At 38.4% G+C, this 243,793-nt stretch overlaps 5 protein-coding genes and 1 pseudogene across 8 annotated transcripts; 2 read left to right on the forward strand and 4 right to left on the reverse strand.

The window, feature by feature from the left end:
* Positions 1 to 21,527: 21,527 nt before the first annotated feature.
* On the reverse strand, positions 21,528 to 108,650 carry prim2 (DNA primase subunit 2). 2 transcript variants are annotated; one of them, XM_067421255.1, is made up of 14 exons: positions 108,632 to 108,650; positions 105,903 to 106,054; positions 105,698 to 105,810; positions 105,167 to 105,261; positions 103,933 to 104,053; positions 102,605 to 102,700; positions 102,135 to 102,272; positions 62,925 to 62,992; positions 59,504 to 59,576; positions 58,488 to 58,673; positions 34,991 to 35,117; positions 32,525 to 32,607; positions 26,998 to 27,066; positions 21,528 to 21,915 (listed from the first exon to the last, which is right to left on the reverse strand). In XM_067421255.1, the coding sequence occupies exons 2-14, from the start codon at positions 106,045 to 106,047 to the stop codon at positions 21,703 to 21,705; spliced, it is 1,527 nt and encodes a 508-aa protein (XP_067277356.1). In that variant the 5' UTR covers positions 106,048 to 106,054; positions 108,632 to 108,650; the 3' UTR covers positions 21,528 to 21,702. The 2 variants fall into 2 exon arrangements, with proteins under 2 accessions (XP_067277356.1, XP_067277357.1); XM_067421256.1 differs by lacking the exon at positions 108,632 to 108,650 and adding an exon at positions 106,465 to 106,612.
* Positions 39,932 to 40,048, reverse strand: LOC137045755 (5S ribosomal RNA; annotated as a pseudogene).
* An 11,320-nt stretch (positions 108,651 to 119,970) lies between the features above and the next one.
* il22ra2 (interleukin 22 receptor, alpha 2) lies at positions 119,971 to 125,009 on the forward strand. The gene is made up of 6 exons (XM_067421634.1): positions 119,971 to 120,051; positions 120,189 to 120,321; positions 120,447 to 120,625; positions 121,769 to 121,938; positions 122,981 to 123,150; positions 123,534 to 125,009. The coding sequence occupies exons 1-5, from the start codon at positions 119,982 to 119,984 to the stop codon at positions 123,128 to 123,130; spliced, it is 702 nt and encodes a 233-aa protein (XP_067277735.1). The 5' UTR covers positions 119,971 to 119,981; the 3' UTR covers positions 123,131 to 123,150; positions 123,534 to 125,009.
* Positions 125,010 to 125,060: 51 nt separating this feature from the next.
* On the reverse strand, positions 125,061 to 150,321 carry map3k21 (mitogen-activated protein kinase kinase kinase 21). Of its 2 annotated transcripts, XM_067420904.1 has the most exons (11): positions 148,658 to 150,321; positions 138,917 to 139,097; positions 137,270 to 137,418; positions 135,960 to 136,135; positions 134,579 to 134,819; positions 134,246 to 134,368; positions 133,696 to 133,800; positions 131,452 to 131,602; positions 131,174 to 131,268; positions 128,851 to 129,543; positions 125,061 to 127,694 (listed from the first exon to the last, which is right to left on the reverse strand). In XM_067420904.1, exons 1-11 carry the CDS (start codon positions 149,418 to 149,420, stop codon positions 127,321 to 127,323), a joined length of 3,051 nt encoding a protein of 1,016 aa, XP_067277005.1. In that variant the 5' UTR covers positions 149,421 to 150,321; the 3' UTR covers positions 125,061 to 127,320. The 2 variants fall into 2 exon arrangements, with proteins under 2 accessions (XP_067277005.1, XP_067277006.1); XM_067420905.1 differs by lacking the exon at positions 133,696 to 133,800.
* Positions 150,322 to 154,757: 4,436 nt separating this feature from the next.
* On the forward strand, positions 154,758 to 187,926 carry pcnx2 (pecanex 2). Of its 2 annotated transcripts, none has more exons than XM_067420973.1 (34): positions 154,758 to 155,192; positions 155,650 to 155,849; positions 156,053 to 156,167; positions 156,360 to 156,396; positions 157,807 to 158,874; positions 158,948 to 159,092; positions 159,885 to 160,027; positions 160,121 to 160,199; positions 160,289 to 160,424; positions 160,603 to 160,745; positions 160,847 to 161,000; positions 161,087 to 161,119; positions 161,202 to 161,373; positions 161,475 to 161,585; positions 161,728 to 161,819; positions 161,909 to 162,018; positions 162,102 to 162,201; positions 162,787 to 162,879; positions 163,034 to 163,184; positions 163,265 to 163,406; positions 166,003 to 166,180; positions 166,429 to 166,537; positions 166,963 to 167,092; positions 167,472 to 167,530; positions 171,096 to 171,311; positions 171,396 to 171,649; positions 172,069 to 172,302; positions 172,476 to 172,579; positions 173,950 to 174,094; positions 174,195 to 174,425; positions 176,020 to 176,294; positions 176,400 to 176,560; positions 178,041 to 178,462; positions 186,868 to 187,926. In XM_067420973.1, the coding sequence occupies exons 1-34, from the start codon at positions 155,040 to 155,042 to the stop codon at positions 187,003 to 187,005; spliced, it is 6,033 nt and encodes a 2,010-aa protein (XP_067277074.1). In that variant the 5' UTR covers positions 154,758 to 155,039; the 3' UTR covers positions 187,006 to 187,926. The 2 variants fall into 2 exon arrangements, with proteins under 2 accessions (XP_067277074.1, XP_067277075.1); XM_067420974.1 differs by having other exon boundaries at positions 186,871 to 187,926.
* A 4,981-nt stretch (positions 187,927 to 192,907) lies between these two features.
* rgs17 (regulator of G protein signaling 17) lies at positions 192,908 to 223,109 on the reverse strand. Its single transcript, XM_067421702.1, has 6 exons — positions 222,903 to 223,109; positions 220,628 to 220,856; positions 210,111 to 210,241; positions 200,850 to 200,924; positions 200,385 to 200,616; positions 192,908 to 196,267 (listed from the first exon to the last, which is right to left on the reverse strand). The coding sequence occupies exons 2-6, from the start codon at positions 220,628 to 220,630 to the stop codon at positions 196,082 to 196,084; spliced, it is 627 nt and encodes a 208-aa protein (XP_067277803.1). The 5' UTR covers positions 220,631 to 220,856; positions 222,903 to 223,109; the 3' UTR covers positions 192,908 to 196,081.
* Positions 223,110 to 243,793: the final 20,684 nt, after the last annotated feature.

Genomic DNA, 243,793 nt, shown 5'->3' on the forward strand with positions numbered 1-243,793 from the left:
AACAGCCAATATGCAAGCAAGCTAATAAGCAACTAGTTAATAGCGAGAATTGGTGCCCTGCTCCTATGTGGTATTGAAATAACCGATCAGTGCTCTTCTTCATAAAAGAGGAACAGCCTTAAGTTGAAATTCTGCCCCTATGGGCTTTTTCAGGCTACAGGACAACTTTATAAATGATTCACTCCATTGAAAAAGCTATTGTCTTTTATTCAATTGGACTGTTTTTAATTGTTGGTGCACACTTTTGAGCATTGTGAATAGGGATGGGAAATGTTATATTATATAGGCCTATATAAAAATTGGCAGCCCCCTTTCAATTCAAGAGTTGGAATTTGAATCAAACTGACCACAAACCACTAGACTATTAATAGTAATTTTAACCACATTTTAATTTGATTTACAAGTTAAAGATTACGTCATATGGATTTCATCTAATTTTAAATTAATGCAACATTCAAATTTGAAATACAATTCTGCTAACAGTTTGCTTCAAATTTAGTCACTAAACCAAATTAAAAGCACTCACATTTCAGGCCATGTAACATTCGCGATACAGCTGGACATTGTTGTTTCAGTTTAAAGCTTAAAAACAATATTTTTTTAGGCCTGAATTGAAATGGGCTTAAAGTGATGACTTTGTTCCCAAAATGACATTGTTAGTAGCTGGGTCTGATTTCGCCTGGAATATCCTTGTAGTAATTTGCAAGTGATGAATAAGTACAACCATGGGTTTGTCTCTGTTATTGCAGATAACTTTCAGGCTTTTTTTTTTACATTAAACTTCACCCGAGGCCAACCTTTGATTTGATGCAGAGAACAGACAAGGCATTGTCACATTAATGCATGCAAAACTGAAAGTTGGATTGAAAATTTAAAGTGCACCTAAAATGCTTTTTCGAATATTAACTTTCATGCAGTGTGTAATATAGCTGTTTGAGAATGTAAAAGGTCTGCTAAGTTTTAAAGTTAAAACTACACAACGAATAAATGTATTGTTTCACAAAAGAAAGGATCGATTCTGAACCGCTGAAAAAAGTCGTGAGGAGTTTGGTTTGTGTTGTTGAGGTCGAGAAGACACTGTTTTCTTCTGTGCTACAAAAGCAAATCCACTTGTATGCATTTCCGAAGTATGAGGATTATACAGTAAAAAAAGATAATGGATACAGTAAAATGCCATTGTTACTGTTCATATATATATATATATATATATATATATATATATATATATATATATATATATATATATATATATATATAGCATGGTTTTGTTTCCAACACGTGGAGTAACTGCGTTCACAACAGACGCCACTCGCGTTCCTGACACGTAGATGGACGCTTGAACATTTTGAATTTTCTCACTTCATTCGCGCGTGACATTCCCTTCACAGCAGACATGAATTCCCGTCATGTGAGGGGCTTCTGCCAAGCGGCTCGTCTCCTTGCAAAATGGCTGACATTGATGTTTTTAAATATGGCGAGTAAGCTCAATTTGCTGGCTTTAACTTGTAGTCTCAATAGGGTGAATTCAGGGTGATTGGGATAGTCTTTCCAAGTCATCTTAATGGGAAAAAGTATCCCAATCTCCCTGAATTCACCATACCTCAAATCGATTAAAGAGTGCTTTTACAAGCTTACAAATGTCCGACCTCCTCCCTCACTTTATTCCAAGCAAGATCCTTTTTATTCCTGCTTCTATATAGTCAGAAGATGTATCGTACAGCTCCGGGTATATCCACATATTTTGTCCGTTGTCACTACTAGAGCAAGCACCTGATTGGTTAACACGGCGTGAGCTTGCCAAACGCTCAAATTGCACCATCTCATTCGCATGTATCGCACCAAAGAATGTCTATTCACATATTTGGATTGACTTAACATGTAAATGACTTGTGCTTAACACTTCAGGTTAGCCTGACAAGCCAGACCCACATCATGTTGGGGTCACCATTGACAGGGCTCAACCCAGGGGCGGAAAAACGGTTGTCTTTCAAACTCCCTCTGCACACAAATGGATAGCTTTACACCCAACCAGAGCAACGTGAAGCCGAGCTAGTTAATAGATTAAAATGTTGCCATATCCGATCAGCAAAACTCTGAACACATCTTCCATTCTTAAGAATGATTTCAATGCCGTTCTTTGTTCTTCCAGAGTCGCGGCCAAAGCCGATTCGAAAGACTACTGTTCACCAGCTTCTTTGTTTTCAAGTAGCATGTGGAACTGTCGCAACTCTGTCATTATGCTAAGCCCCACCCACCGACTCTATACACAATGTGATTGGCCTGACTAGAGTTGGTTTTTTCCAGCTAAGAAGTCTACTGAGAGTTACTAGACTACACTCGCGGGAATTTAGATTTGCTGCCACTAGGGCGTGTCTAGATTTCAAGGCTATCTGCAGGTATATATTATGAGAAAATTCTAATATTTTTTGACATATGATGCAAACGTATTGTAAGAGGCCTCCAGAACGAAATTAGGAGCCAATAAAATAGCTTAATAGGGGCACTTTAAAGCAAATAGGTTGTAAATTACTGTTTAAAGCAAGCTTATGTTTATTGGACTAGAACAGCAGGAAACATGCAAAAAGCTGTTTGTTTGTGCGGCACTGAATGAAAAATAGTTAAAACCAAGACTCCCATTGGAAAAGTATGTCTTGTGCAGGGCTGATTTTGAGATGACGCGTAAACTAAACCCCATGAGAAAGAAAGATGAGGGAAAGAAAGACAAACACAGAGAGAGAAAGGAAAAGCACATGCTCCTGATGAATGGGGAAACACAGAGCAACTCATTTGTTTTCTTGTTCCTGCAGCTACAGCAGGCCATCTTTGGGGATTCAGGCCTGTGGAAGAAACCCCCTACTCTCTCAACTTAACATCACAGTGCTACTGGCACACAACTCATTAGAGATATTTGAGGCATACACAACTGGCATAACGATGCTAGTCTGCAATGAATTACGAGTGTCTATCTCTGAGCCTGCAAGACAAATTTAGAAAGAAACGTGTGGGAGGATAGAGAGAGAGGAGACCACTGCCAGCCTGACGCATCGTGGGTGTCAGGGGTTATGGTGGATGCTTGGCTGTTTGTTTTCTTTCCCAAGAATACACGCTGTGCCCCATTGACCTCTGCTCACGCCACTCTGCACAAAATCCGCAGAACAAAGGCTTATGGATGAGGAAATCCAATTACATCCCCTGATTATTTTATTGCAGGAGTAATTTCAGCCATAACTCTCATTGGAAAACTTTGAAATGCACATCTGAGGATGAAATGAGAATGTTTTATGTTTCTGAAATCTGCACTATCATTAAGAAAAAAACTACCGTCAGAATACGAATCGTTCCGTTCAACTCATCCTTTGAATTTACGACTTCCTCCCTGTCATTTTGAAACTAATTATTTCATCATTAGCATATCTGAGCTTATAATTGGCCGTTAGCTCTCTATTAAATGTTGCACATGAACATTATGAGTGATGAAAAAAAACTGCTAAATATCCTTTGTCGCTCTCTGCCCAAAATAATATCAAATTTTTATGCTGCTCGTCGTCAGGTTCAGTAATGTGAACAACAATAAATTGTAATGATACTTAATGCAATTAACAATTCTAAACACAAGCTAGAGAATGTAAATGTGTCACTGTACATCATAACACTGCAGACTAATTCAGACCTAAATACCACATTTTACACAAGCTTTTGTGACACGATCTTTTCAAACAGCCTATCAGATAACCTGTTGCATTTCTAATTAACCTTATATTTGCACCAAAATTAAAGCAATAAGACATACGTTAACAAGACATTCTGTTTAGTATGCCAGCTAATATAGTGCACGCATGTAATGACACACTCTGTGAGTCTATTCAGATAAATACATTTTCATACTGACTGCAGTGGCTGCATGCAATAAAGGTAATTGTCAAGGTCTCCATAGTTAAAAATAAACTGAATCTAGAAAAATTAATAGACATATTGAAAGAACACAACGAACCCAGAAAAACAAACAAGTCTAAAAAAATATCACATTAGCCCAGAAGTCCGAGTCATGACCTTCTTCTGAACAGGACAATCACTTTCTGTCCAACAGCACCATTTCTTAAAGGACAACTCTGGCGAATTTTTACGCTTATCTTGATCGTTATATCTTTGTGAGTACAGTCTATAGAAAAAAAACTAACTGAATTGGTTCTTGCAACACGGAGTTATTACAGTTAATGCCCAGAGCCCCCACTCAGCTAAAACGGCAGTTATGGGGGCATAAACGTAAAGGGTGTCTTTGTGCCTCTTAACAGACATAAAATGCAATTAAAATGTCAGTCCAACAAGAACAGGGCCCTTACATGACAACGAGATGCATTTAGCCACTTAGCCATTGTTTAAATTCACCTAAATAGTGTTTTAGACGGCTAGCTGTATCTCACACTGAAGTCCTGTAGGAACGCCGTTGTAGCCAGAAAAAAAGGCAAATAGTCCAGTTGGGAAAAGTGTTGTGTTTGTAAAGCATGATTATTTTATTACTTCACATCTTTCCTCAAGCTGTGTGTGCCCAAATGGAAGGATAAATTAAGTTTCCATTACCTCCACAGTTGCACCGGTCTTTGATCACTGAATGGCATTTTTCTTCAACCGGCCCCGCTGTGTTGTGTCTGTGTAAGTTAATCCAAGTGTTCGCTGCAAATTTTCGCATTTTGTTGCCACAATTCGGAAAGGCACAAACGTCAACCATTTCTTCTTCACTTGTGAGCCCGATCAGATCATCACTCTAGTGGTGTCCAGTTCACGAACAAAACATTCTTTTTAACCGGTTCATTTTAGTGAACAGTTTTATTCGACCAGAATAAAAAACAAATCGGACTGAATCGTTCTAAACGGTTCGCGTCTCAAATCAGCGCTGATCCCACAAGTTACTTTAGTTGCTCACTTTCTGACATGAGTGACAGTCCCTCCGAATAGAAATAAACTAATGTCTTGAATTATATGTTGTAACTCCAACCGTTCACTGAATTGAGTCATGTTTTGCTGAGAGATCTGATGATCTCACGAGCAGCTGATACTGAGCATGCATGTGTAACTGAACGAGCAGCAGTCCTCAGATCAGCAGTACAGAATCGAAAACCGTTTCTTTTGGACACGGTCGATATGAGAACAGACGAGCCGATGAGCAGAGCTTCTTCATAGACATGATGCTCTTCCCAACTGGACTATTTGCCTTTTTTTTGCTACAACGGAGTTCCCACAGGACTTCAGCGCGAGATACAGCTAGCCGTCTTACACAGGTGAATTTAAACAATGGCTAAGTGGCTTATCTCATCTCATTGTCATGTAAAGGCCCTGTTCTTGTTGGACAGACATTCTAATTGCATTTTGTGTCTGTTAAGAGGTACAAAGACAGCCTTTACGTCTATGCCCCAATAGCTGCCGTATTAGCTGAGTGGGGGCTCTGTGCATTAACTGTAATAACTCTTTCCTATTAACTGTACTTACAAAGATATAATGAAACATAAAATTCACCGGAGTTGTCCTTTAAAGGTCTGAACAGGACAGGTTAGAGATTGCCTTTTCAAATGGGTATTTTCTAGTTATTACAACAATGAATATTCATTGATAGCCAAACATTTTTGACTTGTTTTCTTCAAACATTCTCTTCAAAAAGGCGCAAGCGCCAAAAAAAAGCCTGGTTAAAAGAGGTAATATTGAAGAAATGTCCCATTTAAAACTGATGAACTCATCGTCCCGGATGTCATGAAAAATTGAGTGTGTTACTTGGAGGTGCCGGGAGGGAGTTGGAAGGAACGAGGCAGTAGCTCAGAGCTCTCCCATTAGACATATAAGTGACTCATTTACAGCAGTACAGGTTACTGACACTCTCCTCTTGTCTCGACCACTCATTTGTATCCTCTGAGACATAAGGGGGGGCGGTGTGTGTGTGTGTGTGTGGGGGGGGGGGGGGAATCCAGGCCGTTAATAAGTTCCCAATGCCCCTGTCTCCCAAGTTCATTTGCATTTTTGGAACGAGAGAAAAAAGAAAAAAAACTGCGATACACAGAGAGGACTGAAGTATTACCAAGGCTTCAAACTCCCACTGGCTTTTCTTTGTCATGGAAAAAAAGAGAGCCACAATAATGGCCTACTTCCTACATGAGCGTATGCCGTTCATTCACTTCACAAATTAGAAACAAGAGCAACTGACAGTCAAAAAAAGCTCAGGTTGACAATTACCAGAATTGCTGTGGTATTGTTAAATCATTTCGTTTTATTTAGTATTTGTTTGCAGTTGTAGAAGGATTTGCTGAAGTTTGGATGACCATGAATGTACTGTAGCTTCGATTGTAATTTTTTCTGAAAGTCTTTCTACAAGATTTAAAATCAAGCACTGTGTTAAAAATGTAATATAAACTAATTAATAATATTATTAATTAATATATAAATTAAGTTTAAGATTAAAAGTCTGGGTCTGTCTTTTTCTATGGTAAAACTAAATCAATACATAAAAGGCATTTGAAAAGTAGCTAAATAACCAATGAGGGTTTGGTAAAACATTTCTAAGATTTCTAAGATTTAATGTGATCATACAACACACATAAAAAAATCTGAAATCTTTTAGCTTTAATAAGTCAACTCCTAATACATAGTAATGCACAAAGTTAAAGAAACGACCAAAAATTATTTTACATTATGTGTAAAAATGCAAAAAGGAGTGCATCTAAGGATGGCTGGTTTTGTACGAAACCTTCATTTGATGGAGGTCACATATCTTGTAGTCTGGCCTTCTACTCCTCCTTTATTCCATAATTCATTATAATTTCAGCAATATTTTTTCGAAGACAAGGAGTGCCATGGGAGATGGTGAACTTTGCTATTGGCACGTATCTCCGCCCTTCTAAACAAACACACTTTCACCCCCTTTCTTGGCATGCAGTGCAACCATCTATCAGTCCAGGCCTAGATTAAAAAAGAAACACACGACAAGGTTAAAAACTAATTTTCAGACACAGTTGGGCTCCAAATAAAGATGCATAATCTGTTCGCGCAGCGCTAAAGTTTGTCTGCTATTTGTCCGTTGAGCTGAAGTGCGCTTTAAAGGGAAAAGGTCATGACATTGTACAATTAATAAATTGGGGCGACTGTAAATTTGCACTTTTCTCCCTCATGAGAGTTTGAACTTCCCATCCGGTGGGATGGCGCCACATTAGCACGAGCTAGTGTGATTAATGAGTATGGATGGCTACGCCACTGTGGTTTTGAGAGACATGGTATTTGAGAGAGAAAGAAAACAGACCTCTCGCCAACATCTCGGTGCTCATTTTAAATGGAATGTTTAAATACGGGTAAACGCAATCACGAATTTGTTGACATACTTGGACAGGGACTTGGACAATAATTGCAAAGCATGTTTGAGAGCTATTTGGCATGCAAGAGAATCAAGTCCCAAAGCTCTAGCCTGACAAATTCAATTTATGAAGAGCATTTCAATGCACTATATTTAGAGGACCATCTCCCATGCAATATGTGGGTCTAATAAATGTCTTTGGGTCAGAGGCGTCAAGCAAACTTCAGGGACCATTCAATTTGTGTAAGACTAGTGAGTCAGTCAATGTCATTTTAAAACAACAGACATGAAAATAAAACCAATACATATGGTTGAAAGCAGAAATGTTCAGAAGCCGCAGTAAAGCCTTGTCCATATTATAGACTTGATGAAAAATGACCCCCTCTGGGCTGCTATTCAGCATAAGAAATCAAAAGGAAATCACTATAGCTTGTCTTAATGGAAGACTGAGACTTGAAAATAAATGGGTTTTGATTCACCTCGTTTGGATTTTGTTAAGCAGAACAATGCCTTCTGAAATCTACATGCTTGTAAACAGAATGTTATCACTTCTCCAGTTTTCTAATAGGAAGATCACATATTTTGTGCTTGAAGGAACCCATTAATCTCCATGCATGGATTTTGCAATCTAACTTTGTTCCTTTAAGACCTCAGATGGAATAAGTTGATACGATAAGTAAAGAACCAGTTGCTCCTCTTTGACATTGATTTACTATGTTTTCATCACACCATCTTAACATTAAATGTACAATCAGCTTTATATAGTAGGACAGCTGGAATCACCAACGAATGAGTAATGGCGGAAAAGATCCTAAAATGACACGGTTGCCATGCTTGCATTTCATTCAAATCTATTCAGTCTCTAAATGTGCATTCTTACTTCACAATTGATCAAGTTAGTGTTTTTCAGCTACTGTACACTGCTGCTTATTACAATACCTGCATCTCTTCCAAATAACTGTAATGGAAATACATGTGCATTCATGGATAATGACATCAAACACTGCTACATTAAAATTCATAACACGCTTTATACAGTAAATCAAAGTAAATGGATATTCTTTGGGCATGTATTTGTTTTGAGGCAGTGAGATGATTGAAAGAAAGAGGAGGCCATGGGCTGATCACTCTTCAGGAGGAAACAGATTAGACAGAAGCGTGTAATTTGCAGCTTAGTAAAACCATGTCATTTAAACTGCTCCATTGAAGTCACGTAGCTGTAAAGTTTTTCCGACTTTGAATGGATTCCTTTATTGCTGGACTTTAATATCACTTGTTTATTCTACTGCTCTCTGGAATACTGACTGACCAAGAGCGACATTTCGGCAAGTTTCTACTCTTTTTGTGCGTTTTCAAAAGGGTTAGTTGTAGGTGGAGCATCGTGCTTATTTATTCCTAAAATCATGTCTTCATATACAAAACTGCTAACATTTCAAGATGGAGTTGGTCAGATATTAACATAAATACCTATAGGGCTTGGGCGCCGCGTTGCATTCTGGGACGTTGCGGCCATGTTGATGGCCTCGCGAAAGTAAACATACAGCAAGTCGAATGAGGAGAAGCAGAGTTGGGAGAAAGAAAAAAAACATGTTAAAATCCCGAAAGGGATGTGGAATTTACCGGGATACGTTAAATAGGGAAGGCAGGGACCGCTATAGAGACAAAATCGGAACTATTAAAGTTTTGGATCCACATGAATTTCCAAAGAAAGAGTGGAGCACCAACGTCGACGAAAACTTTATTTTGTTGGTCCCCAACAGACATTCTACTGACTATAAGTAACTTTGCAACTACAATTCAACTTATTCTACTAACCCGAACCCCAACACATAACCATAACCTACCAGTCTACTAATACTCTAATTAGTGTTAGTTGACATGCTGTTGAAAACATACATAGTTAGTAGAATGTTTAAAGTGGACTATCGAAATAAAGTCTAACCGAAACGTATATATTATTATTATTATATAAGAAATTGCACTGCCTCCGTTTTTATTTGTTATTGCAATGTTATTGTTTACTATATGTATAATTTGCACTTCCTCCATTTTCTGTCTTTTGTTGTTATTTTATAGATACCTATTTATTTGCTTATATAGTATTGAAAGAATTTTATTTTTTTTAAAGTGTATTTATTATTGTTATATAAAGTGCACTCCGTTATATAAAGTGCAACAACTTGCACTCCGTTTTCCGTGTTCATTTTTTATTTGTAACCTTTTACCTTGAAGCATTCCACATTTCTGTGTTCTCAGGTTGCACTACTTGCAAATAAACACTAAAAAACATCTGATTGTGTGACAATTCTTGCTTTTTGCCCATCGTACTGTTATTACTTCTTGTCCGTGGTTGCGCCTCCAAGCATGAAAGCGGTGGAAAGTGAATCCATTTTCGACATTTCCCATGGTGATTATATGTTGCGCTATTACACCCAAAAATGCAGCAACGGTTTACCATAGTTGAAATAACGCCAAAATAATCAAATTAAGACACACGACTGAGAGGGAGTAGGTCTATTAACAGTGCTTAGTAGTCCGAGTAGCAGTAAAGGATGCCATCAACAAGGCCGCCACGCCAAGTAATGACGTCATGACGCCCAAGCCCTATTCGTCATTGTCAAAAAAAAAACAAAAAAAAAAAACGAAATTTAAACGAAAACGAATTTCAACTCAAATAAATATATTCTGTCAATGATTTGATTTCTTTGATAAGTACACATTTTGGGACCTACTTAACGTGCATGGTCTAAAAGAGCACAACGCAGGTGCATGAGCGTGTCTGAATTTTACTTTTGTTTAACTACTGGAAAAACGTTTGCCAGGCGTATTATCATGAGTTGATACATACCTCTCTCGTCTGAAGCCTTGTTTATACTCGGCGAGTCCGCATGAGTGCGTGCATTAATCTCTGACGCGCAGTGAGGGGAGATGTGAGGGAGTATGTTTCAGGCGTGACTTTTTACTGCGCATAGTCGAAGTACTCTCAGAAGTGCTAATCCGCCATACATTATAGTTCTTCTTTTTAATCCGTTTAGAAAAGCGTCACATTTTATTTTATGTCACCATACTAGGTCGTTCAACTATTCGTGTAACTGTATTTAAATAGGGAAAACGTGGAGGTGTTTGGTCGCTTCTAACTTGATCTCTGCTTGGTACCATAATGAACTGAGTTTAGTGGGCTCAACTAAATGCTATCAGATTATCACCCCGCGTCAGAGATTAAGTGCACACACTCAGATGAGAGAGGTATGTATCGACTCGTCTTAGTGAGGGGAATAACATAGTTTAATATGAAAAAGCGGTGAAGAATCCCTTAAATGCCTCCATTGGTTAAGACTTCAGATGAGGAAATGGGCTACAATACATTTAAGTTCGTTCCAAAGATATAGAATCATCATCCATGTGTTGTGCAGATCAGAGCATCACAGCTAACCCACCCACCCCCAACGCCAGCAACGAGAACTGCTGGCAGAGGCTCTAGTCAGACTGGCTTTCCACCAGCAGTGCAGGCTGTCACTGTCACAGGCATTGTCAAAGACATGATCAAATACTCTTCCACTCTGCTGCCTGAAACACACACACACACACACACACACCCACACACACACACACACACACACACACACACACACACACACACACACACACACACACACACACACACACACACACACACACACCTCTTCCCAGCTCCCACATACATTGAGACAAACTGTCAAAGAACCAAAGATTAGTAGATGCAACTCACAGCACACATTGTTATGCATGGATTCTGAGCAGAGAAAAGGTGAATACATTTATGGGGAACCACAGGAAGAGAAAGAACATCAGCAGGATGCGTACAATACATTCAAGACCGGAAAATGCACCGGAGGCCCGTGCTAATTAGTCAATGTCCAGACAGATTAGGTACAAGTTGGAGTGTAGAAGTGGCTGCAGGATATTTCACATCAGTTTAATAGATTTCCCCCCCTTCGCAAATCTAACACATATACAGCATATATGGATATATTTGGTCTCGGATCCGACAAGGAAGGATTTGTCTATAAATTTCATGCACTAGTAAAAGCAATTTAGCTGTGAAAATACACCAATGTAATGAGGACAAAAAATGGGCCTGAATCTGTCATCTGAAAATTTCTGTGTTTGTTTTTTTTTTCTTTCTTTTTTTTCTCTTCCATACCCAGAAACTGTAGATAAGGAAAACAGTGCAAAATACCTCCCAGCCCATTCCGGAAATGTTTACACACCCATATTTATTATTCATAGATCTGGGACGGTTTCTTTCATTCGAACGACAAAAACACAAAAGCCTACATGATAAACTGCTGTACCCTTTTCCGAATATCCTACACTAAAGCACAGCGACTCAAAACACTTCTGTACAAACGCCGGTCTCTATGCTTCATCTCTAACACCAAGGTAGAATGCCTGAGAATACCAAATTATTCCCTCTAGGCCACAAACAACTTCCAAAAAGTGCTTATCTATGACATTTCAAGCTTACTTTCTGCAAGATTAGAGTTGGAGAAATTACACTTCGAGTCGATAAGCTACCACAAAGAGTCCTACACATCAAGATAAGGGAGGCTGCTGCAGACAGAGCTCAGGAAGCCATAGAGGGCTTTGTCCATGAAAACAACAGAATGCTAAATAATATTTTAAATGATGGCGCCACAGCTAGAGGCTTCGTGATCGTGGTCATGAGGTCAGAGTAAACGGCTGCACACTGAAGGTTTAGTCATTAGTGTTACACCCTTCTTGAGCAGGAGAAAAGAAAAAGGTATTTCTTTTAAAAAAACAAAAGCTTTTTCAAATCATATAACACAACATGAGATTCCACTAAATCTACGTTAATATTTAAATATTTCCACACTTGACAAAACCCCAAGGCTTAAAGAGAGACGAGTTTTCCAACCTTTTTGTCTCATGTAACACCACAGTCCTGTCAGTATGGCTCAAGTTCCCTGTCATCAACAGAAATGTCTCAACTGATATCATGCTCAATATTATATTTTATTCATTTTGATTGATTTAAACAAAACAAGCACAGTGGTGACTCACCAAGTACACTTTTTCGATAAAACACCAGACCTAGTTCATCAAAACAAGTTTCGGATGCAGGGATAAACTTTTTCAAGAAATACTGAAGTTGCAAAACAAAATTCTCGGTAAGTACCACCACAAACTTTTGGAGATTAATGGGACAGTGCACCCAAATATCTGTCATCATTTACATATAATGTCCGTTTTCTACTGGAGAAAGAAAATCATACAGGTGTCAGGGACAACAGTTTAGGACCCAATACCAGATGTGAAGAATGAAGACCAAGGATCAGAAGAGCGATTCATTAAAGAAATATGTATTGAATATTTGGAATAGTTTCATCAATGGAAGCCAGCTTCAAATCTCACAAGGGGTTTGTATAGGCCGCACTCTCTGCATATGCATTTTCTCAACACAATTATACTCTTTTCAAGGTCTAGCCACATCATTACTGCAGGTTGAATGATTCTGATAGGCTAAGAGAAAACAGATAGTCATAGTAAATTTCCACACATCAGCTGATAGACAGAAGCATATTTCGATTGAACAACAGAGAATACTACACATACTGAGATATACAGCTTCTTCAAGGTTGGAGTTGGTTGAGCTGTAGCTCTGACCAGAAACTTTTCCAAAACATACTGATAACATTTATTTACTCTCAGTAAGAGGTATAGGCAATATTCATCTTATTCTCTAGTGATGGAGGTACATATATATAAATATAAATTCTAAAATCTAGTGTTAGAGTAAAAAGGAATGAAACGAAATACAGACTTTAGAGAAAAAGAATAATAAACAATCAAAGTAGAATAAATCATTTAAATCATCTCAAAGGGTTGATGAATTGAGAAATCAACGTTCCCTTGAGTTTTTGATATATAAAATGTCATGGTAATATAAGATTATCCTGTAAGTTTCAGAGCTGAAAACGCCCTTGTTAGTCAAAGAAAAGCTTTTATAGACACCAGACCCAGAAAACGAGTGTTTGCTTCGACTTACTGCAAAACGAAACACCGCCTCTACAGAATAATAAGCGCGTGAAGTTCAGTAGCCCCGCCCACCGACTCATGGGATCACGCAAGCAGCAGTGTATATGTGTATTTGTGCATTTGTGTGTGTGTGTGCGCGCGCATTGAAAGTTTGGTTGGAAGGTATGGAATGACGTAAGGGTGAGTAAATGATGGCTGAATTTTTATTTTGGGGTAAATTATCCATTTTATGCTATTGAGATAAAGGTTAAAAGAACCATTTGTCAAAGATTCAGTAGATTTGTAACTTGTGTTCCAAATGTGTAAAGCTAGGGTAAGTACTTCTGTTACCCCATGTAGCCAAATGCATCTGTCCCAGTCTCAGGCTGGCCATTCTCAGATATTAACCTCATGAAAGACTGACAAATGGAACTAATTACCATCCTGTGGCATGAGACCTCTTGGTGTCCACAGAGAAGGACTGCACGCTCTACACCCTTCAACTCATCAAGGTCATGTTTTATATAAACCACTGGGCAAGGTTCATTAAAGAACGTTCCCTATCAAATACAGCACATCCGTCACTAATGCACCCAAATGAGTGACAACTCACTTAAATACCGACCTAAAAATGCGAAAGCACAGGAGAAAGACTGTGCTTCTAAAATATTTGCATAAAAATTACATTTCATTCTATACACTACACTACATAGTAAATAGCATTTAAACCATTTATCTCAATTTTCCTAGATAAATGGACAGAAATTATCCCTACATGCAGGCAGGTAAAAAGCATCATCGCTTTAAGCATGGACAGGCATGTCATTGAATACATTAGGCTTTCTCTTCCTCCATCAAATGCACTATCCTCAACTGGCCTCACTTCCATAAAGCAATTGAAGCATATTATGTACAGAATATATGCTTGGCTACATTCACCATTCAGAATTAAAACTAACAATGTATTTTAAAATTGAATCAAGTTGAAATGAGATTAAAAACAGGAAGTAAAAATGGATTCATATATACTGCTGTAACTGTATTTTCTTTTCTATAAACATATGAAAATTATTAAATGTTATAATTTTCAAAAATGTGGGGTCAGTAAGATATATTTATTTTTAATTTAGCAAGGATACACCCAAAAATGAAAATTCTGTCATAATTTGCTTAACCTCAAGTTGTTCCAAACCTGTATGGAATTCTTTCTTCTGCTGAAGAAATTTTGAAGAACATGGGTAACCAAACAGGTGATGGGCCCCATTGTCTACCATGAGATGGAGAAAAAAATATATAGGCTATACATATATTATGGAAGTCAATGGGAAGCCATCAACTATCCGGTTACATGACATTCTTCAAAATATTTTTGTGATCAGCAGAAGAAAGAAACTCATACAGGTTTGGAACAACTAGAGGGTGAGTAAATTATGACAACTTTCATTTTAAAGTGAACTATCCCTTTAAATTGACAGTAAAGGCATTTATATTGTTAGATTTCTTTACTATAAATAAATGCTGCTCTTCTTTTCAAATGTCTATTCTTATCAAATGATCCTGAAAGAAGATGCTTCATGGATTCAACCAAAATATTAAAGGAATAGTTCACCCAAAAATGAAAATTTGATGTTTATCTGCTTACCCCCAGGGCATCCAAGATGTAGGTGTTTATATCTTTAGTAGAACACAAATGAAGATTTTTAAATCCAACCATTGCTGTATAATGCATGTCAATGGGGTGTTTTTTATGAGAATCACTATGAGAGTAAAAAACACAGACATACGAATCCATACTAAATCCTGTGGCTTGTGATGATACATTGATGTCTTAAAACACGAAACGATCGGTTTCTGCAAGAAACCGAACAGTATATATTTTTTTCCTCATAGCAGGCGAATCTCATCCAGTATTCACAACCCCTTTAATTCTGCCGGAGAAGGTTAAAATCCGGCGCGATTATAGTACATATAGATGCCTCATTCGATCAATCCGCACAGGCACTAATGAGGCATCTATCTATCTATCTATCTATCTATCTATCTATCTATCTATCTATCTATCTATCTATCTATCTATCTATCTATCTATCTATCTATCTATCTATCTATCTATCTATCTATCTATCTATCTATCTATCGGCACCTGTTTGAGGTCGTTAGCTGCATAAAGACACCTGTCCACCACATACAATCAGTAAGAATCCAACGACTAACATGGCCAAGACAAAAGAGCTGTCCAAAAACACTAGAGACAAAATTGTACACCTCCACAAGGCTGGAAAGGGCTACGGGGAAATTGCCAAGCAGCTTGGTGAAAAAGGTCCACTGTTGAAGCAATCATTATGGAAGAAGCTAAACATGACGGTCAGTCTCCCTCGGACTGGGGCTCCATGCAAGATCTAACCTCGTGGGGTCTCAACGATCCTAAGAAAGGTGAGAAATCAGCCCAGAAGTATGGGAGGAGCTGGGACTACCGTTTCCAAGGTTACTGTTGGTAATACACTAAGACATCATGGTTTGAAATCATGAATGGCACGGACTGTTCCTCTGCTTAAATCAGCACATGTCCAGGCCCATCTTAAGTTTGCCAATGACCATTTGGATGATCCAGAGGAGTCATGGGAGAAAGTCATGTGGTCAGATGAGACCAAAATAGAACTTTTTGGTCATAATTCCACTGAACATGTTTGGAGAAAGAAGAATGATGAGTACCATCCAAAGAACACCATCCCTCCTGTGAAGCATGGGGGTGGTAGCATCATGCTTTGGGGGTGTTTTTCTGCACATGGGACAGGGCGACTGCACTGTATTAAGGAGAGCATGACCGGGGCCATGTATTGCAAGATTTTGGGGAACAAACTCCTTCCCTCAGTTAGAGCATTGAAGATGGGTCGAGGCTGGGTCTTCCAACATGACAATGACCCGAAGCACACAGCCAGGATAACCAAGAAGTGGCTCTGTAAGAAGCATATCAAGGTTCTGTTGTGGCCTAGCCAGTCTCCAGCTCTAAACACAATATAGAATCTTTTGAGGGAGCTGAAAACTTTGTTTCTCTGTTTCTCAGCGACAGGCCAGAAACCTGACTGATCTAGAGAAGATCTGTGTGGAGGAGTGGGCCAAAATCCCTTCTGCAGTGTGTGCAAACCTGGTGAAAAACTACAGGAAACGTTTGACCTCTGTAATTGCTAACTGTACCCAATATTTACATTGATTCTCTCAGGTGTTCAAATACTTATTTGCAGCTGTATCATACAAATAGTTTAAAAAAAAATCATACATTGTGATTTCTGGATTTTTTTATTTAGATTATGTCTCTCACAGTGGACATGCACCTACGATGACAATTTCAGACACCTCCATGATTTCTAAGTGGGATAACTTGCAAAATAACGGTGTTCAAATACTTTTTTTCCTTACTGCATATATAAAGGAATATTAGGAACACCTGTTCAATTTCTCATTAATGCAATTATCTAATCAACCAATCTCATGGCAGTTGCTTAAATGCATTTAGGGGTGTGGTACTGGTCAAGACAATCTCCTGAACTTCAGAATGGAAGTTCAAACTGAATGTCAGAATGGAAAAGAAAGGTGATTTAAGCAATTTTAGTGTTGCATGGTTGTTGGTGCAAGATGGGCCAGTCTGAGTATTTCACAATCTGCTTAGTTGGATTCACTTGGATTTTCACCCACAATCATATCTAGGTTTTACAAAGAATGGTATGAAAAGGGAAAAACATCCAGTATGTGGCAGTCCTGTGGGAAAAAATGCCTTGTTGATGCTAGAGGTCAGAGGAGAATGGGCCGACTTATTAAAGCTGACAGAAGAGCAACTTTGACTGAAATAACCACTCGTTACAACGGACGTATGTAGCAAAGCATTTGTGAAGCCACAAGCCTACCTGAGCATTGTTTCCGACCATTTCCATCCCTTTATGACCACCATGTACCCATCCTCTGATGGCTACTTCCAGCAGGATAATGCACTGGTATTTTGACCTTCTCCAGCGGAAGTAATGGCGTTGGAGAATACTAGATGAGATCTGCCTGCTATGAGGTAAAAAAACAACATACTCTTCGGTTTCTCGTAGAAACCGATCGTTTCGTGTTTTAAGACAAATGTATTGTCACAAGCCACAGGGTTCACTCTCATAGTAAAAAACCCATCGACAACGGTTGGATTTAAATATCTTAATTTGTGTTCTTCTGAAGAAACAAACACACCTACATATTGGATGCCCTGGGGGTAAGTGGATATACATCATGCTTTCATTTTTGGGTGAACTATCTCTTTAAGAAGCAAAACTGAAAGAAACTTTAAAAAAAAAAAAAATCTTATTGACCCCAAACTTTTGAATGGTGGTGTAAAGAAATACAATAGGCCGAAATAAATTGATAACATTTCTGTCAATATTTATCTATCCTTAATACAATATGTTGGACAGTTTTGTAGCAAAATGTTCTAATACGCAGAGGAAAAAAGTATTCTACATAAAAGAAAATAAATAAGCAATAAATAGTCAGAATTAATGGCACATTTGTATTTATTTATTTTTTGCTGTGTGATGAACAGGAAACACATTTTAAATGTTTTAATTTAGGTCAAACTTGCTGTAATAAGGCTAATGACATCCACGGAAAGCAGCATCAGCGCACTGGTGTATGGAGAGTATTGCTTTGGCAAATGCAGTCAGGCTCTATCAAATATAAAACATGAAGGTCTCTTGCTGTCAATACCCCAGCTGTGCACTGCTTATATCCAGATGCATATTATTTTGCACTAATCCCTTGTCTGTCAAGCTCCATTTTTAAACTCCAAAGCTAATTTAATACCACTAGTGTGACGTGGTGAAAGATTGAAGCAAAGCTGGCAGTGCAGCTCCACTTTCACAACATGCTTCGTAGCCCAACACTATGGCCTGAGGTTAGATCAAATGAACCTCATATCCAGTCAGTCTGTCATCAAGCATGGAAATGAAATTTCATTCAACATCATTATTTTTGTTTTAAGACTGTGAATGCAGCAATACAAACGTTTTTAAAGCTTGAGTTTTTGTATTGCCTGCAATTCAAAATGAAAGGGAATGGAGATGTTGCACCATTAATCACTGCGCTTTGAGATGCACGGAACTATTCATTTGAAAGCAGATTGTTGTTCTACGTGGCATTGATTCAACGAGGTGCTGAAAGCATTCTTTGGAAATGTTGCCCCATATTGTTAGAATAGCATCTTGCAGTTGATGGAGATTTGTGGGATGCGCATCCAGGGCATGAAGCTCCACCACATCCCAAAGATGCTCTTGGGTTGAGATCTGGTGACTGTGGGGGCCATTTTAGTACAGTGAACTCATTGTCATGTTCAAGAAACCAATTTAAAATGATGTGAGCTTTGTGACATGGTGCATTATCCTGCTGGAAGTAGCCATCAGAGGATGGGTATATGGTGGTCATAAAGGGATGGACAAGATCAAACACGATGCTTAGGTAGGCTGTGGTATTAAACAATGTCCAATTGGCAATAGGGGCCTTTGTGGCTTCACAAATGCTTTGCTGCATACCTCGTAACGTGTGGTTATTTCAGTCAAAGCTCTTCTATCAGCTTGAATCAATGCTGAATACTCAGAAACAATGCTCAGGTAGGCTGTGGCATTTAAACATTGCCCAAATGGCACTAAGGGGCCTAAAGTGTGCCAAGAAAAAATACCCCACACCATTACACCACCAGCAGCCTGCACAGTGGTAACAAGGCATGGTGGATCCAAGTTCTCATTCTGTTTGCGCCAAATTCTGACTTTACCATCTGAAAGTCTCAACAAAAATTGATACTCATCAGACCAGGCAACATTTTTCCAGTCTTCAACTGTCCAATTTTGATGAGCTTGTGCAAATTTTTCCTCTTTTTCCTATTTGTAGTGGAGATAAGTGGTACCCGGTGGGGTCTTCTGCTGTTGTAGCCCATTCGCCTCAAGGTTGTGCATGTTGTGGCTTCACAAATGCTTTGCTGCATACGTCGGTTGTAATGAGTGGTTATTTCAGTCAAAGTTGCTCTTCTATCAGCTTGAATCCGTCGGCCCATTCTCCTCTGACCTCTAGCATCAACAAGGCATTTTCGCCCAAAGGACTGCCACATACTGGATCTTTTTCCCTTTTCACACCATTCTTTGTAAATCTTAGAAGTGGTTGTGCGTGAAAATCCCAATAACTGATGTGAAATACTCAGACCGACCCGTCTGGCACCTGCCATGCTCAAAATTGCTTAAATCACCTTTCTTTCCCATTCTGACATTCAGTTTAGAGTTCAGATTTAGTTTGATAAGGACCACGCCCCTAAATGCATTGAAGCAACTGCCATGTGATTGGTTGATTAGATAATTTCATTAATGAGAAATTGAACAGGTGTTCCTAATAATCCATTATACACACACACACACACACACACACACACACACACACACACACACACACACACACACACACACACAATGTATAAATAAATTAATCCTTAAAGCGTCACATGCTTTCTATATATAAATTATATATATATATATATATATATATATATATATATATATATATATATATATATATATATATATATATATATATAAAAAGGGTCACATACATATATACACACACACACGCACACATTAACAACCCATAATAAAGAATGTCTCACAAATTTGGAGAATAACAATTGGGCTGAAACCATATGCACACTCAAAGGTAAGAGCATTCATTAAATGTGTCCCTTAATGGTACTATTACTTGTCTTTGCCCTACCAAGGGGACGCATTTGCATTCACAATGCAGGTCTAACTCCACGGTGCCTCTAATTGCCTCTAAATTTAGCATGTTGGCTTGTCCAGGGTACACGGTAAGAAAGAGACGGCAAGAACTAAACCATTACGGAGGGAGCTTGAAGTAAGGCGATATGAGAAGGAGGGTTTTGATCATGCAAAGGGCATATTTCAGTGTTCAAGGACGTTTTCAGAAGAAAACAATGTGACATTGCATAGCAACAGCACCACCACAACAGACATCGCGAAACATCATTTGTGGCATGCAAAGAACAAATGCTGCTCCACTTAATGATGCTTCACATTCAAAATAAATGTTAATTTCAAGTGCAATTATGTTTAAGAGTCAGAAGTGAGGATGAAGGGTATACAGATCGCTTTAAATGCGAGCTCTGAATGGAAACCACCTCCTGTGCGGCCAAAATCAACATCCCTCATGTCCTTGAGGATTTTGCTGTAATAGAATATAACTCCGCTTTACTTCTTCCTTCAGCATGATGAGCAAGAAAGAGGAATCAAGGTTTTTCATTTCCAAAATAATCCAATTCACATTCATGTTTGTCATTTAAATGAGAAAAGTGCAGCTGGTTTAGTCTGAAAAGCCGAAAGTATTTGGCACCTAAATTTCCCCCACCTCATCTCATCTGTCTATTGTATTGTTTTTATTTTCTACACGGACGATCAAACGCAGCAGTACCTTGTGGCCAATTGAGCGGCTACATACTTTTGACACTAGGTTCATTTTATTCACTGTTGTTCAACCGGTACAGCATAGCGCTAACCCCCCTGAGGTCATGTGTTTGATTCTAAGGGAATGCATCCTGATAAAATGTACAGATTAAAGCATTTGCAAACAAAATAGAAAAGTAAGTTCTTTGATTACCTTATGGAGGAATACACAACTGTTCAAAAGTTTGGGATCTGTACATTTTTTTGAGTTCTCTATTATGCTCACCAAGGCTGCATTTATTTGGTCAAAAATATGGTAGTTGTGAAATATGACAATTTAAAATAATTTAATTTATTATTTGTGATGGCAAAGCTGAATTCTCAGCATTACTTCTTCATCGTAGTCTTCAATGTCACAAATCTTTTAGATATGGTGATTTTTTGCTGAAAAAATATTTCTTATTATTATCATCAATGTTGAAAACCGTTGTGCTGCTTAATATTTTTTTTTTTGTCTTAACCATCACTTTTAATTAACATAATACATCCTTGATAAATAAAAGTATTAATTTATTAACCACTAAAATCTCCCAAACTTTTGAACAATAATGTATGTCAAGACATCACTGTACCAGCGGGACAGAGACTAAACAGGTTGAGGTGAGTTATCAGAGCTGGTTATAACTCAAATAAAAAGTAAAGACAGAAAATGCTTTTATGAAAAAGCAAAAGTTATTTAATTAATTTTTATAAAAACGTGTAATTTATCACCAAAAAGAACAACCAAACCAAAGTTTTTGAACATTGGAAATAATTGGTATCAAATACAGTGAATGCCAGTAAGGGCCCTATATGGTCTATTCATCTCCAATTTTAAGTTTTACTAAATCATTCATCCTGGAAGAAGGAATCTAAATCTCCCATCTCTTCATGGACCTGTTTAGAGTTTGGCTGAGATGGACGGGATACGTTTGGTGGATTTTCATGGCTTTTTTGTGACATCTCAACTTCTTTCTTGATGTCCCGGCCTCCACTCAGAAGCTTCTGACTCTCACTGAAGTACTGGTTAGGGTGGTTAAGAGAAAACCCAGCATCCTCGACCTGTAACGAGCAACAGAGTTTAGTAAGCAAATGACTAGAGTTGTTTTTGTGTAATAATGTGTATTCGTTTTTTAACCAAGTTTAAAAAACTGCATTGAACCTGGAACATTTAAAGGGTACACAGGGAAATTTAGGCTGGTAGCTTCTATTTAATCGCTCTTTTCTTTCAGCCTTGTTTATGGCAAAGCCTCTCACTGATGGATCCCTGAAAACTGCATTGCATTCAGAACGCTGCACCATCCATTTGTTTCTAAGTGCAGAGGATATGGCTGTTTAATTATGCTTCAATCACAGCACGCCCCTGATACTCCTCATGAATCAAAGTTTCAAACTCATCTCTCTGAATCGAGTGCACAGGGGTCCCTGCGGTAGTTAGGCTGTGGACAGAAAGACCCATTACACGGATCCATCTCAGAGTTAACACATTACAGTGGACTACCCTCGTCCAGCGTCTCTGTGCCAAATGAAATATGCATAAACATGAAACAATCCCAGCCGAGGCCTAGAGACGGATCAATCCGGTGGATGTGCAACAAGCTCTCCTCCTTCCAAAATCCACCTCTCCCGGCTCCCCTCCTCTTTTTCATTATTCTCTCTATTGTTTGATTTATTGCGTTTGTGTAAATATTTCATCAGAGAAGCATTACATTTTGACCTTTAAAAAAATGCTGCCAGGGAGGGAGGAATGCGAGCATCTATTTGTTACGTGTTGCGGATGTGAAAGCGGAGGGCACATATGGCAGTGATTAAAGTCCAACAAGCGTGTTTTTGCGGCATCGCGTATCAGATGTAGAGAAGGCGAGGTGGTGCGGATCCACTGATGCCCCAACAAGAATGTTTTATTGTGCCTGTTAACGTCAGAGTTTTCTTCATTCACCTATCCTAAAATATGAGTCATGAATTTCAGAGATGTGATTTTCATTGGGGCTGGCGGGGGGGAGGGGGCAGTTTATCTTTCAAATCCTGTTATTGCAGGCTGTTCATTAGGAAAGCCATCTTATTCATTTTCCCGCATCATAAGCCATTCGCACTGTTTGGCTCGGGGCTATTAGTCATCAGCAATGACCCTAGTCCCGAGCGCCCCTGGGCCACGAGCTAAATGATGCCCTTGGACTGCAAAGGCGCTGCCGTTTCACCAGGAGCCATTAAAAGCCATTATATTCTATCAATGACACTTTGAGTGCATTACAGCATTAAAAGAGGGGTGGCCCAGACACAAACACCGTTATAAAGCTTTCTTATTGAAGGAATAAATCTAGACGTGCAAGAGATTAGAAATTTATACACACGCTCTTTGATTTACTCATCTCTGCATTGAGCTAAAGCATCAACAACAGCAAGAACATCAGCACATCTGAAGTGCTTACGGGTCTGTGTGTGTGAGACTTTTACTACACAGTGTTATTAATAAAAAATAAAATCATGAAATCTAACAATTTGGATAAAATTTAGATTAACTACGTTCAAAGTTTTTTGGTGGCATTTTATATTAGATTGCTTTAACTACTATGTACTTAGGTTAAAATATCAGTACAATGCACTTATTGTGTTCATATTGTATTGGAAAACACTTTTGCTGATATTGAGGTGGGATGCGGGTCAAGTTAGGGACAGGTGTGGTGGTATGGGTAAGTTTAAGGATAGGGTTATGTATAAGGGAAGTGTCAACAGTGTAATGTAACTACAGAAATGAATTACAGATGTAATTACATGCAGGGATTTTAAAAATGTAAGTACCATGTAAAAACAATAAGTGCATTGTATCTAATTATTAATTTAAATGTAAATACATAGTAGTTAAGGCCACCTAATATAAAGTGGGTTCAGTTTTTTTTTTTAATAAATATTTTATTTTATTTCTTATTAAGTGACAGTAAAAAAATGTATGTTACAAAAGATTTCTATTTAAAAAAACAATGCTGTTCTTTTAACATTTTACTCATAAAAAAACAGAGTTTAAAACAGCACAACTGTTTTTAACATTGATAAGAAGAAATGTTTATTAAGCATTAAATCATCACATAAGAATGATTTCTGAATGATCATGTGACACTGAAGGCTGTCTAGTCACTGATTACTAGATTTTTAGTAATGATGCTGAAAATTTAGCTTTGCCATCATAGGAGTAAATACAATTTTAAAATATATTCAAATGGATAACTGCTATTTAAAATCTTAATAGACCATTTGGGAGTTTGCAAACAGAGGTTTTGTGGGCGGCGTCTTCATCGTGGCAGAAAATTACAATTCTGCACAGAAGCCACGGAATAAAAAACAAACAAACAAAAAAACTAAATTTTGAGAAGAAAAGTTACAATTGCAATATATATATATATATATATATATATATATATATATATATATATATATATATATATATATATATATATATATATATATATATATATATATATATATATATATATAGCTTGTTATCCTGACTTTCCCCTCTCAGCAATTACGTGTTAAATACAGTAAAGTCTGAATTGAGAGATAATAATGTTTTAGGTATAAACGTTGATCGATGTAAATGTTAGAGGTTTAAATATTATCAAATGCTGAAACTGTAGGGCTAATACAATATGCCCATTTGATCTGCATATATGAATATTATCTAGATCTATTGATTGCATCAAAGTCATGCTTTAATAGTAGACTAATCACAGTTTTCATCAGTCCAGTCTGCTGCTTTCAACTGTAAATTCTATAGCTTCAAAGGGAAGCAAAATAATTTTTTTTTTTTTAAATAATAACCTTTAAAATTGCTTCTGGTAGATATTGAGAAAAGGCTTCATCGTGAATTTACTCGTTATTAAAGCTTCCCAGTTTAAAGTCCATCTAGTAATACATTGCTGACAAACATCTGAAAGGTTTACCAATCTCTCTCATATCCAAGACTTTCTCTTCCCCCTCTTCATATTAACCTGTCACCTAGCAGATAGCGTCTGTTTGCGTTGCATTGGTGTGTGCACATTTTCATTCTCAACCTGACAGCTGGGCTGCTTTTTTAGCCGACGGACAGGGCACAGGTGTCACACAGGTAATCTTGACTGACATAGCTCTGAAATATTTCTCTCTGCTTGGCAAAAAAAGTCAAATAAAATACAGAAAGGTTGCTGCCAGAGTCATATCCACCCCCTCCAGTTTAAATACACAGAGAAGAAATAAGAAGAAATCTATTAGATAACCATTTAAATAGAGCTGTAATTATTTGCTTTCTCAACCTGCTCTGACACAAATCCACCGCTATTATGCCCCTGTCAAAAGAAAGCATATTGAAACTGCAAAGCCAAAAGCCCAAACTGAAAGGGCAATCCAAATAGAAAAAAGCAAAGATTCAGCACATTTATCATTTGATTTTATATACGAGTTTGCTCTCTTATGTTGAAACTATTACTATAATATTAGCCTTAAACATGTTGGGAAAACAGTAATGACCTTGAATGGACAATGTTGATCTAGCCTTCACCAAAACACTTTAGATGATATAATTTATCATATATTTAAGTCTTAACTCTTTGATGCGTGATTTATTAAATCAGAAAAGCAATGTTTCTGTATGCTGCTTCTTTCTTATAAAAATATATAAACAAATTCCCAGTCCTTCCAGTAACTATTTGAGAGAATTATACTTCTGTCCATCTTGGTCGGGGCATGAAATTACTTGCCACCACTGGTGGTCCTGACCTCAAGAACTTAGGAGCACCAGCAACAGGCCAAACTGGTCTTAAATCAAAAAATTGTAGCTATTGGAATTTAGAGACACCACTTCACGCATTTTAATTATGATCCGAACAAAGACGCTAGAGAAATAGCATAAGCAGTTGTTTTTTTAATTATTATTATTATTATTATTTAAATTAGATTTAATTATAGGTAGAGTAAAAACAGAATGGTCTGACTTTAGATTTGTGAAATGATTCTACATAAGATACCTACACAAAACAAAACAGCAGACAGAATGAATGAAAATGCAAATTCAAGTAGTTTACGGAACAGCGATATAGCGTTTCTTTGGGTACCGCTGTACACAATTCAGCACTACGCTTATAAATACATATATATATATATATAATGTGTCAAAACTTTTCTGAAGACAATCAGCTTCCTTCATAAAACCCCCCGAGTCTCAAAAAAAATCTCAACTCCAAGCCTTCCAGAGTCGCGGCCAAAGCCGATTCGAAACACCGCTGTTCACCAGCTTCTTTGTTTTCAAGTAGCATGTGGAACCGTCGCAACTCTGCTGTCATTATGTTAAGCCCCGCCCACCGAGTCTATACACGATGTGATTGGCCTGACCAGAGTTTTTGGTTTTTCCAGTTTAGAAGTCTCATGGCCAATTCGATTTTTTTGCCGCTAGAATGCGTCTAGATTTCTAGGCTAAGACTTTGTAATATTTTCACCCAAATGACATTATAGGAAATCATTGCAATGCAGTTTGTGTGCAAGTCTAAAACAGAGACAGTCCAAAAAAAAACTAAAAACTAAAAACGATTTGCCAATTGTTTGTTTGTAGCAAAAAAGAGTCTGGTAAGGATTTATGAATGGTCAACGGTGCATCTCTAGAAAACGGGCTACATTTCGGGAGCATATGCGACCAAAATGGATGCAATTTCAAGCCTTGTTGGTGCATCACCAATTCCATCAGCAATGCTATGAAGTTAAAAAAAGGAACACTATGACATAAAGGTCCTGTCCCAAATGCCACCCTAAGCCCTCAAATGCCTCAAATTGTGGACTTCACTGACACAAGTAGCGGCCATCACAAATCTGCAAATTTACATCAAGCGCCCCATTTGGGACAGAGCAAAAAAGGAGTCATATAGAATTATGGCATGGAATCAATCATGTTGTTCATAAATAGTTAAAGAAAAAAAGAAGGTCTATCTATTGTAGTGGATTCAGAGTGATAATGAATCTTAAAATCGCTTTGCAAAAAATAACAAATTAAGATTTTATTAGAGGTCAGCAAATGGCAGATGTGACTACAATGGTCGGGCTCTGTAAAGACTTTTCAGGGCTATCCCAGAGCTGACAAAAGCAGGTCCAATTACAACAGACCAGAATGAAAAGCATCCTTACACTGTGTGTCAGCTCAAAGTACTTCTGGCAGGCCAGCTGATAGTGCATTCCCTTGACCAGCTCCAGAACCTGTGAAAAAACAGAGAAAGAGAGGAATTGGTGAGCGATTGGGAGCCCAAGAGCATTAAAAGACAAATAAAGACATAAAGTGGGAAAAGGCCTCAATGATAATCGAAAAAAAAAGTCTTAATTATTTATAATACATTTACATGTATGCTCCAAAAAGGTATTTGCTTACATTATTAAAGAAAAAATATTAATAATAATAATAATTTAAAAAAACACTTAGCTCCACAAAATAGTAAAAAGCATCAGATGTCAAAATATTCTTAAACATGTGCTACAACATGCATTTCATATCCAGAGAGTACATTTTATTTACACCTTTATTCTAATGTCTTTAGCAAGATCATGACAAAATGGAAAATGCCATGTTGAATGTGGTCAGAAACCGTCCGTGACCACCTCTGAATCCGATCACAGGTCTGGAGGCGCATTCACATCAGGCTTTTAATGTGGTCATGTGTCATCCGACTGTGTGACAAAGGGGGCCAAAATGTCAAATCAATATCTAAGCAGTCTTTGATGAGCAATAATGATGAATAAGACTGTTAACAATGCATTGTGTTATTTTCGCTGAGACAGCACATGTTTATGAGATTTCAGTCGAGAGACTGAGGCAAAAATGCCATCAAAGAGAGGTGGTTACAAGCTGCTTCTCATTCCTTTTCTTTTGGCTCAAACCACGGCCTCAGGTGATGCTTTTAACGCTGTGTATTCCCTGTAGTAAAGTATGGCATTCCACCTTGGCTAAAATAGGCAAGAGCAGAAATGCATAATACATGGATTTAAAGGTGAGAGTCAACACCATCCAACACCTAACTCGAAGCTCTGGAGACGAACGCTACTGGGAAGCGATGGTAAAATATACAGCATGACACCAGCTAGGGGTTCAATGTATACTGTGAAAAACATAAAATCACTGGTTTACATATTGCCTGCGGATAACATAACCAAGAACAGCGAATAACATGCATTGCACATTTAAAAAAAGCACCTTTTTTTTTCAATTTGTGAGTTTGTCTAAAAATATATATATTTTTTTTTCAAGTAGCTAAAGATACTTTTTGCCTATTTAGTTTACCTGCTATGACTGGCTGATAACAGAAAAAAAAATCTGTTTAAATTTAACTTGAAAAATTATTCATTTAAAAATTTCACTAAAATTTAAAAAAATAAAGTTTATGTTACAAATATTTAAACAATAGGGGATAAAACATGGTTTAGATCAAAATAAGATGAAATACTGTATTTTTTTAAAAGTATTTTGACACTTGAATGTATTGTATTGATTATTGTTACTCCAGGAAGTGGTGACCAGTGAGTGTTGAATTTTTTTTTTAAATTTGTGTTTGTCATTGAATCATTAATTTTAAAGATTTTTTGACAAACATAGATTCATCCACTAACGAAACAAATCGTGATGAATGAGATTGACTAATATTTTTTTATATCTTTTAAACAGACTACAGCAATTACCATTTTGTCAGAACCTTTAGTTTGCATATGTTGTTTAGTTTTCTCTCTTTAGAATCGTGGGAAAATAGCATTTTACACGATTTTTTTTATTTATGATTCTCAATTCATCAAACACTATAATATGAGAAAAATGCCACATGAAGGCATCCTTGAATATTTCTTAGCGATGATACAAATAAGTTGAGCCGTTTTATTGAATTGATTTACATAAATACCCTGAACATTTAGCCTCCTCCTTTTGAAAAGAAACATTTGAACACTTTATATTTGTGTTATGTCAAGGAAAGATAATGAAAGGCTTTTAAACGGACAAAAAAGCACATTAAAATTGCAATATTCATGATGTCACAATGTATTATTTCTAGTAAAATTACTGTTAACATTACATGACTCTTCAGGAAGTTGCCCATGTATAGTTTTACTACCTACGCAAATAGTCATCACACTACAAATGTAATTCCTTAAATGTAAAGCTTGGAAGTTGAAGCTCCATCAAACACACATTGACTTTGTTCTGACGGCTTTATCATACCTGTAATTTAATACCAAACAAACAGACAGCCACAACATAAGACTATAATCTCAGGGGACTTTTAAGTATTAAGAGGTGGCATGAAAAATATTGGGATTAAATTCATAACATGCATGCAACACATGAACCCTACATGTTCTCACGGTTTATTGCACTGTTGGAACTGTGAAGCAGAGGTGGGTAGTAACGAATTACATTTACTTCGTTACATTTACTTGAGTACATTTTTTGGGTAACTTGTACTTTTAGAGTATATTTAAAAATGGGTACTTTTACTTTTACTCAAGTACATTTCTTGTGAAAAAACTGTACTTTTACTTCGTTACATTCGGTGGCGTTCCTCCGCTACTGTCAATGGTGATAATTAATTATATATTTTAAAATAAGTTATGACTTGTTCGCAAGTCTCGCGAAACGTTGGAGAGGCTGCTTCGCGAGAGGTGGATACGCATCACCCGCATAAAATTAGCGCGCGTTTAGTCAGAAGATGATGGCCGAAGCAGAGGGAGATGTGTGTGAGCGGCAGATCACCCGTACGTGGCCTCAAGTTCAGCCTGTTTTCAGTCCAAGATGTCAAAAAGAACAGTTTCATAATTTAATGCATGCTGTGTGCACCAATATGAACTGTCATCTCAGCATAATTCCAGCTCCAACCTTAGAAAGCAGTGGTAAGTGTAACACCTATATTTGAACACTATTAATGGTAATTTGGTAACTATGGGCACTTTTCCTTTATTGTAATACTATTTCACACACTGTCCGAGTGTTTTCCTCATATGCGCTCTTGTGCAAGCATTGACAAATCGTTTGAATCCTCCGAACACACGTCCACAAACAAACGTTCACATCTGCACATTTACATATCTTTTTTTTCTCATAAAACGAGCAACCTCATTGGCAAAATGTACCTGTGGCAATGTTTTTGCAAACCACAAAATACATACCAATACACACTGCAGAAATTCCAACAGAAATGAACACTATAGGCAGAAAAACTGCATTTTTTTAGTCTATGGTTTGTAAACTAAAACATTTTGAATTTTGCGTCACAGCTCCATGTTCTGCTTTTCTAATTCACCAGACTTGCTCGATAGCTCAGCTGATACAGATTTGTATTTACAATGCGAAAAGCTTGAGAACGAACCCCATGAAGAACGAGTCATGATAAAAGAGCTCAAAGACGAGTTTTAAACACAAGCTAAAAATACATGGACACAATTTTATTTTTGTCACATTTGCTTTTGTTAACACTTTCGGGTAGGTTTAGTGTGGGTGTACGTTAAAAACACAACGTAACAAAACATGTCAGATTCACACAAATCTGTTCTGGAAAAAAATAAGCTTTTAGCGCCACCCAGTGGACATTTCACTTTGAAACTGTCGCAATATGTACGTATTGGTACATATTTTGTGGTTTACATAAACGTTGCCATAGGTACTGATGGATCAGGCTAAAAACGAAACAAATTGAATAGCCTAATGTGACATCTTGCATTTATACACATATCCGGACAGACAACAGTCTACATTTAAAAATGGGACTCTATTTTTAAGAATGCATATACTTATAAAAATATAAGAACAAAGTATGTTTTAAAAAGAGCTGTGGTTAGCCCAGCACACCATTAATTTACACTGTTTAACCATTAAACACACACACACACACACACACACACACACACACACACACACACACACACACACACACACACATATATATATATATATATATATATATATATATGTGTATATATATATATATGGAGGTGTGTGAAAGCTCTCTAAGTAGTCTGAAATTCAGGGTTTTTGGATCTTATCAATCAGATCGAAAGTAACTAGTAACTAAGTACTTGAGTAGTTTTTTCATCTAATACTTTTTTACTCTTACTCAAGTAACTATTACGATTGTTACTTTTACTTTTACTTGAGTAAATATTTCCGTAAGTACTTGTACTTTTACTTGAGTAAAGATTTTGGCTACTCTACCCACCTCTGCTGTGAAGCAAACATTCAATCCTTTAATCTGCACTTCCTGTGGTAGAAGCCACGCTGTGAAGGGTTCTAACTGTGAGTGGAAAAAGGTGAGCTGAGTTTTCTACAGTAGCTCTCCTCCAGACTGGAGTCTCGCCCTTTTGACTGTAATGTCACTTTGTCAATAGACAGGTTGACTGAGAAGGTTGACGTTCTGCATTTTAATCACCCTACTGCCTGGGCTTTCCACATTTTCTGAGGTTTTTAATTATCCAGCGCACTGGGCTGGCTCTGCAGTAAGAGGGCCACGTGCTGCGAGAGCTCCTGGGGTGAACATCAAGCTGTTGCTTCACACGCCCACAGGTCTAAGACTCCGAACACTGAGAGTGTATAAGGACACTGCTTGGGGTCTCCAAAGAAATTATGAATTTAATTGGATTGGAAATGTGCTACCCTTGGGCTGGCATGTCGGACTGCATTAGGCAGCCATCAGCCTTTTCCCTCAACCGCACGATGGGTGGTAGTGGATGAGCCATGCGAGAGAGTAAAACCCAGCACACCTTTCAGTGGGAACATGCTAAGAATATTTTTCATGAACTTCAAACTATATGCTTTATATACCTGTAGTTCAAAATAATTATTTTCAGAGGCACATCAACATTATGTTCAATAACTATTATTATAATAATTCAATACACTGTTCAAACACACCCCCCCCTCAATTTTTTTTAAATAATACAAATATAAAATATTTCGTTTGTGTTTATATGCTATATTAATTTTTGATAGCTACTTTCAGTCATATCCGCCAGAAATCTTAACAGTGCAACCAGAGAGTGCGCAACATTTGACTTCATGAATATATTCTTTTTAGGAGCCTTTTAACGTTGAACTTAATGGCCTTATTAAAACCAGCCCATTAATTACATTACGTCAAAAGATTATAATTCCATGAGAACATTACAGCAAGGCCTCCTTCTCATTTCACTGCCTGGCCCATTGCAGCTGCTTTAATGTGTAAGAGGAAAAAAGTCAGCTGAAATGACTTTTAAGAGTACTTTAAAGAACGCATCAAATCACTGGATACAGCAAAGGTCAAAGTAATCAACACAGAGAGCTGAAGCTGTCATTACACTGGAGAATCTAGAGCGTTATTTCTTTTTGTCATTAATATTCTAGAAGTACAGCAGATTCATTAATATTCCAAAAGTACTGCAGGATGGAGCTTTCAGGGATGCCTTGTTAAAAATGAATTGCATCATTTTTCTATGATTATTATACAATCGTATCATTTTAATTGTCATGCTAATGCCCTTTCTACACAATATATGGTCGATTTTGTTTGGTCTGTGGTTATGTAGAGGTGAATATATGCAAATGATGACACCTTGCTTAAAACAGACCCCCATTAACCCAGTGGACACCCCCCTGTGTCTTTGCACGTTTTGCTGAGCCTGCTAAAGTGTGTGTTTTAGTCGGACAAACCTGATTGATCCCAGTAGGGGAGATTTTATAGGACTGCAACTTCTGTTTCAGTAGCTCAGGGTCGCTGTGGCGGAATGGACACCCTGTGAGGAAGAAGGTGAAGAGATGGAGAAAATGGGTTTACAAGCATCACAAACGGTACAAACCAATATGTTCTACTGGGCAGTAGGAAAACGACCCACATATATTTTGTGCCCTTGAAGGCCACTGCATATAGGGGAATACACAGACATAAACAGAAAGTTTAACAGTATTTATTTGAAATATAAATATTTTGTAAAATTATAAATGTTTAATGTCTTCAGTCATTTTTGAACAAAGTATTGCATCCTTGTTGAATAAAAGTATTAAAATTTTAATAACAACTTTTGATGCAATGCATGAGTCATGAGTTTCACTTGTTAAATAACATTTCAAAGCATTTAAATTTTACATCAGATGGTACAACCAAATAGTTTGTGTACTGTAGTTGTACACCCTGACATGGAAAGTGAACAGTTTTTTACCAGTATTTGAGATAGATCTACAAACCCTTTTAATCTGCCACAAGGATCAGTTGGGGTCCTCTGGATGACGCATTATGTTTACTGTTATTACCTTGTCAATTCATAATAAAAGAGCCATGTTTGCAGCTGTGCCACCCAGACATTTGAGAATATAAAAGTTTTTCAATTATCTCAAAACCTTTAAAACTACTGACATTTATAAAAAATTGTTTATATGAAAGGTGTCAAACCTAAAATGATTCCATAGTATTTCGTTTTTAATTATTTGAATATTTTTTTATTACAATATTAATTTTAATTTGATTAAGACTTATTTTAAATAGCTTTTTTTTATAGGGCGTTCACACCAGACACGAATGAAGAGAATAAATCATGCTATTCGTGCAAAGTTGGGACGCGTGAACATTTTGAATCAATTTGCTTAATTCGTGTGTGACATTCACTACACAACAGACTCAAATTTGCGTCATAGAAGGGGCTTCTGTCAGGCAGCGGCAGTCGTCAGAAGAACTGGCTGAGTTAAGGCTGCTCTCACTGGGTTTAATGAGCCCTGAGTGCTGCTGATCGCCTGGATCTCAACTCTGAAAACAGCAGATTCATTTTTCAAATAGGCACCCTCTTAATAAATAAACCACAGATTTGAGCTTTAAACAACTACATTATCGCCTGAAAAACTCTTAAAACTAAATTTTGTGACAATAACGGTAGTATTTTTTAATTACTCTGGCCTCTGGGCTTCCCATCTGTCACTTCATGACGTGACAGAATGGGACAGTATCCGTCACTTCATGACGTGACAGCAGCAAGCAGGCTCCCGATTGGTTAACGCGGCGCGAATATCCACCAAAGTTCCGATTTTTCCAACTTGCGTGTTTCACGCATCAAGCGCTCAAAACGTGTCATTCATGTAAATCGCATCATTTGCACCGCCTCATTCGTGCGATTTGCGCCACAGAAGTTATGGTTAAGCTGTGCGCGACATGCAGTGTGAAACCAGCGTAAGTCTGTTCATTTGTTCGGACAGTTATACCACCTAACATTTTGGAGGTTTTAAGAAAAAATATAAAATAATATGTATTATTTAAATGTACTATAAATTTATGTAAACTAAAAAGGTTTTATAGAATAAAGTGATGTAAGTCAAATGTATCTAATTATTTTTTTTAAATGCACTTGAACAAAAATATGCACATCACGTCATTGAACCATATACATACAAAAATATATATTACATTGAAAATCTGGGTTACACTTTATTTTAAGGTGACATTGTTGCAGTGTTATTATATATTTAAGTACAGAGTAATATTAATTAACTACATGTGCATACTATAGGGTTAGGATTGGTTTAAGGCTAGTTTCATGTAATTATGCATAATTTACTGTTATTACTACAGTAACTACATGTAACGTGAAAATGAGACTGTAAAATAAAGTGTTACCAAAATCTGACAAAAAAAAATGTTTTTGTCATTTTTAAACATCATATGGAAGTGCACAAGTAGAAGACAATATCTGACGTTTAAAAATTCAAGCAGTCTTAACAGCTATAAACATATTTTTGATATAAACAAAACTTTTGATGCCACATTATGAAATGGAACATTTCACTTTTGAACAAAGAGCTAGTCAGGTATAGCTTTGTGACGGTGTAGTGACCCCGCACATATTAGACAGTAATGCCCAACCATTTGACATATTCAACTTTAAGCTCATTGGCCTTCATAGTGAGAAGAACAGTGATGCTCAATTTTGAAAGGATTTCACCCATTATGTGTGTTACGAAAAGCAGGTGATATCAATTAGGCAGCATGGACATGTTTTTTTTTTTTTTTTTACAACTAATTCAAGACCACCTGCGTACTAAGCAGCCTTTTAATTCTGTTCACTACAGAACTAAACACGGGCCTCGGGGGACCGATCGCATATAAAACCAACAGTCTGGCTCAGTATGACTCACCATGGTAGTCGCCTTGGCTGGGTGGGTTTGACAAAATCACCTTCATGCAACTGTAGGGGGTGTAGTCAGTGCGCTTGCCTTCCTTCCCAAACATGTGGCGGACGCTGTAGGCATATGCTTTATCAAACTGCAGAGCAAGACAAAGACGAGAAAGAAAGAGAGAGACTGTGAGTTTGAGGGAGAGGACAGTAAAGTGTGAGAAGAGGGGTAGGAACGGTGGGGAGGTTGTGGGTGAAACGAAGACATTGTCGTACATCAAGTGGGTTGTGGCAGGGCGTTTTCCGCTATGAAATATAGAGCTATTAGCAGGGACCTGCTGTAGCAGTGTCGCCAAACCGCAGACAGCTGTGACTGGATTATGGATAATGTGGCTGCTCTCGCTCTCTCTCCCCTCCCCCATCTCCATTTCACTCTCTACACACAAATCTCATGTCTCTGAGGCATCGCCATCAAACCAAATTAAAATATTAACGCATGCAAACGAAAGACATTCTGTTGAAGAGCTACTAACTCAAGCAGAAATAAAAATAAGTGTAAAATGTTCACATAACAACAACAAATTTTCAATTATATACAAATCGTGGACTCGCTGATTAGTATCAAGTATTATAAATTACTACACAATCCCTTGTTTGAGGTGTACCATGAAGCTTATATTATGGCATGCTAGTATTACATATGTAACTCTTCATCATTTATTTATTTGCCAAACAACGGTAAATGTTCTTCAAATGTTCCATTCACAGTGCACTGGGCAACCGCCTCCACAGCAGCTTTGGCGCCTATGCTCTGTTATGCATCATCATCGCTGTCCAGCGTTTTCATTGGTTCACTCACCCAAGAGGAAAAATGTGCTATCACTGCTAGATCTTGATCAATGAAAATGTTTTTAATACAAAACTAAATAGACTGAATCAAGTGAAAAATAATTTATAACAAATTTTTTTTGATGATCTGAGCGTTAATAATAATGATGATAATAATAAACCTCCAACAGCCTTTACGGGTGCATGTGAAGGCATCAACAGGTAAATGTAGGCTACTTTCAATAAATGGTCAAATATATTAGTAAACTTTTGGCTGTGCTGCTATGCGTCATGAGAGTAAAACACTGACAGCAGCTAACACTGTCTATCGCAATGTGCTTTTTATAAAATCATTCGACGTGCAGAGGCATTTTTGACTGAACGCATCACCCAGCATACCTTGGTGAAAAAGTCACAGCTTGCCACTGATATATACGTATATTTGGAAAAAAACAAACAGTTTTCTATTGTAATATTTTACAGCAAAGCAGTCTTCAATATCACATAATCCTCAGAAACTATTCTTTTTAGCTGATTTGGTGCCCAAGAAATATTTATCATTTTGAAAACAGTTGTGGTACTTAATATTTGGAAAAACAATGACACTGTTTTTCTCAGGATTGTTTGATGAATAGAAAGTTCAAAAGAACAATTTATTTATAATAGAAATCATTTACAACATTATAAATGTGTTTACTTTTACTTTTCATCAATTTAATAAAAATAAAAATATGGTCGTTTAAACGGTCCAGGTCATGTTTGTAAATGAGAAATGGTTCTCAAACAGTTTACCTGGATAAATAAAAGGTTAAATTAAAAAATATATATAAAATATGAGTAAAACAATGAGAAATTTTAATTATTGTATTTGTTCCTCTTTTGACAGCAGCACTGAAGCAGGGCTCAAGAGAAAAAAAGAAAAACTATTTTTAAAAAGTAGGCACCACATTTTTTTAGGAGCCACAAAAAATAAGCATGTTTAAATTTTGTCATGTGTTGTCACGTCAGCCGTCCTTTTACAGCATCAGCATGTTCATCCATCTTGTGGATGTCTTGGGAGCTAAGATTCACTTAAAGTTGGAATTGCTTTACCAACTTCATACAGTCACAGAATTGTTCTTTACACACCAGTGTCACAGACCATTATGTCAGCATTACTTGGCTAACGACTTTAGTTTGGCCTCCTCCTAATGCATCCTATAAACGTTGTATAGCTTGCACTTTACATGCAGTTATAAGGACAGAGTTGAATTTCATTTTTAGCTCCTTCCCCTCTTTTTTTTGCATGTAGACAACAGGTTAAGCAAAATATAAGGATTATGTGATACAGTGCATATACTTAGCAAAATGCTCCTTTTTATAGTTATTTTTTTAGCTGACTAAAGCATTGAATGGCTTTTCTTAGGTAAATTTGAAATGATTGTTCTCAAGCTGTTTTATACAAGCTCTTTTCAAGGTCGAAATGCTGATTAAGGGATCTGTCAGGCCATATTAAAGAGCCAAAACAACATTTATTGTTTATATTTTGTGATAAAATCAACAGAATTTGAAATCTGAACATTGTTAATTGCTTTTCAAAATTAACAAACATTTAAAATGACATTAAAGATAGCAGTTGAGTACAAATCTTACTGCGATTATGGATGGCTGTGCTACAAATAATGTGAAGTTCAGGCAGTAACAAAAAACAGCAAAGATGAAAAGATATTAAGAATAAGAATCCATAACAATATCAATTAAAAAACGAGATGTGCCAACGATTAGTTTGGGTCCACACAGCTGACATGTTTATGGGCTGTAGTTTATCCAGGTTATGTGCAGGAAATAGCCTTCCAGCACTTTTACAGTACTTGGATGTTCACATCTCCATCTATTTCGATCTCTCAAAGCCACCAGTGTTGTTGCTCTAATGGAGATGAGGGCTTTGAAAAAAGCCTGACATTTTTCGTTTTGACATGCTTTTGACACAGAGCTGATACTCTCTGCCCCCATGCAAATTCTGGCACTTTTTTTCCCACTGCAACTTTGCAGCGCTTCGTCTCATTTCATTATGTCAACACAGAACACGCAGTTAACAATACATGTAATCTTTAACAATAGCGTAAATTTATATTACATACTCAATACTTCACTCAATTGAGTATACTCATACTCAAAAATAATCAAGTGTGTAATTGGTGCCAAAGAGGCTTTGACAAAGTATTGAGTAAAGGCTGTGGATAGTTATGTCATTTGTTACATACTTTTGTAAAGATTTCAAACAAAACTTATTTTCAATTTTGAAGAAAATAATTAATTGCAAAAATTTTAGAATAAGGCTGTAACATGACAAAATGTGGAAAAAGTGATCCACTGTGAACACTTTCCAAATGCGCTTAAATGTACATCATCTCAAGTGGCAATTATCATACAAAGTAAAAGTGACGTGAAATCTCCTTTGAGCATTACCGGATCTTATTTGTGCTTTGCACAGCTCTTTCTGCACAAGAGCTGCTGTGTAAATTACCGGCCACCTTGAGAAGTATGCCGTATGCTTAGGAAACCATTACACTGTTTGCATTTGATGAGGGTCAGTGCATTCAATCTTAGGGCTGAACTCAATACAGCAATCATGTACACTCTGGTAACTATCCAAAAGGGTAACCTAGCCTCCTGAGCTGGTTATGTCTCAGCTTATTGAAGGAGAGAGAGTAAAGAGAGCAAGGGGGGTAAGAGAGACAAAGAGAGAGAGAGCAATTCATAATTATCCAGAACACTCAGATGCCATTACCATGGTAATAAAACCTGTGAACTTGACAAGGTGACTATCTACAAGGCTGCAATTAAACAGGCCATAAAATCAACTTACCCAATCACATATTAATGACATGATGGGTCTATAGATTTGAGGCAGCCCCTCCAGTTATGACATCATATCCGTAACCCACAACTCTTCTTGTGATCTATATTGTCCAAATGAAATTTATTTTTGTCTTGGTTGACTGAGATTCCATCCAGGTTTACATTTCAATCTCTCTACAGACTGAGCCATGCTTGATCTGCTTTGAATGCAAGCTCTAAATCTAATCTGCCTTTACATAGGGGAAATACTCCCTATTTGCACTTAAAGATAAATAGTTTTACTTTTTTTACTTAAAAAAAGCCAATGTGAATTGCAATTTGAAGGCTGCTTTACTTATATAATGTGATGTATTTTTGAGTGAAACAGTATATGTGATTTTTTTTTTTTGGGGGGGGGGGGGCTGATTTTATCTTTTGGGAATGGATTTGGGTTGTGTAAAGTAGCTGTTACACTCTCAGATGTTTTTTTTTAAATGTTACATTTATGGGTACAATAGATCAACACTGGGGCAGTACCCTTAAAGGGAAGACTTTGCACCTTATCTACCCTTTTAAAGGTACATATTAGTACCACTTTTTTAGAGTTTGTTGAAACAATGATCTATTCAACTATTTAATCCCTGAATAGCTCTTTGATTATTGGCTAACATAATCCAACTGCCCACACTGCACAAGTCAGGGGTGTTCAATCCCATTCTCATGCCCCCAAACTTAACTGAGGGCAATATATCCACAGAGAAATAATGCACAAAACAAGGAGCAGTAGTGTGTGTGATGATAATCAATGAAACAATGAATATCCATGATAACAATGAAAACATACTTTACTTCTCATGATTCAGGGGGTATCGATTATAGAGCTATTCTCAATGCCTCACAATTAGGGCTGCATGATATTGGAAAAAACTAGATGACTTAAATAGCTCTATTTGAAAAGAATGATTAATTCTTGATTTGGGGTGATTTTGTAAGGGAGTGATATAATAATAATAATAATAACAACTGATATAATAATAATAATAATTAATAATAATTTGTTACATTTATATAGCGCTTTTCTAGGCACTCAAAGCACTTTACATGGAAGGGAGAACCACCACCAATGTGCAGCACCCACCTGGATGATGCGACGGCAGCCATATTGCGCCAGAACGCTCACCACACACCAGCTGATTGGTGGAGAGGAGACCGAGTGATGAAGCCAATCAGGAGAGGGGGATTATTAGGAGGCCATGATGGACAGGGGCCAATGGGCAAAATTTTGAGCTCCCCCTGCTGGCCTCACTAACACCTCTACCAGCAGCTACCTGGTTTTCCCAGTTGGTCTCCCATCCAGGTACTGACCAGGCTCAGCCCTGCTTAGCTTCAGTGGGAAACCAGTCCTGGGCTACAGGGTGATATGGCTGCTGGCTACTATCCCAATATATGATATCCCATGCTCAGGGAGTACAGAGTAGTCACAGCATAGGGACCCTGTCAATCGAAATGCAGTTCATGGACCCCTCTCCTAACGGGCTCATGATCTGAATCAGGTGTGTTAATAATAATGATAATAGAGACATACAAAATATTGCTGAGTGGGGGGTGGGGGAATTGGGGTGTCAGGACCAGGATTGAGAACCACTTGTCTAAGTGATGTTAGCGGAAATGGTGTAATGAATGTGCATTAAAGTAAATGGGGTCAGTTTTGATTTCACGCTTTAAATGTTCACACTCCGGAACACAAAACAATCATCATATAGGGTCCCCCCGCCTCCCAGAACTCTGGTGCTGACTTCCACTTACAGTAAACAGTCAGGCAATAACCTGCAGACAGTCGCTGCTGCTGGCTGCACCATCAGCTCATTAGAATGCAACTAATTACTGTATTAATGTCAACTGCCTCTCCTGTAATATATGCAAATGCACATCTGAGCCATTTCATATCCGTTCCAAAGTAAACCTGGAGAAAAATCTGTACCAAAATAAACAGTGAGTTAATCAGTCATCATTTGCTGCAGATTATAAAACAGGCTCCTGGTGTGACCTGTTCCTCAATGGTTTCAGGCTTGTCTCATTCCAGATGTTTTCTGGAAATTGACCGCAACGCCCTGGCGCTTTATAATGCTGTTTACTGGATGCAACAGGAAGAGGAATTTGAAATGTGTTTGTCTTGCATTTTCTTGCTAATTATCATTTGATTCCTTTGTAAAATATGAATAAACTATATTATAAATACAAAAGGCTCAAGCTGATGTTTCATTGTACCCCTCACATTGATATGTATTCATTTAAATTAGTAACACTTTACAATAAGGTGTCATTAGATTACACAAATTGAGAATGAATAAGACGTCTAAAGCATTTATTAATCTAAATTAAATGTTAGCCTAATGTCCCGGGGCTATGGCATCTTCCAGCCGGGCAACCAAAATGTGTCACGGCCCTGCTATTTTAAATAGTGAATACAATTCCATTCTTCCTTTACATTGTTGACTCTCGACTCGTTATCTGAAGGAAAAAGAAGATTGCGGATGTTTTTGATGATGCTGATTTGTCCACAGTCGTGTGTGCATAACGTTGTGTGTTTGAGTGTGTTCATGATAAGCAGATCGCTGTTACATCCGCGGACAAAATAATAAAACATAACATTGTAATTAACTGAGGGTGGATGAGAGGTAAATAATTAATGTGTTAATTTTATTAAAGGAAGTGTATGTAAGATTGTGGCCAAAACTGGTACTGCAATTGGTGTATCCCACCTCCCCCTCCCCCTGACTCGAGGTTTCCAGATAGGCTGCAGGATCAGCAGGAACGTTTGTAGCTGCAGCTATGGTAACTAGAGCAGAGCTTAATGACACACTACTGACCTTGTGATTGGTCGACAAGTGGAGGACGGCGCTTTAGGCCAAAACACAACATGTCAACATCAACATTAGTTGAGGGCTGCAACAACAACTTTTAAATGACAATATCCTGGCCGGACTACTGTTGTCAGTGAAATACATTTCTTATATACAGTTCCTTTAAGAAACGGAACTCATTTCACTGTAAAACGAAATGAACACAAGTCACTTTCACCTTTACACAAGTCACTCTTTCACAAACCACGCCCCTCCGCACGTAATCTCATTTCAAATGCAAAGATGTCAGCCAAGCACAACAGTGGGTGTTTTCACTGAAGACTCACAGCAGACACGCCCCTTGAAACAGAGCATTCCTGACAGAGGGCTAAAATCAGAATAGAAAAAATGCCTTTTATTTCTAAATTATTACATTCTTTGATGAAAAAACCAATATAAGTACAATATAAGTACACCTTAGGAAACATTATAAAATAATTTTAAAAATCCATGCCATGGGACCTTTAAGCACTTTGCGACAAAAGGCTAGTAAAACTCTATTTAAGCTGCGACAGTCCACCCACTGTATTAAAGAGCTCAGGGAGAGTGTCGAGTAGGTGATTATATTTAAAAAGACAGTCTGGTAAAGCTGCTAAAAACAGCTCACTGAATTCATATTGTGTCCTGTGGGACTACAGATAACATCACAGGAAATATCTCTCTTCTTGTCACAAGCACACAGATGTATAGGCCGCAGACAGACGCAGGATCTTAGTATGACAATCGGCAAGGCTTTTTTTTTAACTGCAGTAAAAGTCCATGTTAATTTGACATCATTAATGCCAAAGAGTGGCAAGAATGATAAAAGATACTGACTTGCTAATATGAGATAATCTCTGAAAATGTGCATCACAGCGATGACAACAGTGAAAAATATACATAAACCTATTGAAGTCCAAAATCACTGCTCAGGGTGATACAATCAGAATTTCATATCCCTGACAAAAGGCAATACTTTATATTCTTAAGGAATCGAGTGTGGAAGGGAGTGAAAACCCCTACAATTTCTTAAGATTGCTCTATAAAAGGAACAGGAAGACAAAATGTGAGTTCAAAAGATGTATGTCTTGGCAGAGGCATTAGGCACAAACCCAGATGAAAAGAGGTTGGGACTTGCTCTGAATCTCAATGACAACCATGACTAAAATGCCATAGATTACTGTTGCTGTACTTAACATACACTTGACAAAGTGCAGAATCGAATTTTTTTGCTGTCCCATACAATTGTTGTTTGTCTTATTGTACATCTATTACAGCTGTCACAATTATAGTGAAATGTGAAAATGTATGTGAAAAGTGATTGCGGCATTTAAATTGGCTCACATTGCATTAGATTTCTTTTAACTTTTTTTTTGCAGCAGCACTGAACGTTATAACCATATCACATGAGTTTCTGTTAAACTTAATGCTCGGATGCGTTTAGATTTCATATCTAAAAAAACGCCAGTTTCGGTCCACATGCTAACTGAATGAATTTTGCATGAATTTTCTCATTATATTAAAAATCCCAGTTACAATATATTAATGGGATTAATTAATATATTGTAATATACAATATATTAATATATTACAAGATTATAATGGGAGTGCACAATTAGCGCTAGACTAAAGTTACAAATGCTTCAGCAACGGGAACTGTTATTGGCTAACTTTCTGTATATAATTTATTTTCATATTGAATAACAATTTTGTTTTTCATACTAAAACTAAAACGGGTGTCCAATCATGCTTCTGGAGGACCACTGTGGTTTGGGCACCACTGGACTAATATAATCCTATCTTGATTTTCTAATATGTAAAAAGCAATAAAATAAGCTTGTTTTGTATGTGTAGGCAAAATATTAAATGCCACTTCCCCAAACATAACTTTTTCTTTTAATGCATTCTATAAAATCAAAATGGACAACAAATTCTGCATCAATACCTGATCCTTTATTAATTCGTATTAAATATTTTAATCAATTCATTTTTCATTGTCAATCCTTTTACTGCATGTATTTTACATATTTATGCCCAAAATGCTTAATTAATATTCAAAGTAGTGGACTGTCACTCTCCTCTACGCTGTGTGCTATGGTTTAAGATTAATCCAATATTTTAAATTGTTAAATTTATTTAAGGCCTGCACCATGCATTCATTAATTCAACTATTTTAAAAGACTGGAATAAAAGCACCAGCACACACAAGCAATCCTTTTCATACTCAACAGGTATGAAATATGATCAGCAAGAGAAAAACACTTAAAGGGTTACTTCAGCGATTAGCATATGGCTTTGTATCAGTAGAAACCCTGGAGAATATTCAAATTATTGTGCTTTCCCCCCTCATATCTCCCTGAGACAAGAGATTTATGCATTTTATTTCTGGAAAAATTCCTCCTATGATGCAAAATGACGATTTTTGCATCATAGGAGGAATGTTTGCCCAGAGGCTAAAGACTACAGCCAGCAGAGGGAGCCATTTCCGCATGTTTTGAATCCGGCATTGGGGGATGGGAGATAACACTCAGCTGGCAGGGAGAGCTCAGCTTGCAGACAGGATCATTTAAACGGAGCTATGGTGAGCAATGTAAGTCTTTTAACTTCTCAAATTCATTTCTATGAAAGTTAAGCTTGCAAAGGCATGAACTGAAACGCGTGCCAGACTGAACTCGCGTTGTGAATGTATGCCGCGAATGTAATCGCGATTACCTCAGCTCTCATCACTCCTGCAGTTAGTGCTCAGTGCTGTGATACTCGCGCGGTGACTCACTCATTATATTGAACAGACACGTTCAGTTTTTAATTGTAGTGTCTCTAACTCAGTCACAGTAATGAAGTTGGTGGTGTTGGGAATGGCCTCACAGGGCAGCGAAGCATTCTGGGAATTGTAGTCTTTCATCCCCATGGGACAAAAATACATTTTCTGTCTTTTCTCAGTCTAGAAGACACCAAATTCAAAAATAATTTCACATTTCTACTGCATTGATGACCCAGTTTAAATACAGATTCATCTTCCCAGCGCTGAAGTACCCCTTTAAATGATAAGATGATCCCTGGACTTCTGCCGGTTAGTGGGGAAATATATTTATTTATAATTCAGAATGCACAGTTGGAAAGAAAATTCAGCGGTGGCCAAAATTATTAGAACACTTGGCATCTGGGAATCATCTTACCGGGCCTAGATGACCCGGAACATTCTTCTAACTATTGCCGGAACTACCTGCGACGGAAGGAATCTGCTGGAACATTGGAAATGATGGACTGGCCGCTTCAAAGTCCGGACCTCAACCCCACTGAGCACATTTGGGCCGAGTTGGAAAATAAACGATCTATTGCACTTTCAAAGGAAAGCCTTTGGCTTCAGTCGCAGAAGGCATAGGATAACATTAGTGTTGAAGTTCTCTGAGGAAATATACTGACACTATACCAGAGAGATGTGCTGCTGTAATTGCTGCAAAAGGTGCCAAATATTAAAGTTAAAAGTGGATAAATACAGTACGACTCACCACCTGCATGCTTCATGAACATTATGAAATGAAACCATGTTTTGGAGGCCAAAAAAGGTCAATATTTCCAGATCTGTCAGACCTGTTCTAATAATTTTTTGCATAACCAATGTATATTTATAGGAACATTTCAGCAGGCTTCATGTTAACGCAGATAACATAATTGATTTGCTTTAACCAATTGGCAGCCATAAAACGTGGTGATGATCTGCATACTCATGTAGGTGCGCTGAACGCTTTAACTGATATGCAGCAAATAGAACACGGAAATAGTTGTGCAAGTTCTCCATTAATCATTTCAATATCAAAAATAACCAGTCATATTGTAGCCCTAGCCATAAAAATTAGAAAATCGTACTGCTTGCACACTTTTTAATAGTGTCATGGTCTGAGATATCTCGCAGAGAAGGAACAGAGCAACATCCTAACTAATAATGATCCTCTACTATTTATATGCAGGCATAATGATGCCTCTTCACAGCTCCTGTCCTGCATGTTACTCACTGGCTTTTTTCTGCATCAATTAGCGCACTTAAGCTATTGTGGCACGTGCATACTTGGCTGAATAAATAACTTGAACATTTAGGGGCCTGAGTGATTGAGAGGGTCTGGTTTTCTCCATACAGCGTGCAGGAGGAGTTGCGGGTCCCCTGAGGGACTAGAACTCTAATTAAACAGGCAGCTGCTGGTGGGGGGCATGGGGGATGTTTCAGAGCCAGACCGGTAAACAATGCAGCCACTTTTGTCACCATCACAGTTCCTTGTAGAGCAGCTACCTTTTGACACTAGGAAGGGGAATCAAAAATTTTCCATAAATTATGCTCCTCAGTCTCCCTGAGGGAAACATTAAGAGACGGAGGTAAGAAAAAGAATGTGAGAACATAAAAAGGCAATGAGACAGGTTTGAGAAAGATTCTCATTATTCCCTGACAAAACACCTCGATGCAAACCACAATCTGTGACCAAATGATACTTCCGGCCACTGGATTTCTTTTGTTTTACGATTACAATAAACAGGTTTAATTTGAAAACAATACAATCAACTGTTTGCAGGATAGAAAAAAACCCACAAGTGTCAGAGCCAATCTGCGGCTTTGATTTTGTTCCCATGTCTTGCAAATCCACAAGCTGGACTTTCTGGTGCTAAGGCCACTGGTGGAGAATAATTATAAAAAGGCATCATGGTTCAATTAAAGAGAAATAGGGAAGTGTGAGATGCCCTGCTCCCAGCATCCATCCTTTAAGCCCCCTCAGCATGGGTGAATAAGCCAAACAGTGATTCATGCGCATTAAAGGTTACTGGCAAAATGCTCAAACATATTGTAATTACCTTTGTCTTTTTGTGGAATATATTGCATTCTAATGCTCTTTTAAAGAAGATTATTCACCCCATGCAAATGTTAAATCATTCAGTGCTGCGTAAAGACTAAAAATGACTAGACGTACTTTGGAGAGAATCGAGATGACCTGCTATGTAATTATTTTAAATGTTACGCATGCTTAAAGCAACTCATGGCTGCATTATTCACAGCAAAAGCTTTTTGTTATTGATTTAAGTCTATAATCAGAAGACAGAAGATCTCTGGAGAAAAACAAAAGCCCTTTTTAAATCTTAAAATGTTTCTTCACTTTTGTCCTTCTTTTTTGAAGATTGCTGAATAAAATACAAAGAAACCAACTTGAAACTTGCTAATTAGTGAGCGAATGAATATTTCAATTAGGTTACTTAAATAAATAAATATAACGAGGGACAGTTCTTTAATCATACTTAACAGGGAGCATCAAAAACACACAACACCCTTATAATAATAGTGTATCCTAACCAGGTTCAATGCAGTAAAGCTATGCTAAAGATAAAGCTAGATTAATGATTTTTGCATGCAAATCTGAGTTTCTGTTCTAACAAGCCATGGCAGGACATTTTGTGAAGTTTAGACTATTTCTGTGGCACACAGGGCCCTTGGGGGCTAAAGCAAACCCAAGGGCTCCCTTCATAGTAGCCTTGGTGCCACAATGTTTTCTACTGTAAAAATAATTATTATTTTAAGTCATATTTTTAACACAGAAATACAAATGTATTGTATCTCAAAATAAAATATTAAAATGTTCCAGGCTACAACATAGTAAAAGCATAAATGCATTAACACCAAATATTAAAATGAAGGTCAAAGCAAACAGGAGTTTATTTTAAATATTTTTATCATTAGAATGACTTCTTTCTTGCTCTAGAAGAGGAGAATCATCAGGGCTGGACTAGGGCTCAAATTCAGCCTGTCCATCACACACGTTACCCATTAATGTTTTTCTGGGGTAAGTCCTTTAAATTGGAATAACAAAATAAATCAACGAACAAAAAGGACAGAAACTAATACTACAAAATATTTTTAAATATACTGCAAATCTGTTTAACTATACTAATAAAAGATAAATACATTATATTATTGGATTAATACGTTTTTTAGAACAAAGAATATCTACATAGAAGGGGAAAAAAATCTGAGCTTTGTCCATAATTCATCCAGGCTCTTAAGCTCTTAAAGGCCCCAAAATGAAAATGACCCCATAATTTACTCACCATCAAGCCTAGGTGTATAGGTCTTTCTTCTTTCAGCCAAAGCGCATTCATTTAACCATAATCCAGACGGCTGCAGGGGGTTAATAAAGGCTTTCCGAAGCGAAGCGAAGCATTTTTGTAAGAAAAATATCTGCATTTAAAAAAAGAAAATCTATAATAAATGATAACTTTATAAACTTTAAATCGCTAGCTTCTGGTAACATCAGTCCATGCATTCACGAGAATGAGTTCCAATGTAAGACTATATTAGTAACTCGAGTAACTAGAGGCAAAGAGTAACTTGAGTAATGCCTCTCTGAGTTGAAAAGCTGTGCAGTTTACCTCTACACTTCAGTTTACATGGAGCTAGTCGATCTGGTTTCAGCTAGGTTCACCAAATAGCCTTTAAATGTTCACATATAATGTTGTCCTGCTTGTGTTAATTTCAAATTAGACCAGCAAACCAGTGCTGGTTATCACTTCAATAGAGAGGCGAAAGCTATGCGGGAGACGGTCCAGCTGCTCGCATGCTGCAACATTTAGCTTTTAGTCTTTGTTTACGAGGTGCTGAATCATGAATCAATTCACTGATTCATAACGGTACAAAACTTTGTTTTTAAATCGGCCCATCACTATAGAAGTCGTTATTTCGTTGTTGTTTTTTAGTGCACAAAAACTATTCTCATCGCTTCATAAAATGATTATACAATCACTGTAGTGAGCTGGGCTTTGTAACAACGTCTTTAGTGCCTTTTATGGGTCTTGAGACAGGAAATGACATTGGTGTCGATGAAGGCCTGTCTGAGCCATCGGATTTCAACAAAAATATCTTAATTTGTGTTCCGAAGATAAACGGAGGTAATTATTGACAATATTATGGTTTTGGGGTGAAAGAAACCTTTAATGCTGCCCTGCACATAGAAATACACACATTAAAAAACACCTAGAAAATCCCAGAAAATTCTTAGCAATGCTCTGGGGTAACCATTCACAACATTTTTCACATAATGGCAAATGTTCAGTGCAGAAAACATTTTAATTTGAATGAATAGCTGTTAATGCAATGTTTCTAATCAATTTTACAATCACACTGTGAAGAAAACTGCCCAACCAGCAAGATCCACAATAAAACCATGACTATTTTTCCAATGACAGTAAATAGCAGAGAAAGAATCCAGAATCCAGCTCTCTTTTCTCTGTACTCTTGCATTTGGCGTTAAGTGATAAACACCACAGCAAATACAACAAGCGAAACAACTGTTTAAAAAACATGGAAATACTGTTTGACTTCACTTCTCTGTGGCAAGCAGGTGTCAGAAACAAAGTTGTTTAGCGCTTTGTGTATCAGGGGTATTTCTGCATTTCTATAAGGTGACGCCTAAAATTGCATTAAATTGCATTCTGAACATCTGTGTTGGTGTGAACAGACTTTAAATATGACAAATATAGTTAAATACGCACATTATAAGCCTGTAAAGCCACAAACGTGTCCAGACTCTTCCTTCCGGCTGAACAGCAGAATATTTTGCTCAAGAATATCTGTGCTCAAGAAGTGTCCCTTGGCAGTGGAGAGTGGATCTGTGTGAGCAAGTCTAATGAGCGTCACCCTGCTGCACCTCACATTGTGCTCACTCAATCAAAATGAGTGTTAACAGCAACCATTTATCCAGAGAGGAGCATGGAAGGCCATAGCTGCCTGCCCTCAGGTGGTCCTTACCCTCTGCACGAATGAGACACCTAACAAAGTCCATGCCACTGATATGTAGCAGGTGCCATCAGGGTTCCTCGCTCCACGCAGCAATCAGACAGATCAGCCACAGGGTAAACAGTAATTTATTCATCCAAAAATCAATGACTCGTGACAATATTTAGCATGTAAACCATTCTGGTGCAGCATGCTGAATGTTGTCAGGTGAACACGCAGTTGCTTGTACTATAATTATCATCATCATTATGTATTATGGTTACTATTGCTTTACTCTCAACTGAAGAGCAAAGCAACATACCGCATATTATTAACCCTGGACCAAAGGAGATCGAAGGTTTTTTTTGTTGGCAAAATTATCTGGCAAAAAAAAGAAAAATGTATTTTAAATTAAACCACCATAGTGCTTTTTTACTCATCAGGGTGCATAAAAGATGAACTGGATATACAGTGCACAACTACCATTAAAGGGTTTCTTCAACATTTAGCATATGGCTTTGTATCAGTAGAAACCTTGGAATATATTTGAATTATCAATTTGTGTCATCTGAGGAATTTTTGGCCAGAGGCTAAAGACTACAGCCAGTAGAAGGAGCTATTTCCGCATGTTTTTCAACCTGCGCAAGGGGGGCGGGATCGCACTCACAGCACTCAGCTCGGGCAGCCGGGGATATTCATGTAAACGGAGCGGTATAGAGCTAAGCAAGTGTTTCAAATTTTCAAATGAATTCCTATGAAAGTTAAGCTTCCAAAGGCATGGACTGAAAATGCGCTAGACTGAACATGCGCTGTGAATGTATGCCGTGAGTGCAGACGTGTTTACCTCAGCTCTCATCACGAGAGCTAGCCTAGAAATGTAGACGCACCCTAGCGGCAGCAAATCTAATTTGCCGCGAGTGTCGTCTAGCAACTCTCAATACACGTCTGAGCTGTAAAAAACAAAGTCTGGTCAGGCCAATCACATCGTGTATAGAATCGGTGGGCGGGCCTTAACGTAATGACGGCAGAGTTGCGCTTGCGTGCTATTTTCTGAGACAAGAACAAAGAACGGCACTGAAGTCATTCTTAAAAAGGGAAGATGTGTTCAGAGTTTTGCCAACCGGATATGGCGAATGTTTAATCATCAGCTAGCTCGCTTCATGTTGCTCTGGTTGGTTGTAGCGCTATCCTGTTGCGTGCAGAGGGAGTTTGAAAGACAACCGTTTATCTCACCCCTCGGATTTAGCTCTGTCAATGGGGAGTTTCTAGACCAAACATCTTGATGTGGGTCTGGCTGGTCAGGCTACACGAGAGCTCTCATCACGATGAATGTAATCTGACTCCTGCTGCGTTTGTGCTGTGACACTCCCTCAGCGGCTAAATCACATTATATTGAACAGACACATTCAGTTTTTAATTGTAGTGTCTGTTCTCTGAATGAGATGATTTTATGAAAATGAACGCAGTGGGAAAGTGATCCAGTAATCAAGTAACGGTGGCTTTGGGAGTGGCCTCATAGGCCAGCAAAGCATTCTGGGAATTGTTGTCTTTCATCCCCATGAGACAAAAATACATTTTCTGTCTTTTCTCAGTCTAAAAAACACCAAATTTAAAAATAATTTCACATTTCTACTACATTAATGACCCAGTTTAAATACAGATTCATCTTCCCAGCGCTGAAGTACCCCTTTAACAAGAAGTCTATCTGAACATTAGGTGATAAAACGGCAGCATCCCTTCACGCATGCCAAAGCAGAAAGGAAAAGAAAGCTGTGAAAGGCAAAACATCATTGGACCAACTCCTTCATAAAGAAGCGCATAGCTTAGTCTTCGGGATGTTATCTGCAACCACCCACACCCCCTACCAAATCAAAACAAGTGGTCCAGTCTGAGATGTTGCCACGGTTGTTTATTTGCTAGTGAAAGTGAAATGCTAATGGGGGCTTTGTGCAGTCTGATATCCTTGACACCTTGCATACATCACACATAGAGCTGCGACCTGCATCCCACCGACTCTGCCATCCTCTGGTTCTTAAAGAAGGCTGCATTCGTTGTGAGTGGGTGGACTAAGTTCCACCTGAGAGGGCAGACTGAGGGGGGACGCAGCCACCCTGGAAATGGGGCACTTTTGCGAGTGGCGGTGCGTGACCACAGGAGAATATGTTTGTCTGGATGTGTTCTTTTAGTTCTCTTATTTTTTTCACCTTCTGACTTCTTCCAGAGAAATGGTTGGCGGCTAAGAGAAGGAATATTTGTAAATGGACACCCTCTGACTGCTTTTGAGTCTGTGAAAGTGGCTTAGCAGTAGTAAAAGTAAAAGCACCTCTTTGAACTCAAGCATGTTTGGTGCTGGGAGTGTAGCATGGCAAAATGTTCGGTGCTTAAGAGAGCTGCTTCATCTTTAAGCAGAGGCAGCACACTGTGAAAGGTTCTCTTACATGACAAGAACTGTTTCCAAAATAATTTTAACAATTTGCACCAAGTAATAAATCGAAAAATTCTATACTGACTTTTCTAAAAATAAATAAATAAAATAAAATAAAGCACTAAAAATTATTAAAAATGCCAAGTGAATTTAGGATAGCAAAATAATGTACACAAATTTACATTCTGGAATTTGCTACAGCTTTTTAAGTAAAATCAAAAAACAAAACAAAAATTAAACTAACAAATATAGTCCCAATATATTGCGTATTTTTTGAAACCGTAGAACTATTCATCAAAAACAGTATTTATGTGAAACATTATAATAAACTACATATATATTTTTATTTATTGATTTATTTATTTATTTTATTTCGTTTTTAAATGTAAAAAAAGAAAAGAAAAATTATTCCCATGATGGCAAACCTCAGTTTTCAGAATGATCCTTCAGAAATCATTCTAATATGCTGATTTGCAGCTCAAAGGGATAGTTCACCAAGAAATGAAAAACATCCCATGATTCACTCACCCTCAAGTCACCTCTAGGTGTATATGACATTCTTCTATCAGACAAATAAAACTGGAGTTATATTAAACATTTCTTGGCTCTTCCATAAAGTCCATAAAGTGCATCTATCCATCATATAACTGTTCCACACAGCTCTGCGGGTTAATAAAGGCCTTTTGAAGCAAAGTGGTGCATTTGTGTAAGAAAAATATCCATATTTAAAACTTGCAGAAGCGCAGAAGAAAATATATAGTGATAATTGTTTTGGGCCATATTGCCCTACTTGAGGGTGAGTAAATCTTGGGGTGATTTTCATTTTTGGGTGAATTATACCTTCAAGACACATTTATTATTATCAGTGTTGAAAATGGTTGTGCTGCTTAATATTTTTGTTGAAACAATTTATTTGTTAAATAAATAAATAAAAATCTACTTACTCCAATCTTTTGAACGGTAATGCAAATGTTAGATAATGTGGATTCAAACTTCCATTTCAAACTGCTGCTATGTAGGGACACAGGAATGCTGGATCCTATCAGAGCGATGTGGGCCACAGGCAGGGAAACATCCTGGACGGATGGCTAGCCCATCGCAGGGTTCAACTACTTTGGCATGCCCATCCAAATTTACTAATTTTCATGCTCACTATAGCTGTACTTGAATTTTGCTTTAGGGAACATGTTAAGAGCAAGGACAAAAACAAAGAACAAGGCACACTGGATATGAATATTAGATTTACCCGCTCGACTGAGCACAGAAATTTCAGATGGTCTTGTGTCACAGTACTTTTAATATAACAAAATTGGCCTGGATTCCGATTTTCTGGAGGCCGGCCATTGCTAACCATTCTTGTCCTCCGAGTCCTATTTTAAGCTACTGCTGTGGAGGCAAGTGTGGAAGCGAAGCAGTAAGAACTCGGATAGCGCTTGAATACACAGCTCCAGGGCATTATATCATAAGAAAATGTAATTGCTTTGCATGGGGGCACTGGTCTTTACATGTAGGGTGGCATGTGTCCACTACCTTCATCTACATACTGGAATGGGACCAAAAAAGGGTGTGTGGAGGTCAGTAAAATGAATTTTTAAAAATCTAATGAATTTAGACAGTATATATGCAATACTGTAGCAGTATGTGTAGCAGTCAGGTTCTGGAAGTAAAAATCCCATTAATATTCTCCATAGGGGAATTGATTTTTAACAATACCAAAGATAAACCTCCTGTGAGCTCTGAGGCTGTTAATCAGTGTCATATGCTTTTGTTGAAGCCATCAGTCTACTTCTCTATTCCTAATTTATTTTTACGTTTTTTTTTTTAATTGATTAACAGCAGAATTCCCTGTGTATGTAATATACATCTAAAAATCAGCATCCTAAATGAATAGGTATACATTTCTCCATTGCTTTTAATTTGATCAACTCTTGTCATTTTGATTTGATTGTATTCTTTTCTTTAAAGCTGTTAAGTACAAAGTCTGGTACTTTTCCATGTTTGATATTCTTTGCTATCATTTTTTTGTGCATGTCATTTTGTGATTCACCTTGTAGCTGGCGCTGGATCATGGCTTATAAAGCTTTAACCAGAGTTAATTTTGACAACAAATTTTGATTTATTTTAGTCAGTCTTTTGACTAAAATGCCATTTAGTTTTAGTCATATTTTAGTACCATAAATGTTTTTAGTTTTAGTCTAGTTTTATCATCATAAGATATTATAAGATTTTAGTCGACTAAATCTACAGTAGTTTAGTTAAAATGTAATGCATAAATTGAGCATTTAAGCATTACATAACATGTCCTGGCTCTTCCAGGCTTTAAAATGGCATTGATTTGTTGGTTAGATTTTGAAGTCCATAAAAGTGCATCTATCTGTCATAAAAGTGCTCCACATGAATTTGGGGGTTAATAAAGGCTTTCTGTAGTAAAGTGATGCATTTGTGTGAGTGAAATGGTGAAAGAGTTCACCATTTCACTCACACTTTACGGTTAAAGAGTAACCCTTGACATGTGTATTGACAAACGCAGAAGCGAAGAGGATAGAGCAAAACAAAACACAAGTACATTTTTTAAAGAGAACTGGCAGACAATTTCGATATAAGAAGAGGGACTTGAGTTTGTTGCCCAGCCCTATCCACGAGATGGTTCAAAGCTTCAATGTTCCTGTACACTGCGTCAGGAGCTACCCTTTCGCCTTAAGTCGAATCGCGTATCACTGACAAACCGTAAGATAGTTATTTTATACAATTTTAAATATTGATTTTTTTTTTACACAAACATGCCACTTCTCTTCAGAAGGCCTTTATTAACCTCCAGAGCCGTGCGGAACAGTACATTTTTATATTTATAACTCTGAAAGAATAATGTCATATACACCTAGGATGACTTGAGGGTCAGTAAATCATGGGCAATTTATCGTTTTTGGGTGAACTATCCCTTTAAGCTAAAGCTTCAAATAAGTTAACTTTTTCAAGTAATTACATTTTTTAATGGTTTTAGTTAACTATTATAACCCTGATACTATATTGAATAATGTGTCAAATACTGTTCTTAGTCTTTTCTCCTGACTACGAATTAAATGGGATTTAAATTAAATACAGTTTATTGTGTAACCAAAAATGTATATAATGCGTGATTTAATTATAAACCAGCTAGAAATACACCGTGAATTTTTAAAATGTCTGCTCCTTACTATTGCAGTTGCAGGCAGCACATTCAAGTTCCAATAAGAGATATAAAATATGCATTGTTACAACGAATCTAAAACATTTTACTATATAAACATTGTAAAGTAAACATTGTTATTATTCCTCAGCATTAGTTCATAGACAATTGCTTGGCATAAATGTGCCCTATTTATTTACTGATTGCGAACCGCTATGAAGCGCTGTTGCGTGGGCTTGAAGAATGCACAACAGCGCCACATTTTCCCTGGGTTAAATAAGCATATTAGGCCAGGCAAGGCAAGACCTCCCTAACATTTTTGTCTTGTTTTAATTCAGAGACAAAAATGACAGTAGATTTGTCTCATATTTTTTGTCATTCGGTTTTTATTTAGCCCCCTCACGCTTCAAAAATGATATTCTCTCTCTCTCTCTCTCTCTCTCTCTCTCTCTATTTATGTAGTCTCTATATGAGAATATAATCAACATTACAAAAATATAACAACTATTGTGAAATATGACATTAGCAAAACTAAGGATTTATACACTTTACAAAGTGAAACAGTGACAGAGAGATTACAGTGGGAGACAGCATCTCCATTGCCTTCCTCGAGTTTTAACAGACCCCATCTGTGGGTTTGGTGGGGGGTAACTGAGAATGAATGGGGTAATAGGGTAAATGAAAGAGATAATGCCTCTATTGGACTAGGATTGGGCTATTAGGGTTTTCACAAAAGTAATACCACCTCGTTTTCATGAGCGTTCCGCATCCACGAATCAGTCTAAATGAACAAATAATGGTGTTAATGGAAAGACTAATTAAAAAGTACTTAAATAAATTACCCGCTTAGATATCACCACTTTTTGTTGCATCACATTCAAACTTGAAATGACTTGAGGACTTTGTCTCCTTATTTCAGAACACCCCTGTACGCTACTGGCTTTAAGAAAGAATTGTTTAAAATCTCTGGGCAAAATATTTCCAAAACCAAGGCTGATGAAAAGCTGATGGGAACTGTTGCACTTAATTACATCTTGCCAATAGAGTTAATATTTGAAGAAACTTATTTAGTTATTCAGTCAAGTTTTCCTATGGTGATGGTTGGAACACTTTCACAATTTCACAAAAAAACCCCCACAATTTTCAATAATTTTCAAAAAGTCAACATGACTTGTTGAAAAATGTAAGAACTTCACAATAAATCATGAAAGTCCAGCTATAAGTGGTTATATTCTTTGTGGTTATTTGTGGACTTGGCTTTGTAGAGGTGCTTGGTAAGACATTTCCAATCTTGTCTGTCCCTCTTGATCTTCTTTTATTGCTTTTCGAGGCAAACTTCAACATCTTATTTCCTCCAAAATGCAAAAAGCTCCATTGTATTGAAAATGACCTACATTTTTCTCTTGCTTTGCTGTACAATGATGCCTGCCACAGAATAATGCCAACCATTCATCTGTGACCAAGTGAATGTGGAAATGGACAAATCCACTGTGGTGCTTAATAGTTTTAGATTACTTCATAACCTGATATTCACCTCAATTGCAGACGAATCAAAAACTATCATGTTGTCGCAAGTACTGTATTGTTCAACACACAGGCTGGGCTGTACTTCACCCACTGTGTATCTTACCATGAATAATGCATTCATCAGGCAAAAACTATTTCGGGGTATTTGCTCGCACTCATTGTAGTAGTAGTACAATTGAATAATATTGCCTTAATCCAAATATTTACAGAATTTAAACCAATGCTAATATGAAAAGTATAGATGTATGGTATAATCTGTATAACTGAACTATATTCATAACAAAATGCTGTCCTGTAACTGTCATGTTTCAAATTTCAGGAAATTTTCCTTGCAGTTCTGCCATTGACAAAAAAAAGTGTGTCTGTGCTTCGCCACTTTACATTTCTTGGACAGTCATACACTTGCACAAAAAGTAAATACATTGCGTATTCGATATCTGAGCTGCTGACACAAATACAGTCTAATAAATCCTATTATGCTTGTAGGAAAATGTTTAGGCACAAATTCTCAAATGGTAAGTACTTCATCAGCTCAATAACAGGAACAGTAATATATTCCTTATTCTTAGAGGAAAATAAATAAGAATAAAGATGCTAAATAAGAAAGAAGATAAACCATAACAAAATGTTCACAAATATATATTCAGAAGACAAATCCAGATATCTCCAGAGTTTTTAAAAACAAATTGAAGACCTTTTTTAAGGAAAGTTCCAGAACAGCAGAAGAAGCCAGAGAGCCAATTCAGTGTGTGTTAAGTAAAGCTGCACGATATTAGAAAAAAACAGACATTGAGATATAAACATTTTTAGTAGATGTATGAAGAGCTCTATTTGAAAAGAATGATTCATTCTACAATGATTGGGGTAATTTTATAGGGGACGGAGGCTGCATAGAAAATAAATTAAAAGTATTGATAAATACAGAAGAACAAAGATACAAAGGAAATAAACAGTGCTTTATGTTTTTCAGGTACGTCTAACAGTATTCAGGTACAACAATTGAATAATCAAATGTATATTATTAAATGTATACACTGCATCATATTTACTATATAAATTAAAAATAATTAATCTTTGTTAAAGCTACAAAAGTGATTCTCTCGTATTTGTTTTGATTGATTAACATAATTGACAGAGACAGCAGCAGGAATATTAGGCTACTGTCACAAAGACAGAATGCACCCATCCAATATAATGATCCACGAGGATACTCAATGAGAAGGGCATTTTGACAATTATGTCTGTTTGTGTCCATTCAAGCACAAATAGATGCAAATGAGAACGGAACTGTGTTTGAGCTCTGAGCGTCCCCACAGAAAACAGCATGCAAGCGTGCATCTTTTTTCACTGAAATGTTCTAAAATCGCTTAAATGTTTAAACTGAAAGGACCTAAAACACATGCAAATGATTAACTTTTACTCTATAATGGTTAAACTTTGCAAGTAATCCAAGAATTACATGCTTTTCTGGTCTTTATGATTTCAACTACAATCCCTAAACTTGACATTGCACATCCAGTGATGTGACTACTGCAGATGCACACATCGCAATATCAACGCTAATATTATATATTGTGCAGCCTTAGTAATAAGTCATTCTGACCCGGTACTGAGCTCTCATGAGACTGATGATTGCATCAAAAGCTTGCCCGACAAGACAGCCTTTCTCAGGTAAGGACATGAAATTCATTTGTTTCTCCTTGATTGAGCATCAGTTGGGAATAAGCATTCATTTGCAGAGCACAAGGAGGGGGGAAACATCGCTTTAAGATTGGGAATGTAATTTTCTTGTTTAATGTACCATGCGCAAAAAATAAGATCTGGCGTGTTCCTCTAGAATTGTAATTAAAGACACGATGGAAGGGTGGCAAATTATCTCCAGCATCAGAATAAGAGAGCTGAATAACTTGGCCTTCTAATATCTTCTCTCGTTCATTTGGGTGACCCTCTCAAGAGTTATTGAGGGATGAAGAAGAATAGAATGACATCAGCAGAATCAAAATTACAATGCCAAAGAATTGCTACAAACACAAATATATTCAACTAAAACAAATCGTCGGGGGATGAAAGCCTGTGGAAAACCAGGACGATGTGAAGATGTATGAGCTGAAGTTGAAGAGTTACCTTGTCTGCATCGACTTTCCCTTTCACAAACTCTGACCTCCAGAACTGCAGGGCCTGTTCCAAAGTGAGACCAATGCCCTTGAGGAAGAGGCCGTACTGCATGCGCCCACCGTGCCGGAGGTGGTGGTTTTCTCTCAGTGCCTTGTGGATATGCCTCATACACAGAGGAAAGGACTTGCCCGAGAGCTGGTGGAAGCGAAGAAAAGAAGAGTGGCTTTTGAAAACAGCTCGTTTTATAATTTAGCCAAATTTGAAGTCCATTCAGCTATCAATCACCTAAAATACAACAAACGGAGATCACAGGTCCACTGTAAACATGAAAAGGCCATGACACAATCACAGTCAATCAAGAGAAACTGTAAAATGTACAATTATGTGTCACAAGTGATAAGGACAAAAACTCACATTTACATAAGAAAGCTATAATCGCACCTGGTTAAGATGTGGTAAAATACTGACATGAGGATTCAAAAAAGAGGCACTGATTAAAAAAAGCCTTTGTTTTAATGCAAAGGCTTTAATTACAAGATATTTCAATGAATTTGTTAATGTTCAAATAAAAGCAAAAAAATGAAGGACAAAATTTGCATGTGCTGATGAGCCACTTAATTGGAACAGCAACTGGCCCTGAGATGACATTAACAATACAAAAACACACACACACACACACACACACACACACACACACACACACACACATACACACAGAGCATATATTTCCACAGACAGCTCTCTTCGTTAGAAACATCTGTGCACATGCACTCCAACCACCAAAGTAGGACATGCTCAATGTCCTAGTAACTTGAGAATTCTCAAAGAAAACTTTAACATGAGCAAAAGTCTCAAGTGCCAAATATAAAGCAAGCAGCGGTACAGGCTACAGAATAAATCTTATGTAGCCCAATTTTGCTAAATATTTATTTGCATACATATTCATTCACGTATGCATACACACACGCACACACAAAAATATTTATAGTAACACTGCAACTTCTGTCTATAACTTAAGTACTTACTGCATCAATCTGCTCCAGAGAAATTTTCCCAATGTTCTTCTGAATGCTATAGTCCTGACCCACATAGGCATGGCTACAAAAAAAGAATAAGGGAACAAATGATGAGAGCCTATCACAGTGGAAATCACAAGGTCAATGCAGAAAACTGACTAACAAGCACATTATTCAAATGGATTCTTGTTTTCTGGAGAAGGAACATAACTGTGGTGAAGGAACTCACTGCAAAGCAAAAGGCATACCTTCAAACAATACAGATTATGCAAGAGGCAGACCTGACGCCAGCTTAATGCTATAAAAATCAATGACAGACAGACAGACAGACAGACAGACAGACAGACAGACAGACAGACAGACAGACAGACAGACAGACAGACAGACAGACAGACATACATACATACATACATACATACATACATACATACATACATACATACATACATACATACATAGATGCAACTGTAGGAGGTTGTTAGCTGCATAAAGACATCTGTCCACCCCATACAATCAGTAGGAATCCGACTACTAACATGGCAAAGCCCAAAGACACTAGAGACAAAATTGTACACCTCCACAAGGTAGGGAAAGGGCTACGGGGAAATTGCCAAGCAGCTTGATGAAAAAAGGTCCACTGTTGGAACAATCATTAGTAAATGGAAGAAGTTAAACATGACTGTCAATCTCCCTCAGACTAGGGCTCCATGCAAGATCTAACCTCCTGGGGTCTCAATGATCCTAAGAAAGGTGAGAAATCAGCCCAGAACTACACCGGAGGAGCTGGTCAATGACCTGAAAAGAGCTGGGACCACTGTTTCCAAGGTTACTGTTGGTAATACACTAAGACATCATGGTTTGAAATCATGCATGGCAAGGAAGGTTCCTCTGCTTAAACCAGCACATGTCCAGGCCCATCTTAAGTTTGCCAATGACCATTTAGATGATCCAGAGGAGTCATGGCAGAAAGTCATGTGGTCCAAAGAGACCAAAATAGAACTTTTTGGTTATAATTCCACTAAACATGTTTGGAGAAAGAAGAATGATGAGTACCATCCAAAGAACACTATCCCTACTGTGAGCAGGTATATATATATATACACACACACATATATTTACATATACATACAGTGCTCCCTTGAACTTTGCAACCTTTTACCACATTTCAGGCTTCAAACAAAGATATAGAACTGTAAAACTGTTTTGTGAAGAATCAACAACAAGTGGGACACAATCATGAACTGGAATGAAATTTATTGGATATTTCAAACTTTTTTAACAAATCAAAAATCCAATGTTGACCTAAATGACTAATGATGATAAATATAATCACCTGTGTGTAATCAAGTCTCCGTATAAATGCACCTGCACTGTGATAGTCTCAGAGGTCAACAAGCAAAGAAGAAAAGAAGAAATATCAACAAGCAAAATAAGTCTGCAAAGTCTAGTATTTTCAAAATGACAGGGAAGTCTATACATTTTGCATAAATACAAGTATAAAAGTTTTATGTGTTGTCTAAAGAGTGAAGATATTTTATCTGGCATCTTATCAGAATTATTAATGTTTTTTTTTTGTCTAGACTATAAAATACCTGCTGATAGAACGCTGTTTTTATCTATGTGTTTACACAGAACTTCTATAGCGGAGATAATTGATTTCTATTGCTGAAATTATTGATTTGTTTTTTAAGCTGGCAAGTTCCGATTTTTACCTGCTCTGGTAAAATTAACAAAAAAGGATATTGTTTCCGTTGTTTTTGAACCATGTAACCTTGTAAACAGTGCTTTAAGATTTTCAGGTATGTCTTACAGGTAATATATGTTAATTATTTATTTGATGGCAAAGCTGAAATACAGAAAATTAATAAATCATATGCTACACAGTCTTCACTGCACAAATTATAAATTGATGAATCATTATTAAAGCTAAACGTTATTCATTCAAGTAGAGTGAGTGATTTTCTGTCTTTTTTTTTTTGATTGACAATGACACAGCAGAAGGTTTATTAGGCTGCTGTCACTTTAAGATCAGACACACATGACATGGATCTGACAAGCATCCTAGTTTCTGTTTCCTAGTTTCCAACTCAATTAAGACTGTGCTCACGAGGATACTTGAATGGTTTAATAGCACTTGAGTGAATTATAGCGTGAGCATATACTGTAGCAAAACAAAACAATGGATGCAGTGTTAATAATTTAATATTTATCATGTGTTAAAATTAATTGCACAATTAACTGATATCAGATAATGGAAAAATTTCAGTAAACCAATTATCGTTTGATCTCTATTTAAAATATACTCAAGAAAGTTAAAATTGCAATAATATTTCAGAGTATTACTGTTTTTACTGTATTTTGATGGCATGAAGACAGCTTTGGTAAGCAAGAGACTTAAAAAAATCTACTATTTATCTTAATACTGGGGATTTTTTAAAAATTATATTACTTTTATCCATTCATTCAGAGTGATAATCTTCAAAAATGTACATAGAAAAAAAGTACATAATTGTGCCACCCACCCAGACATTTCATAAAGTCACCGTGTGTTCAGCTGAATCCACAGAAATCCAGTAACAGACATGGTGAATTCATGATGGCAAATAATACAAAATATTTGACATTTACATGAGAAGCACATACAGAAATGGGACTGATGCAAAGAAACGCATCCACTGAGGCTGTGCGTAATGGTATGAATAATTAAGCATTTCCAGGCCCTGCTCTCTTATTCCTCTACATTCCCTTACTGTTCAGCTCCACACCAGCCCTTCACACCCTCTTATCTGGCCTGCCCAGTGCTGACAAAAAGTAAAAGAGTCTACTAGCCAATCCTCCGCAGCCACAACTGTCGCCTCTAAAGACACATCCAATTAAATGCTCTCATTCAGAGTCCATCAAAAGGCAAATGAATTGACTGCTGGGAATGCTGCCATTGTTTCCCTCCACTGCGAGCAAGTGGAGGGACACAGTTGTCCGTGCAGGCAGCGTGGCCAATGACTGAGAGTCCCAGCTTTTATCTACATTGGTATTCCCACTTGGCTGCAGCCAAAATGCAAGCCCAGGTTCACTCGTGGAAAACACTCGGTGCATCATAATGGGACTGTGCCAAGACCATTAATGAAATAGACAGAATGGAAGCGAGCGAGAGATAAAGAAAAGCAGTCGGAGTCACTTTGGGTGCCGGCTGGACTTGAGTGGACCGTTTGATCTGTCCTCAGTAGGCCAAGGAAATTGCAAAACAACAAATAAGGATTACTGTGGGAATGTTTTCAATGAAATCACTTTCAAAGAAACAAAAAATAAGCGCCATGTGGATATGTTTGAATGAAGTTACTGCTTTTCATGTAGCAGGAGTAATAATCAAAATGCCATAAAGAATATAGTTTTATACCAGAAGAGATGAACATTTTCTAACGACATCAATTACCTGAGGTGGCTCAAAAGAGGCTGGAGTCGTTCATCAGACTGTACCGCTGGCAAGGACCGTGCAGTCATCTACAAGAAAAAAAAATTCAATTAAAAATAAATTAAGGGTCAGCGGTTAAAGTAATTTTTACAGCAGTGCAGTAAAGTAAACTCAAAAAAGGTCAATAACTGGAGCATGATCTATGAATTTATAATAGTTATATTAAATTTATTATAGTTATAACATGGAATTATAATAGCATAATAAAAAATATTCCTAGTGTAATAAAAAGTACCCAATGACCAGAAAGCCTTTTAGATGCCCAAAAGATACATACAAATTATTACTTATAAAACTGGAAAGTGAAAAAAGTCTTCATAGATATTTGAAATTGTGTTAAATCAGTTTTTTTTCAGTAAATAATGTTTTTAAACAAACATGTCTACCACAAGATCATAAATCAACGTTGCTGCTAAAGTGGCAGGATATCTGTTAACTGAAGCAAGACGAAGACAATGATGAAGAGACGTAGAGGTCTGAGAATGATCAAGCGATCGAGATTGCAGCGAAACTGCAGCATAGGCAGCAAACTTTCCAGTCCAATGACCACTGACACACAACCTTTAAAACTAGATAAAACTGTCTACCATCTAACTCCACAACACTGTTTCATTAAAACAGATGTATCAAATAATAAATGACGACATCCATGGATTTAGAGGAATAAAACAATGATAAAAGCTCAGTGTAGAGAGAATAAAGTAAGTAAAAACCCTCAAAGAGCACCAAGACTTCCAGGGTTTTCAGAATGGTCATTTGGGTCAAACCATCTCAAGCAGGCCAATGGAGGTAGCTTGACCATTTTATTTTTTCCTTTTTTTCTGTGATTACCATATGAACAGGTAACGCAACAAATTTCAGTGAGTTTATTTACATTTTCATTCAGCATGTCTGCCATTTTTGTTCAGACCAATGTGAAAATTTGTTCACCAAATTTTTGTAGTACAGCATTTTGAACATAAGCATGGTAGCCTATGTCGTATTGTTTATGAATAATTTTTACTGATTCCATTTATTAAAAATATTTAAAGCAAGTGTATGTAAGATTGTGGCCAAAACTGGTACTGCAATCACTTTCAAATGACTGTAGAGCTGTGTATCCCCTCTCCCTCTCCCTCTCCCTCTCCCTCTCCCTCTCCCCCGACTCGAGGTTGCCAGATAGGCTGCAGGATCCAGCAGGAACGTTTGTAGCTGCAGCTGTGGTAACTAGAGCAGAGCTGGCAACCTGGATGCCAAAATACTACTGAATTTGTGATTGGTCGACAGGTGGAGGGTGGAGCTTCAGGCCAAAACACAACATGTCAACATCAACATCAGTTGAGGGCTGCAACAACAACTTTTAAATGACAATATCCTGCCCGGACTACTGTTGTCAGTGATATAAGTATTTGAAATGAACATGATTTCTTAATGTCTAGTGACATATCAGGGCCATTTCATGATTAATTGAAATACATGTATTACATACTGTCCCTTTAAAGGCTGGAATGTGAGGTTTATCATTTTTTATAAACCTTTTTTTTTTTCAAAACTTCATATGAACATGTAGTAGGCTACATGTTAGTAGATAAACATGTTATGTTGCAAGTCACCCAGCCAATCATTTTTGTTTGTTTAAAATTCAGCCATAGCTGTTTGTTATTATTTTAATGTTTATGCAAAAAAAATGCACAGTGCTGCTAATTTTATTTGTTGATTTGACATAAAACTTGGTGAAATTATGTTAGTGAATGCATCTGTACTTTTTAAATATTTGCAGCATATTTTAACAATACCGTAATAATATTAATAATGGTGATCATTTTAATATAATCAGAGTGTTAATATAATGTGATATAAAATGTTCATATTGAACAAAAATGTTCAATGTTCACGTTTCATCTCTAGTGGGGACACTGAAAATGTTGGCAGGGCCAGTAAAACAAATCCCTATCATTAACAGGTGACTTGATATTTTTGTCAAATTCTGGCTTTTGTAATTCATATTATGAAATTAATTTTTTTCTTTTTCTTTTCTGGGGAATTCTGACACTTCTGAAAATTTAATCGATTGAAAAAAACTCCATAAAAGAGACTCTGAGGAATCTATGGTCCTTTTGTATTATCAAGTGAAATCCAAACCACATGTAATTGGAGATAAAAGCTCAGTGCAAACTCTATGTCAGATGGGAAGCAGCTTTCAATTTCATGCTCATTTAATGAGACACTCCCAGTAATGTCTCCTCTCTGTCCTCCATGGCCATGAGAAACCAATACAGCAACGTACATCGGCCACGACAGCTCACTAATGGCAGAGAGAACGAGCCACAGTCATTACTCCACAACAGCCATGTTGGTGATCCAGATAATTGGCAGGAAATAGAAGTCAGAAGCAGGAAAGTGGCGTAGAGGGCCGACGTGCTGAGGGTCAGTGTGCAGCGCTGTAGAGAGCCAACAGAGAGATGAGAAACATGGTGGTGGTGGCCCTGAGCCAGATCCTTTTTGTCCATTCCTGAGCATGACAATCACTTTCAGTTGAGCCTGTCAGGTATATAAGACACTGATAGAACGCTAGATTGGAGCCTGATGTGATTTTCACAAGGTCGTACCCATTACTTCACTACTGCAATGCCAAGCAATGCCATGTGCAAAGAAAGGCAAGCATATAAAACTTTTACTTACTGCTAAAATACATTCAGTGCAACCCATACTGTACCCTAAAGATCATATAAACAATACAATCTTTTAAAATTCTGTTCCTGGACATATGGCACTGAGGAATCTATGCTGTATATACCATAAAATAAACCACATAAGCAATAATGACGCACACAAATACAGTGCCTTGCGAAAGTATTCGGCCCCCTTGAACTTTGCGACCTTTTGCCACATTTCAGGCTCAAACAAAGATATAAAACTGTAATTTTTTTGTGAAGAATCAACAACAAGTGGGACACAATCATAAACTGGAATGAAATTTATTGGATATTTCAAACTTTTTTAACAAATCAAAAGCTGAAAAATTGGGCGTGCAAAATTATTCGGCCCCTTTACTTTCAGTGCAGCAAACTCTCTCCAGAAGTTCAGTGAGGATCTCTGAATGATCCAATGTTGACCTAAATGACTAATGATGATAAATAGAATCACCTGTGTGTAATCAAGTCTCCGTATAAATACACCTGCACTGTGATAGTCTCAGAGGTCCGTTTAAAGCGCAGAGAGCATCATGAAGAACAAGGAACACACCAGGCAGGTCCGAGATACTGTTGTGGAGAAGTTTAAAGCTGGATTTGGATACAAAAAGATTTCCCAAGCTTTAAACATCCCAAGGAGCACTGTGCAAGCGATAATATTGAAATGGAAGGAGTATCAGACCACTGCAAATCTACCAAGACCTGGCCGTCCCTCTAAACTTTCAGCTCATACAAGGAGAAGACTGATCAGAGATGCAGCCAAGAGGCTCATGATCACTCTGGATGAACTGCAGAGATCTACAGCTGAGGTGGGAGACTCTGTCCATAGGACAACAATCAGTCTTATACTGCACAAATCTGGCCTTATGGAAGAGTGACAAGAAGAAAGACATTTCTTAAAGATATCCATAAAAAGTGTCGTTTAAAGTTTGCCACAAGCCACCTGGGGACTTGTTTTCAAACGATTCCACAGTGAAATGAAGTATCACACATTCCTAATATTATGATCCGAAGGAAGCTTATGCAGCGACTGTGTTTTCCACAATATCTTGCAATCTTCTTCCAAATTTTTATTGCTGCTGGCTAGTGAGCCGATCAGCTCCATGAGTCGGTGGGTGGGGCTACTGAATTAGACGTGCTGTAGAGGTGTTTCTCGTCACCAGGTTATATTCACAATGCAAGGTCTGAACAGATATGATAGGTCAGTTTACATTCACATGAAACAGTTTACATTAAAGCTACACTGTGTGATATTTTCCCCCATCTAACGGTGAAAAGGTATATGACCATCCAGTGAATATTCGTTTCTGTTCCCCTCAATTCTGATTTCGCTTTGACTCCTATGGTGGACGATTTAGTCCAAGATTAACATGGCAATCCCCCTCTTCACGTTCAACACGGTGCCATTGAGTGTTAAAACGCGAAAGGCGAAGCTTGAATTTATAAGTCCCTCTTTGGCTAATGTACTTTTTCAAGATGGAGGGGCAACATGGCGACCAGCATTCGAACCCCTCACCCGTATGTATTTTCAATGGCATATTATAAACTTACGAGAATACTTTATTACTTGAAAGAAGTAAATATACATTAATGAGCACATATTTTTTTGAAAGAACTAAGTGTTTTTAGCTAAGAATAAACTAAAAATGTTACACAGTGTAGGTTTAATAGCTCACTAAAGGCACCTCTGATCATTCGTTCAATAAGCTGCATTAGAGAAAGACGAGTGTTTAAAAGGTTGAAAGCCGTCTGTCAGCCAATAATATGTATGACCAATAGTAGGGCTGCTCGATTATGGCACGATTACTTTGATTAATACTGAGATCATGATTATTTACCACGATTACTCATCCACTTTATTAAACTTGTGCATTTAAACTTTTGTTTAAAATGGTCTTTTTGACAGTGGACATCTTTGAACTTAAAAGGATAGTTCACCCAAAAATGAATTTGCCCCATGATTTGCCCCAAAAATTCCCCAATGATTCACTCACCTTCAAACCTTTCTAGTGTATATGACTTTCTTCTTTCAGATGAATACAATCAGAGTTACACTAAAAAATATCCTAGCTCCTCCAAGCTTTTTAATGGCAGCCCAAAATTAAAATCTCAAAAAAAGCATATCCATCCATTATAAAAGTAATCCACACGGCACCAGTAACAAAGGCGTTCTTAATCAAATTAATGGGGTTTAGGAAAAATATCCACATTTAACAAAGTTATAAAGTAAAATATCTAGCTTCCGGTGGACTGCCTTCCGTATTCAACTTAAGGAGTTAAAAAAAGCGTAACTGGCGCGACGATGGCATTGGATGGCATTATTACTTTTATAAAGGATGGATACACTTTTTGGGTTTCAAATTTTGGGTTGCCCTTCACTTCCATTATAATACTATGATTAGCCAGGACATTTTTCAACATAACTCCGATTGTGTTCATCCGAAAAGAAGAATGTCAAGTAAATTATGGGATGATTTTCATTTTTGGTTGAACCATCCCTTCAAAGGTAATATAATCCAACAACATTTAAAACAAAAAAAGCCCTAGCCAATTGGTTATATATATATTTTACCTTTACTATTAGCTTGGTACTGAATTGTAGCAATACTTTTGATGTCCCTAGTAGCCTTATAAAGTAATTCTGATAATGTAGTAAACAAGAATGTGCTATTTGCTACGCAGAATGTGTAAAAGAATAAATATGAAACTTAGCTCTTTTTTGGTGTGTGTGTGTGTGTGGGGGGGGGGGGGGCAATAACATATGTAAAACAATTCCATATATACAATAACATGAATAATTAGGCCATAATGAACAGAGATGACTAACATGTGATTTATGAATATTCTTGGTACTAAAAGGAAACAGTCTAAGCATATGCTTACCATCTTCTGTCTGGATTAAACACATCATTTGTTATGGTGTTGCTATACTGGATAAAGATATTATTCTATGACAAAAAATAAATAAATGTGCAGACATTCCTCCACAGAGAGATAATTGCAACATTTCCATCTTCTTTGAAGGGAATTCTTAACCGTTACAAGGAAATCAGGACACTATCTCAAAGAATAAAATTCATGTCAGTCTCCTTAAAACGAGAAACTAATTTGTTCATATTCTCTGTTACTCGACTAGCAAGTCAGAAACACAATGTGTACAAATTAAACACTTTGTGGAGTATGGCGAGACTTCCTTTTTAACTGATTATCATGTTGGTTGCTTAAGACACATTACTAGGGAACAGATGTCGCAATAAAATATGCTTGCCGAGACAAATAAGGGACAACTGGAATGACAACTCCCCCATCAGGTCAAAGCAAGTAATGCAAGAAAATCCTTACAACAAACTCCAGCTGAGCAAATACAGTTCAGTCTGTCCATTCATACAGAAACAGAGCGTATCTGTAACCTTTCGTATCACTATACAACATCCTCTCACAGGCCGCTGAGACAGGAGAAGGAAAAAAAGGTAACTGTCAGTCTTTTTTTGCTCAGAATTTCACATTATAAAATGCAGTTTTGCAAATTTACTGACACCAGCTCGTTCATTCATCTAATACTAAAAATAGTTCCACAAAAATATTAAGCAATGTGTGTGTGAGGGCCTGAGTGGTGGCCACAAAAGAGTGGTAACACACACACACAACCTCACAAACACACACAATACAAACCACATTTATTCATTTAAGATTAATCTTTTGCAATCATTTATTTCAGTATAAAAATAACCACAAGACAGACAATAGTCATTAATCTTTTTATTAAGTTGGCATTTGTTTACATTTTACAACACATTGACATACATTGTTACTGATTTGTAGTGCACACAAATTAGTTACGTTGTATTTGTTATTTACATTTATTTCTATTTTGAGTTTAAGTTTACCCGTGGTGTGGTGACTTCCAAACGTGGTCCGCTCCAGCAGCATCCTGGTGCAACAGAAATTAGAGGTCTGGTTGAAACAGAATTTAAGCCATTTGGTTCTGCCCGGATCTACCATTTGCCGAGGTTGCCCGGGGGAGAAAGAAAATTTGATTTCTTTATGTATTGATTTATGTAGTTGTATATTTATGATATTTGATTGAATTTTGCTTTCCTTGATCTTGATTGAATATATTTCTTTCTTTGAGTTAAATTTTGATTCATTTGATGTTTAATGTTAAATGTAAAGTTTATTGGTTTTCCTCTTAATTTGTAATGGGCCCATCTTTTCCTTTATAAGCAGTTTCTTTGTTCAGTTGAGTGGTTGTTGTTTTAGTTTGTTTCTTTCTCATCTGTTTGGTTTGTCTTTTCCTTTTGTTTGTTGTTTTGTTATATGGACATTATGAGTTTGTAAAGTTATGCTTTTTGGGTTAAAATAAAGACCCGCTTTTTCATTCAAAAGCTGGTGTTCCTTGTGCTTTGGCTTGCTTGGTCCCTTACAGTGTGTTTTTTTGTTTTTTTACAGTGATAAATATTTATTGATCAGCAAATCAGCATATTAGAATAAAGGATCATGCTGTGACATAAAAATGAAAATGTAGCTTAGTCATGACAGGAATAAATTCTATTTTAATATGTTTTACAATTGTAAAACATTAAAATTGTAAAACTGTAAAATTGTTTTTACAGCATTTTGATCAAATAAATGTAGTTTTATTGGGCATAACAGACTTCTTTCAAAAACATTCAAAATAAAACCTAACCGCCAACAGCAGTGTATAACTTTATTTAATAAACAATTAATATTAGTACTAACTGATAAGATGAAATATCAGCAAAAACTGATCATATTGAAATCGGTAACTCAAATTGCATCAAGCATCTCGGCTTTTGAATCTCAAATAAGTATTATGTCAAATCAAAATTGGCATTACCACAAAATCAAATGACATTCACCAATTCATTTTTTATTTTTTTAATCTAAACAAGCCTCCTCTCTGAACATGTCGTACTGACACAAGAGCTGGCAAAGGAAAATGTGAAATCGTCCAGACAGGAAAAGCTAATGAGCGGACTGGTCCAGATGGTGATTCAACTGTGATGAGACATACAAGACATGCTTTTCAGAGACTTTATCTCCTGGATAGTCCTTGTGCACACTGCTAGAGGCTACGCAAAATGGCAAGACGACGATGCGGCTAATTGGCATCATTGAGGTCCTATGGAGGCTTCTTGGACTCTCTGAGGAGTGCCTAGGCACTGGTTTTTGCTTGTTAGCAAAAGCACCAACAGCTTAGTCTATCTCTATGCACAAGGAGTCTGGTGATCTTTAGTGGAGGGAAGGTACAGTCATTGCACAGAAGCCAATTTAACAAGATTATCAGCATGTACAGCGCATACTGATACTGTATACAGAGGTTTTGTAGATGTAAAGACCACTGATGAGATAGTCACAGGCTTAAACCTACTGAATAAGTGTACAAATGAAATGGGGGAGAGATTTGTGTATTGCATATATGAAATTGTATGTCATCCCAAATGCTCCCCTCTAAACCAAAGTTAGTATGACTACAAACTCTAATGCAAGTTATGTGTGTGAGACACAACTGTGGGCAAAAGTGATGTCTGGAAGGGATAGTTTATCATAACTATCATTTTCATCTCTTTAATATATTCTTTCATTCTTGTTCTGGAAGTAATTGCATTTTATCACTGATGTGTGATGCATTTCAAAATGTTGAAAATCAAAATTAAAACTGAGGACAGATATTCTTAATAAAAAAAGATTTTACTCTCCCACACAACATGCTTTAGAAAGTAATGGTACTTTTACTTTAGTATATATTTAAAAACATAAGTAATATTTTTCAGTATTCTTTCCACTCCTGATACTGTACATGAGTTGTTAAAGTTCAGTTAAGACATAACTGACTATGTTTGCTATGATACTCACTAAGACGGCATGTTTTGGACATTTTTGTGTTGATTTGCCTGTTCAAGCACAAGACATGAAAGAATTTCATTAAGTATTCGCACATTGTTTGAGACGTGGCTTTTCATGTCCAAACTGAAAATGACAAGCAATTTCGCATGCTTTCTGGGAAAAGAATCACTACAAAGACTAAAAGTGGACAGCAGTGTTTTAGCATTACATTAAAAGTAATGACACAAATGTGACAATGTAATTTTAACATCAACAACAAAAAAATGTTGTATAAGTCTTTGCCACTAACTCTTTGGTCAACTTAATATATATGTATATAATTATATCAACCTAAAATTTCACATCAAGAACATCCAGGTAACCTAAAAGACCTAAAACTAGCGGTTGTTGATTTTTGACGTCAAGCTAGTCATGTAGGTAACAGTCGCGTGCTAAGTCTCTGCTATATGCATCACCCTTAAACTTCCACTACGTTTTGAAGTAGCTTATTAAAATCATTCATATCTCAGTCTGTTGCTATATTTACAATATTTTTTATTTCTATATCGTGCAGCCCTAGTCTCAAGCATATTTTACACTGGTCCCTCTTTATTGCAGATCCCTACCCAATGCTTTTGTTAATGTTTTGTCTATGTCAAAATTTGCACCGACTGCCTTTTTAAACAAAGAAGGCAATGTGTGCCATTTCGATCTCACCTGCGCTCACACGCCTCAACACCCAGGTGCCCATATTAAAGCGTACAACACTCGCATTAAACAAAGTTTACAAACAGTGACTTTTTTTTTTAATTGACCATTGCTGTTGTGACGTATTGGGAAGCCAGAATGTTCCCAGACAGATTAATATGATGCAGTGGCTCTATCAGTGGCTTGTCTCCTTCACTGAGCAGCAACGAATCAATATACAAGGAACTGTGATGTCAGCAACAGATTTACATATTAATAGTTGATTTGGATCATGTGAAACGCATGTGGAGCATTATCCATTGACAGAAACATACATTAAAAGAAGTCTGTTTAATGCTTTTTTTATATTACAGATGCAGCGTCAGATCAACCATGGTGCAAGTGCGGATGCGGAGACACACACACACACACGCACACGCACGCAAGGCAACTATAAAGCCATTGATGATGCAACTTTAATGAGCGAATGCAGACAAAGTGGTTAATATTCATAAACCCTGCAGCTCATCAATCCTTAGTGTGGTTTATATTGTTATTAGTTATATCATTCATAGTATTATTATCTTATTAGTATTATTGTTAGTTTTTTTTACAGAAACACTGAATGACTAATAATGTTTTAAGCACCACCACCAGTCCTATATTAAGTTAAGATGACAAATATGCATTCATACTTTTATTTGATTACCAAGTTAATTCAAATTACTTAAATTCCATTATTAAATTATTACTTGCATTGTTTTGTTTTTTTTGTTGTTGTTTTTTTGTTATCCGAAGATAACAAAAATTATGTTGGGATAACAATGGTTGGGATTATTACTTTAGCCGTTGGCATTATTTTGGCCCTGTATGCATAATTTTCATCACAGTTGCACTATTTAAACATTACCTGAACTTTTACAGAATAAAAGTACAGCTCTGGAAAAAATTAAGAGACCACTGCAATTTTTTCTTAAATCAGCATATCTACAAGTATGGATGCCATTCCATTCCAATGTCTGTAGAATTCCAACACAGGGATTCTACTGAATGAGTTGCTGACAAGGTGATCACCTAAACCAAATCTTATTTAATAAGGAAAAGTTTTTTTTTTTTTTTTTTTTTTTTTAAACACTTCTGTGGTCATCACTATTCTCTTGCATTAGGACCAGCTGAATGGCAAAAACAGTGCTAGCAGTACCTCAAAAGTAATTGGAATCAAAAAATAACTATTGACCATGTCAAAAAAGTTGAAAAGGAAAGTTTTGAGTGAGGAAAAGAAGCCGTCGGGTTGCCTCCATCTATAAAATTTCAAAGATGGCGGTTCTTAAGAACATGGTCAAGCAGCAGACATTGGGGACAACAAAGCTACAGACCGGTAGAGGGCGAAAACGACTCTCCACTGACCGGAATGACCTCACTCAACAACCGTAGGATGACATCAAGTGACCTACAAAAAGAATGGCAAAAGGCAGCTGGGGTGAAGTGCACAGTGAGGACAGTTCGAAACGGGCTTCTAGGGCAGGGCTGAAGTCATGCAAAGCTAGAAAAAAGCCCTTCATCAATGAGAAGCAAAGAAGAGCCAGGCTGAGGTTTGCAAGAGACCATAAGGATTGGACTGTAGAGGACTGGAGTAAGGTCATCCTCTCTGATGAGTCCAATTTTCAGCTTTGTCCAACACCTGGTCATCTAATGGTTAGACAGAGGCCTGGAGAGGCCTACAACCCACAGTGAGTCCACAGTGTCTCACCCACTGTAAAATGGGGAAGAGGATTGGTGATGATCTGGGGGTGCTTCAGCAAGGCTGAAATTTGGTAGTCCTGGAAAAAAACTTGCTTCCTTCTGCCCTGACAATGTTCCCCAACTCTGAGGACTGGTTTTCCCAGTAGGACAATGCTCCATGCCACACAGCCAGGTCCATAAAGGTGCGGATGGAAGACCACAAGATCAAGACCCTGTCATGGCCAGCCCAATCTCAAGACCTGAACCCCATTGAAAACCTCTGGAATGTGATCAAGAGGAAGATGGATGGTTACAAGCCATCAAACAAATCCGAGCTGCGTGAATTTTTGCACCAGGAGTGGCATAACGTAAACCAACATCAATGTGAAAGACTGGTGGAGAGCATGCCAAGACCCATGAAAGCTATGATTCAAAATCAGGGTTATTTCACCAAATACTGAAATAATGATACACAGTACTAACATATATTATGTAAACACAAACTTTTATTTTGGATGTGATTAATCACGATTAATTTTCCCCCAGTACTAAAATATAAATATAAAAGACAAACATACATATATACACATAACTTGTTTTTGTACTCTTATTTCACTCTGCTTTGGGTTTAAAGGGGAGAAATTGGACGACTGCCATTTCATACAATTTTATAAGCAGCTTACAAAAATACATTACTGAGAGTAGAAACTCAGAGCAAACCTTATGAAAGAAATCACATGGTTCAGCACATGAGAGAAGGGCTTAATTTGAGTCCTAAATGTCTTTATGTGACACAGCTGAAAGAGTCAAAGACCTTCGAGAAGACAAACCTCTCAAAACCCATAAACCTGCAACAACAATAACATTTAGGCTATATGAACAGGCAGGCTACTCTATGCAACCTGCAAGCTGCTTAAATCTTGAACAACCATGCTTTGAGCTTAAATGTTTGGATTCGATGATAACATATTGAGCGGACCTTTCCGCATGTTCCTAAAGATGGATCCATGTAATGCCGTAAATCAGAAAGCCCACTGTTACTTTCATAAATCCTCAGATAGGACATATTGAGTGTTGGATTAGCATAGTCTGGAGCGAGGCTGCAAAAGTCCTTTCCCCTTTGTTGGTGGAGACATCAGCATCTTGATAAGCAATCAGCAATACCAAAACTGACAAGATTAACTGGAACCACTGCGCGGAATCTGCCCAACAAAGATACAGAGATGCAGGATGCATGTCTAACACGAGACAGATAGCATGCAGCTTATAAGAAGATTTAAAAACCAAACAAAATTAAATTAAGATGAAAAAAATGAAAGCATTCCCAAAATGGTGTCTTTTATTTGCCTAAATCTTTTCTAAATAATTAATTAAAAACACATTAATAACACATTTGTCTGTGATGTGACAAACTCAAAACACACATTTAATGACTTGACTTCACAGGGACTTTAAGACTAAGACTTTTTTAAAGTGGTCATGTACTGCTTGTTTTAAAGAGATAGTTCACTTCAAAATGAAAATTGTCATCCTTTGCTCACCCTCAAGTTGTTTCTAACCTGTATGAATTTCTTTCTTCAGCTGAACACAAGGGAAAATATTTTGAAAAATGTCAGTTAACTGGAACCATTGACTTCCATAGTATTTTTTTTTCATACTATGGAAGTCAATGGTTCCAGTTAACTGATTGGTTACTGACATTCTTCAAAATATCTTCCCTCGTGTTCAGCTGAAGAAAGAAATTCATACAGGTTTGAAACAACTTGAGGGTGAGTAAAGGATGACGATTTTCATTTTAAACTGAATCTTTTAAATTGTATAATGTTCACTGAGGTCAACTTACAATGCTATCAATAATAATTTAGAAGTAATAAACCATTTTCAACCCTGTCTTTGTTACCCTCTCTTTCAAGCACTTATTTTGATGGGCTTGCCACATGAAAGACTAACCTTAAGTCAACCTGAAGCCATAAGTAAACACTCACTGCTTTGCTTGAATAACAGTTTTGCATATTACAATTATTTTAAATGTCCCCGCCATAACATGGGGAAATCACACGTGCAATGTTGTACAGTTTAACCAGATGATGGAAAAGTATTCTAAAAATGCATTCTAAAAATTAAAAATAATTCTTAATTTGTCTTCATTCCCATAGCACCGAATTTTGGCTAGAGTCTAGAGAGTATGAGGTAGTTCCACATGTTTCCAACTCACCCATAGGGGGTGGGATCTCTCTCACAGAATGTAAAATGCCCACGACCGCGCTGGCATTCATAATGGAGTGGAGCAAAGTAAATGTTTTCAATGAATTCCTATGAAAGTTAATGGGGTACTCCAGTGCTGGGAAGATTAATCTGTATTTAAACTGGGTCATTAATGTAGTAAAAATGTGAGAAAAAAAAAATATTTGGTGCTTTCTAGACTGAGAAAAGACAGAAAATGTATTTATAAATATTTTTAAAATGTACATATAAATATATGTCTCATGGGGATGAAAGACAACAATTCCCAGAATGCTTCGCTGCCCTACAAGGCCACTCCCAAAGCCACCACTACTGAATCACTCGGACTGAATCACGTTCACTTTCCCCACGCGACCGCGTTCATTTTCATAAAATCAGTTCAGTTAGAGAACAGACAATACAATTAAAAATGGAATGTGTCTGTTCAATATGTGATTTAGCCGTTGAGGGAGTGTCACAGCGCAAACTGCAGGAGTCATGAGCTGAATGAGCTCTCGTCATGAGCTGAGGTAAATGTGACCACACTCGCGGGATAGATTCACAGCGCGTGTTCAGTCTGGCGCATTTAAGTTAATGCCTTTGGAAACTTAACTTTCATAGGCATTCATTTGAGAAGTTGAAACACTTACTTTGCTCCTCCGGCTGCACCGTTTCCATGAATGCCTGAGGCTGTGAGGGAGATGTGAGTGCCCATCCCCCATGTTCGAGTTGAAAACGTGGAAATAGCTCCCTCTGCTGGCTGTAGTCTTTAACCTCTGGCCAAAAATTCCTCCCATGATGCAAATTGATGATATTTGCGTCATGGGAGGAATTTTTCCAGACATAAAATGCATAAATCTCTTGTCTCAGGGGGATATGACGAGGGGGAGCACAATCATTCGAATATACTCCAGATTTTCTACTGAGACAAAGCCATATGCTAATCGCATAAAGAATTTTTTATAATTTGTATAAAAAAAACTTTAATAATCATTTTATTTCACAACCTGTCCAATGATGTCCTAAAAACAATGTTGATATTGAAGGCTATAAACAAATACAGTGAATTTAATGTAGGCTATGTAATGTATTGTGTAAATTGGGGGTTTACAATTTAAAAACAACATTTTAAAATTCACTTAAGTTTAATTTTAAATTAACTAAAAATAAAAATGAAAACCTATATTAACCTATATGTATATACATTACCCTGTTATAATGGTCACTTTCATAAAAATATACTTGTAGGTGTAAAATTCCACATATGGCACATTTATTGTCCAACAACAAATATTTTACAAACATGTATACTGTAGTCAGAATTATTATTATTAATGTTCCTATTCTACTGCGCTCCGTTTGGCGCGCATGCACGCGACGGCACTCATTCACGGAAGCCTGAAGTTTAGAGAAGATTTACTTTTAGAAGGCTCCTCCTTTCCTGACAACAAAATGGACATATTTGCAGGACTTTCTAACATTTACAGATGGAGAATATAACTGAAATGTAAGTTATGCACTGAGGAGAGCACCACATTTCAAACGCTTTAAACACAGCAAGTATTTATCTGTCAGTCAGCACAAGTTGCCTTCATCTCTCAGAGCATCTGACAGGGCAAGCTTCCTCAAGTTTACTATATCTAACTATATCCAGTTATTTTGAACTCCTATATATAAAACAGTTGTCATGTTGAGGACAAATTGCATCATGCACTTTCCCTGCATCCGCTCACTCTGCGTACTCCACTATTTTTCAGATGTACTCGTAACAATCTACTGTATATCGATATACATGGTATTGCCGCATTCCGTCTCTAAAAAAATATTGATATATTGTACAAACTCGATAGACCGCCCATCCCTAATGCCCATGCAGCCGTGCTCGTTTTAGTTTCGGTTTAGAATTAGCTCTAATTCGGGGGCATGTTGCTTGAACTGTGTGTTCATAGCCCATTATTTTTAAATGAAAAACACAACAACAAAACTGAACGTGTCTACTTTTCAGTTTGTCATTGTACTGTTTTTAATTGTAGTTTTTAACAAAAAAAATTATTACTATACAAATGAAAACTATAGTGGGCAAGTGATGTAACCAGTAGGCATGGCTTGGGAGTGGCCTCTTGTGGCAGCAAAGCAAGTGCATTCTGGGAGTTGTCCTTCATCCACATGAGCCAAAAAATACATTTTGAGGCTTTTTCAGTCTAGAAGGCACTCACTTCTAAAATAATTTCTTCTACATAAATGACCCAATTTAAATACACATTCATCTTTCCAGTGGTGAAGTATCCCTTTAAGACTTCTTAATGTCCCGCAGGAACCCTGTATAACCAAACATGCTTTTCTAACATCATTACATTAGATGCAGCAAAGTTGCAACAGAAAGCCAACAGCTTGCTACTGTGTGCTTGCTTCAGCTCTCAAAATATTAATACTTGAAATACAGCTTAATACGTGGTCTGGAGAGCTCACTCATACCTGTCGAGCTCTAACAGCATTTGGATGGGAATTTTGCTTCAAGGTCTGACAGGTGAGATGAGAATTTTGCCCTCTGCTTCTCCATTCTAATAATAAAAAAAAAGTAGAAGGAAATAAAACCACTACACCATAAGTAACTTACAACGCCTGCAAAGATGGACCATTAAAGGCAATTTTTTTAAAGAATTACTTTACAATAAGTTCATTAAATGGAGTTGGCTTAAATGAGCAAGGAAACTTTTAACCCAAAAGGCAAGCTCCAAAATTACAAGCTGTATATCTTAATAAGCTTTGCAGGCTCCTTGAGACCGAGGCAGATTTAATTCAGTGGTAACCTTGGTGACCACCATCACACTTGCTGTGTAAGCACAATAATCTCAGGCACTTTCTACAGAATACCTGTGCTGACTTCAAGAGCCTTTCACAAGCTGATTGATTGAAAACACCGGCTTCTCTTGTTAACGTTACAGCAAAATGTCATTCGATGCAAATGCACCGGAGCTCAGGGACAGTGGCAGAGTTGCAGAGTTGGCGTTAAAACTTGGCAGACCGCACAGCCGGCTGACTGCTGTGAATTGATGCATGGTGCAGGATCATTTACTTTCCTTTGGTCTGCATAGATCACTGACTGACTTTCCAAAAAGGATCCAGAGTATTTTAACACAAAAGATACTTTGTCGACACTTCAAGGTTTTCAAAACTTTCACATTTTATGAGGAGACCAGCACTGCCATCTGAACACTCAGATCATAGGTTATTTCTCTTCTAGGAAATTGTTAAAGACCAGGACTCCAGACTAACTTTTTTTTTTTTTTCAGACTAACTTTTTTGCCGTGGTTGCATTTAGGTGCACCAGCATAAAATAAAGGTGCACCCAAATGTTTCTCTGGCTTGTGTCACCTTTAACGCCACAGTTTAAGGTCACTTTTTATCACTCTCTATATACATTCATATATTAGGTAAATGACAACACCGTAATTTACACCGGGAAAATAGTAGTGATCGACCGATATATCGGATTCCTGATATTAAAGCATTTTCTAGGGATGCACAATATTGGATTTTGCCGATATCCGATATGTTGATATTTTTCAGCTCATTTTGGCCGATGCTGATACCGATATATGTTTATTTTTTTCCTTTTGTTTGGAACCAACACCATTTTTTTTCATTCTGGTTTCAGATTTCTGAGGTCTCCTTACTAAAAGGATTCTTGTTGAAGATAAATAAATGTTAATAAAGTTCTTTTTATGATAAGAGCATATTATAAGCCCTGAAAATAACAATAATAAAGTCAGTAATTTTTCACTTCAGATCCAGCTGTAACCTAACCTAATCCAGCTGGATTTAACGTTTGTGCACATGAAGTGGGGGTGGCATGAAATCCGTTGATGCTGTCTTTCAATTCTACAATTATTGTAGAGCTCCTTGAATTATTTTTCATCATCAATTTCCTAAAATTTTATTACAGACAGGACACTAGGACCTGGAGGAGCTTCTGCTGCTGTGGAGACTGCCACACACGTTAGCGAGTGGGGAGACGCGATTGGGCTTGTTTTGGGTTAGTATTGGCCAAGTTTTTGTGAAAACCTGGCAAATCTGCTGCTGACGGTCAGGCGCAGTCACAAATTCAAGGCAGCATTTAAAAACAGTCAATATAAAATCACTGTACATGCAATGTATTTGCTTGTTTTCACTTCAAGAATGACCGCAGTGCTGACATGCTGTTATCTCTATAGCAATCCTTGCACACTTGAGTTATTGCAGGCGCATATCAACACGCCATCATATCGGCAAGGCATATCGGCATAATTTTTTTATATTGGCTGATGCCGATTTTTATATTTTAAGCATTTATCGACCGATTTCAAAGCTGTGCCGATAATATCGTGAATCCCTAGCATTTTCCCATTATCGGGTATCTGTTTTGTAATATCGGATTTTCCGATAAATGTTCACCATTTTGAGAATTGCATACAAGCGTGCCATTAAAGGACTGCGTCTGACAGGAGATGAGTCAACAGCAGTTTTTCAAAGGTAAAATAACCTGCATCCCTTAATTAATAAACTTTTTTAACATAACAGTAATGCACAATTGAGATAACCTCAAATAAGATGTTATGAGATGATGATATGTATAGTTATGTAGTTTAAACATGGCGCTAAGTAGAGACGAACTCACTGACGGAGTCAGTCGGGTAATCCGTCATGTCACAATAAAGACGTAACTTCACATGAATGAAAGAAAACAGCCATGAATGAGAGCATGTTGGAAATAAAAGCGCTGACCTTATTTCTCTCTCTGTTTATTCTCAGTCGCATTCAGCCATTCTCTCACCGAGTTGTTGCTAACGTTACAGCATATAGGCTAGTAGTCACTGTATGTAAACAAGATCGACTCGTTTAAAACTCCTTAAATTATATTGTCTGCTATATAACATTTAACATTATATAACAATTCAATGTTTTATAATAAACATCTAATTAATTACAGCTCCGTGAAAATGAATTATTATGCCTATCTCCGCGAGACGCGCAAGTTAAACGCAGAGATGAAAACAGCACCATGTCATCGGCATGATTCAGAGACTGGCACAAACATTCATTTTGATGCCATACTAGATGAGATTGACTCTTTAAGAAAAATAAACAAACCCGCAAATACATCAGCTTTTACAATCTTTGCATATTCCAGTGAATATTCACTCTTTAGTCTATTAAACACATAAACCTTTTAAAACTGTAGTTTAAAATGAATGCTTATATTTATGCTCATAGTTATGGGCGGTTGATAGACTCGACTCTCATTTATGTTCTCCATTTGAAAACATTAGACTTTATAAAAGTATTTTACCTGTTGTTAATATGGCTGTATTTATAAATAAAAAGGAAAAACAGCCTTAATGTTAAAAAGACTTTGCACTGTATTTTAAAAAAATTAATTCGGACTATTTATTGATGTAAATGTCTTTTGTTCTGTATGTAAGTGAGTGAAACTGCAAAAATGACAGTGTTTAAAAAGCTCAGTTCAGTGCTGTTGTAAAAAAACAGAAATATCGTAATATAAAATATTACGGAAATATAAAATATTATGGAAATATAAAATATTACAGAAATATAAAAAACAGAAAAAAAAGTAAATATCGGTTCTATATATCGGTTATCGGCACATAAACATGCAAATAATCGGTAATAAAAAAAATCAATATCGTCGATCACTAGATAATAGGGCACCTATTATGCAAAATTCACTTTTACATGGGGTTTAAACATAAATGAGTGTTGTCAGTGTGTGTAAACAACCACCCTATAATGGTAAAAATCCACCCACTCATTTTTTTAAATCCCCATAGATCATAAGCAGCATCTAAGAACAAGCCATTTGCAGTCTTGGCAATGTGACGTTACACGATACAGGCCCTGCCCACGAGTCTGCCATGTTTATCTCCTCACTAGAGCATTAACAGTAGCTTTTCAAAACTGGATGTTGTTGCCTAGTTTTTTCTTCAAAACAGTATGAAACATTCCGATCACTCATTCCTACAATATAATGAGGGTGTGGATCAACTTGAATATTCACAGCTGAGGTTATAACTATAGAGAATGAATGTGAGGAGACTTAATGATTGAATGTATTGTTTGTAGCTTATTCACAAAAATCACGTTTGATTTAAAAGTGGTAATGTGACTATACATAGGTGTTGCACGATATACCGTTACTAGAAAAGTATTGCGATACCCTGCTATTACAAACGGTATGATATGGAATTTTATTCCAGCGCTAACATGAGCTGTATTTCTTAATTTGCGTGGATGTGTGACAGCAGGTGTCAGGACGTGTGTTCAAAGCTTTGCTCTCATACCGTTCACTAAACATTGGAAGTAGAAGAGTTAAATATATATGCGCAGCGCATGACAAAGAACAGCAACAGAATTATGCGCGTACAAGAAGAAAAAGCGTGGCGCGGGACATGCTCGCGCTGCCGGACTCTGACCGGAAGCGCGCGCACACACCTTTCAGACAACGTGATCGCAATTCCGTTCTTTTGCGGATTATTATTTGGGTTTGAATGGTCAAAAATATGTAAAAATGCACGGCCTGGCAAGTATTCAGGTAAACACAGTGGCTGTGTTTAGTGTTCACAGTCTTTAGTGAACGTATACAGTTGAAGTAATTAGATCCGTGCAGGTCCTAAGCCAGACCTAATATTCTGTGTGATTAATCAAACAACAATGAAAAATAGAAAACCACCACATGCTTGGCTAAATAACTAAAATATATTCATTAAGAATCAGTGTATAGTTAAATTATAGAGGGAAGACTAAGCAGTTTTATATTTGATTATTTCATTTCTTTCTTGACTTGCTACTTTTAAATAGACCTAATGTAGCTGAAAAATAAAGCACTGTTTTTGTCATATTGTTTGTAATTTGCATTTTTGCTTATTTTTAAAAACAAAGATACAATTAAAAATCGATATTATAATTATAAAATGATTAAATTATTTGTATCATGAAATAAGATTTTGGTCATCCCAACCTGTTCAGAAGTGAAAGGCTAGTGAATGATAACATGATTCATAATTTGAACATGCTGGCCAAGAGAATTTTTAGTAAAAAAATAAAACAATGAATAATAAGTTCTGTTGTCATATTATTCATATTATCTGTTTGTTAGTTTTTTACTGTGGTATCGATTTAGTATTTTATCGGTATCGAGGTATTTTAGTCTGGTATCGTATCAAAGTCATCATTTTGGTATAAAAAATTAGACACTAAGCTTTGTAAAGACATATTGTTCATGTCTGTGAGGACAAAAATAAGGAATGAGGAAAAATACAGCAAAACGCGGAGGGGTGTTCTTTGGGTCCAGAGGGTTAATAAAGCTACTAAAGTTATTCAGTCAAGAGCAGTGAGTGATTTTATATTAGATTCATATTAATGGCATATAGGGCAGTAGGTACTGTATATTATTCTGCTTTCACATTAGTAACTTCACACGTCTAATATACACACAAGATTTCTGTAATTTACTTGCTGCATACATCCAGACATAATCAACTGTTTTCATTTGAACTTTGTGCATTTCTGACATAACCTTATGAGTGTTTAATCGCAATAAAATAGGAAAAATAACTAGTCTAGTTTAATAGACTACTAACAACTAAAAAAACAGAATGAATCAGTAAAATGTCAAATTTGGTTTAATGGTACTTCTGGAATTTCCCATGGACCTCAGTTTGAAAATTCCTGTACTAGACAAAGCTACCATATGAAGACTACTATTCCTCAGCCAAAATTGTTGCGTACCCTGCACTGCACCAAAACCATGAACCCTTTCAGCTATCACATATTACATTCATGTTGAACCCAGATGGTCTCAATTCACTCACTCTTCTCGATTGGTCCCAGGAAAGATATGGGCTGTGTCTGCATTTTGTACACCCTGGCATGTAGTCTAGAGTTTGTACTGAGGTGAGTTAATGCGTTTATCTAACATCATCATAATCTTCTGTCCTTAAACATATTCAGTGTGATAGGAAAAGCAAACAGTGATCTAATTCCAACCTCCTTACACTGTGCAGTTCAGTGGCCTTGACTCAATGTGTGACCAGAGCAATGATGTACTTGAGGGATGAACAGACAGAGCAAACTTAAAGGTCATGTCTCACTGGAGGTCAATTTTACATTTCCCATGATGCCATGATCTGACATGTTCACTTATGGAAAAATAGACAGGCTAAAGTCCATGAAGTTAGAACAGCATGCATGCATATATATATATGCATATATATATATATATGCATATATATATATATATATATATATATATATATATATATATATATATATATATATATATATATATATATATATATATATATATATATATATATATATATATATATATATATATATATATATACACACATAGCATGCATACATTTTATATATATATATCGCTTGTATATATATATATATACAGCGCTTTTATATATATATACATACACATACACACAGGCGTAATTTCCAATATTATCACGCCGTGAGCGCCCTTCTAAATCCATCAACTTGAAGTCAACTTCAGCTTGACGTTTTGCTAACTCCATTAGCAGTTCCTCCGATGTTTGCAATCGGGTCTCTACCGAGTCGATCCGTTCCTCTGCCTCGTCCATTCTTTTAGCAATACTGTTCAAATCTTCTTTCGCTGCATGAAGTTGTTCTTTATTATCTTTTCTGAAATCGCGTAGTTCCTTCAGTATTTGGTCGCACTTGTCATTGTATTCTTTCTCTTTAGCGTCCTTTTGCACGTCATCCTCCATGTTGCTACTGGCTGCGACGATTCGTCCTCCACATGACGTTCAGTATTATTCAACGTACTTTTCTTTTGCTTTTTGGGCATCTTTTATGTCTAACACTACCCTGTTCTCATTGAATTCAGTTTTTCCCAATTTTGAGTTAGGTATATAGGGTTAATCAACTTAGTAGTCGGGAGCTCGTTTGCCTATGCTGCCCTTCGTACGCCCGCCAGACCGGAAGCCCGGCATAATTTCCTATGGGGACAGGGGGGACATGCCCCCCACTTTTCAAAATCCCGTTCGTGTCCCCCCCACTTTCAAATTTCAAATTTAACTAACTAATTTTTAAATTTAACTAACTAACGGCTAACGTTAACCTACACTTTTGCTAGGTAACTTCAGACCGTTAGCTAGCTACCCTAAACATTTAATGTTACCTAAAACATTCTGTGTCCACTTTAAACAGCAGCGTTTTCTGTCAGCAATGTATGACAAGCAGACTCTGGCTGCTGTTATAGGCTACTCAACTAGATGAAGAAAGAAAACAATAAATCTTAATAATAAATGTTTTTCTAAACTTGAGCTATTGTTGTTCACTTACAATATTTGTTCATTTAAAATGGAAGTTAATTTGTAAAAAAATTAGCCTGCAAGGTTTAGGTTATGGTTATGGTTATGTGGTGAGCCTGAGTATAGTTTTACACATCAGCCCAGTCTAGTCTGTAAAGTTATTTATACGCAGGTTCTTTTTACACATTAATCTGAAAAATCTCTGCTGTACAGAGGGGTTCACACAGCGTGACTGTACAGGAGGAAGAATCGCCGACAACTCTCTCTCTCCGGTGCGCAAACTACCCCTGCGTTCTAATTTGCATACTATCCATACTAAATAGTACTCTAAAATATAATTTGTATGTCCCAAATCGTAGTATATTAAAAAGAGTATTCAAAAGATACCCGGATGGTTTACTATTTCCGGAAAGTACAGATCGACGCACACTGTTAACGTCTGATATTGCCCACAACCGATTGAGAGTTGGACGAGGATTTGATTAGAACTACAAACGCGGATAAAAAGTGTTAAAAAAAAACTACTAAATGGCGGATGTGCGAGTCCAACGGTTAAGTAGAGAAGTTTAGATAAAGGGGTTTGAGTGACCGACTATCAGTTTTAACCTGACAAAATATATATTTATTCAGTTTTGTCCACATATTTCACTAGCAGCAGCATTGTGAACTTTTGTAATGACACGTTTGGCCATTAACTTTTAATTTAATAAGAGTAGAATATTTACGTTATACAATTTTTTTTTTTTGCTAGGGATGTGCCGATTCAATACTCAGATCAGGTATCGGCTCTCATACTGCCATTTTTGCCGGATTGGGTGTATGTCAGAGGAGACCGTTCCAAAAAATGATTTGTGTATATTTTGTATTCTGAAATATCAGAAAGATAGATGAAAAAGATATATACAATTCTTTAAAGCAATATTCTTGGCTGAATCCATCCCTGAGTGAAAAAAAAACTAAATTACACAACTATCCTTTCATCAACAAACTGCAAAATCCTTCCACTGAAGTGTAAATAATGTCAAGCATGAAGATCCAGCATCAAACCGAAAATAAAGATACTAATAAAACAGCTAAAAATACAATTACCCATCCATGCTTGAGCTATAATCTGATGCTGCAGACGTCTGAGACTTTGTGCAATAAGATAGTTTGAGAGCCCATCTAAATACTGTCACAGCATACTGAGAGATGAAGCCTTTAATATTTAAACATCAATGCTTCTCCCTCAAATAATTACAACTCTAAAATATTTATATTCAAGTGCCTTTCAGAAGCCCTGGCTTTTTGTGAGAGGAAAATTGGAAAATTGAAGCGACAACCGCATTTCACAAGTGGGCGGTGTTGAGAGGCACGTAGTGTGTGTGAAACATTCATCTTGAAAACATTTCACCTCCACAAAAAGAGAATGACCTAACTCTGTACTTATGCTGTCACTTCTTCATTCTTTACCCGTCACTAGGGGTGTGACGAGACACTTATCTCACGAGACGAGACATGCGATTGGGTTCACGAGACTGAGACGAGACAAGATTTTTTACATAGTATTTTTAAGAAATCCTCGATGATGAAATACATGACTGGAAAAATTGTTTGCAGGTAAATTTAAAATGTTTTAACTCATCAACTTAATATAATGAATGTAATTTCAGCGTCCATATTTATCAAACATCTTAGAATTACTCACAAGAACACTGCTAAGAACTGACTTAAGAGTAAAACAATTCTTGGCTCAAAGCTGTGCTTAAAAGTTAGTTATCAAGCATCCCAATCATGCTCAGATAAATTCACATTGAATGGTGACGTTCCTAAGAGGAGTTTACATCCAACACACATTTGACAATAAAGAGTGTTCAAGAGAATACATTATAATATACACATTTGAAATGAAAGATAAACATGTTTTCATCCATGTCTTAATTACAATTTTTAAACTGCTGTGCTGTTAACTGACCTGCCTAGCTTAGATTTCTTTTTTTATATAATCAGCCACCATGGATACCAAAAGAAAACCAAACTGGCAGGAGGAAGAAGCGATCGCTACTCCTTGCTGAATTAGTCAAACATATATAGCGTTTTTTATTTATTTATTGTAAAGCCCAACATTAACCAGCACTGAAAAAGATGATGCCTGCTCTGTCCAAACCAAGCGGCAACCTCCGGTGATCTCTCTTGAAGCCAATACGGAAGTAATGTAAACTGCAATTCCTCGACTGGCCACTAGGGACATGCTCCAGAAGGGAGCAAAAACGTATTGAATCCCATGTTAAAATTCCCAACTTTACAGCAGAAAAAAACATGTTCACAGCCTGGTACAAATTGAGGTTTTGGCCTATACGGCTAATTTTGACCTTCATGACAACTGTGAGGGGGTGATTTTTTTTATAACTCATTCATTTACATTATATAAAGCCTTAAAGTTCTAAATAATTAATGGCGTGGTTACTTTGAGTGTCAGGTGGATAGCCATTTATCCGCCGTCTATAGTCATTTCGTCTCCTAAGCTCCGCCCACATCCCGCCTATTTGCCCATTTTCTGTTGGGAGTGACACGCAATGACTCGCTCACAAGATGGCAATGCCCAGCTCGTCTCCTCTTTAAGCTTCAGAACGGCTTATCGGAAACCTATGGGTGAGACCTCTGGAGCGGTCTTAAATAACTGGAAGAGTAAGAGTGATTCTTAGCTTTAAGAAATTTGATAACTTGCTTTTATACTTAAGTTTGAAAGTAGAAGTAAATTCCATGAATTCTCAGCACTTAAGACTAAAATAGCACTGAGAAGCTTAATAAATGGCCCTGGTCTACTTTCTGAGTGTGAATTATTATATGCAGTAAAAGACAACAAGCACTGTAAAGGTTTTGCCAAAAACTCAACTGACTGGCTTCTTTCCTGTAGGATTGTCTCTTCAGACCCTAGAACTGCACATGAGCTTTTTTAACTTCCAAAATGTACTCCTTCCCACAAATTAATCATAGATATTGACCATAACCATAATCAAAGTACTCCCTATTTTCAGTGCAAATAGAGACCACATTTTTCTTCAAGCATGATACCGAGATGGTTACAAGGAGAGCACATATTTTGGGAGACATCCACTTGCCTCAGGGAGCCGCTTTCAAACAGCAGTAACGTATTGAAATCGCATTTGAATGCGCAATCCCGTTTACTTTCACTTTCGCAATCATGTGTACTCTGTGAATAGGTAGCATGGGTGCTGAACCAGTGGTGCTGGTCTATTTTAAAATAGAAGTCTGGCTAACCCTTCTGCTGCACCAGTCCACTAACATGTAGCACACAATGAGAATGCATTTACTAACATGTAACACGCGCTTGATGTCTTCTTGTTACACGATCAGTGCTGCGCACTACGTATGAGTCCGACTCAAACAGCTCATGTTGGATGAGCTGATGGAACTGAAGACCACCTGAATTAAATCGTTTTTATTTCTATTAAAAGTAAAACTAGAGTGGAGACTAGGGCTGCACGATTTGGGGAAAATATATAATTGCAATTATTTTGGTTAAAATTGCACTTGCAATTTAAAATGTGATTAAATCTCTCTTTATTTCCTTTTCTTTTTTACAAATGAAAAGTGTATATACACAACATTTTGTGTTTATATATTAATATGACTAATAATTATTATTATGATTTATTACTGCTAAAAAATATTTTTAAAAATAAGAAATATTACCATTACAATAACATTTTCATAATTACAAATTAAAAATAGAGTATGTCATAATAAATAAAACAATATAATAATATTAATACTAATTATTATTATTATTATTATTATTATTATATGGATGGAAACATGTATGGAGAGTTTTAGACGCTGACTGTCGTAACCAAACGTGACACGCAGTTTGAATGCTGAACGGAGATGATAGACAGCTGCAGTGAAGGGAAGACGAGTTTCCATCAATCTAAATTTAACGATGGAAAAATATTAATATAATATCCTTGTCCCGCACATTCAGCTATGCAATGGCTTTAGATTACTTTGTACCATCAAATCATAATATAAGAGTGATTGCTACAGGATCATGTGACGATATATTTTTCTGATTATTTAATTATCATGACAGGCCAAATCTGAGCAATTATCTGCCTGTCCGAGTGTTGCTTAATTTTCTAGACAGGAAAAACCCTGTATAACATTATAAACCAACAATAGCCTAACCTCCAGTGATCTGACCAGAACTTTGCAAGCAAAACAGAAAGGCACAGCGCCAAACTCTGGTCTCAGGGAGAACTGTGTTGCAGTGGCAGATACCAAGATGGTAAAAGATACGCAGCCAGAAGAAACACTAGCTGTTCACCAGCGTGCATTAGCTCATATTTACTGTTTGGTGGAGGAAATCCAGAATTACTGTTGGTGAAATTATAATCAGAATCATGACCCTCTTGTGCATCCACAGAGGGGGAAAAAAACTCCTGTACATTGAAGATACATATTATTTTTTAAGTTTATTAAGTTTTTAAATGTATTAAGTATTACTTTTCTTCTTATTTATTACCCAAAAGTTTCATTCATACTGAAGGCCAGAGGGCGCCCTCGAGCAGAAAACAATCACATTTGCCTCAGAGAAGTAATATAATGACGTTCGTTTTCAGGAAATCCCTTATGTGAAGCTAATGCTGTAATAGGATAAATAAACAGAAGATAGAAATGCTTTGATTAAACATGACAATTAACACGACTGCAGCAAAATATGGTGTATTTGAGTTCTGCATTAAGTTATTGAATTAAAATCACAGCCTTTAAGCTTTCATAATCGCACATTATCCAAATCGCGATTGCGGTTTGTTTTCAATTAATCGTGCAGCCCTAGAGGAGGCGTCATGTTAACGTAGCATTAGCATATTCTATCCTACCTTCACCCTCACACACCATCAAGACAATATTTTTTTTTCAGTTCATGACAATGTGCGAGACAGCTTTTCACCTCGAAGTGATCTAGTCACACACCTACAATCACATTAACATCATCTCAAGGCTTAAAATTAAAATAGAGAAATTATCCATTTAAAATGTATGCAATAAACTTAAATATTAATCCAGTCCAGTCTATATAAAAATAAATAAAAAAATACAATAATTCACAGTTAACATATGACAATTACCATCTAATGATGAGCCCCTTCATAATTCAAGGGGCATGTATATGTATTTAATGCCACAAACATAAAATAAGTATAAATAAACTCATCATGCTTTCTTAATTACTGATTCACAATGAATTTATAGCTACTGTGGCATGCAGGCAAAACAAGAAATTATATACATCACACAAACAAAATCCTGTTAATTGTCAACGTCTGCTCCTCATTACATCTGTGATATGACACTGATGTCTGTGCACTGCACCAGATATATTTATAAAGTAATTATTGCTTTTGTACTGCGGACCTGTTTGTACAAAACATGCCTGAAGGCTCCAATCTTCCATAAAGATGGGAAACTACAAAAAGCGCTCCCTGCTCTGCATTTAAGCGACAGGGGAGACACTGAAGACTTACAAGCGGAGCTTTGATAAATGCATGGAGTGCTCACATCATTACATCCAAGACAAGACTTGCTGACAAGAAACCCAAATCAATCTTGTTATCTGGATCCCACGAGGAGGTCATCTCTCTCCTCCAGCATTCATCAGGACATTTGGCACAGCTCAGAGTGGGAGAGATCTCAGCCTGGCATTACACAATCATAAATCAACAGCGGAGCATCACTGGACTGTGAACTTGTGTGCGGAACGTGAAAGAATTAAAATTATAGAACTGGATGCGTTTTCAATTCATTTCCTCCACAATGCCTCATGATGTTTGGTGGAATAAGCCAGTCTAAATTTATACAAGTGCAGCCTTTCCAGTTTGATGCCATTATACAACGCAACACCTCTTCCTAGTTTCCCCATCAGCGTTATTTGGCTGGCGCTCCAGATACGAGTTGTACTTTTTTTTCACCTGGAATACGAATAAATTGTCAACAACAGCGCTCCACGAAGTAGCAGAAAACATTTGAATGTTTTTTGTAAGATGTCTGTTGGCAAAATTTTCAGCAGCCATTCCTCCAGTCTTTTGTTTCATCCGATCTTTAGGAATTCATCGTAATATGCAGATTTGCTGCGCAAGAAATATTTCTGATTATCATTAATGTTTGTGCTGCTTAATATTTTGTGGGAAAATAAATTCTTTCATAAGGATTCTTCAATGAAAAGAAAGTTCAAAGGAACAGCGTTTATATGAAATGGAAATAATTTCTAACATTAAAAAAATCTTTAGGGTGACATTTGATCATTTAAAAACAAAAATTAAGTATTAACTTTTTTATTTTCTTGGTGTAGTATGCTCAAATTAACGGCAATTCAGTTGCAGCCTTTACTTGAATGATAGGTTTGTTGTTATTCTTAATGAAAAACACAACAACAAACCAGTACAGTGACAAACTCTCTTACATAGGCACTTTTAGGCTTGCCTCACTACTGTCACGTAATAAATTAAACCTGACTCCTGCTGCGACTCTCGTACGGCTCACGCTAACTTAAGCAGATGCGTTCAGTTTTTAATTGTAACGTCTGTTCTCTAATTGAACTAAATTAGTTTATTACTATAACATTTAAAATGGGGAGTGGTGACGCGATGGGCAAGTGATGAAATCAGTGTGCGTCTGAACACTGGTAACACTTATTATCGCGGCAAGCCTAATGCAAGAACACTCATTTACACACACACACACATTACATCGGCACTCCGTGTATTGTCTTTTGTGTATACATAGTTACATATTTGTGCAGTGTTACACAATTGAAGCTGATTCACACACACATTGAAGTATCCTTTCAAAATCATTAAAGTACATTTATCCATCCATTAACAGTCCTGTTATAATTTACTGCTTAATGCACTAGCAGACAGCTTTATCAAATGGCTGCATATAGTTCATTTAAGTTCATTTAAAAGCCAACTGATTCATTTCCATGAGGTAATTTCATTTAAATACTTGACTTAATTAAGATACAGTTAAATATTGGTATATTCAGATTGAAACAGATACTCATGACTCACTAGTGCGAATCGCTTCAAAAAAGAAAACACACACATACAAAAACACAGTTAAATCAGAGCCAATCCCCGATGCTTTATTGACTCTAGCTGTTATCAGAGTCCCTTCTGCATTGATCAGATAATGAAGCGAGGAATGCATCAGCCCTTCGTCTGGACACACAACAGCCATGCTTGCTCATTAATCACCCAAGAGGACAAGGGAAAAATAAACCTTCAACTGTTCGAGATGGCCTTTCTGTTACGGAAGGACCCAGCATGATTGAGAGTTCGACATTGCCATGTTCTTCAGCATGTGTCCATCCATCGGCACCTCCGTAGTCCTAGCCAGACACGCCAGCTACAGCCAAATGGCTAAAATTAGGCTCTAGATTGACAGCTTCAATTGAATCGTTGGTAGGCAGAGTGAAAGTGCCTGTGTTTTTCTACTCTACCTGGGTGACACTCAATTAGGTCAAGCTTTAGATTCTAAAAGTGCTTCATGACAAGGTAATATTTCACAGCCTGGTGATAACAGTTTAAATTATTAGTATTTTTTACAAATTTTAACAGAAGAATCTGGAGTCACTCTGTGTGGAAAAACAGCTGATAAGGGAGTATCTTTGGAGGACATATACAATTGTATTACTTGTAAAGAGCAAAAAAGTCAATTGAATGCATTCTTGCTGAATAAAAGTATATAAAAAATGTAATCATACTGCCTCCAACATTTCGAACGGTAGTGTATGTACAGCAGACGGAGCAACACACATGAGAGCCTGAGACTGAATTAGGGGGAAAAAAATGTTAATCCCATTCTCTCATCCCTAATGACAGAACTCAATTCATCTAGTCTTCAGTATATGTATAGCTTCTCTTGTTTTATAGACAAAAAAAAAGAGAGATCTTAAGGGGAAAGATGATTTAGAACGTATTTGATTCCCTTCCAAAGAATTTAAACAGAGTTAATTAAACATGCATTATTTCATGCCAAATTAATTAAAGTAATAACTCTCGGATGAACCCAAAATCTAACTTGTGTCAAAGTTTCTCTCTCACAAACACTTCTAACAATGAAAGATTTATGCATGCCCCAAATTGCCAGTGTCTATTTTTAAGATGTGAAACTTCCTTAGTGAAACTTCCCACTGTTTCAGTGAAAGACAGCCTATTATTTCAGTCAAAATTAGTTTTAGAATTCAAAATCTTGCAATTAAGGTAAACACACAAGATTAGACAGCACAGATAAGGCACTTATGATATTTTTAGATTCATAATTAAAATAGTTGTTTATTGAGAAAAAGAACACTGACATGATCAAGTCAGCAAAAACTAGAAACCGTATTGTACATTTGTTGAGTATGCATGTGGGATAAACGTCATACAAGCTTAAACATTTGGTTTCCTGTAAATAAAGAAGCATTGTTGTTGAGAATAAGGATAATTTAAATTAAATAACACCACCAAGATAATGTTAACTGGCTTACGAAGGTGAGGTTGTTGAAAGAGGGTAAGCTAGAAAAAAAAAGGAATCATAGGAACAGTGTGAAAGTCAGAAAGCTTTAAACCAAACCTCATTACCAATATGACAGAAAAAGAATTAGTGAGATGGGGAAGTCTTTAACATGCTTTATAAGGCTCCAGCTAATAATAATTTCCATCAATGGACAGTCTCATTATATTAGGAGGTCTTATTTTCAAAAAGTGTTGAAAATTTGCCAAGCGAGCCGCTTCATCCATGATGACTTTTGAACAACGAGAGGGAATTACATTGACTTTGATGGAAATAGCGCTTTAAATGTCGGACCATAAGCCGCAGCTCAGCTTTGATTAAGAACGGATTCCCATGCCAGACGTTCTGTTTGTTCGTCATGGACACAATTAACTCTACATGACTACCTTTGTATTTCACCACGTTTTACTGGCTGGTGAGCGCTCTTTTAAAAAATGAACATGACACATGGCTTTTAAATTGTAATTGGCAAGTTGCAGCTTGCCTGCCAGGGGAACCTTTGAAACTTTCAGACAAACTAAGTTTCAGCAGTTTTGTCAGTAAGTCAATGAAACATTAGGTACAAACACTAAAACTGCATTGTCTACCATCCAGACACAGACCAAACTCATTTACAGAGCTATTTATAGGCCTATTAGATTCTAGTAACTGGAAATGTAAGATACATCTACATAAATTCATGGTTTGTATTAGAGATGCAGCGATCGACCAGCCAGGGAGCGGAATGAGACAATTTTCTGCATGGACCGGTAACTGGTCTCACGTCTTTCTGATTTCGAACCAGTCCATTTTCTTGCCCGCGGCACAGGCAATAACATCAGCTGTGCATTTTGACACACACCAGCCTCCTCTTACTCACTCGCTCTGGTTAAATAGTACTTCCATTGTGCATAACTTTACTAATTTCCAGTTTCAAAAAGCTTGTGAGTCGCAAGTACCAAAATGGTCAAGCGGTCAAATAGATACAAAATTATGATCGTCAAAATGAACACATTAATAACACGTTAACGGAAATTCATTTTAACGGCAGTACATTTATTAACGCGTGATTAAAGCAACGTGCATTTTCTGTTTGATCCGATCCAATTTGAGAAATTGAGGTAAGCCATAGACGTAAAGGGTGCAGCAGCAAGCGTTAATAGGGAAAGAAAAGGGTTAGCATAAATATTACTATTCTAAACCAAAAGTGCAGTTATTGTAGCCTGACAAGCCAGACCCACATCAAGATGTTTGGTCTGGAAACTCACCATAGACAGGACTCAATCCGAGGGGCGGGATAAACGGTTGTCTTTCAAACTCCCTCTGCATGGTGTGCACGCAATTGGGTAGCACTACAATCAACCAGAGCAATGAAGGTGAAGCAGAGCTAGTTGAAAGATTAAACGTTCGCCGTATCCGGTCGGCAAAACTCCGAACACATCTTCCCTTCTTAAGAATGACTTCAGTGCCGTTCTTTGTTCTTTTCTCAGAGAAAAGCTTAACTCCAAGTCTTCCAGAGTCGTGGTCAAAGCTGATTCGAAAGATCGTCGTTCGCCAGCTTTTGTGTTTACTAGAAGCACACAAGCGCAACTCGGCCGTCATTATGTTAAGCCAGCCCACTGACTCTATACACGATGTGATTGGCCCGACCAGAGTTTGGCGTTAACAGCTCAGAAGTTAATTAAGAGTTGCTAGACGACACTCGCGGGAAATTAGATTTGCTGCCGCTAGGGGGCGTCTAGATTTCGAGGCTACAGTTATTGCCTACAAGCTACCATATTTTCTTTTTAACTTTTATTAGACTTCAGATCGAAAGAAAAGTGCGTTTTCACATGGACCACATTCTCTGCAGTCTGAGCACGATGTGCAAATACACAGCAAACTCACTCTTGCTCATGTCCGAGATAAAGCATTAACACCATCACCACTTACAATACATGTGTTGTATTGAACGAAATACATTACAATCGGCTAAAACTAATACGCAGGTTACTTTTCTGAACAAGAGTGCTCCCAAGTCCGTGTTTCTCACACTGTTTGTGTGAATCGCGGCACAGTTAGGCACACACAAGCACACAAAATACTGGCATTTCAATAGGGAACATGCATCTCAAAGGGCCGAAACTATATTCCTACTCGTGGTATATGGACCTCCTCCAGGTATGGTGTGGTACTGGTGTACTCCCAGGACCGCATGACAGCCCTCACATGACCAGTTTTTTAGACAAACTGTGCCCTGTTCTGAACTAAACTGCCAGTGTAAAAACTCCCTTTATTTATATAATTAAAATGAGAGAAATCACAGCTTATTCTGAATTTTCAAGCTTAGGCTTAAGAGACATGAACAAGTTCTTTAATAAACATCCCTGACCTTTGATACATGCCTAGTCTTTGTGCTGCTTTATTGATTATTATTGAATAGTATGGTTTTACTAATAATAAACATACATTTGCATAAAGCATGCATATTTGTCCATACCCATGTTGATTACAGAATTAAGAAAATTAATTTAAGGTACATTTACAACTGATAAAAATGTTTGATTAATCGAGAGTTAACTCGTGGCAATCATGAGATTAAATATTTGAATCGATTGACAGCCCTAGTTAAAATGCATGTCATGGCTATTATTCAGTTAAACGCAGTCAGTTCTGCAACCTTATTAGTTGAGAAAGATAAGTTGTCTAACAGCTAATATTGGATCCGTGCATAAACTAATAGCCTAATAAATCTGCTGCAGTCTATCATATTAATAATAGAATAAACGAAAAAGAAAATCGCTTTCTGTTCCTTTGTTACAAATTGTAAGTAGGGCTGCAAGATAAATCACTATTTACATGAAATTGCAATTTAGCTTATTGCGCAATTTATCAGTGCAGGACGGCTCTGTGGTCAGTAGTAAATGCTGCTGCATCTGAAAGCACTGAGTTTGAGTCACATATAACGTGAATTTGAAAAAGCAACAAAATCAAACATCTTTCCAATCATTAGGAGCAAATCATTTCAATCTGCTCATTCAGTGCACCGATAGTATGACGTTCATTGTTATTTCAATGACGTGCGCTATCGTACTTCTGCGACACATATCTGGAGTACCCTGCGCGAGTGCGCCTTTTGGCTTGGAGATGAAGCAGCATTCACCACTGATCACTGAGAAGCTGCGCATGCAATAAATCGCAAACTTTGCCAAATCGTGTGTGGTTTTATTGCAATTTATGCAGCCCTGATTGAAAGCATTAACCTGTATTTAATTTTTACAATGAAGACTATCCAGTGTTATTTTACATTTGATTACTTTAATTTCTGTAGTATTTCTTACTTGAATATACCGTTAGACCCACCTGAAAAACTTTAGCCTTGTTTTTCATATCTCTTTACATTCTATTGCATTTATTTGAAATTTGTTTATATGTTCTTATTTTATCAGCATCTTTTTGCTTTTTATTAAAATAAAAATTTGCATTGAAGAAAAGTGGATTTTTATTGTATATCAATTCAGGGATTGACATTAAGCATGTTCATGTGCTTGTCCTTCGGACAAGTAAATCGTTCATTCACAAACATTTGCTTGTCCGGAAAAAAGTTCGATATTTTTTTCATTTTGCGTGTGTGTGTTGTAACTATAATTTATTCTGAAGTAATATTCTCACCAGTGTTCAATCAGCTTTGACATATTTAAATATGCATATTTGTGCATTTTTGTTTTGTTTTTGTTTTTGGATCATTTCAAATTTGTGATATTTTTACCTTTTATAAAGGGCATTTCCCCCCTAATCTTATTAAATATAGGCTATGCTTCAGGTTTCATTTTATATTGTTAAATTTGATCAATACATTAAATTAAATTAAATTAAGACACTATGAGGGCTGTTAACAATCAAATTAACCCTTAAATGCACCTCGGGTCGTTAGCGACGCGAGACGTCATTCACTACTCTGCTCCTCATTCATTTTTTAAAGTTAGACATCAACCTTCTTAGTATTCCTCAATCAATCCATTTTAAACAATATAACAAGAAAAAAAATTATAGAATTATAATTGAATGCCTGTTTTTTCACTAGTTTTTTGTCAAGATTGTATAGGGTCGATAACGACCCGAGGTGTGTAGGATTGTACGTATATATATTTTTTTTTCCCACAATAATAAATGAATCTATAATGACGAAATACGGCGCAATTCAACTTTATTCCACATGGTGGCAATGTCTGATACCCAATGATGAAGTGACGTTTCACTCATAGTTACCTCGGACAGAAAATGAAACAATAATAATTATAATCTGCAAAACTTGAAATGGCTTAGTGACTCTAGTGACTAAAAACAGACGCGCGCAAGAAAACTCGTCCATGGTTTTATATCATCAATGAATGATGCATTCGGTGACTGAGCTGCATTACACGTAGGACTGAAATGGTGGCTACAAAGAAATCGCTAGCTCTCGTTTTGGTCATAGTTTGTCTTGAAAAACAGAGATGTTTGACGGTCGTCATAGGAGAATTCACACTGCAGGATTGTGCGCAAAATCTTCTGACACTGCCAGAATTTTGGAGGTGGCAAAATTTTATCGCAGTGGTCATTAATCAGCTGCCGGTGAACATGTCAAACTAATGATCAAAGACGTCAGATTTTAGCCTAGGATCAGAGGAATCTGTAATGATTTGCTAAATTTGTTTCAGACGGCCAAATCATGGGCAAAAATCGCAGTGTGCACCCGGCTTTACTCATAGTTACAAGACTATCATAAGAAATGTTTTACATTTTGACAAAACATCATCTAATGCATGTTAGCCTGATAAATAACGTTATCCTGCCAATTTGTGCAAACCAACATAAAACAATTTTAAAAAATTAAAAGAATAGGGAAAATTTAGAAATGGATGTATAATATGAATGAATGTAACGTATATGGGCAGGAAGCAATTGTCAATACTGGCCATGTAACCAACATTTCTGGTTTAGAGCCAAAGTTAGAACAACCTGGTCAAAAAACTGGTTACTAAAAAAACAAGTGGAAATGAATACACTCTTACTTTTGGACATATTCACCTGTAACAATTGCTGGTCAATGACAGCTCTACTAAAATGGTGCTTAAGAGCTACACTAGGTGATGCCTGGTAAAGGATTTTCAACCAGGCAATTGATTTCAGACAGTCTCTCTGGAAATTATTTCGAGTATCATAAAAGACTCATTCCAGGACTGATTTATGGAGTCGGCGAGAATATGAAGATTGACACATTTCATTTTCTTCCAGCGTGGCCATCCCGAACGCCATCAAAAAGAAAATGTGCAGGCAGCATATGTTTTCATTAGCCAGGATGGATTAATGCGCAAGCTTATAGAGCTTCAATATACTGGCAGGAGGAAGATTGTTTACTAGCCGTGTCTGTTCACCGCTTCGGTCGGACATGAGCTTACGAATAATAATTCAAATGACTTTTCTCAGAGAACGTTGTGCCGAAATAAAACCCATCCTACCAGCTGTCCAACTGCCTGGAAGACTCACTCTGATGGCCAGCCTTGACGAGATGGCATGTAGATGACAAAAAAAATAAAACATATCTGCCAAGCTGAAAAAGAATTTACCATGCTGAGAAGAGCCTCTTAATTTTGCATCATCCATCTATGACAATCATAAAATCCAACATTCAGGTGTGACACAAAACTCAGAAACAGTACAGCAATGTTCCTATAAAACATTTTCAACTAACACAGAGTGTTCAATCCCAGAAGTGCAAGAAAAATTTATGCAAACTACATGCCAGCACTAAATGCACAAAGCCTGTCTCTTCTCCACTTACCAGTGATCAACCAAACACAACCGCTCCCTGGTTTCAATTAAAATGCCCAATTAAACCCAAGCTGGGCAGACTAATGTTGTTAAGTAATCCAAGTTCACAAAGCTGCCCGATTTATTATTGTTCCCAATATCCTGTGCACATTTTAATTTCTCCAGTTATAGCAGCAATTAAACCTGCTGCAGCATTGTTTACCATCGCAGAAACTCTCATTTAAATCTCAGATATTAATGGAGTGAAGATGACAAACAGACAACTATTACCTTAACAGCCACCACATCGCTCTGCACAACAGATGAAATATTTAAACTGCACTTCATATTTAGAGTGTTATTTTACACATAACCTCAATGAGATGATGAGTGAACTCATGCTTATCAAAACCTTGATGGAAAAACAGAGCACTCTAGATCTTTAAACTGCTTTACCTCCACAGACAACAAACAGAAATAGAAATATTTGGGTTCAGGGAGATTTTTTACCGCTCTCATGATCAACAAGGCTACATTTATATGATAAAAAAATACAGTTAAAGTAGTAATATCGTGAAATATTACTACAACTTAAAATAACGTTTTGTTTTTTTTAATACATATTTGAAACACAATTGATTCCTTCGATTTACTCCTCCAGACTTAAGCGTCACATGTTCCTTCAGAAATCACTCTAATTCAGTTTTCAGTCCCGAAGACACGAAGGCAAAACATCCATAGAACTAGAGCACATCTCAAAGGAAGAAAACCATAATCAAGTTGTTGGCACTTATGATCCATATACAGTCAGTGCCTGCTGCAGTATTTAAAAGGACATTCAAAAATGCTTGATGTGAAAAACACAAAGTTAAACTGAATTTGGTCTTTTACTTTCTTAAGTTACTACATTAGTAATTAGAACACACCTGGTAAAAAATTACTGACGGGAAATGGAGGAAAGCCTTGTTTTGCCCTCCAGGTGGGCGTTCCTAACAGAGCATGATTGTCATATGAAAACAGGTGCTGAAGAATCTTATCATCATCATAAATGTTGAAAACAGTTGTGCTGCTTCAGATGTTTTGTGGAAACCAAGATACATTTTCTTCGGTATTTTTGGATGAATAAAACTAAATTCAAAAGAACAATTTATTTGAAGCAGAAATATTCTGTTACATTACAAATGCCTTCACTGTCACATTTGATTAATTTAATGCATCCTTGCTGAATAAAATATCTTACTGACTCCATACATAAAATACATACAAATGTAGCATTTTGAGGTCCAGCCAGCGCCTAACTATTTTCCCATTCAAAAGATTAGGCCTGTGTGACCCTGAATATTTTGTAATGTTTGCACTGCTGAACTAAAGACAACGAGGGAGCAGCAAAGCTCACGCTCCACGTCAAGCATGAAGTCGTCAATGTGGCGTCTGCTGGGAATCTCCTGACACACATTACATTTACATACGTTATAAATATGATGCAAGGGGGGAAAACTCAATAGTAGAAATATAAACACAAGGGTTGTTTTTCCAAAGGATAATAGCATATCACAGGAAAGCACATTTCGCTGCCATTTGGCAGGGTTGGGGAAATAAATAAAATTGAGTCGCCTCCATGGTAGGTACAGCAATCTTGGCAGGAGCTAACAGAAAAGCTGCTTTTGATTTCCTGCCCAACAACCCTCCCTGTGACCTCCTCCGTCTCCTAGCCGCCTTTTAATCTCCGTCTGAGGGTGGAAATGACCCATGACTTCTCAGTGTGTGCTATCAAGCACTTTACGCTAAGCCTCTCCAAACTATCATCTCTGACGCCCACTCTTCTACACCTAAAAAAAAAAGCAATCTTATGACTGCTATAACCTCTCCATCGCGTTACCTTTCTAGTCATCCAAGACCACCTTAACGCAGCTCCCCCATCAACTCGAGCTGTGAGCTACAAGCTTTGTTTCTGGAGTTTACAATAACTCCCCATGAACCCTTCAACAACCCGAAACCTTTACATTTTAGTGAAGGAATAGAGACTAATCGTAGAGTTGTTTATATCATTGAATTGAGCAAATCCAAATCATTCCCAATCTGGTATACAGTAACATCCCTACCAATAACGCCATCTTTTTAAGCATCATAGCATAGTTCACAACATCCACCTCGGTCAGCATCCACCTCGGTCTGGTGGATGTTCACAACATCCACCTCGGTCAGCTTAGACAAACTGCCACGTACAAATTGATCTCTAGTGATCAATGATTGTTGTCTGAAAGGTCTACATTTTGTAACTACAATATCTCAGTTTGTCATTGCACCATTTAAGAAGCATCAATAACATTGTACTCAAAAAAGATACTTGATAAGTTACTTACGGCAAGTGCTTTGGACAGTCTTGTGCGGAAGTCATTTAGGACAATCGTGACAATTTCATGGTGGGGAATGTAGGCATTGCCAGCCAGCAGGTAGACTTTCCTTGTACGCACTAAATCTAGGGCATCCTGAAATGGAACCTTGAAACAGAAAAGTAATAATTTAAATACTTTATTAATAACAGATATTTTAAATCTACTGCACATACATTATATTGAAGTGTTACAGCTTATGCTTACTTCAAAAGATTTGCAGGTCAATGAACAATGGTAGTACAATTCCATTTTAGTTTAGACACTTATTACCCATAGAACATGCATTATAAACATTAACTAGGTGTAAATTAATTTAATGATGAATCTGAATCTTTCAGCGTGTCGTTTTGTACTTTTAAAAAGTGTCCATGACAGCATGAAGCAGCTCTTCATAACTCTGTATCCCTTTTATAATTAAAAAGTCATAATGATCTTACTTTGTAGAAATCATATTCTTCCACTGTGATTCCACTTAATCCATAACTGGAGTTGATGAGCTTGTCTTTCAAGCTTTTCTTTTCCTCCGCACTTACCTGTTAAGTGAAAGGGTAAAAATAGCACAGCTGACATTTAGTTTCAAGTAACTACAAGAGATAAAGCAAGAACAACATTCGGCAAAGAAAAAAAGCATTTCACTTCCACTATTTAGCGAGCAACTTGAAAGACAAACAGCTAATTAAATTATCATGTCAAAAGGTTATGAAAAAATATTTAACTTGCCATTTACTCAGTGACATAATGGCATTAGCATTTATTTACAGTTAGAAAACATGCATTTAGGAACCATTCTGACATCACACTAGGATTCCTAAGAGAGTGGAACTGAAAGATGAGCAGTGTATTTAGTGTAGAACAACTGCCCCCTACAGGAGTGTATGTGACAACACATTTAACATTCACTGGGCCCTGTACGTCTTAAAACATCAATAAACATGGTGGCATCTCTCAAATTACAAAGTGCATGGACGGAACAATTCCCATGTTTCAGTTACAAAACAGATCTGTCAGCAATGTTGGGAAGCCGGAGTATCACAAGCCTTCTAAATCTGATTAGGGCAGAAAACAACACCTACAGATGAGAAATAACTATTATATATTGTGTCTGTAAAAATAAACACTTCTAAAATGCATCAACTCTGAAAATGGATAAAGTTAGTTCCACTGACAGCCTACACAACTACCAATCTGTCAGATCATAAAACTAGTCCATATGAATTGAGCAGTTTAGTCCAAATGTTCTAAAGAGACATGAACAGATACAAATTAGGCTTTTATTCACATATAAACAATTATCAACAAAATGACCAATGAGTTTCATTCTCGTGTTACATCCTTAAAAACCAATGAGATTGGTTCTTGCATGTTTTTGTTCTTGCATGTCAAGCAAGTACACTTGGGCTTTGGTTTATGTTCACTGATGAATGATACATGTGAATATAAGCCTGCGCATCATCTAAAGCAATCAAGTCTCTTCAGAAATGTTGGAATTTCTAAACTGCTTGATTCATATGGATTAGTTTTACAATGTCTTTATAAACTTTTTGAAACGACAAAATTTGAAACGATATTATTTAAATATCTTAATTTTTCAAAGATGAAAGAAAGTCTTAAGGGTTTGGAACGCCATGATGGTGACTGATATAATTGATGACTATTTTGGGGGTGAAGCATTTTCTGTAAAAATACAGATTTTTTTCTGATAACATCAAAGGCAAGGGAATTGCTGAGGTTTCAACAGTGAAATTAATATGTAAAATAGCCTCACCGTCTCATACTTCAAATTATTTTTATGCAAAAAGTCAGTCTTGTACTTTGAAGGAAGGCAACTGAACCGGTAACGGAAAAGATCCATTTCTTGTTGGATAAACCATCGCCTGAGGTCCTCCCTAAAATGAAAGAATTACATTTATACAAACACTGACACTGTTCATTTCAAAATTTGCCTATAAATGTCCTTAAATATATACGTTTGAAATGAATAGGGCTTGGGAGCAAAATCCAGCGTTCTCCTTCAACTAAAGGTAAGCCCATATTACATAACTTTTGGATAGATTTTGCTGTTGCAGATTTAACCCCTGAATCACAGACAAATGGAGTATGCGATCTCTGCAGATAACATTCTACATTTTTCACCAGTTTTCTAACTGGTGGTTGTTTCTATATCATGCAATGAATATGATTCCTATTATGTGACACCATCCCTAAATGCAACTGTCATTGTGACATGAGGAAATCAGGTAACTGCCTTATGGCTTTATTCATTGGAAATAACCATTACCGTCTTGCAGAGACCTATACTCGGCCAAATTGGTGCTTTTTGTAGTTGGTTACGCTCATTGCAGTGATAAGGTGAAACTAATCCAGCCAATCACGGTGCAGAAGGTATAAACAGAATATTGCGTGAATATATGAGAGATAAATAATAAAAGAATTCCCTTTAAAATACCCAAATACTCGTTTGCACCTTATCTGTAGTGCACTTCATCGGAGTTGTGTTGTGCAGTAGGTGCACTGCTATAACACAAAGATTACAAATGACAAGGAACCTTGTTGTGTAGTGCGAGCACCACGTCGTAACGCTAGTGTGAGGTGTGAGCTTGCCTTAAAATAGTTCACCCAAAAATGAAAACTCTTCATCATTTAACTCACCAAGTTGTTCCGAACCTGTATGCATTTCTGTCTTCTGCTGAACACAAAGGAAGATATTTGGAAGAATGTTTGTAACCAGGCACTATGGAAGTCAAAGGCTGCCAAGATCTGCTTGATTGAAAGACATTCTTCCAAATATCTCCCTTTGAGTTCAGCAGAAGAAAGAAACACATACAGGTTTGGAACAACTTAAAGGTGAGTAAATGACAATTTTTATTTTTGGGAGAAATATACCTTTAAGATTATTAATGCTACATAAATGCATATTCATAGCTTTTATTTTAGCACACTAACAAACACAGATTATTGTCACAAACAAAAAAAGGGCATTTCACTTTAAGAATACTTACGTCTGGCAATAAGCCAAGCGTAAAATGAAATGGGAGATATGGTCTTTTCTTCGTTTCTCGTATTCAGATGTGCCTCCCTGAACCTTTCGGTCATCCTGGGTTATTGGGAAAGATTGTTGAGGGAGAAAAAAAAGATATAAAATACATGGAGTACTAAAAAGTTTGGGATAAAAACAATTAAAAGACAAAGTAATCATAAAATTAGTTATTTTGATGACCAAAGCATCATAAAATGAAAATACATGTCGGCTTTTCTTACGTTATGTAGGTATAAAATTGTATTGGGTATGGGATAGTTTAATTATAAATTTGTTTAAAAAAAATGAGTTAATCCCTCTTATGAAGAAAGTATTTTTAAGGATATGTATTAATTTTGCAGGCATGCACAAATGCTGAATGTCCAGTGTAGTACTGCAAATATGTATGCAATGAAAATTAGACATATGCAGCACCACAAAATCTCAGCATCACTGTATCTCCATAACTAAGTAAGTAAATAAACACATGCATATATGAAGAATGTGTCCTCACCAATTCTGTCCTGTGTGGGAAGCTCAGACTCGAAAATTCAGTTTCCAATTTCTTGAGGTATTGCTCTGAATTTTTCACATAGCTCACCCCAAGATTTTCCACGGTCTTGAGCACTTGGAAAAGCACATTGATAATATACAAATATATTAGTAAAACGTTAAAATAAGCCTCATTAAAAAACATCTGTCCCATGCAGATGACTCACATTTCAACCTCTCCACTGCGAAGGTTTCAAACTCAGTGAGAGAGATGTTGTCCAGTGGAGGCTGTCCATAGAACTGAAGACAGTGATCATACAGATCATTCTGAGAGCTGCCGATCAGCTTCTTTCTTCTGCCTGGAAACTGCATTGCAATTCTAGACAACAATATAACGTCTTCAATAAACGTTATGTGATCAACGTAAAATTATAACTTAGATATCTAACGTTAGCCATTATAATTAGAGAAGAGAACGACGATAAATACAAACAGTAACAGACACACATCACATTACATTACAGTACAGTACAGGTGCTCTCATGACATAAACTGCTTATAAACTGTAAAAATAATTGACTAGAGTAATACATTATAACTTGATTCACGCTTGGTTAACCAGCTAATGGTTCATAGATTAACATTACATGCAATATCATTTGTTGTCTGTCAACAGCCAAAGTCCTCATGCGTATATAACGTTACATACGTGCCTGTCAATAATACGACGTGTTTACGAAAAACATATATTTAGTACACATAATAATTGACAAAGAGTAACAAACTCACATCTCAAACCAATCGCTGCTCGTCTCTTCCTGGAGCCTGATTCCCGCCAACAACCTGACGTTCCAAACAAAGCGCGGGTATATGACGTCACTCTCAACATTCGCTTATCATGCTCTGCGAAACGCTATTTCCGGGGGGTGTTTTATCCTGTGCTTTCGGTGATGGAAAGGGTGCGGCTCAATCCGCTCCCTAGTTCACTAGTCAGGGCACTGATTAGGACATAAGTCAATGGGCTTGACTCCCTGATCAGTGCCCGGGCAACTGAACTAGGGAGCTAATTGAGACGCACCCAAAATCTGGATTATTTCTGTGAATCGGTTCTTTCGAACAGTTCGTTTCAAAGAACCGACTCAAACTACCTTTTTTTAATATATATATTTGTTTTAAAGAATTACAACTACAGCCAGGGTTTAACATTTGAAAAACAAAAATAAATAAATAACAAAAGCAAATGCTTCCATATTTTTTTTCCGACATAACACATAACCCTGTATTTAGTTGAATTTAGCACTTTGAGATTTTGTTTAATATAAAGTGCATTATAAATAAAATGTATTATTATTATTATTATTATTATTATTATTATTATTTTTATTATTATTATTATTATTATTATTATTATTATTATTATTATTTATTATTATTTATTTTTATTATTAACTTTTGATTTTAAAATGTAAAACAACGTCTTATTTCCTCCAAATTTGCATTTATGAATATTCAATTTAGCTAAAACCAGATTTCATCAGTTCAACGATTATCGCGACGTGAAGCCAATAAAGACATATTTTTGCACCTTTTCTAGCGTTTTATGTTTTCCATTAGTCATAGAACTGAGATATATTAAAGTTATTATATTAAACCAACATAAAAAATCTTGGCTTAAAACCTTTTTGTGTTGTTACAATAAAGGCGTGAACACAAAAGACGTTATTCGTAAAATTCCTGTCAGTACCTTTGCCTACTTTAGGCACCAACAGTCAAATGCTCGGTTCCAAATACTGTCCACTCACTTCATATTCTCGCTTTTTGGTAACAAAGTGAAATGATTCATTGAAAAGATTTGAATCAAAAGAATGGTTTTTTTTTTTTTTGCCCGTTAAAGACATAGTTAAAGACACCCAAAAATGAAAATATTATTATTATTATTATTATTATTATTATTATTATTATTACTATTATTACTATTTATTTATCATTCTATGTAATTCTAATTAGACCCCATTGACATACAAGCAACGGTTGGAGTTAAAAATCTTAATTTGTGTTTTACTGAAAAAACAAAGACACCTACATCTTGAATACTGTAATTTAGCTGTTATTGTGTTGTTATGAACAACAACTTCACTTTGACCAAAATAAAGTGTTACCTGTTTTAAGCACACACTTATTTATTAGGCCAAGTTAGCATAGCTTAGTTCCAAAATATTTTTTTTATTTTACTAGCTACAAGCCTTCCCAGATAACCTCACCCAGTTGTGGCTCACATCTCCCATATTCGTCTGCCCCCCACATACTGCATAGAATGACAGCAATGACTTAACCTGAGTGTGGCTGGCAACATATCCGGGCCTCATCTGGGCCAAGGCACATACACTATGGCTCAGTTCTGGCAACAGGAATGGTCACGTCATCTCACATGGGCCACATCTGCCACACACTCAAACTAAAACCGTGTTTGCCTTTGCCTTTGCTGCTGCTAGAACTGAGCCATTTGTGCCATATTTGTTTTTGAGGCTTGGATACGTATGCTATCTGGGTTGCCACTAATGAATAGTGAGCCTACAATTGTCATATCCATTTGACATTTTCATGTTTTTTTGTTTGTTTGTTTGTTTGTATCTCTTTTTATCTTCATGGCTATGTAACATATATTTTTGCTCAACATTTTATGATGCATAATAGTGTATCTATCATTGTAATAAAGTAAGAAAGTTTGGCCATGTTCCATAAATACAGCAACATTGTAATTGCTGCACGTTTGAATAGCTCGTAATTCTACACGAAAATACACTATTAGCAGATTGTTTACTCTGATCAAAGAGATACTTACTGTACTTCCTTATCCCACCCACACATGTCATTCTGTATCATGTGACTTAGCCAAACCAGCTGACTGTATCAATCTTATCGAGTGTTCTTTTGAGAGAACTCATTGTGCTTTCACCTCTCAGGCAGAAGGGCTCGATGCTTTCTTCCAGCAGGCCCTGCTCTAAACCACATTAACTGGTCCCTCTGCAGGTTTATGTCCAGAAATGATTTGTTTATAAGTCCTTTTAATGTTATTGAATATCCAAAAACAAATGGAACGGTATGTTCATAAACGATAGCCTACTTAAAATACCAGCATGTGCCCAATTAGTTTGATAGCATGCAGTTGCTCAGTGGGATGTTGCTTGTTTGACTTAGACTGCCCTCCATTGGCTATAGGGTAGTAGTGTTTTCTGTTAATGGTCTCCTCATGAAAAATAAATGTAGCATTAATGAAGATAGCAAAAATAAAAGAGATTGCTGGCATTGTTGGAATATGTTATCGGCAACGATGATTACATAGATACCCAGCAGGATGTTCAGAGCTTTCATGGACCTGGTGAGAAACCGTTCAAACGTTTTTTTTTTTAAGTTTTTTTTTTAAACGTTTTTAAATGTTCTTTTTCATCTTTTTTTTATATTTATTTATGTTTTTTAGCTTGTGAAAGTTAAATATATTGTGAAATAGTATTACAATTTTAAATAACATTTTTTCTATTTGAATATAATATAATTTCTGCAACAGCTAAGCTGAATTTTCAGCGTCATTACTTCAGTCACATGATTCTTCAGAAATCATTCTAATAAGTTTTGCTGCGGCATCTATTATTAATAATGTTTAAAAAAAAATTTTTTCTTTGATAGACATAAAGTTTAAAAGAACAGCATTTATTTAAAACAAATCTTTAGTAACATTTATAAATGTGATACATTTTATGCAATCTTCCTGAATGAATCTTGGGTTGTATTTTACTGATGGTAGTGTTTAATATAAAAGTGAAGCAGATGTTTTCCCAAAGGAGCCTAAACAGAAAGGTTGTAAATACGTACTTTATTTATGCTTACGTATTATTTTAGAGACTGAAGTATTTTACTCAAGTTCTATTGAAACCGAATACTGTTCTTTTAAGCAATTGCATTTCCATTTTTCAATGATTTTTTTTTTGCTGGTCATCGTGACTAAAATCTTTCCTCTTTTAAGCTAACAATCTGATCAAATTACACTGCGAGCTGCACTTCAATTCGGTTGTAAACTTTGTGCATGGACTCACTCATCCAGTCATCACAACACAATCTGACCTAAAGCTATGTTTTTATTACAGACTTTGTTGAAGATGAACACTTGACTCAATGTGAACATGATCTTCACTTAGGCCTACTCAAACCTTGACTAAAAACATCTGCTTCTGAAAATCAAATATAGTTGAACAGAATTAATTTTAATATCTGCTGTGTCCTCGAGCCTGTCACAGTAAGGACTTTTGGTATATATTCATTGTTAAATGTATAATTTGTCTGTTTTTTTTTTTTTACACCTCTGGTTAGTGAGAAACGCCATGGAACAAGGAAGTTCATGCACACAAAAAATCTCTAAATGCCAAGCACACCTATAAAGCCTTTTTATAATCTGCACAGTCATTATTCATGGGACAAAAAACACATGCCTTTTAAAGAAGGGATGATATGCAACGATACAAACAGTGTGTATGCAGATATAGCGCACTATAAATGACATTCAATTATTTGAAATACACTTGGTTGATAAATCCATGCAGATGATAAGATGGGGTCTGAACTTTTTTGGATGATGGGTTAGGGAATTAACAGAACACATGACATTAAAGTGAGACAAAATATTTCATGGTAAAACTTTATTTTACTGTGCCATTGTTACATACATACCAAATCCTAGTATATACATGTCATTAATTAATATTATTGAGTACTTAATATTTCATTACACTGTAATGACACCTTAAAGTGTGACCGATTTCATATACTGCAATATTTTCAAAAAATGAAATGACTTACATGCAGTGTACAACAATTTTTTATGTATTTATTTGCCAGTAAAAGAGCTTTCTTTTGAGATGTCCTTCACTAAAGGTGAGGGGACATAGCCTTTGTTCTTCATGGGAAATGATGTCAGGGAAGCCTAACTGCTCACTGTGAGTACATAGAGCTCACAAAAGAGGGGGATAAATCAGATGAGGAGAACAACAGCGTGGGACGGGGTCGTCTGAACAGCTGTAGGAATGATAATGAAACCATGGCAACTGGGTCAAAGGTAGTTTGATAGAGCAACAAAAAGAGTCTTGACCCTTCCCATCTGGAAGTTTTTCGATTCGCAGTGAATGAGCACATGGTGGGCTTACAGGAGCCGAAAGACACCTGAGATTTGAAGGCAAATGTTACCCCAAGTATAGTACCATACAGCAAGGTGTATATTATTTGATCATATTTGGTCAGTTACTAGCTTAATATAAAAATTATATGAACTTTTAACATTTCAGTGTTTAATTTGATTGAATGTGCACTTGTAGTGTATTTCACATCTTCACATTTACTGTATAAGTTCTATTGAACTTACTTATTTAACTACAGACTTTGTTGAAGATGAACACTTGACTCAATGTGAACATGATCAATAATATATATATTATTTTTTATACTGCACTTGCAGATAATATATTATTACAATTAAATGCCAAATAGGCCATACCTGGCATTAGGTTGGAATAGAAATATATCATTTGTAAGGAAAAGAGTTAGAATGATAAAAAAATATTCTCATTTTTGCATGATTTTGCAATAATTTACATACTATATCTGCACATACTTTATTTTGATTCAATGCAGGAGATAAATCTGCATGTTTTCTATGGCACTTCAAAAAGGTTTAAGGCACAGGTAGATCTTCCAGTTGATGAAACTTTCACTGTTGTTAGTTGCACTCAAATTTTCCTTGATCACATTACTTTAAAAAAAAAAACTTAGGAACTAAATTTAAATTTAGTGAGTTGTTTCTACTAAAAATGAGTGTAATGCAATGAAATGAAAGTGTAACTTTCATGACAATGTTTCCTAATACACTTCCCCTCGGTTTCACAGACAAGACTTAAATCTAGTCCTGGACTAAATTGCATGTTTGAGTTGTTTTAACTTAAAGCAACTTGCACGGTCATATCTTAAAATATGTCAGTGCCATTGTTTTGTCTCAAGATGCACACTTGTAATGTTTTTGTTTTTTCTTTCTAAGGCACATTCATAAAAGCTACTTAGATTAAATAGGTCTAATCCTGGCTTAACCTAAGTAAAACCGGGCCTGTAATATGTTTTTAAGGGGTGTGCTTTGTGATTGTCAAGTGACAAGTTTCATTTATAAGTACAGCCTATATATTGTTGGTCATTTTAGGTTCCACATTATTTTGTAAATTATATATTTTCTGTAAAATAAAAATGTCTTTAGTGCATTTGCATTACAGCAACCTTAAACTTTTTTGAACATTTTCTGAAGTGATTTAACTTTTGCATTAATCTGTGTCTTTAAAAAGAGACCAACCTGAATTCTGTTTTTCATGAATTACAACCAAGTTCATTTCTATGCTCAAAAAAGGGGGAGACATGTAACGTATCATTTTTAAATCAGTTTTAATAATCTTTTGTGTGTGTTTTTTTTTCTCAGAGGAGGACAACGCAAATCAACAAATCAACAAAAGTGCAGAAGAGTGGTCACATGGCCCACAGGGGTCCATTGTGTTCCCTCTTTCAGCAGATGACATGTGCCCGACACACGGCTGCATATTTTCTGAAATGAAAAGGGCACTAATTTTCATCCAAATAATCACCTTCAATAGTATGTAAAGACATATTTTTAAAAACTTTATATGATATCATCAAATGACATTATAAAAATAATGTACTGTAATGGAATTGCATTAGGCCTTACCTGCATTACGTTGGAATAGAAATATATCCTTTGTAAGGAAAAGAGTTAGAATGATCAAAAAATATTAGCATTTTTGTATGATTTTGCAATAATTTACATACTATATCTGCACACTTTATTTTGATTCAATGCAGGAGGTAAATCTGCATGTTTTCTATGGTACTTCAAAATGGTTTAAGGCACAGGTAGATCTTCCAGTTGATGAAACTTTCACTGCACTCAAATTTTCCTTGATCACATTACTTTAAAAAAAAAACTTAGGAACTAAATTTAAATTTAGTGAGTTGTTTCTACTAAAAATTAGTATTGACAGCTTTACTTAATAAGTGTTTGTTTGGTCATTGAACAAACTGGGCAGTGGCAGTTCCCAGCATTCTTTGCAAGGGACGGCATTAGGAGAGTAAATTTAGGGATTAAAGTTTTATTTTATGTGTTTTTCTGGAAAGGGAAATATGTTGTTAGTTTATGTTAGTGTTTAATGTTCAGTTATGTTGGACATTTAAAGGAGTTTCTGTAATTTTGTGGTTACCATCATGCAGAAGAGTGGTGCCTGTGTTTAGGCTGTGAGGAATTATAAACACATATTTATTGGATGGAATTCCTGTCCTCAATAAATTGAGTTTGTCCAATGAGTTATTTTTGCATTTTGTTTCTATAAAAAAAATGCTTGTTGTTATTTAATTGTTTTCCACACTTGTAGAGCAAATAGGTAATTGAATAAGGTAAATTAACCTATTATAATCAAAATTTATAAATTTAACATAACATTATGTAATTTAACATAATTATTATGTAATAGTGACACACTCAAATGGTTTATATTTACTCAAAGAAATTGTCATCTTTACTTGAATTTCATTTGTTCATATAGGCTAGCTAAATTGTTATTTGTAAAAAAAAAAATACTCATATAGTTGTGTGGAACCACTTGACGCTGCTTTTTGAAGTCAATTCAACAAGTAATTTTTATGTTTAAGATATGATAACTTGATATGATGGTTTGGTAATACTTGTGTTCCATGGCAGTACAATGTTTCCTGAGAGCAACAGCAGGATATGAAATGTAACTTTTTTTATGAAATACGTTAAAACTATAAATTGTGTCTGGTTAAAGAAACTGATGTTTTATATATATATTTTCTCTATAACAAATTTTCTCTATAACAAAATAACAAATTCTACATGAAAATGTCAAATGTTTTAATTTGTCCGTTGTGGTACAATGTTACCTTGATGCAATTTTTAAATAAATAAATAAATGCATTTAAAAATATTAAACATATTTATTTATCTTATTTATATATTTATTTATCTCCTCGTTGATATAATATTGCATACCATAGAGTTTTAAAGTTAATTTATTTTAAAGGGGGGGTGAAATGCTGTTTCATGCATACTGATCTTTTTACACTGTTAAAGACTTGGAATCCCATACTAAACATAGACAAAGTTTCAAAAGTTAAGGTGGACGTTTGATGGGAGTATTTCTTTGTCAAAAATACTACTTCCGGTTAGTCATAAGTTTCGGCAAGTTTTTTGAGATCATGCGTTCCCATTGACGTTAGTGGGGGCGGAATTTCCTTGTATGGGCCTTACGGACAATTCTACCGGAAGCGCGTGAGAGAGAGCGAGGGAGAGAGCGAAAGCAACAGCCTACGCCCATCAAAGCGCTGGCTTGTAGGATGCTAAACAGGTGATATAACCAGTAGCTACTGACTTACCCACTGATAGGCCGGCGGTCGATCTGTATTAGCACTTTCCTCACGCGACGGGCGAATCACTTTCCTCACAGAGCGACTCACTTTCCTCAGGCGGCAGGCGAATCGCTTTCCTCACTGAGCGAATCACTTTCCTCACGCGGCGGGCGAATCACTTTCCTCACCGAGCGACTCACTTTCCTCACGCGGCGGGCGAATCACTTTCCTCACTGAGGGAATTACTTTCCTCACAGAGCGAATCCCTTTCCTCACAGAGCGACTCACTTTCCTCACGCGGCGGGCGAATCACTTTCCTCACGCGGCGGGCGAATCACTTTCCTCACGCGGCGGGCGAATCACTTTCCTCACTGAGCGAATCACTTTCCTCACAGAGCGAATCACTTTGCTCACAGAGCGAATCACTTTGCTCACAGAGCGAATCACTTTGCTCACAGAGCGACTCACTTTCCTCACTGCAGCGCGCTGCTGCACACGTCATTATTTAGCTCCACTCACACGACACGCCCCCACCCGCTCGGCTTTTTTCGGAAAGACTCGGAACAGCGCATCTTTCTTATATAATTATAAAAAAAATAAAGACTTTTCGGAGATATGCAGGATGCAATGCTACTCTATAGGTACTCAAGATTGACATGACACTGACTGAAACTGAGTGTTTCACCCCCCCTTTAAATGTAGGCCTACTAAATTGTAACTTTATCATTACAGATTTGCACTTAAAGGGTTAGTTCACCCAAAAATGATATTTATGTCATTAATGACTCACACTAATGTCGTTTCACACCCGTAAGACTGCCGTTCATCTTCAGAACACAGTTTAAGATATTTTATATTTAGTCTGAGAGCGTGTGCAAGTGTATGCACACTATACTGTCCATGTCCATAAAGGGAATAAAAACATCATCAAAGTAGTCCATATGTGACATCAGTTAGTTAGGTAGAATCTCTTGAAGCATCGAAAATACATTTTCATCCTTAAATAGCAAAAACTGCGACTTTATTCAGCATTGTCTTCTCTTCCCTGTTTGTCTTCTATCCTCAAATAAAGATTCAAACGGTTATGAATCAGTGAATCAATCAATGATTCAGATCGCCAGTGTCACTTGATTTCAGCAGTTTGACACGCGATCCGAATCATGAATCAATCCGCTGATTCACAACCATTTGAATCTTTATTTGAGGATTGAACACAAACGCGGAAGAGAAGACAATGCTGAGTAAAATCATAGTTTTTTGTTATTTTTGGACCAAAATGTATGTCCAAATGTATGTCTCTTGATGCTTCAAGAGATTCTGACTAACTAACTGATGTCACATATGGATCACTTTGATGATGTATTTATTCCCTTTCTGGACATGGACAGTATAGTGTGCATACACTTTCACGTTCTCACACTAAATATAAAATATCTTAAACTGTGCTCTGAAAATGAACAGCGGTCTTACGGGTGTGGAACGACATGAGGGTGAGTCATTAATGAAATCAATTTCATTGTTGGGTGAACTAGTTCCCTTTAATATAAAATGAAACTAGAACATTTTCATTTAACTGAAATGAACATACATGCAATTACATAACAATTTATATAATTTTCTACTATCAGATTACAGTGGAAAATAGCAACAGGTAAAATTTGGTATTTAGCTGGTACGTGACACTGTCCATCATATCAGACATGTAAATGCCCTTTTAACAATAAAAGTGAAGTGAGAAAGTGAAAAAACAAAGGCTAGGGAACAAAGTGAAAGGTCAGAGTCCTAGCTAGGTCGTACAAACAGACGGATACATTTCAAACCATACATGAAAGAGGAAATGTGGTTACACCGTTTCCAAAATTCATGTAGGTTTAAACTGATCTTGTCTTGGTGGCATAGTTGATTAAAATTTATAGTTCATGTATTTCCCTTTCCTGTTAAGAGCTGAAAGCTGGTGTGTATATTTTAAAGAACAGATCTGCACCTCAAGCATGAGATCAAACCAATTTTTTTGTTTCCAGTTAACTCATGTTTTCTGTGGTCAGTGGTTGGGTAAGGTATTCCCTGAAAGACTTCAGTGTGATGTCCACAGCCTACAGAGGAACTATTTAAAATGAGATGTAAAAAAAAAGGCATTTCTTCAAGGGTTTTATGAATCTATTGTTGTGCTTTTGGATCCTTATTAAACTTATTTGAACAATGGCCAACTCTTATCATGAAAGCATATAACATCTAATATTGAATATAATTTACAAAAGATATTCATTTATTTTACATATCGAGTAAAGTAATATAACGGTCAGTGTTGGGAGTAACGCAATACTAAAATATAATGCATTACAGTAAGCTAACATAGCCTATTACTTTTTGCTGTAACACAGCAGTGTAATAGAAATCTAGACGCACCCTAGCGGCAGCAAAACGAATCTGCCGCGAGTTTCGTCTAGCAACTTAAAGGGGTACTTCAGCGCTGGGAAGATGAATCTGTATTTAAACTGGGTCATCAATGCAGTAGAAATGTGAAATTATTTTTGAATTTGGTGTCTTCTAGACTGAGAAAAGAAAGAAAATGTATTTTTGTCCCATGGGGATGAAAGACTACAATTCCCAGAATGCTTCGCTGCCCTGTGAGGCCATTCCCAACGCTACCAACTTCATTACAGTCACTGAGTTAGAGAAGACACTACAATTAAAAACTGAAAGTGTCTGTTCAATATAATGAGTGAGTCACCGCGCGAGTATCACAGCACTGAGCACTAACTGCACGAGTGATGAGAGCTGAGGTAATCGCGACTACATTCGCATACATTCACAACGCGAGTTCAGTCTGGCGCGTTTCAGTTCATGCCTTTGCAAGTTTACCTTTCATAGAAATAAATTTGAGAAGTTAAAAGACTTACATTGCTCACCATAGCTCCGTTTAAATGATCCTGTCTGCAAGCTGAGCTCTCCCTGCAAGCTGAGTGTAATCTCCCATCCCCCAATGCCGGATTCAAAACATGCGGAAATAGCTCCCTCTGCTGGCTGTAGTCTTTAGCCTCTGGGCAAACATTCCTCCTATGATGCAAAAATCGTCATTTTGCATCATAGGAGGAATTTTTCCAGAAATAAAATGCATAAATCTCTCGTCTCAGGGAGATATGAGGGGGGAAAGCACAATAATTTGAATATTTTCCAGGGTTTCTACTGATACAAAGCCATATGCTAATCGCTGAAGTAACCCTTTAATACATGTCTGAGCTGTAAACGGCAAACTCTGGTCGGGCCAATCACATCGTGTATAGAGTCGGTGGGCGGGGCTTAACATAATGACGGCCGAGTTGCGCTTGTGTGCTTCTAGTAAACACAAAAGCTGGCGAACAGCGGTCTTTCGAATCAGCTTTGACCACGACTCTGGAAGACTTGGAGTTAAGCTTTTCTCTGAGAAAAGAACAAAGAACGGCACTGAAGTCATTCTTAAGAAGAGAAGATGTGTTCAGAGTTTTGCCGACCGGATATGGTGAAAGTTTAATCTTTTTTAAAAGTTTAAACCAAGCGGCAACCTCCCGCGATCTCTCTTGAAGCCAATACGGAAGTAATGCAAACTGTAATTCCTTAACTGGCCTTTAGAGGCAGGCTCCAGAAGGGAGCAGAATCTCATTGAGCCCCATGTTAAAATTCTCAACTTTAAAGCAGAAAAAAACATGTTTACAGCCTGGTACAAATTGTGGTTTTGGCTTATAAGGCTAATTTTGATCTTCATGACAACTCTGAGGGGGGTGAATTTTTTTATAACTCATTCGTTTCCGTTATATTAAGCCTTAAGGTTCTGCATAATTAAGGGCGTGGTTACAAGTGGATAGCCATTTATCCGCCGTCTATAGTTATTGCGTCACCTCGGCTCCGCGCACATCCCGCCTTTTTGCCCATTTTCTGTTATCCGGGAGTGACACGCGTTGACTCGCTCACAAGATGGCAACGCCCAGCTCGCCCATACTTTAAGCTTCAGAACGGCTTATCAGAATCCTATGGGTGACGTCACAGACACTACGTCCATATTTTTTTACAGTCTATGGTTTAAACTATAGCTCTGCTTCACGTTGCTCTGGTTGGTTGTAGAGCTATCCAATCGCGTGCAGAGGGAGTTTCAAAGACAACCGTTAACCCTGTCAATGGTGACTTTCCAGACCAAACATCTTGATGTGGGTCTGGCTTGTCAGGCTAGTAGTGTGGCATTACTAATACATTTTTTAGATATATTTTACTCTGTACATTTTCAGTAACGCTTGCGTTTTATGCCAAAATTTTATTGAAAAAAAAAAAAAAAAGACGAGGCATTACGCATGAAAAATGCAAGTAAGTATTACCTTTTTGTGGTGCAGTCAGTAGCCGCGTGTGGTGTCCATGTTTGTAAATAAAGACTAGCTTCTGATATATTTGTATAGCGATTTACTTCATTAATCTCCCACTTGCTGGTGTACCTTTGTATTGTGTGACATAGTCCAGTAAAGGCGTAACGTTAATGTTATTTGGGGGGCGTTTTACAGGAGTGCTGCGAGGCATGATTTCGGCCTATGTATGTACTCGGACTGGCCAGTGGAAAAGCAGCTAAAGAAGGCTTAGAGGAACTGTAAGAAATGTATTTCAATTAATCATAAAATGGCCCTGATGTGTCGCTAGACATTAAGAAATCATGCTCATTTCAAATACTTATATCACTGACAACAGTAGTCCGGGCAGGATATTGTCATTTAAAAGCTGTTGTTGCAGCCCTCAACTGATGTTGATGTTGACATGTTGTGTTTTGGCCTGAAGCTCCGCCCTCCACCTGTCGACCAATCATGAAATCAGTAGTGTTTTGGCATCTGGGTTGCCAGCTCTGCTCTAATTACCACACTGCAGCTACAAACGTCCCTGCTGGATCCTGCAGCCTATCTGGCAACCTCGAGTCGAGGGAGAGGGAGAGGGAGAGGGGATACACCGCTCTACAGTCATTTGAAAGTGATTGCAGTACCAGTTTTGGCCACAATCTTACAAACACTTGCTTTAAAAAGCAAGTCTCTGTCGTTTAAAAAAAATATAACACAACCGAGAGCGTGTCGAGTATAAACACCTTCCCAAACGGACGAGGCAAACGAAAGTATAATCAAGGCTTAATGGCAGAAGAAGACTATATTGTAGGCGAGATAGACGTATGGTCTAATAAGATAAGGACAAGAAGAACATATGCAAATGCAGTCAAATGCAATCTTTGTCTAAACCCGAAATAACTATTTAAAACAAAACAAAAAACAAATAAAACATCTCTTGCACTTTTTGCACTTGCAATTACTTTTTTGCTTTGTAAATCTCTTGAATTCAAAAAGAATAAAATGATTCTATCATACTTTTAAAAGACTGGGATCATTTGTGATTCTGTCTGTCATCCTTTCTTGCATTGTCTTGAGCCTTCACTTTGGATAGCCCACAGTCATTACATCATCGCCATTTACTGGATGTAAAATGCTCTGTAGTAGCCTACATTTCGTCATTTTAGAATGTTAAGTTTTACTTCTGAAGTTATTTAGGTAAAAGTAACTCAAAAGTATTACAAGAGTAGGGTAATGTAACATTACAAGTCTGAGACAGTAATATTGTAATCTAAATAATTACTTTTAATTAACAGTAAGTAATTATACAATTTGGAAGTAACTTGCAAAACACTGATAACAACATACACTTGTAGGATGACACACATTATGACGTCCTGGGTACAGAGTTACCGCTGCATCATGAAAAAATCCTGTGACGTTTGCCAGAAACAGGAACCGGTAAGGTTTAAAGGTATCAGAGATGCACCACCAAAATGCCTTTCATCTGTTAACATGTTTGCCCTGACTGGATCTCAACGGGTGGACCTTGTTTTTGCGACGGCCCTTCTCTGCTGGGCAGACTGTAAGTTCAATAGCTTGTCTCTTGCATTGAAATTCGATGACAACACTGTTCTTTACTGTGCTTTTTCCTAATGCATGGACAGTCTGCATGTAAACAATGAACCATCCATGTGAAGTTTCTCTTGTACTGTTTTTAAGGTAGCCCTTCTCAGCAGGATGATTTGGCTCCCCTCGAAGTAAAATTCCATTCTTTGGACTTCAGAAACGTCTTACACTGGAAACATCCACACAAAGCTGCCAAACACCTGACATATTTTGTTCAGCATAAAATGTAAGCATGCACGGCAAACTCTGTAATATCAGCGCCTCTCGAATTAAGAGAAATGGCACGATGATGAATCCTCACATCTTTGTAGCAACGAAACTTTTCATATTAATGACCTTTCTTGATTTTAGATACGGAGACAAAGAGTGGAGTGATTCTGACCACTGTCAAGGCATCCCCAAGCTCGAGTGTGACCTGAGCCAGGCGACATCAGATCCCAGAGAATGGTACTACGCCAGGGTCCGTTCCAACTCCTCTGAGGGCTTCTCGTCATGGGTCCTTAGCCAAAGGTTTTACCCTCAGTGGGAAAGTGAGTATGCTACATTGGTTTCATTTTAGATAAGCTTAAACATTGTCTCTGAATCTTCCATACTTCTAATATGGTTGATTTTGGTATGGGGAGAGTAGGGTAAGATAAAGTTATTTTTTTATTTTATTTTTTTACTTATGTAGTCTTCAAGATAAGAGAAATAAGGCAGAACTACAATGAAAGAAATTTCATGATGTTTGCTATCATTATAATGATCAGAATACATTCTAAAAATATGGCTTCTTATTAAACAAAGTGCTCCTGTGGCTCAATTTACCCCATGTTAGGAGTAAGTTAATCCAAGTCATTAGGTAAGTTGCACCATCTGGGTCTGAAGGGACCCTCTAATTGAATCAGAATCAAACCCATGTGAAAATGTAAAGATAATTGACCTCTTTTAAAAACAATAATCAAATTTTCTTTTCACAAAGTCATATATATTTTCTTTAAGTGACCTTAAACAATATAAAACCAATATCTTTAATTGTTTCTGAAACAATATGTTGAACACTAAAGTTGTATCCTTCCCAAAAGCATTAAGGGTCTGGCAGAAATGATACACTGTAAAAAGTTATTGTTGGTTTTTGTTGGTTTAACTTAAAAAAGTAAGTAACCTGGTTGCCTTAAAATTTTGAGTTTATTGAAATCAAACATTTGAGTTGAAACAATGAAGGACATTTGTTTAATAAATGGAAACTCAAATTATTATTGAAACTGAACCACATAAAAAATTTGATAAATCATGAAAATTCACTGCATCATCAGAACTAAAACACACACAATTACCCAATATGCTTACAAAATCTTTTAATAATATTTTAATAAAGGTTGACGAATCGCAAAAAATGTTCATTGTATTAACTCAAAAATGTAATTTCAATGAACTCAAAATTTTAAGGCAACCAGGTAACTTTTTTTCTAAATAATTTTTTACAGTGTAGGTGGTTTTAAAAGATATGGTCACACGACACTAAAAGTGTACAGTTGCCAAGATAAAGGGGATGGGTCAACTTACCCCACTCTCCCCTAGAAGGGCCAATCAAACAGAAAGAAAGATCACACAATTAACTTTGTGATGGCAGTGACATAGCATTTTTTTTTTACAGTGGAAGTTTTCACCTATTAACTTCCTCTAATTTACAGCCAGTTTCAGCCCACCCCAGATAAAGCTGACTGTGACAGGACAGACCATTACAGTTCAGATCAGACCTCCGAGGACACCACTGCGAGGACAGAAGGGCTCAAGAATAAGAGTGACAAAACTCCAGAAACTGACATTCAGAATATACTTAATGCACGATGGTGTAGAAGAGGTAAGGGATTATAATTTGAAACTATATCACACAGTCAAGAGTGGTGTTGTTCAGATACACAACTTTAGTTCAATTAGCGAAATGCTATTATTGAATAACATTTAAAACAGTATTGCTAGTTACTTTGTCTTTTTTTTTTTTTCTAAAAATGAAACAAAAGAGTTAACAGTCGCTCTTGTCCAAGCAACACAGTCAATGAACAAATCGGTTGCGTAAAAGATTCAATAAATCACTCTTAAAGACTAAATTCTGGCATAAAGGTGTAATCTGCTAGCCTGACGTGGTCATACTCAATTCTAGTCAGAACTAGACCGAACTGCCCGACCTAAAAATGTTGTGGGCGGGGCTAAATTCAGCTGGCATCCAGGCTAGTAATCTGCAGAAATACTGTATTATCCTCATAGCTAATACACAAAATCACACGTTGTCTGGAACACCTAAACACTATCAAGCAGTGATACAACCAGTCAGTGAAAAGCTTTTGACTCTGAGCCAATCAGATTAGAGGACCGGAACTACTTGTTGAATATTATTAGTTCAAATACAATTGTCATCATTCTGCCACAATTATCTTTATTTGCTCACCCTCATTTAGGTCCCAAATTATACAAGTTTTTTTTGTTTTTTTGTTCTGTGGAACATAAAAGATATTTTAAGAAAAGTCCATAATATGGAAGTCAAAATGGAAAGCTCACCAAACTTTTTGGTTCTTCAAAATATCTTTTGTGTTAAACAAAACAAACAACTATTTATCATTCTGAGAGAGCAAATGATGGGTATAAGGTAAAATACCCCTTATACCTATCACACCTAGCTTTCTTTCTCTCTTTTTTCACAAATTGCTACATACATTTGTTTAAAAATTAAACATAAAGTAACATGTGCAGAGCAAATTGCACGTTGTCTATAGCCTATTTTAGAAAATAATAATAATAATTGGCTAACAGCCCAGTTATTATAATCCCTGTAACTATTATAAAAGACTCCAAACTCTTCACATTCAGTTTGCTTAACCTTCACAAAAAACATCTTTTCCAAATAGGAAATTCATGAAATGGACAGTTGCTCTAAGGACCTTGTGATTGAGGGGCTACATCCCAAAACCACCTACTGCCTTCAGGCTCTGTCCGTTACTCCTCGCTCAGGCCGCAAAAGCTTACGGAGTTCCAGCACCTGCGTCAACACTCATTGAGGGTTTAGTGTCTCCCACAGGTAAGCCTTACGTAACATGTGATATGGCTTTTTTAGTTAGGGGAACACCTGAGATAAGTGATGGTGTCCATGACAAGTTTCCGCCTTTGTGCTTTCTCCAAGTTGCCTTCGGGGCATTGATGGTTGGTAGACAAAAAGACGACAAAGGGAGCACAGACATGCTACTTGTCATTCGAGACAGAGATTGCACCCTTGAGACACCCTCAGATCAAGTTCCAACCCCCTTAGGATAAATTAGAGCAATTATCTACTTTCCTAAGTTTCAATTCTGAGAATTTTGAGTGTTCTCTCCTGCCACATACAAAATGCACTAGTATTTTTTTTAGAATATTTCGTATTAGTTCCAGTTTCTATTATAACATTTCTGTTTTTTCTGCCTGCAGGGTGAGGCTGCTTCTGGACCTTTGGTTAACATGAAAATTACACACATGCACACTACATAGTGGAATGTCTGCAAATTTTCACCAAGGTCTTGTTTACTATAAGACAGACTTTAAGCCTGGACTAGGTTTTGGTTACATTAAAGCTGAAGTGTATCTACAATCAAAAAAAAAAAAAAAAAAAAGACTGCTTACATACGGGTTTCCCGAACACTCATCTTTATTGAGCAGTCCCGTCCCCAATTCACACCGTGGTTTGAGCCAACAGCAGTGTGAAAAGTGTTTTCTTTCTCTCTCTCTCTCTCTCTCTCTCTCTCTCTCACTCTCTCTCTCTCTCTCTCTCTCAGGAAAATCAACAAATGGCTTACTTGAAGTTATTTATTATTACATCAGGGTATTAAGATTTAAAAGAGTATTTTAAAGGGTTAGTTCACCCAGAAATGAAAATTCTGTCATTAATTACTCAACGTCATGTCCTTCCAAACCCGTAAGACTTTCTTTCCTCTTCTGAACACAAATGAAGATCTTTTTAATGAAATCTGAGAGCTTTCTTTCCCTCCATTGACAGCCTCTGTAAATACCACTTTCAAGCCCTAAAGGTAAAGTCATCATTAAAGTAATCCATGTGAATCCAGTGGTTTAACCTAAATTTGAGAATATGGATTACATTTTTTGTTTAATGCCAATTCATTGAATGCAGATCGATGTGAGATATTTGACCTATATTTGAATTGAATTAACATTTAAACACTACTGTCGTCATAACATTGCTTTAGAATTGATATATAATAATTGTACATTAACTATATAACACATTTAGTCATATTAATATAACTCTTTTAATTATATAATACACATCTGAATACCTCTAAAGAAAAATAACCCTGGAAGATAACCTGCTCCGGAGCAGTTTACATTCAGAAAGTGAGTTGCTATAGTTACATACCCTGAAAGCTACCTCCGAAAGTTGAGATTATTCGCTAACTTACTTTTAAACATACCTGGGTATGTCACATAACCTGCTTTCTGGAATACCCCCCTGCTCATACATCAATATGTGGATGCTCTCATAAACGCTTGTTGGAAATATTCGGTAAATAAAGGTTTGTTTGTTTTTTGCACAAACAAAGCAGCCACGTTTCTTCATAAAACTGAGGTTAAACCAATGAAGCCAAATGGATTATTTTTATTTATTTTTTGCTACCTTTGTGAGGCAGTTGCATAGGCTGTCAATTGAGGGGCAGAAGGCTCTCGGATTTCATTAAAAAAGATCTTCATTTGTGTTCCGAGGTTTGAAACAACATGAAGGCGAGTAGTTAATAATTGAGTGAGCTAAAAACACACACTTCAGCTTTAAGACTGTTGAAAATACATACATGAACTAATAGTCATGTTTAGGGCTGAGAAACAAAAATACCAGACAGAAGTATTTGAACATTATGATACACAATGTTGGAAAACAAATACATGTTTACAGCACATGACTGAGAATATAAAAGAGTGATTATGAAAAAAAAAACAATGCGTAAATGTTGTATAAAGGTTTTTTTATTGGTCACTTATGTAAAGTAAAATAGTAGAATTTGATATAAATGAGATGATTCTGGGCTCAGCCCTTTTTTGAGCCCTCCTGGAGCAAATAACCAGTCCACATCGGAACTGCACAGCTGAACAGCTTTTAACATTAAATGGTCACATGGGTAAAACATTAGATAAAAACAGAGCTCAATACAACATACACTGTGCACTAAAAAGCAACCAGTAAAACTACTTGCAGTGCATGCATGTAACAATCTTTCAAAACCATTTCACAAGCCAAGACTTCAACTTTGGTGAAAACATGAATATTTCTGTCGCTTAATTCCAAACGGTCTTTTACACATCTGTGTCCTTCAAGTTTGGGAATCGGTTAAAATGAAACTGCTTTAAAATTTTGATCTCCACAGTTCTCCGAGAACAGGAGAAATGATTGTGCTTAGACAACAACACCAAATGAATTCCGCAAAAACAGGCACCATATTATTGTTACTTCATCTTAGAAGTAATGTTCATTGCAAGACATAAAAAAGAGGCACCACAATGTCTCGAGTCCTTTGTTCTTATGAATTCTAATGTGCAGTTGTATATCTAAACTAGTAGTACTCATTACATCTTAATATAATAACAGCATAAAATGTAATGAACAATCATCATTACACAACTCAAAAATTCCAGTGCTACACAACATATTTTTTTCTTCCTCTAAAACATCTCGTCATTTTGAAAACCTGTGATCATTTATGAACAAACAGCACATTTACTCCGAATGATATAATTACCATAAATACAGTAAATAATCCTAGTTCTCACTACAAGGAAAAGCTTTTCAATACTGTATGCAAGTTGTTGCTCAAACATCTTTCCCCACAAACTAAGAGTTTAGTGCTCTTCCATTTGACAGGCTATAACCACAAAATAACTTTTTAATTTGTTCAATAGTGCATGTGCCAAGTTACAGTCTCCACATCTTAAAGATACAAAACAGTATTTTTAAATGTCACACAGAGAGCACTGAAAAGCAAGATACTGAACTACTTAAGTCCACAATAGACAATGAACAAGTTAATAATTCAGTCTTCTACACAGGGTAATGATTGAGAAAACAGTTTGAATATAAAGACTAGCAGCTAAGAGAGCAAGTGGGTTTTGCGGCAGTGGTTTAAATCGCTAGTATACCGTAAAATGCTTAAGTATATTTGAATTATAACTCATTCTGTGAACCTACTGCAGCATAAACTCAAAATCAAGCTACTCAGATGGTAACAGTTTTAAATAGCATCCTTGTGCTTCAAAGGATTTATTAGTGGATTTATAATACAACTCCATTTTCAGGGTTTGTAGGGATAGGGAATGATCTGTAAAATAGTAGTAATATTGCTAGACACCATCAACATAGTTCATTCATTACTTGGCAGTATAATGTGATGTTTATATAAATATATATACTGTTTTGCTTCCCATTTGGGTTTGATACTTCCATAATTAGTTATGCAACCTATAAGGAATAGACATGTATTCACTCCTAAAAGACATAATTAGATCAAATGCATTTGAATTAAAGCTAAAAAAGGAGAGGGTCCATGAGTTTGGCATCCATTATAGCTTTAAGGAATGTTGGAAAAAAACAAGCAGAAAAAAATTGTGCACTGCATGATTCAGGAATCAGTTTCAAAAGGTCATTAAAATAAAACCTTTCAAATATAATGCATTAGTATAGGATAAATGATGAGCTATGTAGGGAAATTCTAAGTTGACCCATGAAAGCGCTGTTTGAGCTAGCAACATAAGGTCTGTTAGTTTGGTCAATCACATCAGCAATAGAACTTCATCTGTACAACTATTAATAATTATACTATACAAACACTGTGGGCCCTGTTTATGCCTTTCAGATGACATTACATGATACAGAATCAAAAGAGAGAAAAAACATCTTCAAACCAGTAGTTTCTAACAGAATCTGAGATTTTGTTCATGTGTACTGATCAAATCACTGTGTAAAAAACAGCAATTCTACTGTAAGTTCAGTGGAATATTGATCATTCACTTCATATATGTCACTTCATATTAAATTACATATCAAAGTAAACAGCATATAAATAAAGATACCACAGAATGTCTCCAGCAGCAATGGCTCAAATATTGATCAAAGGCCATGATGTTAATCTTGGAAAAGAACAAAACAACTAAATAAATGTCATGTGGAACAGTCAGATAAGACAAAAGTAAGATTTTGTTCTAGATGCAGCTTATTTCAGGATAAAAACTCTTTCTCCAGTTCAAACACAGATAGCCGACCTGGTGTGCTCTGTATTCGACAGAGGGGGACCGTGCAGTCTCGTTTTTGACCCTCTGTGTCCATGTCCAGTAAAGAGCAGCCCATTTTGACCTCTGAGGGGAGGACCACGTCCAGGTTTTGGGCACTCTTCTCCCCAGAGTAGTGCCCGAGTGAATAGCTCTTATTGCGACTCTTTAGAAGACTCCAGGAGTGAGATTTGCTTCTTAGAGAAAGTGGTCTGGGTCTAGATACTGGTTCCTTCTCTTGAGCAGGCTCTCTCTCAGCCTTCTTTTTTGCAGTAGTGGTTGAGGAATCAGTTGGACTGGCCTGGCAGTTACTGCTGCCGTTAACTAAAGCAAAGAGAGTAACATCATTAATAAACAATATTCCGTTTAGTTTTATATATTAATTTCCATCTATTTTTATATTAAGATAAAATACAATTTATATAAAACCATTTTAAATTGTCCAATTGAAATAACTCACAATATAAATGTACAGCATGCAAAAGTAATATTTTAGATAATAGTTAACAGTGTTATTAAATTAGCAGTGTTTCTATTAGGCCTAGATGACAGCAAATGTAAAAAATATCAGTTAATTTAAAGTGTATTGGTCAATATCCAGTGTGTAGTTACATACTATTTTTCATCCATTTTTATATTAAGATAAAACACTTATAAAATATATAAATTGATATAAAACCATTTTAAAAGCCACAGGTGAATTTATACATTCATTATAATGTATAGCATGGAATTTTTTTTTTTTTTTTAAATAACATTTAAGGGGTTATTAAAGGTGCCCCATTGCGCTTTATTTCAGCTTTCTTTAGAGTGTAATGTTGCAGTTTGAGCATGAAAAAGGTCTGCAAAGTTACAAAGTACTAAGTCCACTCCAAAGGGAGTTATGTATATCAGTAAGCACTGTTTCTGAACTCCCTGTGTCTGTATCAGCTAGAGATGTGACAGTGAGGACATTTTCCCACAGGTTAATCGACGTGTGACCACACTGGTAATACCAGTATCACTGGCATGGACTTAATTCTCTAATTCTAAACTGAAAGTATAATGCAAACGGCCGCTCGGGCATCACGGTGCGGAGTAAAGCGAGTGCTTTCAATGAATGAAAGGCGCCAGTGAATAACTGAATAACAGTGTGGCTGTGAATGAATGACTGCTGCCTTGCGCATTTTACTTTCGGTTTAGAACTAGCAGCAATTTGGGGGTTGTTTGCTTGAACGGTGGGTTGGATCCATGCAATTATTAGGTGAATGAGATCCACTGTTATTAAAGTGAATTATCTAAAATGTCCATTTTACATACTGTAAATGTTGAGAGGCCTAAATTCACCTGTAGCATTTAAAACAATCAATTTTATATCGATTTAATTTAATTATTTAGACAAAAAAAAAGTATAGCTATTTTTAAAATCATCCCTCTATTGGTTATCAGAAATAATTCTTATATTGTGATCAGCCCTTAAGAATATCAGCACATAACTCACGGGTCTGACACACAGCAGGACTGGACTTCTTTCTCCTATGCCGAGAACTGGATCCAGAAGTGAGATCTTGTACAGGGGTTGAGGGCAGAACATCACTAGTGCCTGTATTCTGATGTGTCTGGGAATTGTTAGTTGGAGTCTCGTTCATTAGGTTGTACACAGACCCCTCAAAATCGGACTGCAGGAGGCACTTGGTGGAGTTGCACTCAGAAATCGATGACATGGCGAGCAGGTTTACAGGCCCTGCGGTAACCTCGTCCTTGCGTGAACGGCCACCAGGGGGGCTGGTGCTGCGGCGGAAGCGAGTGGCACGCTGAAACAGGCCCTCACGTTTTTTCTTCTCCTCACGTGGCTCCGGTTCCTCATTGATAGAACCCTTACAGACCTCTCGCAGGTCAAAGCCGAATGCGACAGATGCCAGGATGGAGGCACAGCCATAGAGAACAGAGTCTGTGCGCCGGCATGTGGTGCTGCGCTTTAGGCTGTTAGTGGGTGTGTGCTGAGGTGTGGTGCTAGTGGAACTTGTGGATGTAGTTGGGTCCTCCTGGCTCTCACCTCCACCAGCAGGCCCCTGGCTCTCCCCCTGTTCATCTTTCCACAGAGGTAGATCGATATACACCTGGTTGGGGAACTTGAGTTGCTTTGGTTTGTTGTCAGATCCATCCGCAGAGCACACTTCATCTTTATTGGTTCCTGAGAAAAAAGAAAAAAAAAACACGAGACAGGTGTAACTACAGATGTTAGGTAAGACACTTTATTGTCATTTCATGACCTGTTGAGTAGTTTCAATATTCCTAAAGCCAATCTATTCCATTCTTTTCAATTACGTGTCTATGCCAAAGCACACTTTGCTCTCTTTCCTCACCAGAAAACTTTGATTGAAGATATAGTCACTTACAAAATCACCGCCACATAGCTTTAATACTTAAAAGCAACTCGGTCTAGAACTTGCCGGGGAACTGGGGAATAATGCTCAAGCATTCGATGTGTATTTGTGATCCTTTGAATCTTGACCAATTTAAAGTAGAATTCATTAAAATATTATTATTATTATATATTATCAGGGCCCACAAATATTATTTATAAAATAATATAAATATTATGTTATATATAACTATAATAAATAATAGTTCGATGTAGTAATGTTACTGAAACTCTATAAACCTTTTCTTATCTCACACAGTGCTCGCAGGCTTTCATTCGATCACAGACAAGCCACGACACACACACTCTCCAGGTGCTCACTATGTCCCGCCTCTTTCATTTTAGTACACTATTCATATAAGGATAAACCATCTAAAATGCTTTTAATAATCCTGCTACTAAAACTAAATGTGATCTGATTTTAATAATGTTTGTGTTTTCACTTTGAGGAGTGCCGTTCCAGCATGAATGAGCTTCAGATGACCGGTACAATCAATCATCGTTCTAATCGCAAGAAACCATGTCAAAATGAGTGAATTAGTTCATCCCCAAAAAATGGAATTCTGCATTTACTCTCGTCGTTTCACACATCACGCAAGCATCTGAACATCCACGTTTACTAAAGTATGTGCATTGATGTAAATCAGTTCATTATAAAGCCATTGCTTCTCTTCAGAAGATTTGGATTTATAATTTTTAATATGATGCATTTTTTTATCTTTTAAGTTGTAAAAGTACAGACTTTAAATGGATGGGCAAAAATCTCGGGTTCCATAAAAAATATCTTTATTACACATTATTGTGTTATTTCATGATCTGTTAAGTAGGGATGTCACAAGTACTAGCACTTTCGGAGCAAGTCAGTACTGAAATGTAAAAAATGTGACTATGCCAGCATTTCTGTAGTACCGAGTATATTCAGTACCCGCAGCTGTGTTCAATCGCTTCCGTGTTTATCTAAGCGCAGGGCTCCAGACTGTAGCCGAATATATACTAGTGTCCGCAAATATTAAACTGCAAAATCATATTTAAATAGTCACATATTTATATCACGATCTATTCTATGCACAATCTGATCTACATTATCTCAATATAACAATGTATCATTACTGCCCAATACATAATGTATTTTTGATCAAATAAATGCAGCCTTGGTGAGCATAAAAGACATCTTTCAAACACATTAACAATCTTATTGACCAAAACCTTTACAATTTAGATTACTTTTTTCAAATAAAGCATCAATAAAAGACGTTAAACGAAGACTGCAGTGAACAAGCAACTTGACAACAAAAAATATTAAACTTTAGAATATGAACTGGGCAGAAGTTGCAACAAAGAGCGATGAAATTGAGTACCTATAAAAAATCAAAATGGAAGAGGAGCCTTTTTTACATACCCTGCTCCGCAAACAATGCAGCCAATGGAACAGATTTCTGGGACTTCATAAGGCTAGTGGACCAGGGACTGCTTCCATCTGAGAGAGGTCGAACTCTGAAGACAAAATGACAGTGGCACCAATAATTAAGAACTCATGAGAACACACTAAAACATTCATACTAAAGCAACTACATGCATTTGTTAAAAAAATTAAAATGCAACAAATGGTGCTTAAAGATTATATTTTTTGTCTTGGTTTTAAGAAAAGGAACACACACAACAATAAACTGCTCCAACCTTTCAGCACAATTTCCTCTTTCCTTCGTCTGCACAGAGCTTGGTCCCCATGTGCGGCCCTTCTTCTTGAACCCTTTCTTAACATCTTCAAACTCCTCAGGTTTGTAATTGGTGCTTCGACCCCATGTCCTGTTGCTCTCATCCAGGGTCACTAGAGATGAAGATGCATAGAATTTATAACATAATTGCTAAATACTAATGGAAATGTTCCATTAGTCCCAATATTTTTCACACCACAGATTGAGATTCAATCTATTAGTCGTTCACAGCAGATCAGAAACAGCGTTTTTAAGCAATTAAGGCAACCTCCACCACCCAGCAACACAATCATCACTGGTGAACAAGTGTTAGATCATTATAATCACTCTAGAAAACATGGAGCTTCAGGAAGAACATTGTGAGAACATTAAGTTTAAAGGCACAATATATAAGATTTTTAGATCAAAATATTAAAAAACCACTAGAACAATGTTATACATTTTGTTGACTTGTGTACTTACATTATCCTAAAAGTTTCTAGCAATGTTTAAATCCAGAGAAATCAGCAATTTTAGGAACGTGTCCGTGCATCACTTGTCAATAACGTCATATAAATCATGGAAACATCAAAGATGCTTTAAAGGGGGGGTGAAATGCTGTTTCATGCATACTGAGCTTTTTACACTGTTAAAGACTTGGAATCCCATACTAAACATAGACAAAGTTTCAAAAACTAATGTTGGACGTTTGATGGAATATTTCTGTGTCAAAAATACTCCTTCCGGTTTCTCAGAGTTTTTTTCAAGTATGGGTCAGCTTGACGTCGATAGAGCGGAAGGTCCTTGTATGGGCCGTACGGGCTCTTCTCCCGGAAAGGTGAGCGCGCGCGGCCGCGCGCGACTAGATGCACGCCACCCATAAACAATGCTCTCAGGTGCAGCAGATCCAGTAGTCCGTGCAACACGTCTGTCGCGCCGCGCTCCACTTTATTCCTATGGGTGACACAAAGCGACTTTGACGCTTCAGCACAGCATTCGAACCGATTTGAACGCAGAAATGACGGGAAGCGTCACAACATACGCTTCGGTCCAAAAGTGGATCTCCACGGTCACTGCTGTCAGGACTTCACCAAATCAACAGTTACCAAAGAAGTGTGTTTTTGATGGAGCGGTCCCAACGATAACGGTTCACGGTCCTGCTCTGGAAACAGACGGTGAGTAAAACTGCTTCAAATATCTATGTTGTTGGCTATCGTCGCGGGAGTAAACATCAGTAAACAACACGATCGTGTATAGTTAATTTATCAATGGAGCATGCGATCTATGGTGTGTGTTTAAATACATTTGTTTAGCTGACCAATATAGGTGTCAGTTTGTTTATTGGAAACCACCCAAACATAAACCTAGCGTTCTCACAAAGCGTGCTTCTTCATTCAAATGCGCTAACGGTTACTCCATTGTTGTTCTCTGTATAACGTTACACTAGTCTGACGTGCAAAACCGTTTTGCTTGCTACTGCTAAGGTTTAGTCGCATACAAAAGTCCATAAACCGAACATGTCATTCTTTAGCTCCGCCCACTCGATACGCCTCCAGGCCCTCGTTTTCCAGAAAGACTCGGTACAGCCCATCCATCCATTTGATCCATTTGAATGATCATACCATTCCTCAGAGACAACACTACTTTTGTCAAGGGCTAGCATAGCATAAACAGAGAGAACTTTCGCCATCAAATGAAAACAGCAGTAGTGGCCGACTTCAGCGTAAGCATAATAAAAGTCTTTCATTAGCAAACCCTCCCACAGGTCTCCATCTGCCCTGCTTCATACCAGTGTGACATTAATAAAATGAATACATTCGCTCATCCATGAACATGACTTCTGCCCTAGCTCTTTCCATCGGCTGTGGAGCTGGATACAACAACTCCCATGCTCCCACACTCATTCACAGCGTCATCCAGGTACGCATGTTATGGATAAGTGACATCTAGTGGCTAAAACTTACATATTGTGCCTTTAAATCGTTTTAGATTTTGCTCCCAAACGCTACCAAAATGTCAAGGTCTACCAAAATGTCATTGATCCCCAAAGGCAGTCGAAGCAAAATCATTACAAACAATTAAAACTTCATAAGCATCAACAACCAGTTGAATCCTAAAGGCATCAAAGCAAACAGAGATGCTATGAAGTAAGAGCCAAAGTGATCAGCAATCACACCAACACACAGTTAGATTGGGCGGCTTTGTCTCAAAGGACCAGTGTCCTTGCCTTTCTTCCTAAACCCGCTAGAAGGTTTACACTCGCTTGTTATATCCACATCCTGGTGATACACAAACATACTGCCACTTCGGCTAGTTTCACCTGGGTGGCTCACTGATGGGAAAAACATAGGATAAAAATGTGTGACAGATACAGGATTCAGAAACCACTGGCATTGACCTAGATGCCACTTTTTTGTCACTGATGAGGAACCCACAAATGGATTTATTAGTATGACTGTCCTTGAAACATAATGTTTTCTGTTTTGAAACTGGCAAACATTTAAACAGAAATGATATGGGGCAATCCTGATATTAGCTTATTACAATGGAAGTCTGTTTGAATTTCATTTACTTTGTAGTTATTTTAAGATACACGTCTTGTAAATGGAAGATAAATGGTGGAACTTATATAATATTTCAACTTTTAAACCTACTTACAAACAAAAACTATGTCTGATGGGTTTATTTTTTAACCCAAAATCTAAAAAATATCAGAAAGCTGTACTATAACAATGTTTCAGATTCTGTATGGGATGTGTAAGAGAGTGGGCACTTACACTGAATGGCTCGGAGGCGAGGGATCAGTGTTGGGCTGCTGGGAGGGCTAGAGTTGGTGCTGTTGAGGCTTCTTCTCTTGTCCATAGTTGGAGATGCCTGAACTGTAATTTTATGCTGAAAATCTATTAAACACAAATAATATAATCCATAAGTAATATTTACTAAAACACTTACACTATTTCTACATTTTACAATAACAATTTTCACATCAACCTTCTTCACAACTCTGTAAACAGTCATAGTAAACAATTTATTGAGATTAATTAATGTGATATTCATGCTACGCCACAAATTCATAAATAAACTAATAAGCTGACTAGTATGTTTCTAACCTGAGGGTAAGCTGATGCGGTTGCCATCTTTGAGCTTGAGGCGGCTGCGTTTGAACTTGCCCTTCCGTTTCTTAACATTGGGCTTGTCCTTGTTGAGTTGGAATATAAGGATGTTGAGCTCACGCTCGAGCACGTTAATTTCCCGCTCAGCCAGCTGCTGTTCCCTCCTCTTCAACAGCTCTTCGTGAGACTTCTGTTGAAGGGCTGCCCGTGTCAGTTCCTCCTCACGAGAACGGAGCTCCTGTTGGTGTCGAGAACATTTGTGATCAAGTGCATTTTGTAAGGAATCTAAAACTGTAAGAGTTTTCTAAACTACAAGATGTTGAGTGAATGATGATAGAATTACATTTTGAGATAAACTATTCCTTCAAACTATGGCCAAACAATGACCAAATAAATAAATATTTTGATACTGTATCACAGCCCAAGGAAGCAAAATCGGATGGTATCGGATAGTAGAAACACCTGTATGTCTACGAGCAAAAAGAGACATCAATAGTATGAATTGCAGTTTCACTTCCTTTGGCCTTGGAGAACAGAGCTCAGATTCCTCTCTGACGTGAACTGCTCTTTTTCGACGAGTTCACACGGAAAATAAAAACTACAAATTCTTTTTTTCTCTTTCTCTACTTTTCACTTCTACTGTGGCTTACACTTCAAACGTAATACTATGAATATGGTAATTGAAATCCTGCCTTATAAGAAACATCTTTGTAATAGTTAGTTTACTCATTCTCTATATCTTTTGAACAGAATAATCCACATATAAAAAAACTGTTAAGCATTAATCAAAACGGCTTTCCACCCACATGGAGTAAAGCCGTTTGGCCTAATCTCTCATGAATAACTTCTGTAAGAAGCTTTGGGGCACTCTGCCAAAAAACACACTTGGGCAGATGATTTAGACAATTAATTAATGAAAAAACGCTTTGTTTATAAGCAAGTTAGTGTTAACTTGTTGCATCACGTAACAAGGAAGATGTTTATGTGACAGGACGGTGTCTAAAGGAGTGGAAAAATTCACTGAACAATAATGACTTGAAAGAATGTATGTGTAACACAATGTCAGGATTTCTACATTAAGTTTTAGCTGACTTGCAGGAAAAGGCATTCTTGATCAGCCAATGGCAAACCCTTTTCAACATAACAAGCTGCTAAGATCGGAAGCAGCTTATCATATTAACTTCACTGAACACTTAAAGCAATTTCATTGCTAATAGCTGGCTTTAAGAGGATCAGTTCAACCAAATAACCATTTGATAACAAAACAATATTGGTCCACTGTCTCATTACAAAACAAATCTATAGTCAAAACTATAAATTCAATGTAACAAACTCAGAAATGAAATGGACAAGTCAAATGAAATCCTTATCAACTGACCTTTTCTTTAGTGCGTAGCTCATCAAACATTTCTTGGATCTCTACTCTCCAGTCCTCCTGCATTGAATGGAAGGAGTCCTGTGGCATGGTGGCCATCACAGCCTCCTCTATGGCAGTCAGCTGCTCCAAAATGGAAGCAAAAGTCGGACGGATGTGGGGATCCTGTTCCCAGCATTCTATGAATAATTATTGTAGGTTATCAGAATGACCATACAGGGACATTGATTTATTGCTGATTGCAGTGGGACTGGTTCACAACCCCATTTATATACAATTCAATTCAATGAGTTTGCATTTTTTGAGAGAGACCATTGTGAGACATGATGTTGACATGTCCAGCGAAGCAACAAAGTTGAGAAATGTTTAACTTTATGCAAATGAAAATGACTTTCAGAAGTGAGGTCTGTGTCAGTAGAGATCATACACTTTGAATACAGTAAAGACAGGGCAGATAATTAACTGTTCTTTAATGATGTATATAAAATAAATTATTCATGGGAATTCATACGTTGATTATTTTTGTTTATTTATCCACCTTATTTTAACATGACGGACGTATTCATTTGTAACCTGAATGTGCAAGGTTTCCATTGTCATTCGCTTCCAGGTATTTTACCAGTACAAAAACAGTCCATTATGCTGATTTGCACTTTGTTATTCTTCCATAGCTGCTAATGAATCAGAAGTCTTGCACATTTAAAAAAAATAAAAAATAAGGTGGAAATTATGTAATGATTAGTTATCTATTAACATTTCCACTGCACAAGAAACAGGGACAAGAAAACAGATTATTTGTTAAATTTGAATGACATTTCGGAATTGTCCAGCGGTATGAGCGAGATTAAATTGTATTTTGATAGATTGTTCATCTGGTTATCAATTTAATGCACTAGCACTACTGTAGTTCATATAACAATTAAACTACAGAGCATTCCTTAAGTGACAAGAAACTAGTCATATTGGAATGATATCTTAGATTTCCATTAATATACATAATCTAGTTGCATCTTCTCCTTATTGTACTGACTACTCAATAAAAATAATTATTCACAAAATAAAGATACATCACCTACGATAACCTTTTTAAAAAAATATGTCCAGATGTGCAGTCTACTAATAGAGACAGCATTAGGAATGCCCATGACCAACTTGAAGTACAGAGACAAGTCACAAGCAGCGATAAAGTCGCTTGGGGTAAGAATGAGGCATCAGTGCCTAAATGCCAAATAATCTCATGGAGTGTTAATAACATATAGTGAACCATGGAATAAACAAATATGTAATAATCAGTACACTACTAGCAGACCTACCCTCCATGAGCTTGGCAAAAGGCTCGGGACAGGTAGATGGAATTGGAAGGGTTAATTTGTTGACAGCAACTCCATAGGCAACTGCCAAACCATCAATGCCACGGTAAGGAACCTCCCCAGTCAGCAATTCCCAAAGGAGGACTCCATAACTGGACAGAGAACAGAACATAGGGAGGTGTCAGTGTGTAAGGGTAGGTAATAATCACACCAATTGGCTGAAAGAATTGTGCTTCTGTACAATATTGACCTGGCAGACAATTTTGGTGCACTTTTTCCCTAATCAAAGGTTATACACTGATTGCACTTTTAAATTATGAAAGTGTATGTATATAAAGCATCTCAGAGACAAATTCTTAATTGATCCCAATGCAAACATTTTATGATCGCTAAAATAACTTATTGAGTTCCTTTCCCTTCTTAACCGCATGATAATGGAAAGGCAAAGAAAAGACAATAATTTAGCAATGTTAGGAAAGTAGAAGTGAAACCAATCATGTGTTGGCATGCAGTAAGCAATGTCTGAACAAAGCAGCATGATACATTTTGAAAAACGATGAGTCTTCACATTTAGCTTTCATAAACCAAGTAAAAGGTCAGTTGGAACCCCTCCAAATGCTGTACTGATTGAAACTGACCTAGAGTTTCTGTGAACAAAATCAAACACCAGGCATTAAAATTTAAGCTCCGTTCAAAAACCTATGCCCTGTTTACAATAGGTATGAAAATACATTTTGGTCGAACAGATCCCAAGAGGATAATGCCAAATACAGGTGTAAACGAGGTCTAAAGCACTTTAGACCATTTCCAGAGGGAGTCGAAAACGCATTCGACCATATTGCTTTTGTAGTGTGGTATAGTGTAGACCACGCTTGTGGTTGAATGTGTTCAAGCAGCCACAAGAGACCGCCCACCGACCAAACGTGTAAACATTTTTGGAAGTGCACGAGTCAGATGGGATATAAAGGGGGGTCTAATGATATTTCATGATTTATTTACACTGTTAAAGAGTTGGATTCTCATGCTAAACATGGTCAAAACATAAAAAAATTTGTTGGGCGAATGACGGAGAATCTCTTATCCAAATACACTTTCAGGATTCAAACAAGTTTCACAAAGTTTCGTCTCTGTGCGTGTTCATATGCAAATTGTGCAAGCTTACTTTGTCCATTAGATAAAAAGATCTGAAAAAACCCACCCATAGACCCCCCCCCCCTCGAAGAAATCTGAACAGAATGGTTGCAAGTGAATAAAAGATCAAAACAACAATATTTGATCAACTAAAACAGATCCTAATACCAGGTGTAAACAGGGCCCTAGAGAGCTGCCTTGCAGTCTATTGCCTACATATAGAGCAGCATCCAAACTGAAACAATTCCAAAGTTTGAAGTTACCGAGCTATAGGCAATATTCTAATGCCTCTACATATTCATGGCACACATATATTCAGTCTGTAATTATATTAAATTATGCTGTATCCATGAACAATACATATTACACTGAGTAAGAATTTGGCCAAAAGGATGCGTCACAGAAGTATAATTATGCATTTTGGAAAAGCTTAAAATGATGCCTATCCTCAAGTAACTAATTCACTTTAAAAACAGGCTTTGAACCAAACATTGCAATTAACTTAAAATAACAGCTTACCTCCAGACATCACTCCCTTTGGAAAACAGAGAAGACTTGATGACCTCAGGAGCCATCCAGGAATAAGTGCCAGCAGCACTCATTTTTGTCGTTTTGTGCCACTCACGAGCAAGGCCAAAGTCAGTTATCTTCAGGATTTTTCGACCAATGTCATCATTCTCAATTTTTTCAAGTAATAAAACTAAAAAAAGAACAAAGACAGGAGAAACGTTTTAGTTATTTGTACTATATTATTTAAGAATTAATAGTAAACAGTGTTTAAAAGATTAATTAACAGACAAATTAAGAAGCGAATGGGCCATTCAGATCAGCTATTTTAAAATATGATGGGAATTTTTTCAACACGTGAGCCTTAGCCTTTGAGCATTTGTCAATAAATAACAATACAGAAATGCTAAGAAGGTGATCATATTTCCTCGCTTTTATCATGAAGTGGAATCTTCAAGGACACAGGGCTACATGAAGAACTCAGAGCGATATACAAGTCGCTCTAGTTTACAATACAGTCTCGTACCAAATGACAAAAAACATGAGAATGTAGGCCAGCTGTCTTTGAAGTCAGGAACATCCTGAGGTCAGCAGCAGTATTATTTCTCACTGGGTCTGTCCTTGACAATTTTTTCAACTTGAGACCTTTATCAACATCAGTATGTAATAAACAGGGAGGCCCTTGGTTGATAACTACATGTCTGATTAATCTGGCCTTGAATCCCTTGCCGTCATGATGACCTGAGGGGGGTAACTAAGTAGTGATATTTGTGGACATTTCATTAAACACTTTTAACTTTCCCACGCTTCATCCAGCATGCATTGGAGTACTGGCCTTGACTGTTTATGCACACGTTACAATTGAAGACATTTAATATAACTGTAACATTTTCATTCAATCAGCGCAAGTACTGAAAACCATCATTATTTATTAATGCAACAAGCCAGAAAATAGTGAAACTATCAGTTTGCCAAAATGAGGATTGATCCTTTACAATCTTCTTAATTTTTTTTAAAGCATACTGGAAACTAGGAATAAAAATAAAAACGTTTTTGTTAGCAAGGTCTCAGGAAAAATTGACAAAACTTTCATTTTAGGACAAACATGAAGACTGAGAATCCATTTCGAACAGGTTGCACCTGTTTAATGCTTTCGGGTTAATATCAGCTGTTGGTTTCTAGCACTTTAAAGGGTTAGTTCACCCAAAAATGAAATTGTTGACTCTTGAGTCATTAATGACTCAGACTCACCCTAATGTCGTTCCACACCCGTAAGACCTCCGTTCATCTTCAGAACACAGTTTAAGATATTTTATATTTAGTCTGAGAGCGTATCCAAGTGTATGCACACTATACTGTCCATGTCCAGAAAGGGAATAAAAACATCATCAAAGTAGTCCATATGTGACATCAGTTAGTTCATTAGAATCTCTTGAATTATCGAAAATACATTTTAGTCCATAAATAACAAAAACTATGACTTTATTGTTTGTTTTCAATCCTCAAATAAAGATTCAAACGGTTATGAATCAGCGTACAGTTTTACGATTCACTGATTCATAACCGTTTGAATCTTTATTTGAGGTTTGAAAACAAACAGGGAAGAGAAGACAATGCTGAATAAAGTCGTAGTTTTTGTTATTTTTGGACCAAAATGTATTTTCGATGCTTTAAGAGACTCTAATTAACCAACTGATGTAATATGGACTACTTTGATGATGTTTTTATTCCCTTTCTGGACATGGACAGTATAGTGTATAACAACACAACACCAAACAACAGTTTAAATGTAATGAAATAATAGACAATTTTACATTCCCACACTATGTATGCTCAATCAGTTTGGATTAGGCATGTGCCAATATCAATTTTTCATGTTGCGATTAATTGCTGAAGTTATCACGATATACAATATTATCACGATATTGAAATAAGTTGCAAAAACGTGTTGCCATAGGATAACAGCTTTAAGAACTATTTTTGTAATAACAAACATTTTTGTAATAACAAAAATAACTGAATGTTTAAATACAATAATGCGCCAAAAATATATACAGCTCTGGGGGAAAAAATTAAGAGAGAAATCAATGAGAATTCAATGTTAAGTGGTCTCTTGATTTTTTTTTCAGAGCTGTAAAAAAAAAAATTTCAAACAGATTAAAGTGCAAAAGAATTATAAAGAACAACAGGTAACAAATTAATATAAGGTATCATTACTTAATGCATTAATTAAGATTGAACAATAGCTCCATTTGGTACAGAAAGTAATAATTTTTTTGTTAATGTTAGTTAAGAAATACTGATCATTGTTAGTTTTATCTTAAGTACATTAAAAAAGTTATTTTGATTTTGATGTTATTAAACAGTAACTAAGATTTAACATTACTTAGAATTATTAATTCTTTATAAGTATTTTTCATTGTTAGTTTGGTAATAATGAATTAACATGTTAACTAATGAAGTCGTATGTCTCAAAGTTTTACTGAACAATAACAAATAATCAGAACAGTTCTAATCATTAGGGCTTGTAGTCCAGATTAAAACATAAAAATGTTTAAGTATGAAAATAAATAGCCTATTAAGTCTTTAAGTATATTTGGTGCTGTGATGAACAACATTGAGATTACAAAAAAAGAAACGAATGGCTGTTTTAAAAACTACAGGCGATTCGAAAATCGGCACATGTCTAGTTTGGATATTGGATACATTTTAGCAAAACAAAAGGCCAAGTTGGATATGAGGGTTTTCTTATTAGTAAAGAAAAATCAGCTTTTTCTGTTATATGAAATATAAAATAAATTAATAAAAATTAAAACTTCTAAACTAATAGTACTTTTCTTACGCTCTTGCTTTCATTCAATCCCACTTTTGTAATGCATCTTTTCTTGTCTCAGATTTATATGGTGTCCATTTTATGGAGCAGAAAATCACCTTTAGATCACGAGACAATAACCGCTGCCTGTAGTACGTTTGCCGCGGTCCTCAGTCTCTCCAACAAGGCCATTAGGCCTCATTCACCAAGCATGCAAATGCACAAAATTGTGTGAAATCTGCATATGAATGATTTCACAAACAAATCATGATTCAACAAAAACGTTCATACTAAAATGTATTTATACATTTATGAACAACTAAAACCTCACGTAAAAGGCACTGTGCCGTGTCATGTTAAGAAGTTATATTTAATCTATATTTTGAAATTAATATAATTACATTTTATATAAATTAATATATATATGAATATATTTTATATAAAATTATATAATTACTTTAATAAATAATACTTTGGTTTCATCTTAAATACATTTCATCATATAGAGTGAAAGAGTAAGAAAATCTGTGTTATGCTGATATACAGGTATGTATGGGATTGTATAAAAGTAGTTTGAACTGGTTTTGAGAATGACACACTTGGCATTGCTCGAGGATCTGGCGAGAGCAACATATGTTGATGAGAGAGACGAAAGCCTGTAAAGGAAAAGTTGTGTGGAAAGTCCTTATATGGAGATGGTTTAAGCATGTTTTATGCAAAACACTAACCTCGCACACACAGCTGCCCAATTAGAATACTTTAAAATTTACTAATACTAGGTCGAGTTTAAACACAAATTCATGTGTGCCCGCACGTTGTGAAAAATGAAAATAATAAATAAGAGAGAGAGAGAGAGAGAGAGAGAGAGAGAGAGAGAGAGAGAGAGAGAGAGAGAGAGAGAGAGAGAGAGAGAGAGAGAGAGAGAGAGAGATTTTAAAAGAGCACATGCTTGAGATTCCTTAACATTACACTTCATGCGCCTGAAATTGCAAAACAAGAGTTTTGAAGCGTGGCACAGTGCCGAGTTTCACAGGGACTGCTGGCAATAGTTCTGCAATATTCTTTACCCCCAATCAGGGGAAGCTCCCTGTCTTGGAGAGAAAACAGCAGCCATTGAGGAGATTAAAAATAATGAAAATAAGCCTTTCAGGCCCAGGAGTCGGTGCATTCTCGGGTTGGCAGTCACCTAGCAACCAGTGCTTGACCATTCCATTGTGCAAACTTATGTTAAGCTTTTGCCCCCTCGTTAGCGACATTCCTTTGAGTGAGGTATTAAAAGATTAGGGCACAAAAACATCATTTTTACTCACTATTTGCTATATCTTAAAGATAATCATTGATCTGATAAGCAAGTCTGAGAACAAAGTGAATCTTATTTCACTTCTTATTTTTGAGAGTCTAGTATTTGACTTTGCTGTTTGTGCCTCCCTAAAAATGTACCCTCCACCTTTAACCTGCTAAACAATGTACTGCCACAAACTGAATGGGTAAGGAGTCCCCCTCAAAAACACAGCAGAAAGGGTCTGACTCATGATGGGTGGGTGTTCTGAGAGCACTGAACAAACACACGTTATTTTTTCAATTAAGGTCAGCAAGCTTCCAATGTTGTTTGTCACAATCCTGTGGAGAGATGAACAAACTGAGTTGCGTTAACAGTAGCACTGCCATGCTGAACGGGGGCAGGGTGCCACATTGCATCTATTGTTGATAGTGGAATGCCGTCTATTTTATTGCTCTGGAAATGCTCTGCTAATTTAACAAATGGTAGGATATGCTAGAAAGAATGACAGCAATAGTAATGAAAATGAGTTTGCAGACAGAAATTATCTACACTACTGTTCGGGGTCGGGTGAGTACGATTTTTTTAAAAGAAATTAATAAAATATAAAGCGACAGTATAAAGACACTAAGAATGTTGCAAAAAAAAGAAAAAAAAAGAATAAATGCTGTTCTTATGTTCATTCCATCCCAACAAAGAATCCTGAAAAAAAATTATGGTTCCCACAAAAATATCAAACCGCACAACTGTTTTCAACCATTGATTAAAATGTTTCTTGAGCAGCAAATTAGAATGATTTCTGAAGGGTCATGTGACACAGAAGATTGGAGTATGACCCTGAAGCTTTGCCATCACAGGAATAACTTACATTTTAATATATATTACACTAGAAAACAGTTATTTTTATAGAATAATCTCATAATAATGTTTTTTTACTGTACTTTTGATATATAATAATGAATAATACTTTGCATAATTTGATAATAAATGCAAACATAGTGAGATGAGAGACTTCTATCAAAAGCATGAAAAACCCCAAACTTTTGAATGGTTCCCAACCTTACAAAGGCGTTTCTAATCGCACTATGTGAAATACAGACTGAGCGGCAGCTCAAAACACCAAACCATTTTATAAACACAGATTATGCAAACTACACATTTCAGTTGGATTAAGAAAACCAGTGTCCCTAAAAAGTTGATGCATGACAGTTCTGATGAAGGTAAAAAACGATTGCAGTGGCACACACGCACGCGAACACACACGACCGCGCACACACTTCCTTTATAATTGCTTGCACAAACCATGTACGTGCGCTCTTGGCTCACTGAATAAAGTTTTTGGGATGACGATTGTAAGGTGAAGATGATTACAGTGGCATGCAGGAGTCATACATTATAGGCACGTGCAAGTAGTACGTTATTATTTATGTGCACACACACCGTGAATGCGCTCCTGACTCACTGATCGCTATAACATCGTATCTGCACGAATGCAGTTAAATATATTCAAGTAGTTGCCAAATTAATGTACTGTGAGTGTTTTATAAAGGATGCTCTCGCCGAAAAAGTGTGTTTTGGGGAAGTTTGTGAGTGGTGTTTGTACACATGGGCATTGCTTGTTCTGACAGAGGAACTGTTGACGTTGGATGACTTCAGATGGCTAAGTTTCCACACATTCAGAATTATTTAATTTTTCATTTGTATTTTCGTGTGTTTAATAATTATGAATGGATCCTCCTTATAGCAGTTATATGACATCTCCCTGTGGTCTTGTTTGGTATGGCAGGTTGACTTGTGCTTACTTGTACTGTATAACTGAGCAGAGTAAGTGCATCTATGTTGTAACGAATGTCTGCATTGTATGTTTGCAAAAAAGAACACTGAAGGTTAAAGGGGGGGGGGGTGAAACACTCAGTTTCAGTCAATCTCATGTCAATCTTGAGTACCTATAGAGTAGTATTGCATCCTTCATATCTCCGAAAAGTCTTTAGTTTTATTATATTTATAAAAGAAATATGGGCTGTACCGAGTCTTTCCGGAAAAAAACGAGCGCCTGGGGGCGTTTCGTGTGGGCGGAGCTAAAGAATGACGAGTGCGCACAAAGCGGTGACATCCTCAAGCGTGGAGAAACCCATGGCTATCGATCAGATTCAGCTAATACGTGATCCAGAATCAGATCTGGAGGCTGAAATAAATTGAACAGGGGAAGCAACAACAGCAGGACGTCCGTCTCTGTTGTATACTTTATTTAGTGTCCTGTCAACATTTGTGTGTGTTTACTCACAGTTTATGAGGACATGATTCGGTTTATGGACTATTGTATGCGACTAAACCTTAGCAGTAGCAAGCAAAACGGTTTTGCACGTCAGACTAGTGTAATGTTATACAGAGAACAACAATGGAGTAACCGTTAGCGCATTTGAATGAAGAAGCACGCTTTGTGAGAACGCTAGGTTTATGTTTGGGTGGTTTTACAATAAACAAACTGACACCTATATTGGTCAGCTAAACAAATGTATTTAAACACACACCATAGATCGCATGCTCCATTGATAAATTAACTATACATGATCGTGTCGTTTACTGATGTTTACTCCCGCGACGATAGCCAACAACATAGATATTTGAAGCAGTTTTACTCACCGCCTGCTTCCAAAGCAGGACCGAACCTTTATCGCTGGGACCGCTCTGTCAAAAACACACTTCTTTGGTATGATTTGGTGAAGTCCTGTGACAGCAGTGACCGTGGAGATCCACTTTGCGACGCGACTGAAGCGATGTTGTGAAGCTTCCCGTCATTTCTGCGTTCAAATCAGTTCAAATGCAGCACTGCCTTCCCGGAATGCTGTGCTGAAGCGTTGAAGTTGCTTGGTCTCACTCATAGGAATAAAGTGGAGTGCGGCGCGGACTATAACGACATAAGTGTTCACGGACGAGTGGATCTGCAGCTGAGAGAGTGTTTATGGGCGTGCATTTCCTCTCTCGCTCTAGTGACGCGTGCGTGCACCCTTCCGGGAGAAGAGCCCGTACGGCCCATACAAGGACCTTCCACTCTTATAAACGTCAAGTAGACCTATACTCGAAAAAAACTATCCGAAACTTGTGAGAAACCCGAAGGAGTATTTTTGACACAGAAATACTCCATCAAACGTCCAACATTAGTTTTTGAAACTTTGCCTATGTTTAGGATGGGAATCCAAGTCTTTAAGAGTGTAAAAAGCTAAGTATGCATGAAACAGCATTTCACCCCCCCTTTAATACATCTTAAATTTATTTTATTTTATTTTTTTAAATTGGGGGGGGGGGGGGGTGTTCTTGGTGGTGTCGGTGGGCCTTGCAGTATTGATTCGGAGGGGCCTTCGAGTAAAAAAGGTTGGGAACCACTGGCATAGCGTATATAAAAACTGCTTGTTTAGAAATTCATGGAATTAAGCCACTGAATGGATTTACATGATCATGTTACCAACTGATCAAATCTCTACAGAACTAAGACTGTATTTGAACTATTCTGTTAAAAACTTCTGAAAACAATATCTGAAATGCCTCTTTTAGGTATTGGTTACAATGTATGGCATACCTGAGGCAGACAAGTGTAAGGGTCTTTCCCAACTCTATCTATGACTGAGAAACATGATAGGACAATCTCATTGTCATATGCAGTGTCGCCTACAGCTATTATAATTTTTTAAAGAAACCCCCATTTACATGAAAGATACAAAAATCATTATACACCATTTCAAATGGTCTAATGTCCTAAATGTGTCCTTGGCAGCACTAAAACAATACAACAAAATAATACTCACCACTGGTGTATGTGAAATAGACTTTATAACAGAAATGATTTATTCATCAAAAACATGTACAGACTTGATGCTTGTTAATGCAGACATAATTTCAGACCAGACAAGCTCTGAACCTTGTTAGCAGATAGCTGGCTTCTCAAGGAGGACACCAGCTGTTCAAACTCTAACTTCTTAACTTCACAACCTGCCTAAGGTCACACTCATTCAGAAGCCGTCATTCCTACAGCTCTTTTGAGAGGCTTAAAGATGGCCAGCGGTTTTTTTTACTTGTTGGCTGTGCAACTCTAGACTCAAGACTCTGCTGAAGCACATGATTCAAATGCAGGTGCTGTTTTCAAATATCCTGCTCTTTAGTCAGGGACAATTGGGGTGTAGATAAAAAAATAAATGCAACCTTAAAAACCTCTTGACTGTAGGGGCCAACATTTACTAATGTAATGTCAAGCAGTTACATACGTACACATTATGTTTTACCCACGTTTTCTACTCAGTGTGCATTAAAGGAAAAATTCACATTTATTCATTTAGCAGATGCCTTTATCCAGTAACTTATGAGCAATACAACAAAGGATTCATCTTTTAACCCTATACAGCCTACTGTATTATATTTGATACACAAAGGCCTCTATTTTTTTAATTATCAACAATCAAAATGTTGCTGTTATCCAAGGCTTCTGTCATCTGATTGATAGTTTAAACATTTTTAGCGTAAATAGTAAAAATGTCCACTTTCAGGTCCTGGTACACATCTTTTTGAAGTGAACTAAGATTTTTAGAGTAAACAAGAATAACTTTAATATTGTTAGTAGTGTCAAGATGAATACATACATAAATATTTTTTAAATCATGTTAAAATGCAAGTATCAAATATAATACATCTGGTTTTAAGGAACATTAATTTATACATTTCTCAGTCATCATTTTATTGCGTTGATCTGTTACATCCTAAAAGCGTATTTGATCATAAAACTAAACATTTAAATATCATCTTACCAAGACATTTTATTGGGGGATACAGATTGACAACAAAAATGTATCTGCATTTTAAATATTCTGCTATGCTATTAGAATGATCTCACTGATTTACATTACAAACCATCATTCATCTTATATAACATACATAATAGCCATAAATAACCTTCAGTAAACTGTTTCAATAATAAATAAATAAAAATCATATGTCAGGCTTTACCTGATAAAGGACGCAAGAAATGCTAGCTAAGTTTCAAACACTGTTTAAAATGGTACAGGCAAGAACAGGAGGCGGTTTAAGAAATATGGAAAGCATATATATATATATTTTTTTATAAATTAAATATTTAAACGTTTGGCATCCAAAGTTGTACTCTGAGATAAGCAAATGCTAAAGTTGCCAGAACGACTTGGAAGGACCCAGTGTCTTTAACATCAACTACAAAGGGTCTATTCAATCTTAGAGCATCCATCAATTTTATAGCTTTTCTTCTAGGGTTAGATTTCACTAGCTAGTTGCTTCCTTTGAGAATCACATTGCTTTTAGCTAGAAGATAAAGCTCATGGTTCCTTTGACTGCATATAGGCTACATTAAATAGAGTTAGACTGGCAGGACATTCCTAGATGACCTATAGGTCTTTTAAGAGCACGTGGTGTTCTGTTCCCCTCCTTTCAGGTCCAAACACAGGCTTATATGGGAAAGGTTGATGTGCTAATGATAAAGCTTTGTAAAGGAGGGTGGGGATTAATGATTAACATGCTAATTGCGAAAGGAAATACCAATGTGACCAAGTGTGTTTCTTTCTACAGTAGAGCAAATACCAGCAATTCTTAGTCAAGATAAGGAGGTATTAATGAGTGCATGTGTGTGTGGTAATTCTCTTACTGTTGCTGGACTTCAGGTCTCGATGAATAATGGGAACCACGGCCTCCTCGTGGAGATACTGCATGCCTCTGGCGATCTGGACAGCCCAGTTCACGAGGATATGAGGGGGGATCCTCCTGCCCGTCAAGGCGCGGTTCAGAGTCCCTCCTCGGGCATATTCCATGACAAGACATAGGTTGGGCTCCTCCAAACACACACCCTCCAATTTAATAATGTTGGGATGTTGAAGCATCGAGAAAAGTTTGGCTTCTTGCTTAACACTGTCTGAAGTAGCTTTAATGTCCTCGTCGGGGTCCTGCCGAGCTGCCTTCACCGCGACCTCCTGGTCCTTCCAGGTCCCCCGGTAGACTTTGCCAAACCCTCCGACGCCGATGATTTCTTGTAGAACGAGTTCAGAAAAAGGTATCCGAACAGGGACGGGTGGGTCAGTCTCGCGAGCCCCTACCGCCCTGTAAATAGCTGGTTGGTAAGTAACATAATTAGATGGGAAGATACCCACGCGATGGTTAATTTTACCAGTCCACCAGCCTTCATCTCCCGAGATGGCAGCGTCCTTAGACAGGACCTCCACCACGTCTCCTCGCCGCAGGCTGAGTTCGTCCTCCCCGCTGGCCTCGTAGTCAAACACCGCCGTCCACAGCGAGCGGGGACACACGGGGGCAGAGTGAGCCCAAGCCCTCGAGTTGGAGGAATCCGTCCAGACATGGTCTTGGAGGCTCAGGCGCCCCTCACCGTTTGGGAAAACGGCCTGGGGAACATCCATGTCTCGGTGCCTGCAGGAGCACCATAAGGTGTCGTGATGTCAAATCAAAGTAAACTAGTCCAGTAGTCGTATTCCCCAAGGACGCACACACACACGCACTAAAAGTTCCCAACAACCCCAGCCAGGTCACTTTATACCATTAACGGAGAGTGGGTCAGGTCAAGTCCGGCTTAGTAGAGGTTAAGAGACCCATTGCTTTGTTTCCACGTAAGCCAGCTAACCAATCTGGGAATGCGAAGTGTCTCTGAAGCTCGGACATGAGCGTTAGCCTGAATACTGGCTTCACGAACTTTGTTTACTTTAGAGAGTAAAAACTACATAATCAGCCTGTCGATTAATTCGCAACCAAAGGCATAAACTATTTTATATTTTGTAAATATACAAGTAAAACAATATACCTAACCAGGAAAGTCGAGAGTTTTCAAGCCGTGAGGCTACAGGTGCAAAGTACCTGCTCATCCTAGGCGCATGAATCAAGCTAAACATACACACGATAATTTCACTGCCAAAGATAAGTTACTTATTAACTTACGTGTCTACAAGAACAAAACCCCAACACAGCCATTATGTAGCTGGTTAAAACACCTTACACGAGCGGGCTAAAGAGCTGTGCTAACGCGCTAGCTCTCTCTCCGAAGTTCACAAACTAGTAACCGCGGCTCCCAAAATTTCTTCCGTCGCCAAGTACAAGTCGCGCGCGCGCACAGAAGTAAACATTTCCCCTCAGTCAGGCTTCTGAGCACTTCAGTCATCCGCGAGCTTTCCCAAAATTGACAGCTTGTTCCCTTTCGCGTGGATATAAAGACTTTTTCTGGGCTATGAAAACTTTGTGCGGTCAGTTTATGTGTGCACCGCCATCACTTCTCCGCTCCTCCGACTCGACTGACCCTAGAGGATAGAATGAAAAGGTGGAAATGGATTGGTTACATGAGTTCACGTGACACTATGCGTGAGCGCAAAACAAGTGGGAACTGCGAGCTTTTCTCTTTTTTTCTCTCGTTATTTTGCGATGTAAGATTTATAATCTGTTTGCCTAAATCAGTCTGCTCTACCCTACAGTTTACATGACGCTTATAAGAAAGATTATGTCTGATTGGCCGAGTTAAACAAACAGTATACAGCCCTAATATGAAACACTTATCAGATGACATCAACTGAGGAAGATACTAAACAAACATAAATAAAATTCCCATATATAGCCTAGCTTAAAGCACACAGAAAATCTTTAAATATTATTATGTCATGAGATATAAAGAGTACGCCTATAACTTTTATGTTTTTAATTCAGTGACTATGAAGAAAGGGAAAAGAACAAAGTAGGCTATATATATTTTTACATTAGCCTTAACATGCAGTCTACTGGTCAAGAGTTTAGAAACATTACTATTTTTAATGTTTTTGAAAAGAAGTCTCTTAAGCTCATCAAGCTTGCATTTATTTGATCAAAAATAGGCTACAGCAAAAAAATAAAATTAAAAAATATTGTGAAATATTAGGCTATTACAATTTAAAACCTATAAAATATTTATTTCTGTAATGCAAAGCTGAATTTGCATCAGCCATTACTCTTCAGTCTTCAGTCACATGCTCATCATTCTAATATGCTGATATTATCAGAAATCTTTTAACAAAACAAATCTGTATACTTTTTAAAACTACTTTAACATCCATAAAGTAGGCTATAATATAGCAATGTATACTGAACCCAAATGTTTGAACAGTATAGTGAATATTGTTACAAAATATTTATATTTTAAATAAATGTTGTGCTTTTTTTCCCTTCTTTTACATTTTTTTATTCATCAAAGAATTCAGGAAAAAGTTTCACAGGTTATAAAAAAATAAACAGCAAAAGTGGTTCTAACATTGCTAATAAATCAGCATATTAGAATTATATCTAAAGGATCACGTGACGCTGAAGACTGGAGTAATGGCTGATGACAATTCAGCGTTGCATCACAGATATACATGATAGAAATTATATTAAAATAGAAAACCATTATTTTAAATTGTAATACTATTTCACAATATTAATGTTTTTGCAGTATTTTTGATCAAAAAATGCAATATATAAACTTTAAGTCTGGCCTATAATCATATTGTGTATAGCTTCATATTACTTTGTTTTATAAAGGTCCTTCTCAAAAAAATAGCATATTGTGATACATTTCATTATTTTCCATAATGTAATGATAAAAAATAAACTTTCATATATTTTAGATTCATTGCACACCAACTGAAATATTTCAGCTCTTTTATTGTTTTAATACTGATGATTTTGGAATACAGCTCATGAAAACCCAAAATCTCAAAAAATTAGCATATTTCATCCGACCAATAAAAGAAAAGTGTTTTTAATACAAAAAAAGTCAACCTTCAAATAATTATGTTCAGTTATGCACTCAATACTTGGTCGGGAATCCTTTTGCAGAAATGACTGCTTCAATGCGGCGTGGCATGGAGGCAATCAGCCTGTGGCACTGCTGAGGTGTTATGGAGGCCCAGGACAACACATCCTCACACCCAACTCGTCACATATGGACGCTTGACCCGGACCTCTTGTCGTCACTTTTCAACGAACTGGGCGTACCTTTATCGTCAATTTTCGACGCGCTGGGTGCTCCATAGGCCTTTATCACAGCGGAATAGAATACCGGAAGTGCTCGTCGAAGCAGTGCATCGGATCTTCCGGTTTTGCTTGCAGAAGAATGGCGTCGGGATATCAGATGATCTCGTCTTTATTGACATTGCCCAAATTTGGCCAAGAAGACGTTGTTCGTTTAGTAAAGGAAAAAACATTTCAATGAGAAACCTTTGGCGTCATACACGCACTGGGAATGGGAATATTATCGTCATGGTGAAATTTATTTTTTGATTTATTTATTGAAATTATTTATTGGTTTATAATTTTGCCAGTATGACATGTTGGCGTGTGCTTCTCAATTAAATCAGCAAGCATAATTTCATATACATTTATTTTATTTACGCTATTTAGACACATTTTAACATGTAACCCAACCCCACCCCATCCCTAAACCTACCCATTTGTGTGAACAGGATATAAAACACAGGATATAACATACGACGAGTTGCATCCACGAGTTATTCAAAAAAGTTAAATAATCCAAGTTTTCCGAGGCCAAACGATTGATTTGCATGAAGAAAATCCCCAAAAGCGATCAGCATCTCTATCTGCCGAAGATCATGAACACATCAAATTTCAAATATTGCCGCCCGTACTTCAGATTTCATAGTGAAATTGCATTGGCTCTCATATGTCTTGTGACCAATTGCGTCATTACGTCAGCATTGATTGTAAAATGTCATTGGCTCTCCTGTGACTTGTGACCGATTTAATTATTTGAATGAGATACGAATGAGTTCGTTCACGGGGCACGGGATCATCATTTCAGTGATTAAAACATCAAGATCAACTCTGTTCTTCACATGAAGATATCGTATGACTTCAGAAGACTTGGAATGCAACATGAGCTAATACTTTTATACTGTTTTGGTCAGATTTTGCAATAAATACTTGTGACTGTACATTTATTTGCCTGGTATGTGTTTTATATTGTTAAGATGTGGGTAGGTTTAGGGTAGGAGTTGGGTTAGTTGCTCCAAAATATAAAAGTAGCCTTTAAATATTAATAAAATCATGTCTGCTTTTACAAACGCAAAGAATTAAATGCGTCTGTGTATGACGCCAAAGGTTTCTTATTGAAATGAATGGAGCACTCAGCGCGCCGAAAAATTACGATAAAGGTATGCCCAGTTCGTTGAAAAGTGACGACAAGGGGTCCGGGTCAAGCGTCCATATGTGACGAGTTGGGTGTCTCAGGATGCTTCGATAGCGGCCTTAAGCTCATCCAGAGTGTTAGGTCTTGCGTCTCTCAACTTTCTCTTCACAATATCCCACAGATTCTCTATGGGGTTCAGGTCAGGAGAGCTGGCAGGCCAATTGAGCACAGTAATACCATGGTCAGTAAACCATTTACCAGTGGTTTTGGCACTGTGAGCAGGTGCCAGGTCGTGCTGAAAAACGAAACCTTCATCTCCATAAAGCTTTTCAGCAGATGGAAGCATGAAGTGCTCCAAAATCTCCTGATAGCTAGCTGCATTGACCGTGCCCTTAATAAAACACAGTGGACCAACACCAGCAGCTGACATGGCACACCAGACAACCAGTACTTGAAACTGGACTTCAGGCATTTTGGCATTTCCTTTTCCCCAGTCTTCCCCCAGACTCTGGCAACTTGATTTCTGAATGACATGCACAATTTGAGCAACAGTCCAGTGCTGCTTCTCTGTAACCCAGGTCAGGCGCTTCTGCCGCTGTTTCTGGTTCAAAAGTGGCTTGACCTGGGGAATGCGGCACCTGTAGCCCATTTCCTGCACACGCCTGTGTACGGTGGCTCTGGATGTTTCTACTCCAGACTCAGTCCACTGCTTCAGCAGGTCCCCTTCACCAAGGTCTGGAATTGGTCCTTCTCCACAATCTTCCAGGGTCCCGTCACCTCTTCTCGTTGTGCAGCGTTTTTTGCCACACTTTTTCCTTCCCACAGACTTCCCACTGAGGTGCCTTAATACAACTCTGGGAACAGCCTATTCGTTCAGAAATTTCTTTCTGTGTCTTACCCTCTCGCTTGAGGGTGTCAATGATGGACTTCTGGACAGTAGTCAGGTCGGCAGTCTTACCCATGATTGCGGTTTTGAGTAATGAACCAAGCTGGGAGTTTTTAACAGCCTTAGGAATCTTTTGCAGGTGTTTAGAGTTAATTAGTTGATTCAGATGATTAGGTTAATAGCTAGTTTAGAGAACCTTTTCATGATATGCTATTTTTTTGAGACAGGAATTTGGGGTTTTCATGAGCTGTATGCCAAAATCATCAGTATTAAAACAATAAAAAAAAGTTAGAGTGCAATGAATCTAAAATATATGAAAGTTTAATTTTTATCATTACATTATGGAAAATAATGAACTTTATCACAATATGCACATTTTTTGAGAAGGACCTGTATATATATATATATATATATATATATATATATATATATATATATATATATATATATATATATATATATATATATGCCTATATTTATATATATATATATATATAGCTGTTGCTAATTGTGTTTTAAAAATTACATTTTTAATTTTATGTATAATCAATATTATAAATTTAGCTTGGCCTATTTCAATTTTTTTTTTTCAAAATGATCAGCTATGTTAAGTTGAAGATGCTGTCCCACATCTCAGTACAGTTGATCTTCCATGGCTCCTTTGCCTCACGGGGTGGGGGCGCATGACTCAGTGAGCAGCAAGCAGAGCATCGCTATGAATCAGTCCATTCCTCCCTTCTATCCGCTCATGTGAAGCAGGCGCAAGAGGATGCTGCTGGGAGCCTTTCACCGCACAAAACCAATGCTTTTATGCTGGGAAATAGGGAGCCAAGGCGTGGACGATGAAAAAGAAAAGTAAACGGCTTTAAGGGAGGATGTAGAGGCAGCTTGTGTAAATATGTAATCGCACGTCGGGGCAGCGAGTCGAGGACGGCAGCGGTGTGAATTCGCAGCTTGCAGCATGATATATTTGTAGCGACCATTATTGCAAATATGGGCTCTCAAGTCGTGCAAACGCTACGCCAAGGAGTCTGGGCTTCACTGACGGGTGGATGGTATCATGATCCAGACCAGAATAAATTCAACAATTCATGTCACCTGTATTTATGGATGTTTTTGCTTATGCTTCCATTATCTCTTCATTTGGTGAGTGAAACAATGTCGCAGGCCGCCGATAATATTGCGCTCTGCTAAAGCACTGAATAGCTGCAGAAACCTTTCACGAAATATGACTTGCATGGAAATTCGCGTTAAATGTTTTGAATATTGTATGAATTTTGGTGTTTATGCTCCTCGTAGCTGCTGGCAATGTCGCATTTTTCTTCTGCATAGCTTCCTGTACAGGTGATTAACGCATGGCAGCTTGTGTCAAAGCATTGTTGTGCATTTACAGTAGACAAAAAATAGAAATGGGCCTAGATATCGTGGTTTTGTTTCTGGTTAGGAAATTACAAAAATAAATATAGTTATTACTGTTATTTATTTAAAATAATAATAATACAAATTCAAAAATCGAAAATTATATTTTCGAGTTTATTTATCTATCTGTCTCAATTGGCTCCATAGATGTCATGGCTCTAATGTTTTCTTTTTTTTCCTTCAGGCTCTTCCACCCACCACTACTACCCTCAGTATCTACTGCACCTCAGTTACAGTTTTCTTCATTGTCATTAAGATGGTAAATTATCGCCTCCATCTGATGTTCGATCAGGGCGAGATTGTAGCCCAGAATAGTGTGCCTGACATCAGCAAAGGTGTAGACAAGAAAAGCAACGCATCTGATTCCTGTCTTCCATCTCTAAGGTAAGATCCAAAATCAGCTGTGCCATTTATTGATTTCATTATCGTTTTTGCAATATTATTTTCACAAATTATGTAAAAGGCAACATTTTGCCACCTGAAACAAAACATGTTTCTTGCCCTCAAAGTTCATAAACTCTACTGACAAAAGTGTTTTTAATATTTGTCTTGTAACCAGGCTAAAGTTTGAATTTTTTATTCCACAGGAAGAGCAGCACAGTTCCTGACAGTGTTGCCACATCAGTATTGACCAAAAACAGACTAAGTCCAGTAATACAGGTCACAGTGAAACAGACTGAAACAGACCCTGGACTGATTGGAGTGAGTAATATGTGCTATAATTATTTATACTTAAAATCATTTTTTTTTTTCAAGAAAATAGTTATTAGTATAACAGCAACACAATGCAAATCTTGCACAAATAAAAAATACAAACATCACAGTGGATAATGTTATGTATAAAGTTTTTATGTGTTTGAAATAATATCATTGTTTGTATCCAAAACTGTGAAGGAGTGTCCAAAATCTGAGGAGCTGAAAAACATAGATGGTATGTACCAGATTTTAATTATAGCACTGGCCTGGTTTCACTGCGGTGGAAGAGATCCTCACAATTCTGGAAACATGCTGTGCAGATACATCACTGTAAGTTTCAGTCACAGAGCCTAGCATATGAACTGAGGAATAACTTCACTACTCTCTAACTAGGCTCAGTTACACGTCACACTGAGTGTGACATCCTGCCGGGACTTCTCAAAAAGAGCTGTCAGACGACTTTGCTTGAACACAGCTTTACACTTGCGTTGCGAGGGTCTCTGACTGCATCTAAAACATTTCAGAATGTTTTATTGAATTTAATGAAATGTTTTTCCATGTAATATATTATATTTAAAGGGGTGGTTGCATGCATGCGATTTCACTTGACTTTCACTTTAACTTTAGCTAGTGTGTAATGTTGCTTCTTGAGCATAAACAGTATTTGCAAAGTTACAGCGCTGAAAGTTCAATGCAAACAGAGATATTGTCTTTTAAAGCTACACTGTGTGATATTTCCCCCCATTTAGCAGTGAAAAGGTATATGACCATCCAGTGAATAATAGTTTACATTCTCTTTACATTCGCCACGGTGCCATTGAGTGTTAAAACGCGAAAGGCGAAGCTTGAATTTACGGGTATGTCCCTCTTTGGCTAATGTACTTTTAAGATGGAGAGGCAACATGGCGACCAGCATTCGAACCCCTCACCCGTATTTATTTTCAATGGCATATTATAAACTTACAAGAATACTTTATTACTTGAAAGAAGTAAATAAACATTAATGAGCACATATATTTTTGAAAGAACTAAGTGTTTTTAGTGTTTAGCTTTAATGTTATGGTAGTTTATTGCCTGCAAAAACAGCCAGTTTGGATTACAACAAGCTTCTTCCCGGGTTGGTGACATCATAGACACTTGCTATTAACATAAACACCGCCCCATATGTGACTTCTGCCCGTAATGGTAAGGGGCGTGGCGTTTCCGGACAACCTGTGCTTGGCACTTCAGCCAATAAAAATACATCAAACTATATTTGGCCATCTAACCAATCGAAGACCATTGCGTTTTTCGGAGGGATGGGCTTCATAGAAGCAGGAAGCAAACAAGCCGTTCAAAGGACAGTGGAGACAGTGTTGTGGAATAAAGGTAAAATATAAGAAAAATATGACGTTTAAAAAAAAAAAGAAGTATTAAGATATGTTATACTGCGCCCCATAAACACAACCAAGCCTAGAAAAGAACACGGAACCACCCCTTTAAAAAAGGAATATAATCGAATAAAATACATAAACATTGTAGAGTAGGATTGATTAATTTTGGTTAAAGCAGTTTGTGACATCAACCAAGCTAATTCATTTTAAATCTATCATATGTCCATCTGAGATTTTAAACATGCTGTTTGTATACTGACTGACATTTACAGGTCAGAGTGATGCTGTCTGTAATGAACGATCTAGGCCAGATGCAGAGGACAGGCTCACCCCCGAGGATGTGTTCAGTCCCAACACTGACCAGTCTGCCCCACTCCTGCAGGGAGAGCAGATTCCTTCAGCCCACAGAGACACAGCTGATCATAATCTACCACCTTCCCCTGTGAACGAGGCAGACAGTTTAGAGGAGAAAGACAAACCCCCCACTGACCCTAACAACAATAATACCTCTCTAGACATTACACAAGAGGCAGACGATGGAGAAAGACCTGAGGAGAATTATTGCTCGGATGAAATCGCTGTGGTGCTGGTTGACAACTCAAATCCCTTGTCCCACCTGGACGAGAGTGATACGGTAAAGATCATTATTACAATGAGCTGTGATCCACAGACAGCGGCCGAGCTGGAGGAGTCTGTCAAACTGAGCATCTTAGAGTCAGCTCAGTCCCACCAGGGAGAATCCGACTGTCCTGTCAAAATTCCTGTCATCACCTTTGATTCACCTCACGAAGTAGAGGAACCCTCTGTTGATGAAGAGAAAGAAGATACGCGGATTCCAGGAGACAACTCGGTTCAGGAGAAGTCAGAGCATCAAGACAGTCTTCTTGCCAAAGAGCCAATCAGTTCTGACTCTGCTCAAGAATGCAAAGAAATTGAGAGCAATGAGCATGAGATACCCAACCTGAGCCCCCAACTGACCAATAACAGCTCTTCAGGCATTGATGTGAACTCCCATCCTTATGAAAACGACCCTCCTGAGCTTAAACTGGACGCTGATGGATTCTTGCAAATTCCATCAGCATATATGAGATGTACTCAGAGTGGAAGAACACATGCTAGGGGACTCAGTATCGACAGTGGACGAGATGCTGTCCTCATTAGCCATAGAGCTAAAGATAAGCTCAGTACAATGACCTCCTCTAAATCTGACCTAGAAGCCAAGGAGGGACAGATACCTAATGAGTCCAACTTTGTTGAGTTTGTGTCTTTGCTGGAGTCTATCAACAACACCAGATTTGGGGGTGATAATGAGTCTGAGGAGGAAAAGGAAGAGATAAATGGTGAGAGTTACTTATTAATGCATGAGACCGGATTTAATGTCTTTACTCAGATTAATGGTCTAACTCCTTTCAGAGCAAAGCATGATGGCGGAGAAGAACTCTGATGTGACAGAATCCACAGGACAACAACAGGAGTGTCCAAATCCCCCAAACAGTCTAGCTACAGATACAATGAAAACTATTCAAGGGACCCTCATTCCTATTGTCTCTCCAGAAAGGTGGGTATATGCCATATATATATATATATATATATATATATATATATATATATATATATATATATATATATATATATATATATATATATATATATATATATATATATATATATATATATATATATATAAATATGATACATGTGTGATATATATATATCACACACACACAATAACGTTCAAAAGTTTTGGCTTGGTCAGTATACTTTTTTTAAAGACAATTATATTTTTACTCAGCAAGGATGCCTTATGGAGACCTTAAAGGGACATGGTGATCTGGAAAAAAAAATTGATGAAAAATTATATGCTTTTGTGTTCTCTTGCAAAACTTTTTGTTGTGGACATAATATGAGTTAGGAAGAAAAACTAAAATATAAAGCAGCACAACTGGTTTTTAACAATTATGATATTAAGAAATGTTTCTTGAGCAACAAATAAGTATATTAGAATGATATCTGAAGGATCGTGTGACACTGAAGACTGGAGTAATGGTTGATGACAATTCAGCTTTGCCAGGAATAAAACAGGAATAAATAAAACAGGAATAAATTACATTTTAAATATATTAAATATATTGAAATCAAATAAATGCAACCTTGAAGAGAGCTTTCAAAAACATAAAATCTTACAGACATCAGACTTTTGAATGGTAGTTTGTGTGTACCCTCATTGAAATCGAGTTTTTATAAACTTACTGTACTATAAAAAACACCCAACTGAATTCCAGGGATGTCAGATTAAAACCCCACTCCATGTGAAAAAAATGACATTTGGGTGCATTTTATGTCTTAATAGTCCGCAGACAGATAAGGAGAGGGACCCTGATTATGATTCTCTGCCCTCACAAACATCCCAATCCGAGAGCTCTATGCTTCAGGTCATCTGCAGACCAGAGGCTACATCCAAAGAGGAGGCTTACACTTTTCACACTGTTCACAGTGAGTACAGAGGGCAGACTGAAATTACAGAAAAAATGTTGTGTACTATGTACAATGTCATATAGATGCTTTTAACATGCACAATATATACAGGAGAGAGACCTCGGAAACTGTACAATGAAAGAGCTCTAAACTTACCCCTTGGTGCCGAGCTCATCACCGGCAACATATGGTACGGTATCCTATCTCTTTTACAATCACAATAGTAAGTGAAACAAAAAAAACACCTGTTATAGATTTATTTTACCATCTTTTCATCAGTGATCTCCTCTCCACATCCTCTAACTCTGAGTGCCAGGACGGGTTGGTGGGAGGACCCTCTGAATGCCCATTCCAGCGACGCATCCTTCCTACTCGCCGACTCCGGCCCAGGAGAACCCATCCAGAAATCTTCCAGGTGTTGAATCTCTCTTTCCACATGTTAAGCTTCCTCTCACACAAACAACAGTATAAACAAAACACATAGAAACCATGGATGATTGGTGGTTTTGGTTAAAATACAGAATTTTAACCAAAAATTTAATTCAGCCATCATTTTCTTACCATTTGAGTGCTTGAGTATTTCTCATACACAGGAGGAAGACTCTTTAGATGAATCATCTGAGACATCAACCCAAGAGAAACCCTCAAGAAAGCTGTACTACAAACTAAAGGTTTTTCCTGGGAAATGGGTGAACATATTGTATGATCGGCTAACGTTGTTGGCATTGTTTGACAGGTGAGTGTGCCAGTGAAGGTGTCGGGAGTCGGGACCTTTTTTAAACATTGCTGTGCTATTCAAATACCATAAGCACAGAAAGATGCTAATTGTTTTTGCAGGAACAAGGATATGACTGAGAACATGGTGGCTGTATTCTTAGCTTTCTTGGTGGCTTTTCTGGGGTTTGTGCTTCTGAATGAGGGCTGCTTCAAAGACATTTGGGTCTTTCAGTTCTGCCTGGTCATTGCTAGCTGTCAGTATTCCTTACTGAAGGTACCGCATTCCTCATTTTATAGCCTGTCTTTGCTGAAAAGGAATCTACTGCTAGGCTGCCTGCTAAAGCCTCTTATGTTTTATAGAGTGTTCAGCCAGATGCAGCTTCACCTACTCATGTGAGTGTACTAGAGAAGCATTCGAGAAGATTTCATATCCTTATTGTGTTTAACAGGATGAAAAAAGCTGTCTTTTTTACAGGGCCATAATCAAATTGTCATCTACAGTCGTGCTGCATATTTCTGTATGTTCTGTGGCCTTATTTGGATTTTGGAGATAGTGTTGAGAAGACCAGACCTCCCTGTGTCCACCATCTATGGCATCACAATAGTAACTTCAGACGCCCTTCAGTATATGCAAGACATTTTAGTTGGTATGTTGTACATCGTTGAAACATATGTTTAAAACATTATAGATGTTAATTGTTGCACTGTCATTTTAAATTTGATGTGTATGTTGATCTGATCTTTTCAGGGTTTACATACTGCTTTCCGGTAACGTTTCTTCTGGGACTTTTTCCACAAATCAACACCTTTGTTATATACTTTTTAGAACAAATCGACATGCATTTTTTTGGAGGTACAGGTCCGTATCAATTATAAATATTTTTTGTATTATGTACATGAAGATTACATATATGTACATATTATATGTAGATTAAATGTAGACAATTAGAAATGATTACAAGTGAATTTGGAGGAAACTAGTGTTTCTTTTTTCTGTTTAGCTGCAACTGGACTCCCATCTGCAGTGTACTGTATAGTACGAAGTCTAATAGCGCTGTCTTTACTCTACGGATTCTGTCTTGGCGCTTTGAAGGTACGATGTGTTGGGAATGGGAAAAGTATTTTTGAATGCAATACAAGATATATCATAAATTTGTGATGGCAATGGCATCTTCTGTGTAGGAGCCTTGGGATGAACAGCATATTCCAGCACTTTTCTCTGGTTTCTGTGCCCTGCTAGTGGTCCTGTCCTATCATCTTAGTCGACAAAGCAGTGATCCAACAGTGTTATTGTAAGAACATTGTGCAGTTTCCACAGATCAGTTGGTTGAGAACATTTTGAACTAAAAAAACATTTGTTTGTTTTTGATCTTAGCTCATTGATAAAGTCCAAGCTGATGCCGTCTCTTGGACATGGTGAAGAGGAGGAGGAGGAGAGCATAGACCCTCTTCCTGAGAAACTCAAAGGCTCAGTGGTGGGTGCTTTTGATTTATTTAGATAATTTAAAAAAAATGCTCTCATTTCACTTCATTTCACAATCATTTCATCAACAAGAGTAATCAGGTGTACACTACCGTTCAAAAGTTTGCGGGCCGATACGATTTTTCAAAATGCTTTTTAAAGTTCTTATTCATTTAATTTAAAATACAGTAAATTGTGAAATATAGTTACAATTTAAATAACTTTTTCTATATAATTTTTTTTTAATGCAATTTTTTAGAAGCCATTACTGTCACATAGATCCTTCAGAAATCATACTAATGCTGATTTGCTGCTCAAGAATCCTTTCTTAATATCGTCAATGTTGAAAACAGTTCTACTTAATATTTTTTTGTAAAAAAACATGATACATTTTTGTTCTGGATTTTTTGATAAAGAATAAAGTTCAAAAGAACAATGTTTATTTTAAACTGTTGTAACATTGCAAATGTCTTAACTGTCATTTTTTATCAGTTTAATGCATCCTTGCTTGTAGTATTTGCATCTATGTATGGATCCATGTATTAATGTATTAATCTAGATGTATTACTTAAAATACATATATTATTTTATGTTGCAGAAAGAGATTTTACTGTCAGATTTGGTTATCTGTATTCTCGCTTCGGTTTTGACCTTTGCAATTACTGCCAGCACGGTTTTCCTGTCTCTAAGGGTGAGTTTCTCTTACTTTTAAACTTTTTATACACGTCATCTTAAAAATCATAAACAAATCTAAACTATAATAGAGAGACAAGAGTCAACGATTACATGCTCAATGCCGTTTGCGGTCTACAGGTCAATTAACGCTTTGTTTTTGTCACATACAGCCATTTGTGTCCATAGTGCTGTATGCATTAGCAGCCACTGTGGGCTTTGTCACGCACTATATCATCCCTCAGTTACGGAAACACCATCCCTGGCTGTGGATCTCTCATCCTGTGCTGAAGAGTAAGGAATACTCACAGTTTGAACCCAGAGGTCAGTAACTTCACACCTCTAATGTATCTACCGTCATTGACATTCATATGAATATTAATGTTAGTATACTATCTTTTCAGAGGATGCTCACTTGATGTGGTTTGAGCGTCTCTATGTGGGGCTGTTGAGTTTTGAGAAGTATATTGTCTACCCAGCCATTGTCCTCAGTGCACTTACCAACGATGGCTTCGCCCTCAGCCATCGTAAGAAACTAGGAATACAGTAAGCACCCTTACTTAATTCTTATTGACAATTTAAAACAGATATGATTTTTATTTATTTTATTTTTTACTTGCAATCCCATAATTTATTTTTAAACTAAATGTTTTGCTTTTATAAACAGTATATCTCCTCTGTTCAACCAAGACTATAATTTTTTTTTACATCAGAAAAACAATAAAAACTGTAAAAGTGTGAAGAATTATTACAATTTAAACAAAATTCCTGTGATGCAAAGCAGCCATTACGCCAGTCTTAATTGTCACATGATCCTTCAAAAATCATTCTAATATTCAGATTTGGTGCTCAATGTTGAAGACAGTTGTTCTGCTTAAAGTGTAACTTAGCTGATTTTCAACCCACATTGTATTGTTAAAGTTTCGGTAGTATATGTAAATTAACAATGTTTACTCATTCTCCGTGTTCCCTGGAGAGAGAAATTAATGTGTTTTTTTTTGTCAGCAAAAGTCTGCTGTTTTGCCACTTTGATAGCTCTGGGTTTTGTGAAAACTACAGATTATACTTCCTAATTTTTGTATCTCGTATTGTCGGATCAACAGGTTAATAACAGAACAGTTATTGTTTGGGTAGGTTTATCACTGAAAATTGTAATCGCACTTTGTCTACTCTTTAAAGGGGGGGTGAAACACTCAGTTTCCGTCAATCTCATGTCAATCTTGAGAATCTATAGAGTAGTATTGCATCCTTCATATCTACGAAAAGTCTTTAGTTTTATTATATTTATAAAAGAAATATGGGCTGTACTGAGTTTTTCCGGAAAAAACCGAGCGCCTGGAGGCGTATCGTGTGGGCGGAGCTAAAGAATGACGAGCGCGCAAAGCAGTGATGTCCTCAAGCGTGGAGGAGCCCATGGCTATCTCAGCTAATAGATATATGATCCAGAATCATTCGGAGGCTGAAATAAATTGAACAGGAGAAACAGCAACAGCAGGACGTCCGTCTCTGTGGTATGTACTGTATTTAGTGGTCTGTCAACATTTGTGTGTCTTTACTCGCAGTTTATGAGGACATGATTCGGTTTATGGACTATTGTATGCGACTAAACCTTAGCAGTAGCAAGCAAAACGGTTTTGCACGCCAGACTAGTGTAACGTTATACAGAGAACAGCAATGGAGTAACCGTTAGCGCATTTGAATGACAAAGCACGCGATCGTGTCGTTTACTGATGTTTAATCACGTGACGATAGCCAACAGCACAGACATTTGAAGCAGTTTTACTCACCGGCTGCTTCCAAAGCAGGACCGAACCTTTATCGCTGGGACCGCTCCGTCAAAAACACACTTCTTTGGTATGATTTGGTAAAGTCCTGACAGCAGTGACCGTGGAGATCCACTTTGCGACGTGACTGAAGCGATGTTGTGAAGCTTCCCGTCATTTCTGCGTTCAAATCGGTTCAAATGCAGTGCTGCCTTCACGGAATGCTGTGCTGAAGCGTTGAAGTCGCTTGATGTCACCCGTAGGAATAAAGTGGAGCGCGGCGCGGAGTGTTTATGGGCGTGCATTTCCTCTCTTGCTCTAGTCACATGCACGCGCGCGTACCCTACCGGGAGAAGAGCCCATACAGCCCATACAAAGACCTTCTGCTCTATTAATGTCAAGCCGAGCCATACTCGAAAAAAACTCTCCGAAACTTGTGAGAAGCCGGAAGGAGTATTTTTGACACAGAAATACTCCATCAAACGTCCAACATTAGTTTTTGAAACTTTGTCTATGTTTAGGATGGGAATCCAAGTCTTTAACAGTGTAAAAAGCTCAGGATGCATGAAACAGCATTTGGGAGTGGGAGTGGCCTTGGATGGCGACATGCTTTATAGGTGTTTTTTTTACCTATTTGTTTTACCTATTTTTTACCTATTAAGTTTTTTTAACCTATTTGGCAAAAGGGAAGACAGCAGCATTTGTTCTGTTTTCCCTAAACTGATAGCACTGTTTGTCAGCAGTGAGTAATAGTTTTTGTGTAATAGTTTTTGATAAATAATAAGTTCAAGTGAACAGCATAACATTATAAATATTTTATACTGTCGCTTTTGATTAATTTAATGTATCCTTGCAGCATAAAATATGCGATTTCTTTCAAAGAAAATGTGACTATTGTATGTGTGTGTGTGTGTGTGTGTGTGTGTGTCCATGTCCATGATAATACTAAGACACTTTTCTTGAGCAGCAAATGAAGGCCACCGTACATGTGGCACTGAAGACAGGAGTAATGGCTGATGAAAATTCATTTAAATAAATGTAGTATAATAGAAAATTAGTTATAGAAATATTTTTTTTTGTATTATTGATCAAGTAAATGCAACCTTGGTGAGCAGAAGAGACATCTTTCAAAAAAAAAAAACACATTAAATATAGTTTGATTGTGTATTAAACACAATAATTGTATATATTCACACACACGCACATACTCACAGATGTATAGAAGCAGTGTTGGTAGAGTACCTTTTTCTGATCATTGTGGTGGTGTTAGCAGAAGTTAGCATCAGACCTGTGTCAGAGCCACCTGATTAGTGTTTGCTGTGCTTGGCTGTATGCTGCCTCTGCACCTGAGTGGCTCAGGTGTCTGTGTCTCGCTCCAGCTGTGATGTCTTGTTGATGACAGTTGCTGGGATGAAGCTCCTTCGTGCCTCCTTCTGCAATCCCAGCTACCAGTTCCTCACGCTCATCTTCACCATCATCTTCTTTGAGTTTGACTGCAGCAGTGCCTCTGAAACATTCCTGCTCAACTTCTTCCTCATGTCTATCATCTTCAACAAGGTCAGTGCTATATGGGTTAGATGGACATCAGTGCATTGAAACGCTCTTCATTTGCAAAGTAAAAAACATTCCCTACCCTTTGCGTTAATTTAGTATTCATTTTCCATCTTAGATAAAAATGACATGTCATTTGTGTCAGACTATTTCTGAAATAGCTCTCAGCAGTACATTTAGTCACTACCGGTAGTCCCAAAATAATTGCCTTTGTTGTCTTGCTGTCTTACAACATCTCTTTCTTTTCTCTACAGCTTTGGGATCTTCTCCACAAGCTGCACTTCATCCTGGTGTATATCGCCCCCTGGCAGATAGCATGGGGTAGTGCATTTCATGCATTTGCACAACCCTTTGCTGTACCTCATATCCTTTAAATCTGTCCAGCTTGGTATTGGTTTGTTCAGACCTAGTATTATGTTAACCTCTAATTTTAATATTCTTAAGCCATGGACCCCCCCAAATATAATGATCCCCTTACGAAGGACCCACTTCCTAAAATACTGTAAAAGCAACTATACATTTATATATTCATATGTATAAAAACCCATTTATGCTATGAAAACACTGCAAATATTTTTGTCAACAAAATTTAATAATTTATGATTAATCTCAGGATTTCCAAAGCAGAATGAAATGTTAATAATGTGAAATTTATTCTGAAATTATAAGTGTTATTCTGTGTCAGGTAGTTTGAAAAGGCTTTAAAGGATAATTGTAATACAATTAAAGCATCATGCATCCAAATGCAGCGCAAATGGTTTTTTTTTTCCCTTGACGGAGCAGCTCAGATTCTGCCATGCTGCTTGTGCAGACGTTAATCACGACGGTCTTCTACACGCCACTCAGCCCTTTTCTCGGGAGCGCTATTTTTATCACCTCTTATCCACGGCCTGTAAAATTCTGGGAGAGGAACTACAAGTAAGTTGCCTGTTATTCCACACAGATTAAATATGCATGTAGCTTCAGAGTGATGTAATGCACTGGCAGTGCAGGTTTCTGTCTTCAAGGGCACTTGAAAGAACAAGTTCATATTTCATTGATTTGAAAACAGCTGTTGATGCAATGTACTTCCTTCATGGTTGATGGGCTTTATCTGGAGTCCAACAGCCTGTAGTAGCAGAGAAAAAGCTCCACAATGCTTAATTATTGATGTGGTTTCCAACCACAAATGCGATGGAACAGAATGTTTCTGTTGTTGATATTAAACTTGAATGGCGGCGCAGGCATCAGATTAAATTGGGTTTTTGTCATGACTGTGAATATTTATATTCATGAACATTTCATTCGACATTTTCAGCACCAAACGAATTGACAATTCCAACAGCCGGCTGGTGTCTCAGGTCGACAAAGAGACTGGTAAATATTGTCTTTATCTATTCATGTCATATCAAACTTAAAACACAGTCAATTGCTGTGTTAAAATGTATCAAAAATGTTTTCTTTTCTGTTCAAGAAATAATTCATCCCAAAAACACAAACCACCATGTTGTTCCAGACTTGAATTCATTATTTTTAAGCAAATTACTTGTGGTGTCAAGCTCCAAACCAACACCAAAAGTGCAGTAAAATTGTTATACAAGACTTGTACACTAAGTCTTCTAAACAATTTATTGCAGTGGTTCTCATATTTTTGACTCCAAGGCCCCCCTTTGTCTAAAACAGGATTCAAAGGTCGTCCAATCTAAAAATATGTTGTAAATTTCATTATCTTTTAGTATGTTAATTAAGAATACGACTTACAGCACTATGATTGAGAACCACTGATTTATTATATTTTATACTTGTATATTTTACAAGTTTAATATACATTTACCGGCCACTTTATTAGGTATGGCTCCCAATGGCTTGTGAAGCAGCGTTTTGTGCATGAAAGCACCTCATGAAACTGATTTCGGACGGACTTCTAAGGCAGTGTAACAGTTCAATGATCTACAGCAAAATACAGAGAGCTTTGGTGAGAACTAAACACATATTTAAAGGGTTAGTTCACCCAAAAATGAAAATTATGTCATTAATGACTATAAGATATAAAGTCAGCAGCGTCACTGCGGAGTCGCGAATGCAGATTGAAAACAGATCCGGAAGAGAAGAAAATCCTGAATAAAGTCATAGTTTGTTATTTTTTGACCAAAATGTATTTTCAATGCTTCAAAAAATTCGAACTAACCCTCTGATGTCACATATGGTCTACTTTGATGATGTTTTTATTACCTTTATGGTCCGTCTTGACATGGACAGTTTACTGTACGTACATTTTCAATGGAGGGAAAGAAAGCTCTCGGAGTAAATATAAAATATATCAAACTGTTTTACGGGTGTGGAACGACATACAGTCTTGTTCAAAATAATAGCAGTACAATGTGACTAACCAGAATAATCAAGGTTTTTCGTATATTTTTTTTATTGCTACGTGGCAAACAAGTTACCAGTAGGTTCAGTAGATTCTCAGAAAACAAACAAGACCCAGCATTCATGATATGCACGCTCTTAAGGCTGTGCAATGGGGCAATTAGTTGAATTAGTTGAAAGGGGTGTGTTCAAAAAAATAGCAGTGTGGCATTCAATCACTGAGGTCATCAATTTTGTGAAGAAACAGGTGTGAATCAGGTGGCCCCTATTTAAGGATGAAGCCAACACTTGTTGAACATGCATTTGAAAGCTGAGGAAAATGGGTCGTTCAAGACATTGTTCAGAAGAACAGCGTACTTTGATTAAAAAGTTGATTAGAGAGGGGAAAACCTATAAAGAGGTGCAAAAAATGATAGGCTGTTCAGCTAAAATGATCTCCAATGCCTTAAAATGGAGAGCAAAACCAGAGAGACGTGGAAGAAAACGGAAGACAACCATCAAAATGGATAGAAGAATAACCAGAATGGCAAAGGCTCAGCCAATGATCACCTCCAGGATGATCAAAGACAGTCTGGAGTTACCTGTAAGTACTGTGACAGTTAGAAGACGTCTGTGTGAAGCTAATCTATTTTCAAGAATCCCCCGCAAAGTCCCTCTGTTAAAAAAAAGGCATGTGCAGAAGAGGTTACAATCCAAAGAACACATCAACTGGCCTAAAGAGAAATGGAGGAACATTTTGTGGACTGATGAGAGTAAAATTGTTCTTTTTGGGTCCAAGGGCCACAGGCAGTTTGTGAGACGACCCCCAAACTCTGAATTCAAGCCACAGTACACAGTGAAGACAGTGAAGCATGGAGGTGCAAGCATCATGATATGGGCATGTTTCTCCTACTATGGTGTTGGGCCTATTTATCGCATACCAGGGATCATGGATCAGTTTGCATATGTTAAAATACTTGAAGAGGTCATGTTGCCCTATGCTGAAGAGGACATGCCCTTGAAACGGTTGTTTCAACAAGACAATGACCCAAAACACACTAGTAAATGGGCAAAGTCTTGGTTCCAAAACAACAAAATTAATGTTATGGAGTGGCCAGCCCAATCTCCAGACCTTAATCCAATTGAGAACTTGTGGGGTGATATCAAAAATGCTGTTTCTGAAGCAAAACCAAGAAATGTGAATGAATTGTGGAATGTTGTTAAAGAATCATGGAGTGGAATAACAGCTGAGAGGTGCCACAAGTTGGTTGACTCCATGCCACACAGATGTCAAGCAGTTTTAAAAAACTGAGGTCATACAACTAAATATTAGTTTAGTGATTCACAGGATTGCTAAATCCCAGAAAAAAAAAAATGTTTGTACAAAATAGTTTTGAGTTTGTACAGTCAAAGGTAGACACTGCTATTTTTTTGAACACACCCCTTTCAACTAATTCAACTAATTGCCCCATTGCACAGCCTTAAGAGCGTGCATATCATGAATGCTGGGTCTTGTTTGTTTTCTGAGAATCTACTGAACCTACTGGTAACTTGTTTGCCACGTAGCAATAAAAAATATACTAAAAACCTTGATTATTCTGGTTGGTCACATTGTACTGCTATTATTTTGAACAAGACCGTATGAGTCATCTATGACATAATGACATAATTTGCATTTTTGAGTGAACTAACCCTTTAATTACTACATTAGTAATTTCTCGCAAGAAATGACACCAGAAATGGAAAATATTGGTAAGAAAACAAAAACTTTCGGACACCATCTTTTTTCCCCCAGTTCATCTATCACTGAATGGAAAGCGCAGGATTGTGGGATATCAAAGGCGTAAAGTGAAGGATGCATGTATGCTGCCTTCAAAAAAAAAAAAAATAAAAAAAAATAACGATCATATGAAGGCATCTCAGGAGACAGGAAGCAAACATATTCGGACGTGGCTTGATGCCTTCCTGCCTTTAAATGTGCCCTCCAAAGGCAACATTTTCCAGGTTTCAGACGCAGCCCACGTCTGCATGCTTAAAGTTGCTTCCATGCGAGTGCCGGATTAGATATTTTGCATTAATGAGCAGTTGAACAGTTGTACCTTATAAAGTGGACGGTGAGTGTATGGTGTGATGTTTGAGTAGTTTATTTAAAAACAAAATTTGTTATTCACTGAATAACTGTGTCCACTTATAGCTCTCAAATAAAATCTGTGATCTTGGTCACAATGGTGTCAAATGCCGCTGACACAACTTTCGTAGTCTGTTTAAAGTAAAAGTGCATTGCATTGATGTTCTTTTGGATTCTGACGGACCAGTCACTTTCATTATATTGAAAAGAATGACCAGAATATTCTCCAGAAAATTTACCATGGACGACAGAAAAGTCATACAAAGTAAAAGACATCCACATTTTCCTTTTTTGAGTGAACTCGCTCTTTAGAATTTGATTTTATAATGCATGAAGGTTCATGACAATTTTCAGTATGTCAGGCTTGTTTTAGGATGCAATGTCTCTAACTGTTGCTAAAGACACAATGGTGTCCCCTTACATTTTTAAATAAAAATGTTGAGAGATGATATGCTCACCATGTAGGCTGTGATGACAACAACCTCAACTCAATTTTCTATGAGTACCTGACGCGCTCCTTGCAGCATTCTTTATGTGGAGACCTGATGTTGGGCCGCTGGGGGAATTACTGTGCTGGAGATTGCTTCATCCTGGCTTCTGACTACCTTAATGCACTTGTTCACCTCATCGAGGTCGGCAACGGTCTGGTCACCTTCCAGCTACGAGGCCTGGAGTTCAGGGGTAAGTGGTGTTAATGCTATATTGTCATATTGTTGTCAATGTTCCGTCTCCTCACTCATTTCTTTCTCTTTCTCGTTTCCTCAGGTACTTACTGTCAGCAGCGGGAGGTGGAGGCCATTACAGAAGGTGTAGAGGAGGATGATTCTTGCTGCTGCTGTGAGCCAGGTCATTTGCCCCATGTGCTGTCATGCAATGCTGCTTTCAATTTACGTTGGCTGGCCTGGGAGGTGACCACTACTAAGTATCTGCTGGAGGGCTACAGCATTAGTGAAAACAACGCTGCCACCATGCTTCAAGTTTATGACTTGCGCAAGCTGCTCATCACTTACTACCTTAAGGTACTAGCAACACTGTTGTGTGACCTTTTTATATTAGAAGAGAGTTGTAATAGTACTATACGGTTCCAATTCACATTTCTCTGTTTCCACAACTCTGTTTCCTTAATGGATTAATTAACAGTTCTTTTAGTACTATTAATAAATATATATATATATATATTTTTGTGGGGGGATAAATGCAATTGCACTGCCAAATAATGAGGTAACATTTAAAACAATTCTTGCAAAAGGTGTTTACTTTTTAAATTATTTTTTAGAGGCATAACTACTGCACATGTTTAAAATGATCTACTTAAATTTCATATTCTACATTTCCTCAACATATGAAGTAGCTACAATGTTCTAGATTTGCTATTTTTTTGCTAAAGTAACATCGGCGACACTCACATCCCTACATGTTCAATGATTTCTATCTTTAGAGTATCATCTACTACCTGGTGATCAACCCCAAGCTGCAGATATGGATTAAAGACCAGTCCATGCATGAAGTCCTGCAGTCTTACACTAAATGGCATCACATTGAGAAGGATCCGGCTGTGTTCAGCATGAAGATTGATGAAGACTATGTCCACTGTCTGCAGGGGGTCACCAGGGCCAGCTACTGTAACGTCTACCTGGAATGGATTCAATACTGTGCCAACAAACTAGAGGAGGTGAGGAGTTACAAATGGCATCTATAAGAGTGAGTGAAAGCTGATGCACTAAAGGAAGTCTTTGAGAATGCAATAAAAAACATTTTAAAATGGTGCACGTACCTTCGTATTCTTTGCATTTCCACAATGTTAAGGTGATCTAAACTTGAATCTTTTTTTGTTTTGGTTCTCAGCCAGTGGACAGTGATGAAGATTCTCCCTTGGTTACCCTGTGTTTCGCTTTATCTGTGCTTGGACGGAGATCCCTGAGCACGGCAGCACATAACAGATCCAACAGGTACACTTCCAACATTAGCGTTGTGCACGTAAATTTTGTTTTTAGTGTATTTCTGTGTCAGAATTACAGTGCCACACACTACGCTGGCACTTATACTACTTCATTTTGAGTTGGTTTCAGCGGTTTCGTGTGTACACAGATATTTCTTGAGATGAGGAAAAAAAAGATTGGATAGGGAAAGCTCTGGCTTTATGTGGATGTGGCCTAAGACAAATGAACATGAGACAGGATGAAAACAATTGAAAGATCAACTAGACAGACAGTGATGAGTTGTTCGAGACATTTAAAGGGGTCATATAATGCCATTTTTGTACAAGTTAATATGATTTTTTAGTGTCTAAAACTTTGTAATATACTTTAATTAAAAATTCTCATTAGTATTGTAAGAAAACACTAATTTTACCTGGTCAAAACCAGCTCTGTTTTCACCAAGCCATTTCAGTGCATACGGCTTTAAATGATAAATGACCTCAGCCCTCTGTTCTGTGGGCCGGCACGAGGTGTTGCCATTGACAACAGTAGAGGTGAAAGAATGGCGACGAGAGTCTCTGAGGACAGATCTGTGGAACTTTATTAGTTTGAACCGGAGTCGGACCCAGGACAAGATGACAGCACCAACGAAATTTGAGAATTAAGGCTAAACAGGACGTTTCTGAATGGTTGGTTAACCTAATGTCACTTTGATCTGTCTTTATATACTGGCAGGGTAACGTTAGCGTAGTGAAATACAAATGCTAACATAAGTTAACTGATGTGTTTAACGTTACTGAGGTAGTTAATTGACAGATTGATGTTACACCTAATGCCAATAAAAACCTTTTTTTTCTGTTAATGTCGGTTTGTCAGTGATGCGTAACGTTATCTATCTAACGTTATTTATTTATTTTGACAGTAACAGACACCATTATAAACCATCTACAAAATTAAGCCTAGCTAACCAGCGTACACAGTTTGTAATAACACAATAACCATAACGCGTTGTTCATTATAAACATGGGATTTAGAACAATTCTAAGTCTCTGTGAAATTTTAACATTTTTAAAAACGATTTTCTTCCCTATTGTTATGTATATCCGAGTGAAACGTCTTTTCAAACATTTTCATCTGGGAATTGATTGGATTGTTGTGGTTTGCTTTTGCTGTGATCTCATGAGAGTGACAGGTTGGCTCGCCCTCGTGCCGGTTTAACATGTCATCAGAAAAGAGAGGAGCTGCATGAGGGAGGGGAAGTCATTTAAATGAAAGATTATGAAAGCACATTTTAAATAAATAATGATGTGCACAGATAAATCTTTTATAATAAATACTGCAATGTCTAAAAAAATAGGCCAATTTGGATTTCAAGTTGACTTTAATGGTTTCCTCTACAGTCTGGAGTCATTCCTCTATGGCTTCAACACACTGTTCAAAGGTGACTTTCGCATTGCCCCAAAGGATGAATGGGTATTTGCTGACATGGACATGCTGCAGACGGTTGTGGCCCCAGCCGTGAGAATGAGTCTGAAACTCCACCAGGTGAAATTACTGAATTTTTGGGGGGATATTTCACAAGACGACTAACTAAACACAACCTATTTGCATTTTGGTATAACCTCAAATATTTCACATTATACAGGACCACTTCACGAGCCTGGAGGAGACTGAGGAGCCTGCCGTGCTTTACGAGGCCATAACCAGCTACAGAACCAGTCTAGTGATATGTCATGAGAGCGATCCCGCCTGGCGAAGAGCAGTATTGTCCAGCCGAGACACACTTCTCACGCTTCGTCACATGGTGGATGAAGGCGCAGATGAGTATAAGATCATCATGCTCTACAAACGACATCTCAGCTTCAAAGTTATAAAGGCAAGAGAGCAAAAACTATACAATATACATACCGGTATATACAATACCTCCTGTGATGCAAAGCAGATTTTTCAGCAGCCATTACTCCAGTCTTCAATTTCACATGATCCTTCAAATATCATTCTAATATGCTGATTTATTATCAATGTTGGAAACGGAGTTAAATTGATAAAAAATTTACAGTAAAGATTTATGTTGTTAGAAAAGATTTCTATTTTGAGTAAATGTTGTTCTTTTAAAATCGTCATGAAATCAAAATTGACCCTCTTTACTTTGTTAGTACATATTACAGAGTGAAGAATTCATCCAAGTTAATACACTGAAAAAAATGTGTCACGGTAATCTTTAAAGGTGCACTAGAATTAAAAATTAATTAACCTTGCCATAGTGAAATAATAAGAGTTCAGTACATGGACATCACATACTGTGAGTCTCAAACACCATTACCTTCTACTTCTAATGTAAATCTTGTGCATGAAAAACACCACGCAAAAATAAGTGATTCTCAACATAATGCCAACCTGTGACACAATCGCTGGGGATCATTAATATGTACGCCCCCAACATTTGCAAATGTCCGAACATGTTCATTGTCAGGCGGAACTGACGGAGCCGATTCATCCAGACTGCAGGTAAACAAGCGACAGCCGAGGATAGCAAATTTCAACAGTAATGGTTGATGTTTATTAAAATCGGATCCCCCAACAATTTAATTCAAAATCGTTCATTTGTTCAGCCCATTTCAAGCAAGCTTCGCTCAGCGTCTTAAACTGAAGAAAGGGGCAATTACAATATTCAATATACAATATTACAATTATATATATACAAAACTCGAACAAAATCACTGGTTTTGGTTTTGTCGGAGGGAAAGAGGAGCGTTCGTGCTTGCGATTGCCAGATTTTCAGTAATTTAAATCCCCCAATCAGAGCTTTTCTGTAAAAAGAACACATATACCATCCAGTGTTTTACCTAAAAATGTACAATCTGGCAACCATATGCACACAAGCTCTCTCGCATGCGGATGATCTGAAAACACCAATACTGTAAAAAAAAACTGTATCTGGACAATTTTTGCCCTTAAATAAGCCACATACCCTCTATGTAGATATCAGTGAACAATTTAACATATTGTTTCAACTCATTCTAGGGCACCTTTAATCAAAATCTGAAGAGTTACTTTCGGTCTGGAATGGAATTTATTTTCCAATGACGACAGTTTGACAGCTTAGGTTTGAATATCCTTAACCACTACTCTCCAACTGTTTGTCTGCTATGAGCGAGAGATGGAGAGAAGGAGCCCTGAAGTAAAACCCCACCCTCTATTCAATATTCTGTTTCACTTGGAAATACGTCACAGCACTGAAGGAAACTCAGTTGCTTACTTCTGGTTCACAGGGACTTTAAAGCCAGAATATGTAATTTTTATTACTTATTATTGATCAAATAAATGCGAAAATAGATGTCAAATTTCAAGAACATTAAAAATAGTAACGTTTGGTACTGTATATAATTTTTTTTTTGTAGTGTGGTTTTAGTTTTTATTATTTTTTAAGACTGATTGTTATTAATTTATCTCGGCATCTTTCCACTTAGATGAATAAAGAATGCGTGCGAGGGCTGTGGGCAGGTCAGCAACAAGAGCTTGTCTTCCTCCGTAACCGAAATCCTGAACGCGGAAGCATCCAGAACTCAAAACAGGCTCTGCGAAACATGATCAACTCCTCCTGTGACCAGCCCCTGGGTTACCCCATGTTTGTATCCCCACTCACCACCTCCTATATGGGAACTCACAAGCAGATCAGGAACATATGGGGCGGCCCTCTCAGTTCGGAAAGCATTCGCACCTGGCTGCTCTCCAGGTGGTTTCGGTATGTATTATATATTTTGGTAAGGCATTAACAGTCTCTTTCTTGGTTTCTATAGTCTGAATTAAAAAAAATAATTTTTTGCATTTACTTCCTTGCATTTACTAGGGTGAGGAAAGATAACCTTACCAGCTGTAACAGTGGCATGAACATGGAGGATGTGGATTGTGCTGGGTCCTCCTTAAGTCAAAATCACAACTCCGCCACATCCCAGAGCCTAAGCCTGTATCACGGCCGTCCTCGCAGCTCCCAGTCTAGACACCATGGAGGTCAGAATAAATCATGGACACTATATGAATCTGTACAGTTTATTGCCCTAAAGCCTGGAAGAACATTTTCGTTAAAGTAATTTGAAACGATCAAAAATTAAAATTATAGTCATTAAATAAAGTAAATTAAATAAAAACTAAACTAAAACTAATGTATAATCTTACCTACCTACCTACCAACCTATCTACCCTAACCTTCCTACATACCCTAACCCACCTACCTACCCTAACCTACCTACTCTAACCTACCTACCCTAACCTAACCTACCTACCCTAACCTACCTACCTACCCTAACCTACATACTCTAACCCAGTGGTTCTCAAACCTGTCCTGGGGACCCCTCACCACTGCACATTTTGCATGTCTCCCTCATCAGACACCCAATTCAAATCTTAGAGTCTCTACTAATGAGCTGATGATTTGAATCAGGTGTGTTTGATGAGGGAGACATGCTAAATGTGTACTGGTTGGGGGTCCCCAGGACAGGTTTGAGAACCACTGCTCTAACCTACCTAACCTAACCTACCCTAACCTACCTACCTACCCTAACCCACTTACCTACCTACCCTAACCCACCTACCTACCTACCTACCCTAACCTACCTACCCTAACCCACCTACCTACCTACCCTAACCTACCTACCCTAACCCACCTACCTACTTACCCTAACCCACCTACCTACCCTAACCTACCTACCCTTACCCACCTACCTACCTACCCTAACCCACCTACCTACCCTAACCTACCTACCCTTACCCACCTACCTACCTACCCTAACCTAACTACCTACCCTAACCAACCTACCTACACTAACCTACCTACCCTAACCTGCCTACCTACCTTTACCTACATACTCTAACCTACATACTCTACATACCCTAACCTACCTACCCTAACCTACCTACTCTAGCTACCCTAACCTACCTACCCTACCTAACCTACCCTAAGCGAACCTACCTACCCTAACCTACATACCCTAACCTACCTACCTACCCTAAGCGAGCCTACCTACCCTAACCTACCTAACTACTTATCTACCTAACCTAAGCGAACCTCACTACCCTAACCTACCTACCTACCTACCTAACCTACCCTAACCAAACCTACCTACCTAACCTACCTACCCTCACCCACCTACCTAACCTACCCTAACATAACATACCTACCCTAACCTACCTATTTAACCTACCTACCTAACCTAACCTACCCTAACTAAACCTACCTACCCTAACCTACCTACCTAACCTACCCTAACCTATCTACCTACCTACCTACCTACATAACCTAACCTACCTATAACTCAATCCAATAATTTTCCTTAACCAAGTTATATTTTATACTTTTTTGGTAAAATAATACGATTTTTTTTTTTAAATAAATGATAAAATATATAGTTTGTCATCTATCATTATCATCTTGAAATGAGCGTTTCGTATAAGAGAATAAGAAGAATGCACATTCTTCTGTCTGTCCCTGCAGCTCACCGGGAGTATCGCAGTCGCTCAGTGCAACCTCATGGCCAACGGCCCCCTGTCACGAGCCGATCGGGCCCCATCCTAGACAGCCAGCACGGCTCGGGCTCTGGAGGCCCTGGGCTGGTGCAGCGCCTGTCCAACAGCCAGCTGTCCTTCAACACTTCCTCCATTGCCTCCGTCTTTTCCCAGGTGCCTCGTTTGTCCACAACAGGGCCTCTGGCTTCAGCCGCAGGTCACCATCGCTCCAGCCAGGTGTCTTCCTCCAGCTCCACGCTGAGCCTGCTCTTTGGCAAGCGTAGCTTCTCCAGCGGTTTGGTCATCTCGGGCCTCTCTGCAGCTGAGGGGGGAAACACCAGTGATACACAGTCCTCAAGCTCCGTCAACATCGCCCTGGGCCCGTCCTGTCGCTCCAGTCGTGCAACACAGGTGAGATGACGTCTTTTGAGGTATTTTTACAATGATATATGAAACAATTAGTTGTTAAAGCATTTTTCGATTAATTGAATTAATGAATCATTAATCTATACTTACAAAGCAGAGGCTCATTACCTTTAAACATTTTAGATGTATTTATAACTTAGAATAAAGAATATTTATATAATGCGTCACAGTATTATATTTTAGCTCCAGTAAAAATACATACATTCTATGTTCTGTCTGATAATATTAATTTGCAGTGTTGGTTAATACCTTTACCTTGTTTAACTTTAAAAATGTTATAAAAATTATAATTATATATAAATTTAAATCTATTCATTCTTTTTGGTGGCTTAATTTGTTATAATACACTACTGATTAAAAGTTTTGGTCTTAATATCTTTATTTAGCAAGGATCCATTATTAAATTGTTCAAAAATTACATTGATAATGTTACAAAAGATTTTAATTTCAATTGAATGTTGTTCTCTTGAACTTTCCAGTAATCAAAGAATCCTGATTTTTTTTTAAATCAGTTTCAACAAAAATATTTTCAACTTGATAAAAAGAAATTATTCTTGAGCACCAAATCAGCATATTAGAATGATTTCTGAAGGGTCTTGCGACACTGAAGACTAAGAGCAATGATGCTGAAGTTTTTAGCATTTAACACAGAAATGAGAGTTACTATAAATTGTACTAATATTTTTAAAATTCTTACCAACTTCAAACTTAGGTTAAGGTTATAAATTTAAAGGGTTAGTTCACCCCCCCCAAAAAAATTCTGTTATTAATTACTTACCCTCAGTCGTTCGACACCCGTAAGACCTCCGTTCATCTTCTGAACACAAATGAAGATATTTTTGTTGAAATCCGATGGCTCAGAAAGGCCTTTATTGACACCAATGTCATTTCCTCTCTCAAGACCCATAAAAGGCACTAAAGACGTCGTTACAAAGTCCATCTCACTATTGTGATTCTACAATAATTTTATAAAGCGACGAGAATATTTTTTGTGTGCAAAAAACTAAATAACAACTTATATAGTGATGGGCTGATTTCAAAACAAAGTTTTGATCGGTTATGAATCAGCGAATTGATTTGTGAATCATGAATCAATTCACTGATTCATAACGTTCGAAACTTTGCTTTGAAATCAGCCCATCACTAAGTCGATATTTAGTTGTTGTTGTTTTTTGCGCACGAAAACTATTCACGGCGCGTCATAACATGATTGTAGAGCCACTGTAGTGAGATGGGCTTTGTAACGACGTCTTTAGTGCCTTTTATAGGTCTTGAGAGAGGAAATGACATTGGTGTCAATGAAGGCCTTTCTGAGCCATTGGATTTCAACAAAAATATCTTCATTTGTGTTCAGAAGATGAACGGAGGTCTTACGGGTGTCGAATGACATTAGGGTAAGTAATTATTGACAGATTTTCCATTTTTGGGTGAACTAACCCTTTAAGAAATGTTGAAATGTTGTTGAGAAAAGTGTTTTCTTTAGTAGGTTTTACATCTTTTATTTAAATAATGTACTTTATGTGTAATTATCCTAAAAATGTCCTCACTCTTCTTCCTCACGTTATCTTTATATTATAAGTAAGCTTCCAAAATATTTTGAGTTTTACAGAATCTAGAGGAAAGAAGCTTAACCCCTTAAGTGTCACCCCACTTTTTGGGGGTAGAGTAATTTAATATTTATTTATATTTTATAAAAAAAAAAAATGTGTTGAATTTAATTTCATGTCAAATGAAAAGCCTTAAGTCTAAATAAGTTGTGTTCCAAATTTGACATTGATATCACAAAAAATGAGGTTTTGGTGTTATTTTTAATCACTGTACCAGCAATGTCCACATTGTACTAGTCCTGCTCCTTGTATGATTTATAATGGACGACTGATTTGATTTACAATTTTTTTGTGTGATTGGACCAACAGCAATAAAACATTCTAGATAGGTTGTAAATTATTTTTTAAACCATAAATATGACATATAAAATGTAATATGACCATATACAATAAAACGTCTCGGTTACGTATGTAACCCTCGTTCCCTGAAGGAGGGAACGGAGACGCCACGTCGGAGTACCGACGAATAGGAATCTCGCTAGCGAGAGCCAATCTACTTCGAGTGTAACTAAACGAGCCAATGCACATTGGCATGCAATGATTGCACCAGCTGCCCATGCCACGCAGAGCGGGTATAAATGAGGCACAGGTGCTTGCATTAAATTAGTCTTTTGCTGAGGAGCCGAGTAGGAGAAATGGCACCCCAGCAGGGTACAGAGGACATGGCGACGGGACGTGGCGTCTCCGTTCCCTCCTTCAGGGAACGAGGGTTACATACGTAACCGAGACGTTCCCATTCAGTCGGTCACTCTCGACGCCACGTCGGAGTACCGACGAATAGGAATCCCTACCAAAGCGCCATGGCCTGTGCCCCCTTCCAGTGCCCTGTGTGAGCCTCCTGAGCTCTCTTACCTGACGAGACGGGCTCACACAGAGAAGTCCATCACTGCTGTTCTGCATGACCCGCTCAGTGACTATTGGATAACACTGGGAAGCGTGCCCTAATGGGGGGCCGCTGCGGAACCACATCATACCAAGGGGAGTTATGTGGACACAGAGCTGAGCCGTAGCCCGCCGCCGTGAGGGGGCCCCATCCCTAAAAAGGAGGGCTCTCCCAAGGGAAAGACACGGGCTTCCGAGAGGAGCAACCATGGAAAAATATGTGGGATCCCAGCAGGGTCACTCACATGGCCCAAGCCAATACCGGTTCTCAAGGATTCAGCGGTAGGAGGCCTGATGCCGGACGCTCCGCCACGCCCGGCACCGAGGGCGGTGGAGGACTCACAGAGTTTGCTTCTGGAGAAAGTAAGCGCCAAGGCGCAGCAAGCCGACAGGAGCCGGGCCTCTCAGTGCTTCTACCTGTTTGAGGTGAGAACACAGGAGGAAACCGGCTCCACACGTAAGCTATAGAACCTAACGAACGTGTTGGGTGTCGCCCAGCCCGCAGCTCTACAGATGTCTGGCAGTGAGGCGCCACGTGTCAGCGCCCAGGGGGATGCACCACATCTAGTAGAGTGTGCTCGTACCCTGAGTGGACAGGGCACACCTTGTGCTTGGTAAGCCAAGGTGATGGCATCCACTAACCAGTGGGCCATCCTCTGCTTGGAGACAGCCTTTCCCTTCTGCTGGCCTCCGTGACAGACCAAGAGCTGAACTGAGGTCCTGAAGCTTGAGTTCTGTCCATGTGCCTGAGTGGATGGGACAGAGCAAAGCTAGGGCTGGGTCTGCCTCCTCCAGGGGCAGCGCTTGCAGGTTCACCACCTAGTCCCTGAAGGGAGTGGTGGGAACCTTGGGCACAAAGCCAGGCCGGGGTCTCAGTACCACGTGGGCGTCACCCGGCCCTAACTCCAGGCACGAATCGTCGACCGAAAATGCCTGCAGGTCCCCTACCCTCTAGATGGAGGCCAATGCAGCCAACAGTAAAGTCTTCATGGACAGAATCTTAAACTCTGCTGACTGCAAGGGCTCACATGGGGCATTCTGAAGTGCTCGGAGCACCAGAGCAAGATCCCAAGAGGGTATGGAGGGAGGACGAGGAGGATTTAACCGTCTCGCCCCCCTAAGGAACCTGACGACCAGGTCGTGCTTCCCCACCGACTTACCTCTACATGGCAGAAATAGCAGCAACGCAAACTGATGGTGGAGGGCGACAGCCTATGCTCCAACCCTTGCTGCAGGAAGGAAAGCACTGACGCGATCGAACATCTTCGGGGGTCTTCTCGGCGGGAAGAACTCCAATCGACGAACAGGTTCCACTTCAAGGCATAGGCCTGTCTCGTAGACGGTGCTCTAGCCGAAGTGATGGTGTTAACTCCCTCTTGGGGTAAATCACCTAGAACCTCCGCGTCCCGTCCAGGGACCAGACATGAAGTTTCCAGAGGTCTGGACGCGGGTGCCAGAGGGTGCCCCGTCTCTGAGTTAGAAGATCCTCCCTCAGAGGAATCGGCCAAGGAGGGGCTGTCGCGAGGAGCATGAGTTCTGGGAAGTCCGGTGGGGCCAATACGGGGCCACCAACAGGACCTGCTCCTCGTCCTCCCCGACCTTGCACAATATCTGTGCAAGTAGGCTCACTGGGGGAAAACGCATATTTGCATAGGCCCTGGGGCCAGCTGTGCGCAAGTGCATCCGTGCCGAGTGTGCCCTCGGTCAGCGAATAGAACCACTGGCAGTGGGACGTTTCTGGGGAGGCAAACAGGTCGACCTGTGCCACCCCAAAATGAACCCAGATCAGCCGGACCACCTGGGGGTGGAGCCGCCATTCTCCCGGAAGCGCAGGTCGTGACAGCTCGTCGGCCGCCCGGTTGCGCACCCCAGGGACATGAACGGCCCGAAGCGACCTCAGACACTTCTGACTCCAGAGGAGGAGATGGCGGGCGAGTTGCGACATGCAACGTGAGCGTACACCACCTTGACAGTTGATGTACGCAACGGTCGCCGTGTTGTCCGTATGGACCAGTACATCTTTGCCCCGTAACCGGCCCTTGAGGCGGCTCAGTGCACGATGTACTGCTAGCAACTCGAGGCAATTGATATGCCACTGCAGGTGCGGGCCCGTCCAAACCCCTGACACTGCATGCCCGTTGTACGTGGCACCCCAGCCAATGGACGAGGCATCCGTGAAGACCACAGCATGCCTGGATACCTGTTCCAACGGCACTCCGGCCCGAAGGAACCCGGGATCTGACCACGGGCTGAAGGTTTTGCGGCAGGACGGAGTGATGCTCACCCGATACGTGCCGCGTGTCCACGCCCATCTCGGGACTCGGCCGTGAATCCAATGCTGAAGCGGTCTCATATGAAGCAGGCCGAGCGGTGTTACTGCCGCCGCAGCCGCCATATGCCCCAGGAGCCTCTGAAAATGTTTCAGTGGAACCGCCATCCTGCCCTGAAACGTGTTCAGGCAGTTCAGCATCGACTGGACGCGCTCCTTCGTGAGATGCGCAGTCCGCTTGACCGAATCCAACTCCATACCGAGAAAAGAGATCCTCTGCACGGGGCGAGTTACTCTTTTCCCAGTTGACCTGAAGACCCAACTGGCTGAGGTGTCTGAGCACCAAGTCCCTGTGTTCGCACAACTGCTCCCGGGACTGTGCAAGGATGAGCCAGTCGTCGAGATAGTTTAGGATGCGAACGCCCTGTTCTCTCATGGGCACAAGGGCCCCCTCCGTGACCTTCGTAAAGACACGGGGGGACAGGGCCAGCCTGAAGGGTAGGACTTTGTACTGATATGCTCGCCCCTCGAACGCAAAGCGCAGGAACGGCCTGTGTCGGGGGAGAAACGAGACATGAAAGTACGCGTCCTTCAGGTCGATCGCTGCAAACCAATCTTGGGGACGGATGCACTCGAAAATGCGTTTCTGCGTGAGCATCTTGAACGGTAGCTTGTGAAGGCTCCGATTCAGTACTCGCAGGTCCAAGATTGGCCGTAACCCACCGGTTTGCTTGGGTACAATGAAGTACGGGCTGTAGAAGCCTGTCCTCATATCGGCTGGAGGGACCGGCTCTATCGCGTCCTTCGCCAGTAGGACTGCGATATCCGCACGCAGGACACGGACGTCTGCAGCTTTCACCGAAGTGAAGCGGACGTCCGTGAACCTGGGAGGGGGAACGCCGGGCGAACTGAATCGCATAGCCGAGCCTGATGGCCTGAATGAGCCAGCGAGACGGACTGGGGAGCTCTAATCAGGCTCGCAGAGACCGAACAAGCGGGAACATCAGGACCACCGGCGTACCCACCATGGGGCAGCGAGGTGGAATACAGGCACCGGCCTGGGGCGGCTGTCTCGTGGAGGTGGCCCGCAGTGAGGTGTGAATGTGCTGTGCAACACATACCTGATTCCACGGAGGGCAGAGGGTCCGCGAGGAGGCTATGGTGCATCTCTGCGTTATCCGCTGCTGCCTGCTGGCGAAACAGGAGGAGGATGAGTGTGGTCCGGCGTTTGACCAGCCACAACTCTCCAAGCCCCTTGAGGACCCAGAGATAGAGGAACTGCTTTTTTTTTTTTTTTTTGAGAGTTTGGGTACCACTGGTTGTGACCAGCGGCAGAACAGAATTTAGACTCAAAACATTCCCCGGCCCTCTTCCGGGGAAAAGCAGCCCTGCCCATCTCCAGGTCACCCGTCTCAGAGGTGATGTTTCACCGACCGCTTAAACAGCAGTAGAGACGGGTGGCGTCGTCCTCCTGCCGTGAACACAGTAGAGCAGACTGTGTCGAGGGTCCCTTTTTTTTTTTTTTTTTGCAGGGGCGACGCCTTTGGCGACAAGCAGACTGAGGGGCGGCCCATAAGGCGCTCTGAAGCTTGATTTCCTCAGCCCGCTACCGACTGCAAAGAACTGCTGGGCTCAGTTCTCAACAGTGTCGCCGAAATGGCCACCTTGTGAGATGGAAGCATCGTGAAGCGTACTTTGACGACCACTCGCATCTCAGCAAGGCAAGCCAGGGGGCGTTTCTGGACCACAGAGGTGGACATCGTCTGGCCGAGGGCCTGCGCCATGACCTGATCACGGTTAGTCAACATGCGCAGCTCAACCCCGACTCAGAACTACCCTCGTGCATTAAGAGTGCAGGGCGGAGGTGGTCTGCGTACAGCCACCCCACCAAGGAGGGTAGTGAGGGAGGAAAAACTTATGCAGTGCTGGCCCCTCTGGAGTTCCATACTGCCAAGTTTTACATGCACATCTGGGATAGATCCCAGGAAAGCATGGCTATTGACTCTGAATCTGATTCAGCAAAGCACACACCATTACAGTGGGCTCAGCATCATCTTCATTCCCAGAGCACAACAGCCCTCTCTCCGATGTAGCGATTGACATCTGATCCTCAGCTGGAGCCCTGAATGAAATGCTAGGTTCCCCCCTAAGAAGGACCAGCAACTCCATCCAGAAGCTGCACAGCTTGCAGTGCGCTAGAGGGGGAGGGGCCCCAGGGGGTTGGATCCCCGAAGAAGCCCCACCCACCTCAGGTCACCCCAGCCATTACACCAAAGTAGACCTCTCCTGTGGCCACCAGGGAGGGCGCTACAACGGGAAATCGGCCCGGGGACAGCACACATAGAGCGGCGAGCGAGCGCTGGGTTGCCGTGACAACGCGCGCTGCAGCTTAGCCGCTCGACGGCACACGACACGCAGAGAAGCGAGAGGTCCGCCCGGTTTTCCCCCGGCGGCAGCTCTCGCTGATCTCCACGGTCTCCCAGAGTGTCGAGCAGACCCGCGGCTGTGCTTTTACACACGAGCCGCGGCTGGCCAACAACAAAGGGGACTCAAGCTTCCCGGAGAAAGAAGAGTCGCGACCGGCGTGCCGACGTGGTCATGTTCCCATTTGAAAACATGAACCACCCACGAACGCAGTCTCAGCATGCAGCCCAGACATGTGAAACAGTGCTCGTGGCCGTCAGTGAGGACAGGGAACAACCGCAACCAGAAACACACAGGTAAATTGTCATCTTTAAAAAGACGCAAGCTCTACCTGTGTAGCTCTTTTAGGGAAAATGCTCTCTGGGGTGCTGAAGCACACAGGGGATAGTCGCGGCGACACAGACAGGGAATTCGTGCAGCCTGTCATGCGCGCTCTCTTTCTCATAGAAGGCGATCTCTTACCAGCCGTGAAAACGGCCTTTCAGCGCTCTAAAACAGCGCACCAAACCAGCTGTGAGAACAGCCTTTGTTTTTGCTCAATAAAACAATCGAAAGTGAAAGAGAGAAATTCGACCCCGCTGCAATGCCGTCACTCCAACACCAAACGAGGAGAGATTCACCCGAAGAGCTTGACTCGTTATAATGTTAACACACGCTTGTAGAGAGTGATTTCAGGACGATCCATTCACCACTCGGCTCCGAAGCAAAAGGCTAATTTAATGCAAGCACCTGTGCCTCATTTATACCCGCTCTGCGTGGCATGGGCAGCTGGTGCAATCATTGCATGCCAATGTGCATTGGCTCGTTTAGTTACACTCGAAGTAGATTGGCTCTCGCTAGCGAGATTCCTATTCGTCGGTACTCCGACGTGGCGTCGAGAGTGACCGACTGAATGGGAACAACTACTACTGAAACCACATTATACAGGAATTTTTTGTTGCTACATTTTCTTGTCACAAATTAATGAATTACTGTCACTACATAATTTTAAATATAAAACAGTGGTCAAATATAAACAATACAATCTCTAAGGTCTCCAATGATATATAGTTTGTCAAGATTAGTTTAGGTTTAGTATAGAATATTACATTTTTTAAATATGTAATGGCTTTGGGCCCACTGGTGGGCCAGTGACACTTAAGGGGTTCAAACTATTGCAGAAATTGTTACAAATCAAACTACATTTTTAGCTTGTCCCTTCCTTTCAGCAGTGGACATCAGAGGCGTATGAGAGCATAGATGCAACCTCCACCAATGCCACAGGACCCAAGGTCCACAGCACAGACAAGAGTCAAGATGACTCGACTTCAGCCTTCCACGAGGCTCCGGAGCAGAAGACCATATGAGACCACAATCACCAAATGCCTCAGCCCAGCATGATCAAACTCCTGAGCTCAAGTAATGTACATTACAGACGTCTTTTTGTAAAACAAAACATCTGCCATGTGTAGAATTGTAAGTATCCTTTTTAAGGGAAAAGAACAGGCAAAAAATGTGTTTAGGAGAGTGGAAAGGATTGTTTATCTATGAAATTAAACAATGGAATTTGACGACTACAAGAATTTATGTTTGCACCTTGTGTGCACGCACTTCATGAACACCATCACTCGTAGCGGTGATTATTTTTATAGACTGGCAAAATAAGAACTACAAGATCACATGACTAAAGAAAGTGTTGGGTATGGTTGCATAGTAATTTTCTTGCACACTGCTGTTTTGAAATGTGTTGTGGTCCAGATGTGTCATTGTTATATATTAACATACAAGCACTACAAGGATTCTGAACTGGTTACTGATGCATTAAAAGCAGTGACAAGAAAATGTCATTTCTGTAAATCTACTAAAAACAACAACAGAAAATGTACATTCACATAGTGTGCACTTGATTAATTGGCCCATGGAAAATAGTTGTAAATTGATCTTTACATCCCTGAGTTTGGCAAGCACAATCTAAGAGATAGAGTGTGTGCTTTATAAAGTAATTCCTCCAAGAACTAAAATGAGTTTCATAAATCTGAAACTATACTGTAGTTGCCAAAATCAAAATGTTGTGAGTTTTTTTACTATGGAAAAATGTGGGGCTTCCAGTTTATTTATTATGTGACATGGGGGTCTGTTTGATGTTGTAATATCAAATATTTCAAGGTAAGTCTAGCCCTTTAATAATATTTGCATATTATAATGCTCCCATAAATAGGGAGACATCAAAAACCTACAATTCCACTCCATAACACAACTTGAATAATAAAAATAACTTTTAAAAGGAACCTGAATTTTGTCCTTATTCGTTTTTTTATATCTGTATACAGAACCAGTCCAAAGTTGCACTTTCTTTAAATAAAATCTTATGCTTAAATAATTGAAAATGATTTTGTAAAGTAAAGAAATATAAATTGTGTCTGGGAATGAATTTCACAAATGTGTTTTTCATAATCCTTTTCTATTTAAAATCATATGCTTAAATGATTGAAAATCATTTGATAAACATAATGATCTCTGATGCATGTATGAATTTATTTAAAAAGCCAAATAATTCATTTTATTACAAATTTATTTTGAGGATTAATTATCCATCTTCCATTTGAGTTATTTCATAGTTTTGATGACTTTGCAATAATTATTCAGAGTATGGAAAATATTATTAATAAATAAGTAGGCATCTCCCAACTTTTGACTGGCACTGTATGTACATTATTTTGCCAAAAGTTTTGGGACGCCTGCCTTTACGTGCACATGAACTTTAATGACATCCCATTGTTAATCTGTAAATTTTAATATAAAGTTGGCCCACCCTTTGCAGCTATAAACGCTTAAATTCTTCTGGGAAGACTTTCTACAAGGTTTAGGTCAGGGCTATTCAAATCTTACCCTGGAGGGCCAATGCACTGCAGAGTTTATCTCCAACCCTGATCAAACACACCCACCTGTGATTTTCTAATGATCCTGGAGACATTGATTAGCATGTTCAGGTGTGCTTGATTAAGGTTGGAGCTAAACTCTGCACTGCATTGGCCCTCCAGGGTAAGATTTGAATAGCCCTGGTTTAGGTGTTTATGGCGATTATTTTTGACCATTCTTCTAGAAGCACATTTGTGAGGTCAGGCACTGATGATGGACGAGAAGGCCTGGCTCACAGTCTCCACTCTAATTCATCCCAAAAGTGTTCTATCGGGTTGAGGTCAGGACTCTGTGCAGGTCAGTCAAGTTCCTCCACACCAAACTGGCTCATCCGTGTCTTTATGGGTCTTGCTTTGTGCACTGGTGTGCAGTCATGTTGGAACAAAAAGGGGCCATCCCTAAACTGTTCCCACAAAGTTGGGAGCATGAAATTGTCCAAAATGTCTTGGTGAAGCATTAAGAGTTCCTTTCACTGGAACTAAGGGGTCAAGTCCAACCTCAAAAATAACCCCAAAACCATAATCCCCCTCCACCAAACTTTACACTTGGTGCAATGTAGTCAACCACAAAACTCAAGACTCGTCCTTCAGATTGCCAGGCAGAGAAGCGTAATTCGTCACTCCAGAGAACACGTCTCCACTGCTCTAGAGTCCAGTGGTGGCATGCTTAACACCACTGCATCCGACGCTTTGCATTACACTGGGTGATGTAAGGCTTGGATGCAGCTGCTCGCCATGGAAACCCATTCCATGAAGCGCTCTACACACTGTTTTTGAGCTAATCTAAAGCCACACGAAGTTTGAAGGTCTGTAGCTATTGACTGTGCATAAAGTTGGCAACTTCTGTGCACTGTGCGGTTTAGCATGTGCTGACCCCACTCTGTGATTTTACATGGCCTACCATTTCGTGGCTGTTGTTCCCAATTGCTTCCACTTTGTTACATTTCCACTATATTTAGTGAAGAAATTTCACAAATGTACTTATTGCACAGATGGCAACCTATCATGGTTACTATGCTTCTAGAGCTCCTGAGAGCAAACCATTTTTTAACAAATATTTGTAGAAGCGTCTGCATGCCTAGATGCTTGATTTTTCCCCCACCTTTGGCCATAGAAGTGATTGGACCACCTGAATTCAATGATTTGGAGGGCTATCCCAATACTTTTGGCAGTATAGTGAATTCTTTATGTCTGTATATATAATGTAGCAGAATTTAAAAAGATTGTACTGTTTGTCTAAAACATGTAGAGGTTTTGAAACAACCATTCAATATCATTTTATGTTAAATTCTAACAATAAATATAGCTAACATTTTAAGCATCTATTTAAAACACCAAACATTGACAATAGCTGTAACATTTTATAACTATTATAACATTGAGTTCACAGAAAAAGATATGGTACCATGACTTTGAGGAATTTGTGTCTGGACAGTTTGTATTCATAAATCTAAGTATTTTAATAATTTTGGCACATGTTAAGCAATCATTACAGAAAATATGAGAGTGCCAGTACTTTCAATGCACTCCAGAGCTTATGATATTGGTGTCTGGGGAGTAAAGACAAAAATAGTTAAACATATTGCAACCAGAAAAATGAATTTAAGGGAAGAGCCTGATGTGGAGATCTTCCAAAAGAAACCATCAGAGCTCATGTAAATCCTCTGAGGATAATATAAGACTTTAGTACAGTTCTCATGCATGAGGCTGAAAAACTCAATAACTTGACGTGTCATTACTGTGATCTACGAGTTAAACAGAAAAAACACTATTGCAACAATATGCTACAATGTCAGATTTTTCTTTTCTTTTAAACTTTGCACAAGTGAGTATAAAATCACTTTTCTTGTTAGTGTCATACATTTTTTCACAACTCTGTATGCTATTATGCTTTAGACAGACAGAAGAAGCACCATATAGTAAGTCACTTTATTTGATGTCTACAAATACATTTGTTCTCTCTTTTAATAGTGTTCATGCAGGAGTACATGTAATCTGAAAGATGCCCATCCGCTTGGGCTCAATTCTTAATAAACCAGTACTGCCGTTCTTGAATTGAACTGCATCACTTTACAATAAACTAGTCATTCCACCAAGTTTTGAGAGTTCAGCACAGAATACTGTATTTAAATACGATCAATTATAAAGAAACTAATATTTCCAATATATGTCCTTTTCTAAAAGTCTTCCAGAATATTCAGTGTTAATGTCTGCAGATTGCAGTACTTCTATATATACTTGTACAGTATTGTGTTAACTAAACTATTTTGAATAGCAAAAGCATGCCAAATATAAAAGATTCTTTTTTTTCTTCTATCAGTTATAATTTACAAAGGCATTATAGTTTGTCCTCTGGTATTAAAAATTATGATTAAATATTAGGTCATTTTAAAACAGTTTATATTAAATAGGTGATAGTATTTATGAAGTCTCGTATCAGGGCACAGCTCTAAAGAAAGCCTTCGGTGAAGGTCTGATCTGTGTCTGATCTGAGACAGTGGGAAAAAAAACATGAAAAGTCTGTATTCTGTAAGAAAAATATACTGACAATGAGACGAGAGGTTTGAGATTTCATTATGTGACGTATAATAAGCACCAAACACTTGATGATGATGATGATGATGATGGCGAGGATGATGATTAAAAATAAAAACATGATTGTTTTTTGTGTTTTCTTTGTTTCTGCAGAGGACGATGACAGAAGCTGAAAGGCTAAAAATGTTAAAATACTATCAGTTCACACTTATTTCCAAATCTTGGCTTTAATAGTTTTCTCCATGTTGCAAATGTCTTTTGCTTACAGCGTCCATCATGCTTTCAATCCTAGGCTTTAAAAGACAAACATCTCCCCTTGGGATAATACCTAAATCCTAAATCATGGCCTAAACATTCAAGGCACTTCAGGGTGACTGTGATAAACTGTGATATGGGAGTCAGTTTGCTCCCAAAGCCTGTGAAAGATGCCTTAAAATGATCAGTTAATTCTTAATTTTCTTCATAGCATAAATGCACACAGGGCTTCTCTATCCCTTGTAACACTTTTTATATTGTTTGTTATTTTTATATTTAAATATCTGACAACTATAACTGGCAGGTTGTTTGGGATATTTATACTTTGTTAATATGTAAAGTGACGAAATTCGAGGTACACAACCCCCAAGTTTTATCGTGAAAACAATTGGAATGTAATTGTGAACTGGTATAAAAACACAATAAACGTCAGAAAAAAAGCACGATGAGGCTACAGAAATCAATGAATCAATTAATTATGATTTTGAAGTCAGGCATCAAATGTTTAATAAAAAATGTCACCCGACCTCTTTCCAATTCCATGTGATGTCAAAAAATGATTTAATGAAAGACAAAAAGCTGATATACATGAAGCCTTCCTCCTGCAATATTCATACAGTATATTGAGGGTCACCGCAAGGTCATTTAAATTCACATTACCCTGCATGACCCTTTAAATCAATGGCATTAATGTCTTATGAATGTAAAGAGCATATTTCATGTGCTTACAGTGAAGAATTGTGAAGGGTGTGCAGAGCAGCACACTAGTAATGCTGTTATGCTACCGATCAAGTACTAAGTGCTTTTAACACTTTTTTTCTGTAATTACAGCATATATAACAGAATATGTTATGTTATTTATATCACATAATGCAAGCACATGCAGGTAACAGATACTAAAATACATTTTAAAGTATTATTTTTTGAAACAGAAAACATATCTTTGCTTGGGCACAAACTGTCAATCTTTTAAAGAAAGAAAACCAACAGAAATGAAGGATGAGAAGTTTAATCGATGGGGTTGAGCTAAAAATTCAGCGCCTGCCAGTTCACCTGTGGCTCTAATGAGAGCCGAAAACAATCAAAATGTGTGCAAGCTACGTTGTTTTTCAAGGCTCTGTCTTCTATATTAAGCATATGGAGAGAACAGAACCAAGAGGTAGATATTCTTGTTCTTGAAAAGCTTCTTTAAAGTGCCCAAAGTAGCCCTTCAACCTTTGCAAAAAAGACTGAAGCACCCTTAAAAACAAGAATAGACACTTGCTTCATCTACAAATAATTCAATTACTTCCCTCCTGCCCCGTGTGGCTCCAGAGGCCAGAGTTTTCCATCACTTGAACAAATAAACTTTAGCATGCACAGTACCTTACATTCAGTGTGCAGTTTACATCAATAGTGAACTGTCAACCCACAGTAGACACAACACAGATTTATTTCAACCTTAAATTAGTAGCTTTTTCATCAAGAAGGATTTTATATATACTGTGTGTGTATATATGTGTGTGTGTATATGTGTGTGTGTGTGTATATGTGTGTATATATATATATATATATATATATATGACACATTAAGTGACCGAAGAGACTAAGGAATATCAGAAAAGGGCAAATGTAAACCAGTTTTCCACCCAATTTCAGGAAAACATTCCTCAGTCACTAATTATTCCAATATGACAATTAAGATATTTGCATAGGCAATATGGGATTAGCCCTTAAATAGTATGTTTCCTGAATTCTTTATGAGTATATTTCATAATTACGTTGAAAAGAATTCAACAAGCAAACAAACCCAAAAATGCTACTCTTCTTCATAAACCCTCAGTATACCAGCATACATCTCAGTTACAGTATTAGGCTTCAAGTAGATCAAAATAAACATTTAACATTAACAAATAGATGAGGAAAAAACTAAGCATAACGAGAGGTAGTGGAAAAACCAATGAAAACGAGAGACAGTCCGTGCGGATGGCGCTCCTATAATAACATAGCACAGGCTCCACTTCATTTGCTTAGAAAAGAAGCCTTTTGGCAAGAAAGATTATTTTTCCAAGTCATACCATGCTGATAAAATCATTATCAACAGCTGTTAGCCATCATCGTGACAGCCGTCAAGTGAAAAACTCCTAAACTCTCTAAATCTGATAAAACATTAGCAGCAAAAATGAAGTTGAGGCATTGGAATGAAACGGATAACTTCTCTCAGAATTATGGTTCATTCTAAATGGGACCAAATGTGACATGTTCTTGTAATGATCTGTAATCTAATGAATGAGTCAAATTTACAGGACGATGCTTTGAATAATACCTTTTTTCTGGCTAACTTTCTGTTCTATTTGATTTTACTTTATGTATTTAATGGTTCCGCCCGCAGCAAAATTTAGTACACAATACTTCACTAATTTCCTTTATTTTCTTCCATTTTTTGTCAATGTTGAGAAAGAACTTACATGTAACCTTTGATTGATTGACACTTCAGCGGTATGATTAAAATGTCTCATTATTTAAATCATGATTGTGAAGAAAAAAAGAAAAAAGTTCCCTGTCCAGTAGTTTCAGTGACATCTAAGATCACGGACACGTACGGCTTGAAATCGTCATGAAGACGCATTACTTTTCATTGACAACCTCTGATTTCTCCCTCCTCAAAGATACTTCAGTAAATGTCCATGTGTCATGCAGGGTCTTTCTTCTTCTTCTTTTAATGTTTTTTTTTTTTTAGAGCAAGACAATTTTTGATTTATTGCTCATTTCTTTAATGACATGATTTTTTTAAACAAACAAGAAAATTCAATAATTTTGTTTTATAAATGTGGGAAAGCCAAGCTTCCCATGATGGTTCGCTGCTTCAGTAAGTAAACTACTAGGTAACACCTATTTGGTTCGTAAAACAACATAAATGAAGGACCTACTCACATTGTCTGATGCTCAAACACACGAATACGTCAAAGAAGGATATCTATGCACTCAGTAAAGTGACAAAGGTCTTCATTTTAATGTGGTAAACCTGCAGAGTGAATGGCACTTAACTCTCAGAGCACCAATAAGAAAACCCAACAACAACACACTTGATCAGGATTCACTTAACAAACGTTCGTTCATTCATTGGCACAAGAGTTCAGGGAAAGTGACACTTTGAGGTTGGGTATGGTGACCAAAAAAAGGTTGGTTTAAATGCAATTCACTCTTGAATTACTCTGCTAAAAGGTGAAAGAGTGGTTTAACACACCAGTATTTTAAATATTGTGTTCTCATGCACTGGCTGCTGCGATTGCAATAGCACATAAATGTCTAGAAAATTGAACAGCAACATTCAAGTCTGAATCCAACAACACAGAGCTGAAAAGCTGTCGTTCTTGAGGGACACGTGTCTAAACCTCTAAAAAAAAAAAAAATCATCTTTATAGTATCGTCTTCAACATGATGCTTCCCACAGAGGTTCACATCATATCTGGGTTGAGTATTGCAATGTGTACATGACACAACAGAAAAAACGCATGCTGGAAAAAAGTACTATAAAAAGACTGACTTGTTTTCGTTTTTCGATAACCTGCAGTTTTCCGAGCTGTGAAAATGGCCGGGGCGGCTCCGCGCTTCAAGTCGCAAAACGAACATTTGGACTCGGAGGCAGAGAACAGTTTCCCTGATGGATCCGACTCCGTCGCACCACCTCATCGAGCGGGTCTCGGCGAGCACAGTTATTTTAAATAGACCTAATGTAACTCTCAAAAACAAGGCATAGTGTTCACTACACTTTTGTTTAATAAAATACATTTCTTTAATGTGTAAGACAATTCGAAGCTCTTTTGAGAACCTCCAGAACGTTGGTGAGTGATTTTCAAGCAATTCTCAGTCAATCCAGCGAAGCTTACAGCCCATGACATACAGTACCTGTGCTTCTCTCTGTTAGTAACGGACTGGGAGGGGCTAGGAGGACTCACACAAAAAAACGGTGCCGTCACCAGCATCAGCAGCTTTTGTGCCCTTACTCAGTGTCGAGGCATTGTGATTTTTGCAGAGAGAAAGAAATCTTCACGATTCGTTTAGCTGCCCAATCACAACACTAGCTAGCCCTTATGTTTCCCAGTTAAAGAACTGTTGACACGCAAAGAAAGAGTTTGGACGGCAAGACGGCGATTACGCTTCCCAGCTTCTCTTTTACAAAACAATTGGCACAGCTAATTTTCCCTTCGCTTTCGAGAGCTTAACAATGTTCTCTCCCCATGACAGCATAAAAACTTTTTTTTTAAATTCAAAAAACGTTGCCCGGGGCTTAAATGTCAAACTGGAGAAAATTCCATAACCTTGTATCATGCAAAGGTTTCCTAGCTTAACATCTACCGCTTATCCGTTTGTTTTTTTTGAGTTTCTTTAAAAAAATGATAACATTATTCAGCTGTCCTCAAGACGTGAGGCATAAAAAATGGAAAGGATCAGGTAGAAAGAACATGAGAGAAAGAGAGAGAGAGAGAGAGAGAACAGGTGAGGTAAACAGGAAAACGGGTCAATGAAAAAGACAAGTTGAGAGTAGGAAGTATGGATCTGTCGGTTTTTCCTACATGTTTTTCTGTGTCACAGTTGCCTGAGCAGCTCATATTGGCACTTAAACAGAACTCAACTTCAGGGTCACTAGTGGATGCTCAGAATTGCTTAACTACTCACTCTTGAAATAAGAAACATCACACCTTTTGAAAGTGGCACCTTGGGGCTTTTTTGTCTCAAAAGTTCTTGCTCAAACCTAGGTGTCTAAGCAGGCCCGCTTGCTGTTAAGGAGATCCCTGTAAACAGATGAGTTGAGAAATCGAGGGAAGGAGTCTCTGTGCATGAGGGTGTAGATCTGTAGCTGGGCCTCCTCATACATCGTACCGCTGGGTTCTGCCAGGCTTTGGTTGATGCCTTCCCTCACCCGTGAATCCAAGCTGACCTGCCGACCGACAACAAAAGTACAACAGATCAACAACTTAAAACAAAACAACACTAATCTTTCAACTGTATTGTAACTATATTCTTAATTCAGAGATTAGGTCAGTTTAATTTAAAGAGTTAGTTCGCCCAAAAATGAAAATTCTGTCATTAATTACTTCATGTACTTCAATGTCATTCGACACCCGTAAGACCTCCGTTCATCTTCAGAACACAAATGAAGATATTTTTGTTGAAATTCAACGGCTTAGAAAGGCCTTCATTGACACCAGGGATGGAAATTAACTTTTTTGTCCAGTGGCCACTGTGACTGGTGGATTTCAAAATCTACCAGCCATTCAATGTTTTTACCAGTCACTTGGTTTTTAACTGACAATGTGTAACTGCATGTGAAAATTAATACTACAAGCTCTACAATACTTAAGCAGTTTATTTAATCTCAAGTCTCAATGAAATACTGACATTTTCTCTTTCTTTCTTGTACACACAGAAACCATGAACTGATGTACATTTCATTAAATGAGTAGGGCTCTGTGCTCTCGTTGTTTTACCTGGATGTGGCTTTTGGATGATTTGTGGTCTTTTATGGCTTCCAGTTTTAGGTTTTTAGACCCAACAATGAAACTATTAGTTTTGGCATCTTCTTAAGCGTGTTGACGACATACCGAGCAGAACATTGTCAGTAGGGATACACCGAAATCAAATTTCTTGGCCGAAACCGAAAAAGAGGAAACCAAACCGAACACCAAAAAAAATTATGCCAATTATTAGAACCATTGCATTTATGGCTATGACTGTGTAACTTTACAAAAAAAAATTCAAGGCATTGATTTATAGGGCATAAATTTAATATTAAAAGGCATAAATTAACATTAAAGTTTTAAAGAATAAATCAATTGTGTAACATTGAAATCAATGTTTAACTTGACCTCACTCATGTGTACATTAAATAATAATGTACAGGCCTACTGGCCTGCAGAAAGGTACAGAAATTGCATAAAGTAATCAAATGTAAGATAACTGCATATTTAACTGTTTAAATTAAAAATAAATCCTTATTAAACTTACAAAAGCTATTCAGTCAGGAGCAGTGAGTGATGTCTATCTTTCGTTTGACATTAAACAGACAGCAGTAAAGGCTACTGCCCCTTTAAGACCTAATGCAAGGATATCATTGTCTTTCTCGATTGTATTCAGTTCACTTAAGGCATATATGTCTGTTAGGATAATTATCAGGATGGACATTTTGACATACTTTTTGTGTGACTTTGTCCATTCAAGCGCAATACTTGAAAGAGAACGCAATATTTTCGCGCTGTGAGACGAGTGACGCTTTCAGATGAGCACACAGAGACAGATCTTCTCACAGCATGCGCAAGTTCTCATTCGTGTCTTCTGGCTCTACATCCGGGTGATGAAGGCGAAAATGACTGGTCATATTCAAACATACAGCAGCAAGCGCATGCATTGAACAAAGTTTACAAAGTGGTGAAACAGTATGCTATTTTTATCTACCCACCATGGTGGCCAGTACGTGAAGCGGGTTTACCACAACTCAAAATCACCCACATTTGGCTGGTGACGGGTGCTAATTTCCATCCCTGATTGACACTAATGTAATTTCCTCTCTCAAGACTTAAAAAAATTAGTTTTTTGTTCACAAAAACGATTCTCGTCGCTTCATGAAATGATTGTAGAGCCACTGTAGTGTGATGTGCTTTGTTACGACGTCTTTAGTGCCTTTTATGGGTCTTGAGAGAGGAAATGACATTGGCAGCCATCGGATTTCAACAAAAATATCTTCATTTATGTTCCGAAGATGAACGGAGGTCTTACGAGTGTCGAATGACATTAGGGAAAGTAATTATTGACAGAATTTTCATTTTTGGATGAACTAACCCTTTAAATATGGCAAAAAGAAAAACCTAACCGACCATTCAGATATTTTTTTAGATGAACAATCATTGTGTAAAACACACTGCAAAGAAAACGATACCCTTTCTACAAAAACAAAATGTATGTGAACAGATGTGATGTTTCAAGCCACATGCTCTTCATCAGACTCATAGAAAAGAACACCTTTATTATACACTCATTAATACCATTTTTTTTATGACAGATGGTAAAGGAAAAAAAAGGTAAAAGGATGGTAAAGGACCTCACCACATTTCCACAAAGGAAATGTGGTGAGGTCCTTTACCATCCTTTACCAAAGGATGGTAAAGGATGGTAAAGGACCTCACCACATATTCAGGTACATAAGCACAAAAAATGCTTTCAAAGTATAATTAAACACAAAAAAAATTATATATATATATATAGGTATTAAAGTATCCAAAAACCACTAGAACATTGATTTCCATGGAAACATCAAAAGATGCTTTAATATATTATGTATTTTATTTGTCAGCCTGTTTTTATTAATATAATATTTTAATATTGATTTAGACTACTGCGAAGTGCAACAAGTCTCGCATACCAGCCACTGAGTGAACACACAGAGTAACGTTATAACAACTTTCAACACACTCAAATGTATTTAGAATGATTGTTTATAGCCAGCACTATGTTACCCCACATACGCATTGAAAAGCATCTGACTGCAGCATAAGCATAATAAAACTCAGAGACCTGTGTTTAGGTCTTGTCTAGATAACGCAAGATGCTAGTACAGTAACAATAGGAAACTCCAAGTACCATACAAAACTAAATAGTGTGTCTAATGACAAAGGGTAATATTATTTTGTATTACAAAATACAACCGTAGATACGTTGCTTACAGATCGTTCATTCGATCCTTTTAGCAAACGTCACATTTTCCACCATATAAGTTAAAACGATAGTCATTTGACAAGGCTATTCATTTAGTAAAAATATATATATTTATATTTGTGAGAACTGAAGTAGGCTTTTGATGTTTTTGCATGCTTGTATTTCAGAGTACATCACAGTCACTGCGTAGCCTACATTGTGACATTACATTACATACATAGTTATATAAACATGCAATATCGTTGACGAGTCTAAAAAAAAAAGAAACTAGTCTAAAATGTAGTTTAAAAAATAAAAACTTGAAGAAAATCACTGGTTTTGTCGGAGGGAAAGAAGAGCGTGTTTGTGGTTGCCAGATGTCAGTAATTTAAATCCCCCAATCAGAGCTTTTCTCTGAAAAGAACAGGTATACTATCTGGTGTTTTACCTAAACACCAATCTGGCAACCATAAGCACTCTCTCTCTCTCTTTCTCTCTCTCTCTCTCTCTCTCTCTCTCTCTCTCTCTTTCTCTCTCTCTCTCTCTCTCTCTCTCACCAATAAACAAGTAAGCTGCATTTTATCAGTCTCCATTTGAGATGTTAAGTGTCATTCAGTCGGTCTGTGTTCTGTCAGGACAGTCAGGACTCACGAGTCGCTTCGCTGAACAACTGAACTGCTGTGTGCTGTGAGCGGCGGAAATAAGCCAATCAGAGCAGAGCTCAACATTAATATTCATGACTCTTCCAAATAAGGCAAAAACAGAGCATTACATCCTAGGGACAATTTTTAGAGTTGTAAATGGACAATTTTTGCCCTTAAATAAGCCACATAAGTATATGTAGATACTTAACATATTTTTTCAACTCATTCTAGGGCACCTTTAATCATGAACGTGATTTCTGCACCATGAGTAGGTCGGTTCCATGCTCATTCACAGCGTCATCAAGCTACGCCTTTGTTTTGAAAAAGTGCGAAACGTACATATTGTGCCTTCAAAATACTTATATGCGTTTTGGCTATTTCTATATGAATGAACAATCATTATCTTCAAGCAAAAAAATTATATTTTTTAGATCCAGATTATAGTTTTTTTTTTTATGTAGAAAAAAATGCACAAAAAACAACTTAACATCAACAGATATGATGTTTCGAGCTACATGCTCTTCATCAGACTCAAACAAAAAAAACATATATATGAATACTAATAAACAAAACTGCACAAAAATGCTTGCGAATATCCTTTGTTTTGGCCATTTTTAGAGTTTAATATAAATATCTTATATTTTATGTTGCCATATTTTATTTATGAATGTATTGCAGTCACAGACAGCATTGATGAATTTTTTATACACCCAATAATCTAACCTCTTTTGGTGAAAGAATGGAGACGTAGTCTTCATAAATGATCCTGGCTTTTTCATCAATAGCTGATGGGTTGGTTTCTTTTTTCAGTTCCTCACAGGCGATCCAGAACATCAGGTTTTCTTCGCTGTACTCAGACCGCAAGAACTCCCGGAAAACATCCCTCCCCTCTGGGGAGCGCATCATCATCTCAAAGCTCCGTGACCAGGCAATCACCTCATCCAGTGTGGGACGCCTTCAAATTTGAGACAATGAAAAAAAGCAGGAGCTACCCATATAAAATAACTTTATTTCAGGTGTCAGTAAATAGTGCATGACATTTTTATTAAAGAATTGATTCGAAATGTAACTGCCCCAAAAAGTAATTGGACACAAACTCTGTGAGACTCTTGCTTATTTTAACAGAAGGTTGTATAGGTATGAATGGGCATTGTCCCTAAACATTAAAAGATGTTTATAACAACTCACTGTTCCTCTGTTGCTTCTATGCTATCCATCTTTGTACATGTTTGCCTCTCTGAACGTTCCCTTCTGTCTTCATTCCTAGGGTGAGGAGAGAAGTGTTAGACACAGCAAAGTCTCTGGCATTTGAAACATGTTGTTGATCATCATGCAAGGTTATACAGTTATGGTAAAACCAGCTGCTATTACACTTCATAGCCATTCAGGTGTTTAAAGTTTCTCCTTTTAGAAAACTGGCAGCTGTGGTTACCAGAATAATTCTGTAAAATATTTGTCAAATGTAAACATATATGTAAATTTTACACTTTAAAACTGTAATTTACAAAAAATTAAACCCCTTTCTGCTGATTTAGCAATGCCTGATTTATACATTCCATATTATTATTTTTCTCCATTCAAAATTCTTCAAAAAAAGAAACCCCTTTTTTTTTAAAGACATGAACCAAGCCAACCAGCTACAAGGTGAACCAGCTACATTTTTTTTTTTTTTTTTTGAAGCAAAAAAGTATTTGAAACTCAAACAAAAAATATAAAAGACTGTGTAGTTGATGGCATTTGTGATAGAAAGAACGTCTCGGTTACGTATGTAACCCTCGTTCCCTGAAGGAGGGAACGGAGACGCCACGTCGGAGTACCGACGAATAGGAATCTCGCTAGCGAGAGCCAATCTACTTCGAGTGTAACTAAACGAGCCAATGCACATTGGCATGCAATGATTGCACCAGCTGCCCATGCCACGCAGAGCGGGTATAAATGAGGCACAGGTGCTTGCATTAAATTAGTCTTTTGCTGAGGAGCCGAGTAGGTGAAATGGCACCCCAGCAGGGTACAGAGGACATGGCGACGGGACGTGGCGTCTCCGTTCCCTCCTTCAGGGAACGAGGGTTACATACGTAACCGAGACGTTCCCATTCAGTCGGTCACTCTCGACGCCACGTCGGAGTACCGACGAATAGGAATCCCTACCAAAGCGCCATGGCCTGTGCCCCCTTCCAGTGCCCTGTGTGAGCCTCCTGAGCTCTCTTACCTGACGAGACGGGGCTCACACAGAGAAGTCCATCACTGCTGTTCTGCATGACCCGCTCAGTGACTATTGGATAACACTGGGAAGCGTGCCCTAATGGGGGGCCGCTGCGGAACCACATCATACCAAGGGGAGTTATGTGGACACAGAGCTGAGCCGTAGCCCGCCGCCGTGAGGGGGCCCCATCCCTAAAAAGGAGGGCTCTCCCAAGGGAAAGACACGGGCTTCCGAGAGGAGCAACCATGGAAAAATATGTGGGATCCCAGCAGGGTCACTCACATGGCCCAAGCCAATACCGGTTCTCAAGGATTCAGCGGTAGGAGGCCTGATGCCGGACGCTCCGCCACGCCCGGCACCGAGGGCGGTGGAGGACTCACAGAGTTTGCTTCTGGAGAAAGTAAGCGCCAAGGCGCAGCAAGCCGACAGGAGCCGGGCCTCTCAGTGCTTCTACCTGTTTGAGGTGAGAACACAGGAGGAAACCGGCTCCACACGTAAGCTATAGAACCTAACGAACGTGTTGGGTGTCGCCCAGCCCGCAGCTCTACAGATGTCTGGCAGTGAGGCGCCACGTGTCAGCGCCCAGGGGGATGCACCACATCTAGTAGAGTGTGCTCGTACCCTGAGTGGACAGGGCACACCTTGTGCTTGGTAAGCCAAGGTGATGGCATCCACTAACCAGTGGGCCATCCTCTGCTTGGAGACAGCCTTTCCCTTCTGCTGGCCTCCGTGACAGACCAAGAGCTGAACTGAGGTCCTGAAGCTTGAGTTCTGTCCATGTACCTGAGTGGATGGGACAGAGCAAAGCTAGGGCTGGGTCTGCCTCCTCCAGGGGCAGCGCTTGCAGGTTCACCACCTAGTCCCTGAAGGGAGTGGTGGGAACCTTGGGCACAAAGCCAGGCCGGGGTCTCAGTACCACGTGGGCGTCACCCGGCCCGAACTCCAGGCACGAATCGTCGACCGAAAATGCCTGCAGGTCCCCTACCCTCTAGATGGAGGCCAATGCAGCCAACAGTAAAGTCTTCATGGACAGAATCTTAAACTCTGCTGACTGCAAGGGCTCACATGGGGCATTCTGAAGTGCTCGGAGCACCAGAGCAAGATCCCAAGAGGGTATGGAGGGAGGACGAGGAGGATTTAACCGTCTCGCCCCCCTAAGGAACCTGACGACCAGGTCGTGCTTCCCCACCGACTTACCTCTACATGGCAGAAATAGCAGCAACGCAAACTGATGGTGGAGGGCGACAGCCTATGCTCCAACCCTTGCTGCAGGAAGGAAAGCACTGACGCGATCGAACATCTTCGGGGGTCTTCTCGGCGGGAAGAACTCCAAACGACGAACAGGTTCCACTTCAAGGCATAGGCCTGTCTCGTAGACGGTGCTCTAGCCGAAGTGATGGTGTTAACTCCCTCTTGGGGTAAATCACCTAGAACCTCCGCGTCCCGTCCAGGGACCAGACATGAAGTTTCCAGTGGTCTGGACGCGGGTGCCAGAGGGTGCCCCGTCTCTGAGTTAGAAGATCCTTCCTCAGAGGAATCGGCCAAGGAGGGGCTGTCGCGAGGAGCATGAGTTCTGGGAAGTCCGGTGGGGCCAATACGGGGCCACCAACAGGACCTGCTCCTCGTCCTCCCCGACCTTGCACAATATCTGTGCAAGTAGGCTCACTGGGGGAAAACGCATATTTGCATAGGCCCTGGGGCCAGCTGTGCGCAAGTGCATCCGTGCCGAGTGTGCCCTCGGTCAGCGAATAGAACCACTGGCAGTGGGACGTTTCTGGGGAGGCAAACAGGTCGACCTGTGCCACCCCGAACTGAACCCAGATCAGCCGGACCACCTGGGGGTGGAGCCGCCATTCTCCCGGAAGCGCAGCTCGTGACAGCTCGTCGGCCGCCCGGTTGCGCACCCCAGGGACATGAACGGCCCGAAGCGACCTCAGACACTTCTGACTCCAGAGGAGGAGATGGCGGGCGAGTTGCGACATGCAACGTGAGCGTACACCACCTTGACGGTTGATGTGCGCAACGGTCGCCGTGTTGTCCGTACGGACCAGTACATCTTTGCCCCGTAACCGGCCCTTGAGGCGGCTCAGTGCACGATGTACTGCTAGCAACTCGAGGCAATTGATATGCCACTGCAGGTGCGGGCCCGTCCAAACCCCTGACACTGCATGCCCGTTGTACGTGGCACCCCAGCCCATGGATGAGGCATCCGTGAAGACCACAGTATGCCTGGATACCTGTTCCAACGGCACTCCGGCCCGAAGGAACCCGGGATCTGACCACGGGCTGAAGGTTTTGCGGCAGGATGGAGTGATGCTCACCCGATACGTGCCGCGTGTCCACGTCCATCTCGGGACTCGGCCGTGAAGCCAATGCTGAAGCGGTCTCATATGAAGCAGGCCGAGCGGCGTTACTGCCGCCGCAGCCGCCATATGCCCCAGGAGCCTCTGAAAAAGTTTCAGTGGAACCGCCATCCTGCCCTGAAACGTGTTCAGGCAGTTCAGCATTGACTGGACGCGCTCCTTCGTGAGACGCGCAGTCCGCTTGACCGAATCCAACTCCATTCCGAGAAAGGAGATCCTCTGCACGGGGGCGAGTTTGCTCTTTTCCCAGTTGACCTGAAGACCCAACTGGCTGAGGTGTCTGAGCACCAAGTCCCTGTGTTCGCACAACTGCTCCCGGGACTGTGCAAGGATGAGCCAGTCGTCGAGAAAGTTTAGGATGCGAACGCCCTGTTCTCTCATGGGCACAAGGGCCCCCTCCGTGACCTTCGTAAAGACACGGGGGGACAGGGCCAGCCCGAAGGGTAGGACTTTGTACTGATATGCTCGCCCCTCGAACGCAAAGCGCAGGAACGGCCTGTGTCGGGGGAGAAACGAGACATGAAAGTACACGTCCTTCAGGTCGATCGCTGCAAACCAATCTTGGGGACGGATGCACTCGAAAATGCGTTTCTGCGTGAGCATCTTGAACGGTAGCTTGTGAAGGCTCCGATTCAGTACTCGCAGGTCCAAGATTGGCCGTAACCCACCGGTTTTCTTGGGTACAATGAAGTACGGGCTGTAGAAGCCTGTCCTCATATCGGCTGGAGGGACCGGCTCTATCGCGTCCTTCGCCAGTAGGACTGCGATTTCCGCATGCAGGACATGGACGTCTGCAGCTTTCACCGAAGTGAAGCGGACGTCCATGAACCTGGGGGGGGAACGCCGGGCGAACTGAATCGCATAGCCGAGCCTGATGGTCTGAATGAGCCAGCGAGACGGACTGGGGAGCTCTAACCAGGCTCGCAGAGACCGAACAAGCGGGAACATCAGGACCACCGGCGTACCCACCATGGGGCAGCGAGGTGGAATACAGGCACCGGCCTGGGGCGGCTGTCTCGTGGAGGTGGCCCGCAGTGAGGTGTGAATGTGCTGTGCAACACATACCTGATTCCACAGAGGGCAGAGGGTCCGCGAGGAGGCTGTGGTGCATCCCTGCGTCATCCGCTGCTGCCTGCTGGCGAAACAGGAGGAGGATGAGTGTGGTCCGGCGTTTGACCAGCCACAACTCTCCAAGCCCCCTGAGGACCCAGAGATAGAGGAACTGCTTTTTTTTTCTTTTTTTTTGAGAGTTTGGGTACCACTGGTTGTGACCAGCGGCAGAACAGAATTTAGACTCAAAACATTCCCCGGCCCTCTTCCGGGGAAAAGCAGCCCCGCCCATCTCCAGGTCACCCGTCTCAGAGGTGATGTTTCACCGACCGCTTAAACAGCAGTAGAGACGGGTGGCGTCGTCCTCCTGCAGCGAACACAGTAGAGCAGACTGTGTCGAGGGTCCCTTTTTTTTTTTTTTTTTTTTGCAGGGGCGACGCCTCTGGCGACAAGCAGACTGAGGGGTGGCCCATAAGGCGCTCTGAAGCTTGATTTCCTCAGCCCGCTACCGACTGCAAAGAACTGCTGGGCTCAGTTCTCAACAGTGTCGCCGAAATGGCCACCTTGTGAGATGGAAGCATCGTGAAGCGTACTTTGACGACCACTCGTATCTCAGCCAGGCAAGCCAGGGGGCGTTTCTGGACCACAGAGGTGGACATCGTCTGGCCGAGGGCCTGCGCCATGACCTGATCACGGTTAGTCAACATGCGCAGCTCAACCCCGACTCAGAACTACCCTCGTGCATAAGAGTGCAGGGCGGAGGTGGTCTGCGTACAGCCACCCCACCAATGAGGGTAGTGAGGGAGGAAAAACTTATGCAGTGCTGGCCCCTCTGGAGTTCCATACTGCCAAGTTTTACATGCACATCTGGGATTGATCCCAGGAAAGCATGGCTATTGACTCTGAATCTGATTCAGCAAAGCACACACCATTACAGTGGACTCAGCATCATCTTCCTTTCCAGAGCACAACAGCCCTCTCTCCGATGTAGCGATTGACATCTGATCCTCAGCTGGAGCCCTGAATGAAATGCTAGGTTCCCCCCTAAGAAGGACCAGCAACTCCATCCAGAAGCTGCACAGCTTGCAGTGCGCTTGAGGGGGAGGGGCCCCAGGGGGTTGGATCCCCGAAGAAGCCCCACCCACCTCAGGTCACCCCAGCCATTACACCAAAGTAGACCTCTCCTGTGGCCACCAGGGAGGGCGCTACAATGGGAAATCGGCCCGGGGACAGCGCACATAGAGCGGAGAGCGAGCGCTGGGTTGCCGTGACAACGCGCGCTGCAGCTTAGCCGCTCGACGGCACACGACACGCAGAGAAGCGAGAGGTCCGCCCGGGTTTCCCCCGGCGGCGGCTCTCGCTGATCTCCACGGTCTCCCAGAGTGTCGAGCAGACCCGCGGCTGTGCTTTTACACACGAGCCGCGGCTGGCCAACAACAAAGGGGTCTCAAGCTTCCCGGAGAAAGAAGAGTCGCGACCGGCGTGCCGACGTGGTCATATTCCCATTTGAAAACATGAACCACCCACGAACGCAGTCTCAGCATGCAGCCCAGACATGTGAAACAGTGCTCGTGGCCGTCAGTGAGGACAGGGAACAACCGCAACCAGAAACACACAGGTAAATTGTCATCTTTAAAAAGACGCAAGCTCTACCTGTGTAGCTCTTTTAGGGAAAATGCTCTCTGGGGTGCTGAAGCACACAGGGGATAGTCGCGGCAACACAGACAGGGAATTCGTGCAGCCTGTCATGCGCGCTCTCTTTCTCATAGAAGGCGGTCTCTTACCAGCCGTGAAAACGGCCTTTCAGCGCTCTAAAACAGCGCACCAAACCAGCTGTGAGAACAGCCTTTTGTTTTTGCTCAATAAAACAATCGAAAGTGAAAGAGAGAAATTCGACCCCGCTGCAATGCCGTCACTCCAACACCAAACGAGGAGAGATTCACCCGAAGAGCTTGACTCGTTATAATGTTAACACACGCTTGTAGAGAGTGATTTCAGGACGATCCATTCACCACTCGGCTCCGAAGCAAAAGACTAATTTAATGCAAGCACCTGTGCCTCATTTATACCCGCTCTGCGTGGCATGGGCAGCTGGTGCAATCATTGCATGCCAATGTGCATTGGCTCGTTTAGTTACACTCGAAGTAGATTGGCTCTCGCTAGCGAGATTCCTATTCGTCGGTACTCCGACGTGGCGTCGAGAGTGACCGACTGAATGGGAACTACAATCCCATGAAGCATTGCAAACAGCATAATCATTAATAACGAAATGACAAATATTAAAGTGAGGGTGACCATATTTTGATGTTAAATGATACTCAAAGATGCCTTATTAATTTTAATACATTTAAAGTATGCCCCCTCTGTATGGATAGAAAATTGTTATATTACAAAATACTATCTAAAGTATACTAAAGTATTTTGAGGGTGTACGTTGAGAGACTTGATTACGGTCATTTGCGGTGCTTCATGGGAGTTGGCGAAGCTAACAAGAAATCTTTTTCTTGAGTGTTTTGCTTGTTTCGACTATGATTGGTGGAAATTTCTGTACATCATCATGGGTAATGTGATTTTTCCCCATGAATTTGGCTGTTAAACACGATTATTTTGAAATAATGCAGGTTAATGGCTTCAACAGAAATATATATATATATATTAGGGATGCCACAATACTCAATATAATATTGAACCGTTCGGTGCGGCATTCACGGTTCAATACGCGCTGGTGAATTGCGTTTTTTTTCTGGTTTTGCATTTAATTAATTATTTCAATTTCTCTCCGTTTGAAATACTTCTCTCAGTTTATTTTGGCTCTGTTTGAGTGTGCCTGTGAGTCTATGCGCTGATAGGAGCAAATATCCTCTAAAGTTAAGGGGCGTTTAGCCGCATTTTAAAGCCTTGCCGGTTAAACATTTCATGCGCGTGCATATGTTTAACCGGCAAGGCACAGACTGTTCAATGCATGCACTGTTTTGCATTGAGCGCGCAGTAAATGTCTGTCAAACACACGTGACCACTGGACAGTCTTACTGCACTAATACTGTCAAATACGCACAAGGTTAACATATAAACACAGTCAGTTATATCTTAAAGTAAAAGTAAAATCGTGTGCGTCTATATGAGATGTGAGCAGGTCTTCAATTGACAGCAGCAGCCTAGTGAACACCCTGTCCTTAAAGGGACAGTTCACCTCTTAAATGATTTTAATAAAAGAAAAACAAAAGATCTTTAATCAAGGTTGTATATTGGAGACTATGTAGTTTTAATTTTAGCCTGCATTTATTCATTCAAATTCATACTTAAATGCTACTGTACATATCTGAGCTGCCACTTTAAATCTATAAATATTTATTTTATATTATACAATACACTAGGAATGTGTACAAGGGTTTTTTTTAAAGTAAAGTTTTAAGTTTAAATAAGGGTTTTTAAGTCTTTTAAGTAAAATAAAGAAAGAGAATTGCAATAAAAGCATTTTCTCCTTAACCTTTTTCTGTTCCTGTCACCTAAGAATAGAATAGCAAAAAAAATGAACCGAACCGAAAAACCGTGGTTAAAAACAGAGGTATGTATTGAACCGTGGACTATCTGTATTGTTGCATCTCTAATATATATATACATACACACACACACAAAAACAGTACAAGTCTAACCAAATTCTAAGTTATAAGATTTCTCCTCTAGTCCAATGACAGCATTTACTGAAACTAAGCTACAAATTACAGGTGAACATACACTGCATTTCTCAATCCAAGTCTCTGTTGAGCAAGTATAATTGGGTTTGTTAGCCATGGGGTTCGACAAACTGACAAGACGCTAAATATATAACATGTACTACACAGCTGTTTTGCATGTGATGTGGGACAGAAATAGCCGTTTACTGAGCAGATAATGGCAGCGTGTGTGGGGGGATGGCTGTGGAAACCCGAGGTTACAGAGTAGAGTGCCTCTTCAATGTTTGCTTTATTTCAAGCAATATTTGTATTCATTCATGTTATTTTTAGTCCCCCTGCAAGCTGTGCTATGGCCTTTCCAATCTTTCTTTGTTTTTTACAAGCTAGTTTAGCTCTTTAAGGAAGACAGAGTTGATGTTTCTAAATGTATGAGCATGTTTAAATGTGCACTCAGTAATTATCAAATAAATGCACCATATTAGCTTGCTCACTGAGACAAAGCCTCTTCCACAAAGGCTATGCAAACCTAAAACAATGCCAACACAAAACAAATAAATTGATGATAAGCATAAGGCTTTTCAAAAACCTTATTGACCCCAACTTTTGAACAATAGTTCTGTTTTTTGTTTGAACGATTCGCCCACGATTCTGTACAGACAACTAAACATAAATAACATTTTATAATATACATATTTAACTAATTTGTTGATTTAAAAAATATGAATCTCTTAAATGATTCAATGACAAATACATTTTTGAACAATTACTTGTCGCCACTATTTTGATCTACACTATTTTGATTGCTACCATAGGCATCAGTGTTTATATCCAAACTAGACACTTTTATGCAAATACTTCTGCGATAATCTGATTTATTGTAACAGGTGTGCTTGAAAAGAAATGTTTGTGAACCGTTTCATACCTATACATGACAACAGCTCTCTCTGGCTCAGCGGCAGCGCCAACGCAGATTTGAATGTTCTGCTTTGATCGTACTTGTCAAACGTTTAATTGATACAGCCAAATCATTGTCATTTAGGAATAAGAAAGCATGGGGCATCTTTTTAGCGATTAATTGAGGAGCTCTATGTTAAACTCATTTCTAAGCAAATAGCTACATGGAATTACATTGTTTCACTGACAGAAAAACGTAATGTACCAGAGGCACTTGCAGCATCCACACCAGCAAAGACAGCAGGTGTTGGGCCTCGGGTGACCAGGCGCCTGTGGGGGTCCTTCAATACGTCCCTGCTGCCTTTTCCTCATTTCAACTCCACTCACACTCTGAGGCTGTGGACAGACACATCTGATTAGAAACAAAGCAGTGGGGGCTTGGGAACTGTGTTCGCTGAAGAAACCTGGTAACTACAGATCCTTCTGTAAATCTGAAGTAATCTTGAAAGGCATCATTTATTATTTGGCGCTTCTAGGAGTAAAATGTATGATAGTTTTTGTAGTGGAAGTGATCATAAGGATGCAATCCATGTGTGTGTGTGTTTGTAGAGATTGAACACAAAAAGAGGCAGACAGATAGACAGAAAGTAAAGAAATCCCCTCTTAATACTACACATTCATTCCTCTGGCAAGATGCTAAATTAGTTTGAGCTGTAGGAGGATATGAGAGAGAGAGAGAGAGAGAGAGAGAGAGAGAGAGAGAGAGACAGAGAGAGAGAGAGAGAGAGAGAGAGAGAGAGAGAGAGAGAGAGAGAGAGAGAGAGAGAGAGAGAGAGAGAGAGAGAGAGAGAGAGAGACTCACTCCCCCACTTCTGAACACAAACAGGCAGTAGTAGTTTGGGATCTCACGTGTTCTAACACAAGTGCAAATACAAAAAAATTTCTTTTTAGGAAGTATACAGTTTATACAAATTCAATGACTGTCAATTTGTGTTTCTTAAAGGGTTAGTTCACCCAAAAATGAAAATGAGTTAATTAATTACTCACCCTCATGTCATTGGACACCTGTAAGACCTTTGTTCATCTTCGGAACACAAATGAAGATATTTTTGTTGAAAGCTGATGGCTGAGAAAGGCTTCAGAAAGGCCTCCATTGGCATTCAGTACATTCCCACTGACCCACTCACAAGACCCATAAAAGGCACTAAAGCCGTCGTTACAAAGTCAATCTCACCACAGTGGCTGTACAATAATTTTACAATGCAACGAAAATAGTTATCGTGTTCACAAAAATAAAAATAATGACTTTATCCACCAAGTTATTTTTAGTGCCTTTTAGTGCCTTTTATGGGTCTTGTCAGTGGGAATTTCAACAAAAATATCTTCATTTGTGTTCCGAAGATGAACGAAGGTAGCCTGGATGCCAGCCGAACTTAGCCCCTCCCACAAATTTTTTAGGTTGGGCAGTCCGGTCTGGCATCGCTCCATAGAGGAGTAATTATCCCCGAACAGAAACTGTTCGGACCAATGAAATCATCAGGGCGGGCTTTAGACGATGACAGACAGATGATCAACAGTAACGTAATCATGCACGTCATCAAAGGGGCTTGGATTATACTTTTTCGAATCCTAAACGGAGAGCTTGTTTGTATATGCATTCACCTTCACAATTTCTCTCAGAAATGATGATCATGTTGGGTAAGTACTCTGTGTATCGTTTAATTAGGGCTGGGCGATATGGCCCAAAAAAATTATCACAATATAATTTTCCATATCAGTCGATATCGATAAATATCACGATAAATGTAACATTTTTATTTCTTTAAAATTTAAAGGCATATTTTTGCTCCTGAGTGAAAGATGTAGAAAACTGTGTGGTTTTAAGTAGTCAACTGTGGTTTTAAACTATCCTTTATTGTCAAAACATGACAAACACTTCCCAACAGGTGAACAATTTATTAAAACTGAGGTAGATTTATTAAAATATTAATTGTGGTAAGCATTTTTTTTTTTTACTCTACACTGTATATCAATAATATCATCACTTAATTGTGTAAGTAGTAAAACACTAAAAATGCAAACAGGCAAAAAAAAGAAAAAAAAGAAAAGCGTTTTAAGTTAAGAAACATTTTGAGTCCCCCCTCTCTTGCATCACAGTGGATTGGTCCACTGTGCATCGCTCTCTCTCTCACTCACACACACACACACATACACACGCCCATCTCACCGACACAGTCATTAATACATCACCAAAGACAAACAATTATGATAGCGATGTACAAGTCTGTTTTAGTGATTATAGTTTGGTAGCGTTAGCTTGCAAGTCACCCACTACAACAAGGTAATAAGCCTGCTGTGCGTGAATGTAGTTTATAGATTTACCGCTGTGTTGGGCTAAATGTTATATGGAAGAACTTCGAAGAAGCACGATAATAAATTCCACGTGGTAAACCTATAAGCAGCCCACGCACGTCGCTCTGTTTTATGTCGGATGGGATCGCCAAAATATCTCCAAACCACGCGAACTAACTTGTCAACGATATCTCTGTCCTACGAGCTGGTCGTGAGCGCTGCATTTTCTTTTTTCATTTTCCCAGGGCTGCGAGAACAAACTGGCCAGTACATTCCATACTTCACGAGAAAAGCAGGTGCCGATCATCTGCGTTTCTCAGCATTAACCACGCCCACTTTAAATGTATGACCAATCACATGATAGTTCTCTGACACCCGCAAGAAAAAAAGTTCTGCTCAGGCAATGTGTCGAGAACAAGCTGCGAGAACTCCCAAATCAGGGCTGCGAGAACAAAATTACATCATTTTGTTCTCGCAGCCCTGGGAACAAGAATTTTTCTCTGTTCTTGTGGAGTGTGTTAAACTGCAAAATACTATTTAAATAGTACTCCTGCATGTTCTGCTGTTCTGTGTGAATGACAGGCGCTGATACATACAGTCGGCATCTAGTCATAGTTGGGGGCGTGGCGAGGGTGGAGTCAGTGTGGCGGAAAACAGCAAACATTGTGTGTATTTAAATGAAAAAAAATGTTGTATTGCGAAAAAACTCCTGCCGACCGGCAACGGTACATTGCAAAATTAACTGCAATAGGTTGTTTGGCCTTATTTAATAAAAAACTTTGTCAATGACCCAACCAAATGGTTGGAGGTGTCGTTTCCAGAAATATTTTGTTATCTGGTTGAATCTCCAGGTAAGACATCACGGTAGCATTATATTAGCCTATAACTAAATCAACTTTCGTATTTGTTGCATACTATAACTCCATAACACCTTTAGCGACTAAAGACATTTTTGCGCTGTCATGTTTCTACAGTAGCCCTAAACGGACAAACTTCTCTACAGAGTCACTCTCTGCTCTCTCCGACTACAACATTTTTGTCCTGTGTCGGCCCCCGTAGCTTCTCTATGGCCCCATTTACACTGCATTGTTCAAGTTACCCAATTTTTTCCTCTCATGTGGCACAAATCGGATATGACATGTGAACATGTAAGCAGGAAAAAAATGTATGAATTCCGATATCCTCAGATCAGATTCAGGCCTCACTCATATGTGGTAATAAATCCGATATGATTCGGATGCGTGCATTTGCGTCTGCCATGTAAGCGGTCAAATCAGATGTTCCCCAGTAAATGCGAGTCGTACGTCATTGAAAAAAGGAAGGAGTTGAATGACGTCAACTCAGGTGGACACAAACTGCGATCAAGGGCCAGTGTTGCCAAGTTTGTGGTTTTCATGTGGAATTGGGATACTTTAACACAGTTTTGAGCTGCAATTGGACGGGTTTTGTTGTGAAAACCTGGCAACCCTGTCAAGGGCTCTCCTCTTTTTCTCCGCCTTACAAGAGAAATGTTTTGCCGACCTTTAAAGATGTGTGAAACAGTGCAGACAGCAAAACATTGAACAATCATTTTGTCTGCGTCCATTTTTTACTTTTTTCTTCCTTTCACTGGTTAAGAAGGTCTTGGGCTGTTTTGCCAGTGTACAGTGTAATATGGATATGGTCACCAAATCGGAATTGTGCATCAAGACCTGCAGTGTAAATGCAGCCTATGTGCTCCGAAAGGTAGGGGTGAGCGTTGGGGGATGCAATTCACAACATCAACACTAGATACCTCTAAAATAACACACTGCACCTTTAACTAATGTTTAACAGATACAACTTTAAAATATATAAAATGTATTAGTGAATGTTGAAATTAATTATCTAACAATAAACAATATTTCTAGAGCATTTATTAAACTCGTATAACGTTACAGATTGACTCTTAAAGTGTTTCATATTAATCCAAACAGTTATGAATATCTACACATTTAAACAGATTTAAAGGCCATAGCATTGAAAAAAGATACAAATGTATATTGAATAACATGCAAGTGTACATTTGCTTCTTTTTTTGAATACTTGATTATCTAATCAAAATATTAAAATATTTGGTACAGTGACAATATAAAAAGAACTGAAATCGGATGCATTTCTGATTTACTACTGTAGGCTGCCTGAACATATTCATTTGCTTTCTCGTGTCACTTGCTTTAAATATGCAAATTGGTTTGCAAAGAAATTAATAAAATGTATCAGCTGTATATAAACGAATGCAAAAAGATAGTAACAATAGTGACTTCAAACATTTGGGTCAGACTTGCATGTATTTTTGTCACTGAGTACTGTTAGCATTCTCTCAGCCTTGACGGCAAACATACTGCTGTTTTTCTCCACTAATGCAGCATCTAGTCAACAAATTACTTTATAATAATATGAAGACATGTAGTTTAGTGTACTGTATGCATGCAGTTTCGTTGTCTATATTTTAAATCTGCATTTTAAGTGTCATGCTCTGTGCAGCACACAACCTCACGTGTCAAAACAAACACCATGAGGCGTCAGTGAGTTTTATTTCACCTTTAGAGGCCACTCTCGTACTGTATAATGACAGCAGACCCTTTTCAGCCATTCCAGCAACAGAAGCAACCCAGCAAATCTAATCAGCCCATATTTTGGTTCATATTGCCCAAAATATGCACATAACCAACTGACCGTTTGCAAAGACCTGCCCTTTCTTACTTACTGTTGCTATGTCCGACAAACCACGGCACTCTCACACTACACGTTCTCATGTAGAGAAAATGCATCACGGAGCAAAGAGGATTCTGACAACACGCCGACAGAGAAAGTTACTTTCGATATTAAACAAATTTCAACTTTAAAGTTCGTCATTTTTGTAAGAAATTTAAACAATAAATACTTTTTAAGGAGTTGTGATCGCCGTAGCATCTCAGTTAAAGCTGCCCGTGAACCGATCATTCCTTCTAGTTCATTGATAAGCATATAAATTTACATGAATGAACACTAAAAAGAATGTAGTTTCAACCACGGAAAGACATCAGTACACACTGTTTTTTAAGTACAAGTCGACCAACGTTAATCTACTAACTCTCCTGACAGCTTTATCGGACAAAAAGCAGATTCGACGATGTGATTGGTCAGATCGCAGGTCAATCAAACTTGCTGTAAAGGGTGAATTGTTACAGCAATCGGTTATCTGTGCCGATTAATCTGCAAAACCAAACAATCGGTCAAAACGCTTTTCTTATTTAGCATTTTAAGCGGTCTTCAATTTGGAGATGGAAAAACAGCGAAGGACCTAATGTGACAATTCAGCTTCAAGCAGAGTTGATTTAAAGGGGTCATGAATTGAGAAATCAACTTTCCCTTGAGCTTTTGATATACAAAAGGTCATGGTAATATAAGAATATCCTGTAAGTTTCAGAGCTAAAAACGTCCTTGTTAGTCACAGAAAAGCTTTTTTTTTTAAATGCCAGGCCCAGCAAACGATCGATCTCAGAATGTGCCACACCTTATTGTGTGGTGAAACACCACCTCAACATAAGATGAACAATGCCTGATTCTGTAGCCCCGTCCACCAACTCGTACCTGACATCACATAGGCCTACATAAAGCTAAACCGGATCCGACTTCTAAGCTTATTCGGAATCCAATATTATAAATGCATGGATGAACTTTATTTTGAATGAATATCCAGCTCACGTGGGGATGACATTGCACATTTGTTCCTTTATTTTACCACAGATTAGTTTTTAAACTAGACTGGATTTGCAGACAGGATGAGATTACATGAAAGTTAGAAGCAATCTCTTTTATATGTGATGAAATTGCAGTGTTACTGATCGTTTAATATCTACTGTGTGTACGTGTCTAACAGAACATACTTTAGCATGCTGTCAAAGGCTAAATAATTATTTATTTGTGTTTTTATTGGTTCATTGCAATTCATATTCAGACTGGGACATGTATGGACAAGGGCTCGCAAAGCCCAACATCCTAGGGCTATGTGTTTTTCAGATGGGCTACCAAAACTCTCTCGACTTGATATTTGAAGGAAAAAATACAATCACGGAAGTTTTGACAATGCTGTCTGCAAAGTACTTGGAGCGTGTATGTATATGATACACGGCCCATGCTTATATCCACCGATCGGACCTGCCAAGTAATAAAAAAAAAAACATTCCAATCAGTCCCGGGTTGATAAGAGATAAATCACTGTGTTTGTTTAATGAAGACGTTTTGTGAGACCTTAGATATGCAAATCTTTTTGAGCCCTAAGCTATGCTAATCTTATTCAGCAGTGGGTGTTTACTTCCAAGTCTTCAGTGCAGCACGCCCATAAAACCTGAGCGTGTAGGAGAGAGCCTCAAAACCAGGGTAGAGAATAGAAACAAAGATTCATAAATACTAGTTTTGTAACTTACTTCAATACCATGATAAAAGCTTCAGCAATTATTAAATGAATATTTTATTCCGCCACATGCCTTGTATATATTCAGTTTAAAGTAGGCCTATAAATATTTACATAATTAAATAGTTTGAAGGAGGACATTTTGAAAACCTTGTGTACTTTTGTATTCCAATAAATACAATTTTGCTTGTAAATGTCTCCTTGTATCCTTTTATTAAGATAAAACATTATTTGATAAATATTGTCTCTAAAGATTTTAAATGTGCGCTCCAAAAATGTTCAGCTTACAAGCATGGGGGCTCCCTGGGAAAAAAGTAATCGTCAAGCGTTGTACTCATTGGCTGCCAAAAAAAACTTGTTCGATGTGTGCGCACGATCAATTGGACTTTTGTTTTCAAGGGTTCTAATCACTGACACATGCACCGTTGTACACGCACGCACCATCCGCGGACCCTCATGATGACGAAAATTACATCACAGGTACCATCGCATTACATGGATGGCCCAAGTATACTTTGGTTTTTATTATAGGTTTCTCTGACTAATAGAAAAAGTTTAAGTCAAAATTGTTTCAAAAGACAAGGCTGAATGAATGATGGCATACATTTAATTTTTGTGTGAACTCTCCCTTTAACCCCAGCACTGTACTCTGTTCAACAAATTACTTTAAGCTCTACAAGTTGTTTGCGTGCATCACAAATTAAACAAATGTGATAATACACTGGAAACACTGGTAAACATGATGACCCACGCTACGAGTCTGACCCCACCCCTGTCAAATTTCTTCATTTTAGCACAAAACTTATTGGAAAGGGATCTTTTGCCAGGGTTTGACAGCACAAACACCATATCACATCACCAAGATATCTGATCCAAATATTTAGGAACAAACATTCTGGCCACTAAACAGACAAGCTGGAGGTCTGGGATGGTATCAAATGATAATTTCCCAGTATGCTATTAGCAAATATCCCATAACCACATAACCACAGGGCATTTGGTTGGCTGACTTTTTGTTGCAACGTGTAGTGCATAATTTAAAGATTACTTCCGACTGAAATGCGTTGCTGTGATAAAGGACAAAAACCACAGAACAATCTGTTTTGTTAACTTTAAATATATTACACATAATTTGCTCTCTCAAATAAATAACGCAAATTACATATGAAAGTCACCATTTTAATAGAATCTGCAATTAGTATTGGGTGATAGTAGGTCTCATTACACAGCATCAAAATAAACTCAGCTTTACTGATATTACATATGCTATATATTATATCTGAATCTCTTAATCATCTATGAATGTATGTATCTTTCATATTATAGGTTACTATTATAATATTTTATAATGTTGTAGGTAAATTATAGTTAAAACGATATCTTGAAACAGAAAACTTACCTCTAAATCCATAATTTCACTTAAAAAAATGTTGCGATAAACAGCCCTTCTACCTGGTGATAAAAGCTCAGTGTGTCTGAGATGTAATGTGAACACCCTTTAAGAGTTTACCATAATGGAGCTATATAAACCAGATATGCAAAACTTAACTACTATCAGTTATTCAGTGCCAGGCAGTGGAAAATATGCATCCTGATGCAAAACCAACTGAGGAGTTCCTTTGTTCACATCTAGAGCACTCACAAACAACTCTCCACAATATGTAAAAGATAAAGTTGTGTATTGAGGAAAAAACAATTATACAACCAGACTAGGATATAGGGCTGGGATAAACGATTATTTTTTAAACGATTAATCTAGCGATTATTTTTTTCGATGCATCGATTAATCTAACGATTAATTTTTCTGACCGATTCGGTTTAATTGCCTAATAGCAATATACATGTTGATTTAATTATCTGAATGAAAAAAACTAATTCCTTAACATTCCAATATATGTTTATTGCTTTTAAAATTCCAAAGTAAAAGACTATACAAGAACAATGCATTCAATAAAATCATAACAAAGTGCACACACACACACACACACGCACACACACACACACACACACACACACACACACACACACACACACACACACACACAAGCACAAATAAATAGCTAAGTAGGCTATAAACCAACAACAAAGAAACACAATATATGATTTTTCTATGTATGCAACTCAGCCTACAGGCTACGCCCATCGATTAAATATCAACAAGTTGGTTAATCAAATCCGGGGACACTGAAGCGTGCCGTGAGCGTCTCGGCTGCGTGGCGTGTCCGTTTTTGTTTCGGCTCCCACGTAAACAGGTTGGAGTTTGCACACTGCCTGTGCCGTCAATATCATAGATATATGGTCAATAGGCTACTGCCGACGTTGTCTTTGCTGTATCAGTAGGCTATTTATGTTTAACATTAAGAATAGGGCTTCCCTCCGCATCAATAGCAGCAGCAGTGCCGCGTCAGACACGCTTAGTGTGCAGAGGCAGAGAAAACGCCACACAGCCCCGTGGCATGACAGTGAAAACAGTTACATGTAGAGTGCATTACGGGCGCCAATATTCCGTTTAAAAACGGAATAGTCCTGGGATGAAACTGCTCACTTAGAGGATGGATACCCTTGGTCACATCAGCGCGATTAGACAGTGAACATTTTAAATTTAAAACAGCTTATTACGTAGGTAGCCAATGTGCCCGATGCTTTCACTTGATGCAAACGTTTGTTTTTGTGATTAAAATACATAAAATATTACCAAAACATCTGTCTTCCTGTGTGCAGAAATTTGTTTATGTAGCCGTGACAACAAAACGCGTGCATGCGCGCCTGTGTTAAGAGCGCTTGCTCCATGCGCGCCGCGCGCCAACCCACAAGCCTTGCACTTCTGAAAGTCTGAGGAGCCACTCGTGTTGCTACCATAGATATACATAATAAATAATATACTTAATTACATAATATACTTTATTATGTATATCTATGGTTGCTACTACTCTCCAGCGCCACCATCTTTATTTTGAGTCTGACGAATCGACGCGCATATTTTGCGTCAACATATTTTTTGCGTCGACGTCATCGATGACATCGACGCGTTGTCCCAGCCCTACTTTATTACATTTTAGATTATTACATGATAATCTAAAAAGAAAAAAACTAGCTCAGATAAGTGTGTATCAGTTTATGTTCAGCAATTTTTAGATTATTGGCTAATAAATTAACAGATGCATTAGTTCTACATTGTGTCAGTTACAAGAGCCTTGCTAGTGGATAATACACAGTTTATGTTTTCGAATATTTGTGGTGAATTTCGGGTAAATATTGTGTCAAAATTGTTCATTTAATATAAATGTATATGTGTGCATTTCCAGGGCTTTAAAGGGATAGTTCACCCAAAAAGAATGAAAGTTCTATCATAATTTACTCAACCTCAAGTTTCAAACATGTATGAATTTATTTCATCTGTGGAACATAAAAAAGACAAAAGGTAACAGTATTGGCCTGGACAACAGCCACAAATGAACAATCAGAATCAGGGACATTTTCAATTTTAGACACATACTGCACATATTCAAAGAAAAAAAATACTGCTGAATGGATTAATGCTTTTTATAATCTGAACGTATTTTTAATAACAAAATATATTTCTAATAACAAGCATTTAAGGGCTCACTGCCTTCTTTAAAAATATGTTACAGTCTGCACTCAGGAATTGCATTACAATGTGTGAATATGCCTTTGCATGAGCATGCTCAGATGCCGCAGTCGTCCCGCCTCTGACCCCGTTCTCCCATTGGAAGTCTTGTGCGCCCTTGTGCACATTTCCCTATACACATTCCAGGGCAGCAAGTGATGCATAGCACAGACCATGGCTGGCTGCACAACAGAAGCCTCCTAGAGCCGTTACCCACAAAGCCTAACTCGAGAAACATGTCACACCACACTTCCGATACATGCGATAATCACACCAGGGCCAATTTCACCCACGTTTCTCACCTTTCGCTGCATCGCATCACCGTGATTTTCCACATCATCAATGCATTTGCAATCAATCTAGGAGAGAACCACTTCTGACTTACCATGCAAATTAGCAGCGATCCATCCGAAGATCAGGTAAGAAAATCATGACGGTAATGTCAAACGTTGAGACGGGCAGAGTGCTGGAAAACAAATCGTGGCTTTTTGTGTCTTCTCTTATCATGCCTGATGGAGAACGCAGGAGGTGGGTGGAGGTAGGTTTCAAACACCTGGTATTTGCAGGCACACCCTTTCCTTGAGTCAAGGGCTAAATGATCCAGGATAAGACATCTGAGAAATCAGAAAGAAAGCATCAGAACTGCTTTAATCTTGGGTTATAAGTTTACTCCAGAGTTCGAAACAAAAGAATAACAGTAATAATTGGCACACAGATTACAAATTATATTATTCAAATTTGTAAATCTTTTAGATTACATTTTTAGTCTGATTACTTCTGGTGTCATTTTTTATCGTCTAATTCTTGTTTAATTAGTGGTTGATTGAAAAAAAAAATACTGTATAAAATGACAAAAGAAGCAGTTTTATAAATAATGCAAATAACGTTAAAGTCTACTTTTGACTACTTTTTGAATTGACCACGTAATGTTAATCATGATGGTCCTTCTGGTGAAAACGATTTATTTCTCTCTGGTTATGGTATGCAGGATTTCTCTAATCATTAGTCCTCTTAAACACCACCCCTGCAAGCTCACATTCATCCACAACTCAAAATCCAGTCAACAACAGGCTTTTTTTGTTGATAATCTGTTTCACTCAGATGATGTATGTCACAATACGGAAGAAAAGATATCTCACTACTTCCATTTCATCTACATTGTAAATGAGAAAATCACTAATTTATTTTTTTTAAGTACTAATTACCTTCCTTCCATTTAACAATATTAAAGTAATTTGGTTATTAAGTACATTTGAGTTTTCAATGGGGAATATAAGACAACATTTTGGAAAGGAAAGAGTGAATTATTCAGTGATACTGTCCACATAAAATCATCATTTTAAAATGCTAAAATACTGTCCTCCATTACTATTTGACACAATAACTCCTAAAAGTAAACTTTCAAACTACAAATATTTAATTCCAATTTTGGGTATGTTTTAACAAGACATTGTGGAAGAATAAAAATAAGTAAATACTTCTGCAAGGCAATACTCTGCAGTAACAATTAATCTTACATTATCTATCACAGCAAATTGTAAACCTGAGTATATCATCAATAGAAGGAAGTAAAGTATACTGAAGTATATAGTATACATTTACAGTCTATTTTTGTGTATTTTAAGTGTTCAAAAGTAAAACAACGTTGTTTAAAAGTTACACACTGTGTATTTCATTGCATGTCATCTTTTTTGACACCTTAAAGGTTTCCCAAATTTAACAGAACGTTTCACAAAACCAGCAGCATTTTAAAAACAGAAGCACGAGTGACTGGGAGGAACTTTAAAACTTGTATGATGATGAATGGTCGAGCAATCCCTCCTCCGGAAGGAAACTCTTAATATCAGTCGGCTGTTAACTGAATGCAAGCAAAAAAACAACAATAAAAAAAACTACTGGAAAGTCCGAGGAATAAAACAAATCAGACCTTCCGTCTTTATTTAAGGTCAAATGTGAGGAAATTGTAGGCATGGTTGTGAATGTAAATATAGAAAATAAATTTGGACAAAGTCACAGTTTAAAGTCTCACATATAATAAAATAATGCAATGCTCCGTATATATATATATATATATATATATATATATATATATATATATATATATATATATATATACACAAAACGGAGCATTGTATTATTTTGTTATAAACTGTCATCCCGCTATTCGCCTTCATTTCCCGTTGCAGTGGCTGTCTGTGGAATCAAAACGGCTGTGTCAAAATCCTACAGAGGATCCTACCTAGACAGCATTTTTATTTATCGTTGAAACACCAATGATTGTTTGAACGCCCATACAAAATCCCCAACGCCGTCGAGCGTTGTAAATGCTGTTGAAACGTTTCGACCGCGCGAATAATGTCCAAAAATGCTGTCTAAGTAGGCATCTCGCTAGGTTTTCCGACACAGCCAGCATCTTTACTAAAGTCATCGCAGGTAAAGCACAAACAATTTCTATCACAAAACAGCGACGTGATTTTGAAAGTAATGGGCAAACTGTTCGCTAAAGCAGCGCTATTTTAGACAAATGAAGTGTAGCTGACACTTTATTACATTTTCGCAGCGGCTCTTTGATTTTCTAAACGCAAGGAGGCAACGGCTAGCGCGTTAGCTGGCGAGCTAGCGGTATCGCCGAGACCGTTAAAGAGCGTATGTCGCCTTACCCCTTTTGTTCTAGATGTCAGTCTTCTAAAAGGGTGTCGTTACACGTGTTTATGCGGATATCGGGGGTATCACGCGTTGAGATTGCATGCTGCCGTTTTATCTCCATCAGCGGTGTTTTCCGTCCATCCGCCCAACTTCAGCACCGAGCGAGCCAGTGGAGACGCCCTGCGCATGCGCGGCGAAGCTGTCAGCTCACGGAGCGCGAGCTGCGGACAGGGTGCAGAGGCAGAGGTGCAATGACAGGCTGAGATTCTGCTATCTCACAATAACTGCCTGCACTAATAAATATACGTATACAACACATAGTCTACGTAAAAACGTTCTATGGCTTACAATAAAAGTGCCTAAATTCCTTTTTGTTGTAAAAGGAGAAATTCTCCTACTGGTTTGTAATAGTTAGGCCTACCTTGAAAATGTATAATGTATTACAAATGAGAAGCGTGAATATAATGGTTTCATGTTGGTTTCTCGTGGTTTCAGGGGCCAAACATTCATTATTCATTCATTTTTCTTTGTTTTCAATTTCAGCTAGGCCTACTTAATATTGCCAAAAATGTTTTACCTATACAATATTATAGCCTGCCTACACATTTACATATATACTGCTAAAGACCAAAATATATCATTTTAACTATACAAATACGCTGCTACTATAGTGTAAATAAACTAAAATAACAAATATAGGCCCACAATATGTAATGTACAATACAACACAATAATTTCCAGCAAATCTGTCTCTTTTAGACAATTTAAATGTATACATTTTGATGTTCAAATTCATGTTATGTGTAACAGAACAGCAAAAAATGTAAAGGAGGAAAATAACCACCAATCCAATAAGGAAATTAAAATACAAAGTACTTCTAGCCCCGTGAAAGGTATATATATATATATATTTTAATTCTCATAAGGTGTAATGAAATAAATAATGAAGCAACAAATAATGAAGGTGTAATGAAGCAACAAATATTTTTTTTATGCATTTGTATTGTATTATGTTTTTTCCTGACACTTAAAAATCTCTCGGTCTATTCAAATTCAGTTATAGAGATGAGTTGCCAAGATACATACAAATCAGAAAATTATAGATGACTATATCATTTGTCACTCAAAGTTATATCTGTACACACACACACACACACACACACACACACACACACACGCGCGCGCGCGCACGCACGCACGCACGCACACAAAAGCAAGCCAAGAACAAAGAATATACATGAATATTTAAGATGTCTGTTTTAATGCATTTCTCAAAGAACAGCTCAAAGATAGCGTGAACAGACAAGCCACCATTGCAACACTTTAATATCCACTAGGAGGCACTGAGACCACAGCGCTCTGGTCATAGTAGGATAAGCCTTGAGTGACCACTTCTATCAGTCTGATGCTTCTCTCTTTATTGTGCCTGTGAGGTGCAGATACTACAGCTCTTTGTTGTTACGCTAGATTGCCAGCAGGGAATTGATGTTAATGACACATGATCCGTAGCGGTTTTCAAAATATTATTTTTATAATCTTATCAAAGCTGACATTTACTCAGCATCTTCCTTTTCATGCTTTATCTTACAAATCTGTTGTAGTGCCTTGTTTGAGGCTTTTAAACAGCATAACTTCAGATCTGGTACAGTCTTCAAAGTCATCATTGATGCTTAATATTATTGAAATATTCTGTTTAACAACAACATGTAAGTAAAATTTATAATGGTACATCATTTCTAATACCACATCATACATAATAAGCTTGTGGCTATTATATCCACATTGTATAAACCTGTTATTGATATTGGTTTTTTTATATTATTGAATCACCCCTCTGCTGTATGATTAAAGAAATTACAGGAAGCCCACCTATGTCTTGGAGCTATAGCTCGTCCCCTGACTAATAAAACTTGCTTCTTGCACCTGTGAAAGATGTTGAAGTTAATTTCCAGTCATAATAGCTGATCTACCCAAACCCCCCCCCCACACACACACACACACGCGCACACACACACACACACACACACACACACACACACACCCTTGCTTTCAGTTATTTTTATTGTAGAGCAAATAACCTAATGTCGTGCTATAAATGACATCAGATACTAAAATGTACAATAAAAGGTAAACAAAAGATAAAAGCCAACAAGTTATGTTTCCATGTTGCTTGGTTCTGTGGACAGTGGAATCATGTATCATCATGATCTTGTTTAAAAAAAAAAATCTGATCTAACAAAATACCCCTGGGTTGGGTTCAGGGATTTGTCCCTGTCCGATTATTTGGGATTTATTTTAAATGTGAATTATAAGTGCATGCTGTATGTTTTTGAGAGTCTGAATGATTTGCTTGAATACAGGGTTTTGTCCTTGACAGCTTCTGCAAAGCCTGTCATGTTCCTTCTATTAATCTTAATATGTGACTCGAGTCACCTAAATCTATAGCAGTGCAAGCCAATGTTTGCCATATTAGCATTTTTATTAACACTTGAGGTTTAGTATTTAAATTGCTTGATTTGTAGCATATCTTTGGTTACATGCATTGTATAAAGGGTACAAGTACAAACACTCTCTTGGTGAGAACACAAATGCGACAAGAATACAAATGTGAATTAATGTATGTGGGTTTTTGTGATTCGTCAGGGTTGGAACAACACATTTGCATATATGACCACCACACTTCTTCACACATTTACAATATTCTTTTTAGAAATCATCACAGATACATAGCTGTGGGTGATTATATTTATGATCAGGATGTCCTGGCAGAAAATTAGGACATTTTCTACTTTATTTGTTTACACACTCAATGAAAAAAAGGTACAATGGAGGGCAATTACAATCCCCATGCAGGGAACAAAATGTATAGGCTAACTGTACCGTTAAAAGGTACAGTTGGTCCTTAGGATGCAATATACCATTATATTCTTTCTATATTTATGTTTTATTCTTTTTTATTTCTATATATATGGCTATATATAAACCGAAAAGATAGAAAATGTACTGTTCATTTCTGGCAGGACATAATAATTGTATACAGAAATTTCTATTAACCAAAAAGCACAACACATGGCAAAAATTCAGGTAAAAGACTAATACGGAATACCTTCATATTCATACATTACAAAACAACAGTACAAATGGTGACTATCTGCAAACAGGGCATAGACAAGGATTAAGCCTTAGTTCAATTAGGGCATTTTATAAATATGCCTTAGAAAAAAAAAAAATTCTAGTTTGCATCTTGAGACAAAACAATGGAAGTGACATATTTTAAGATATGCGAGTGCAAGTTACTCTCAGTTAAAATAACTCAAACATTTTAGTCTAGGTCAAGGTTAGGCCTTGTCTTTGAAACCATGGGGGGGGGGGAGAGAGAGAGAGAGAGAGAGAAGATGTCTTATATGAAGTCTACCTCAAATAAATATAAAATGAAAACCCATGAATAAAAAAATTGAAAACAAAAAAAGTTATTTGCCTACAGTACATTATTTTAGGTCAATTTCATTTACTAACCATCTTGAGTTAAATCTGTCTCTCGTCTTGCTCTTCTGTATTGATTTCACAAAAGACAACTTTTAAAAATGCAATAGATTTTATCTTGTAATATTGTGGAATTGTTAGGGCCTTAAATGTACTAAATGATCTGGCCTTTTGACTTTAACTGCCTCATTATCTCAACATCTATATTACCAATATACCAACACAGGTGTGGAATGATTAAATGACATATAGGCCTGAATTCACAGACAGGGTTTAGAATAGCCAGGATTAGGAACTTGAGACAAAACAATGGGAGTGACATATCTTGAAAAAACATGCATTTTAATCTGGGAAGCCTTGTCTGTGAAACTGGGGCTATACTCATATCCATATAAATACCTTTGGACATACTGTACACACTGATCAGACATAACATGACAGGTTAAGTGAAGAAAACGCATTATCTTTTCATATCACAGCACCTATAGAAGTTGGGATATATTAGGCAGCAAGTGAACATTTTGTCCTCGAAGTTGATGTGTTAGTAGCAGGAAAGTGCCAAAACGTGATGGTTCAACAACTGGGTATTATGCAGCTCCAAAATTGCAGCTCTTGTGGGGTGTTCCTGGTCTGCAGTGGTCAGTATCTAAGTTATCCATGGAAGGAACAGTGGTGAAACGGGCCAACCGGCGACTGGATCATGAGTGGCCAAGGCTCATTGATGCACGTGGGGAGGGAAGGCTGGCGTATTAAGTTAAAAGCATTTAAATTAAGAAAAATCTATGCTCATTACTTCACAGAATGCAGTGTCAAAGTCCCATAACCTTTTGATGAAATATCATTTTGACATTTATCACCTCTGTAAAGGCCTTGTCCAAATTGTTGTGGTGAACATTAATTAGTGATCTGGGGAGATTTTTTAAGGGACTTATAACAAAAGGTTTAAGTTCAATACATAAAAGGACATAAAAAGTCCTTCATCCTTGGCACATGGTTTGTAGCTGTTATGGCAGAGTGCCTGTTAAATACATACTTATTTTAGTCTGCCCTTGAGTTGCCCCCCAATTTTCATTTTCACATTCCATATTTTACATTTAACAATCAAGATCTTATTACATCACGTACTGGAAACAAATCCCTCCTCAGCCATCAGTCGATGATATACCTTGGAAACAGCAATTATGCTTTGTTCAAAAGCAATCGAAGACTGTTTAAAGGTGTCATGAACTGGCTTTTTTATTTTTTTAAACTGTTGTCTGAGGTCAACTTATGATGTTTGCATGGTTTTTACATTCAAAAATATCATAATAAATAAGTAATAGGCTATTTTCTATCCTGGTTTTTAGCCTCTCTCATGGAACAATTGGTTTTTATGGGCATGCTGCGCTTAAGACTTGAAAGTAAACGTCCACTGCTACGATTGAAGTTTGTTTTGTTATTCATTGAAGAATATGTATTTTGAACCCTAATTTAAAGAAACCTTCACTGTATCACCAACCATGGTAAACAAAAAACACAAATCAGACCTATTTAATATCTCAGTTGTTTCCCCTAGACATCAATAAGACTAAATGGGGATCAAATGTAGATGGTCAGCTGCCTCTCAATCACTATTGTGTGTAATATGAATGTAATGTAGGGGAGCACGAGGCACAACCTAACACATGGTTAGACGCATGGTTTAACCCTTTCCACACATGCCAGGATGACGAAACGTTGTGTCTTTACTAGTTGCTATATCAACGCTATTTAGAGAAAAAATTGTGAACAAATTAAAAAAATCTTTGGAATATCACTGAACATTTATTTAACCATAACAAAAGTAAATTTCTTATGTTTAGTTTTCATCTCTGTTTTTTGTGTTTATTTAAAATAAGACAAATCTGATATTATTTTAATCTTATATCTGTTATTTAACAGTTGAGATCATTATTTAATGCTGATCTAACCAGCAGAAGACCCGAGCCATGGTTTAAATCCCAGTTGTGCAAGTGGGATGAGTTGCGTTACAATAAGCCCCTATTAGAAATACGATATTATATTCTATACTTTTGATTTTTTTTTAGAAACCATGAGAAAGGGTGAATAATGACTGAGAGTCAATGTTCAGAAATTATTCATTATTATTATGTTTTTAATTATGATGTATAGCTATATTAGCGATGCGTTTGTTTTCAAACTCAAAAGTGTGTATATTGTTATTGATAAAAAATGCCATTGTTTTATTTTAAGTTAATATTTGTATTTTATTGACAAAATATTTAAGTTTATCTTGTATATTTTTTGATTATATCAGGTAACATTTTAAGCTTTCATTTGGTCATGTTACAATGTGCCCCCTCACATGTTACAACATACCCCACTTATAAGGCATGATGTCACATTTCACTTCCATTCTTTCAGGGTAAATCAAGAAAAAACTATACACTGTATTAATGAAACTAAACCACACAACTGTACTAGACATGTGTGCAATTAATGTGGGGAAAAAATAAATACGCTAAACCCCAAGTGGATTTACACAAACTGAGAAAGTCAAAAATGTGTGCCCCTTGTCTTTTCTTGTCTGGGCCACAGGTAATGAATTGCTGTTGGGCCAGAAATAAATTGTTATGTGGGTAGTCTCCAATCAAACTTAAAAGTGTTTGTTATGTTGTGATGGTGTAGCTCAGATTGTACACCTTGGGCTGTTTTCATCTTATGGCTAAAAGTAGCTCCAAACTTACTGATTTAGGCAAATTAAGTAAAATAATTTAAAATGAATGGGCATGTCAGTCCTAATTTTTGGACTCTACATTTTTGCCCTAAGAGTATTTTATTAAGCATATTATCGCTTAAATGAGCTAAAACCATATGAAAGCACTTTCTCTCTTACACTTCCAAGCTCTGAATTTAGCCCAAAACCTGAGTACTCCTTCATATCCCCAGCTGGGCCGATAGTGACTCGTCGGGGAGGGCGGAGGGATGCAGAAAACTATCAAGCTAGGTGAGTTGGCAGTGTATACTGTCTACTTCCTCTTGAGCTGATTAGATAGTGCCCATTCCATAGCCTACACTGTTCATAAAACATAATTTTCGCTTGAATTCTGCAATATCTTTAGATGCAGACATGTAAGAGGCTGACAATTAGCTTAACATATACTTGTTTAATAGTGACACTTTTACCCTACTTTTTAAAATATGGCAACATTTTTATTTTTAAATATTTATTTGAATATGGCAACCAACATGATACCTCTACAATATTTCTATTAAATCACTGACAGAGACCCCTGCCCTATCAGCCAATCCCTGTGGGCATAGTTAGTAAGCGTGATGACATCATCCATGGCAACGAGGTCAACCCCGCCCTTACTCTTAGCTTAAAACTTCTCTCTATTCCTTAGTAAAAGTTCTCAGCAGCTTGTGAATAGGTTTTTAGAGAAATCTCTTAACTTTTATTGCTATTTAGGAGAACTCTTAGCAGTAAGATAAAATGTTTTGTGAACACAAACTTTTCTTCACACTTCCGTTCTTCAGTGAGATCAGCAGATCAAAGCATAAATGTCACAATACAATGAACATCTGAAAGGCAATTCCAGGCAGACAAACTTGAGTGAACTTTTTTGCCACATCTGAATGAAATGCGCGAGACACATCTTTCACGCTCTCATGACATTTACACGGCCATCTCTTTTTTTAGAATTTGGCAGATAACCTTTTCACACCTTCCACACTTCACCCAAAAAGTTTTGTCTCAAATGATTCAGTTGTCTGGTGGCTGCACACACTGTAAAATCCAATAGTTGTTCTTACTTAGACTTTTTAATTAACTTTACTTAATGTCCAATCTTTTGTTGAACTTACTTAAAAAAAAAATTGTAATATTGAACTGAACTATTTGCATTCTAATGCATTTGTTACTCAGAAAACCCAAGTAAACATTATACTTGACTGATTTGAGTACCATTTTGTAAAATAAAAAAAATGGTTGAGGCGGGGCAATAGACTTTTCATTAATTTCCTCCACTTCTGAAGTCATCGTTCTTCTTAGTTGCATTCACTCATTTTCCAGTCATCTTGAATGTTATTGAAAATACAACTAAATACTTTGGGAGAGCGTCACATAAACTGAAGTGCATTCATGCTAGGTGAACTACTAAAAATAAGTTCACTTTACTTGAAGAAAACGTGGAAACCGATTAATTAATAAATAAGTCTTGAATGGAGTTCACTTGTTGCTTTTTGTCTTCACTTAGTCACTTCACTTCACTTGGTTGCTTTTTTTCTAAGTTCAGCTTACTTGAGAATTTTAAGGCAATCTGTTTCCTAATATTTTCCTACTAATGTGAGCACTAATAACAAGTTAACACAACTAATAATTTAGAGTTAAGTATACTTCATTAACAAGTTTTCTTTACAAATTTTGTTAAGTTTTGCCAACAAAAAAATAATACGCTACTTTACTTGAAAATCGGTTTCCTCACTTTTTTTTAACTAAAGTCAATTTAATACATTTTACAGCGCACCAAATGGCAGTGATGGCTTCATGAGCCTTCATTGAATCTCACCTATAAAGATTTCTTTCAGACTGATGGCCTCAGTTCCCAGCTTTTGAGTCAAATGTCAATTATTGATTGTATGCCCATGTCTCGTTGTGTCTGAAGTATCATTAGCTGTGATTTATGTGCCCCTGTGGGAGTATCATTCTCAGTCCTGGTGTCCACATCTCTTTATGATTGCTGGTGGCACAACACTCTATCCTGGTCCATTATGTCCTTCACCTGCCAGCAAGCTTCCCTTCTCAACCCTTCAGTTGTTTGAGGGCACTTTCCCATCTAGACTGCAGGTTCCCTTAATATGAATAATATTGTATTGAAAGTGTTTTATGCTCACCAAGGCTATTTGACAAAACAGTAGTACTGTGATATATTATTACAATTTTAAATAACATAACTGTTTTCTATTTCAATATAGCACAGCTAGATGTTTCTGGGCTTTGAGCTTGATACAAAGATAGAAGTGCAAGAAGAGCTTTGACAGTATGGAAATCAGTGCCAAAATCTGCTTCAAAAGTTCCTCCTTTCTCACCACCTTCGATGGTGGGGCGATCGGTCAAGAGGTTTGTGGGGATTCTCCAGGTCGAATGTGCAATTGCGGTGCATTTGGGCCCGCAAAGTGCTGCCACATGGATGATTTATCCACAAAACTTGTCCAGCACCTGTGAGACGACAGCCGTCCTGTAGGCCAAATCACTCATAATGCACAAGGCGATTGACCTTACCCTCAAAGCGATGAAAGTCACGGCACGGACCCTCAGACAGAAAATGTTCACTTTGGTGGTGCAAGAGCACTGTCTCTGGATAATCCTTGCATGATGTGAGAAGTCGACAGAGTGTGCTTTCTCGACACTCCCATCTCAGCCTCTTTAGCGACATTGGGTGTGCGTTTACATGCCGATTGAGCCGTTTTCTTTTATCGGAGTAAGGTCATAAACAGCTTAAGCATAAACCGATCAACACAGGTAGTTTTTTGCCTCTTACCCCAATTTAGCGCGGCATGTAAATGAATTAACCTGCTTTCTGTCGGCTTATTGAAGTGCGCATGTGTGATATAGATGACAAAAAACACAAACTTAGAACCGATTTAAATGCATTCAGCGTTTTGCATGAAATAAGAACATATATCACAAACGCATACACTTTTAAGACCCAGAAAATTGTAAAGATGTTCTGCATGAGAGCCGTAAATCTCCCGCTGAAACGGTGCAAGCTTTATTTAACATCACAACTGACGTAACATTTGTAATGCTCTGAGTCAGATACAGACATTATTATTTTTGACGTCACTACAAGGAAATAACCTGGTTTATTAGTCTTGTAAACGTGGTTTACTTGCGTTGTCAGCTTACTGGTTTGCATGTGAACGGGGAAAACTGGTTATTTCAATAAGCTGATATTTGTGATTTTTCAGCTTACTGGTGTGCATGTAAATGCACTCACTGTCAAGGACTTTGCCCAGCAGTTCTCTGCATTCCAGAAGCAGGCTGAGACAATAAGGCAAACATCCTGTCCCCGTGGGACACCTCTGCTACCAGGCTGCTTCGCTGGCTGCCCCTCAGTCTGCTCAAAATGCTCCCCCCTGCAGGAGGTGCTCTTCCACGGCTCAGCTACGGTGTTGAGCCCCCTGCAGGAAGGCGATGCAGCCCGTCCCCCAGGGTGCCACTAAACCCTCCAAACAGCCAGGGAAGCAGCCCTGAGACGGGTGACCCAAAGTTGAAAGGGACAGCTCTTTCTCAGGATGTGGTAAATGCATTGCTCCTTCCCCTGGAGGAGGGCCAGTGGAGTATTTTTTTTGTTTCCGCATTGGTTCTGTTATGCCAAATCCTCAAAAAAGGGAAATTTCCTCACTTTGTGGGTCTTATGAGCGACGCTCCGTTTCCTCACTCCCAGCCCTCCATCTTTTGCCACAGGCAGGGAGTTTGCGTTTCGAGGACATGCTACTTCCTGACGCCTCCCTAGCCAGTCCCTCGTGAGACCCGCGGAGAAAGGTACCACTTTCACGGAGAATGGAGGCCTGGCTAGTGCTTCCCCACCTATTCTGTTGTCTCATTCAGAGAGTCAGACTTGACTATGTGAATCAGTTCGCCCCCATTTATCCTATCTACCTCGGTGGCAAACAAAGAGGACCTTATCCAGCATACTGAGATTGTGTTCCTATTGGTGAAGAACACAATGGAGCCTGTCCAGCAGTTCCACTGAAACAGATTCAGAGGGTCTTGGTGCAAATGACATCCACAGCCTTGCTAACGGCTCTTGGACAGATCCATGAGACAACTTCAGCACTGGTGTGTCCATCGCAATGAGCTGCTGTCAAAAATTCAGCCCCTGGTCAGACCTTGCCTTTCTACTGTTCAGAATGCCCTTAGGACAAGTGTCCATGCATGTTGTTGATACAACAGATGTCTCCAAAATCGTTTGGGTTGCTGTGTGCAACGGGGGTGCAGTCTAATTCCAATTCACTGTGAAAAATCCTTATGTTTTGTATGACAAATTCAGCTTTTAAAGTTTATTAAACTATTTAACATGAAAAAAGTTGAGATAACTAAAAAAAGTTTAATAACTAAATAACTAAAAATTATTGACCCTAAGTTGAGAAAACTCAAAAATGTTCTGCAGCTAGTTGCCTTAAACTTAAGTTTTCTTAACTTTTTTTTGCCGATTTTGACCGTTGTTATTTTTTTTTTTTTTAAGGATTTGATAAAAAGTTCAAAAGAACAGCGTTTATTTGAAATAGAACTCTCTTTTCTGTAAATGCCTTTTCGTTCGCATCTTTGCTGAATATATATATATATATATATATATATATATATATATATATATATATATATATATATATATATATATATAGGTCCTTCTAAAAAATTAGCATATTGTGATAAAGTTATTATTTTCCATAATGTAATGATAAAAATTAAACTTTCGCATATTTTAGATTCATTGCACACCAACTGAAATATTTCAGGTCTTTTATTGTTTCAATACTGATGATTTTGCCATACAGCTCATGAAAACCCAGAATTCCTGTTTCAAAAAATTTGCATATCATGAAAAGGTTCTCTAAACTAGCTATTAACCTAATCATCTGAATCAACTAATTAACTCTAAACACCTGCAAAAGATTCCTAAGGCTGTTAAAAACTCCCTTTTCATTACTCAAAAACCGCAATCATGGGTAAGACCGTCGACCTGACTGCTGTCCAGAAGGCCATCATTGACACCCTCATGTGAGAGGGTAAGACACAGAAAGAAATTTCTGAACGAATAGGCTGTTCCCAGAGTGTTGTATCAAGGCACCTCAGTGGGAAGTCTGTGGGAAGGAAAAAGTGTGGCAAAAAACGCTTCTGCACAACGAGAAGAGGTGACCGGACCCTGAGGAAGACTGTGGAGAAGGACCGATTCCAGACCTTGGGGGACCTGCGGAAGCAGTGGACTGAGTCTGGAGTAGAAACATCCAGAGCCACCGTGCACAGGCGTGTGCAGGAAATGGGCAGATGCTTGGGTGCCGCATTCCCCAGGTCAAGCCACTTTTGGGATACAGAGAAGCAGCACTGGACTGTTGCTCAGTGGTCCAAAGTACTTTTTCGGATGAAAGCAAATTTTGCATGTCATTTGGAAATCAAGGTGCCAGAGTCTGGAGGAAGACTGGGGAGAAGGAAATGCCAAAGTGCCTGAAGTCCAGTGTCAAGTACCCACAGTCAGTGATGGTCTGGGTTGCCATGTCAGCTGCTGGTGTTGGTTTACCACTGTGTTTTATCAAGAGCAGAGTCAATGCAGCTAGCTATCAGGAGATTTTGGAGCACTTCATGCTTCCATCTGCTGAAAAGCTTTATGGAGATTAAGATTTCGTTTTTCAGCACGACCTGGCACCTGCTCACAGTGCCAAAACCACTGGTAAATGGTTTACTGACCATGGTATTGTCACGGTTCATGGATTCCCTGTCTCACTCTTGGGTGCGTATTGAATGTAGGTGAGGGCGGAGCCTGGGATTGGCTCATCACGCACCTGTGGCTGATCACCTGCACCAGCTGCAACTCATCACCTTCACCCTATTTAGTCTCTCTGTTTCTCTCTTGTCTTTGTCAGAGCGTTGTTGGATGTTTCCCCTTGTGTCTCCGTGTTGGTTGTCGTTTCCCCCTTCCGTGAAACGCTGGATCCCTTCCCGGATTACCTCAACCGCGCTCCCGAGTCACTGCTGCTCACAGCCTGCCCGTGTCGCCAACAGAGTCTCTCTCACTGCTCCGTCTTATCCGGACTTCTTCTGTGTTCTGAGTTTTGGCTTCTGTGACACTTCTGTCAATAAACTAGTTACTTGCAATTGAATCCTGCCTCTGTGAATCCGTTACAGAACGCTCTGACCAACCATGGATTCAGCGAGTATCAACGCCCTACTGACCAGCAGCAACGAGAGACTGGACCAGCAGGAGGCGAACTTAACTGCCACAGGACAGGCAGTACACACCTTGGTGGCACGGGTGGCCGAGCTGACCCAACAGATGCAACAACTCGTCGGTCCCACTGTGCCCGACCCACCGCCGATTCCCCACACACCATCTGCATCACGGCAACCGGAACCACGTCTGCCTACCCCCGAGAGTTATGCCGGTGAGAGCAATTATTGCAGAGCCTTCCTTACCAAGTGTTCCTTGTTTTTCGCTCTTCAACCGCAGACTTTCAACACGGGAAGATCCAAGGTGGCATTCGTCCTCACCCTGCTCTCCGGACGAGCCGCACTATGGGGAACGGCGGTGTGGGAGAACCAACATCCTTGCTGCTCCTCGTTCCAGACGCTGGCGGCAGAGATGAGAAGGGTGTTTGACCGAGCGGTGACCGGAAGAGAAGCGGCACGTCAACTCGCAGAGCTCCGCCAAGGTAACCGCTCGGTCTCGGATTATTCCATCGAGTTCCGCACCCTGGCCGCCGAGTGCAAGTGGAACGAGGAGGCACAGTGGGACATGTTCCTGCATGGGCTGGCTGACCGCATCCAGAAGAAGATATTCGCCATCGACCTTCCGGAGAAGATTGACGGTCTCATTGACCTTGCTTTGAGGGTGGACGCTCGTCTGAGTCGGCTGAGGTCCAGGATGGAGCCTCAGCATGGGAGTGTCGAATGCCCTCAGGCCAGCGCTACGGATGCGGTCAGCTACACCTTCGACCCGGAGCCCATGCAGGTGGGTCGAGCTCGGCTCTCCCGGGAGAAGGCGAGACGGAGATCCCGTGGTCTTCGCCTGTACTGCGGCGGGAACGGACACCTGCTAGACTCCTGCCCGGTAAAAGACCACGCCCGGCGGTAAAAGGAAGGCTACTGTCGGGCGGGATCTCCGTGGAAAAGACCTCATCCTCCACTCTCCTCCCGGTGAGATTGCTGTGGGCAGCTCAGGATTTTTCCAGCCTCGCCCTCCTCGACTCGGGAGCGGAAGGTAACTTCATTGACTCTGCCCTTGCTCACAAACTTAACATACCCACCATTGCACTCAAGAACACCATTTCTGTCAACGCACTCAACGGACAAGTTCTCCCTGACATTTCATTCACCACTGAACCACTTACACTGATCACTTCCGGCAACCACACAGAACGCATTTCATTTTTCATCCTGGACTCCCCTTTGGCTCCCGTTGTCCTCGGTCACCCTTGGCTGGAGTTACACAATCCAAGGGTTGACTGGGGACAAAACTCTGTGTCTGCGTGGAGTGATAGATGTTATGAGTCTTGTTTGGTGTCTGCTTGTTCGTCTGTTTCTCGTTCTGTTTTTCAGAGTGAGACGGTGAATCTGTCTAACGTGCCTCCGGAGTACCTCGACCTGAAGGAAGTGTTCAGTAAGTCCCGAGCTGCTTCTCTCCCTCCGCATCGTCCCTATGACTGTGCTATAGATTTACTCCCAGGTAAGTCTCCGCCTAAGGGCAAACTATACTCTCTTTCTATTCCAGAGAGGGAGGCCATGGAGAAATATATTTCTGATTCTCTAGCCTCCAAATTCATCCGCCCTTCCTCTTCTCCAGCGGGGGCGGGGTTCTTCTTCGTGGGGAAGAAGGATGGTTCTCTGCGACCTTGCATTGATTACCGAGGGCTGAATAACATCACGGTAAAGAATACCTATCCTTTGCCGTTGATGTCTTCAGCTTTCGAGAGGTTACAGGGAGCATCCGTCTTCACGAAGTTGGACTTACGTAACGCTTATCATTTGGTTCGCATCAGGGAGGGGGATGAATGGAAAACCGCATTTAATACCCCCAGGGGGCATTTTGAATACTTGGTCATGCCTTTCGGCCTTTCCAACTCCCCAGCGGTTTTCCAGGCACTCGTCAATGATGTGTTGAGAGACATGGTCGACCAATTCATATATGTCTACCTGGATGACATTTTGATTTTTTCTTCGTCTCTCCAGGAACATGTTCGACACGTCAGACGAGTGCTTCAGAGGTTGCTAGAGAATGGGCTTTTTGTCAAGGCGGAGAAATGCGCTTTTCATGCACAGTCTGTTCCTTTTTTAGGGTACATCGTGTCATCGGAGGGAATGCGCATGGATCCCGACAAGGTTAAGGCTGTGATGGATTGGCCAAGTCCAGATTCCCGTAAGGCCCTACAGAGGTTTCTGGGGTTCGCCAATTTCTATCGGCGTTTTATTCGCAATTTCAGCCAACTAGCCGCACCTCTGACTGCCTTGACCTCTCCCCGAATGACGTTCAGGTGGTCCGATACAGCCGAGGCTGTATTCGCCAAACTGAAAAGCCGCTTTGTTTCGGCTCCCATCTTAGTCGCCCCTGATCCCACACGTCAGTTCGTGGTAGAGGTCGACGCGTCAGAGGTGGGGGTAGGAGCGGTTCTTTCACAGCGCTCTCCCTCAGATGACAAGATGCACCCGTGCGCGTTTTTCTCCCATCGTCTTTCTCCCGCCGAACGCAATTATGACATTGGTAACAGAGAGTTGTTGGCCGTCAAGTTAGCCTTGGAGGAGTGGCGTCATTGGCTTGAAGGGTCGGGGGTACCTTTTATTGTATGGACGGATCATAAGAACCTTGAATATATTAGATCTGCTAAAAGACTCAACTCCAGGCAGGCTCGGTGGGCACTTTTTTTCGGACGTTTTGACTTTGTTCTCTCGTACCGCCCCGGGTCTAAAAACATCAAACCCGACTCTTTATCTCGTATTTTTGATGCTTCCGAACGCCCGGTTACTCCCGAGTGTATTTTGCCAGAGAAGATAGTTATCTCTACACTCACATGGGAGATCGAATCGAAGGTCAAAGTGGCCTTAGAAGGGGTAACGCCCCCGCCCGGCGGCCCACCGAGTTGTTTGTTCGTTCCGGAGGGGTTAAGATCCGAGGTCCTCAAATGGGGTCACTGCTCCAACATTGCCTGTCATCCAGGGGTAAACCGCACTTGCAGTTTAATAAAGCAACGATTTTGGTGGCCACTTATGGCTCGCGACGTTCGCAGTTTTGTTTTGGCTTGCTCGGTCTGTGCGGTTGGTAAGACATCTAACCAACCTCCCCAGGGGTTACTTCAGCCGCTGTCTGTTCCTTCGAGACCCTGGTCCCACATCGCTCTAGATTTTGTTACCGCCCTCCCGCCCTCCCAGGGCAAGACGGTCGTTTTGACCGTCGTGGACCGATTCTCGAAGGCAGCACATTTCATTCCCTTGCCCAAATTACCCTCAGCCAAGGAGACAGCGGTATCTGTAGTAGATCACGTCTTTCGGTTACATGGCCTCCCGATGGACGTGGTCTCCGACAGAGGTTCCCAATTTGTGTCCAAATTTTGGCAGGAGTTTTGTAAATTACTAGGAGCCACGGTTAGTCTGTCTTCGGGTTATCACCCCCAAAGCAACGGTCAGACCGAGAGAGCCAATCAGGATCTGGAGAGAGTGTTGCGATGTTTGGTATCCAAGAATCCTTCATCCTGGAGCCAGCAACTCTCTATGGTTGAGTACGCTCATAACTCGTTACCAGTGTCATCTACGGGCCTTTCGCCATTTGAGTGTAGTGTAGGTTACCAGCCACCTATTTTTCCTAGTCTGGATTCCGAGGTCGCGGTCCCCTCTGTTCACGCCTTTATCCAGAGGTGTCATCGCACATGGACCAGAGCCCGTGAGACTCTGCTCCAGGTGGGAGCGCGCACCAAGGCTAAAGCCGATCGCCACCGGTCTAAGCCTCCCGTTTACGTCGTCGGTCAAAAAGTGTGGCTTTCTACCAAGAACATTCCTCTCCGCTCCGTATCTAATAAACTTGCTCCCAAATTTATCGGCCCGTTCACTGTCACCAAGATCATTAGTCCGGTGACAGTCCGCCTCAAACTCCCTCCGGCGTACAGGAGGATTCATCCCGCCTTCCATGTATCCAAAATCAAACCTGTTTTTCACTCCCACCTTAATCCGCCAGTCCCGGTTCCCCCACCGCCGCGACTCGTAGATGGGGAACCAACTTATTCGGTTAATCGCATTCTGGATTCTAGACGGAGGGGACGCGGTTTCCAGTACTTGGTGGACTGGGAAGGTTACGGTCCGGAGGAGAGAAGTTGGGTTCCTGCTAGGGACATTCTGGATCACTCCCTTATTGATGATTACAATCAACAGGTAAGGTCGGCTGGGAGCGTCAGGGGACGCTCCTAGGGGGAGGGGTACTGTCACGGTTCATGGATTCCCTGTCTCACTCTTGGGTGCGTGTTGAATGTAGGTGAGGGCGGAGCCTGGGATTGGCTCATCACGCACCTGTGGCTGATCACCTGCACCAGCTGCAACTCATCACCTTCACCCTATTTAGTCTCTCTGTTTCTCTCTTGTCTTTGTCAGAGCGTTGTTGGATGTTTCCCCTTGTGTCTCCGTGTTGGTTGTCGTTTCCCCCTTCCGTGAAACGCTGGATCCCTTCCCGGATTACCTCAACCGCGCTCCCGAGTCACTGCTGCTCACAGCCTGCCCGTGTCGCCAACAGAGTCTCTCTCACTGCTCCGTCTTATCCGGACTTCTTCTGTGTTCTGAGTTTTGGCTTCTGTGACACTTCTGTCAATAAACTAGTTACTTGCAATTGAATCCTGCCTCTGTGAATCCGTTACAGGTATTACTGTGCTCAATTGGCCTGCCAACTCTCCTGACCGGAACCCCATAGAGAATCAGTGGGATATTGTGAAGAAAAAGTTGAGAGACGCAAGACCTAACACTCTGGATGAGCTTAAGGCCGCTATCGAAGCATCCTGGGCCTCCATAACACCTCAGCAGTGCCACAGACTGATTGCCTCCATACCACGCCGCATTGAAGCAGTCATTTCTGCAAAAGGATTCCCTACCAAGTATTGAGTGCATAACTGAACATAATTATTTGAAGGATGACTTTTTTGTATTAAAAACACTTTTCTTTTATTGGTCGGATGAAATATGCTAATTTTTTTAGATTTGGGGTTTTCATGAGCTGTATGCCAAAATCATCAGTATTAAAACAATAAAAAATTTGAAATATTTCAGTTGGTGTGCAATGAATCTAAAATATATGAAAGTTTAATTTGTATCATTACATTATGGAAAATAATGAACATTATCACAATATGGTAATTTTTTGAGAAGGACCTGTATATGTATACTGTATTCAAATTAAATAGTCCCCTTATTTGTAACTAAAACCTGCATGTACATGTAGACACTCACATGTAACAGATTACTTAAGTGTTGTGGTTTTGCAGTTGAAATTGCAACAGCTTTTAATGACACAACATTTTTGTGAAACCTGCATGACATTGTGACAGGCTGACAAAACAATCCAAGTTGAAATATGCAGAAAAAACGAATAAGGTCTGACTGGAAGACTAAATTAAAAAAAAACATTTAGACCTATTTTATTCAAATTATTCATTTCATACAATGCACTTATTGTGTACATACACAAAGACTGCAAAAGCCTCTAAAAGCAGATGCAAAAGCAGATGCAAAAGCCTCTAAAAAAGCATTTTTGTCTTCATTTAGGTTTCTACCTAAGTACTGGTACTTCTGAATGGGGCTGAGGCTGAATGTATACTGTATGCGGAGAGCATTCACTCAGTATCGTTATCTCATTTTAGACCAAAATGGCTTTTAGAGGCTTTTGCATCTGAACTCTTTGTAGGTTTTTACATTGTACTTACATTTAAAAAAATCCATCCATGTAATTAAATCTGTAATTAATTTCTGTAGTTACATTACACTGTTGACCCTTCCCTTACACCTAACCCTACCCTTAAACTTACCCATCCCACCACACATGTCCCAATAACTTTACCCACATCCCACCTCATTATCAGCAAAAGTGCTTTGCAATACAATATGAATGCATTTTTATGTAAGTACACACCAGTTAAGGCCACCTAATATAACGTGAGACCCATTGTTTTGTTGGTACACTGTACAGTCAGTCAGAAGGTTAGAAAGATCTGCAGATGCTACCAAAGGAAAACCTGGTTTGAAAAACTTCCCCCACATCTAACTCTTATCATTAACTTCTGCAATATCTGTGTTAAAGAAACTTCCTATCTTAATTCTTGACTTATATTTTGAAAATGTTCTGTTTTCTAAGTGAAACTGCAATCGTTGGGAAAGGATACAATTGCTTCTTCGATATAAGCCCTACTTCTTAAAAAATAATATACCAACTATCCTTCCAGTTTTACTTTCAAATGTTCATCTTGACTGAGGAGTGGGCTTTGAGTTCAGAAAATATAGTACATCAAACTCTTATGTGAGAAATGCAACGAAAATTAGATTTTTCATGATTTGCTCCCTTCAGTTATATGCCTTAATTCATCAGAAATGGATGCAAGTGGTATTCTATGTGAATGTGCTCCGACAACAAGTCCTTATGCTTGCTTACATGTACCTGAAACGGATGTAAAAATCACTGATGTGCATCCATTTTAGTGGTCACAAAAACTCCCAAGTAGACACTCACGGGCAGACACACACCCACATGCACACACAAAAATCTCAGATGACTCACTTTTCCATCAGTTGCCATGGACACCCAGCTTTCCCCCAGCTTGAGAGCACAATACAATTACTAGGCTCTAATTATCTGCCATACAACCTTCCCTTCCCCACTAGAAAAAAAGAAAAAAAAAAAGATTCTTAAATTCCCTCTTTTACTACAATTCCACATATTATGTCTCTACTACATCTCATGCTTGAATTAAGAGATGGAAGAAGCTGAATGCACCAGCATGGGAGCTGGTGCGTGTCAGTGTTATTTCACGGTGTGACTGCTGGATACACACAAAATAATGATTATATAGGCTGCTATATGTACAGGACAGAAGTGTTACTGTTTATGAGTTTAGAAAGATATATTAGATATTGCATTCAAAGCTGTTTGAAAATCAAAACATTTCAAATGAATAAAGGCTTCAAATCAAGTTTCCATGTATAGCACTCGAGATGCATGAATTATTTAATCACACAGGATTTTTTTTTTTTGTTTACTCCAGGACAATAATATAATCCTTCCCAATCCTTTTTTTATTCCAAAAGACATATTTTGAGATATTTTAAGATGCATTAAGGGTGTGTGAATATATATAAGACCTATAAAGTGCAAGCTTTTCTTGAAATGTCTATGAATTATCAAAAATACTCTATAATTTAGTTAGTCTAGATAAGGAGAAAAATATTTGAACCACTTTTATCCATTTGACATTTCTCAAATTCTGGATAAAGAAAGAAAGTGATTGGTCACTGTAAATATCTGCCTGCTGAAAATGATTAAAGGCTGAACGAAGGTGGTCCAAATGTTATAGCTGACATTCAATGTTCCTGAAATATCCATAAATGTGGGTTATTGTGGACTGAACATTACAGTGCTCTGCCATGCAATTTATGTTTGAAAGGATGAATGCTTTTCCATTTACTTGATTTGATGCATTTTCTTTGTTATTGGTCATGTAGAGATGCTGTGAGTTGAGGTTATATTAAGGAAAAATGAACAAAATGACAAAATACAATAATTAAGGAAGTGTTTCTTTTCCAAAGTAAAGAGGAAAATTGCCACCACATATTGGTTTTCCCTCTGTTGCTCTTCTTTCATTTTTGACAGAAATTCTTTACTTCCTTGGAAAACTTTGTAAAAGTTTTGGCACTTGCTATGTGAACACTCACACAATGAACATATTTTGAAAAGGTTAAATGGTTACACAAGTCACACTTGTACTTCTCTCACTCAAAAATGATCGCATTGGAAATTAATAGCAAACTATTTTGAATTAGTGGATATGTTTGGTATCTGCGCCCAAACAAAAAAAACGTACTGGAAGATATATATATATTTTTGAGATATCAGCCTCAAATTTGAAACATAACTTGTTTAGATTTATGGCTTTTTATTTTATCAGTCTGAGTAAAATATGTTTTGGAAAATATGTTTAATTAAAAATTTAAAATATTCATAACAATGAACCAAAAAAATGTAAACTGCAAAGCAAATGTCTTCTTTAAAAAGAGACCAAACCTAAGTCTGTGCTCTAAAGCATTCAAGATTTATGACACTTTAATTTGGAAATTTCATTTGCAGGTCTCAAAAAGTGAAAAAATGGATTATAACTTGGGATGGGCAATATGAGCAAAATCGCATTTCACCATATGAGAAATTGTATTTTATCACATGAACCAATACCAACCGAGTTATTTTTCACAGATTATTGCACTCTGCTTCAAATATGTTCCACTCTTCACTGTAAAAAAAGTTGCTGCCTTAAGTTAAATACAATCAACGTGGGTGTTTAAGTCACTGTAACTTAATTGACATTAAAGGGGGGTGAAACACTCAGTTTCAGTCAGTCTCATGTCAATCTTGAGTACCTATAGAGTAGTATTGCATCCTTCATATCTCCGAAAAGTCTTTAGTTTTATTATATTTATAAAAGAAATATGGGC

The sequence above is a fragment of the Pseudorasbora parva genome, chromosome 17, assembly GCF_024679245.1.
Source record: "Pseudorasbora parva isolate DD20220531a chromosome 17, ASM2467924v1, whole genome shotgun sequence".
Taxonomy (NCBI): Eukaryota; Metazoa; Chordata; class Actinopteri; order Cypriniformes; family Gobionidae; genus Pseudorasbora; species Pseudorasbora parva.

What these genes read in the sequence shown, in the direction of transcription:
- prim2 (XM_067421255.1), bottom strand. Translation starts at nt 106,047, where the DNA reads ATGCAGTTTCCAGGCAGAAGAAAGAAGCTGATCGGCAGCTCTCAGAAT. An exon ending in CGCAGTGGAGAGGTTGAAAT is followed by an intron (nt 105,811 to 105,902) that starts GTGAGTCATCTG and finishes TGCTTTTCCAAG; the next exon opens with TGCTCAAGACCGTGGAAAAT. An exon ending in CCCCTACTGGGATCAATCAG is followed by an intron (nt 27,067 to 32,524) that starts GTTTGTCCGACT and finishes GTTTTTTCACAG; the next exon opens with GTTCTGGAGCTGGTCAAGGG.
- il22ra2 (XM_067421634.1), top strand. Translation starts at nt 119,982, where the DNA reads ATGTTTGCCCTGACTGGATCTCAACGGGTGGACCTTGTTTTTGCGACG. An exon ending in CCTTCTCTGCTGGGCAGACT is followed by an intron (nt 120,052 to 120,188) that starts GTAAGTTCAATA and finishes ACTGTTTTTAAG; the next exon opens with GTAGCCCTTCTCAGCAGGAT. An exon ending in GTTTTACCCTCAGTGGGAAA is followed by an intron (nt 120,626 to 121,768) that starts GTGAGTATGCTA and finishes TCTAATTTACAG; the next exon opens with CCAGTTTCAGCCCACCCCAG.
- map3k21 (XM_067420904.1), bottom strand. Translation starts at nt 149,420, where the DNA reads ATGGATGTTCCCCAGGCCGTTTTCCCAAACGGTGAGGGGCGCCTGAGC. An exon ending in TAGCGGGTTTAGGAAGAAAG is followed by an intron (nt 131,603 to 133,695) that starts GCAAGGACACTG and finishes CTTCATCTCTAG; the next exon opens with TGACCCTGGATGAGAGCAAC. An exon ending in AGAGGAAATTGTGCTGAAAG is followed by an intron (nt 131,269 to 131,451) that starts GTTGGAGCAGTT and finishes TTTTGTCTTCAG; the next exon opens with AGTTCGACCTCTCTCAGATG.
- pcnx2 (XM_067420973.1), top strand. Translation starts at nt 155,040, where the DNA reads ATGGGCTCTCAAGTCGTGCAAACGCTACGCCAAGGAGTCTGGGCTTCA. An exon ending in ACAACCCTTTGCTGTACCTC is followed by an intron (nt 166,538 to 166,962) that starts ATATCCTTTAAA and finishes GGAGCAGCTCAG; the next exon opens with ATTCTGCCATGCTGCTTGTG. An exon ending in GTGCCAACAAACTAGAGGAG is followed by an intron (nt 172,303 to 172,475) that starts GTGAGGAGTTAC and finishes TTTGGTTCTCAG; the next exon opens with CCAGTGGACAGTGATGAAGA.
- rgs17 (XM_067421702.1), bottom strand. An exon ending in ATAGAAGCAACAGAGGAACA is followed by an intron (nt 200,617 to 200,849) that starts GTGAGTTGTTAT and finishes TCAAATTTGAAG; the next exon opens with GCGTCCCACACTGGATGAGG. An exon ending in CCATTCTTTCACCAAAAGAG is followed by an intron (nt 196,268 to 200,384) that starts GTTAGATTATTG and finishes GTCGGTCGGCAG; the next exon opens with GTCAGCTTGGATTCACGGGT.